This window comes from Salvelinus fontinalis, chromosome 17, assembly GCF_029448725.1.
Source record: "Salvelinus fontinalis isolate EN_2023a chromosome 17, ASM2944872v1, whole genome shotgun sequence".
NCBI classification, from domain to species: domain Eukaryota; kingdom Metazoa; phylum Chordata; class Actinopteri; order Salmoniformes; family Salmonidae; genus Salvelinus; species Salvelinus fontinalis.
In genome coordinates this window covers 44401372-44689729 of record NC_074681.1, presented here as the reverse complement: position 1 = coordinate 44689729, position 288358 = coordinate 44401372, and the positions used below count along the sequence as shown (strand labels likewise).

The window sequence follows — 288358 nt, the reverse complement described above, 5'->3', positions numbered from 1 at the left end:
GTACTTTGAGCTCGGATTATGTGCTAACAAAGTAACAAGAAGCAGACCGCTAAACAGTAAGAAGAAAATAAGAAACATAAGCTTTCTTTTAAGAAAACAAAAGTGATGAAGTCCTATGTGCAACTATAACACATTGATGAGATTTTACTTGACGTGATGAGCGAGACATACCATACGAACGGTGTTCTGGTGTTACAACATGATGGTGGCGTTACATACGTACAAAATAAAAAACATAAAGGGTAATAATAAGTTTAATAACAATTAATAAGTTTCAAAATGATTCGATACATGGGCTTCGATATGGTATATTTTAGGTTGAACTTACCTAACCACACTGAGGATGATTACAATTGAACACAATGTACATCTGACGAGGCAGAGAATGTTGGCTCGCTCCGATGTGGCCCGCTTAACCTTAAACTCTGCCTCTCAAATGAACATGCCGATGCAACCAAATAGTGAAATAAAACAAGTTACGAGGAGGCAAGATGTGTGTGGATAAGCCAACTGAAACCCTCATGCTTATGCAGAATCCACACGGTGACCTGTAAGATAAGAATGCACATAGTGATAGTGCATTGACTGCAACACGCACATTTATAACACACAAAAAAACATCCCAATACCACATTTCATTATCTCACAGAACCTAATTTCTACGAGAAAGTAGAAGTGGGTGTCTGCGTCAAAGTCCTTGCCCAGCCGTGTGATGACCCTGCATAGCTTACTTATGAGGGCCTCTTTGCACTTGGAGACTGCGGGACGAGCAACCTTGGAGCTTCGCTCATCCGGTCGTTTGACTGTGCCGTCGGAAAGCTCTCGGTATGTCATTTAACAATTAAGTGGAAGGGTACTGCTAGTCATGTGAATTGTAAGCAAATTGTAGTTGAGAGAATCATCAAGAAAATCATCATTTCTTCAGACAAGAAATTTACCTCAATGTCTTCGTCAGTGAGGGCATCAATGACGATGTGGTGGTGGAGAGCAATTGTTCTGGAAAATACGAAGAAATGACTGATCAAACGTTGTATTCCAATTTTCAAAATGATGCATCAACTATGAGGTGGACTCTAATTACATACCTGTCATATGTCATCTTCGTCGCCACATAATCTGCCAGAGACGCGGCTTGGTATCAACGATGAGTCAGCCTCGAGGCTGACTCATCGAAGTCCCTGTGTCTCCACAACAAGGCCGTGAACCTCGAGTTCTGCCATCTGTAAAACATCAGCAACAATATGATTGAATTGAACATCTTCATTTAGACCCTTGGTTCAGAACCTGGAACAGACACTTACGGGAAAAAAAAAGACTCCAGTTGTCAGAATCCTTCTGAGCCTGGCGCCATTGTGATGGGTACACGACAGTCCATTCACTCAGATCCCAGACGTCACTGAAAGCATTGCAGCAAAAAAATACAGGATTTTGTTATGTAGCCCATTGTGCTTGTACCCAGCAACTTTTGCGAGCGTTTTGTTGTCTGAGTGAGGGAAATGCTGTAGATTTAAGAGGACTATATATTTTGAAAAATGAGATGTTGAGGATTATAATAAATACCACTTTGATGTCATACAAGCAAGCAAAACACCCGTGAGTCCAAATGTGCACATTTCCATATCATAAAACTCATGTCATACACAGTGTCAACGTTTATGATCACTATGTTTGATGTACAGTTACAAGATGACATGGTGCCATACCCTGGGTATAACAGAATGAGCCTGTTATGAAGACAATTCACCAAAGCACACACCTGAATGCACTCAGCTATGCTCAAGGTCCTAAACGATATTATAACCGCTAAAAGACCGTACTGTGCAGCCGTCTTCATTGACCTAGCCAAGGCTTTCGACTATGTCTATCACCGCATTCTTATCTGCAGACTCAATAGCCTTGGCTTCTCAAATGACTGCCTCGCCTTGTTCACCAACTACTTCTCAGATAGAGTTCAGTGTGTCAAATCGGAGGGCCTGTTGTCCGGATCTCTGGCAGTCTCTATGGGGGTGCCACAGGGTTCAATTCTCGGGCCGACTCTTTTCTCTGTATATATCAATGATGTCGCTCTTTCTGCTGGTGATTCTCTGAGCCACCTATACGCAGCTATACCCACCTATACGCAGACAACATCATTCTGTATACATCTGGCCCTTCTTTGGACACTGTGCTAACAAACCTCCAAACAAGCTTCAACGCCATACAACACTCCTTCTGTGGCCTCCAACTGCTTTTAAAAGTGCATGCTCTTCAACCGATTGCTTTCTTCCCGACTAGCATCACTACTCTGGACGGTTCTGACCTAGAATATGTGGACAACTACAAATACCTATGGTCTGGTTAGACTGTAAACTCTCCTTCCAGACTCTAAGACTCATTAAGCATCTCCTGTAATCTAGAATCGCAACAAAGCCTCCTTTACTCATGCCGCCAAACATACCCTCGTAAAACTGACTGTCCTACCGATCCTTGACTTCGGCGATGTCATTTACAAAATATGACACTCTACTCCCACTCCCACTCTACACCGAACACTCTACTCAGCAAATTAGATGTAGTCTATCACAGTGCCATCCGTTTTATCACCAAAGCCCCATATACTACCCACCACTGCGACCTGTATGCTCTCGTTGGATGGCCCTCACTACATATCCGTCACCAAACCCAATGGCTCCAGGTCATCTATAAGTCTTTGCTAGGTAAATCCCCGCCTTATCTCAGCTCACTGGTCACCATAGCAACACCCACCCGTAGCACACGCTCCAGCAGGTATGTTGCACTGGTCATCCCCAAAGACAACACTTCCTTTGGCTGACTTTCCTTCAAGTTCTCTGCTGCCAATGACTGGAACGAATTGCAAAAATCTCTGAAGCTCGAGTCTTATATCTCCCTCTCTAACTTTAGGCATCAGTTGTCTGAGCAGCTTACCGATCACTGTACCTGTACACAACCAATCTGTAAATAGCACACCCAACTACCTCATCCCCATATTATTACTTACCCTCTTGCTCTTTTGTATCCCAGTATCTCTACTTGCACATCATCATCTGCACATCTATCACTCCAGTGTTAATGCTAAATGGCAATTATTTTTGCCTCTAGGGCCTATTTATTGCCTACCTCCCTACTCTTCTACATTTGCACACACTGTACATAAATATAAAAATATTTATTTTGTGTTATTGACTATGTTTGTTTATGTGTAACTGTGTTGTTTTTGTCGCACTGCTTTGCTTTATCTTGGCCAGGTCGCAGTTGTAAATGAGAACTTGTTCTCAACTGGCCTACCTGGTTAAATAAAGGTGAAATAAAAATTAAATGCAAAATAATGAATGCACTCATAAAGAAAGATATATAAAAATGCTCCAACTGGCTCAAAACAGGGCTGACAGATTACCTCTTCATTGCTCTAAGCGTATGAATATTATCCAAATGCATCAGAATCTCTCATGGCGTCATGTTAAAAACAAATGACTATCTAGTCTACTGATTTTCTTTAGGAATGTTATATTTTTCCAAAACCCAAAGTATTTTTCAGTCCAGTTAGTATATACTAGCTACAAGCATAACCACCAAACCAGACAGGCAAGTTCAGGGCAGCTAAAATAACCCAAGCCAAGGATAAATTGCCTTAAATTTACAGTTTTGTAAAGAGCCATAGCTGAATTGAACTCATTACCAATCCATATTTCTCAGGCAAAAAGTAAATCCACCTTCAAGAAAAAAAATTCAAACATCTAATGCGATAGACCATATTACTGGACAGCAAATAGAAAGTATCAACTGAATGTTAAATGTGTTTCCTGTCAGGTATTTTAATTATCTTTATTGTCTACTTGTTGAATGTTTGAAGTCTTAATTGGGGTTGTTTATAATGTCTTGTTAATTGCTGTTGGACCCCAGGAAGATTAGCTAGCGTTACGGCGTTAGCTAATGGGGATCCTAATAAAAATGACAAGTTAATAAAAAAATCCCAAAATGGCTCCTTTCTATATGCACGTGAATTGTATTGTGAAAGCCTAACACTAATATAATATTTTATAACTTCACTAGTCATGTTGGCAATAGAAAAAGCTTTAAAATGATGCCCACCTGACCCAGATTGTGGTTTATAATGGACTGTTTCTCAATTGCGTAAACAAGAACAGTAATTGTGTGATGGCGAGGATGTTCCAAACAACACAACTACAAGTGTGCTTGCTCTATTTCCTCAACAGCACAGCTAGGAAAGCAAAAAAAAACACCTCCAGTGTCTCGCTGGGCGTCTGTAAGTTCCGTCTGTTGTCCGTGACCGGTTGATCTATTGGGCCTACACGTCACCCTCCTCTGGTCATCCTGGGATCGGTCGGAAGGTGCGCTGTTTGGCGGGGAAGTACTGGTGGCCTACTTTGGCCAAGGACATGAGGGTTTATGTTTCCTCCTGCTTGGTGTGGGCACAGTGTAAGGCTCCTAGGCACCTGCCCAGAGGGAAGCTACACCCCTTACCCGTTCCACAGCGGCCTTGGTCGCACCTGTCGGTGGATTTTCTTACCGATCTCCCCCCTCACAGGGAAACACCACGATCCTGGTCGTTGTGGATCGTTTCTCTAAGTCCTGCCGTCTCCTCCCTCTGCCCGGTCTCCCTACGGCCCTACAGACTGCGGAGGCCTTGTTTACGCACGTCTTCCGGCACTACGGGGTGCCTGAGGAAATTGTGTCTGATCGAGGTCCCCAGTTCACTTCAAGGGTTTGGAAGGCGTTCATGGAACGTCTGGGGATCTCGATCAGCCTTACCTCGGGGTTTCATCCCGAGAGTAATGGGCAGGTGGAGAGAGTGAACCAGGATGTGGGCAGGTCCCAGCAGTTGTCTTATATACGGCTATACACAGACAAGTTACTTTTTCACCTTCTCCACTGCGGCCCTGTCGATGTGGATGGGTACGTGCTCCCTCTGCTGTCTCCTGAACTCTACGATCAGCTCCTTCGTTTTGTTGACGTTCAGGGAGAGGTTATATTCCTGGCACCACTCCGCTATTGTTGATAGTCAGGCATACCATTGCTGTGTCATCTGCAAATTTGATGATTGAGTTGGAGGGGCGAGTGGCCACGCAGTCATGGGTGAACAGGAAGTATATTAGGGGGCTGAGCACGCAACCTTGTGGAGCCCCTGTACTGAGGATCAGCTAAGTAGAGGTGTTGTTTCCTACATTCACCACCTGGGGGCGGCCCGTCAGGAAGTCCAGGACCCAATTGCACAGGGCGGGGTTGGACTCTTGGGTAGGGGGCAGTATTTTCATGTCCGGATGAAAATCATGCCCAAAGTAAACTGCCTGTTACTCAGGCCCAGAAGCTAGGATATGCATATAATTGGTAGATTTGGATAGAAAACACTCTAACATTTCTAAAACTGTTAAAATATGTCTGTGAGTATAATAGAACTGATATGTCAGGCGAAACCCCGAGGACAAACCATCCCCCCCAAAACAATTTCAGCCTACCACTATTTTCAATGGCCGTCATTTTTATTATAAGGCGAAGTTCTCCCAGATTGCAGTTCCTAGGGCTTCCACTAGATGTCAACAGTCTTTAAAAATAGTTTCAGGCTGGTTTTTGGAAAAATTAGCCAGAAATTGTAGTTTTTCTAGGTGGCTCCCATTTTGGCTGTAGTGTTTCCAAGCACGTGAATGAGTTCACGTTCTTTGATATTTTTCTCCGGTAAAGACAATAACGATCCTCCGTCTTAAATTGTATCATTTATTTACGTATTAGGGTACCTAAGGTTTGATTATAAACGTTGTTTTACTTGTTTGGAAAAGTTTATTAGTAACGTTTGGGATTCATTTTGTATGCATTTTGATGGAGGGAAACTGGGTGGATTATTGACTGAAGCGCGCCAGCTAAACTGAGTTTTTATGGATATAAAGAAGCACATTATCGAACAAAGGGACCATTTGTGATGTAACTCTGACCTTTTGGAGTGCCAACAGAAGACCATCAAAGGTAAGGCATTTATTATATCGCTGTTTCTGACTTTCGTGTCGCACCTGCCTTGGTTGAAATATATTTTTCATGGTTTTGTGTGCGGGGCGCTGTCCTCAGATAATCGCATGGTGTACTTTCGCCGTAAAGCCTTTTTGAAATCTGACACAGCGGCTGGATTAACAAGAAGTTAAGCTTTGTTTTGATATATTACACTTGTGATTTATGAAAGTTAAATATGTATAATTCTGTAGTTTGAATTTCGGGCTCTGCAATTTCACCGGATGTTGGCCAGGTGGGGCAGTATTTAAACATCTGGATGAGAAGCGTTCCCAAAGTAAACTGCCTGTTTTTCAGGCCCAGAAGCTAGGATATGCATATAATATGTAGATGTGGATAGAAAACACTCTAACGTTTCCAAAACTGTTAAAATAATGTCTGTGAGTATAACAGAACTGATATGGCAGGCGAAAACCTAAGGAAAATCCATCCAGGAAGTGGGATTTGTTTGATGTGGGTATTTTCTATTGAATGCCTCTAGAGTATCTAATGGGTTAGGAACCAGATTTCAGGTCCTATGGCATCCACTAGATGTCAACAGTCTTTAGACGTTGTTTCAGGCTTGTTTTCTGTAAAATGAAGAAGAATGAGACCTTTCTGTCAGTGGACTGTAGAATCATGCAGTGTTGGTTTGCGCGCATGACCGAGTGCGCGCCCTTCGTTGTTTTTCCTTTCTATTGAATACGCTATCGTCCGGTTTAAAAATTATTGATTATTTAGACAACTGACAACCTGAGGATTAATTATAAACATCGTTTGACATGTTTCAACAAACTTTACCGGAACTATTAGGATGTATTCGTCTGCATGTTTTGACCGCCTTTGAGCCAGTGGATTACTGAACAAAACGTGCCAACAAAAGTTTTTGAGATATAAAGAGGGACTTTATCGAACAAATCAAACATTTATTGTGTAGCTGGGACTCTTGTGAATGCAACCAGATGAAGATCTTTAAAGGTAAGTGATTAATTTTATTGCTATTTCTGACTTTCGTGACTCCTCTACTTGGTTGGAAAATGTTTGTATGCTTTTGTAAGCGGGGCGCTGTCCTCAGATAATCGCATGGTATGCTTTCACCGTAAAGCATTTTTGAAATCTGACAAAGCGGCTGGATAAACAAGAAGTTAATCTTTTAGCCAATGTACAACACTTGTATTTTTATGAATGTTTATTATGGCCATTTCTGTACTTTGAATTTGGCACCCCACAAGGATGCGTGCTCAGCCCCCTCCTGTACTCCCTGTTCACCCATGACTGGGTGGCCATGCATGCCTCCAACTTGATGATCAAGTTTGCAGACAACACAACAGTAGTAGGCTTGATCACCAACAACGACAAAACAGCCTATAGGGAGGAGGTGAGGGCACTCGGAGTGTGGTGTCAGGAAAACAACCTCTCACTCAACGTCAACAAAACAAAGGAGATGATCATGGACTTCAGGAAACAGCAGAGGGAGCACCCCCCCATCCACATCGACGGGACAGCAGTAAAGAAGGTGGAAAGTTTCAAGTTCCTCGGCATACACATCACGGACAAATTGAAATGGTCCACCCACACAGACTGTGTGGTGAAGAAGGCGCAACAGCACCTCTTCAACCTCAAGAGGCTGAAGAAATGTGGCTTGTTACCTAAAATCCTCACAAACTTTTACAGATGCACAATTGAGAGCATCCTGTCGTGCTATATCACCGCCTGGTATGGCAACTGCAGCGCCCTCAACCGCAGGGCTCTCCAGAGGGTGGTGTGGTCTGCACAACACATCACTGGGGGCAAACTACCTGCCCTCCAGGACACCTACAGCACCCGATGTCACAGGAAGGCCAAAAAGATCATCAAGGACAACAACCACCACAGCCACTGCCTGTTCACCCCGCTACCATCCAGAAGGCGAGGTCAGTGAAGGTGCATCAAAGCTGGGACTGAGAGACTGAAAAACAGCTTCTATCTAAAGGCCATCAGACTGTTAAATAGCCATCACTAACACAGAGGGCTGCTGCCTACATACAGACTTGAAATCATTGGCCACTCTAACAAATGCTTCACTAGTTACTGTATTAATGGCACTTAAATAATGATATTTACATATACAGTATCTTGCACTACTCATCCAAGATGTATATACTGTATTTTATACCATCTATTCCATCTATTGCATCTATGCCGGTCGGTCATGGCCCATCCATATATTCATATGTACATATTCTTATTCCAACCCTTTACTTAGATTTGTTTGTATTAGGTAGTTGTTGTGGAATTGTTAGATATTGCACTATCGGAACTAGAAGCATAAGCATTTCGCTACACTCGCAATAACCTCTGCTAACGATGTGTATGTGACCAATACAATTTTATTTTTATGTCGCTTATGCCTATATCTGGCTCTGGGAATTACTAATCACTTCACAAACCAGTGTGCCTTGCAGGTCTTATGTGGCCCTTGAGCCAGGGTTTTTAGACCACAATGTCAAGGATCATTAGCCCATAACTAAAGGCCTTATGAACTGTATAATATGTGGTCATAAAGGGTTTACTTTTAATTGAAACACATTCACTTTGGCAGTCACTTGTTGGAAGTTTCAGGAATAAATGTTATTGAATGCAACAATGATGTCTCTGTCGCTAACAAACACAATCATGGGTGGGTATCGCTCACATTCACTCGAAAGGCATTGTGGGACATATGTGCGCATATTATTCATGTTAGCTCCTCATGTACATTTTAAGAACCAGCCATGCTACCCTGTTCTGGGACAATTGTAATTTCCTAAGTCCCTCTTTGTGGCACCTGACCACACGGCTGGACAGTAGTCCAGGTGAGACAAAACAAGGGCCTGTAGGACCTGCCTTGTTTAGAAGGCAGAGCAGTACTTTATTATGGACAGAAGAGTAGTGAAACAGACAGTGATGAGGCAGACAGTGGTGAGGTGTCATGGCCGTTGAATGAAGTGGACCAAAGCGCAGCGTGGTGAATCGTACATATTCCTCTTTATTAGGATGACGCCGACAAAAACAATAAACAATACCAAAACAACCGTGAAGCTTAAGGCTATAGTGCCACAAACAAAGACAACTTCCCCCACAGAAAGGAGGGAAAAGGGCTACCTAAGTATGGTTCCCAATCAGAGACAATGACAACTGTCTTTGATTGAGAACCATACCCGGCCAAAACATAGAAATACAAAATCATAGAAAAACAAAACATAGAATCCCCCCCCCCCCCCCAAATCACACCCTGACCAAACCAAATAGAGACATAAATAGGCTCTCTAACGTCAGGGCGTGACATGAGACAAGGAAGCAAGCAGACAGAGAGGCTTTCCAAGCAGTTGGACAGTAAAGCAACACCTACACTTTAAAAAGAGAATTAGTGCAATCAAAAATTACAGTTGAAAATGTTTATATGTTTTGGTTTATATCGGTGCTTGTTCGTTTTATCTTGGATTTGATAGTTTCCCCACCTTTTTTTTACCACTACAAGGGTTCCTAAAGGGTACTTCAGCTGTCCCCATAGGACACCCCTTTTGGTTCCAGGTAGAATAATTTTTGGTTACAGGTAGAACACTCTGTGGAAAGGGAACTGATAAGGGTTCTACGTACCTGGAATCAAAAGGATTCTACCTGGAACAAAAAAAAGTCATTCAAAGGTTTCTGCTATGGTGACAGCCGAAGAACCCTTTTAGGTTGAAGATAGCACCTTTTCTTCCAAGAGTGGACATCTGTCACGCCCTGGCCTTAGTATTCTTTGTTTTCTTGATTATTTTAGTTAGGTCAGGGTGTGACATGGGGAATGTTTATGTTTTGTTGGTGTTGGGTGTTTATATGGTAAAGGGGTTATGGGTTGTTGTATAGTATATGGGTTTGTGTGGAGTACAGGTGTCTAGTGTTTTCTATGTATGTTTAGTTGTCTAGGAGAGTCTATGGTGGCCTGAATGAGTTCCCAATTAGAGACAGCTGATTTCGGTTGTCTCTGATTGGGAGCCTTATTTAGGGTAGCCATAGGCTCTCATTGGTTGTGGGTAATTGTCTATGTAAGAACGTTTGTAGCCTGTATGTTTGTGCACAACGTTTGTAGCTTCACGGTCGTTTTGTTGTTTTGTTAGTTTGTTAAAGTGTTTTTGTGTCGTGTTCATCTTCGTGGTGTTTAATAAAAGAAGATGGCTTATTTTCCAACTGCTGCATTTTGGTCCGTCAATCCGCCACACGATCGTGACAGAATTACCCACCATAGGACCAAGCGGCATGACCAGCGGCAACAGGAGCAATACAAGGATTTATGGACATGGGAGGAAATTTTAGACCGGGAGGTACCAGGAGAATATAACCGCCCCAAAGCTGAGCTGGAGGCAGCGAAAGCAGAGAGGCGGCGATATGAGGAGCTAGCTCGGAGGCAGGAAAAGGAACCTACAAAGGATCTGGGTTACACTACGTGGGAGGAGATCGACAGGTGGGCGATCAACCCAGGGAGAGTGCCGGAGCCCGCCTGGGATTCTCTGGCGCAGTGCGAGGAGGGGATACCGGCGAATTGAGGCAGCACGACGAAGCGGTAGGAAGCCTGTGGGAAAACCCAAACAATTTCTTTGGGGGGGGCTTAAAGGGAGAGTGGCGAAGTCAGGTAGGAAACCTGCGCCTACTCCCTGTAATTACCGTGGAGAGCGAGAGTACGGGCAGACACCGTGTTACGCAGTAGAGCGCACGGTGTCTCCTGTACGTGTGCATAGCCCGGTGCGGGTTATTCCACCTCCCCGCACTGGCAGGGCTAGATTGAGTATTGAGCCGGATGTCATGAAGCCGGCCCTACATATCTGGCCACCAGTGCGTCTCCTCGGGCCGGTTTACATGGCACCAGCCTTACGCATGGTGTCCCCGGTTCGCCTACATAGCCCGGTGCGGGTTATTCCACCTCCCCGCACTGGTCGGGCAACGGGGAGCATTCAACCAGGTAAGGTTGGTCAGGCTCAATGCTCAAGGGAGCCAATACGCCTGCACGGTCCGGTATTTCCGGCGCCACCTCCCCGCCCCAGTTCAGTGCCACCAGTGCCTACACCACGTAACAGGCTTCCAGTGTGTCTCCAGAGCCCTGTTCCTCCTCCACGCACTCGTCCTATGGTGCGTGTCTCCAGCCCGGTATCACCAATTCCGGCACCACGCACTAAGCCTCTTGTGCGTCTCCAGAGTCCTGTGCATCCTGTTGCTGCTCCCCGCACTAGCCCTGAGATGCGTGTCCCCAGCCCGGTGCCACCAGTCCCGGCACCACGCACCAGGCCTACAGTGCGCCTCAGCCGGCAGGAGTCTGCCGTCTGCACAGCAATGACTGAACTGCCCGTCTGCCAAGCGTCATCTGAGCCATCCGTCTCCCCAGCGCCATCTGAGCCATCCGTCTCCCCAGCGCCATCTGAGCCATCCGTCTGCAATGAGCCTGCAAAGCCGCCCGTCTGCCATGAGCCTGCAAAGCCGCCCGTCTGCCATGAGCCTGCAAAGCCGCCCGTCTGCCATGAGCCCACTGAGCCGTCCGCCAGACAGGAGCCGCTAGAGCCGCCAGCCAGACAGGAGCCGCTAGAGCCGTCCGTCAGACAGGATCTGCCAGAGCCGCCAACCAGACAGGATCTGCCAGAGCCGCCAACCAGACAGGATCTGCCAGAGCCACCAACCAGACAGGAGCAGCCAGATCAGTCAGCCAGCCATGAGCAGCCAGATCCGTCAGCTAGCCATGAGCAGCCAGATCCGTCAGCCAGCCATGAGCAGCCAGATCCGTCAGCTAGCCATGAGCAGCCAGATCCGTCAGCTAGCCATGAGCAGCCAGATCCGTCAGCTAGCCATGAGCAGCCAGATCCGTCAGCTAGCCATGAGCAGCCAGATCCGTCAGCTAGCCATGAGCAGCCAGATCCGTCAGCTAGCCATGAGCAGCCAGATCCGTCAGCCAGCCATGAGCAGCCAGATCCGTCAGCCAGCCATGAGCAGCCAGATCCGTCAGCCAGCCATGAGCAGCCAGATCAGTCAGCCAGCCACGAGCAGCCAGATCCGTCAGCAAGCCATGAGCAGCCAGATCTGTCAGCCAGCCATGGGCCGTCCCTCAGTCCGGAGCTGCAGTCCCTCAGTCCGGAGCTGCAGTCCCTCAGTCTGGAGCTGCCATTCCTCAGTCCGGAGCTGCCCCTTACCCTGGAGCTGCCCCTTACCCTGGTGCTGCCCCTTACCCTGTTGCTGCCCCTTACCCTGGTGCTGCCCCTTACCCTGGTGCTGCCTCTTACCCTGGTACTGCCCCTTACCCTGGTACTGCCCCTGATCCTGGTACTGCCCCTTACCCTGGTACTGGCCCTTAATCCGGAACTCCCCCTTAATGCAATGGGATTAATGTGGAGAGGGGTTATTTTGAAGAAACTAAGGAGGTGGTTAGGGACTGTGGTGAAGTGGGGACCACGACCAGAGCCGGAGCCGCCACCGTGGAGGGAAGCCCACCCAGACCTTCCCCTAGACTGTGTATGGTGCGCCCGGAGTTCGCGCCTCAAGGGGGGGGTTATGTCACGCCCTGGCCTTAGTATTCTTTGTTTTCTTGATTATTTTAGTTAGGTCAGGGTGTGACATGGGGAATGTTTATGTTTTGTTGGTGTTGGGTGTTTATATGGTAAAGGGGTTATGGGTTGTTGTATAGTATATGGGTTTGTGTGGAGTACAGGTGTCTAGTGTTTTCTATGTATGTTTAGTTGTCTAGGAGAGTCTATGGTGGCCTGAATGAGTTCCCAATTAGAGACAGCTGATTTCGGTTGTCTCTGATTGGGAGCCTTATTTAGGGTAGCCATAGGCTCTCATTGGTTGTGGGTAATTGTCTATGTAAGAACGTTTGTAGCCTGTATGTTTGTGCACAACGTTTGTAGCTTCACGGTCGTTTTGTTGTTTTGTTAGTTTGTTAAAGTGTTTTTGTGTCGTGTTCATCTTCGTGGTGTTTAATAAAAGAAGATGGCTTATTTTCCAACTGCTGCATTTTGGTCCGTCAATCCGCCACACGATCGTGACAACATCACTGATGGTTACTATATCAATTATGTGTGCATAAATGCATTTTACGGACAAATCAGCTTTTTCCATCAGGCCTGTCATAGGTTTTTTTTTACGTCTCAAGGAAAATCATCGTCATGAAATGGTTGCATGGAAACGTCATTAGTGATAGGAAATCTGACAAAATGATGCATTTCCGCTCTTGCTCTGACAAGTCATTTACTAGAACATTATGAACATCCATATGCACCCTTCCAACATATTTAGCACATATTCTAGGGTATTGCAGACTACAAAGACCAACACAAAAGTCCATACAGCCCACCTCTAAACCACAACATTTACCCTTTTAATTGAAACCCTATGACTGCTGTAATGCCTTCCATGGCTAACAAGTTGTCAATCTGGTGTAATAAGGTACATTGAAAATGAAAAGCAGGGGTGCTGTTGTAAAAACAAACACTATCACTTCAAATATTCTGCAGAATGCAACAGACACGGGATTAACGTCTTGCGACTACAGGGGGTGCTGTTTTTAACATTAGCATAATTGCATTACAGATTAAACGGCTTCCTACTAAATTCTTGCTCATACAATATGCATATTATTACTATTATTGGATAGAAAACACTCTCTAGTTTCTATAGGCGTTGGAATTTTGTCTCTGAGTGGAACATAACTCATTCTACAGCAATTTCCCTGACATGGAGTCAGATTTCACACATTTTGGCCCCTGATCTGGAGTCAGTTTAAAGGCCACTGTGAACGCTATCAGGATACGGACACTGCTTACGTCTTCCCCTGGATGCCTTTACGTGATGACGATTTGAATGGTATCGATTGCGCAATCACAGCCCCTATAAAACAAAAACACGTGTAGGTAGGAACTCTTTTCCAGATGCGTCGGGCGCGCGGTGGACACCGACCTGCTCTTTTTCCAAGCATTAGTGTAGCCAGTTATATTTCTCCGGTCATGTTTCTACTCGTTATAGGAGTTAAAAACATCATAAGGTAGTTAATTTAAACCGTTTTATAGCAATTTATATCCGTTTAGTGCGCATTTTGGGACATTTATTTCTGAGACTTTTTGAAGAGCCGGGCAGGTTTCCAGTTCATGCCGAACGCAGTTGGCATTTCCACATGGCAAGAGGACAGCTTTCGACCAAAAGACGATTAGACCCAAGAAAGGAGTCTTTGCCCAAGATTCTGATGGAAGAACAGCTCAAAGTAGGAACAATTTATTATGATAAATCGTGTTTCTGTCGAGAAATGTTAATTGCTTATGACGCCATTTTGTTTGACGTAGCTTCGCTTGGCGCAAACTGAATTGAAAAGTAAGGATAATTTTAAAAATGTAAATCAGCGATTGTATTAAGAATTAATTTGTCTATCAATCGCTGTCTACCCTATATTTTTTAGTTACGTTTATGAGTATTTATGTATACGACTAGATCACTGTCTAATATGGCGCACGACATTGTCTGACCAGCTGGGCAACTTTTGTCATTGTCTAACCATGATTTTGGTGGCTAAATATGCACATTTTCGAACAAACTGTATATGTATGTTGTAATGTGATGTCACAGGAGTGTCATCTGAAGAATTCTGAGAAGGTTAGTGAAAAAATTAATATATTTTGGCGATGTTTACGTTATCGCTCTCTTTGGCTAGAATCAATGCTCTGGTAACGTTTGCATATGTGCTATGCTAATATAACGATTTATTGTGTTTTCGCTGTAAGACACTTAGAAAATCTGAAATATTGTCTGTATTCACAGGATCTGTGTCTTTCGATTAGTGTATGCTGTGTATTTTTACGAAATGTTTGATGATTAGTAATTAGGTAAACACGTTGCTCTATGTATTTATTCTAGTCCATTTGTGACGGTGGGTGCAATTGTAAACTATGATATCTACCTGAAATATGCACATTTTTCTAACAAAACCTATCCTATACCATAAATATGTTATCAGACTGTCATCTGATGAGGTTTTTTCTTGGTTAGTGGCTATCAATATCTTAGTTTAGCCGAATTGGTGATAGCACCTGATGGAGTAAGAAACTGATGGAGTGTCACGTTCCTGACCTGTTTTCTGTTGTTTTGTATGTGTGTGATGGTCAGGGCGTGAGTTTTGGGTGGGCAGTCTATGTTTTCCGTTTCTATGTTGGTTTTGGGTTGCCTGGTATGGCTCTTAATTAGAGGCAGGTGTTTTGCGTTTTCCTCTAATTGAGAGTCATATTAAGGTAGGAGGTTCTCACTGTTTGTTTGTGGGTGATTGTCTTCCGTGTCAGTGTATGTGCGCACCATACGGGACTGTTTCATTGTCGTTAGGTATTTGTAGTCTGTTCCTGTTCGTGCGTTCTTCACGTTGTATGTAAGTTCGTGTCCAGGTCTGTTTACTTCGTTTTGTTGTTTTGTAAAATATCAAGTGTTCTTCGTGTGTTTAGTTTCGTCTTGTTTATTAAAATTCATTATGTATTCACAACCCGCTGCATTTTCGTCTTTCGATCCTTCTCTCCTCTCCTCGTTTGAGGAGGAGGATTACGACACCCGTTACAGAATCACCCACCAAACCCAGATCAAGCAGCGGGTTAACGGACAGCAACGACAGCAGCAGTGGGAAAAGGAGGATTGGACATGGGAAGAGATCCTGGACGGTAAAGGACCCTGGGCAGAGCCAGAGGAGTGTCGCCGTTCCAAGGCGGAGCTGGAGGCATCGAAAGCGGAGAGGCGACGTTATGAGGAGGCAGCACGGAAGCAAGGCTGGAAGCCCGCAAGTACTACCCTAAAATTTCTTGGGGGGTGGCTAAGAGGTAGTGGGCCAAGAGGTAGTGGGCCGAGGGCAGGTAGGAGACCTGCGCCCACTTCCCAGGCTAACCGTGGAGAGCGGGAGTACGGGCAGACGCCGTGTTACGCAGTAGATCGCACGGTGTCTCCTGTACGGGTGCATAGCCCAGTGCGGGTTATTCCACCTCCCCGCACTGGTAGGGCTAGATTGGGCATTGAGCCAAATGTCATGAGGCCGGCCCTACATATCTGGCCACCTGTACGTCTCTTTGGGCCGGCTTACATGGCACCAGCCTTACGCATGGTGTCCCCGGTTCGCCAACACAGCCCAGTGCGGGTTATTCCACCTCCCCGCACTGGACGGGCTACGGGGAGCATGCAACCAGGTAAGGTTGGGCAGGCTCAGTGCTCAAGGGAGCAAATACGCCTGCACGGTCCGGTATTTCTGGCGCTACCTCCTCGCCCCAGCCCAGTACCACCAGTGCCTACACCACGCACCAGGCTTCCAGTGCGTTTTAAGAGCCCTGTTCCTCCTCCACGCACTCTCCCTATGGTGCGTGTCTCCAGCCCAGTGCCTCCAGTTCCGGCACCACGCACTAAGCCATCTGTGCGTCTCCAGAGCCCTGTACGCACTGTTCCTTCTCCCCGCACTCGCCCTAAGGTGCGTGCCCTCAGCCCGGTACCTCCAGTTCCGGTACCACGCACCAGGCCTATAGTGCGCTTCGAGAGGTCAGTGTGCCCTGTTCCTGCTCCCCGCACTAGCCTTGAAGTGCGTGCCGTCATCCCGGTACCTCCAGTTCCGGCACCACGCACCAGGCCTACTGTGCGCCTCAGCAGGGCAGAGTCGGCCGTCTGCCCAACGCCTTCTGCACTGCCTGTCTGCCCAGCGCCGTCTGAGCCATCTGTCTGTCCAGCGCCGTCTGAGCCATCTGTCTGCCCAGCGCCGTCTGAGCCATCTGTCTGCCCAGCGCCGTCTGAGCCATCTGTCTGCCCAGCGCCGTCTGAGCCATCTGTCTGCCCAGCGGCGTCTGAGCCATCTGTCTGCCCAGCGCCGTCTGAGCCATCTGTCTGCCCAGCGGCGTCTGAGCCATCTGTCTGCCCAGCGCCGTCTGAGCCATCTGTCTGCCCAGCGCCGTCTGAGCCATCTGTCTGCCCAGCGCCGTCTGAGCCATCTGTCTGCCCAGCGCCGTCTGAGCCATCTGTCTGCCCAGCGCCGTCTGAGCCATCTGTCTGCCCAGCGCCGTCTGAGCCATCTGTCTGCCCAGCGCCGTCTGAGCCATCTGTCTGCCCAGCGCCGTCTGAGCCATCTGTCTGCCCAGCGCCGTCTGAGCCATCCGTCTGCCCAGCGCCGTCTGAGCCATCCGTCTGCCCAGCGCCTTCTGAGCCATCCGTCTGCCCAGCGCCTTCTGAGCCATCCGTCTGCCCAGCGCCTTCTGAGCCATCCGTCTGCCCAGCGCCTTCTGAGCCATCCGTCTGCCCAGCGCCTTCTGAGCCATCCGTCTGCCCAGCGCCTTCTGAGCCATCCGTCTGCCCAGCGCCTTCTGAGCCATCCGTCTGCCCAGCGCCTTCTGAGCCATCCGTCTGCCCAGCGCCGTCTGAGCCATCCGTCTGCCCAGCGCCGTCTGAGCCATCCGTCTGCCCAGCGCCTTCTGAGCCATCCGTCTGCCCAGCGCCTTCTGAGCCATCCGTCTGCCACGAGCCATTAGAGCCGCCCGTCTGTCCCGAGCCATTAGAGCCGTCCGTCAGTCAGGAGCTGCCAGAGCCGTCCGTCAGTCAGGAGCTGCCAGAGCCGCCAGCCAGTCAGGAGCTGCCAGAGCCGCCAGCCAGTCAGGAGCTGCCAGAGCCGCCAGCCAGTCAGGAGCTGCCAGAGCCGCCAGCCAGTCAGGAGCTGCCAGAGCCGCCAGCCAGTCAGGAGCTGCCAGAGCCGCCAGCCAGTCAGGAGCTGCCAGAGCCGCCAGCCAGTCAGGAGCTGCCAGAGCCGCCAGCCAGTCAGGAGCTGCCAGAGCCGCCAGCCAGTCAGGAGCTGCCAGAGCCGCCAGCCAGTCAGGAGCTGCCAGAGCCGCCAGCCAGTCAGGAGCTGCCAGAGCCGCCAGCCAGTCAGGAGCTGCCAGAGCCGCCAGCCAGTCAGGAGCCGCCAGCCAGTCAGGAGCTGCCAGAGCCGCCAGCCAGTCAGGAGCTGCCAGAGCCGCCAGCCAGTCAGGAGCTGCCCTACAGTCAGGAGCTGCCCTACAGTCAGGAGCTGCCCTACAGTCATGAGCTGCCCTACAGTCATGAGCTGCCCTACAGTCAGGAGCTGCCCTACAGTCAGGAGCTGCCCTACAGTCATGAGCTGCCCTACAGTCATGAGCTGCCCTACAGTCATGAGCTGCCCCACAGTCATGATCTGCCCTACAGTCATGAGCTGCCCCACAGTCATGAGCTGCCCCACAGTCATGAGCTGCCCCACAGTCAGGAGCTGTCCCTCAGTCAGGAGCTGTCCCTCAGCCCGGACCTGCCAGAGTCCCTCAGCCCGGACCTGCCAGAGTCCCTCAGCCCGGACCTGCCAGAGTCCCTCAGCCAGGACCTGCCAGAGTCCCTCAGCCAGGACCTGCCAGAGTCCCTCAGCCAGGACCTGCCAGAGTCCCTCAGCCAGGACCTGCCAGAGTCCCTCAGCCAGGACCTGCCAGAGTCCCTCAGCCAGGACCTGCCAGAGTCCCTCAGCCAGGACCTGCCAGAGTCCCTCAGCCAGGACCTGCCAGAGTCCCTCAGCCAGGACCTGCCAGAGTCCCTCAGCCAGGACCTGCCAGAGTCCCTCAGCCAGGACCTGCCAGAGTCCCTCAGCCAGGACCTGCCGCCCCTTATCCCGGTGCTGCCCCTTATCCCGGTGCTGCCCCTTCATTTAGGTGGTTTTAGTTGGAGGGTGGTCATTGGGAGGGGAATACAGAAGCGGGGAGTGACTATGGTGGTGTGGGGACAGCGTCCGGAGCCTGAGCCACCACCGTGGTCAGATGCCCACCCAGACCCTCCCCTGGACTTTGTGCTGGTGCGCCCGGCGTTCGCACCTTGAGGGGGGGGTTCTGTCACGTTCCTGACCTGTTTTCTGTTGTTTTGTATGTGTGTGATGGTCAGGGCGTGAGTTTTGGGTGGGCAGTCTATGTTTTCCGTTTCTATGTTGGTTTTGGGTTGCCTGGTATGGCTCTTAATTAGAGGCAGGTGTTTTGCGTTTTCCTCTAATTGAGAGTCATATTAAGGTAGGAGGTTCTCACTGTTTGTTTGTGGGTGATTGTCTTCCGTGTCAGTGTATGTGCGCACCATACGGGACTGTTTCATTGTCGTTAGGTATTTGTAGTCTGTTCCTGTTCGTGCGTTCTTCACGTTGTATGTAAGTTCGTGTCCAGGTCTGTTTACTTCGTTTTGTTGTTTTGTAAAATATCAAGTGTTCTTCGTGTGTTTAGTTTCGTCTTGTTTATTAAAATTCATTATGTATTCACAACCCGCTGCATTTTGGTCTTTCGATCCTTCTCTCCTCTCCTCGTTTGAGGAGGAGGATTACGACTCCCGTTACATGGAGTTAGAAAAGTGGTGTCTTTTGCTAACGTGGTTAGCTAATAGATTTACATATTTTGTCTTCCCTGTAAAACATTTAAAAAATCTGAAATGGTGGCTTTATTCACAAGATCTGTATCTTTCATTAGGTGTCTTGGAATTGTGATTTAATGATATTTAGATGCTACTATTTAATTGTGACGCTATGCTAGGCTATGCTACTCAGTGTGGGGGGGGGTGGGGGGTGCTCCCGGACCCGGGGTAGATACTCGTGAAAGGTTAAATCGTGTAACCACACTGAAAACAAATATCTAAATACATAATGAACTCCTTCTCAATGAAGAGTTTAGAGACACATATGCAGTTTGGAGTAATACGGTCTCTCTTTTTGCTACCTATCAAAATGACACCCACAGTCTCTTTCAGCAGTTCTTGGTCTTAAAGTACTGGAACGCCAGCCACCTTAAGGTATCACATCCATGCTCTTGGAATAGCATGAGACAGCTCACTGTCTAAGAGGCTAACTCCACATGACAATGTGCGTGTTTATAAAGTAACACCTCCCCAAGTGTTAATTTCCCCCCTCTGTTGCTCTCACATCCTTTCTACGCAACTCTCTGACGACACTAACAGTGTCGATTTACTAACAGTATGATATACAATACGTTTTCAGGGTGCACTTGCATGAAATAAACGATTCATGTAAAACTTCATGTTCACCAACCCAGACAGGAAGGTGACGTCAGTGACTCAACCCACTCAAGTGACGCACCCCTCCTAGGGACGGCATGGAAGAGCACCAGTAAGCCAGTGACTCAGCCCCTGCAATAGGGTTAGAGCAGATAATCCCTGTGGAGAGAGGGGAACCGGCCAGGCAGAGACAGCAAGAGCGGTTCGTTGCTCCAGAGCGGTTCGTTGCTCTTTCCGTTCACCTTCACACTCCTGGGCCAGACTACACTCAATCATATGACCTACTGAAGAGATGAGTCTTCAGTAAAGACTTAAAGGTTGAGACCGAGTCTGCGTCTCTAACATGGGTAGGTAGACCATTCCATAAAAATTGAACTTTATAGGAGAAAGCCCTGCCTCCAGCTGTTTGCTTAGAAATTCTAGGGACAATTAGGAGGCCTGCGTCTTGTGACTGGAGCGTATGTGTAGGTATGTACGGCAGGACCAAATCGGAAATATAGGTAGGAGCAAGCCCATGTAATGCTTTGTAGGTTAACAGTAAAACCTTGAAATCAGCCCTTGCCTTAACAGGAAGCCAGTGTAGGGAGATTAAAACTGGAGTAATATGATACATTTTTGGGGTTCTAGTCAGAATTCTAGCAGCCGTATTTAGCACTAACTGAAGTTTATTTAGTGCTTTATCCGGGTAGCCGGAAAGTAGAGCATTGCAGTAGTCTAACCTAGAAGTAACAAAAGCATGGATTAATTTTTCTGCATCATTTTTGGACAGAAAGTTTCAGATTTTTGTAATGTTAGGTAGATGGAAAAAAGCTGTCCTTGAAACAGTCTTGATATGTTCGTCAAAAGTGAGATCAGGGTCCAGAGTAACGCCGAGTTCCTTCACAGTTTATTTGAGACGACTGTACAACCATCAAGATTAATTGTCAGATTCAACAGAAGATCTCTTTGTTTCTTGGGACCTAGAACAAGCATCTCTGTTTTGTCCTAGTTTAAAAGTAGAAAGATTGTAGCTATCCACTTCCTTATGTCTGAAACACAGGCTTCTAGCGAGGGTAATTTTGGGGCTTCACCATGTTTCATTGAAATGTACAGCTGTGTGTCATCTGCATAGCAGTGAAAGTTAACATTATGTTTTCGAATGACATCCCCAAGATGGAAAATATATAGTGAAAACATTAGTGGTCCTAAAACGGAACCTTGAGGAACACCGAAATGTACAGTTGATTTGCCAGAGGACAAACCATTCACAGAGACATCTTTCCGGCAGATAAGATCTAAACCAGGCCAGAACTTGTCCGTGTAGACCAATTTGGGTTTCCAATCTCTCCAAAAGAATGTGGTGATCGATGGTATCAAAAGCAGCACTAAGGTCTAGGAGCACGAGGACAGATGCAGAGCCTCGGTCTGACGACATTAAAATGTCATTTACCACCTTCACAAGTGCAGTCTCAGTGGGGTCTAAAATGGGGTCTAAAACCAGACTGAATCATTTCTTGTACATTGTTTGTCTTCAGGAAGGCAGTGAGTTGCTGCGCAACAGCTTTTCCAAAAACTTTTGAGAGGAATGGAAGATTCGATTTAGGCCAATAGTTTTTTATATTTTATGGGTCAAGGTTTGGCTTTTTCAAGAGAGGCTTTATTACTGTCACTTTTAGTGAGTTTGGTACACATCCGGTGGATAAAGAGCCGTTTATTATGTTCAACATAGGAGGGCCAATTTATTGCGATTAACTGTAATATTTCATAGTTAAACTGTAATAACAACATGAAACTAGTGGTAATTGCAGTCTGTAATTACAGCGGTGTACTAATGCATGCTTGTTACCATGCTTGTTACCATGCTTGTTACCATGCTTGTTACCATGCTTGTTACTATGCTTGTTACAAATGTGAAGTTTCTAATAGCATTCAAATGCAACATAGTCAGCCTTCACAAACCACATAATAAGTGTTAACCAATTGAAAACTGACCCAACTCAGTGAAACAACTCTGCAATAAAGGGCTCTGGAGTCTGATGCCCAGGCCCAATGGTAAAAACCAGTTCAAAAACAGTTCATATGTAACGGCTTTCGTTGGTGGAAGGAGAGGAGGACCAAAATGCAGCGTGGTAGATATCCATAATATCGTTTAATCGAGAATGAACACAAAATGAACAAGAGAATAAATGAAAACCGACACAGTCCCGTATGGTGCAAACACTGAAACGGAAATTAACTACCCAAAACCCATAGTGGGAAAACAGGCTTCCTAAGTATGATTCTCAATCAGAGACAACGATCGACACCTGCCTCTGATTGAGAACCATACTAGGCCACACATAGAAATATAACGTACAGACCAAAACATAGAAAAACAACATAGAATGCCCACCCCAACTCACGCCCTGAACAAACTAAAATAATGACATAAAAAAGGAACTAAGGTCAGAACGTGACATCATATTAAAATAAAATACTTTAAATTGTTAAATCAATTAATGGTGCATTTGACAATGGGTAAATTAGTTGAATCATCATTACAAACATTTTAGACATTAATTAACAGTTATGGTTCAAATTGTGACATTCATTCAGAGTCATTTGTGCTTGCCAAATTGTATGCCTATTAAAGTTGATTGGATAATGGTTTATAAATGCACTTAAAATAGTCATAAGACAAACTCTTATTCCCTCATGTAACCTGTTTTTGAACATTCACACTTTTGGATGGGATGCATTAGTACAATTATTTATTTATTCCAGGAATTAAGGCATCATGTCAAGATCTGCCCAACTGCGCCTCACGCTCGAAATAATGACGTCCTTGAACGTTCCCATGTGTTGACCAATGATTTGTATATACACTAGATGACCGTTACGGGGCACTGTGTTTAAGCCACTGTGCCTCCATCTTGGCAGTTACTCACCGTTGTATTTTTGGGGGGGAAGCTATAGAAATGCATTTATTAATGTCTACATACATTTTTGCAACTTTTATTATATAACAGACACCACAATGCATACTTTTAAATGATATTATATTATGTGAGCTAAACATACAAACAAAACTTAACAAAATATATAAAAACGTTTTCCTTAAAATATCATTTTTGGAGATTACTAATGTTACTGTCCCCCACTACAATAAAAATAAAACTTAACATGTAATTTTGTCTTTGAAACATTTAACTGAAATACTGTGGTATTCCATTAACTCCCATGGAGTACTGCTCCTACTGAGGAGTGGAAATGTGGCTGACCGGTGGCTTCAAAGCCTCTCAATGGCCAATACACAGCATCAGCAATCCAGCGTTTATATACAGTAGCTGTCAAAAGTTCGGACCCACCTAATCATTCACTAGTGTTTCTTTAGTTTTACTGTTTTCTACTTTGTAGAGTAATAGTGAAGACATAAAAACTATGAAATAACACATGGAATCATGTAGTAAACAAAAAAGTGTCAAACAAATCAAAATATATTTTAGAGTTTAGATTCCACCCTTTGCCTTGATGACAGCTTTGCACACTCTTGGCATTCCCTCAACCAGCTTCATAAGGAATGCTTTTCCAACAGTCTTGAATGAGTTCCCACATATGCTGAGCACTTGTTGGCTGCGTTTCTTTCACTCTGCCGTCCAACTCATCCCAATCCATCTCAATTGAGTTGAGGTCGGGTGATTATGGAGGCCAGGTCATCTGATGCAACACTCCATCACCTTCCTTGGTTAAATAGCCCTTACATTGCCTGGAGGTGTGTTTTTGGTCATTGTCCTGTTGAAAAACGAATGATAGTCCCACTAAGCGCAAACTAGTTTGGATGGCATATCGCTGCAGAATGCTCTGGTAGCTATGCTGGTTAAGTGTGCCTTGAATTCTAAATAAATCACAGTGTCACCAGCAAAGCACCCCCTCACCATCACACCTCTTCCTCCATGCTTCACGGTGGGAACCAGACATTCGGAGATCATCCGTTCAACTACTCTGCATCACAAAGACACTGTGGTTGGAACCAAAAATCGGCCATTTGGACTCATCAGAAAAAAGGACAGATTTACACCGGTCTAATGTCCATTGCCTGTATTTCTTGGCCCAAGCAAGTCTCTTCTTATTATTGGTGTCCTTTAGTAGTGTTTTCTATGCAGCAATTCGACCATGAAGGCCTGATTACCACAGTCTCCTCTGAACAGTTGATGTTGAGATGTGTCTGTTACTTGAACTCGGTGAAGACTTTATTTGGGATACAATTTCTGAGGCTGGTAACTCCCTCTGGGCAGGTGCCTGGAGAACTTGCACTGGGCGCACAACGAGCAGGAGGAAGCATAAACCCTCACCTCCTTGGCCAAGGTGGACCACCAGTACTTCCCACTAAGACAGCACACTGTCTGACCGATGCCAGGGTGACCAGAGGAGGGTGACGTGTGGGCCCAATAGATCAACCGGACGCGGACAGCAGACGGAACGTACATACGCCCAACGGGACACTGAAAGGGAGTGGGCTCTGTACGTAACGCCTGCTCGATGTCCGCATCCAGCTCCCACACTGCCGGTGCCACCAGGCAAGAGGCCGGGAGTATGGGAGTGTGATCCATGGACCGCTCCTCTGTGTCATACATCCGGGACAGTGCGTCTGCCTTAGCATTCTGGGAACCTGGTCGGTAGGATAGGGTGAACACAAAACGGGTAAAAAACATGGCCCACCTTGCCTGGCGAGGGTTCAGCCTCCTCGCTGCCCCGATGTACTCCAGATTGCGGTGGTCAGTCCAGATGAGAAAGGGGTGTCTCGCCCCCTCAAGCTAATGTCTCCACGCCTTCAGAGCCTTGACGACAGCCAACAGCTCCCGGTCCCCCACATCATAGTTTTGCTCCGCCGGGCTGAGCTTCTTCGAAAATAAGGCACAGGGGCGGAGCTTCGGTGGCGTACCCGAGCGCTGATAGAGCACGGCTCCTAGCCCAGCCTCGGACGCGTCCACCTCCACTATGAACGCCAAAGAGTGATCCGGATGAGCCAGCACGGGAGCCGAGGTAAGCAGAACCCTCAGGTAACCAAAAGCCCTGTCCACCTGAGCCGACCACTGCAGTCACACCAGTCCCACCTTCAGCAGTGAGATAATGAGAGCCGCTACCTGACCAAAGCCCCGGATAAACCTCCGGTAGTAGTTGGCAAACCATAGAAACCACTGCACTTCCTTCACCGTGGTGGGAGACGGCCAATTACGCACGGCTGAAATGCGGTCACTCTCCATCTCCACCCCTGACATGGAAATGCGGTACCCTAGGAAGGAGACGGACTGTTGGAAGAACAGACATTTCTCAGCCTTGACGTACAGGTCATGCTTTAACAGTCGACCAAGCACCCTGCGCACCAGGGACACATGCTCGGCGCGTGTAGCGGAGTATATCAGAATGTCGTCGATATACACCACTACACCCTGCCCGTGCAGGTCCCGGAAAATCTCGTCAACAAAGGCCTGGAAGAGTGATGGAGCATTCATCAACCCGTACGGCATGACGCTGTACTCATAGTGCCCTGAGGTGGTACTAAATGCCGTCTTCCACTCGTCCCCCTCCCGGATACGCACCAGGTTGTAAGCGCTCCTGAGAACCAATTTTGTGAAGAAGCGCGCCCCATGCTGACTCACCGCACATGTAGCAGCGGATGGCGTCGGAATCCTAGGGGAGATGGAGGAGAGCCCAAGACCTTGTTTCCTTTGGTCAGTGACCAGCTGAGCTGTGGAGGGTGCCTCTGGAAGGCTGCTGGCTGTTGGTGTACTCCCAGGATCAGAGCTGACTCCCTGGGCCAGTATGTCCGCCTCCATCGGGGCAAAGCTGTTTAATAGCTGGATCTGATCTTATAGGAAATATCGAGGTCAACCAGACTGCCTCCCACGTGACCTCCTTCGCCTTCTCCTGGCCGCGGAGTTGAGCTTACTATCTTTCTAGTGGATTGGAGCAGGTCAGTACCACCCGACTCATTGAGCCCTTGGCTGTAAGAGGCATTCAAAATTGAAATTCTATGTATCTGGGCTGCATCAAAGTACAGTGCCTTCGGAAATTATTCAGACACCTTGACTTTTTCCAGATTTTGTTATGTTACAGCCTTATTGTAAAATGTATTAAATTATTGTTTTCCCTCTTCAACCTACACACACTACACCATAATGACAAAGTGAAAACAGGTTTTTAGAAATTTTTGCAAATGTATTAAACATATAAAACAGAAATGCTTTATTTACCTAAGTATTCAGACCCTTTACTAAGAGACTCGAAATTGAGTTCAGGTGAATCCTGTTTCCATTGATCATCCTTGATGTTTTCACCAATTGATTGGACATGATTTGGAAAGGCACACACCTGTCTATATAAGGTCCCACATTTGACAATGCATGTCAGAGCAAAAACCAAGCCATGAGGTCGAAGGAATTGTCCGCAGAGCTCCGAGACAGGATTGTGTCGAGGCACAGATCTGGGGAAGGGTACCAAAAAAATGTTCTGCAGCATTGAAGGTCCCCAACACAGTGGCCTCCATCCTTCTTAACTTCTCTAGGGTAGGGGGCAGCATTTTCACGTTTGGATGAAAAGCATTCCCAAATTCAACTGCCAGCTACTCATTCCCAGGAGATAAGATATGCATAGTATTAGTATATTTGGATAGAAAACACTCTGAAGTTTCTAAAACTGTTTGAATCATGTCTGTGAGTATAACAGAACTTATTTAGCAGGCGAAACCCCGAGGACAAACCATTCAGATTTCTTTTTTTGAGGTCACTCTCTTTTCAATGAGTTTTCATTGGGAAACCAGATTTCTAAGCGAATTGCTTGCAGTTCCTACGGCTTCCACTGGATGTCACCAGTCCTGAGAAATAGATTGAAGTTATTCCTTTGTGTAATGAAGAAGTACGGCCATCTAGAAGTCGAGTCACTCCAGGTGTCCTGTTTGATTGAAGCGCATGTCCAGAATGCATGCTACATTTGGTTTTAATCCTGTATCTACTGCATCTTGCCTATGCCGTTCTGTACCATCACTCATTCATATATCTGTATGTATGTACATATTCTTTATCCCTTTACACTTGTGTGTATGAGGTAGTAGTTGTGGAATTGTTAGGTTAGATTACTCTTTGGTTATTACTGCATTGTCGGAACTAGAAGCACAAGCATTTCGCTACACTGTCACGTTCCTGACCTGTTTTCCCTTGTTTTTGTATTTATTTAGTATGGTCAGGGCGTGAGTTGGGTGGGTTGTAGATGTGTGATTTTTATGTTGGGATTTTGTGTGTTCGGCCTGGTATGATTCTCAATCAGAGGCAGCTGTCAATCGTTGTCCCTGATTGAGAATCATACTTAGGCAGCCGGGGTTTCACGTGTGTTTTGTGGGTGTTTGTTTTCCGTGTCAGTGTTTGTACCACACGGGACTGTTTCGTTTGTTTAGTCTGATCCTGTTCGTGCGTTCTTCGTTATATGTAAGTTCACATGTTCAGGTCTGTTGACGTCGTTTGTTGTTTTATATAGTTTTTTCAGTGTTCTTCGTTTCGTCTTCTTTAAAAAATAAATCAAACATGTATTCTCCACAAGCTGTGTTTTGGTCCGATCCATGCTCCTCCTCAGACGAGGAGGAGAACAATCGTTACATACACTTGCATTAACATCTGCTAACCATGTGTATGTGACAAATAACATTTGATTTGATTTGTATTGAACACAGATCATCCCGTCTTCAATTTTATCGATTATTAACGTTAAAAAATACCTAAAGGTGTATTAGAAAAGTAGTTTGACATTTTTTGGCAAAGTTTACAGGTAACCTTTGAGATATTTTGTCGTCACGTTTGAGCAAGTTGGAACCTGTGTTTTTCTGGATCAAACGCGCCAAATAAATGAACATTTTGGATATATATCGACAGAATTAATCGAACAAAAGGACCATTTGTGATGTTTATGGGACATATTGGAGTGCCAACAATAGAAGCTCGTCAAAGGTAAGGCATGAATTACATTTGTATTTCTGCGTTTTGTGTCTTGCGTGCAGGGTTAAAATATGCTTCTCTCTTTGTTTACTATTGTGCTATACTCAGATAATAGCATCGTATGCGTTCGCCGAAAACCTATTTGAATTCTAACATGTTGGCTGGATTCACAACCAGTGTAGCTTTAATTTGGTATCTTTCATGTGTGATTTATTGAAAGTTAGATTTTTAATTTTCATAGTAATGAATTTGAATATAGCGCTCTGCATTTTCTCAGGCTTTTTGCCAAGTGAGACAGTAGCGTCTTGCCTAAACTCAGATTTTTGGATATAAATATGAACTTTACCGAACAAAGAATACATGTATTGTGTAACATGAAGTCCTATGAGTGTCATCTGATGAAGATCATCAAAGGTTAGTGATTAATTTTATCTCTATTTCTGCTTTTTGTTACTGCTCTCTTTAGCTGAAAAAATGGCTGTCTTTTTCTGTGACTTGGCTCATACCTAACATAATCGTTTGGTGTGCTTTCGTCGTAAAACCTTTTTGAAATCGGACACTTTGGCTGGATTTACAACAAGTGTAGCTTTAAAATGGTGTAAAATACTTGGATGTTTGAGGAATTGAAATTATAGGATTTCTGTTGTTTTGAATTTGGCGCCCTGCAGTTTCACTGGCTGTTGACGAGGTGGGACACTACCGTCCCACATACCCTAGAGAAGTTAAATGGAAGGACCAAGACTCTTCCTAGAGCTGGCCGCCTGACCAATGTGAGCAATCGGGGGAGAAGGGCCTTGGTCAGGGAGGTGACCAAGAACCCGATGGTCACTCTGACAGAGCTCCAGAATGCCTCTTTGGAGATTGGAGAACCTTCCAGAAGGACAACCAATACACAGTCCACCAATCAGGCCTTTATGATAGAGTGGCCAGATGGAAGCAGTCAGCTTGGAGTTTGCCAAAAGGCACCTAAAGAGTCTTAGTCAAGATTCTCTGGTCTGATGAAATCAAGATTGAACCAAAGAGTCTGAATGCCAAGTGTCAAGTTTGGAAGAAACCTGGCACCATCCCTACGGTGAAGCATGGTGTTGGCAGCATCATGCTGCGGGGATGTTTTTCAGCGGCAGGGACAGGGAGACTGGCCAGTATCGAGGCAAAGATTAATGGAGCAAAGTACAGAGAGATCCTTGATGAAAACCTGCTCTAGAGTGCTCAGGACCTCAGACTGGGGCAAAGATTCACCTTCCAACAGGACAACGACACTAAGCACACAGCCAAGAAAACTCAGGAGTGCCTTTGGGACAGGTCTCTTAATGTCCTTGAGAGGCCCAGCCAGATCCCGGACTTGAACCCGATCGAACATCTCTGGAGAGATCTGAAAATAGCTGTGTAGCAACTCTCCCCATCCAACATCCAACAGAGCTTGAGAGGATCTGCAGACAAGATCGGAAAAAACTCCCCAAATACAGGTGTGCCAAGCTTGAAGCGTCATACCCAAGATGACTCGAGGCTGCTTAAGGTGCTTCAACAAAGTACTGAGTAAATGGTCTGAATACTTATGTAAATGTGATATTTCAGTGCATTCGGGAAAGTATTCAGAATATAAGGACCTTCTCATCTCACTGGGAGATGAGAAGCAAGTCCAGGGAGTGAGCATTTAATAGATAATAGACAGACGCAAACAAGGACAGCGTCCGGACACGGGAAAATGTAACGACATCAATGCTGACACAGGGAACAAACTGAGGAGCAGACAGATATAGAGGGGCAATCAACAAAGTAAAGGAGTCCAGGGTGAGTCCAATTCGTGCTGATGCACGTAATGATGGTGACAGGTGTGCGTAATGAAGGGCAGCCTGGCGCCATCAGGCGCCAGAGAGGGGAAATGGGAGCAGGCGTGATACAGACCACTTAAATGTTTCAACATTTTGTTACGTTACAGCCTTATTCTAAAATTGATTATATTGTAAATACCCCATAATGACAAAGCAAATACAGGTTTTTAGAAGTTTTTGAAAATGTATTTAAAAACTGAAATAAACAACCTTCTCAAAACCTGAATATGAATACCTTTGCTACAAATGTGCCATACATCCATGCCTGTACATTTTGCTGAAATTACACAAACATAAAACACAACAAGGCAATTGTCCAGGCAGACCAGTGGTTGCAGGAATTGGCTCAATGCTAGAGTCATTGTCGAACTTCAGACTAATTTATTAAATGAGTGCAAGTATTGCCATCATATGTGAAAGACTATAGACTTCATAAACAAGATCTCACCAATAACGGGATTAACAGAAGACTGTATTTTGGTCACATTAGATGTTGAGAGCCTCTATACCAGCATTCCCCATACGGAGGGGCTGGCAGCCCTAGCTCACTATTTTAGAGACCGAGATACTAACAAATACACACCAACAAACTTCATTCTAGAGCTGGCTGAATATGTTTTGACTTATAACTATTTCAAGTTTGATGATGAATACTACCTCCAAACGAATGGAACATTGAAGGGCTCCACATTTGGGTCTTTTTGAAGAACGTTTTGTTTTAACAATGAAAACAAAAACAAAAATTGAATAAAGTCCTGAAGTGGTATCGATTTATTGACCCAAAAAATTGCATATGGGGAGGAATGGGAGAAGACCTGTCAGACTTTGTCATTACTCAATGACATTGATCCCAATCTCAAATTCATTACTGAATGTGACACTAAACGTGTTCGTTACCTCGATATGTGGTTCGAGAAATCAAATGGAAACCTGTTTACAACTCTATAGGGAAAAGAAACAGACATAAATAGTCTATTACAGGGGGGACAGCTTCCACCACGAGACATTAAAAAGAGGACAGCACCGTATATGCCACTCCACCAAAGACTATCTAGAAAAAGCAGAGGAGATGCGCAATAGGTTTCTAATGTGAGGATGAAGCTCTTGATTTGGCTTTGGGGAAAACATGAGATGAGTTGCTACAAAAAAGACTCACTAGAGCTAAAGAACACACTGTAATGTTCACCACCACATGTACTTGTTCACCAACATCTTATACTTTGAACTTGTGGGAGATAATGACAAGAAATCACTGGCATGTTTTATCATCGGACACAGCTTTGCCAGCTGAATTTAAGAATCCACCACTTATTGTATATAGGAGAGGTCACAATTTACTCTATAAATTGGTCCATTCCGACTGCCAGCCACAAAAGAAAAATCAGCCAGGCTCTTTTACGCCCTCTTTCGAATGGTAACTATAAATGCAGAGGTTGCGTACAGTGCAACAATATGTTGAAGTGTGAATATTTCTGCCAGCCACATACAGGAAAACGGTTCCAAATAAAGGACATTGTGACAAGCTCCACCACCCATGTTATCTAAATTATTAAATGTCCATGTGGGCTGTGTTAATTAGATAAAACCTCTCGTTCTCTCAAGCAGAGAATTAGTGAGCCTAAAAGTTCAATCGGTTGAAACAACCAGTTGCAATATATTTTAATGACCAAAAACAGGACATTTATACCTTTAGACTTTGTGGCATAGAGAAAGTTAAGATATCAGACAGGAGAGGTGATATAAATACTACTCTGAGCAGAAGAGAATGTTCTGGGATTTTCACCCTCCAGACACTATTTCCTAAAGGTCTTAATGATGAAATACCTATGTATGTTATGTTGTAAATGTGAGCATGAATTAATGCCCCCATTTCAGATGACTCTGACGTTTCCTTGCGCTGTACCCAATGATTTATGAAAACTTGCTGAGTGGGTCGATGTCATTGTGGTTTTACAGACGTGTATAATATTTTTTTTGTACACACTGTATTTGAATATTTATGAAATGCACATTGTTAAATTTGGTAACACTTGCATATTTTCTCTCGACTCCAACCCAATTCGACGCATGAAACGGATGTGGGTGGAGCTATGTCTACATAAGAGTGCAACAAAAAATGTCAACGTAGAAAAGCTCTGACGAAGGCCTTGGGGCCGATACTTAAAGCTTATTAAAGAGCAGTGATACTATTGTGCCTGTTTCTTCTTTTTTCTCAATTAATGGACTGATAAAACAGTTGGTTAGGATTGGGAAACCAGCTATAAATTGAAACCCTACACAGAAATGTCCATAGGAGGAACCTCCATGTCGGTCCAAAATAAAGAATTACATAGAGTAATTAAAAAAAATATATTTTGATGGAGAAGAAATTACTCCTTTTAAATTATAAGAAAGGAAGATGTTCCTAATAAAATACTGCTTCTTTTGTGTGTTTGTTTTTGTTTCCTGAGTGTGTGTGTGTTGACGAGAGTATTATATTATGGGCGGACGATGGACTTTTTTTGGATTTTGGATTTGTATGGATTTTGGTAATATGTGTTGTCAACAGCAGTGATATTTGAAGTGTGAGACTGGTATAAGATATTAGGTATCCCATATTCTCCAGTAGTAAATTGGCAGACACTTCTGTATTGGTTCTAATACAAGGTATCAGGTGCCGTGACCAATTAAAAAGCACAAATACCATAACTACTCTCCGGGGAAGTGGATATCACTACCTTGGAAAATTGTTAAAATTGGCATATATTAAAACCGTGAGTGCGGAAATCGAAACACTCTGGACACTGTCGAGAGAGGTGCAGAAATAACTATCGTAAAAGAGGTAAACTGTAGCAAAGCCATAGAGGCACTAAAAGAAGTGCAATAGCATTCTACCAATTTGGCTCAAATATTTTTTTTTAACTAATCATGGATAAAATTGGCCATTTCCCTGCTGACAGAAAATTCCAACCTAATAAAGAATTCAGAGATGCTATTGTGAGTTGACGCAATGACATAGAAGAAAAATCAAAAGCTCAATACACCAAGGTTTTGATGACAGCGTTCTATCGATCAAAAAATTTTAAACTATAAAAACAAAATTTGCAGCACTCAGCATAACCGCACTAACCATAATATTTGTGACGTAAATTGAGTGTGTACTATGCTTATTGGTCATAGATACAAATTCATTACTTTAACAAATTATGACAAATGTTAATAAAATGTTGAGCAACGTTATAAAATAATGACTTTTCAAATAAATTATGTTTGTTAGTTACGAACCGCATCCTTATGTACCACATAGCATAGCATTACAGCAGTATGTACCGGTATGTTAGCTAGCTACCTAACGTTAGTTGGCTACTAGTACATCGAACTTGCCAGTATATTAACTATATGCTATCTAACTACCCTATGTTTACTGTCTTGATTATTCATGTCCTTCTTCGCTTAGCTAAATGGTATAGTCGTTGTGCGTTCTCAATGGACATTGTTAAATTGTGTGGTTCGTAAGTTCGCTCTAGCTATCTGCTCCAAATGTGTCAGAGCGCAGAATAACTGTTGAAATTGCAAACAGACAACACCCGTTGAATATTGCCAGTGTCAGTAACCGTCGGGGGGGAAAAACATTATTAAATTGTTGCCTGCAGCACAGTTAGTCACCAACGCTCTGGATAACATGAAAAAAGCCTAACCAGCTCTGAGAGGGAAAATAAAATGGTCAGTGAGGTGTTCTCTCATTTGTGTCTGGAAGTAGCTAGCAAGCTGGCCAACTTTAGCCAGTTAGCTTGGGTGCTTGACTGCCAATGTGAGGTCAGAACACTTGGATCAACCATACTCCTCGGCCAGAGCGGGCAGTGTGCGCTCTGAACAGTCTGACTTTATGAACACAACTGAAGTCGTAAGATGTCTAGTTAGTAATTTATTATGCTAACAAGCTAGCAAGAGGCTGCATAGCAACAGCATCAACTTCCGGTAGACAAGCAAAGCATTAGTACGCTCAACTGAAAGGTTACCATTAGTTTACAGTATGCTAAAATGAACAAATAATATATACTATGTAGTATATACTCATTGAGTATGTAGTATACAGTTTGTTAGTATGGGTATTCGATCACAGCTTGGGTATGTGAGTATGTTGATCAAATGTGTACGTATGCTTTGATTGCAGGTTTGAAACCGGTTATCAAAATGGACATTGCGAGTGTAGTGGACCACCATTTTTCATTGGGATGAAATAGTAAAGGAGGTTTTGAGAGTGGGATCCGTTCACTTTGCAGCCGTGTGGTTAATACGGTCACAGTGAAAGTCACCCTGTTTTAGGTGTGGGGCCATTGCTCCAGTCCCAACAGCTGGATAATTCTACATGGAGACAGGAGAGGAGCTGATTTCAGGGTTGGATAGTCTTTGCGAAAATCAAAGAGAGCGTATTCTAAAAAGTAACAAATTAAAATTGCCAGTATTGGGCGAGAGCACCAATGAGGTTTACAAATAGTCCAACTTTGTATCACGCCGCATAGAAACGATCGCTAAAAGGGTGTAAATTGAGGGTTCTGTGTTGTTACAGTATGCAGTTAATTTGTTATTGGCGTAAAAAGACGAAGAAACTCATATGCCAGACATCACCACATTGGTAAACTATTTGTTTGAAGAGTTTTGAAAAAGCAATTGTGTCAGATGCGAGCATTGGGGTTGCCAAACCTAAAATTAGCTTTTTAAAAATGTTTGTTCATGAACATGAAGGGCGTTGTAGTGAGGGTGGTTACATAATATAATGGGGGGAAAAAGAGACCAGTCAAATATGGGAGTAAATCTTTTGACTCTTCTTTAGGCTTTTCACTCGCCACTAAGTTTAGTACAGGCTAAATAAAGGGTATATTCCCGTTGGGATGGATAAATCACAAACGATTAATGAGTGGAGGGAGGATAGTGGCCTCCCTGTGAACAGAAGTTATCATGTTTGTTTTGTCTGTAATTTAATTTAATTTAAATCGTTTACCTGGTAAAGTAACGTTAGACTGAAAGTAGAGGATAGTAGAGATTGTAGACGGCTTTCTGAGTTGAACGAAACAGATATCTGGACTAGGAAAGAAACAAAGTGAATGGTAATTGACTTTCAGATAGCATTCTAATAATGCAATGTCTTAGTCATTTGAAGAAGTAAATGAAAGATGAATAATTGACAATGTATTACTCAATTCCATAGTTTGGGAAGTACCAGTGATTTAAGTAAGAAGGTCATGTAATCTAAAACATTCATCTGTTTCCATTACGTGGAACTGTGTAAAGAATTTAAGTAGATCCAAGTAAATGTTTAAGTACCTAATATTGATCTGATAAGCCAGCACCAACTTTTTGAACGTCCTAGCAGATTTGTTAACCTTTTATGGGGGCAGCCCGACACCGGTACACTTATGACAACATCCAGCTCAAAGTGCACGGCGCGAAATTCAAAATCTATTTTTTTTTTTATATTTAACTTTCACACATTAACTTCTTGAGAATACAGGGGGTGCTGTTTTCGCATTAGCATAATTTCCTCTACAGATTAAACTGCCTCTTATTCAATTATTGCTCTTACTATATGCATATAATTAATACCATTGGATAGAAAACAATCTATAGTTTCTAAAACCGTTTCAATTTTGTCTCTAAGTGAAACAGAAGTCATTTGACAGCACTTTCCCTGACCAAGAAGAAGAATGCAAGATGTGTATGCTCGCTTCAACGCTCTGCCTATATATGGTCACGCCACCTATGACCCGAAACACACTTCATTCGTCTTCCTCTGGGTGTCAAGAGGACGTCAGTGGAGAAATGTTTTGTTTATCTTGTACTGACGTGAAATAAGACCTATTTCTTTGGCGTGACCAACAACTTCCGGTTCTCTGAATCGCGCGATTTGTAGGTGTGATTGTCTTCTGTTTTGCTGCCGTTACGGATGAAAACTATCTCCGTCTCGAAGTTTGTTTGATACATGTGACCATATCATCTTAATGTATGTTTTTTCAATATAGTTTAATCAGATTATTTGAATTTTTTCGGGAGTTTTGCCGTGTTCCGTTCTGTGACTTTTTTTCTTTGGCCAGTCGACCAGTACATATGCTAAATGAAGAGGGAAAGTTTCCATTATGAATGGATTGAACGACTCATCAGGACTAAGGACACCTTGATCAACATTCTGATGAAAGATCAGCAATAGTAAGACCCAATTTACGATGTTATTTCATATATCTGTCGTGCATGTGAACTGGTCGGGGGCGCCCAGCTGGTTCTGGCTGGCGTGGCTATGCTAATTTAGCGCTACATTTTGTTTTCGCTATAAAACATTTAATAAATCAGAAATATTGTTTGGATTCACCAGATGTTGGGCTTTCAATATCTGTACGCTGTGTATTTTTTCTGAAATGTTTTAAGACAAGTAATTAGTTATATGACGTTGGTCTCTGTAATTGTTCTGGCTGCGTCGGCACTATTTCAGATTGCAGCTGCAATGTAGAACTGTGATTTATACCTGAAAAATTCACATTTTTCAAAAAAAAACTATGCTATAGCATAAATATGTTATCAGACTGTCATCTTATGAACTTGTTTCTTGGTTAGTGGCTATATATATTTTTATTTAGTCGAATTAGTGATAGCTACTGACGCAGGAAAAAACTGTTGGAGTAAAAAAATCTTCCCTGTAAAACATTATAAAAATCTGAAAGGTTGGCTTTATTCACAGGATCTGTATCTTTCATTAGGTGTCTTGGACTTGTGATTTAATGATATTTAGATGCTTTTTTTTGATACATGTGAACATATCATCGTAATGTATGTTTTTTCAATATAGTTTAATCAGATTATTGAAACTTTATTCAGGAGTTTTGCCGTGTTCCGTCCTCTGACTGTGTTTACGTCGGAGAGATTTGTGCCACTCGGCTAGTGCCAATGCTAAGTGAAGAGGGAAATTTGCCATTCTGAATCCAAACAACGACTCATCTGGACAGAGGACACCTTGTTCAACATTCTGATGAAAGATCAGCAAAAGTAAGACCCAAATTATGATGTTATTTCATATATCTGTCGTACATGTGAATTGGTCGTGGGCGCCCAAGTGTATCTGGCTATTGTGGCTACGCAAATATAGCGCTACATTTTGTTTTCGCTGTAAAACATTTAATAAATCGGAAATATTGTTTGGAATCACAAGATGCCTGTCTTTCAATTGCTGCACACTATGTATTTTTTGGAAATGTTTTATGATGAGTAATTAGCTATTTGACGTTGGTGTCTGTAAATATTATGGCTGCTTTCGGTGCAATTTCTGATTGTAGCTGAAATGAAAACTATGGTTTATACCTGAAATATGCAAATTTTTTGAACAAAACATATGCTATACAATAAATATGTTATCAGACTATCATCTGATGAATTTGTTTCTTGGTTAGTGGCTATTTATATCTTTATTTGGCCGAATTTGTGATAGCACCTGATGGAGTAAGAAACTCATGGAGTAAGAAAAGTGGTGTCTTTTGCTAACGTGGTTAGCTAATAGATTTACATATTTTGTCTTCCCTGTAAAACATTTTAAAAATCGGACATGTTGGCTTGATTCACAAGATGTGTACCTTTCATATGCTGTATTGGACTTGTTAATGTGTGAAAGTTAAATATTAAAAAAATATATATTTTGAATTTCGCGCCGTGCACTTTGAGCTGGATGTTGTCATAAGTGTACCGGTGTCGGGCTGCACCCCTAACAGGTTAATAAAAGGGGTTGCAGTCTGCCGAGAAGCTTTCATCCATGTATACCGAAAATAACCTAACATTGAACCTATTTGGTTAACTTTAGCTAGCTATGACAATCAGTTTGTATTGCTAGTTAAGCTTGCTGTTAGCTAGCCGGCTTGCTAACGTTACTCTATGGATTGGAATTTTAGTTCATTTTAAAGCTAGCTAACATTAACGTTAAATGTCTAAACAAAAGACCCCAAGTTAAAGCTTGCTATTAGCTGGCTAACGTTAGCAGAGGTTAGATGGCTGGTTTGCTAGCTAACATTAACTTACATGTACGAACTGTGTGTAACGTTAGTATCTGGAATTTGTCTTTCAGCATCAGTAGAACACGCCTGACTCTCCTCCACCAGAAAAAAGAGCTGGCCCAAGCAAGCACAGGTTACACCTGAAGCATGAGGACTGTGGTGAACTTCATCAATAACTACGCAGAGGATAATGCAATAGTATTACCAGGACGCCACCCAGGACACAACACTCCAAGCTGTTTAAAGGCACAGTCAACTTAGTGTATGTAAACTTCTGACCCACTGGAATTGTGACACAGTGAATTAAGTGAAATAATCTGTCTGTAAACAATTGTTGGAAAAATTACTTGTGTCATGCACGAAGTAGATGTCCTAACCGACTTGCCAAAACTATAGTTTGTTAACAAGAAATTTGTGGAGTGGTTGAAAAATGAGTTTTAATGACTCCAACCTAAGTGTATGTAAACTTCCGACTTCAACTGTACCAGAGTCAGAGCAGACGGAACTGTAGCGGAGAGAAAAAGCAGCGTGAGGCTGTGGAAATCCGGCGCAACAGGATAACAAAATCTATGCAGGAACAAACAGCTAGAAATGCAGACTGACTGAGTAGAGACTACGATCTGGCAGCGTGGAAGTGGCAGGGCTGAGTATTTGTAGGGTTCTTGATTATGGAACAGGTTGCAGCTGGTGGGAATCTGCTCTGCTTCCAGCACACCTGTCTCCACTCACATAATAACATACACAGACAGAGAGAGAGCGAGAGAGCACTAGGGGAGTGTCATCTATATTATTCGTAGCCGCCTATTTACCATCACAAACCGATGCTGGCACAGACCACACTCAACGAGCTGTATAAGGCCATAAAACAAAAAAATTGCTCATCTAGAAGCAGCGCTCCTAGTGGCCGGGGACTTTAATCCAGGCAAACTTAAATCTGTTTTTCCTCATTTCTACTAGCATGTCACATGTGCAACCATAGGAAAACAAGCTCTAGACCACCTTTACTCCACACACAGAGATGCATACAAAGCTCTCCCTCACCCTCCATTTGGCAAATCTGACCATAATTCTATCCTCCTGATTCCTGCTTACAAGCAAAAACTAAAGCAGGAAATACCTGTGACTCGCTCAATACACACGGATGCTATAATACAGGACTATTTTGCTTGCACAGACTGGAATATGTTCTGAGTCATTCAATGGCATTGAGAAGTATACCACCTCAATCCCCGGCTTCATCAATAAGTGCATCGACGACGTCGTCCCCACAGTGACCGTACGTACATATCCTAATCATAAGCCATAGATTACAGGAAATATCCGCACTGAGCTAAAGGCTAGAGCTGCCGCCTTTAAGAAGCGGGACACTAATCTGGACGCTTATAAGAGATGCCGCTATGCCCTCAAACAAACTATCAAACAGGCAAAGCGTCAATACAGGACTAAGATTGAATCCTACTACACCGGCTCTGAAGCTCGTCGGATATGGCAGGGCTTGCAAACTATTACTGACTACAAAGGGAAACCCTGCCACGAGCTGCCCAGCGACGCAAGCCTACCAAATGAGCGAAATGCCTTTATGCTCGCTTTGAGGCAAGCAACACTGAAGCATGCATGAGAGCACCAGCTGTTCCAGACGACTGTGTAATCACGCTCTCCGTAGCCAATGTGAGCAAGACCTTTAAACAGGTCAACAATCACAAGGTCGCATACTTAGAACATGCGCGGACCTACTGACAAGTGTTTTCATTGACATTATCAACCTCTCGCTGACCAAGTCTGTAATACCTACATGTTTCTAGTAGACCACCATAGTCCCTGTGCCCAAGAATGTGAAGGAAACCTGCCGAAATGACTACAGCCCCATAGCACTCACGTCGGTAGCCATGACGTGCTTTGAAAGGCTAGTCATGGCTCACATCAACACCAAAATCTTGGAAACCCCAGACCAATTCCAACTCGCATACCGCCCCAACAGATCCACCGATGATGCAATCTCAATAGCACTCCACAGTGTCCTTTCCCACCTGGACAAAACGAACACCTATGTGAGAACGCTGTTAATTGACTACAGCACAGCATTCAACACCATAATGCTCACAAAGCTCATCACTAAGCTAAGGACCCTGGGACTAGGCAACAACACATTTGCCACGCTGATTCTCAACACCAGGGCTCCTCAGGGGTGCGTGCTTAGTCCCCTCCTGTACTCCATGTTCACCCACGACTGCATGGCCAAGCACGTTGTCGACATAACTGTGGTAGGTCTGATCACCGACAAGATGAGACAGCCTACAGGGAGGAGGTCAGAGACCTGGCAGTGTGGTGACAGGACAATAACCTCTCCCTCAATGTGAGCAAGACAAAGGAGATGATCGTGGACTACAGGAAACATCGACGGGGCTGTAGTGGAGAGGGTCGAGAGTTTCAAGTTCACATTACCAACAAACAATCATGGTCCAAACACACCAAGACAGTCGTGAAGAGGGCACAACAACACCTTTTTCCCCTCAGGAGACTGAAAATATTTGGCATGGGTCCCCAGATCCTCAAAAAATTTATACAGCTGCACCATCGAGAGCATCCTGACCAGTTGCATCACCACCTGGTATGGCAACTGTTTGGCATCCGACCGTAAGGCGCTACAGAGGGTAGTGCGTATGGCCCAATACATCACTGGTGCCAAGCTTCTTCCCATCCAGGACCTTTATACTAGGACAGATACAGACGACTTACTTACCATTGAAGTAGAGGCTAGTGCTCTGGCTGGAATCCATGCAACACTGGGAGAGTTGTGTGAGGAGGTAGCAGGGCTGAGGGGGAGTTTGGAGTTCAGCCATAGTGAAATTCTCACGCTCCAAGGAGAGAACAAGGCACTCACAGCCAAGATAAAAATCCACGATTCTAAAATGGATTGTCTACTCAGGGAAAACCAGGTGATGAAGGAGTCGCTAATAGACATACAAAGTTGTAGCATGCGTGAAAATCTAATATTTTGGGGATTCCAGAGGACGCATCCAATAATCCAGAGGGCGCAATCAGAGAATTCATGATATCCGCATTGAAACTTCCTATAGAGACTGTAAACAAAGTGGCTTTCCACCGAGTACACAGACTTAGAGCTCGGAGCGACAAGACCAAGGGTCCCCGACCGATCATCGCAAAATTTTAACACTTCCAAAAAAAGGAGTTGATCAAAAGCAGGGGAAGGAGCTTAAAGGGACCAAATTCGGGTTTAGTGACCAATTTCCCCGGGAGATAAACGAACATCGCAAGAGACTGTATCCTGTACATCGGCAACAGATGGAGAGGGGTAAGCGTGCCTTTCTCATTGTGGACAAACTCTTTATAGATGGACAGCTATTCCGAGACAGCTCCATAACACTGTGGCTGTACTAAATTCTACAGGGACTTCAGGTTACGAAAAAAATAAAGTATTGGAACTGTAAAAATATCTGAACACTATGAAGTGGATATGAATACACACGTTCTCAATTACATGTTCACTTACACATACGGACTAATACATACACATACACACTTGATCTCGCTCTCTTCTCTCTCTCACTCTCTTTCTATCCTCTCCCTCTCTTACCTCTCTCTCTTTTTGTCGAGAACTGTTCTATAATTTAATATTATTATTTCTTGTTTGTCTATCTTTTCTATTTCTTTGTCTTCATGTTTATATATGTTTCCAACAAGCAAGGGGAAGATATCAGAATAGGGACATTGGGGAATAATGACATATTGTACTGTAGTGAAGCCGTCTATAGTAATGCAATGTCTCTTTCATGATCATGTGAAACATCAATTGCTATGGAAATCCTGGGATGTGTTTTTCAATGATGCTAAAGGTAATTATGATGCAACTATGATGGTGATACGATATGGATTACAATTATCATCATGAATATCAAGGCTATACGCACTACATGTTACACACATAGACACTCAACCATGCATATTGGCGGGGTTATTATTTATTTGTAGATCACACATTATAGTCTTACTCTTATCTCTTATACAGACATCGGTCGCACTCCCACTAAATCACATCCAATATCATACACATCAACTTACTCAGATTTACTACACACATAAAATCTTGTCTCCATTTTCTAACATCTGTGGCACTGGCTCACAGGCAAACAGGCAAGGGAATAAAACAAATATTGCTAGAACCTATTTCTTGAATTCTAAATATAAGACATTTGAAAGCTCGAGTTTTGACCGACATAATACCTCTGATGGCAGTAACTTTACATGCACTAGTTATGGTAAATTTAGACTGAGAATAGTATCTAGTTATGGTAAGTGGTGAAATAAGTATTGCCAGTTATAATTGTAATGGTTTAGCAGATCATAAAAAAATAAGATCAGTCTTTACGTGGCTAAAAGAAAAGGAATATAACATATACTGTTTACAGGAAACTCACTCTACATCCTGATGAAGTTGTGTGGAAAAAGGAATGGGGTGGTGAAATAATTTTCTGTCATGGACAAAGGAACTCAAAAGGTGTGATGATATGAATTAACAAAAATGTCGATCTGAATGTGCAAATAGTTAGGAATGATTCGCAAGGAAGGTGGATCTTTTTGAATATGAAAGTGGACGAAAAAGAAATTTGGCTCATTAATCTATATTGTCCAAATCAGGATGATCCATACTTCTTCAAAAATATTTATATCAATTTATTGAACCTACAGGCAACAAATGATCAAATCATTATGGTAGGAGACTATATCACAGTGTTAAGTACCTCAATGGACCATAAAGGAGATCACTCTACAAACTATCACTGTGCCCTTAAGGAAATCACAAATATTATGGACACATTAGAAATAGTGGATATTTGGAGACTTAAATATCCCGACCTAGTGTGATATACACGGAAGAGACTTAATCAAACTAGTCGTCTTGACTACTTTCTTGTCTCTTTCTCTCTTGCATCAAAGGTTAAAAAAGTTTCAATAGGAGACAGAATGCGATCGGATCATCATCTAATTGGCCTTCACATAACTCTTATAGAATTTCCACGTGGACGGGGATATTGGAAAATTAATCAAAGTTTACTGGAGGACAAGTTATTTTTAACTAAGACAAAATTATTTATAACTGAATTTTTCCAGTATAATATAGGAACAGCATTTCCACTTATTGTTTGGTATACCTTTAAATGTACCTTCAGAGGTCATTCAATTCAATATTCATCAATAATTTAAAAAATCTGTTTCTGGCTAAAGAGACAAGACTAAAAAAGGAAATACAATAACTAATAGTACAGGTAGATAGCAATATAAACCATACTACAGAGACACAAAATAAGGTAGAGGAAAAACAAACAGTACTTGAGGAACTTATTCAAGAACAATCTAATGTAATCTATTACAAAAATAAAGCAAACTGGATGGAATATGGAGAAAAATGCACAAAATTCTTCTTGAATATCCAACACAGGAACGCTAACAAAAATAATTTTCAGAAACTCGTTACTGAAAACGGAGACATTTATTATTCTCCAATTTTAAAAGAGGAAGCTAAATATTTAGCAGATGTTCTCTTTTCCGTCTCATCCTCTCCCACTGAATGAAGATTACGGTAAGGAATTCTTTCCAAATAATTTTTAAAAATTGAAAATGAACAAATGTACAGAAAGATCAGTGCAAAGGCCAAATTACAGAGGAATAACTTTTTGAGGCTATTAATCCTTTCAGTCTGGAAAAACCCCAGGGCTTGATGGCATACCGGTAGATGTACTATATCAAGCCTTTTTTTATATACTAAAAGCTCCATTGTTAGATTGTTTTAACTACTCCTATAGAAATGGTAGTCTGTCAGGTACTCAGCAGGAAGGTCTGATTTCTCTATTATTAAAACAAGACCCAGATGGCAAATATAAAGATCCAGTCTAAAAAACTGGAGGCCCCTTACACTTCAATGCAAAAATACTAGCGAAGTGCATACCACTAAGAATTAAAAGGGGTTTACCAGGTATTGTTCTTCCTGATCAGACAGTTTTTTTACATGGATGATAATATACGTCAACTACTAGAAATAATAGAACATCATGAAACATCTAAGAAGCCAGGCCTGGTATTTATAGAGGATTTTGAAAAGGCATTTGATAAAGACTGGATTTTGTTTATAAAATACAAAATAGATTACCCTGCAGTTTACCTATAAAATGGGCTGACGGTGAAGTAGACATACTTGGTATTCATATCACAAAATATCAAAATAAGCTCTCCACAATGAATTTCAATAGAAAACTTGTAAAAATAGACAATATCCTGCAACGATGGAGAGGTTCATGGAAAAATTGCCCTGATTAAATCCTGAGTCATATCTCAGTTTACTCACTTACTTATGGCGCTGCCAACTCCTGATGATTCATTTTCAAATCATATGAGCAAAAAATATTTTGCTTTATCTGGGACGCTAAACCAGACAAAAGAAAGTGTACCTATCTATATAATGAATATGAATTGGGTGGGTTGAGATGATTACATATAAAAGCACTAAACCTCTCTCTAAAAGCTTCACTTATTCAAAAGTTTTACCTGAACCCTAAGTGGTTCTCAAGTAGATTACTAAGAAAACCTCATCCATTGTTTAAAAACAGCCTTTTTGACTTTGTGCAGACTTTGTGCAATTAATTGAAAATGATAGTTTTTTCAAAGTACCTCTCTTTTTCAAACAAGCATTGCAGTGCTGGCTACAATTTGTATGAGTATGAGTTGATATATAAAATGACGCAAGATTTTGTGCTTTTCAGAAAAAATTATATAGAATTCTTGACATAAAAAGACATAAAAAGCTCTCTACGGTCAGGGCGTGACAAATGTTGAATATTTGGGGCATAAAATCATCGAAGCTCTGCAGATTTTGTCGTGAGGATACAGAATCATTAGACCATTAGACCCTCAGGTAATGTTTCTCAGGTTCAGTAATGGCTGAAAATGCATAACATTGATCTAAAATTGATCCTAGAAATAGTACTGTTAGGAGATCTGGAGAGAACGGGTCAGTCGATTACTAGTAGACTAATACTCTTAGAAAAAGTATTTATCTTCAACTCGCAATCTGTGGATTCTATTCGATTAGATAGATAGAAATTGTACATTAAACATCACAGCATAGTTGAAAGATAAATGTTGCGAAGAAATCCGAAGAGGGTGGCCAGCAGAGATAGGTGGGGATGGGCTAGGGGTTGGGATGTGGAATTGGAGTGAAGTTGCTGGGCAGGAGATAGAATGATGGTCAAAGACAAAGTATAAAAAATAGTCAAAATAAAACATAATAAAAAGTAAGTTTGAATGACACTGAGGGGCAGTATTTTTACAGCTAATGCCGGTTTGCCTGAGGCTGATGCCGTGTAGGTGTTTGTACCCATGCATATACACACACTCTCATTCAAATACACACATACACTGACACACACACATATGTAAATAGTGCCAGACATGCACTCAAACATATATAGTTGGCCTTGCAGTTATGATTTTAGTTGTCCTTGATGTACCTATTTTTTTTTTTGTTGCATTGTTTTTTTCTGTTTTCTATTGGAAACTGTGCGGGGGATCTTGGAAGGTTCGCGTCCCCGTTTTCTTTTGGCCTCGTGGGAGATCTGTCGACGTGCCCTTGAGCAGGGCATTGAACCTGGATGCTTCTGTGTGTCGCTCTGAATGCGAGTCTGTTGGATGCCTGGTGTGGTGTAGTTGTTGAGCGGCTTCACTGCAAGAATATTGTATGTGTCGGATATTTAATAAAAAATAAGTTAACATTTTTGGCTTTTGATTGTAAATGCGGAGGGAGTCGAAAAGAGAACACAGAAGGCGGTTGTATAAAACACCTGTCTCCGGATTACATCTTCAAACTAAGGGCAACCATGGCATCCGTGACAGAGAGGGAGAAAGATGTGATGATTCTTATGGCATTGCACACGGTCAGTGTGAACCAGAGTGACGTGACACAACAGGCCAGGGGTTGCAGTCTGCCTTGAAGCGTTCATACATGTCTATGGGTAAGAGTCTAGCTACATTTTCAGATATTATACATTTCTGTAATGCGATGCTACTGGCGGCAGAGAAGTCAGGCGCAGGAGAGTGGAAACTGGTTTACAACGGTTGTGTTAATAACCATAAACCACTGTCATCAGAATAATACAATAAATGGGTAAAACAAAACCCGGTACATACCAGCATACCGTGCACAAGCATTACAACAAACAATTACAGACAAGGACATGGGGGGGGGAAAGAGGGTTAAATACACAACATGTAATTGATGGAATTGGAACCAGGTGTGATGGAAGACAAGACAAAACCAATGGAAAACTAAAAGTGGATCGGCAATGGCTAGAAGGTCGGTGTTGAGGTTGAGGAAAAAAACGTGGGCCACAAAGGAGATCAATTCTAGAATACCTGGTATCGAATCACTTGCTCATGAATCACTACAATGCAACTTTATTTGTGTATTGTGAAACAGAAATTATAATTTTTGCTGTCTTATGATTCTTTTCACAAGCCTCCCACACACACTCATAAGACAGGCTGGAAGTACAGGTTGAATACCTTGCTCAAGGGCACAATGGCAGTAGGCGGCACCTGAAATTCTGATGCCAGTTACCTTCCGGTTGCCGGCTCATTCCCGCCCGAATATTTCCCTTCAGCCATTGGAATTAAACCAGCAACTTTTTGGTTACTCTACCGACACCTTTACACATTGATAAGTGGGTGACAAGAATTAAAGACACTATATATACAAAAGTAAGTGGACACCCCTTCAAATTAGTGGATTTGGCTATTTCAGCCACACCTGTTGCTGACAGGTGTGGCTGAAACCAAGCTCACAGCCATGCAATCTCCATAGACAAACATTGGCAGTAGAATGTCCTTACTGAAGAGCTCAGTGACTTTCAATGTGGCACTGTCATAGGATGCCACCTTTCCAACAAGTCAGTTCTTCAAATTTCTGCCCTGCTAGAGCTGCCCCGGCCAACTGTAAGTGCTGTGAAGTGGAAAAGTGTAGGAGCAACAACGGCTCAGCCGCAAAGTGGTAAGCCACACAAGCTCACAGAATGGGACTACCAAGTGCTGAAGCGCGTAGAGAGTAAAAATCATCTGTCCTCTGTTGCAACACTGAGTTCCAAACTGAGTTTGGAAGCAATGTCACCACAAGAACAGTTAGTCGGGAGCTTCATGAAATGGGCTTCCATGGCTGAGCAGCCACACACAAGATCACCATTCGCAATGCCAAACGTCGGCTGGAGTGGTGTCAAGCTCGCCGCCATTGGACTCTGGAGCAATGGAAACGCGTTCTCTGGAGTGATGAATCACGGTTCACCATCTGGCAGTCCATCGGACTAATCTAGGTTTGGCGGATGCCAGGAGAACGCTACCTGCCCGAATGCATAGTGCCAACTGTAAAGTTTGGTGGAGGACAAATAATGGTCAGGGGCTGTTTTTCATGGTTCAGGCTAGGCCCTTCAGTTCCAGTAAAGGGAAATCTTAATGCTACAGCATACAATGACATTCTAGACGATTCCGTGCTTCCAACTTTGTGGCAAAAGTTTGGAGAAGGCTCTCCATAACTTCCAGGACCAGCACACTCACAGCTCACAGCATGAAACCAAACCACAAAACAGAAATAACAAAATGCAAAACATACTGTATAATAATCCCATCCCCACCCTCACCCTTGATTGGAGGACCTCAAACATTTATACTGTAAATGTGTATATAATTATTACAACACTCATTAATTCCAATCTTCAGACAGCCACAGATCAACCCATCTTTCCCAATAAATCATAATATGACCATTTCCTCTCACAATGCATCCCTCTGTTTTCCCATGGTGTCTCACTAGGGACTTGAACCTCCCCATCTGCAAAATGTCTGCTGAAATTGCCCCAAAAATAAAACATTTACCCAAGAGCACAATGATATTTCCTATTGACTGCCTGGGGTCTTTCAAATCCCCCAGCGATACAATTTGCAGGTCCAACCGCACCCTGATATTATGGCATAATAACCATTCCTGGACATGACTCCAAAAACAAGCCACCGATGGACAGTAACAAAATACATGCTCTATTGATTCTTTCCACATGGCAGTCTGCACCATTCTGACTGTTGAATACCCCATATACTGATCTTTTTTTTTGTTGTAGCGAGAATTGTATATAATAGCTTAAATTGAAATGCATCAATTGTTTAAAAAAATATATCAGTTCTTAAACCGGATGCCATGTTATTGGGATATTGAAAAATCTGTTCCCAACTATCTTGAATTTTATGCGGCATAGTTGTCAACCCTCGACCTCGACCGTAGACATTTTACGATTTATATTAGTTATTTTAAGCCATTTATGATTCTTAATTGGTGGCAGACTGGCAGACACTACAGCCTGGGATCAAACCCCAGGCTGTAGTGACGCCGCAACACTTAGACTGCTGCGCCACTCGGGAGGCTGGAAATGGACAGTTTTAATCTGTATAACAGCTAAGAGCCCCATATTAAACATTAGATCTGCCTCTCTTAGTAGCCTACTGGAAAACAAGTTTAGATTTAGACATAGTTTCGGCAAAATAGAATATTTGAGAGAGATTTAATGCCTTGATATCTAATAGTTTTAGCCCTCCAAACTCTTATTCATGATATAAATATACCCATTGAACTTTATCTGGTATCCATTCCAAATAAAATGAAATATTTTTTTGCTCACATAACTTGAAAAAACATTCTCCTGGAGTTGGTAGAGCCATGAATAGATATGTAAATTGTGATATCAATAGAGATTTAATAAATACAATATCCCCATAGATTTCAATGCTTTCAAGATCCTATCTATTTTGCTGAGGTTTCTCTCAAAATGGATATTTGCAAGATCATTAAACTTTTCAGGAACGTGTACACCAATCACATCAAATACACCATATGCCCATTTAATCGGGAGACCACATAGCAATTTAAAGTTTGTCTTTTAGAGACCCAATCTATTATATAGTGCACTTATCATAGTTGAGTTTTAATACAGATAAACTAGAGAAATTATCCAGGTCCTCAATAAGATCGTTCAGGGTCTTATTGAGACCCCGAAGAAGGGCGGGGGTGTATGCCTTATGATTAACGAGTCGTGGTGTGATCATAAAAACATACAGGAACTCAAGTCCTTTTGTTCACCTGACCTAGAATTCCTTACAATCACATGCATTATCTACCAAGAGAATTCTCTTCAACTATAATCACAGCCGTGTATATCAGACACCTCGACGGCCCTGAAAGAACTTCATTGGGCTCTAAGTAAACTGGAAACCATATATCCTGAGGCAGCATTTATTGTAGCTGGGGATTTTAACAAGGCTAATCTGATAACAAGGCTCCCTAAATTTTATCAGCATATCGAATGCGCGACCCGGGCTGGCAACACTCTGGATCATTGCTATTCTAATTTCTGCAATGCATACAAAGCCCTCCCTCGCCCTCCTTTCGGCAAATCTGACCACGACTCCATTTTGTTGCTCCCAGCCTATAGTCAGAAACTAGATCTGTTCAACGCTGGTCCGACCAATCTGATTCCACGCTTCAAAATTGCTTCGATCACGTGGACTGGGATATGTTCCGGATAGCATCGGACAATAACATTGATGTATACGCTGATTCGGTGAGCGAGTTTATTAGCAAGTGCATCGGTGATGTGGTACCCACGGTGACTATTAAATCCTTCCCCAACCGGAAACTGTGGATTGATGGCAGCATTTGTACAAAACTGAAAGCGCGAACCACTGCTTTTAATCATGGCAAGGCGACCGGAAACATGACCGAATAGAAACAGTGTAGCTATTCCCTCCGCAAGGCAATCAAACAAGCTAAGCGTCAGTATAGAGACAAAGTAGACTTGCAATTCAACGGCTCAGACACGGGACGTATGTGGCAGAGTCTACAGTCAATCACAGACTACAAAAAGAAAACCAGCCCCGTCGCGGACACCGACGTCTTGCTCCCAAACAAACTAAACAACTTCTTTGCTCGCTTTGAGGACAATACAGTGCCACTAACATGGCCCGCTACCAAAACCTGCGGGCTCTCCTTCACCGCAGCCAACGTGAGTAAAACATTTAAACGTGTTAACCCTCGCAAGGCTGCCGGCCCAGACGGCATCCCTAGCTGCGTCCTCAGAGCATGCGCAGACCAGCTGGCTGGTGTGTTTACGGACATCTTCAATCAATCCCTATCCCAGTCTGCTGTTCCCACATGCTTCAAGAGGGCCACCATTGTTCCTGTTCCCAAGAAAGCTAAGGTAACTGAGCTAAATGACTATCGCCCCGTAGCACTCACTTCCGTCATCATGAAGTGCTTTGAGAGACTAGTCAAGGATCATATCACCTCCACCCTACCTGACACCCTAGACCCACTCCAATTTGCTTACCACCCCAATAGGTCCACAGACGATGCAATCGCAACCACACTGCACAGTGCCCTAACCCATCTGGACAAGAGGAATACCTATGTAAGAATGCTGTTCATCAATTACAGCTCAGCATGTAACACCATAGTACCCTCCAAACTCGTCATTTCAATAAGCATTACGGCTGGCCATGCTTTCCACCCGGTTACGTAGGGGTGTGAACTTTTATTAGCGGGGTGAATTTTTATTGAAATTCTCAATTATAGTGGATTTATCAGTGGTACCAGTGTTTCCTAGCCTCAGTGCAGTGGGCAGCTGGGAGGAGCTGCTCTTTTTCTTCATGGACTTTACAGTGTCCCAGAACTTTTTTGAGTTTGTGCAACAGGATGCAAATTTCTGCTTGGAAAGCTAGCCTTAGCTTTCCTAACTGCCTGTGTATATTTGTGCCCTGCACTCCCCACAATGCCCTGCACTCCCCACAGCAACTCGCCCAAGCCTCCCCATTTCTCCTTCACCCAAATCCAGATAGCTGATGTTCTGAAAGAGCTGCGAAATCTGGACCCCTACAAATCAGCCGGGCTAGACAATCTGGATCCTCTCTTTTTAGAATTATCTGCCGAAATTGTTGCAACTCCTATTACTAGCCTGTTCAAACTCTCTCTCGTATCGTCTGAGATTCCCAAAGATTGGAAAGCTTCCGCGGTCATCCCCCTCTTCAAAGGGGGAGACACTCTAGACCCAAACTGCTACAAACCTATATATATCCTACCCTACCTTTCTAAGGTCTTCGAATGCCAAGTTAACAAATAGATTACCGACCATTTCGAATCCCACCGTACCTTCTCCGCTATGCAATCTGGTTTCAGAGCTGGTCATGGGTGCACCTCAGCCACACTCAAGGTCCTAAACGATATCAGAACCGCCATCGATAAGAGACATTACTGTGCAGCTGTATTCATCAACCTGGCCAAGGCTTTCGACTCTGTCAATCACCACATTCTTATTGGCAGACTCAACAACCTTGGTTTCTCAAATGATTGCCTCACCTGGTTCACCAACTACTTTTCTGATAGAGTTCAGTGTGTCAAATCGGAGGGCCTGTTGTCCGGACCTCTGGCAGTCTCTATGGGGGTGCCACAGGGTTCAATTCTGGGGCCAACTCTTTTCTCTGTCTACATCAATGATGTCACTTTTGCGGCTGGTGATTCTCTCATCCACCTCTACGCAGACGACACCATTCTGTATACTTCTGACCCTTCTTTGGACACTGTGTTAACTAACCTCCAGACGAGCTTCAATGCCATACAACTCTCTTTCCGTGGCCTCCAACTGCTCTTGAATGCAAGTAAAACTAAATGCATGCTCTTCAACCGATCACTGCCCGCACCTGCCCGCCCGTCCAGCATCACTACTCTGGACGGTTCTGACTTAGAATATGTGGACAACTATAAATACCTAGGTGTCTGGCTAGACTGTAAAACTCTCCTTCCAGACTCACATTAAGCATCTCCAATCCAAAATTAAAACTAGAATCGGCTTCCTATTTCGCAACAAAGCATCCTTCACTCATGCTGCCAAACATACCCTCGTAAAACTAACCATCCTACCGATCCTCCACTTCGGAGATGTCACGTTCCTGACCTGTTTTCTGTTGTTTGGTATGTGTTTAATTGGTCAGGGCGTGAGTTTGGGTGGGTAGTCTATGTTATGTGTTTTCTATGTTGGGTTAATGGGTTGCCTGGTATGGCTCTCAATTAGAGGCAGGTGTTTGGCGTTTCCTCTGATTGAGAGTCATATTAAGGTAGGTTGTTCTCACTGTTTGTTTGTGGGTGATTGTCGCTGTGTCTGTGTTTATTGCACCACACGGTACTGTCTCGTCTCGTTCGTTCTTTCCTGTTCATGCGTGCTTCGTTATATGTAGTTTGCATGTTCAGGTCAGTCTACGTTGTTTGTTTGTTATTTTGTAAATATTCAAGTATAGTTCGTGTCAGTGTTTGTCATGTCTAATAAATTCATTATGGATTTAACACCCGCTGCGCCTTGGTCCGTTCATACACCACCAGACGAACGTTACAGGCGATTTCATTTACAAAATAGCCTCCAACACTCTACCCAGCAAATTAGATGTAGTCTATCACAGTGCCATCCATTTTGTCACCCAAGCCCCATATATTACCCACCACTGTGACCTGTACGCTCTCATTGGCTGACCATCGCTACATACTCGTCGCCAAACCCACTGGCTCCAGGTCATCTACAAGTCTCTGCTAGGTAAAGCCCCGCCTTATCTCAGCTCACTGGTCACCATAGCAGCACCCACCTGTAGCACGCGCTCCAGCAGGTATAATTCATGAGTCACCCCCAAAGCCAATTCCTCTTTTGGTCGCCTTTCCTTCCAGTTCTCTGCTGCCAATGACTGGAACAAACTGCAAAAATCACTGAAGCTGGAGACTCATATCTCCCTCACTAGCTTTAAGCACCAGCTGTCAGAGCAGCTCACAGATCACTGCACCTGTACATAGCCCATCTGTAAACAGCCCATCCAACTACCTCATCCCCATACTGTATTTATTTTTTTATCTTGCTCCTTTGCACCCCAGTATCCCTACTTGCACATTCATCTTCTGCACATCTACCATTCCAGTTTTTAACTGCTATATTCTAATTATTTTGCCACTACGGCCTATTTATTGCCTTACCTCTCTTATCTTAACTCATTTGCACTCACTGTATATAGACTTTTTTCTACTGTATTATTGACTGTATGTTTGTTTATTCCATGTGTAACTATGTGTTGTTGTATGTGTCGAACTGCTGTGCTTTAACTTGGCCAGATCGCAGTTGTAAATGAGAACTTGTACCTGGTTAAATACAGGTGAAATAAAAAACTATTTTCTTTGAAAAAGTCTCTGAATATCCTTGAGTGGCCCATCCAGAGCCTGGTCTTGAACCCAATCAAACAGACCTGAAAATGGCTGTGCAGCAACGTTCCCCATCCAAGCTGACAGAGCTTGAGAGGATCTGCAGAGAAGTATCGGAGAAACTCCCCAAATACAGATGTGCCAATCTTGTCGCGTCATACCCAAGAAGACTTGATGCTGTAATCGCTTCCAAGGTGCTTCAACAAAGTACTGAGTAAAGGGTCTGAATACTCATGTAAATGTGAAATTTTCGTTTTTTATTTTTAAGAAAATAGCAAGAATGTCCAAAAACCTGTTTTTTGCTTTGTCATTAAGGGGTATTGTGTGTAGATAGATGAGTGAAAAAAAACAACATTTAATCCATTTTAGAATAAGGATGCAACATAACAAAGTGTGTAAAAAGTCAAGGGGTCTGAATACTTAGCCTTGTTATTGTTATATTATTGTGTTACTTTTTTCCAACTTTTTTATTTTATCACTTACTTAAAAACAAACTCTGCATTGTTGGTAAAGGGCTAAGTAAGCATTTCATGTCAGGTCTGTATTTTATTTTATTTAACCTGCTCTTTCCATGACATAGACTGACCAGGTGAATCCAGGTGAAAGCTATAATCCCGTATTGATGTCACGTGTTAAATCCTGTCACGTCCCCTTCTCTGGTGCTCAAGGACGCCAGGCTCCTCATCATTACATACACCGGTCACCATTGTTACGCACACAAGCGCTTCATCGGACTCACCTGGACTCCATCGCGTCATTGATTGCCTCCCCTATATCTGTCACTTCCTCAGTTTCATTCCCGTGTCTGCATTGATGTTGTTTGTTTCTCTTGTCCAGACGCTGTCCTTGTTTAGTTTCATGTCTATTTATTATTAAATCCTCACTCTGTACTTGCTCCCCGTCTCCCAGTGTCTGTGGTTACGGAACCGTTACAAAATCCACTTCAATCAGTGTAGAGGAAGGCGAAGAGACAGGTTAAATAATATTTTTTAAGCCTTGAGACATGTATTGTGTATATGTGCCATTCAGAGGGTGAATGGGAAAGACAAAATATTTAATTGCCTTTGAACGGGATATGGTGGTAGGGGCCAGGCGCTCCGGTTTGTGTCAAGAACTGCAACACTACTGGGTTGTTCATGCTCAACAGTTTCCTGTGTGTATCCAAAATGGTCCACCACCCAAATTTTGGACATCCAGCCAACTTGACACAACTGTGGGAAGCATTGGAATCAACATAGGCCAGCATCCCTGTGGAACGCTTTCGACACCTTGTAGAGTCCATGCCCAGACGAATTGAGGCTATGAGGACAGAAGGAGGGAGGGTGCAACTCAATATTAGGAAGGTGTATGACAAGTAGTATGGCGCTGTGGCACAGAGTATTGTTTCTGCATCCTATTTAAAGTATTCTCATAAAAAATAAAAAAAATTCACCTGTTCAGAGAAATTTGTCATTGAAGTTGTTAGGTTTATGTCCCATCCTACATCCTGATATCACCAGGTTCTGACCACCAGATAGTATTTTTTTTCAATTTATTTATTTTTTACATTTACAGTAACGTGTATGTGGATTGTTCTAAAATGTGGTAGATTCATGCAGAAATAGGATCATTTTGTCTGCTAGGATGGCATTGAGGCCTGTCAGTTAGTCTGTTTTAACAGATGCTAGGGATGCCATCTGTGGGATAAAAGCTTTTAATCACAGATAAATCCATTGGACTGTGCAGCAAAGGCATTTAAGAGCTTAAAAAGCAGTCCCTCTGGGAGACTTTCACACGCTTTACCATGCTGATTTCGACTTCACCACTACATCGATAGGCTATCGTTTTTGTAAAAGTAATTGATAGGCCCTACAAAAATTCACTTGGAGTAATACCAAAGAGCAATGACCATTGCTTGTCTGTCTTTGGCAGGCTAAAATGACAGTCATGCATAAACATGGCTCCTGTATGAAAGTTTTGGTACTTGTGGGAGGGACTAATTTAGGTCACACTTCCTTATTGATTGGTTGGCATAAGCAAACGTGACAGTCCCCTTCAAATAATTGTCTGGTAAGAATAACTAACTTGCCATATACCTATATTTTCCCTATTAAACAGAGAAATATGTAATAATTGATATAGTTTAGGAGCGAAGAGGTGACATATCGCTTGAAGAGCAACTCCTACTTCCGTGTTGTCCCTCAATGTAAAGCAGTCCTATTACAGGAAGCTGTAGCCTAATCTGTAGGGGTTAATCCGCGCAGTTTACAGGTATTTAACCATCAAAGTCTTCGAATGTTACATTGTATCGTTGAGCAACATACGTTAGAATCTATATCAATGTTCGTGACATTAGAATCCACCGAGTAATTTTTTTTTTTTTTTTTTAAATACATACATAGGTAGGTTGCGCTATAGTCTATCATATTGCCATTTATGTAGGTGATGTTAAAACGTAGACTTTTGAATAAACCTTTAATTTAGCTTACCCAACGTTTTAGCGAATTTACGACTTGAACTCATGTTCATGATTTAATGTTACAGTGTGCCCTTGATCGACCCTCTTTCAATGTAATTTGATGAAGTGAAGGAGCAGCGATTTCGGAGAATACGGACGATATAAGCTACATGTAGCAAAACAGAAGATTCAATCGCTGCCCACGTCAGAGGAACTGCGGTACATTAGCGGAAGAATGCCAGCGGGTAAGCGAAGTGATTGTTTTTGAAGAATGTTTAAAATTGAACGGTTGTGGTACTTGTTGTCAACAGCGGTAAATTGACGAAGGGGATCGCTTGTTCAACCCATAGCGTATTTCACAATGAGTCATTAGTCCATCCAAAGGTGTTCAAAGCATGGTTTTGATGGAATTATCAGGGCCATCAATAATTGTTTAAAATCGAGCAGACATTTATTGGGTGCACAAGGAAATCGTTCTGTTGCGTCGTCTGTGTGTCGTAACATTTTGTGTTCACTCAACTCAAATATGAGATATTCTATAGGCATTGGTGGAATTAGCCTTGTATATATTAAATTGTGGTGTTTGAATTAGTTGTCAGTACCTTGACTTGAAGACTACGTTTAGGACTGTGGGCAATATGACATAAAATAAAAAAGGTAAACGCTAGGAGCAAAATTAGGCCTGGGTTCTGATTGACAGTTGATGTGTTTGCACGTTCTTGGGTCTAGGTCAAAGATTAAGGGCTGGGTTTAATCTGTATCGCTGACAGGCAACGCACTTTTCACGCCATTTCGATAATTGTGACTTTTTCGTAGGAGACTGCGGTTAGGGTTGGAGAAAATGCTCACCTAACCTGCGACGAAAATCACTGTCTCAAAGTGGCTTGAAAATAATGTGGCCCTATAACTGAATTATGTTCAAAATTTAAAGGTCATTTCTGCAACCAGCGGGAACATTGCCTTCTAAATTGTCGATTGCGCTATACAGCGGATCTTCAAGCTACGGATTGAATAGAGCCCTAATTTGTCTGTAAACCACTCTAAATTCTTCTCACATGCTTCACGATGAAGCTATCTAAACAAATGCATATCTTTTCACAATTTTGAGCCAGGACGTCTTTGAGTCTTAATCCGGAGCAGATATTGAATTTTTTGGGGGAAATGTGGTCACATAAACTGAGGGAGATTTGAACGTAATTATGTTACCAAACTTTGCATCTGCACAGTTCTTCCAGTAAATGTGTTTTTGTGACGTATTCTGTGCACATTTTCGAAGTAGTCCTTGTGCATAAAAGTGTGTGGTTTGTTGAATTTGAAATCAATGTTTTTTTTGTTTTGAGTACATTTTAAAGTGAGAAATCGGAGTCTCCGGATCATTCTGTTACTGTGGAATTACCCAGCTGTAATAACATGATACCCTCATACATTGATATTGTTTAGGCCAATGCATCAGTGGAATATGGCCTGTTTGTGTAAATGCTCAAAGTGTGTGTGTGTGTGTGTGTTAGAACATGGGTTTTCAAACGTTTCTTTCCCCGGCAAAGCGGCGACCCAGGGATGTTTGCAACCCCCCCAAAAATATTCAATTTTATTTTTTCATGAACATATTTGTAGACAGTTTCATTATGTTGACCTCACCACAGTTCATTGGAAGTGTAAACTCGATCATACCTGTCTAGCTATCTTGGCAGCATAGAGAAAATGTTGCTGTTGTAGAGCAAATTTCAGCAATTCAAAATTGTTCTATTGCGCTATAAGACAATTGTTTAGTTTTATAGCTAATGTCCAGCAATTCTATGCATTTTGCCATGGCTAATCCTGTGTTCCTCTGCTTAAACACAAAATCAATGGGCCTTTCTCCTGAATTCCTGTTTTTTGGAATTTCAGATTTTTCCTGACTGTCTAGCTTTTATTTGACTGTTAGTTCTCAAAGATGGTATAATACAAAACGTGTGTGTATGTGGTTTCTTTGCAGCAATTTGACCATGAAGGCCTGACTCACACAGTCTCCTCTGAACAGTTGATGTTGAGATGTGTCTGTTACTTGAACTCTGTGAAGCATTTATGTGGGCTGCAATTTCTGAGTCTGGCAGCTCTAATTCACTGCAGAGGTACCTCTCTGCAGCAGAGGTAACTCTGGGTCTTCCTTTCCTGTGGTGGTCCTCATGAGAGCCAATTTCATCATAGCGCTTGGTGGTTTTTGCGACCGCACTTGAAGAAACCTTCAAAGTTCTTAAACTTCAATCTGAATTGATTGACCTTCATGTCTTAAAGTAATGATGGACTGTCGTTTCTCTTTGCTTATTTGAGCTGTTCTTGCCATAATATGGACTTAGTCCTATTTTGGTAAAATACCATCTTCTGTATACCACCCCTACCATGTCACAACACAACTGATTGGCTCAAAGGCATTAAGACATAAATACATTAACCTTTAACAAGGCACATCTGTTAATTGAAATGCATTCCAGGTGACTGCCTCATGAAGCTGGTTGAGAGAATGCCAAGAGTGTGCAAAGCTGTCAAGGCAAAGGGTAGCTACTTTGAAGAATCTCAAATCTCAAATATTTAGACTTATGACTGGTACCGTATATCTGCTAAATGACTTAAATGTAAATGTTAAAGAGAACACAATCAGAAGATATATCTGGTTTGGGTCATTTAAGTTGACACTGAAACTGAAAATTACCACTTAGACGCCCCGCCTAAGAATTCTCTACACAGAAAAACCCCTGTAATTAGCTCCAGTGCCTGTAATTTCCTCCATATTAAAGGGATGGTTTGAGATTTTGTCAATGAAGCCATTTATCTACTCATTAACACCTAAAGTGTTAAGCACCTCAATTAAGTAATTAGCCAAGACAAAAGAGTTGCCATTATGTCCGCCAAGGCTTGACTGAAGCTGGGGAAGTTATATAAAAAAAAAAAAGGCTCCTCAGCTGATTGGTGTAGTGCTTAGTTTTTTTGTCTTCCCATTGTTTCCCTGCACACTATTGTTCAGCTGACAACTCCACATGTTCCCTGTTTCGAAGTGTAGGCCTAAATGTTTTCCACAGACGAAGGCCTTGTTTACACTGAAGACTGATAGAGATGACAATTTTGATTGTTTTTGAACCTTCCCTTGGGTGAAGTTGCCCTAGAGGGCCTGGACACTGATCTTGGGTCAGTGTAGCATTTTCCCAACTGGTTGATCGACAAATGAGGCCCATTGAGTGGCCCCATTGTTGAAGGGCGGGACTATGATCTGTTTACACACACTATTCATTCTTGAGGTTGTGCAGTGTCTACTGGCTTTATCTTCTCACTGGTAGTCCATGATTCAATGAATTACAGGTCTTTCAATCATTGAATTTAAGGTCCTTAATTCACCAACAAGTCCACACACACATCTGGGTTGTGACTGGTAGGGAAGAAACATTTTGAAATGGCGAGGTACTACCTGAACTTGTTAGATAAGTGACGTTCCTTTTTAATTTTAGTTTAGCGCACCTTACTGAACAGGATCCTGGTTTTTCAAGTGTAGGCCCAAATCCTTTTTAGACAAATTCCAGACTTACGCGTGTGTCACCAGACTCAATTACCGGGATGGCTAACTCTGGAAATCAGAGTTAAAGCATTTTCGTTTAAAGGTGCATGTTTTGGTGCCGCTAGGGCAGTTCAGACGGCTGGTTGATTACTTATCTTAAATTGCTTGTAAATATTGTATGTTTTTTATTACGTTGGAATTGTAAATATTGTGTGCTGGGCGCCTTTGCAAAGGAAGCTTTGGTCTCAATGGGATTTCCCTGTTTCATTCCAAGTGCATTTATTTATTATTTTTTTAACCTTTTTATTTAAACAGAAGCAAACAAGCCTAAACGGGGAGGGACCTACCTAAATTTGTCAATTTTAAGAAACTCATTTGTTTTCTGGTACGAAATGTTTTTCAACGTTGTACATTAATGAATACACCCCATAGTAGCGTTGCACCCCTGGAAAACTGGTCACATTCAGTAGCACACAATGTTAGGGCACCGAAACCTCTCCAATCAGAACCGTTTCTCCTATATGTGCCTGCTGAATACAACCCTGGTCAAGTTTTGCAACTTTGAAATGAGTCAACTGATGTCGAAGCTTATTACACATGAAATTCCGCTATGTCTAGATGCATCCCGAAATGTAATGGCGGTTGCTTCAAATTGCAAAGTCACTCGCCTTTTCTCCATTGTTACTATTGTCTTTGTGTATAGAAAACTTAACACGGGCTTCTTTGCTAATTCAATGGAGTCAAGGGATGATGGGGCTTGCCAGAGAATGGATTTGATATACATACACCCTGCTGCCTGTCTTTGAGATGCTAATTGTGAAACTCAAATGCATTAAAAAGGAAACTCTTACATTGGGCTGCATTGTTTTGATCTTCTACTAAGGAATTGGATGTTTGACGGTACAGGCACATTAAGGATCATTCTCCCTTTTTCGCAAGCTGTAATTTGTATTCATCGCCAAAGACTCATTCGGTAAAGAAGGATTTGGCTTAAGTATATATAAATCTTAATGCTTTTCCATCGCCTATGTCACGTTGCATCTTTTTGGGAATGGAATTGTATGCTTGTGTGGGATAAGGTGACATTTCCTGTTTTGGGGGATTTTCACTTTTTAAAGTAGACCTATTTTTGTGTATGTGTGCGCGCATGTGTGTTTCGTGGTTCACTGGGTCTTTGTCATTATTTTTGCAGAGCGGATTGTTGAAGTAAACACTAACATTATAACCCACTGCAAAGAGTTGTCCCTGGTCTGCCTCCTGCATTGTACTACACAGAGCACCAAGGATGCCAGGTGAAGCCAAGCATATAAGCGCAGTGTTAGTATGACCAGCTTGCAAAATCAGCAGTGAAATGTAAGCGAACACTTAAGTTATTAAGCTAACACAAGTAGCTTGTGTGTTTGAAATATTTGGCCTATTGGTGATGTTGGCATGGCTAGCCTCAGGAAAGTAGGTTACACGGGCATTAACTTATTGCGTGAAGAATGTATTTCCATAGCTTATCAGAGGGTGAGAGCTCCCAAATACTTTGATACTGATGGTATAGGCTACTGCTAGCTGGCTGCTAGCTGTCTGGGTGGGTAGGTGGCTGGCTAGCTGTCTGGGTGGGTAGGTGGCTGGCAGCTAGCTGTCTGGGTGGGTAGGTGGCTGGCAGCTAGCTGTCTGGGTGGGTAGGTGGCTGGCAGCCAGCTGTCTGGTTGGGTAGGTGGCTGGCAGCCAGCTGTCTGGTTGGGTAGGTAGGTGGCTGGCAGCCAGCTGTCTGGTTGGGTAGGTAGGTGGCTAGCAGCCAGCTGTCTGGTTGGGTAGGTAGGTGGCTAGCAGCCAGCTGTCTGGTTGGGTAGGTAGGTGGGTAGGTAGGTGGCTAGCAGCCAGCTGTCTGGTTGGGTAGGTAGGTAGGTGGCTGGCTAGCTGGCTAGCTAGCTAGCTGTCTGGTTGGGTAGGTAGGTGGCTGGCTAGCTGGCTAGCTAGCTGTCTGGGTGGGTAGCTGGCTGGCTGGCTAGCTGTCTGGGTGGGTAGGTGGCTAGCTGTCTGGGTAGGTGGGTGGCTGGCTTGCTGGCTGGCTAGCTAGCTGTCTGTGTAGGTAGGTGGCTAGTTGTCTGTGTGGCTGGCTGGCTGTCTGGGTGGATGGCTGGCTGTCTGGGTGGCTGGATGTCTAGGTGGCTGTCTGTGTGTGTGGTTAGCTGTGTGGGTGGGTAGGTGGCTGGCTGGGTACGTAGGTGGCTGAGTGGGTAGGTGGCTGGTTGGCTGTCTGTGTGGGCAGGTGGCTGGCTTACCAGCTGTCTGGGTAGGTAGGTGGCTGGTGGTCTGGGTAGGTAGGTGGCTGGCTGGGTGGGTAGGTGGCTGGCTGGGTGGGCAGGTGGCTAGCTGTCTCGGTGGGGAGGTGGCTGGTGGTCTGGGTAGGTAGGTGGCTGGCTGGCTGGCTGGCTGCCTGGGTGGGTAGGTGGCTAGCTGTCTGTGTGTGTAGGTGGCTGTCTGGGTTGGTAGGTCGCTGGCTAGCTTTCTGGGTTGGTAGGTCGCTGGCTAGCTTTCTGGGTTGGTAGGTCGCTGGCTAGCTTTCTGGGTTGGTAGATCGCTGGCTAGCTGTCTGGGTGGGCAGGTGGCTGTCTGGGTGGGCAGGTGGCTGTCTGGGTGGGCAGGTGGCTGGCTGGCTGTCTGGGTGGGTAGGTGGCTAGCTGTCTGGGTGGGTAGGTAGGTGGCTAGCTGTCTGGGTGGGTAGGTAGGTGGCTAGCTGTCTGGGTGGGTAGGTAGGTGGCTAGCTGTCTGGGTGGGTAGGTAGGTGGCTAGCTGTCTGGGTGGGTAGGTAGGTGGCTAGCTGTCTGGGTGGGTAGGTTGCTGGCTAGCTGTCTGGGTGGGTAGGTTGCTGGCTAGCTGTCTGGGTGGGTAGGTTGCTGGCTAGCTGTCTGGGTGGGTAGGTTGCTGGCTAGCTGTCTGGGTGGGTAGGTTGCTGGCTAGCTGTCTGGGTGGGTAGGTTGCTGGCTAGCTGTCTGGGTGGGTAGGTTGCTGGCTAGCTGTCTGGGTGGGTAGGTTGCTGGCTAGCTGTCTGGGTGGGTAGGTTGCTGGCTAGCTGTCTGGGTGGGTAGGTTGCTGGCTAGCTGTCTGGGTGGGTAGGTTGCTGGCTAGCTGTCTGGGTGGGTAGGTTGCTGGCTAGCTGTCTGGGTGGGTAGGTTGCTGGCTAGCTGTCTGGGTGGGTAGGTTGCTGGCTAGCTGTCTGGGTGGGTAGGTTGCTGGCTAGCTGTCTGGGTGGGTAGGTTGCTGGCTAGCTGTCTGGGTGGGTAGGTTGCTGGCTAGCTGTCTGGGTGGGTAGGTTGCTGGCTAGCTGTCTGGGTGGGTAGGTTGCTGGCTAGCTGTCTGGGTGGGTAGGTTGCTGGCTGGCTGTCTGGGTGGGTAGGTTGCTGGCTGGCTGTCTGGGTGGGTAGGTTGCTGGCTGGCTGTCTGGGTGGGTAGGTTGCTGGCTGGCTGTCTGGGTGGGTAGGTAGGTGGTTGGCTTTCTGGGTGGGTAGGTAGGTGGTTGGCTTTCTGGGTGGGTAGGTGGCTGGCTGGCTTTCTGGGTGGGTAGGTGGCTGGCTGGCTGTCTGGGTGGGTAGGTGGCTGGCTAGCTGTCTGGGTGGGTAGGTGGCTGGCTAGCTGTCTGGGTGGGTAGGTGGCTGGCTAGCTGTCTGGGTGGGTAGGTGGCTGGCTAGCTAGCTGTCTGGGTGGGTAGGTGGCTGGCTAGCTAGCTGTCTGGGTGGGTAGGTGGCTGGCTGGCTGGCTGGCTGTCTGGGTGGGCAGGTGGCTGGCTGGCCTGTCTGTGTGCCTGGCAAGCGAGCTAGCTGTCTGGGTGGGTAGGTGGCTAGCTGTCTGGGTGGGTAGGTGGCTAGCTGTCTGGGTGGGTAGGTGGCTGGCTGTCTGGGTGGGTAGGTGGCTGGCTGTCTCGGTGGGCAGGTGCCTGGCTGGCTAGCAGTCTCGGTGGGCAGGTGCCTGGCTGGCTAGCAGTCTCGGTGGGGAGGTGGCTGGTTGGCTGGCAAGCGAGCTAGCTGTCTAGGTGGGTAGGTGGCTGGGCAGGTGGCTGGCTGGCTGGCTAGCTGTCTCGGTGGCGAGGTGTCTGGCTGGCTGGCTAGCTGTCTGGGTGGGTAGGTGGCTGGCTGGCATGCTAGCTGTCTGGGTGGGTAGGTGGCTAGCTGTCAGGGTGGGTGGGTAGTTGGCTAGCTGTCTGGGTGGGTAGGTGGCTGGTTAGCTGTCTTGGTGGGTAGGTGGCTGGTTAGCTGTTTTGGTGGGTAGGTGGCTGGTTAGCTGTCTGGGTGGGTAGGTGGCTGGCTAGCTGTCTGGGTGGGTGGTTAGTTGGTTAGCTGTCTTGGTGGCTGGTTAGCTGTCTTGGTGGCTGGTTAGCTCTCTTGGTGGGTAGGTGGCTGGCTAGCTGTCTTGGTGGGTAGGTGGCTGGCTGGATGGGTAGGTGGCTGGCTAGCTGTCTGGGTGGGTAGGTGGCTGGCTAGCTGTCTGGGTGGGTAGGTGGCTGGCTAGCTGTCTGGGTGGGTAGGTGGCTGTCTGGGTGGGCAGGTGGCTGGCTGGCTGTCTGGGTGGGCAGGTGGCTGGTTGGCTGGCAAGCGAGCTAGCCGGGTGGGTGGGTGGGTGGGTAGGTTGCTGGCTGTCTGGGTGGGCAGGTGGCTGGTTGGCTGGCAAGCGAGCTAGCTTGCTGTCTGGGTGGGGAGGTGGCTGGCTGGCTATCTCTCTGGGTGGGTATGTGGCTAGCTGTCTGGGTGGGTGGGTGGGTAGGTAGCTGGCTGGTTGTCTGGGTAGGTATGTGGGTGGCTGGCTGGCTGGCTAGCTGTCTCGGTGGGGAGGTGTCTGGGTGGCTGGTTGGCTGGCAAGCGAGCTAGCTAGCTGTCTGGGTGGGTAGGTGGCTGGCTGTCTCGGTGGGGAGGTGGCTGGTTGTCTGGGTAGGTAGGTGGCTGGCTGGCCGGCTGCCTGGGTGGGTAGGTGGCTAGCTGTCTGTGTGTGTAGGTGGCTGTCTGGGTTGGTAGGTCGCTGGCTAGCTTTCTGGGTTGGTAGGTCGCTGGCTAGCTGTCTGGGTGGGTAGGTTGCTGTCTGGGTGGGCAGGTGGGTAGGTGGCTGGCTGTCTGGGTGGGTAGGTGGCTGGCTGTCTGGGTGGGTAGGTGGCTAGCTGTCTGGGTGGGTAGGTGGCTAGCTGTCTGGGTGGGTAGGTGGCTAGCTGTCTGGGTGGGTAGGTGGCTAGCTGTCTGGGTGGGTAGGTGGCTGGCTGGTTGGGTAGGTTGCTGGCTAGCTGTCTGGGTGGGTAGGTCACCAGCTGTCTGTGTGGGTAGGTTGCTGGCTATCTGGGTAGGTGGCTGGCTGAGTGGGTAGGTAGGTGGCTGGCTGGCTGTGTGGGTGGGTAGGTGGTTGGCTTTCTGGGTGGGTAGGTGGCTGTTAGCTGTCTGGGTGGGTAGGTGGCTGTTAGCTGTCTGGGTGGGTAGGTGGCTGTTAGCTGTCTGGGTGGGTAGGTGGCTGTTAGCTGTCTGGGTGGGTAGGTGGCTGTTAGCTGTCTGGGTGGGTAGGTGGCTGGCTAGCTGTCTGGGTGGGTAGGTGGCTGGCTAGCTGTCTGGGTGGGTAGGTGGCTGTCTGGGTGGGCAGGTGGCTGGCTGGCTGTCTGGGTGGGCAGGTGGCTGGTTGGCTGGCAAGCGAGCTAGCTGGGTGGGTGGGTGGGTAGGTTGCTGGCTGTCTGGGTGGGCAGGTGTCTGGGTGGCTGGTTGGCTGGCAAGCGAGCTAGCTTGCTGTCTGGGTGGGGAGGTGGCTGGCTGGCTGGCTGGCTATCTCTCTGGGTGGGTAGGTGGCTAGCTGTCTGGGTGGGTAGGTGGCTAGCTGTCTGGTGGGTAGGTGGCTAGCTGTCTGGGTGGGTAGGTGGCTAGCTTTCTGGGTGGGTAGGTGGCTAGCTGTCTGGGTGGGTAGGTGGCTAGCTGTCTGGGTGGGTAGGTGGCTAGCTGTCTGGGTGGGTAGGTGGCTGGCTGGTTGGGTAGGTTGCTGGCTAGCTGTCTGGGTGGGTAGGTCACCAGCTGTCTGTGTGGGTAGGTTGCTGGCTATCTGGGTAGGTGGCTGGCTGGCTGTGTGGGTGGGTAGGTGGTTGGCTTTCTGGGTGGGTAGGTGGCTGTTAGCTGTCTGGGTGGGTAGGTGGCTGTTAGCTGTCTGGGTGGGTAGGTGGCTGTTAGCTGTCTGGGTGGGTAGGTGGCTGGCTAGCTGTCTGGGTGGGTAGGTGGCTGGCTAGCTGTCTGGGTGGGTAGGTGGCTGGCTGGCTGGCTGTCTGGGTGGGCAGGTGGCTGGCTGGCCTGTCTGTGTGCCTGGCAAGCGAGCTAGCTGTCTTTGTGGGTAGGTGGCTAGCTGTCTGGGTGGGTAGGTGGCTGGCTGGTTGTCTGGTTGGGTAGGTGGCTGGCTGTTCCGATGGGCAGGTGCCTGGCTGGCTAGCAGTCTCGATGGGCAGGTGCCTGGCTGGCTAGCAGTCTCGATGGGCAGGTGCCTGGCTGGCTAGCAGTCTCGGTGGGGAGGTGTCTGGGTGGCTGGTTGGCTGGCAAGCGAGCTAGCTGTCTGGGTGGGTAGGTGGCTGGCTGGCTGTGTGGCTGGGCAGGTGGCTGGCTGGCTGGCTAGCTGTCTCGGTGGCGAGGTGTCTGGCTGTCTGGCTAGCTGTCTGGGTGGGTAGGTTGCTGGCTGTCTGGGTGGGCAGGTGTCTGGGTGGCTGGTTGGCTGGCAAGCGAGCTAGCTTGCTGTCTGGGTGGGGAGGTGGCTGGCTGGCTGGCTGGCTATCTCTCTGGGTGGGTAGGTGGCTAGCTGTCTGGGTGGGTAGGTGGCTAGCTGTCTGGGTGGGTAGGTGGCTAGCTGTCTGGGTGGGTAGGTGGCTAGCTTTCTGGGTGGGTAGGTGGCTAGCTGTCTGGGTGGGTAGGTGGCTAGCTGTCTGGGTGGGTAGGTGGCTAGCTGTCTGGGTGGGTAGGTGGCTGGCTGGTTGGGTAGGTTGCTGGCTAGCTGTCTGGGTGGGTAGGTCACCAGCTGTCTGTGTGGGTAGGTTGCTGGCTATCTGGGTAGGTGGCTGGCTGGCTGTGTGGGTGGGTAGGTGGTTGGCTTTCTGGGTGGGTAGGTGGCTGTTAGCTGTCTGGGTGGGTAGGTGGCTGTTAGCTGTCTGGGTGGGTAGGTGGCTGTTAGCTGTCTGGGTGGGTAGGTGGCTGGCTAGCTGTCTGGGTGGGTAGGTGGCTGGCTAGCTGTCTGGGTGGGTAGGTGGCTGGCTGGCTGGCTGTCTGGGTGGGCAGGTGGCTGGCTGGCCTGTCTGTGTGCCTGGCAAGCGAGCTAGCTGTCTTTGTGGGTAGGTGGCTAGCTGTCTGGGTGGGTAGGTGGCTGGCTGGTTGTCTGGTTGGGTAGGTGGCTGGCTGTTCCGATGGGCAGGTGCCTGGCTGGCTAGCAGTCTCGATGGGCAGGTGCCTGGCTGGCTAGCAGTCTCGATGGGCAGGTGCCTGGCTGGCTAGCAGTCTCGGTGGGGAGGTGTCTGGGTGGCTGGTTGGCTGGCAAGCGAGCTAGCTGTCTGGGTGGGTAGGTGGCTGGCTGGCTGTGTGGCTGGGCAGGTGGCTGGCTGGCTGGCTAGCTGTCTCGGTGGCGAGGTGTCTGGCTGTCTGGCTAGCTGTCTGGGTGGGTAGGTGGCTGGCTGGCATGCTAGCTGTCTGGGTGGGTAGGTGGCTAGCTGTCAGGGTGGGTGGGTAGTTGGTTAGCTGCCTGGGTGGGTAGGTGGCTGGTTAGCTGTCTTGGTGGGTAGGTGGCTGGTTAGCTGTCTGGGTGGGTAGGTGGCTGGTTAGCTGTCTGGGTGGGTAGGTGGCTGGCTAGCTGTCTGGGTGGGTGGGTAGTTGGTTAGCTGTCTTGGTGGGTAGGTGGCTGGTTAGCTGTCTTGGTGGCTGGTTAGCTGTCTTGGTGGGTAGGTGGCTGGCTAGCTGTCTTGGTGGGTAGGCGGCTGGCTGGATGGGTAGGTGGCTGGCTAGCTGGCTGGCTGGCTGGCTGGCTAGCTGTCTGGGTGGGTAGGTGGCTGGCTAGCTGTCTGGTTGGGTAGGAGGCTGTCTGGATGGGCAGGTGGCTGGCTGGCTGGCTGTCTGGGTGGGCAGGTAGCTAGCTCGCTTGCCAGCCAACCAGCCACCTGCCCACCCAGACAACCAGCCAGCCACCTACCCACCCAGACAGCTAGCTCGCTTGCCAGCCAACCAGCCGTCTGGGTGGGTAGGTGGCTGGCTGGATGGGTAGGTGGCTGGCTAGCTGTCTGGGTGGGTAGATGGCTGGCTGGATGGGTAGGTGGCTGGCTAGCTGTCTGGGTGGGTAGGTGGCTGTCTGGATGGGCAGGTGGCTGGTTGGCTGGCAAGCGAGCTAGCTGTCTGGGTAGGTGGCTGGCTGTCTGGGTGGGCAGGTGGCTGGTTGGCTGGCAAGCGAGTTAGCTTGCTGTCTGGATGGGGAGGTGGCTGGCTGGCTGGCTGGCTGGCTGGCTGGCTGGCTATCTGTCTGGGTGGGTATGTGGCTAGCTGTCTGGGTGGGTGGGTAGGTAGCTGGCTGGTTGTCTAGGTAGGTATGTGGGTGGCTGGCTGACTGGCTGGCTGGCTAGCTGTCTCGGTGGGGAGGTGTCTGGGTGGCTGGTTGGCTGGCAAGCTAGCTAGCTAGCTGTCTGGGTGGGTAGGTGGCTGGCTGGATGGGCAGGTGGCTGGCTGGATGGGCAGGTGGCTGGCTGGATGGGTAGGTGGCTGGCTGGATGTCTGGGTGGGTAGGTGGCTGTCTGGGTGGGTAGGTGGCTGGCTGGTTGTCTGGGTGGGTAGGTGGCTGGCTGTCTGGGCGGGCAGGTGTCTGGGTGGCTGGTTGGCTGGCAAGCGAGCTAGCTTGCTGTCTGGGTGGGGAGGTGGCTGTCTGGGTGGGTAGGTGGCTAGCTTTCTGGGTGGGTAGGTGGCTGGCTGGTTGTCTGGGTGGGCAGGTGGCTGGTTGTCTGGCAAGCGAGCTAGCTGTCTGGGTGGGTAGGTGGCTGGGTGGGTGGGTGGGTGGGTAGGTGGCTGGCTGGCTGGCTGGGTGGGTAGATGGGTGGCTGGCTGGCTGGGTGGGTAGGTGGGTGGGTGGCTGGCTGGGTGTGTAGGTGGGTGGGTGGCTGGCTGGGTTGGTAGGTCGCTGGCTAGCTTTCTGGGTGGGTATTTTGCTGGCTGGCTAGCTCACTGTCTGGGTGGGTAGGTGGCTGGCTGGCTGTGTAGCTGTCTGGGTTGGTAGGTAGGTGGCTGGCTGGCTGTGTAGCTGTCTGGGTAGGTATCTGGCTGGCTAGCTCGCTGTCTGGGTGGGTGGGTGGGTAGGTGGCTGGCTGGCTGGCTGGCTAGCTAGTTGTCTGAGTGGGTAGGTGGCTGGTCCTCGGGACCAAAATGGGTGCACATTTTTTGTTTTTTCCCTAGAACTACACAGCTGAACTACACGGGTTTGTAGTTCGAAGGTAAAAACTAAAATGTGCACCCATTTGGGTCCCCAGGACCAGGATTAAGAAACACTGACCTGTCTAATCAAAATGTTTGCATTTATTGATTAACCCGAGTGAAACCTGCGCTTCAACTAATGCCTATCATCGCTTCTATAAAAAATCCCCTGATGTGTTCTCACATGACATCTTATCAGTCTTTTTAATCTCGTCTGTCTGGCAAACCAGCTTCACCACATGCACAGTGCATTGTTCAATACTAACTGTTTGCCTTGGGTGTGTGCACTATAAAGACATGCTACGCTCTCCTTTGCACTATAGGCTGAACAAGCTGAGATGTGCTGATCAAGTCCATACAGCTGTGACTCATTGGCTAATTAAGGGTATAATTGACCGTACAATTACATCGAAATATGTGTTACATAACCTGCATGTGTTGTACTGACTTACGTTACAACAAATAATGTAATCACACCAGATAGTGTATTAAAGGGGTGGTTCTCAATTTTACATTGCATGGGGTTTTGGTCCAACATATTTATTTTTATATCTGCAATTAACTATCCCTTAACTTTTTACAAGTTAGGATTCCTTGGGCTCTTTGCAATCACGGTTTTTCTCATTGTAAAATGCCCTTGCCTTTCCTCCAGTTATACTCAATGTACATCTCTGGAAGAGAAACATCGAAGGGCTCTGGTAAAGGACTCTCTAACAATGCCACCCAGGACTCAAATCAGTGTCAGGCTGGGCTATTGTGCTGAATAGATGGGCATGGAACTGCAGCTACTGCCTTTAGCCACCTGGGTCTGTTGTTAATTTGACACACAACCTAGATGCCACAATCTCTACTACTTCATAACCGGACCGTTCCCACACTAGAGTAATTACTCTTCAATGGATGATTTAAAAACCTGCAGATGACCTAATTTGGCCAAATACCGGGTCCAAAACTAGCCAGTGAATATTGTCATTTCTAACCGCCTGCCCAGTAATGGGACAGCCCTGCATCTTGTGCAGTAGCTCAAACAAACACATTTGCAGCTGCCAAATGAGGGCATACAGTAGGGAACTACCACCATAGCCACCCCGGCTAGGCTGCTGCTGCTGCAGTGCTGCTATCTGCACCGTTCAGCGAGGAGAACCGAAGCACTGCAAGGTCAGAGCTGAGGCTCACAGGGAGAGAGGGGGGGGGGAAAGTCAGAGGTGTAGGTACCTGCCAGGTCCTATGCAAACCACTCCCCAGCGAGTCACTCACTATAGGTGACGAGATGGATTCGGAGAACGACTCTGGTAAGATGCCTTTAAGAAAAATATATATTTTGTGCCTGGGGGTGGGGTGTATGATGAAGTTGGGAGCAAGGGACGTGCTCTTGTTTGTGTACTTTTTGAAAGTGAAAATGCAGTAGCTGCAAAGGCCCCTATCGATACGCCCGCTTTTGTAATCTGTTAGTAGTCCACTTTGTCATGACTCCCAAATGGCAGCTTATTCCCTATGCAGAGCACTACTTTTAACCAAGGCCCAAGGGATCTCCAACTCTGGTCCTGGGAGAGCTATACTGGGTCTGTACTGGCTTTGGTTCCAGCCTAGTACTAAACCACCTGAGACAAGGTCCAAGACCTTGATTATTTGAAGTTGGTTATTTAAAGCTGGCGTTTAACAGAAACCTGCACTCCTAGTAGCTCCCCAGGACCATATCCCCCTTTCCGCTGTTCTAGTCTCGAACTTACCTCTTTCGGTTTTAGTTACCTTTTTTTTTTATACACGGTATTTATGTAAGCTTTTTCCGTCATAAAACAACATTCTGTCATGGCGACTATTTTAGATGACGAATAAGATGTTTGTGACACAGCTTTCTAAACCACTCCCCTTTTCACTATATGCATTCCCCATTCTACCTCTTCCCCTCCTGACTTACCAGTAAATCCAACTTCTCCTTTTGTCAAGATTTTGTGAATCAGTGAGAGATTTCCTAGTCCCTTTGCAGATACACAGCAGGGACCATCCCCGCTTTTAGCCACCTGATGTATTGAATGATAATGAACCACCAGATTGAAAAAATTCAAATCAGTGTTTCTTATTGAACAATGTGATTATAGTCACCTAGGTAGTCCCTCTTCGTCTGTCCATTTTCCTCAATTTGATGCCTTATGAACACAAACCAGCTATTTTAAAGAAAAGAGGACACCTCTGTTTTTGTTTGACGCCACACTGAATTACCCAGGTGTCCTTGTCCCTTGTGACTGGAGATGTGCAATTGGGTGCTGTGCTGCTGCGTTAAAACTGCTCAAACCCAGGAGGTCATCTGTTGTCTTTCACGCTCAAATGCCCCTTAGACACACGCACCCTCACCAGCCAGACTGCTGCCAGACACACAAGCCCGAAGCCTATATTCTCGTTTCCTACCCCTCAAGGTGCTCTCTGTCAACGGACTGTCCCCAGCCTGGGTTCACAGCTTTTAAACCTGCTGCGACTCTACCAACGTGATATACAGATATACAACCCCTTGACTTTTTCCACATTTTAGTTCCGGTACAACCTTTAGTTTTAAAATGTTCCTCATCAATTTTAGAATATCTACACACAATACCCCATAATGACAAAGTGATAAATAACTGGTATTTAGAAATGTTTGGAAATTAATAAAAAATAGATACCTTATTTACATAATTATTCAGACTCTTTGTTGTTTCCATTGAGCGTCCTTGATGTTTCTACAACTTGATTGGAGTCCACCTGTGGTCATCTCAATTGATTGGACATGATTTGGAAAGGCACACAGCTGTCTATATAAGGTCCCACAGTTGACAGTGCAAAGACCAAGCCATGAGGTCGAAAGAATTTTCAATAGAGCTCCGAGACAGGATTGTGTTGAAGCACAGATCTGGGGATGGGTAATACAAACTGTCTGCAGCATTGAAGTTCCCCAAGAACACAGTGGCCTCCACCATTCTTACATGCAAGATGTTTGGAACCACTGAGAGCTAGAGCTCTCTGAGCTGGCTGACTGGCCAAACTGAGCAATCGGGGAAGGAGGGCCTTGGTCAGGGAGGTGGCCATGAACCCGATAGTCACTCTGACAGAGCTCCAGAGTTCCTCTGTGGAGATGGGAGAACCTTCAAGAAGGACAACCATCTCTGCAGCACTCCACCAATGAGGCCTTTCTGGTAGAGTGGCCAGATGGTTGCCACTCTTCAGTAAAAGGCACATGACTGCCCTCTTGGAGTTTGCCAAAAGGCAACTAAAGGACTCGGACCATGAGAAATTAGATTTTCTGGTCTGATTGCCAAGTGTCACATCTGGAGGAAACCTGGCACCATCCCTACAGTGAAGCATGGTGGTGGCAGCATCATGCTGTGGGGATATTTTTCACCGGCAGGGACTGGGAGACTAGTCAGGATCGAGGAAAAGATGAACGGAGTAAAGTACAATGATCCTTGATGAAAACCTGCTCAGGACCTCGGAAGGTGAACCTTCAGCCCAGTCTAACAGGACCACGACCCTAAGCACACAGCCAAGACAATGCAGGACTGGCTTCGGGACAAGTCTATGAATGTCCTTGAGTGGCCCATACAGAACCCGGACCTGATCCCAATGAAACACCTAAAAATAGCTTTGCAGAGACGTTCCCCATCTAACCTGACAGAGCTCGAGAGACTCTGCAAAGGGAAAAAAAGCATTATACTGAATATAAGTGTAGATATGACAGCATTCAAAAATAGTAAATTGTCAGCTCGTGCTTGTGTGCATAGTCACGCAATTGCATGAGTTGGAATAAGTGTAGTTGTTATCCCTTGTCCTAACAGTTGACGCTATTTCTAACTTTTCCCTTGCTTGACACACTTTTACATACTATTATGCACGACAACCAAACAAAAAGGTATCTGGTTTTCTCTGTCACATTGTCTTGTCATTCTTCAGAACCTGTGCACCACAATGCCTGTGCAGGTGCCTTTTACTAGAGGATAGATTTCCCGTCTCTCTTTGTTCATGACGCCTGCCAGAATTGTTTTCTTTGCAAGCAACTTGTTGCCAATGACCGTGAAGTGAAGAAATTGGACATGGTGACATTTCTCCCCTTCCCAATTTGTAAGGTTCCACAAGCCTCGTCAGCACATTCGCCAACACTCGTTTGTTCACCTGCTGCCCGACGTGGATATTCTTCCAGATATTGAAAGCTGTGCCGCAATGTACAATTATGCACGCTCTGTCTAGCCTACTCCAAGTAGACCTGAGTAGACTGCTTTGATTTGGTGAACTGATATCGGTAACATACCATTTGAAGAGTAAGCCTGTAATTAGAATGGATACAATAGAATGGTCCACCCTGTCCTTCATTCACAATTGGTCATTACATAATTAGGTATCGTTCGCTTCCCCTTGTTCTACAACTCCACCATTCTCCCCATCATACTTTACTGAATTGATTTAATCTGTTATTTCCGTGTAGTTTATGTTCACTCTTGTGGCATATGTCGAGGTGATTATCAGCTGGGCACTGCAATGGCGGTGTGTTTTATATAAACTTATTTAGGAAAAGTGAAGGACTGAGGGGGGGGGCATAACTTAAAAATTGCACGCAAAAAAAAGGGCGCTTTAGCGGTTCTAGTGTTAATTATGGATATTTTGAAATCGTAGTTTGGGGGGAGATGGCCGCCAGTAGTGAATCAATTAGGCCTTGTGTGTGTCTGTAAAATGTCACCCTATTCCCTACATAGTGCACTACTTTTTAGTGTACCATATAAGGAATAGTGCTCGAGCCAGCACAGCACTTTATGAAAGCTTTATGTTTATGGCTATGTGGACGTCACCGAGTGATGGCTTTGCATAATTCACAGCATGCATGATTATGGAGACTGTTTGGATGATACGTTTGCATATTTAGAATTTACATAGCCCCCCCCCCCCCCCCCCCCCCTGTTCTTAATCGCAACAGGCTAAGCCATGTCACACATACCTTCTGACTTTTTTTGGGGGGGGGGGTCAATTGAGTGTATTGCATTTCCTACAGCAATGGGAAATGGAATATAATTACTTTAGCTCTAACCTTTCTGCAACACATGTACACCTTGTAACGGTTTTGACTTGAGGTTATTTCTAGGGGTGCCAGGTAGGTTGAGCCTACCAGAGAAAACATTGGTTTCTCCTTTTAGTTTGGGAGGGAATGAGTCCCATCTGGTCCGTCAAGTCACACCAATACAAAGGACTTATTAAAAGTAAGGATGGAAATATACTTTTCATAAACCCCTTAAAACATTGGAAAGAACTTCAAACAAGTGTATTCTTTTGCGTGGTTGTATTAACAACATAAATGATCACACACACCCACACTCAACAATATAACAAATCAATGCACTTATGATCATTTAGAAATGTCCTGTACCTCGGGCATAAAAAGAGTCCAGCCCGGTAAATGAGTTCAGTGACTCAAGTGACCTTAGTCACGCAACGTTTGTCTGTAGTGTAGAACCAGTATATTCATACACTCAAAATCACACTTATTTTGCAACACAAATATAAAGCGTATCAAAGATGAACCAAAGAATAATACGTCCTCACAACTACATAAATCACAGTATACATCACCCAAACAAATGAAATACCGTGTACAAAAAGTTGTAGTCAGTCGGTCAGTCAGACAATCCGCCAACAGATCTCCAGCGGAGAAAAGGCCACGAAAACCAACGGAGAGTGGTAGTCCACAGACGCACAGAGTGGATCCAATCCTGGGTAAACTCGCTTTAAGGCTACAAAACACACTGTAAGGCAACAAAACAAACAATGATGAAGCTTCATGAACTGAAGGTAGTACACATCCTCATTCATGTCTCAATCACAACTTCACCTTTGCGCAGCTGATGCTGGCTATTTAATGGGAATTAAAGGGGAAGCGCCCTATTAGAAGAAGGAGAAGCACTGAGACGGTTCAGAAATATTCAGGGCCGTCACACACCCCCTCCCCTGGAAAAAGCCGACCATTGCCCGGGAAGGCACCTCTTGGTCGGGGAAACCGAGAAAGGTCTCCTCATCACTTTCCTCTACAAAAATATTCATTACTTTTTGGCGCTCACGCTCCTCAACTGAGGGGTCACAGGCATTAAGGCGTGAGACTTCTGGGTCTGGGAATCCGAGAAAAGTCTCCTCACTTTCCTCTTCAAAGATATCCAGGACCTTGCGGCACTCAATCTCCTCCAATTCCTCAGCCGAGGGGTAACAGGCCTTAAGGCGTGAGACATGGACAACGCGCATATCTTCACCTGTGTCCTCTTTCACCACTCGGTAGTTCAAAGGGCCCATCTGCTCCACAATCCTATATGGTCCTTGCCATTTAGGAGCGAGCTTGGCCGAGAAGAATTGTTCAGCTTTCGAGTAAGGATGAGAGCGAAGCCACACCCGATCACGAAGCTGGAACTGCATGTCTCGTCTGTTCTTATCATAATTTCTCTTCTGCTTGAGTCGAGCCTGGATCATGTTCTTCGAGACAAGAGCTCTCAAGTCGTGGAGATGGACTACCTGGTCATAGCAAGCAGCGTCTGGAGTAAGCTGCTGGGGCTGTAGCACCATCTCCAAGGGTCCTCGGAGGGGACGACTTAGGTTCAGCTCTGCAGGTGTGACTCCAGTGGACTCTTGCACAGCAGAATTCAGGGCAAATCGAAACTCGTGAAGGTGCTTGTCCCAGTGTTTGTGCTGGGTTCCTACATAGGAAGCAACCATCGTCTTCAAGGTTCGATTTACTCTCTCAGTGAGGTTGGTCTGTGGGTGATAGGCCGTGGTCAACTTCTGTCTCAGGTTCCATCTTTGGCAGGTCTCCTCAAAGAGATCAGAGACAAATTGGGAACCTCGATCAGACAGGATGTAATCAGGCACTCCCCAGCGAGTCAGGATCTCTTTCGTAAGGATGTTAGAGACTGTCCTTGCTGTGGCCTGACGCAGGGCAAAGAGCTCCACCCACTTGGAATAGTAATCAACAAAAACAAGCATGTACACATTCTGATTGGAGCTTCTAGGAAATGGACCCATCAAGTCCACTCCTAACATTTCCCAAGGTCGGGTAACCACCGTTTGCTGCAACTTGCCAGCAGGTTTTCTACCTTCTGGTTTGTACATTTGACAAACCTGGCAGTTTCGGATGTGTGACTTCACATCCATGCTCAGATGTGGCCAGTACAGTAATGCTTGCAAACGTTTGTAGGTTTTGAACCTGCCCAAATGACCAGCTAATGGGTCTTCATGGAAATGTTGAAGCAGTTGAAGGCGTAGAGTTTTAGGTATGTACATTTGGTAGAGTGTTCTGTGAGGTAGTTGTACAACTCGGTAGACTTTGTCTTCAATGATGGTCAGCTTTGTGGTAGGGTTGACCATCTTTTCTCCATCTTCTAGGATAGTCTGGTACAAAGCCTGTACTTCTGGATCATCCTGTTGGGCTTTCCAAATGACCTCATCAGAGATGGGAAAGTCAGTTTTGGGTGAGTCTCGACTGCTAGACAGGACAGTAGCACATGTAAGATGAGGGCCACCATTATCACAAGCAGGAGCTCTGGATAAGGCATCTGGAACAGTGTTGTATTTTCCTTTCCTGTATTCTACTGCAAAGGTGAACTCTTGCAACCGTAGAGCCCATCTGATGAGCCTGGTGCTTGGTTTGTTGGTCTTGAACACCCACACAAGGGAGGAATGGTCAGTGACCACAGTGAAGTGTCTTCCCTCCAGGTAGTACCTCCACTTTTCCAAAGCCCAGACAACTGCAAGGCACTCTTGCTCGGTTGTGGAGTAGTTCCGTTCTGCTCCATTCAATGTCCGACTGGCGAACGCTAACACTTCTTCAGTACCAAGTCCAGTCTGTTGGACTAGGACAGCACCAAGTCCAACATCACTTGCATCAGTGTAAACAACAAAAGGGCAATCAAAGTTGGGATGACCCAAAATGGGAGGTGTGACGAGGTGTCGTTTCAGGGTTTCAAAGGAGTTCTGGCACTCTGCCGTCCATCGGAATTTCGCTCCTTTTCGCTTCAACGCGTTGAGGGGTTCTGCCACCTGGGAGAAGTTCCACACAAACCGATGGTACCATCCAGCCATCCCAAGGAACCGTTGAAGGGCCTTGAGTGTGGTTGGCACAGGGAAGTCTTGTACAGCCTTGGTCTTTTCAGGATCCACATGAATGCCGTCAAAAGACACAATATGGCCAAGGAACTTCAGGGAGGTTTGGCAGAAGTTGCTCTTCTTCATATTCAATGTCAGACCAGCTTCTCTTAGCTTGTCCAACACTGCTTGAAGATCTTGAAAGTGTTGTTCTCTGTTCTGGGAGTAGATAATTATATCGTCCAGGTAGACGAAACAGATCTTCCCTTTGAGCTCACCTAACACAATCTCCATGAGTCTTTGGAAAGTGGCAGGTGCATTCTTTAATCCAAAAGGCATCACCTTAAAGGAAAACAAGCCCTCAGCACAGACAAAAGCAGTCTTGTCCTTGCTTTCCTGGTCCATCTCAACCTGCCAATAGCCACTATTGAGGTCAAGGGTAGTGAACATAACAGCACCAGACAATGACTCCAGGATCTCGTGGATGGTGGGAAGAGGATAGGCATCAGTCTGGGAAACCTTGTTGGTCTTCCTATAGTCTACACAAAATCTAAGACGACCGGTCTTTTTTGGAATGAGGACAACAGGAGCAGCCCAGGGAGAGGAGGAACGTTCTATTATATCTTGTGTCAACATATCATTAATGAGTCCCTTTTGGATTATTAGCTTTGCTGGGGACAAACGATATGGCTTTTGCTTGATCGGCATTTCCTGTGTAAGGGATATTTTGTGCTTCAGGAGTCCGGTGCGTCCTAGCTTTGAAGTACACACATCAGCATTATTCTGCAGCTGTTCCAACAGCCTTAACTCCTCTGGCTGTTCCAGCTGAGCTCTTCTTACAGCCTGTAAAAGGAGATCATCAGAAGGATTACCCAGGGTTAGTGGTACCGGAGCAACGGCAGAGAAGACTGCCACACATCTTTCCAGATCCATTAGCGGATCAGGACTGTCATTCTTTTTCCCAAAGGTGGGAAATTGCAATTTAATGGGCATCGCTCCCACATGACGTCTACTCAAATCACCATGAACAAAAGAGCTAGGAGGGATTGAGGAAGTAGAGGGTGAGGGAGTTATCGGACCATGAAAATGAACACCAGGATGCATGGTGGATTGCATCCTGCAAGGGGTGGCTGCATCATGGCCTTGTCTTGGCTGTTCTGAGGTGCCCGTTTGGCCCTCAGTGGTCTGAACAGAAGTGGACACAAGAGAAGCTCTGTGCAAGGAGTTGTGCCTAATGGAGGCCATGTCAACAGACACATCATCCAACATTTTAACACAATTAGAGAGCGCTGTCTGCAAGTGGTCTACAGTGTTTACCAGGGGAGAAAAAACAGAATTGACGTCCTTGAGGACCTCAGTGTGATGATGTTGCAGGCGCCACTGGAGAGTGGCAGTGAGTTGGCTTTGTTGGTAGTCAAACTGCCTGTCCATGGCACCAGTAATTTCCTGTCTTCCACTCTCACTGAGCTCTGTCAGAGTGTGGGTTAGAGTACTCAGTGAGTTTCTGAATTCCTTGGCATTCTGTTGTTGCTCTTCACTCAGACATTTGAATTTATGATGGATTAGAGTTTGGAGATGTTGTTGAGTCTGACGAATATCAAGGATGTCACCTTGAAGTTGTAAGACTACAACCTCTGGAGATAAACCAGACAATGGAGGAAGGTTTGGCGTCAGAGGGAGGGCTAGCTCAGTACTTCCACACAGATCCATGTCAATAAGTGAGTTACTAGTTAGACCTGTGGCCTGTGGTCCAGACCGAGCATTCAGATTCCCAGGGCTCTGGCCCAAATCAACTCCTTTATTTCCATTCACATTATGATTTGTATTGTTGGCTTGGTAGTCAGAATGGCCCTGTGTATTCCCATTGACAGGTATGATATGGATGAGCACATTTTCTTGGAGTGAATCCATTGTTTTAATTACACACAAAAGATTTGCTTTGGTTAGTTCTCAATGTTGAGGTCCCATCTGGGGTGCCATTTTTTATGTAACGGTTTTGACTTGAGGTTATTTCTAGGGGTGCCAGGTAGGTTGAGCCTACCAGAGAAAACATTGGTTTCTCCTTTTAGTTTGGGAGGGAATGAGTCCCATCTGGTCCGTCAAGTCACACCAATACAAAGGACTTATTAAAAGTAAGGATGGAAATATACTTTTCATAAACCCCTTAAAACATTGGAAAGAACTTCAAACAAGTGTATTCTTTTGCGTGGTTGTATTAACAACATAAATGATCACACACACCCACACTCAACAATATAACAAATCAATGCACTTATGATCATTTAGAAATGTCCTGTACCTCGGGCATAAAAAGAGTCCAGCCCGGTAAATGAGTTCAGTGACTCAAGTGACCTTAGTCACGCAACGTTTGTCTGTAGTGTAGAACCAGTATATTCATACACTCAAAATCACACTTATTTTGCAACACAAATATAAAGCGTATCAAAGATGAACCAAAGAATAATACGTCCTCACAACTACATAAATCACAGTATACATCACCCAAACAAATGAAATACCGTGTACAAAAAGTTGTAGTCAGTCGGTCAGTCAGACAATCCGCCAACAGATCTCCAGCGGAGAAAAGGCCACGAAAACCAACGGAGAGTGGTAGTCCACAGACGCACAGAGTGGATCCAATCCTGGGTAAACTCGCTTTAAGGCTACAAAACACACTGTAAGGCAACAAAACAAACAATGATGAAGCTTCATGAACTGAAGGTAGTACACATCCTCATTCATGTCTCAATCACAACTTCACCTTTGCGCAGCTGATGCTGGCTATTTAATGGGAATTAAAGGGGAAGCGCCCTATTAGAAGAAGGAGAAGCACTGAGACGGTTCAGAAATATTCAGGGCCGTCACAACCTACACCCTCAACAATAGTCGGGCCTTTGCAGGATCCATTCTGATATGGACCTTGATATAATAAAGTTGTGCATAAATAATCTCTGAGGATGCATTGGCAGATTTTTGGATTGTGCAGTTCAATATCAGCCGATTTAAAAAAAAAAAAAAAAAAAAAAAAAAAAAAAAAAAATGCTGACTTTTAAGCTGAAGTTGCCTATATTGGTTAAAATAAACCCTTTGTGATTCTTGTATTTTGCCGTTCTTGGAAATGAATCAAGAAAGGAGATGAGTAGTGCATTTGTCCCAGGAAAAATATGAAGGTCAGTAGTCCATGGAAAATGATCGGTACAATAGGATTGATTGGCTAGACCTAATAATTTGATTAATGCAGTTGCTGGCACATCAAGTAGATTAATACTACAGATTAATTTCACTGCAGTGGCAGTAATTGTTTTCTCTCAGGCTTGGTAAAAAATGGCTGTCATTTACTGTTTATATGGATGTATACTCAATTGTGAAAGTTATATACCATCACTTCTCTGATTATACAAGAGTTTATTGCTGTTTTCCTTTTGTTTGGTTCCTAGTGAACACGCCCCTGGTGTGAAGATTGAACATGGTGCACCATGGGATAGGTTCTTCAGATGATAGCAGAACTCACAATAATTCTGCGATCTGAACTCATATATATATATATATATATACATGAGCTTCTTTTTTGCACTAATATTATTGTTCAGTATAGTTCAGATCGCAGAATCATTGTGAGTTCTAATAATATATATAGTTGGTCTCAAGGGGTCTGAGGATCTCATCTCGGTACCTAATGGCAGTCAGGCTACCTCTGGCGAGCACATGGAGGGCTGTGCGGCCCCACAAAGAAATGCCACCCCACACCATGACTGACCCACCGCCAAACCGGTCATGCTGGAGGATGTTGCAGGCAGCAGAACGTTCTCCACAGCGTCTCCAGACTCTGTCACGTCTGTCACATGTGCTCATGTGCTCAGTGTGAACCTGCTTTCATCTGTGAAGAGCACAGGGCGCCAGTGGTGAATTTGCCAGTCTTGGTGTTCTCTGGCAAATGCCAAACGTCCTGCACGGTGTTGGGCTGTAAGCACAACCCCCACCTGTGGACGTCGGGCCCTCATACCACCCTCATGGAGTCTGTTTCTGACCGTTTGAGCAGACACATGCACATTTGTGACCTGCTGGAGGTCATTTTGCAGGGCTCTGGTAGTGCACCTCCTTGCACAAAGGCGGAGGTAGCGGTCCTGCTGCTGGGTTGTTGCCCTCCTACGGCCTCCTCCACGTCTCCTGGTAGCGCCTCCGTGCTCTGGACACTACGCTGACAGACACAGCAAACCTTTTTGCCACAACTCGCACTGATGTGCCATCCTGGATGAACTGCACTACCTGAGCCACTTGTGTGGGTTGTAGACTCCGTCTCATGCTACCACTAGAGTGAAAGCACCGCCAGCATTCAAAAGTGATCAAAACACCAGCCAGGAAGCATAGGAACTGAGAAGTGGTGTGTGGTCACCACCTGCAGAACCATTCCTTTTTGGGGGGTGTTTTACTAATTGCCTATAATTTCCACCTTTTGTCTATTCCATTTGCACAACAGCATGTGAAATTTATTGTCAATCATTGTTTCTTAAGTGGACAGTTTGATTTCACAGTGTGATTGACTTGGAGTTACATTGTGTTGTTTAAGTGTTCCCTTTATTTTTTTGAGCAGTATATATATATATATATATATATATATATATATATATATATATATATATATATATATATATATATATATATATATATATATATATATATATATATATATATATATATATATATATTAGAAATCATTCAATTGAAATATATTCATTAGGCCCTAATCTATGGATTTCACATGACTGGGCAGGGGTGGAGTCACTGGGGAGCCATGCCCAGCCAATCGTCTGGCTGGTCTAGGATGATCCCGCAGGTGAAGCCAGTTGTGGAGGTCCTGGGCTGGCGTGGTTACACGTGGTCTGCGGTTGTGAGGCACGTTGGACGTACCGCCAAATTCTCTAAAATGACGTTGGTAGAGAAATAAATGTAAAATTACCTGGCAACAGCTCTGGTGGACATTCCTGCAGTCAGCATGCCAATTGCATGCTTCCTCAACTTGAGACATCTGTGGCATTGTATTTTTACACAAAACTGCACATTTTAGTGGCCTTTTATTGCCCCAGCACAATGTGCACTTGTGTAATGGTCATGTTGTTTTAATCAGCTTATTGATATGCCACACCTGTCAGGTTGTTGGATTATCTTGGCAAAGGAGAAATGCTCACTGACAGGGATGTAAAGACATTTGTGCACAAAATTTGAGAGGAATAAGCTTTTTGTGCTTCTGGAACATTTCTGGGATCTTTTATTTCAGCTCATGAAACATGGGACCATATTTTTGTTCAGTATAGTTTCCGTACTTCCCTCCAACCCCTTCCTGAAACACTCAGCCAAGCTAACTGACTTTGATTTTTGAAGTCATATAGCGTTGGTTTCCTGATTTGGTTGAATCTGGTGTTTTATTGCTTGGCACAACCTATGGCTCTCCAAAACTAGGCTTTCTTAACCCCAACAGCTGTGAACCAATTGACAGACAGACTCTGTACGTTTTTATGAGGACAGCACCATGACATGTTACCTATTCACAGGATACCTTTAAAACCATAAAGCCCATTCATTATTGTCTATATAGGGGTTTACATAGCAGGAGGTTCTGCCCCCCCTCCCCCCGGTTGCTCTAGTTCTACAGGAGAAAATCTCTAAACTGCCTGATCTCACCAATTGTGTTTTTCCTTGCTGATCCATCAAGGTATTTCTCAACCATAATCTTTAAATTGCGGTCGGATTTATAGTGGAGAACATTAGATGAGAAGGGGGTGGGTAACTGAAAGTTGGTTTAAGTCCATGGCACATTCAGTGATTTAACCGCCTGGGGTAATGGGACTTTATGGCGTTTGCAACTGGTTGAGTGTTGATTTTGTTGTTTTGTCCTGTAACCAGGCAGATTTGGACAGGGGAAAGGGAGAGCTGAGTTGAAATGGCCTGGTTTTGAAGGGCATCATGATGAACTTCTCCCTTGGTGGTTGGAACAGATGTTTTTTCAGCACAACACACGTGGGCCTGAATACCATGTCTGCTAGTGGGCAGACTACTAGTGCTATAGGATGAGCTAGGTCTGTGTTCATTAGGGCAAGCAACGGAAAATGAAAAATGTTTCTTATTGGTAGTACCTTCCTGTTTCAGTCAGTTTTTTTCCCCCGTTTGTCTAATGAACACAACCAAAAAAGCAACTGCCAAGTAATTAGACGGCACACAATGTTACTAATTTTCTTGCGGTCTTTTCATTTTTAGAATATGTGGCTGGCTGAGAAAAGGCAAACAGGTTTTTGATGCTCACAGTATGCGGCCAAACCCTCATTTTATTTCTGTCTCAACCCTCCCCGTTCATGATCAGACAAGAAATTGAAGGGTTGTGTGTGACACCAAATGGAGGCCATCATTGCTGGTGCATTGGTCCCATAAATGCAGTGATGTTGAAAGATTGTAGAAAGAGGTCACTGCCAGATTACCGAGCTTTTAAAGATACGGTAGTTGTAATTTACAGCCTTGTGTCTTCTTGGGTATGACGCTACAAGCTTGGCACACCTGCATTTAGGGAGTTTCTTCCATTCTTCTCTGCAGATCCTCTCAAGCTCTGTCAGCTTGGAAGGGAAGCATCGCTAACTATTTTCAGGTCTCTCCAGAGATGTTTCTTATTGGTAGTACCTTCCTGTTTCAGTCAGTTTTTCTTCCGTTTGTTGTGGCTGGGCCACTCAAGGACATTCAGAGGCTTGTCCCAAAGTCACACCTGCATTGTCTTGGCTGTGTGCTTAGGGTCGTTGTCCTGTTGGAAGGTGAACCTTCAGCCCAGTCTGAGGTCCTGAGCAGGTTTTCATCAAGGATCTCTCTGTACCTTGCTCCGTTCATCTTTCCCTCGATCCTGACTAGTCTCCCAGTCCTTGCCGCTGAAAAACACCCCCACAGCATGATGCTGCCACAACCATGCTTCACTGTAGGGATGGTGCAAGGTTTCCTCCCAGATCTGACACTTGGCATTCAGGATGAAAAATTCACTTGGTTTTATCAGACCAGAGACTCTTGTTTAGGTGCTTTTTGTCAAACGCCAAGCTTGTTGTCATGTGCTTCCATCTGGCCACTCTACCAGAAAGTCCTGATTTGCTGGAGTGCTGCAGAGATGGTTGTCCTTCTGGAAGGTTCTCCCATCTCCACAGAGGAACTCTGGAGCTCTCAGTGACCAACGGGTTCTTGGTCACCTCCCTGACCAAGGCCCTTCTCCCCCGATTGGTCAGTTTGGCCGGGCGGCCAGCTCGAGGAAGAATCTCGGTGGTTCCAAACATCTTCCAATTAAGAATGGTGGAGGCCACTGTGTTCGTGGGGACCTTCAATGCTGCAGACATTTTTATGGTACCCTTCCCCAGATCTGTGCGTCGACACAATCCTGTCTTGGAACTCTACGGACATTTCCTTCGACCCCATGGCTTGGTTTTTGCTCTGCCATGCACTGTCAACTGTGGGACCTTTATATAGACAGATGAATTTTCCACAGCTGGACTCCAAGTTGTAGAAACATCCAAAGGATGATGAATGGAAACATCCAAAGGATGATGAATGGAAATAGGCTGCACCTGATCTCAATTTCAAGTCTCATAACAAACGGTCTGAAAACAGGTTTCTAAAAACCTGTTTTCACTCATGGGGTATTGTGTGTAGATTGAGGAAAACAATAATAAATGCAATCTATTTCAGAATAAGGCTGTATGTAACGTAACAAAATTGGAGAAGGGGTCTGAATACTTTTGAAAATTACCATTGCTTTGAAATATTTGCATTCATCGCGCCAAATCGGAGGGATCCAACACTCATCTGACATTCGAGCGTGATCTCAAGCGTGCCACAACAACTATCTCGCTGGAAACTTCTTCCCCGAGGAAATGGGATCGTCGCCATGCTGGAAATGTCATAGAAAGCAATTACATTGTCAGTCTCAGAGACCCGGTGCGCTTCAGTGACGCTAATAGCACACCCGATACACGTGTGTTACATGTTTCGGTTTGTCCATTTATAGGTAGGACGTAGGGAGCACCGATTGGTGTTAGTATGTGTTACACTTGTGCTGGCTTGTCCACCTCGTTAGTTGGAAGGTTTCACTTGTGCTAGCCCAGCTGTTTTATGCCCTGCTGGCCTGGGCTTCAGTTGGGTTCTTCTGAGATGTTGAGAGAGTAACACCTTTTTGTTGGCTCTCACTATTTAAGTACTGAAACAAAGCCTTTTATATGTGTTTTTCATTTTGATCCACATTCAATTTACTCCCTATCCTAAGTTGATGTGGTGTTTTCCCTTCCCTTCACAAATTTAGTGGGCGTCCATGGTGCGACTCCTTTTAGGGCACGTTTCCTAGTTGCTCAACAACTTTCATGGGTGCCTTTCAGAACTCATTTTTGAACCCTTTCGGTTTTTGTTCTCAAAGTGATTTTCCTTTTGTGAGGGACATTTTGAGTTTGTCTTGTGGGAACGTAACAATCTCGTCACTCAAGTGAGAGTGCACCTGTGTTATTTTCTGATAACAAGCAGGTATATTTTTTATTCTATAGCACCAACAAAATGTTTCAAATTGGGGTCTCTGTAGCTAGGTTTCCATCCTCAATTGGCAACAGATTTTCATGTGAATATTCAAAAATTTGTATTAAAACAATATGCACATTTTCTCACCAGAGATGTTTCCATCAAACTTAACTTGTTGCGGATAAAAGGCTCTGCGTGATATGAGGTAGTGCACATAAATAACTTGTGGTTCAATTCCCAATTACTGACGAGTTAAATGGGTTTCCATTGCATTTTCAAATCTACTGATGGGTTTTGTTTGCAATAATGTTTTGTTTTATATAGAAAATGTTCCCACTCTGGTCTTGGCACTTGCACTCTTGCTAACAGCTTGTAGATGGTGTTGATGTAGCCTACAGTACATTAGATTATTATGGATGAAAGAGCAAAATTATTTCTCCAACGGCAGCCAAGCATCGATCATCATGTTATTGGAAAGGAGCATCAAGCTCATCACCAATGCACTTTCACCGCCATGCGTCCTTCAACGTTTTGACATCAACCAGTTTCAGGTGGTAAACATTTCAAACCAAAAATGATGGACCTTTTTCTGTCATGGTTGTGCACTCTATCAGAGATGACATGCTGCTGTACCAAAAGCAATTAACTACAGCAACTTCAGAAAGTATTCACACCCCTTGACATTTCTACATTTTGTTGTTACAAAATGGGATTAAAAAATATTTTTTTGTTTTTTGTCAACGATCTACACAAAATACTCTGTCAAAGTGGAAGAAAAATATACCTTGATTAAATAAGTAACCAAAAATCTCAAATGTGGACTCATCAGACCAAAGGACAGATTTCCACCGGGTTAATGTTCATTGCTCGTTTCTTGGCCCAAGCAATTCTCTTCTTGTTATTGGTGTCCTTTAGTAGTGGTTTCTTTGCAGCAATTCGACCATGAAGGCCTGATTCATGCAGTCTCTTCTGAAGAGTTGATGTTGAGATGTGTCTGTTACTTGAACTCTGAAGTATTTATGTGGGCTGCAATTTCTGAGGGTGGTAACTCTAATGAACATATCCTCTGCAGCAGAGGTAACTCTGGGTCTTCCTTTCCTGTGGTGGTCCTCATGAGAGACAGTTTCATTACAGCACTTGATGGTTTTTGCGACTGCACTTGAAGAAACTTTCAAAGTTCTTGAAATGTTCCGTATTGACTGACCTTCATGTCTTAAAGTAATGATGGACTGTAACTTCTCTTTGCTTATTTGAGCTGTTCTTGCCATAATATGCACTTAGACCTATTTGGTAAAATATGGTCTTCTGTATACCAACTCTTCTTTGTCACAACATAACTGATTGGCACAAACGCATTAAGAAGGAAATAAATTCCACAAATTAACTTTTAACAAGGCACACCTGTTAATTGAAAACATTCCAGGTGACTCATGAAGCTAGTTGAGAGAATACCAAGCGTGTGCAAAGCTGTCATCAAGGCAAAGGGTGGCTATTTGAAGAATCTCATAAAATATATTTTGATTTGTTTGACACTTTTTGGTTACTACATGATTCCATATGTGTTATTTCATGATGTCTTCACTATTATTCTACAATGTAGAAAATAGTAAAAATAAAGAAAAACCTTTTGAGTAGGTGTGTCCAAACCTTTGACAATTACTGTATTTCACCGACAAACAAACTTTACACCCCTGTCTAAGTATTTTGTTCTGTCGACATATAGGAAAGTTTTCCGACAATTATGATTATTATTTATTTAAAAACAATACTCTTGACAGGTACTTGGTTGGATGGAAACCTGGTTTAATATTGATCATTTCTAGTTACTAATTAGAACTTAAAGCTGTCGTTATGTTCTTTTAAGTGCAAAAAGCTCATGTCTTCTGATGTCCATTTTAGTGCTGCGTAATTGCTTGACCACACGCTTCAATAAGCAGTTTCTGCAGTGGTGTATTGTCAAATCTGATCCACATTGTAGCCTGGTTCCAGGTAGCCTAGCGTTAGGCCAGTAAGCGAAAGTTTACGGGTTCGAATCCCCAAGCCGGCAAGGTGGAAAAATCTACCGTTCTGCCCTTGAGCAAGGCAACTAACCCCCAACAACTGCTCCCCGGGCGCCGATGACGTCGATTTTAAGGCAGACCCCTGCCCCTCTGATTCAGAGGGGTTGGGTTAAGTGCCGAAGACGCATTTAGTTTGAATGCATTGTTTTGCAACTGACTAGGTATCCCCTTTTCTATGTGCTCTTGCCAACTTCATTGTCCAGCCAAATGTATGGCATGTCAATGAGTGACAAAGGAGTTGGCATGATTGGCACGCCAGCTCATCACAGTGCTGTCGAGAGAAAAGTAAGTATTGTTCATGAAGAAATCACACCATATAACCTCTGCGACGTAAAATAGCCTAGAACTTTTGAGACGGCTAAATCTGCCAAATTAAAATGTACCAGCCCTTTGAAGTTAATGCTGCCAGACCAGGTTGTTGCGAGACACTCTTCTGGGACACTGTTGTTTAAACCTGCCTTTGGCCCGAGAGTGTGCTTGCCTGTATAGCCGGGTGATTGATGCCCTTTTTGGGCTCTTTAGAGATTCATAGTCTGTAGGTGGAATGTGGGAGAGGGCCTTTTTTATATTGGGCTCATTCGTCACTTGGCAGCAACCCCCCCCCCCCCTCATTCTTTTCTTCCCTCCACTCACTGGCGTTGATCTCTCCCTTGCAGTGCCTGTAATTCTGCCCGAGATGGATGGGACAGGACCGCAATCTCTCCCAGCGCCTTGATGGATCCTGGCCTTGTTGTTTTCCACCTTCGTCGTTTTGTTTAGCGCATGGCTTTTCTACCCCTCTGTACTCAAAGTGATATGAAAAGGTCTGGGCTGCTTCTCTTAATGCGTCTGAATTCTTGAAGTGTTGAGGAATACGTTTAGGTCATTTTGTTTGTTTTGTAGTTCACTGAACACATTTTCAATATACTGTTGTTTTTGGTTGCAAGCCACCTGCCTTTCAATTCACGATAGGTATTTCTGCATTTAAATAGTCTCTGTATAAATGAGCCATTATGAATGCTTATACAGCATGTTAAATGCATATGACCACCTGTGTCCTATCAAAATGAACAGTGAGCTGTTATGAATGCTTACAGCAAGTCTGGTGCGCTATGCAATTATATCAGTCACTATAAGTGCATTCCTAATGCATTGTAAACAGGTGGACCATCAAGTGTTACCAAAAATATCGTAGTTCTACACAGGTTTATTCCCCGACAACTATAATTTGTTGATGTTTTTAATTTGCTAAACAGACATTTAGCCGAGATTTGTTTGATTTGTTTGTTTTCGTGTTATCTCGTAGCTTGATATTTGATAAACAGCTACGCAATTCCCGAGGTGGCCCCACGGGTTCAGAAGTGGTGTGGCAAAATTTGTACGTGTATTTTCTGGGACCTGGAGTTTTTACTGATCTCATTACCTAGTCAGGTAAAATTATTCGTAAGCTATGACAAAATATTATTATTGTTGTTATAGGTAGCTTCCCTTTTTAATCTGTGTGATGACTATAGGGCTGGAGGTTTTGTTGTCGGATCATGTGAATTTGGAAACAGTCCTGGTGGCTCAAACTAGGGCTAGGCGATATATCAAATTCATTTGATTCCTTTTAATGTATGCGTATTTTTGCGCGATATTCCGAATGCCTGTATCGCAAGAATCAACGTTTTTGTTATTTTTCATGTTTATGCATTTATGTCCGCTTGTTCTCATATTGTATTTTTGGTCTCGTCTCCTTCGCTTCTCTGTGCTGTGTGCACCTTCCCGTTTTACACCAGAGATCTGTATATAATGAGATACACGTCCTCCCCTAACAATGGGAGTCGTTATCCCAAAGTCGGGAAGGCAGGGACGACAAACTTCGGTCCAAAATAAACCCAATGCATTTTTATATAGGCTTATTTTGGACAGATTTTTAGCAAGAGTGAAACCTCTTGCTTCGCCTCTTCCTCTAATGGTTTACACACACACACACAAACACACACACAGCCCCTGCCTCTCATGCCAACAAAGTTGAGATATCATATCTGAGGTTTGGTTCAGCAGAATCGGTCATATGGACACCAACACATTGAGACATTTATTTTATTATAATACAGAAGTTAACTTTTTTAACGATACCCTTTTTTTTAATGTCTCAACTACTGGAATTGAGCGCAAAGCAGACACTACTAAAACGAGACTATTGATTTTGGAAAATGAATGCTCAGTTTGTCACGCGTGGCATTGGGGCATTTTAGCCTAAAACTGTTATGCTAGCTGTCTAGTCTGTGTTTTTAAATGTGCAAAAAGCATAAAACACAATTATATGAGGAATTGACAACTCGTTCTCAGTCTGAGAAATAAGTCAGGCCACTTTATTTTAACATCTTAACAAATTGGACGGGCTAACATCCTTTTCAAACAGAAGGGTGTTCATAACAATTCAACTGTTCAATCTTGTTAGCTAGCAAATAATCCAGGTTGGCTAAACCTGAAATATGAAGATTAGCTGGCTAATAACTAGCACGTGGGCTTGAGGGATTGATGAGCCCTGTGTTCATTTTCTGTAGCCTAATGCCTGCTACAAGAAATTAGTCATTATTAGTTAATGTGCATTATGCATGGTTCTAGTTAAATTTGTAACAAAAATAGTATTTTCATAGCCAGATCAGTGATTATTGCAACAAAAAAAAGCAGGTATTATGGTTGTGGAAGGCTTATATTTAGCCTAGGTATAACCACAAGCCCTGAATTCATTAGATTATTGCTGACTGTTTGAAATGCAGTGTATTTTACCTTATGTCGTGAATCGCCCATAAATTTGAAAAAAACAAGGAGTTTTAAGTCACATTGCTTATCAAACTACTACAGATCGTATTATTAATTCTGAATCTGATATCAAAAGACCCAGAGACAACCTCAAGGTCTGTCTGGTTGGATGGGGAGCATTGCTGCACAGCTAGTTTCAGGTTTCTCTAGAGTTGTTTGATCGGATTCAAATCCGGGCCCAGGCTGGGCCACTCAAGGACATTGAAACTTGTCCCAAAGTCACTCCTGCATTGTCTTGGCTGTGTGCTTAGGGTCATTGTCCTGTTGGAAGGTGAACCTTCACCCCAGTCTGAGGTCCTGAGCGCTCTGGAGCAGGTTTTCATCAAGGACCTCTCTATTCTTTAGTCAGGATTGAGGCAAAGATGAACGTAGTCTCCCAGCCCCTGCCACTGAAAAACATCCCCACAGAATGATGCTGCCACCACCATGCTTCACCGTAGGGATGGTGCCAGGTTTCCTCCAGATGTGACTCTTTGTATTCAGGCCAAAGAGTTCAATCTTTGTTTTATCAGACCAGTGAATCTTGTTTCTCATGATCCGAGAGTCTTTAGGTGCTTTTTTGGCAAACTCCATGCGGCATGTCATGTGTCTTACTGAGGAGTGGCTTCTGTCTGGCCACTCTATCTAAAAGGCCTGATTGGTGGAGTGCTGCAGAGATGGGATAACCTTCCAGAATGACAACCATCTCTGACAGAGCTCCAGAGTTCCTCTGCGGAGTGACCGTTGGGTTCTTGGTCACCATCCTGACCAAGGCCTTTCTCCCCCGGTTGCTCAGTTTGGCCTTGTGGCCAGCTCTAGGAAGAGTCTTGGTTGTTCCAAACTTCTTCCATTTAAGAATGATGGAGGCCACTGTGTTCTTGGGTAGCTTCAATGCTACCCTTCCCCAGATCTGTGCCTCAACACAATCCTCTCGGAGCTCTACGGACAATTCCTTTGATCTCATGGTTTGGTCTTCGCTCTGACATGCACTGTCAACTGTGGGACCTTAAATAGACAGGTGTGTGTGTTTCCAAATCATGTCCAATCAATTGAATTTACCACAGGTGGACTCCAAGTTGTAGAAACATTTCAAGGATGATCAATGGAAACAGGATGCACCTGAGCTCATTTGAGGCTCATAGGAAAGGGTCTAAATAATTATGTAAATAAAGTATTTCAGTGTTTTAGTTGCAAAAGTTTCTAAACCTGTTTTCGCTTTGTCATTATGGGGTATTGCATGTAGATTGCTGCGGGAAAAAATTATATCTAATACATTTTAGAATAAGATTGTAAAGTCACAAATGTGGAAAAAGTCAAGATGTCTGAATACTTTCCGAAGGCACTGTATATAATGGCGCGCCCCACAGTTTGGGTAACACCGGACTGCTGAAGTCACACAAAATTCAAAAGGCACTAAGGCACATTTCTGCAAATGACCAATTTCAATGTTTTTGCTTTCCGTTTCATACATATCTATGTGCTTTTAAAAATAAAAACATGTCGGCTACAAGAATTATATGTCTATATTCGTAGTTGCATGCATCTTAATAAGAAATAGATGACAATGGTTGGCATGGTAATTAGTTGTATCCCCCCCCCCCCTCCCCCAGCTGCTATGACAGATTGGTGCACTAAGGTAGTTGGCTATTAGTTCAGTGGTTGTGCCCAATGTGGGATTACAACTCACATCTTTTATTTTTTTTTAAATCCTTTTATTTACAATATTCATCTAATTCTAACAAGTGAAACCATTCCTGGTAGTAGTTGTAGGTTTTTAAACAGTACCCAAAACCAGAGTTGATTTGACCATTGGAAAAAGAGCTACTGCGTAAACACCGCAGTGCAGGTTGGATTGAATTGAGCCCCTAATCTTTATTTTCAAGGTTATGATTGCACTTTTTTCTCTTCCCGAAACAACAACACCACAGCAAAATGTGAGTCCACGTTTCGAAGATTAACACCCCATGGGGGATAAACATTTCCACCGCAAGTGGCAATAGATATCAGGAACTCCATACCTTACCGCTGTGAGCTAACTGTCCAGAGCCGAGGTAGCTGGTGACGCTCATCATTTTAGTATGAGTGTGACAATACGTATGTTTTAGTGAGAAAGTGTTGATCACGTACAACTACTTCTACCCACCCCCACAATGTATATTTATAAGCAATTCCCCCCACCCACAACTTCTCACCTGAATACATTTTTTAAATTTTTATTTGAAAATAATACCCAGAGGATATAAATGTGCTTGAAAAGTAATTATTAGGTCACAAGAATTCTCATCAATGATATTCTGCGATAATGAGTCCATTTTTTCATGGGTATGTATCATCTCGTACCAAAGAGAAACGTTAGTACTATACCGTAGGTCTGTAGATTTATATTATATCACTGGCTAGTGGATTGAGTAGTGAATGTGCTGAGTTAGTAAAGATTGGTCATATGCTCCCCCAAGTCCACCACACACACAGTGAACCAATCAAGAGGGGACAGGCATTGGGCCTAGGCTGTAAGACCAGGATTAACCCTCCGGCCAAGAACTGAATTTGGCTAGGATTGTGCCGGATTAAACATTCATGGTGCGGCTCCCCAAATTGTACTCTGTTCCCTATATAGTGTACTACTTTTGAATAGGGTGCCATTTGGGACTCAGTATGGGCCATCTCTTAAATGTAGATGTCCTGTCTGGCTAGGATTGTGATAGATAAAAAAAAATGTATGGGCTGGTGCCCCAAATTGCACCCTGTTCCCTATGTAGTGCACTACTTTTGACCAGAGGTCTAATGGCCCTGGTCAAAAATAGTGCACTACATAGGGAATAAGGGGCCATTTGGGATACATCTTGGGTCATTGTCTATTTTTGTGTGTGGCCTTCAAGGTTCACAAATGGGGCAGGCTGTAAAGCGGTCATCTCGGAAATAGATAAGAATTGTAATGTTTTATGCAATCGGACTGTACCGGCTCGCCTCAATGATACACCTGTTGGAGTTTTGCCCTGGTGGCCTGCATTAGCTTGTACAGAGGCTTGTGAAAGTATTCACCCCCTTGGCATTTTTCCTATTTGTTGCCTTACACCCTGGAATTAAAATAGATTTTTTTGGGGGGGGGGTTGTATCATTTGATTTACATAATATGCCTACCACTTTGAAGATGCAACATATTTTTTATTGTGAAACAAACAAGAAATAAGACAAAAAAACGGAACTTGAGCGTGCATAACTATTCACCCCCTCAAAGTCAATACTTTGTAGAGCCACCTTTTGCAGCAATTACAGCTGCAAGTCTCTTGGGGTATGTCTTGACACATCTAGCCACTGGGATTTTTGCCATTTTTCAAGGCAAAACTGCTCCAGCTTCTTCAAGTTGGATGGGTCCCACTGGTGTACAGCAATTTTAAGTCATACCACCGATTCTCAATTGGATTGAGGTCTGGGCTTTGACTAGGCCATTCCAAGACATTTAAATGTTTCCCATTTAAACCACTCGAGTGTTGCTTAACCTGTTGGGGATGGGGGCGCTGTTTAGACTATTTATGCTAATGTGGCTAATTTTTAAACGGCTTCCCACAAAATCCTTGATCGTACAATATGCATATTATTATTATTATTGGATAGAAAACAGTCTATAGTTTCTATAGGAGTTGAAATTTTGTCTCTAAGTGGAACAGAGCCCATTCTACAGCAATTTCCCTGACATGGAGTCAGATTTGAGAAATGTTGGCCACTTTTCTGAAGTCAGTTAAAAGGGCACTGTCGTTGCTATGACTATACGGACACTTCTTACGTCTTCCCCTGGATGCCTTTACGTGATGACGATTCCAACGGGCTCGATTGCGCGTTCACAGGCCCTACAAATGAAAAAACTCTGAAGCTAGTCATTCTTTGGGAGCTGCGTAACGCGCGTGGAAGACACCGACCCTCTCCTGTTCCAAGCGTTAGTTTAGCCTGTTATATTTCTCCGGTCATCTTTTCACTCGTTATAGGAGTTACAAACATCATAAAGTAGTTAATTTAAAGCGTTTTATAGCAATTTATATCCGTTTAGTGCGATTTTGGGACATTTATTTTTGCAACGATGTGAAAAGTTGGGCATGCTTTTCAGTTCATCCCGAACTCAGTTGACATTTCCACATGGCAAGAGGACAGCTTTCCACCAAAAGACGATTTCTCCCAAGAAAGGATCCTTTGCCCAAGATACTGATGGAAGAACAGCTCAAGGTAGGACATTTTTATTATGATAAATCGTGTTTCTGTCGAAACATTTTAGTGGCTTAGGACGCCATGTTTTTTGACGTAGCTTCGCTTGGCGCAAACTGTATTGAAAAGTAAGGATAAATTAAAAAATGTAATAACGCAATTGTATTAAGAATTAAATTGTCTATCAATCCCTGTCCACCCTATATTTTTTAGTCACGTTTATGAGTATTTATGTATAAGAGTAGATCACTGTCTAAGTGGCGCAAGGACGTTTTCTTTACCAGCTTGTCTACATTTCACATTGTCTAACCATGATTTTGGTGGCTAAATATAAACATTTTCGATCAAACTGTATATGCATGTTGTAATGTGATGTTACAGGAGTGTCATCGGAAGAATTCTGAGAAGGTTAGTGAAAAAATTAATATCTTTTGGCGATGTTGACTTTTATCGCTCACTTTGGCTAGAATCAATGCTGGGCTGCTAATTGCTATGTGCTAAGCTAATATAACGATTTATTGTGTTTTCGCTGTAAGACACTTAGAAAATCTGAAATATTGTCTGTATTCACAGGATCTGTGTCTTTCGATTCGTGTATGCTGTGTATTTTTACGAAATGTTTGATGATTAGTAGTTAGGTAAACACGTTGCTCATTGTAATTATTCTAGTCCATTTGTGATGGTGGGTGCAATTGTAAACTATGCCATATACCTGAAATATGCACTTTTTTCTAACAAAACCTATCCCATTCCATAAATATGTTATCAGACTGTCATCTAATGAGTTTTTTTGTTGGTTAGGGGCTATAAATATCTTAGTTTAGCCGAATTGGTGATGGCTACTGGTGTTGGTGGACAAATAAAAGATGGTGGATTATGCTAATGTGTTTTTAGGTAATAGATGTACATCTTTACATATTGTGTCTTCCCTGTAAAACATTTTAAAAATCGGAAATGTTGACTGGATTCATAAGATCTGTGTCTTTCATTAGCTGTATTGGACTTTAATGTGTGAAAGTTAAATATTTTAAAAAAATATTTTTTTTGAATTTCGCGGCACTGGTTTTTCAGTGGGGGGGGGGGGGGGGTGCCGCTAGCGCCACGCTGATCCTAGACAGGTTAAGCAGTATGCTTAGTGTCATTGTCCTGCTGGAAGGTGAACCTCCGTCCCAGCCTCAAATCTCTGGAAGACTGAAACAGGTTTCCCTCAAGAATTTCTCTTTATTTTAGCACCATCCATCATTCCTTCAATTCTGACCAGTTTGAAAAACATCCCCACCCAGAGTACCTTCTTCCATATGTTTGGGGAGTCTCCCACTTGCCTTTTGGCGAACACCAAACATGTTTGCTTACTTTTTTCTGGCCCCTCTTCCGTAAAGCCCAGCTTTGTGGAGTGTACGGCTTAATGTGGTCCTATGGATAGATATTCCAATCTCCGCTGTGGAGTTTTGCAGCTCCTTCAGGGTTATCTTTGGTCTCTCTGATTTAATGTCCTCCTTGCCTGGTCTGTGAGTTTTGGTGGGCGGCCCTCTCTTGGCAGGTTTGTTATGGTGCCATATTCTTTCCATTTTTAATAATGGATTTAATGGTGCTCTGTGGGATGTTCAAAGTTTCTGATATTTTTTTATAACCCAACCCTGATCTGTACTTCTCCACAACTTTGTCCCTGACCTGTTTGGAGAGCTCCTTGGTCTTCATAGTGCCGCTTGCTAGTAGTGTTGCAGACTCTGGGGCCTTTCAGAACAGGTGTGTGTATATATACTGAGATCATGTGACACTTAGAATGCACACAGGTGGATTTATATAACTAATTATGTGACTTCTGAAGGTAATTGGTTGCACCAGATCTTATTTAGGGGCTGCATAGCAAAGGGGGTGAATACATATGCAAACCAAGTAATTTTTTTTCATTTAACTTCAGCAATTAGGACAATTTTGTGTATGTTCATTACATGAAATCCAAATAAAAATCAATTTAAGTTACAGGTTATAGTGAAACAAAATATGAACACGCCAAGGGGGTGAAGACTTTTGCAAGGCACTGTACGTCTGGGAAACAAACGACCTCATTTGTCACTTCACAGTAGATGATGGCCAATGGAACAGGCCTATGACCTGATTTTATAAATAGATTTCAGAAGAACTCTGTTTTTGGTGCTACAGAGATTATCCCTTTTTCTCTCCCTCTCTTTCGATTTTTGAGTTCCAAATGGCACCCTAGGGCCGTAGTGCATTACCTTTGACCAGAGCCCTATATAGGGAATAGGGTTCCTTTTGGGATGCAGGCTCAGCTGTACCCCTCTTGCGCTCTCCTTCGCTCTTGCTCTCATAACAGATTTAATTTTGTTACTTCCCAGGATAAAATATAACTATATATATTTATATATATATATTAGTTCAAATAAATTGTTTAATCACACAGACGGACATATGCATCAGGGGTGTCAATCTCTAGGTTATTTTAGAAGGGGCACGAAGTATGTGTAGATTTGTGGGGGTGGTCCTGAAAGGGGCTGATCTCCTACATGGAAAGTTGGAGATTGTTGCATTTTTCAAACCCCTTACAGGCCAGCCCAGGGGATGTATGCATCAAGTGATATCTGTCCACAAAATACCCTCTGTCCCTCACAGGGTGCAAAAATATTGTATTAGTCACAACTTTTGCAGCTGTACTACAACATTTACATTACACAGTAAACGGCATGAAAACCCACGAGGCACGTGTGATGCATGTTATCTGCAATATTTCAATATAATTGGTTGAGATGTCATTCAGAATGGGAGACACTGATAGTTCTCAAGGATTGTCTGAAATTGTATTTGTCAGGCTATATCAAACAGTTGTAGTTTGAGTAGTTATTGGTTGATAGTGGTGTGGCTATTTAAAGATATAAACATTTTGGTCATTACTATGGCTATTCACAATGGATATAATCAGTGCAACATACACTACATGACCAAAGGTATGTGGACACCTGCTTGTCGAACATCTCATTCCTAAATCATGGGCATTAATATGAAGTTGTTGGGAAGGCTTTCCATCAGATGTTGGAAAATTGCTGTGGGGACCTGCTTCCATTCAGCCACAAGAGCATTAGTGAGCCCCCCCAGAATCATCTAGAATGTCATTGTATGCTGTAATGTTAAGATTTCCCTTCACTGGAACTAAGGGGCCTAGCCCGAACCATGAAAACTTAGCCCCAAACCATTATTCCCCCTCCAACAAACTTTACAGTTGGCACTATGCATTGGGTCAGAGTTCTCCTGGCATCCGCCAAACACAGATTAGTCCGTCGGACTGCCAGATGGTGAAGTGTGATTCATCACTCCAGAGAATGAGTTTCCACTGCTCCGGAGTCCAATGGCGGCAAGCTTTAGACCACTCCAGCTGACGCTTGGCATTGCGCATGGTGATCTTAGGCTTGTGTGCGGCTGCTCGGCCATGGAAAACCATTTTATGAAGCTCCTGATGACCAGTTATTGTGCTTGCATTGCTTCCAGAGGCAGTTTGGAACTCATTAGTGAGTGTTGCAACCGAGGACCGATGCTTTTTACATTCTACGCACTTCAGCATTCGGCGGTCCCATTCTGTGAGCTTGTTTGGCCTGCCACTTCTCGGCTGAGTTGTTGTTGCTCCTAGACGTTGCACCTTCACAATAGCAGCACTTACAGTTGACCAGGGCAGCTATAGCAGGGCAGACATTTGATGAACTGACTTGTTGGAAAGGTGCCATCCAATGACGGTGCCACGTTGAAGGTCACGGAGCTTTTCTGTAAGGCCATTCTACTGCCAATGTTTTTCTAAGGAGATTGCATGGCTGTGTGCTCGATTTAATTTTTTTAAATTTTTTTTTTATTTTGTGGCTGAAATCGCGGACTCTCAAAATTTGAAAGGGTGTCCACATACTTTTGTATATATAGTGTACTGTATATGTGATTGACCTAGCAAAATTTTAAATTGTGTTTATTTACATTGGATAAAAGTAGAGACTCGGCGCTAGAAAATGGTATATCATACACTACATTTGAGGAACTATGGGAAATAAATTCTGCTTTGAAAGTTGATACATTTGTATCCTCACTTTTGAGAAAATGGCCCTTGAATGTTTGGTAAACCTACTGGAGAGCTGTTTGTCTACACCCATTCAGCATCGTTCACACCTTCTTAAGCCTTAGCCCCACCCGTCTTTTTAAGGATTCACATGTGAGGATGTACAGAGTGAGTATGGTAGTGTACTAAACAACCAAAGATTCCAAAAGTAAAGGCTGGTTTATACTACGTCAGTAGACAGTTGTCTCAGTGACATGAACATTCTATTGTCATCTGACATCAAACATGTCATTGTTGTTATGAAAAAGTATGAACACAAAATAGACTGCATGGCATAAGCAGCCTGGTCGTTCCAAAATAGCATAACTGGTGTATTTTAACACCAATAAACCCATCCGTTTTAAAATGAATTTAGTATATGTCAATCTAGCAACTTTCCAAACAATGTTTTGGTTAGTTTCTAGCTTGTTAGCTAGCTAGCTAACGTTAAGTTAGCTGGCAAGCCAGTCCAAATATGACCATATCATATAGCTGACAACGTCTTAACTTGAGAAAATTTGTCTTCATTATTACAGGAAAGTAGACTCACAACAAGATCATTATTTACAAGTTAATGGCAAGCTACTTACAGAAAATAGCTTACGGTAGTGAGTGTGACGAAGTAAAGCAGGGCATTCTACTGGATAAATTTAGAACTTGGACACTGTGTTGTTGGCCTAACGTTGTATCCTAATTTGACTTTGGTGCAGGTCATGTTCTTCACATGACCGTCTCTGGGAAACACATACTATATCAAATCAAATCAAAATTGATTTGTCACGTGCACAGGATACTGAAGGTGTAAACGGTACAGTGAAATGGTTACTTGCATAGTGGAGTCTTTTGTTTAGACATAAAGCTAGATGGCTAGCTAAACAACAATGAACTATAATCCAAACTCAGAATGTTACGATTACATTTTATTGGTCACATTACACATATTTGGCATATGTTATTGCGGGTGTAGTGAAATGCTTGTGTTCCTAGCTCCAACAGTGCAATAGTGTCTAACAATTCACAACAATACACACATCAAAGTAAAATAATGAAATATCAATATTAGGATGAGCAATGTCGGAATGGCATTGACTAAAATACACTGTGTATACATATGACATGAGTAAAGCAGTATGTAAACATTATTAAAGTGACCAGTGATTCTGTGATGTGTACATAGGGCAGCAGCTTCTAAGGTGCAGGGTTGAGTAACTGGGTGGAAACCGGCTAGTGATGGCTATTTAACAGTCCGATGGCCTTGAGATGAAGCTGTTTTTCAGTCTTTTGGTCCCAGCTTTGATGCACCTGTACTGACCTTGCCTTCTGGATGATGGTGGGGTGAACAGGCAGTGGCTCAAGTGGTTGTTGTCCTTGATGATCTTTTTGGCCTTCCTGTGACATCGGGGGCTTTTGGTGTCCTGGAGGGCAGGCAGTGTACCTGCGTTGGGCAGATCGAACCACCCTCTGCAGAGCCCTGGGGGTGATACTGTTGCCGTACCAGGTGGTTATACAGCCCGACAGGATGCTTTCAATTGTGCATCTGTAAAAGTTTGTGAGGGTCTTAGGTGCCAAACCAAATTTCTTCAGCCTCCTGAGGTTGAAGAGGCGCTGTTGCTCCTTCTTCACCACACTGTCTGTGTAGGTGGACCATTTCAGATTTTCAGTGATGTGTACTCAGAGGAACTTGAAACATTTCACCTTCTCCATTGTGGTCCCATCTATGTGGATAGGTGAGTGCTCCCTCTGCTGTCGATCAGCTCCTTCATTTTGTTGAGGGAGAGGTTATTCTCCTGACACCACTCTCCCAGGGCCCTCACCACCTCCCTGTAGGCTGTTTCGTCATTGATGGTAATCAGGCCTACTACTGTTGTCATCTGCAAACTCTATGATTGAGTTGGAGGCGTGCATGGCCACGCAGTCGTGGGTGAACAGGAGTACAGCATGGGGCTGAGCAAGCACCCTTGTGGGGCCCTGTGTTGAGGATCAGCGTACTGGAGGTGTTGTTTCCTACCCTCACCACCTGGGGGGCGGCACGTCAGGAAGTCCAGGACCTAATTGCGCAGGGCAGGGTTGAGACCCAGGGCCTCAAGCTTAATGATGAGCTTGGAGGGTACTATGGTGTTGAAGGCTGAGCTATAGTCAATGAACAGAATTCTTAAATAGGTATTCCTCTTGTCCAGATGGGATTGTGCAGTGTGATGGCGATTTGCATCGTCTGTGGATCTATTGGGGCGGTATGCAAACCAAAGTGGGTCTACTGTGTCAGGTAAGGTGGAGGTGATATGATCCTTAACTAGCCTCTCAAAGCACTTCATGTTGACAGAAGTGAGTGCTATGGGACGATACCCATTTAGTTCCGTTTCCTTTGTTCCTGTACCCAAGTAAGCAATGTTGGACATCTTGAAGCAAGTGGGGACAGCAAACTAGGATAGGGAGAGATTGAATATGTCCGTAAACACTCCAGCCAGCTGTTCTGCGCATGCTCAGAGGATGTGGCTAGGGATGCCGTCTGGGCCGGCAGCCTTGTGAGGGGTAACATGCTTAAATGTCTTACTCACGTCATCCACGGAGAATGAGAGCCCACAGTTCTTGGGAGCGGGTCGCATCGGTGGCACTGTTATCCTCAAAGCAGCGAAGAAGGTGTTTAACTTGTTCGGGAGCGAGACATCAGTCGGTGTCCGTGACGTGGCTGGTTTTCCCTTTGTAATCCGTGATTGTCTGTAGACCCTGCCACATATCTCATGTCTGCAGTTGATTTGTGACTCCACTTTGACTCTCTACTGACATTTTTACCTGTTTGATTGCCTTATGGAGGGAATAACTACACTGTTTGTATTCGACCATATTCCCAGTCACTTTGCCGTGGTTAAATGAGGTGGTTCGCGTTTTGTTTTGCGCGAATGCTGCCATCTATTCACGGTTTTTGGTTTGGGTAGGTTTTAATTGTCAGTGGGAACAACATCTCCTATACACTTCCTGATGAACTCAGTCACTGTGTCTGTGTATACATCAATGTTATTCTCCGAGGCAACCTGGAACATATCCCAGTCCGATTGATCAAACAAGCTTGAAGCATGGATTCTGATCGGTCAGACCAGCTTTGAATAGATCTTAGCACGGGTACTTCCTGTTTGAGTTTCTGCCTATAGGACGGGAGAATCCCGTCGTGATCTGATTTGCCGAAGGAGGGCCTTGTAGCCATCCTGGAAGGGGGAGGAACAATGGACATAGAGTTTTTGATGCGCAATTATTACAAGCAATGTGTTGATAGAACTTCGGTAACGTTTTCCTTAAATTTGCTTTTTAAATCCTCAGCTACAATAAATGCAGCCTCAGGATATGTTTCCAGTTTGCACAAAGTCCAATGTAGTTCCTTGAGGTCTGCCGTGGTATCGGCTTCAGGGAGAATATACACGGCTCTGACTATAACCGAAGAGAGTATCTTGGGAGGTAATACGGTCGGCATTTGATTGTGAGGTATTCTAGGTTGGGTGAACAAAAGGACTTGAGTTCCTGTACGTTTTCACAATCACACCATGAGTAGTTAATAATGAAACAAACACCACCGCCTTTTTTCTTCCCGGAGAGTTCTTTATTCCTGTCTGTGCCGTGTACTGAGAACCCAGGTGGCTGTATGGATCTGGACAGTATATCCGGAGAGAGCCATGATTCCGTTAAACAGAGTAGGGTACTGTCCCTAAAGTCTCTACTTTATTGTCCAGGGACTGAACATTAGCAAGTAATATCCTCTGAAGCGTGGATGGTGTGCACTCCTGAGTCGGACTAGAAGTCCACTCCGAATACCTCTTCTCCGCTGGCGGCATCTTGGAGTAGCCTCTGGGATAAATTCAATTGGCCTGAGGGGTACGAACAAAGGATCCAAATCAGGAAAGTTGTAATGCTGGTGAGTTACCGCCACTCTGATATCTAGTTTTTGGTGATATCTATCAAAATAGCCGCGTTAGAAAGGATTACCTACACATACTGAGCCGCTCATGTTATAGACAGTACCATGTCACATGGCAGACCAATCCGAACTCCTCTCTCGGCATGTCCAGCCCATCCATTAGCTCAGCCAATCTTGGTAAGTGTGAAGGTTCCTGACTTTTCATTGCTAAACCAACTAGGCTTGTAATTTAACAATTGTATTCATATTTACAGATGGCATAAAAATAAAAGTTTCCGTTCTGCAAAGTAGTGACGCGACTTACGCCTAATTTCCTGAAACAAGTCACATCTACTGGTAGCCTGGTGGGCAGCAGGTAGCCTGGTGGTTAAAAGCATTGGGCCAGTAACGGGAAGGTCGCTAGTTCAAATTCCTGAGCTTACTAGGTGAAAAATCTGTCTGTGCCCTTGAGCAAAAGTACTTAATCCGAATTGCTCCCATCTGCTAAATTACTCAAATGTAGTACAGCTTTGAGTATAGACTACAACTCCGTTGGATTGCTTTGTATCACACAAACCATCTCTCACGTTTTAAGAAAGCCTCCATTTAATTTTCAAAGCCTTGGAGGATGCTGGAAACTATCCATTTTCTTTTCCCAGAAGAAAATTTACCCCAAAGGATGTTTTATTGATGTTATGGATTTTCTTCAAAGGAAAAGGTATTGGATTTCACAATTTTTATTTTTTAAACATGTCTGTAAAATTCCAACCAAACACATTTGTTGAGTTGAAAGTGTGAGTAGAGACATTTTATTATTAGGTTTATTACTATAAATATCTGATGCTGGCCAAATTGTACAAATATACTAGCTCTAGCCTTAAACACTCTATAGTTGCTCAGTGGGAATGAATTGTACATAAAGGATTTAATGCTGGATCATGAGTCTCACGCTGTCATCCTTGCAATTCCTTATCCTGGTCAGGTCAAATTTATTTAAAGTATGTTTTACATACATACACACTCTGCACACTTTACATACCTTCACTTTACTTTCTAGGTCTTTCTCTTCTTCTGGGTTTTAATGACCTTATCCTCTCCATTACCGTCCAATGAGGAAAAAGTAACCTGACCCGGGGCAGACAGAAACAGATAACAGCCCAATGGCCTCTCTCCTTTTCTCCGTCAGACTGGCCGATAACTGCAGGTGTTGACTGACAGAGTAGGTTGAGAGTGGCTTGTGTTGGAGTCTGTGGTGAAAAGTAGCACGTTAATTTAGCATAGGTTTTTAGACAAGTGTTGAATCTAGTGATCCAAATCTAGACGTTTTGCTTGGACTACTGTTCTGAGTTGTGTAGCTCTGCTGAGGTGGAACGGTTACATCATAAAGTTCTGTGGACACGGAAGTTTCTACTATGATCGGATCAATGGAATCCAACCTCTAATAGCCCAGCCATGTTGGGCTCTATTACAGTCCAGTAAGGTAGAGCAAGCTATACCTTGTTCAGTTCATGGGAGTTCTTGGATAATCTGAATTAGCTTCTTGGATTATCTGAGTGGACCAGTGGCTTGTGAGGACCAGTGGATCCTTTTGGGGTGACCATGAGGAGAATCAGGAGATACATGCAGGTACCACATACCGAAGCCAATGGAGCTTTCAACTACAGCAGAACTTGGAACGGAAGATCCCTCCTGAGTTTTGGTAGGTTTTGTTTTGGTTGGTTGGTTTGTATTCTGTGCTTCAGGCCACGGTCTCTGCAGACCATGGGTTATGAATGATGGGAATCTACATAGTATTCTGTCCATATAGGGCGGCAGGTAGCCTAGTGGTTAGAGCGTTGGACTAGTAACCGAAAGGTTGCAAGATCGAATCCCCGAGCTGGCAAGGTAAAAATCTGTCGTTCTGCCCCTGAACAAGGCAGTTAACCTACTGATCCTAGGCCGTCATTGAAAATATGAATTTGTTCTTAACTAGTTAAATAGTTAAACAAAGGTAATATCACAGGAGGTTGGTGGCACCTTAACTATGGAGGACAGGCTGGTAGGGGAGCTCCATTACGGACATTTGCTCCATTACGGACATTGTGAGCAGTCCTCCCCTCAGCAGCCTCCACTGGTCTATATACTGAGTGTGTATACGATATAAACTACCCTGTAGGCCATGAATTGTTTGTTAAACATTTTCTCTCTGTTATGAAACCACGTTCTCAAAATGAAACCGCTTTCTGAAACTAAAGAAATATTGTGATTTTTAAAGTCCCTATGCAGTCAAAATTCATTTTTTTGGTGTTTTGTATCATATTGTACAACAGCTGAAACTAACACAGTAAATGCGTGATAAAAAAAAAATATATATATATTTTTTTTAAAGTGTTAGTCTCTCGGTGACAATACAATCAGGATATATCTACACAGGACCTTAGAATCAGCAGATTTGCATGGGTGGCTTTCAATGGTGACATGGACCAATAACAAAATAGTTCCAAACCTCTGCCAATATCTGCTAGTTTTCAGTTTTCCCCTCCCCACTCAGACCACTCCCAGACAGTCCTAATCAAAATTCTTGCTTGAGAATCTTTGTTGTTGTTGCTAAAAAGCTATTTTGTCCCATTTTTTGGGGGGGAAATCTATTATAGTAACGTACTTAATTGTTAACCAGAAATGATTTGATATTGATATAAAAATGGCTGCATTGGGCCTTTAATGAAGCATGTTCTCTGTCTTGCGTTGTCAAATGAATGAAATCTGAGTTATGTAACCTTATTAGATTCCTTGTTTGTCTGTGGCAAATACGTAATGAATGAGATGGTATAAGTAAGTCATGACCTCTTGGATTACATTGATGGAAATTGATTGACTCAACACCACAGCTTTTCATAATGGGCCATCATAGACATTCATAGCGTGTTGTGCAATTTTTTCAATCAATGAGACTTTTGTGTAAGAGTGTTGTGTGGTGTTGTGAAATCTAAAGGAAGTCATGACATATGAAAGGGAACTTTTATATTTTGGCCCCTCTCATTGAGTGTGCGTGTTTATCTTTCCTTTGTCATTTAAGTCAGTCGAATGAAAAGGAAACCTATTTCTTGTCATTTCAAATGTCGAGTTAAAGCCACAGTCAAGGACTTTGCGGATGCAGCATACCGTCTTTATTGTTGAAGAGACAATCTGTAACATGCCCTCAGTGTACTGCGTCCGCAAAGGCCTCGAATGTACAATGTCAGTTCTTCTGGAAAGTTTTTCCTTGAACTACCGATATCGCATATGAATCGTTTGCATGTGAAAATGGCATGCAAAAATGATGCAGTCTTTGAGGACAGTGGAACTTGCTTCCACAATAAATGCTTCCTCATTGCTCCGACCAACCGGGGTATTTAGAAGCATTTCTGTCAACCTCCAGTCCAGACGGGTATCCTATGAAGCAAGCTAGATCTAATCAGGGTTTTCTAACGCTAGCCAGCTTCAATTTCACAAATCCAGCCTAGGCTTCATCCGTACTAAGACGGTGGATACTGCCGCTAACTCTAGCAGGCTTGCAAGTACGCGTGCATGTCACACGTGGCTAGTCGGACACTGAACTGTTGATTGAGACAATACTGAAACATCAATCCATTGGCGTTTCAGTACCACATTTTCATTTGTGCCGAAATCAACATGAAAGAAAAGTTATCTGGCATAAAAGTAACACAAACATTTGATTGAATAAAATATTTGAAGGGGATGAAGGGGATGATGACTCAATCTTTGCAAGAGGGAGGGGGATCTGATTTCATTGGTCCTCAACTTGTGGCTCAGACACTTTATTCAGTATAAATGAAGTTAGCCCTGAGTTAGCCTGCCCAGGAGCAGGTTCATTCTGAAGGATTTGTTTAACCTGACTAAAAGGTGAGCCACATTCGTATGACAGGTTAGCCCAAGTTGAACTCAGAGTTGACCAAAGTTACCTCACTAACTCCTCAAACTTTATTCGTAGGATGCCCCTCTGAAGTTGCTGAATTTAATCTTGACTTCAGTTTGCGCTTTACTTCATGCACCTTGGTTGGAGAGCGACGTAGCATCACTGTGCCTTTGCCAAAATATCACGTGATGCCATTTTGTTCATTATTTCATTATTTATGAAATTGTTGTACTGTGAGGGTACTGTATATGAAATGTATTTATTCGACTGTTAGAATATTGATGAGTCATTGGCTGGAAGTGTTGAAAATTGGCTTTAGACTTATGTTTTTCACTTGGACTTTGTAGACTCAAGAATATGTTTTGTATAATTTTATCTAAGCAAATAACTATTGTTATATTTTTACATGAATATATTTCTAAATTCAATTCATGCTTTCCAATTTGTTTCTGCACTATTTATCAAGCGTTGGTGCTTATGTTTGCTGCTCCTTGCGGGTTGATATGCATCTGACGCATAAGGGGACACCCAGCTACAATCTCTAGCGGGTACTTACAGGATGAAAGGCCTGGCGGTTCTACTGTTAAGTTCTGAGTTATGTGACAGGATTTTGCCATTTTGCTATGTGGTGAATCGGAGCTCCAGAAGTTTCTTCTAGGTGCAGATCTAGGATCAGCTTCCGCTCCCCCAATCCTATTCTTAACCATTAGGGGAAAAGTGAAACTGACCCAAGATCAACGTCTAGAGGTAACCCTACACCTGAATGGGATGTATGTATCTGATGATGTAGCATGGCACCTCTTCGTCCTCTGTGTTTGCTGTGTTTTACTGATCTGAGGAGAGAGATTTTAGGGCTATGAACTTGGCAAGGTGAAAAAAATACTTTTGAGTTAAATTGAGTATAATACTGAGAGAAAAAAAAACTATGGTTGACTTTGTTGTAGGTCAGATGTCAGTTACTGTAAGGCTTCATCAGCTGATAACTGGTCGAGAGAAACATTTTCTCAATGGATGTCCACACATTTATCTGTGTGTGTGTGTGTGCCTTTCGCTGCCGTGTTTTGTGTAAAGTTACACCATGGTGTGGAATGGATGGGTAGAGTTGCATTTTCACCGCTCATATTTCAGTCATTTCCTGTGTTTGGGCTATCAGCTCATGAACTATGCTGACCTAGTTAATTATGCTGACCTGTTCCCAGCCTTGTCCTTCACTGTGTTTGCCCTCTCCCTCCCCACGACTTTCCATTTGGCCAGCTGAAATGTCAATGAGTGCTCATCTGCATATTTCTGTCTCTTCAAGTTCTATTGAATTGAATGTCAGAAGTTTCGGGTTGTCCGAAATATAAAAGTCCTCCCAAGATTAGATGAAGCTCTTTCAAAAGTCCTCCATGATTTGAATAATCTATTTTTGAAAAAGGTGCTGGGAAGTCCTATTGGGTGGGGTTAGTGTTCAGAGTAGTATGGTAAATTGCTTGTTGGTTTGGACATTACTGCTCAATAACAATAAGCACACACAGATTGGAGAGAGACATTCGGCGAAAAGCAGCATGGGCTGAAGTTCACAAACAATGCCTGTGCCTTTAATTAAATGAGGCAATCTGGGATTGGTACATCCATTTTTAATTTTTAATTTTTTTTAACTTAATTATGTGTAGCTATTTTTAAATTTTAAATTTAACCAGGTAGGCTAATTGATAACACATTCTCATTTACAACTGCGACCTGGCCAAGATAAAGCAAAGCAGTGCGACACAAACAACAACGGAGTTACACATGGAGTAAACAAACATACAGTCAATAACACAATAGAAAAAAAGTCTGTACAGTGTGTCCAAATGAGGTAAGGCAATAAATAGGACATAGTGGTGAAATAATTACAATTTAGCAATTTATTCACTGGAGTGATAGATGTGCGGAAGAAGAATGTGCAAGTAGAAAAAAAATTAATAATAACAGTATGGGATATGGTAGTTGGGTGGGCTGGGCTTTTTACAGATGGGCTATGTACAGGTGCAGTGATCTGTGAGCTGCTCTGACAGCTGGTGCTTAAAGCTAGTGAGGGAGATATGAGTCTCCAGATTCAGAGATTTTTGCAATTCGTTCCAATCATTGGCAGGAGAGAACTGGAAGGAAAGGCGGCCAAATGAGGAACTGGCTTTGGGGGTGACCAGTATATACCTGCTGGAGCGTGTGCTACGGGTGGGTGCTGCTATGGTGACCAGTGAGCTGAGATGAGGCGTGGCTTTACCTAGCAAAGACTTATAGATGACCTGGAGCCAGTGGGTTTGGCGACGAGTATGAAGCGAGGGCCAGCCAACGAGAGCATACAGGTCGCAGTGGTGGGTAGTATATGGGGCTTTGGTGACAAAACGGATGGCACTGTGATAGACTGTATCCAATTTCCTGAGTAGAGTGTTGGAGGCTATTTTGTAAATTACATTGCCGAAGTCCAGGATCGGCAGGATGGTCAGTTTTACGAAGGTATGTTTGGCAGCATGAGCGAAGGAGGCTTTGTTGTGAAATAGTTGATTTTCTAGATTTAATTTTGGATTGAAGATTCTTAATGAGATTTTACAGTCTAACTAGACACCTAGGTATTTGTAGTTGTCCACATATTCGAAGTCCGAACCGTCCAGAGTAGTGATGCTGGACGGGCGGGCAGGTGCGGGCAGCGATCGGTTGAAGAGCATGCATTTAGTTTTACTTGCATTTAAGAGCAGTTGGAGAATATATCTTAAGATTGCGTCATCAGTTCAGTTCACCTGACTTACCCCATCAGAAACCAAAACATAAGCTTGTTAGTGAACTATGTAATTGAAAAGAAACCCTAAAGCATTGTAATAGCTGTTGACCAAATAACTAGCAGAGGTAAATGCTTTGTTGTGGTTTGAATCCCAGATTGGCCCTTTAATGTCATTTCTGTTCACTATGAAGTATTCCAGAAGTTTCCCTATTTTTCTGAGCTTTATCGCTGATGTAGTTCCAGTGCGCCTTGGGTTATATTAAACCGTTTCCTGCTAATCCCACGGGACAGGATCGTTTGGGGAATAGCACGGAAATTAGTTTTGCAGATCAGAGCCCCCGTAATCCATTTTAATTTACACACACACACTGTTTTGACAGGACCGACTGTTTCTTCTGTCGCCAGATCGCGCCAGTGCCCCAGCAGCCCCGGGCCCGGAGTGTTGCGTGTGTGTAATCTTAACATGCGTGATGAAGCGTGACCCCCCCCCCCCCCACCCCCCATCTAATGGTTTCACCCGAACCTGCCAATTGCTGGCAAAATCCCCCCCTCCCATGCTTTTTGTTTTGGACTTTTCCGCACATGGTCAGAACGTGTACGCCATCTAATCAGTAGTCAGACGTTACAACATGGATGTGATGTTTTGGATAGGAATGTTTGACCACCTTGGAAAGTCTTGAAGCGTTGGGAGTTCTCTCATGCTTGTTTCAATCTTGACGCCAAAATACAATGCTCAGCAGTGTGTCGCATATCATCAGCAGTCAAATGTCACACCACTGATGGTATGTGTCATTTTCTTGGCTGTTATTGTAGGGATTCATGTCGATTTTTATTTACATTTTTTTTTAAATTATATATTTTTTTACTTGACACCAAATGACACCAAATTTGACATGCTCTGCACTGGTGTTTTGTGAGCACTGGTGTTTCAGTGCCCACAACCCTAGTGCCATGACTCACTGGGTATACATATTCATTATGCAAGTGGAATTTTGTATTTTATGTATATTTCTTATGAGGGCCCTTTGATGAAGGGGAGATTTTAAGATCTGAGAACTACTCATCATTTTTTATAATTAACCGTTTAACGGGGAGCAGGCTGATGCTTTGAAATATGATCCGGAGTCTTTTGGTAGATAAGGAGGGAGAACGTGGTGGCATTTATTCTTTGTTACTTGTAAATATTGCCTTGAGAGCAAAATGGTAATGATCGTGAAGTGGATTAATAAATGACTGAATGGAGAGCGACGTGAAACAACCCTTAATGATTGCGCTCAAGCCTCTTCAGATTCACAGTGCACAAATTGATATCAAGGCAAATAGCTTTGGATTCCTTAAGGGTTGCTATCTTTGAAAGCTTCACAGCAGGATCCTTCAAAAATGGAAAGCACATCCACACAACCAGCTTCATGAGGTAGTCACCTGGAATGCTTTTCCAACAGTCTTGAAGGAGTTCACACATATACGCTGAGCACTTGTTGGCTGCTTTTCCTTCACTCTGCGGTCCAACTCATCCAAAACCACCCAATTGGGTTGAGGTTGGGTGATTGTGGAGGCCAGGTCATCTGATGCAGCACGCCATCGCTCTCCTTCTTGGTCAAATAGCCCTTACACAACCTGGAGGTGTGTTGTGTAATTGTCCTGTTGAAAAACAAAGCATAGTCCCACTAACTGCAAACCAGATGGGATGGCGTATCATTGCAGAATGCTGTGGTAGCCATGCTGGTTAAGTGTGCCTTGAATTCTAAATAAATCACAGACAGTGTCACCAGACAGCACCATCACACCACCACCTCCATGCTTCACGATGGGAACCACACATGCGGAGATCATCCGTTCACCTACTCTGCGTCTCACAAAGACCAGGCGGTTGGAACCATAAATCGCACATTTGGTCTCATCGGGCCAAAGGACAGATTTCCACCGGTCTAATGTCCATTGCTCGTGTTTCTTGGCCCAAGCTAGTCTCTTCTTCTTAATGGTGTCCGTTAGTAGAGGTTTCTTTGCAGCAATTTGACCTTGAAGGCCTGATTCTCTCTCACACACACACACACACACACACACACTCCTCGATGTGTCTCTTACTTGAACTCTGAAGCATTTATTTGGGCTGCAATCTGAGATGTAGTTAACTTTCTAATGAATTAATCCTCTGCAGCAGAGGTAACTCTGGGTCTTCCTTTCCTGTGGCAGTCCCCATGAGAGCCAGTTTCATCATAGCTCTTGATGGTTTTTGCGACTGCACTTGAAGAAACTTTCAAAGTTCTTGAAGTTTTCCTGATTGACTGACCTTCATGTAATGAAGGACTGATGTTCCTCTCTGCTTATTTGAGCTGTTCTTGCCATAAGGGCGGCAGGTATTCTAGTGGTTAGAGCAGTAACCAAAAGGTTGCTGGATCGAATCCCCGAGCTGACAAGGAAAAAATCTGTTGTTCTGCCCCTGAACAAGGCAGTTAACCCACTGTTCCCCGGTAGGCCGTCATTGTAAATCAGAATTTGTTCTTAACTGACTTGCCTAGTTAAATCAAGGTTAAATTTAAAAAAATGATATGGACTTTTACCAAAATAGGCCTATATTCTGTATACCACCCCTACCTTGTCACAACACAACTGATTGGCTCAAACGCATTAAGAAGGAAAGAAATTCCACAAATTAACTTTTAGCTTTGCACACCTGTTAATTGAAATCCATTCCACGTGACTACCTTGTGAAGCTGGTTGAGAGAATGCCAAGAGTGTGCAAAGCTGTCATCAAGGCAAAGGGTGGCTACTTTGAAGAATCTCAAATATAAAATATATATATTTTTGTTTGCTACATGATTACATATGTGTTATTTCATGGTGTTGATGTCTTCACTATTATTCTACAATGTAAAAATAAAGAAAAACTCAACCAACACAATAACACAATTATCATTAACAAACAAATCATCCACAGCATGATTTTTTAAAACTTTACTTAAAGCCTGCAGGTATAATGCATTATGATGAAGTACGTTATAATACATTGTGAGACTTCTCATGAGCAAAGTTATAGCAGTCATTGACGTGTTGTATACTGTATGTATCAGTCGTAACATCTCTTGTCTTTTACTATTCATTACATCTGTCAAATCACTATTATAATGTTGCCATGAACGTCTTGCGAAGGAGGGTTACCTTATGTTCCTACCAAATGTTCCCTGACCTGGTTGTTATCGAAAGATCCATTATGAAGAAAGACAATTGCTTCTTGGAATGCCTTCTGGATAAACAAAGGTTATTTTAATCCCCAACACATCTCTCCCCAGTCCTTCGCAGTTTCACTCAAAGCTGGCACCGTGAGGCCTATGGCTTCCCACATGGCACCCTATTCCCCCTAGGTCCCTGGTCAAAAGTAGTGCACTACATAGGGGTTAGGGTGCCATTTGGGACGTACTGTGGGCCGAGTCGTCGTCCATTAAGCTAACTAACTAACACACATTCACAGGCTCCCCGCTTTCCTCTGTGCTTTAATGTGGCAGGTAATTGCCAGCTCCATAAGGACCGTCTTACAGGCCGGGCCTGGAAAGGTTGCCTGCTGACTGGCTTTTGATACACTGCGTTAATGAAGTTTACGACTCTTGAGCCCTGGGGAGCCGTCAAGCTCCCTTGTGCCAGGAAAATAACTTTGCTTAGGTGTTAAAGTGACCTCGCATGATGAGAATGTATTGTATACCAGAAAGCGCCTCTGGGCTAGAAGTGTCAGGGAAGGGGCAGCTGGGAAATGCTTTTGCAGAAGTTTGTTTATGAGCTTTGAAGAGTGGTTTTGTCAAAGACCTGTTTGCAGTAATGAGGGATTTTTTTTCTCCACTGCGACTTCTGTCTCTTTACTTTACTGGTGCGTAATCTGCCTCATCCGCCACCTTTTTGGAGCACCCACTTTAGTACTCAGATAATGAAAAAATGTGTCAATACAGAGCGACTGCCCCTAAAAATCAACTAATCCCTTTTTGAAAATGGCCTATGTAGCATCAATATGAGTCGGAAATATTTATTCTAGTTTCAGAATTGACTACAAAGTGTAAATAGGATAATTTTAGTCATAAAGTCAGTCGTCTAAAACGGAGTTTAGAACCTTAGTGTGTCACAACGAGTACATTTTAAGGGTGGGTTTGGATTACAATGTTAACAAATCATGCCCCCTTTTGTCAAACTCCACATGCAAATCGCCCCTCAGCCCACCTCGTTCCCCTCATTAAGTGGGGCTCTGTTGTTTCATCGCCCGCGATATTTTCAAAGGATCGCTGACATTTTAAAATGAATATCTCTGTACGTATTGACCATGCAATGCATGCTTCCAGCAGGATGCACAGCCAACTGGTGTGCATGCCCTGCCGATGGAACCTATCATGCGGAAGGTGGTTGGAGTTCATTGGTCCCCAGTGGTGGTGAGTATACAGGTAGCTAGATCATGAATTGCTGGTTATGCGTCTGTATATTTTGATAATCATTGTCACTCTCATAGCTGACGAGTGATGCTAGCTAGCTACCCTAACTATCTAGATAGCTACCTAGCTGGCTAACGTTAGCCTAACGCAGTACAACTCAGATTTGGCTTGGAAACACAAAAAGATTACAAAACAAGAAAATGATTAGTTGGAAAATCTTTTTTCATGATTGTGATGTCGCCAGATTGACTTTAGATACAGTATAACTCTACCCAGCTAACTAAGATTGAGGGGATCACCGTATTTGACCTATTTTAGCATTGCTAGCTATTTTTTTTTACAAACTTTGCTAGTAACAGTAATGACAACATTGCCATCTCTAAAATGAATTTGACTACATCATAATATGGCAGTTTCCTATTAATTATATGTTATCCTATTTCCATGCCACTAAGGGCTCTATTGAATCCGTATCGTGGAAGTTCAGCTTTACAGCGTGATTTAAATTAGAAAGCAACGTTTCCGCTTTAGCGGAGGCTGGGTTCACGGTAAACGCTTCTCAATCTGAAATGACCTTTTACATTTTTATCACGAAATATGTAATGCTTCATCTTTACAGATTGAATACAGCCCTAAATTGAGTGTATTTATACGAAACAGTCACATTAGCCTCTGAGGTGCAACCCCCATATCCAGGGCAAAAATAAATATTGGTTGCAGCTATGGTGGTACTAGCTAACTCGTGTCTGACTACAACAATGTACTAACTAGCAGCAACAAACTTGAGCCATCCCAGGGCCATAGCAAAACATGTCACAGCTGGTTGCATAGTATAATGGCGTCACCGGCCTCAATCTGGAGCCAGTCAGCCTACATCTGTAAAGCATAGAATTAGCTTCCAAACAAGGTTACGTTATTTCTCAAACTATGTTTATAATTGAGGGTTGATGACAGTCGTTGACCCCGTTTTTCTGTTAGACAAAGTGCATAGTTGGGTGCCAGACTTGATCCCCTGGTCATGAACGGATGCCGGGACCTACCAGAAGGAGCGACGGTGGGTATCATAACATGTCCAGCAACGTGATTGCAATGGTTTAGTGACCTCCAAAAATAATTTATTTCACTGTTCACTTGCCATTTCACAGCTTGTCAGGCAAGGCCTCCGACTAAGTGTCATGCGACACAATTACCCTTGTGACACCACCTCGGTTGTTGCCAGAGTCTCCCTCGACTCTGAAAAGGACACGCCATCATGAGACCTTTGATATTGACCCGAGTTACTGCCCTGATGACAAACGGCTTCGACTATGACAGGTAGTGTATGTTATGTGAAAAATACCCGGCTGGGTAAAATAGTAGGCTAATTCCCCAGCAAAGCAGATGCAACTAGTAGAGCCATTTTGGTTGTGAAGTGCATCATAAAAAAGCTTTTCCTTTCTTTCGAACAAAATGCCATTTACCACTTGGCTGTCTATATATCACCCTGTCACAGGTCCTCACAGTGAACACCACCTCATAAGATTGCCTGCTGCAGATGTCCCTTTTGCAGCAAAACATGCATCATAGAGTTGACCAGAAAGGGGAGCAGCATCCAAACATGCCCTCACTGCATTCTATTTCACTTCACATGATATCTGAAGTGAAATAGGAAGGTGAATGCAGCGACCAGGTTGGTTCCACCAGGCTAATCATAACCACCATTGATAATGTAATCAGTGGTGTGTGTCTGACCGACTTGCATCTTTGAGGAGCCAGGAGCTGATCTACGCAACTTTGCCCATCAATTCGGCCTCTGGCAAAGGCGTCACCTCCAGCCTCACCACTTGCCTGCTCACCTCCAGCCTCACCTCTTGCCTGCTCACCTCCAGGTCGTCGATAGGGAGATCAGAATTAGGTAGTTTTAGTCTGACCTGTTCAAACTTCAGCACAGTGCCTTCGGAAAGTATTCAGACCACTTGACTTTTTCCACATTTTGTTACTTTACAGTCTTATCCTGAAATTGATTAAATAAAAATAATTCCTCAACAATCCAAACACAATACCCCATAATGACAACATGAAAACAGGTTAATACAAAATATATATTTTTTAAACCATTAAAAACACAAGTATTCAGACCTTTTGCTATGAGACTTGAAATTGAGCTCAGGTGGTACATTCAAATTGATTGGACATGCTTAGGAAAGGCACACACCTGTCTGTATAAGGTCCCACAGTTGAGCAAGTATGTCTGACCAAAAACCAAGCCATGAGGTCGAAAGATTTGTCCGTAGAGCTCCAAGATGGGATTGTGTCGAGGAACAGATCTGGGGAAGGGTACTAAAAAATGTCTGCAATATTGAAGGTCCCCAAGAATACAGTGGCCTCCTTCCATTTTAAGAATGATGAAGTTTGGAACCACCAAGACTCTTCCTAGAGCAGTCGGGAGACAAGGTCCTTGGTCAGTTTGGTGACCAAGAACCCGATGGTCACTCTGACAGACCTCTAGAGTTTCTCTGTGGAGATGGGAGAACCTTCCAGAAGGACAACCATCCAACAATCAGGCCTTTATGGTAGAGTGGCCAGACGGAAGCCACTCCTCAGTAAAAGGCACGTGACAGCCCGCTTGGAGTTTGCCAAAAGGCACCTAAAGACTCTCAGACCATGACAAACAAGATTCTCTGGTCAGAAACCAAGGTTGAACTCTTTGGCCTGAATGCCAAGCGTCACATCTGGAGAAAACCTGGCACCATCCCTACGGTGAAGCATGGTAGTGGCAGCATCATGCTGTGGGGATGTTTTTCAGCGGCAGGGACTGGGAGACTCGTCAGGATTGAGGCAAAAATGAACGGAGCTAAGTACAGATAGATCCTCGATTTAAAACCTGCTCCAGGGTGCTCAGGACCTTCGACTGGGGCAAAGGTTCACGTTCCAACAGGACAACGACACTAAGCCACATAGCCAACACAACGCAGGAGTGGCTTTGGGACAAGTCTCTGAATGTCCTTGAGTTGCCCAGCCAGAGCCCAGACTTGAACCCGATCAAACATCTCTGGAGGTACCTGAACATAGCTGTGCAGCAACGCTCCCTATCCAACCTGACCGAGCTTGAGAGGATTTGCAGGGAAGAATGGGAGAAACTCCCCAAATACAGGTGTGCCAAGCTTCTAGCGACATGCCCAAGAAGACTCAATGCTGCAATCACTGCCAAAGGTGCTTCAACAAAGTACTGCGTAAATGGCCTGAATTCTTATGTATATATCAGTTTATTTTATTTTATGAATTAGCAAACATTTCTAAAAACCTTTTTTTGTTTTGACATTATTGGATATTGTGTGTAGATTGATGAGAAAAAAACTACAATTGAATCAGTTTTAGAATAAGAACTTAACAAAATGTGAAAAAAAGTCAAAGGGTCTGAATACTTTCCGAAGGCGCGCTGTATGTTTGTGTCAGATATCACCTAGCCATAACTGCCATTGGTAATAGAACCGTGACCATGTGTTTGAATATGCATGAGATGCAGAGAGACATGGCACTCAACACATCCACAATGACGTGATTACTAATAATACCGTACAGCACAAATGTCCAGTAATGGCAACACCATTTTCATTCCATGTGTCACTGACGAACTCTGCCTAATATTTTCTACAGATGGACTGGAGATGCTTTTGCCGTAATTGGGAAGGTTGTATCTGAGCTGTTCGAACTTCAACAAAGTACCTGTTTGTGTGTCAGATATGACCTATCCTAACTGCCATTGGTAATAGAAAAGTGACTGTGTTCACGGAAACATGTATAGAGCCAGCACATGGAGACTTGCAAGATGATGCGATGAAGTCCTGACTGACAGACACTGAAGTCTCTAAACGGAGAGAGACCTGGCACTTGGCATTAAACTTTTACTGGACACAACTTCTTCTTGTGTTGTCTTTTTTTCAATTATTGAATTGAATGGTATTAGTAAATATGGGGAGGGAGAAACCATATGTATTCTGCACCAGGATCAGGGAACTCCTGTTGTATATGGGACACCACTCATGCAGGTATGACCACCATTTTTGCCAAGGTAGCCCCATTTTATCACCAGACAAAATGCAGATAGGCACAGTATCTGTAACAGCTGGGAATGACAATGAAAGGCACACATTGTTATATGAGCAGAACACTGCTTCTATGGTATTATGTATAGGGTTGATTATTCTACATGGACCTGTTGTTACATTTGAAAGTTATCAAAACAATTTAGTTTAGGATATCTGCATACAGTTGAAGTCGGAAGTTTACACACACCTTAGCCAAATACATTTAAACTCACTTTCTCACAATTCCTGATATTTAATCCCAATAAAAATTCCCTGTTTTAGGTCAGTTAGGATCACCACTTTATTTTAAGAATGTGAAATATCAATAATAGTAGAGAGAATGATTTATTTCAGCTTTTATTTCTTTCATCACATTCCCAGTGGGTCAGAAGTTTACATACACTCAATTAGTATTTGTTAGCATTGCCTTTAAATTGTTTAACTTGGGTCAAATGTTTTGGGTAGTCTTCCACAAGCTTCCCACAATAAGTTAGGCCCATTCCTCCTGACATAGCTGGTGTAACTGAGACAGGTTTGTAGGCCTCCTTGCTCGCACACACTTTTTCAGTTCTTCCCACATTTTCTATAGGATTGAGGTCAGGGCTTTTTGATTGCCACTCCAATACCTTCTTTGTTGCCCTTAAGCCATTTTGCCACAACTTTGGAAGTTTCCTTGGGTTTATTGTCCAATTGGAAGACCCATTTGCAACCAAGCTATAACTTCCTGACTTATGTCTTGATGTTGCTTCAATATATCCACATAATTTTCCTTTCTCATGATGCCATATATTTTGAAGTGCACCAGTCCCTCCTGCAGCAAAGCACCCCCACAACATGATGCTGCCACCCCTGTGCTTCACGGTTGGGATGGTGTTCTACGGCTTGCAAGCATTCCCCCTCCAAACATAACAATGGGCATAATGGCCAAACAGTTCTATTTTTGTTTCATCAGACCAGAGGACATTTCTTCAAAAACTACAATCTTTGTCCCCATGTGCAGTTGCAAACCGTAGTCTGGCTTTTTTATGGCTGTTTTGGAGCAGTGGCTTCTTCCTTGCTGAGCGGCCTTTCAGGTTATGTCGATATAGGTCTCATTTTACTGTGGATATAGATACGTTTGTACCTGTTTCCTCCAGCATCGTCACAAGGTCCTTTGCTATTGTTCTGCGATTGATTTGCACTTTTCGCACCACAGTACGTTCATCTCTAGGAGACAGAAGGCGTCTCCTTCCTGAGCGATATGATGGCTGCGTGGTCCCATGGTGTTTACTTGCGTACTATTGTTTGTACAGGTTAACGTGGTACCTTCAGGTGTATGGAAATTGCTCCCAAGGTTGAACCAGACTTGTGGAGGTCTACAATTATTTTTGAGGTCTTTCCACAGATGTCTAGCAAAGAGGCACTGAGTTTGAAGGTAGGCCTTAAAATACATCCATAGGTACACCCCCAATTGACTGAAATGATGTCAATTAGCCTATCGGAAGCTTCTAAAGCCATGACATCCAACATTTTCTGGAATTTTCCAAGTTGTTTAAAGGCACAGTCATCTTAGTGTATGTAAACTTCTGACTCACTGGAGTTGTGATAGTATATTAATTTGTCTGTAAACAATTGTTGGAAAAATTACTTTTGTCATGCACACTGTAGATGTCCTAACCGACTTGCCAACTGTAGTTTGTTTAACAAGAACTTCTTGGAGTGGTTGAAAAACGAGTTTTAATGACTCCGACCTAAGTGTATGTAAACTTCCGACTTCAACTGTAAATTCAACAATTGCATTCTTCTCATGTTACTCTCTAGGCTACTGTCTTATTCATTGCTTAGCCGTTACTTTCTTGCAAACAAATGTCATCACCTATAATTTTTTAAACCCCAATACAATACGCTGATATTAGTTAATTTATGGGTTGTGGACTAGTCTTTGTGGAACAGAATTCTTATACTGTATTTCTCAAGCATGGGCTATAGCCAGGAGAGCTTGTGGAATTCCATGGGTTTAGATCAGTTTTGTTTTAGGGAACTCACTTTCCTTGGCATATTTGAGGGTTGGGTTTTGAGGTAGTAATGTCCATTAACATGTGGCTTTTAGTTTTTGTAAATGATCTCTCTCTGAACACACACTGACTGGTAAAGTTAGTTAAATGTTGGATATCTCTATGGGTCTAGTTACGTAATGGACCATATTTTCACATTTCAGGCAGTTCCGTATTTGTTTTTCTGCTGCTCATAAACACAAAAAAATGTAGTCTTGGGGTGTGGTTCGATGTGGATGTGTTACTGCAGACAGTATCGAGTTAGCAGCTGCTGACTGTGATCAGGAGGGATTTCTGAGAACATGTCTACAACTTAATCTTCAGCAAGCTGTTAAACAGTGTGTAGCTTGTGCTTTATTTATGCCCAAAATCACTAGATAGTTCCATCTTTGTGTTTTGTTTGTCAATGAAGGTGGTTAGTAGTAGCTAGCGGGCACATTGAGAAGCCAGGCCACGTTAGCTAAGTCACAGACGAGTAGCAGAGTGTGTCCTTCTGTAACTTTTTTTTTTTTTGTTTTACAACTTTTTCACTGAGTGTGGGTGTGTCTATCAGTGTTTCATAGCGAGTCAAGTTTCAAAACAGGTTGCAGCAGGACACAAGATGCTCGCTAACGGGTTTTGAATTTGAGTATTGACAACTGGCAGTTGGGATGTAAGTGCGCATAGTCTCAATTATATATTTTTCCCAAAACAAACATTGGCAGATTTGCGTGATCACAATCAAGCAAATCAGGAAGTGGACACTCCATGAAGGGCTTAGGGGTCAAGTGTTCGTTCAACATGACATGGGGACGTGTTGTCTTATGTAAACAAGACAACACGTCATAATGGGAAGGTCTGTCCCCCACTGTCTGGAGTTTCTGCTGCCACGGTTGGATAGAGTGCAATCAGTTCATCATTACAATCCCGTGTTAGTGGGCAAATCAGCATGATTGTCATCGAAAACTTAACCTTCAGAAAGTATTCCCACCTGTTGAATTGTTCCACATTTTGTTGTTACAGCTTAAATTTAACATTTATTAAATTGCTAGAATTTTTTTGTCCCTCTACACACAATACCCCATAATGTCAAAAAAAAAATTATTTTGACAAATTAATAAAAAAATCTAAAGCTGAAATGTCATGAATCAATGCGTATTCAACCCTTTTGTTATGGCAAACGTAAATAAGTTCAGAAATACACATTTGCTAAACAAGTCACACAGGTTGCATGGACTTACTCTTTGTGCAATAATAGTTTTTAACATGATTTTTGAATGACTACCTCATCTCTGTACCTGACACATACAATTATCTGTAAGGTCCCTCAGTCGAGCATTGAATTTCAAACACAGATTCACCCACAGAGACCAGGGAGGTTTTAGAATGCCTCGCAAAGAGCCCCTATTGGTAGATTAGAAAAATACATTGAATATACCTTTGAGCATGGTGAAGTTAATAATTACACTTTGGATTATATTAATACACCCAGTCACTACAAAGATAGATGTCCTTCCTAAATCAGTTGCCGGAAAGGAAGGAGTCCAATGGTGACATTAAAACAGTTTGGAGTTTGATGGTTGTGATAGGAGAGAACTGAGGATGGATCAACAACACTGTAGGTACTCCAACATCCTGTACAGAATAAAAATATTCCAAAACATGCATCCTGCAACAAGGCACTAAAGTAATACAGCAGAAAATGTGGCAAAGCAATTCACTTTTTGTCCTGAATACAAAGTGTTATGTTTGGGGCAAATACAACACATTACTGAGTACCACTCTACATATTTTCAAGCATAGTGGTGGCTGCGTCATGTTTTGGGTATGCTTGTCATCGGCAAGGACTAGGTTTTTTTGTGGGGAATAAAAAGAAACAATGGAGCTAATCACAGGCAAAATCCTAGTGGTTGTCTGAATTCTAGCAGACACAGAGAGGAATTCACCTTTCACTAGGACAATTACCTTAAACACAAGGCCAAATCTATGTTGCAGTTGCTTACCTTGAAGACAGTGAATGTTCCTGAATGGCGAAGTTGCAGTTTTGACTTAAATCTACTTGAAAATCTATGGCAAGACTTAAATGGTTGTCTAGCAATGATCAACAACCAATTTGACAGAGCTTGAAGAATTTTGAAAAGTACAATGGGCAAATGTTGCACAATCCAGGTGTGGAAAGCTCTTAGACTCACAGCTGTAATCGCTGCCAAAGGTGCTTTCACTCTGGGGTGTAAATACTTATGTAAATTAGATATTTCTGTATTGCATTTCCAATAAATTTGCTAATGTTTCTAAAAACATGTTTTCACTTATGGTTTACTGTGTATGTTTGTGTCTAGATGGGTGAGGACCCCCCCCCCCCCCCCCCCCCCCCAATTTAATCTGGTTTGAATTCGGGCTGTAACACAACAATGTGGAATAAGTCTAGGGGTATGAATACTTTCTGTAGGCACTGTGACGACATTAGTTACAAAACTCCGTTTTGGAGTCTACTCACTATCACCAAAATAATGCTACTTACACTTTTTTTGTAAATTTTGGCACTGGAATGAATGTTTCATTCATGCGTTGTTGCCCTTTAATATAGAAAGTGTTACTCTTAATTTTTTTGTGTGTAAAGTAAAATTCTATGGTTGAACTTTTTATTTATTCATTGTTACTTTTTACTCCCTTTTTTTTGTCCCCAATGATATGTAATTGGTAGTTAGTCTTGTCCCATCGCTGCAACTCCCGTACGGACTCAGGAAAGGCGAAGGTCGAGAGCTATGCGTCCCCCGAAACACGACCCCACCGAGCAGCATTGCTTCTTGACACACAGCTCGCTTAACGCAGAAGCCAGCCGCACCAATGTGTCGGCAGAAACGCCGTACAGCTGGTGACTGAAGTCAGCGTGCATGCGTCTGGCTGCCACAAGGAGTCGCTAGAGCGCGATGGGACAGCCAAACCCTCCCCTAACCCGGATGATGCTGGGCCAATTTGTGCGCCTTCTCATGGGCCTCCCAGTAGTGGCCGGCTGCGACACAGCCTGAGCCTTTCTTTCCTGAAGCCGTTATATAAAATGTGGCCATATTGTTGGGTTCTGTTCTTAATGCTAAACACCTCTCCACATTGATCTATTGTCACAGGACTTACTTGTTATTTTACCTTTGCTTTGGTCCACTGCATCCTGAGACCTGTAAAACACCCTAGCTCTGACATTTCTCTGAAGATGGACAATGGCCTCGTACTGGCCATGAATGTGAATTGAACACACACACACACACACTTGGGCATGAGGATACATGTACACACACGCATTCAATCTCTTTTTCTTTCTCTCTCTCAAACATTCTCTTTTTTCTTTCTTGCACACGCGCGCACACACTTTGTCGCCTGTCACTGAGTTATTGGTTAATGCTGATAATTCAACTGAGTGATGTTAATACTGATTTGGGTTAATTAAAACTTGTTACCCTATTCCATTCTATTTTGTAGCTTTCTAGCTTTTAAGGTCAAGATCTAGCATGTAGGGACAGTTGCCAAACATAAACAATCAAGGCAAAATTGAGTTACCCATATTAATGATGCGTGCTAATTTATAGAGTAGTGATATGGTATTTATTGACGCAATGTTGGGATCGGATGATAATCATAATTTATGTATTATTGTTGTGTTATCACCTGTTGTGTGTGTTTTTTTTTTTTTTAATGAGTATGTTTTGTGTTCCAGGTGTGTGTGGCTGCTGTGGACCCCTGAGGCCCAGGTACAAACGCCTGGTTGATAACATCTTCCCAGAGGACCCCAAAGTGAGTATTTTACCTCTGTTACAAGATGCATTTGACAAGACATTTGAATGACATTACTTCGATAACACATCTTTGGTTTATAGACATTTTGTTTAAAATGTAAATCCTTTCCCGTGGTTTTTCCCGAGACTGAGTGGAAATGCCCTCAAAGTAGCATACACAGACTGCCAAACAAACATTTCGGGAAGCGTAGGTTATAATTTTGTCGTCATGGAACAAAGAGTGTGACCTCAAAGCTCATTTGACTTATCCAAATGATTTCCTTTTAGTTTCCAGCCGTCTTTCAAAAATCTAAACTTGCCTATGACGCGTAAATAGGCAAAGCCATCTCATTATCATAATTTAATCTCATTATCATAATTTAATCTCATTATCATAATTTAATCTCATTATCCTAATTTAATCTCATTATTTGAAAAATTGCCTACAGCCCTAAACTGTCATGATGAACAATGGTCATCATCAGCTGACAGACCACTATTAACACATCTAGCCCTAACCATTGCACTCTAACAGTTTATCATAGCGATAACAAGCCATTTGACTAAATAGCTGTCACTACAACCAACTTGATAACACAAATAGGATTATGTAGTAGTGCATGCATCCAAGTCCATTGTTACCCCAGTGCTTAGCTTGCTTTGGAGACCCTGTGTCACTGTTATGATGAGAAATTTGCCACAAGTTCAAACACCATTTTTTGGTCGAAAGTAGTGCACAATGTAGGGAATAGGGTGCTATTTCGGACATTGCCCATAATTGGCCTGCCATAACGCGGCACGTAACCGTTATGGTTTGACAAATCTATTTGTGTGACTTCGCTTTTGATAACCTTGGCACGACAACTTATTAACAGCTGTTTGAATCCTTGACCCTGTTTAATTAGAAAAGCAAAGTGTGTGTGTGTGTGTGTAGTATGCGGAATCACATACACAGGGGAGTCTCTTTTCGTTTTCTCTCACAGACTGTGTCTGTCTCTCTTAATCTCAAGGGCCTTTAGTGTAAGCAAACAGGTGCAGGGGGAATCAGAATGCTCAAATGGTCACGACATTGTCAAATGAATTATCACTCAGAGCAGGTGCTGGAAATACTCTGGCGACATTACTCTGGGGACAGTCATTTTTTTCTTCCTCCCCCTTGTGTAAAATGTGTAGGCTATACAGTGAAGTCTCTCTGTTGTAGATGTATCAGATACCATTTTTTTAACACTTAATGAAGTACATACGTATAATGCTTTATAATTCCATTAATAATGCGTTATAACACTGACTATAACCGTCCATAATAACTCATTCAAGTGGTTATAAAACTAAGTGTAAATATAAGACTATAGTGCATAATGTATTATTGTCTGAAAACAGACAAAATAGTACACACGTTAGGCCCTATAATACACTATTACATAAAGTCAAAGGTTTATAAAGCACTTTGTGTTTAAGTAAAGCCTGATCATCTTCTTGCCTGATGACTCACCCGGAATTGAGTTCCTCTGCTCTATCGATTGCTACGTACAGTCGGGTCTGAAACTTCCATCCTTGAAGTCATTTTTGTGACTTCAAAAGGAGGTGTGTTTATACAAAACAAATGCGTCAGTAACTGGATAGTCTCTAACAAATCTAACCAATCAGAGTATCAAAGTTGATAACGTCATCATGTAGGCCGGCCATGGCCCAACCTATTGCTTTCTGGGACCAATCAGAACGGTCAGAATGTGTTCGTGTTCTAGAAATCGTCGGGGAGGGAGGCAAATCCAGACTCATCGTGGAAAAGGAATGTCAGTTTGCCGGAACGATGTGGATGGGTAGCCAGGCAAATCATTTTCCACAATAGAAAGAAAAATGCATGAACGTTAGCTACCCTGGTAACATTTTATTTGACAGTGTCAATGGGCATTTAAGTGAAGCTGTACATACAACTCATAAGTGACGTTATACATATATACTTCATAGAAAGTGTTACACAAATGGTTTCACTTTATTGTGCTCTTCCTCTCCTTTCGATTCACTATAGTTATAGTTCAGAACTTGGTTGGAATATTGAACAGAGTAAAAACTCAAACGGACGACAAGAAAATGCTCAAACCAAGTTTATTCACCCACTGGGTCAAATGGCTGCAAAGACGAAGCATGATGACACAAGCGCATATATTTATAACCTCCTACTAGGCGGGGTCAACTCCTTGCACATCTAGTCAGCCAATGCATCTCTGTTGCTAGGCAGGAACTTAACTGGTGTAGTCATGACCCTGCCTGATGCTAGAACCTTCGTGGGTGTGGAAGTGAATGTTTTTGAGAGAGAACTGTAGTAGGAGGATCGTTGCGTTGGGCCCCTCTGGAGCCCCCCTCCCCCGGGTTTCTTTTCACTTCATCTGTTGACTTGACCTCCAGCCGAATTCCTCGCTCCTCCCTGGTTCCGCAGCTGGCCTGCCGTATCAGAGACTAACTGCAGTATCTTGAATAGACCAACACATAATTGGAAGACACAGGATGTAATCTTTACCTGTCGTTTATTAGGAACTGATTTACACCACTATCTATGATGGAGACCAATAACCAACTAACTTTCTCTATTGCTCATAGAACAGTTACCAACCTAGGACCAGTGATAGCGACGCCTATTGGTTAGATGAGCCAGCATCATTTATCACTCTATAACACTAACTATTGCCCTTCACCTCCCTCCTTGGAAACATGGGACATTATATGAACTTTCTGCACTTCCCCTTGTCTCACTCAGTAACTTTCCATACACCAAGTTCCTATTCACCCTTCATTGACCGCAACATAATCATTCCTTATACATGTAAAGTAATCAATACGTTCTAGTGGTGTACTATTAATACGTATATTTCAGGCTAGAATCTAACACGGGGTCAGGGTCAATTCCACGTGAGCTCAGTCATTTCATGAAGGGAATTCCCAGTCAATTAGTTGAATATGAATTCATTTCAGGAATTGACCCAGTTAAAATGTAATGGACCATATTCCATTACTATATAGTGAAGTATGTGCATAGTTAGGGTTGCAAAGGGAGAGCATGTTACTGGGAAATGTCAAAATTGACTAGTAAACTACCATATTGTTGGGAACTTTAAAGGATTTAAGGTAACATTCATAACATGTCAAATATATGAAATAATAACAAGATGTTTTAATATGAAAAAAAGAATGACAAAGCTGTAATAAAAATAACCAATCAACTAAGTGACTACCACTGGTGTTTTTAATTTGAGGGTTTCGGTGTGGAATATCCTTTTTGTTTTTACACGCTTTGATTTATTTGATCTCAATATGTCTTTGTTGTAAATGTTTTGGGGCCAAACTGGAGACAGTTCTTACAGGCAATAGTTGGAAGGGTTGCAGAGTTAATAGCAAATGATATCATTGTTGATTAGACGCTTAAATAAATAAATGAGGCTATTTTCTCTTGATCCATATGGTCTAGCAGCTAGAAAGTCATGTAAATATGGACACGGATATACAGATTGAGGAAAAAAATTATATTTTATATAAATGTTTTAAATCAAGTATAAATTACCAAGGTTTCCATAGATTGCCATACTTGTATTACAAAAATGACATTTACAGTAACTTTGCTAAATTATCTGTAGTTTTGCAACCCTATGCATAGTGTACATTAGTGTACAATGTTATCATTGTAATGGGCTTTGAGGACATCATGTCATACAAACACACACACACACACACACACCCACACAGTATGTGTGGGATGGAGAATACATACTGATAGGGAGAAAGCAAGGAGACAGTGAATGTAATTTGCCATAAAGGATGCATCCCAATTGGTACTCTATTCCCTTTATAGTGCACTACTTTTGAGCAGAGCACTATGCGACCCTTGCCAAAAGAAGTGCACTATATTGGGAATAGGGTCTTTTTTGGGATGCATCCAGAGAGTCAGGAGATCACAAGTTTAATCAAGACCCTTCCCTCTCCATCAGAGACAGACATCCATCTGAACACGCGTGTTCCAGCGCGTGACAGCGTTTAACGATGTCTTAACTTCTGCGATTTACCTCTGAACCTTGATTAACACCTCAACTCTCAACCACTCTCTTCTCTCCCGTCCCCCGTCTGACCCTGACGTTAGCGGCTATACGATTTAAATTCACGGACAACACGCCATAACTTCCACCGCCCACACATCGGGTTGACGTACAGTACCAGTCAAAGGTTTGGACACTCATTCCAGGGTTTTTCTTCATTTTTATTATTTTCTACATTGTAGAATAATAGTGAAGACATCAACACTATGAAATAACACATATGGAATCATGTAGTAACCAAGAAAGTGTTCATTTAAACACATTTTATTTTTGAGATTCTTCAAAGTAGCCACCCTTTGCCTTGAGGACAGCTTTGTACACTCTTGGCATTCTCTCAACCAGCTTCATGAGGTTTGTCACCTGGAATGCATTTCAATTATCAGGTGTGCTTTGTTAAAAGTTAATTGGTGGAATTTCTTTCCTTAATGCGTTTGAGCCAATCAGTTGTGTTGTGACAAGGTAGGGGTGGTATACAGAAGATAGCCTTGTTTTGGTAAAAGACCAAGTCCATATTATGGCAAGAACAGCTCACATAATCAAAGATAAACGACAGCCCATCATTACTTTAAGACATGAAGGTCAGTCAATCCGGAAAATTTCAACAACTTTGAAAGTTTCTTCAAGTGCAGTCGCAAAAACCATCAAGCGCTATGATTAAACTGGCTCTCATGAGGACCGCCACAGGAAAGGAAGATCCAAAGTTACCTCTGCTGCAGAGGATATGTTCATTAGAGTTACCAGCCTCAGAAATTGCAGCCCAAATAAATGCTAAACAAACTTCAAGTAACAGACACATCTCAACATCAACTGTTCAGAAGAGACTGCATGAATCAGGCCTTCATGGTCGAATTGCTGCAAAGAAACCACTACTAAAGGACACCAATAATAAGAAGAGACTTGCTTGGTCCAAGAAACACGAGCAATGGACATTAGACCAGTGGAAATCTGTCATTTTTGGTTCCATCTGCCGTGTCTTTGTGAGAGGTGTGATTGTGTGGGGGTGCTTTACTGGTGACACTGTCTGTGATTTATTTAGAATTCAAGGCACACTTAACCAGCATGGCTACCACAGCATTCTGCAGCAATACGCCATCCCATCTGGTTTGCGCTTAGTCCCACTATCATTTCTATTTCAACAGGACAATGACCCAACACACCTCCAGGCTGCTTAAGGGCTATTTGACCAAGAAGGAGAGTGATGGAGTGCTGCATCAGATGACCTGGCCCCCACAATCACCCGACCTCAACCCAATTGAGATGGTTTGGGATGAGTTGGGCCACAGAGTGAAGGAAAAGTAGCCAACAAGTGCTCAGCACATGTGGGAACTCCTTCAAGACTGTTGAAAAAGCATTCCAGGTGAAGCTGGTTTAGAGAATGCCAAGATTGTGCAAAGGGTGGCAACTTTGAATCTTCTAAAATATATTTAAATTTGTTTTACACTTTTTTGCTTACTGCATGATTCCATGTATTTCATAGTTTTGATGTCTTCACTATAATTCCTCAATGTAGAAAATAGTACAATTACAGAGAAACGCTTGAATGAGTAGGTGTGTCCAAACATTTGACTGGTACTTTATGTGAATTACAATTTGAATTGGAATTTATGGGCATTTTCAGTGTCGTTGAATTGGACATTTCTCATGAATTGAAGGGTCATTTTCAATTCCCTGTCTAATTCAAGTGCTGATTGGGCTAGAATTATTTTAAAGATGGCAAAATCTGCTTTTCGAACTGCCTTTCCTGAAAATGACTTGCCCACCCACCCTTATGCTATTACTACAGCGCTGAATTCCGATTCTCCACTTTTCTTCCTGATTTGTTCACTCCGCTCATGGATTTCAATTGCTGTAAGCTTAAGCTAGAGGGAGTTTCCACCCTATATCTTACACTTTTCCATTCCTTTGAAATCCATGAGGGGGACTGAACAAGTGCATTATGTTCAATTTGGCCGTAAAACAACAATACTTCTCCTTTTACCTCAGTTTCTGACAATGTTCCTACGTTTGGTGCTTCTGTAACCCCTTGTGTACTACTTTTTCAGGATGGCCTGTCCAAGTCAGACATGGAGAAACTCACCTTCTATGCGGTTTCAGCCCCGGAGAAGTTGGACAGGATTGGGGCCTACCTGGCGGAGCGACTGAGCCGAGATGTGGTCCGCCACCGCTACGGGTAAGTGACCTTTGAGTGACCATTGACCTTGAAACAACCCCTACCCCAATAAACGAATCAACTGTCTTCTTGTGGCCTCTTCTTCAAGTAATAATTATTTTCATTTACATTACGGTAAGTATATTGTGTATTTCCAAAATTTTACATCAACAAATAACCTTCAATTCATTACAATTTCATATCTTATCAAAATTAAGACAACCAACATATACATTCACTCAATAAGAATACATTTTCCAAATGGTCTTTATAAAAACAATGGTATATTGTCCTTCTAATGCAGGGAAAAGGACACCAATAATTTATGCAGGGAGCCTTAAATCCGTTTAACCTCATTTCTACCAGCATGTTAAATGTGCAACCAGAGGGGAAAACTCTAGACCACCTTTACTCCACACACAGAGATCTGTACAAAGCTATCCCTCGCCCTCTATTTGGATAATCTGACCATAATTATATCCTCCTGATTCCTGCTTACAGGCAAAAACTAAAGCAGGAAGTACCAGTGACTCGCTCAATACAGTAGTGGTCAGATGACTCAGATGCTAAGCTACAGGACTGTTTTGCTATCACAGACTGGAACATGTTCTGGGATTCTTCCGATGGCATTGAGGAGTACACCACATCAGTCACTGGCTTCATCAATAAGTGCATCGATGACATCGTCCCCACAGTGACCATACTTACTTACCCCAACCAGAAGCCATGGATTACAGGCAACATCCGCACTGCGCTAAAGGGTAGAGCTGCAGCTTTCAAGTAACTGGACTCTAACCCGGACGGTTATAAGAATTCCCGCTATGCCCTGCAACGAACAATCAAACAGGCAAAGCGTCAATACAGGACTAAGATTGAATCATACTATTGTGGCAGGGCTTGCAAACTACTTCAGACTACAAAGGGAAGCACAGCCGCGAGCTGCCCAGTGACACGAGCCTACCAGTCGAGTTAAATGATTCTATGGTCGCTTCGAGGCAAGCAACTCTGAGGCATGCATCAGAGCATCAGCTGTACGACTGTGTGATCACGCTCTCCATAGCCGATGTGAGTAAGATCTTTTAAACAGGTCAACATTCACAAGGCAGCAGGGCCAGATGGATTACCAGACGTGCACTCCGAGCATGTGCTGACCAACTGGCAAGTGCCTTCACTGACCTGTAGCACTCATGTCTGTAGCCTTGAAGTACTTTGAAAGGCTGGTCATGGCTCACATCAACACCATTATCCCAGAAACCCTAGACCCACTCCAATTTGCATACCGGCCCAACAGATCCACAGATAATGCAATCTCTGTTGCACTCCACACTACCCTTTCACACCTGGACAAAAGGAACACCTACGTGAGAGTGCTATTCATTAACTACTGCTCAGTATTCAGCACCGTAGCTTAGTGATGCGCTTTGAGGGCACTAAGGACCCTAGACTTCCTGATGGGCCGCCCCCAAGTAGTAAGGGTAGGTAACAACACATCTGCCACATTGATCCTCAACATGGTGGCCCCTCATGGGTAAGTGCTCAGTCCCCTCCTGTTCTCTCTGTTTACCCAGGAATGACTCCAACACCATCATTAAGTTTGCCGACGACACAACGGTGGTAGGCCTGATCACCGACAACGGTGAGACAGCCTATAGGGAGGAGGTCAGAGACCTGGTGCCAGGAGAACAACCTGTCCCTCAATGTAATCAAGACAAAGGAGATGATTGTGGACTCCAGGAAAAGGAGGACCGAGCAAGCACCCATTCTCATCGATGGGGTTGCAGTGGAGCAGGTTGAGAGCTTCAAGTTCCTTGGTGTCCACATCAACAACAAACTAGAATGGTCCAAACACACCAAGACAGTCGTGAAGAGGGCACGGCAAAGCCTATTCCCCCTCAGGAAACTAAAAAGATTTGGCTTGGGTCCTCCGATCCTCAAAAAGTTCTACAGCTGCACCATCGAGACCATCCTGACGGGTTGCATCACTGCCTGGTATGGCAACTGCTCTGCCTCCGACCGCAAGGCACTACAGAGGGTAGTGCGTACGGCCCAGTACATCACTGGGGCCAAGCTTCCTCTATACCAGGCGGTGTCAGAGGAAGTCCCTAAAAATTGTCCAAGATTCCAGCCACCCCAGTCATAGACAGTTCTCTCTGCTACCGCACGACAAGTGGTACCGGAGCGCCTAGGTCCAAAAGGCTTCTTAATTACAGCTTCTACCCCCAAGCCATAAGACTCCTGAACTGCTAATCAAATGGCTACCCAGACTATTTGCTTTGTCCTCACCCCCTCTTTTACGCTGCTGCTACTGTTTTTTTATTTATACATAGTAACTTTACCTCTACCTACAGTACATGTACATATTACCGCGACTAACCTGTGCCCCTGCACATTGACTCTTTACCGGTACCCCCCTGTTTATAGTCTCGCTATTGTTATTTTGCTGCTGCTCTTTAATTATTATTATTATTTTTACTTAACACGTATTTTTCTTAACTGTATTGTTGGTTAAGGGCTTGTAAGTAGGCATTTCACTGTAAGGTCTTCACCGGTTGTATTCGGCGCATGTGACAAATACAACTTGATTTGATAAAACAATCTGTATTCTTAATTTTTTACTTTAAAAAAAGAGATATCTAGCAACCCCACTGCAATTTGACCCAGACCCCACTGTGTTGTGTAATAATTTAGAAAATCCCTGTTTAAAATATACTTGTATTTCGAAAAGTCGCTTTGTGAGACTCTGACTATAAAACCATTCTAAGTCATTTCTCTCCTATGATTTAATGTGTTGCGAAATGCTTTGTGGAAAGTAATAAACATTCATTAAGGACTAAAACTGGGGTCTGTCTGATGGGAATTTGCAAAAATAGAGTGGCAGCGCTGAATCAATACAGTGATTATATTAACAGGAATTACATTTTATTGGGTGTGATTTACCCCTGAAGCTGAAAACCAAATAGAGAGACACACGTAGACCAAGAAAGTGTTTCAAATGGCACCCTATTTCCTATAAAGTGCACAGCTTTTGCTATGCACGATTAACCACTTGGCGTTGTAGTATGTGTGACTAACTGCTTGTCTTTGCCCAATACTGCCCATCTAATGTGTTCACTGTTCAAGGGTTGCCAACCCCATTCGCTCTGCAAGTTCTCTGATTTTGCTGTAGCACCCACAGACTATTTGAATGCCAATGAATGGAATGGCAATGTGAAACTAGAGTAGTACTACATTGTTAAATCGTGTACATTACAGTGACTTAGTTGCTCGTTGTTCATCTTAATTTTTCGGCACAATGTCTTGAATATTTTTCGGCACTTCATCTTGACTTTTTGGCTCAATATTCATTCATTTTATGTACAGTCACTAGTGAAAGTTTTCACGGTTTGCTGCCTTAAAAATGTGATCTAAAACACGATTGTTTTTTTATACCTGATCCACTTCTTCAAAGTGAACATAAATACATATATACAGTGCCTTCGGAAAGTATTCAGACCCCTTGAATATTTCCACATTTTGTAGGCTTACAGCCTTATTCTAAAATGTATTAAATAGTTTTTCCCCCCTCATCAATCTACACACAATAAAATTGAAAAAGTGAAATTGACTAATTTATAAAAAATGTAAAACTGAATCCAGACCCTTTACTCAGTACTTTGTTGAAGCATCTTAGGCAGCGATTACAGCCTCGAGTCTTCTTGGGTATTACGCTACAGGCTTGGCACACCTGTATTTGGGGAGATTCTCTCATTTGTTCTCTGCAGATCCTCTTAAGCACTGTCAGGTTGGATGGGGAGCACTGCAGCACAGCTATTTTTAAGTCTCTCCAGAGATTTTAGATCAGGTTCAAGTCTGGGCTCTGGCAAGGACATTCAGAGACTTGTCCCGAAGCCACTCCTGCGTTGTCTTGGCTGTGTGGTTCAGGTTATTGTCCTGTTGTAAGGTGAAACTTTGCCCCAGTCGGAGGTCCTGAGCACTTTGGAGCAGGTTTTAATCAAGGATCTCTCTGTCCTTTGCTCTGTTCATCTTTGCCTGACTAGTTTCCCAGTCCCTGCCACTGAAAAGCATCCCCACAGGATGATGCTGCCACCACCACCATGCTTCACCATAGGGATGGTGCCAGGATGGTGCCTCCAGACATGACGCTTGGAATTAGGCCAAATAGTTCAATCTTTGTTTCATCAGACCAGAGAATCTTCTTTCTCATGGTCTGAGTTTTTTTGCTCTGACATGCACTGTCAACTGTGAGACCTTATATAGACAGGTGTGTGGCTTTCCAAATAATGTCCAATCAATTGAATTTACCACAGGTGGACTCCTGTGAAGTTGTAGAAAAATCTCAAGGATGATGAATGGAAACTGGGTGCACCTGAGCTCAATTTCGAGTCTCATAGCAAAGGGTCTGAATTCTTGTGTAAATAATGTATTTCTGTTTTCAATTTTTTTGAGACGTTTGCAAAAATTTCTAAACCTTTTTTCGCATTGTCATTATGGGGTATTGTGTGTAGATTGATGAGGAACAATTAATTCAATCAATTTCATAATAAGGCATTTGTGGCCTGCTGGAGGTCATTTTGCAGGGCTCTGGCAGTGCACCTCCTTGCACAAAGGCGGTGGTAGCGGTCCTGCTGCTGGGTTGTTGCCCTCCTAAGGCCTCCTCCACGTCTCCTGATGTACTGGCCTGTCTCCTGGTAGCGCATCCATGCTCTGGACACTACGCTGACAGACACAGCAAACCTTTTTTGCCACAGCTCGCATTGATGTGCCATCCTGGATGAACTGCACTACCTGAGCCACTTGTGTGGGTTGTAGACTCCGTCTCATGCTACCACTAGAGTGAGAGCACCGCCAGCATTCAAAAGTGACCAAAACATCAGCCAGGAAGCATAGGAACTGAGAAGTGGTCTGTGTTCACCACCTGCAGAATCACTCCTTTTTTGGGGGTGTCTTGCTAATTGCCTATAATTTCCACCTTTTGTCTGTTCCATTTGCACAACAGCATGTGACATTTATTGTCAATCAGTGTTGCTTCCTAAGTGGACAGTTTGATTTCACAGAAGTGTGATTGACTTGGAGTTACATTGTGTTGTTTAAGTGTTCCCTTTATTTTTTTGAGCAGTGTATATACACACACACACACACACACACACACACACACACACACACACACACACACACACACACACACACAGTGGGGAGAACAAGTATTTGATACACTGACGATTTTGCAGGTTTTCCTACTTACAAAGCATCTAGAAGTCTGTAATTTGTATCATAGGTACACTTCAACTGTGAGAGACGGAATCTAAAACAAAAATCCAGAAAATCACATTGTATGATTTTTTAAATGTAATTAATTTGCATTTTATTGCATGACATAAGTATTTGATACATCAGAAAGCAGAACATAATATTTGGTACAGAAACCTTTGTTTGCAATTACAGAGATTATACGTTTCCTGTAGTTCTTGACCAGGTTTGCACACACTGCAGCAGGGATTTTGGCCCACTCCTCCATACAGACCTTCTCCAGATCCTTCAGGTTTTGGGGCTGTCGCTGGGCAATACGGACTTTCAGCTCCCTCCAAAGCTCCCTCCAAAGATCCTAATTAATTCAAAATTAAGATGTATGTCTTTACACCTCAGACGTATTACTTGGTGGAAGTACCTTTGGCAGCCATTACTGCTGTGAATCATTTTAAATAAGATTTCCCCAACCTTGCACATTTCTTAGGGCAACATACAGTGCTTTCAGAAAGTATTCATGCCCCTTGACTTATCCACATTTTGTTGTTACAGCCTGAATTCAAAATGGATTTAATTGTACAACTGTTTCACCCATCTACACACAATCTCCCATAATGACAGTGAATTTTTTTTTGAAACTTGTGCAAATGTATTACAGATGAAATACAGAAACATTTCAGTACTTTGTTGAAGCACCTTTGGCAGTGATTACAGCTGTGAGACGAAGTCTCAAAGAGCTTTCCACACCTGGATTGTGTAACATTTATTATTTTCAATATTCTTCAAGCTATGTCAAATTGATTGTTTATCATTGCTGGACAACCATTTTCAGGTCTTATCATAGTCTTGAAAATCTAACTCGGCCACTCAAACATTCACTGTCTTCTTGGTAAGTGACTCCAGTGTAGATTTGTCCTTGTGTTTTAGATTATTGTCCTGCTGAAAGGTGAATTTATCTCCCAGTGTCTGGTGGAGAGCAGACTGAACCAGGTTTCCCCTAGGATTTTGCCTGTGCTTAGCTCAACTACATTTTTTATCCTGAAAATCTCCCCAGTCCTTATCGATTACTAGCATACCCATAACATGATGCAGCCACCACTATGCTTGGAAATATGGAGGGTTGTACTCCGTAATGTGTTGTATTGGATTTCCCCCAAACACAGCACTTTGTATTCAGGACAAAAATGTATTGCTTTGCCATGTTTTTGGCAGAATTACTTTATTGCCTTGTAAACGGAATGCATGTTTTGGAATATTTTTATTCTGTACTGGCTTCTATTTTTTAACTCTTTTAAATTAGGTTAATATTGTTGAGTAACTACAATGTTGATCCATCCTCAGTTTCCTCCTATCACAACCATTAAACTCTAACTGTTTTAGTCACCATTGGCCTCATGGTGAAATCCCCAAAAAGGTGGAGTAGGTTGTCTAGATCTGTACTAAAGAAACTGTGCCACGGGTGTTTAGGTACTGTATGTTATGTTCTGCATGTAATGGCTGTGACATAAAAACTAACCCCGCTGCCTGCTTGTCATTGCCCTGCACCCTCAACACATAATACATCCAATGCCAGTCTTCGAGAATGGCTGCCTGGCTACCCAAACTCCTTGCTGGGGCCAAACGAAACGCCACGCCCATGGACGTTAGTTTCTTCTCCGCAATGAGTCGGAGTACTTCCCCAACTATTTCTAGAACACAAACACATTTTAACCGTTCTGATTGGTCCCAGAAATACTGATGGGTTGGGCCAGAGATGGAACACATTTGGGTAATGCGGTGTTTAGAAAATGTGTCATTGGCTTTGATTCTCTGATTGGTTAGAGATCTTCCAATCGCTGATGACTTAATTTTGTACAACACCTCTCATCTTGACGTCACCACAGACTACTTCAACGATGGCAGTCTCAGACTGAATTATGTAGCAACAAACAGAGGAAGAATTCAGTTTGAGTCGTTAGGCAACCAGAACGGCTACTCTGCTACCTGAACCATTTGACATTTTATAAATATACTGAAAATAATTAACATTCTGTTGACCCATGCAGGTACGTGGTCATCGCCATGGAGGCTCTGGACCAGCTCCTGATGGCCTGTCACTCCCAGAGCATCAAGCCCTTTGTGGAGAGCTTCCTCCACATGGTGGCCAAGCTGCTGGAGTCCCGGGAGCCAGACCTGCAGGTCTTGGGGACCAACTCGGTAAGTAACACCCCGTGGTCCTCTGTGGCTCAGCTGCTAGACCATGGCACTTGCCACGTAAGGATTGTGGGTTCGATTACTGCTTGGACCACCCATACGGAAATGTATGCACACATGACTGGAAGTCGATTCTAGAAATACAGTGCCTTCAGAAAGTATTCACATCTCTTGACTTTTTCCACATGTTGTTACATTACAGCCTTAAAATAGATTAAAAAAAATCCTTATCAATCTACACAAAATACCCCATAATAACAAAGCAAAATCAGTTTTTTGAAATATCACATTTACTTAAGTATTTAGACCCTTTACTCAGGTACTTTGTTTAAACACCTTTGGCAGCGATTACAGCCTTTAGTCTTCTTGGTTATGACGCTACAAGCTTGGTACACCTGTATTTGGGGAGTTTCTCCCATTCTTCTCTGCAGAGCCTCTCAAGCTCTGTCAGGTTGGATAGGGAGCGTCGCTGCACTGCTTTTTTCAGGTCTCTCCAGAGATGTTCAATCGGGTTCTAGTCCGGGCGCTGGATGGGCCACTCAAGAACATTCAGAGACTTGTCCCGAAGCCACTCCTACATTGTCTTGGCTGTGTGCTTAGGGTCGTTGTCTTGTTGGAAGGTGACGGAACAATCTTGGTGGATTCCAAACTTCTTTTTAAGAAGAATGGAGGCCTCTGTGTTCTTGGGGACCTTCAATGCTGCAGACATTTTTTTGGTACCTTTCCCAGATCTGTGCCTCGACACAATCCTGTCTCTGTGCTCTACGGACAATTCCTCATGGCTTGGTTTTTGCTCTGACATGCACTGTCAACTCTGGGACCTTTATATAGACAGGTGTAAGTCTTTCCAAATCATGTCCAATAAATAGATTTTTACCACAGGTCCAATCAAGTTGTAGAAGCATCTCAAGGATGATCAATGGTAACAGGATGCACCTGAGCTCAATTTCGATTCTCATGACAAAGGGTCTGAATACTTATGTAAATAAGTTATTTCTGTTTCCTGTTTTCGCTTTGTCATTATGGGGCATTGTGTGTAGATTGAGAAAAAAATGACAATAACTGTAATATCTTGATTACATAAGTGTCCGCGCCCCTGAGTCAATACATGTTAAATCTACTTTGAGGCCCTCCCGAGTGGCGCAGTGGTCTCAGGCACTGCATCGCAGTGCTAGCTGTGCCACTAGAGATTCTTGTTTCGAGTACAGGCTCTGTCGCAGGCCCATGGGGGGCGCACAATTGGCCCAGCGTCATCCGGGTTAGGGGAGGGTTTGGCCGGCAGGAATGTCCTTGTTCTAACGTGCATTAGCGACTCATTTGGCGGGCCGGGCGCAGTACGAGCTGACAAAGTCGCCAGGTGTACGGTGTTTCCTCCGACACATTGGTGTGGCTGGCTTCCAAGTTAAGTGTGCATTGTGTCAAGAAGCAGTGCGGTCGGATTGTGTTTCGGAGTACGCACGGCTCTCAACCTCCGCCTCGCCCGTGTCCGTACGGGAGTTGAAGCGATGAGACAAGACTGTAACTACCAATTGGAAACCACGGAAAGTGGGGAGAAAAAGGGGATAAAGAAGCTGTGAGTCTTTCTGGGTAAGTCTCTAAGAGCTTTGCACACCTGGATTTGACAATATTTGCACATTATTCTCTAAATAATTCTTCAAGCTCTGTGAAGTTTGTTGTTGATCATTGCTCGGCAGCGTTTTCAGGTCTTGCCATATATTTTCCATAACAAAGGGGTTTAATACTTTTTGACTCGACATGTCAGCTTTTCATTTTTTATTAATTTGTAAAAATTCCTAAAACACTAACATTTTGGGGTATTGGGTTTATTATTATTTTTTAAATCACCTTTATTTAACTAGGTAGGCCAGTTGAGAACACGTTCTCATTTACAACTGCGACCTGTCCAAGATAAAGCAAAGCAGTGCGACAAAAACAACACCACAGAGTTACACATGGGATAAACAATCGTACAGTCGAAAATCTGTATACAGTGTGTGCAAATGAATTAAGGAGGTAAGGCAATAAATAGGCCATAGTGGCAAAGTAATTACAATTTAGTAATTAACACTGGAGTGATAGATGTGCAAGTAGAGATACTGGTGTGCAAAAGAGCAGAAAAAATGTAAATATGGGGATTAGGTAGGTAGGTATTGGTTGGATGGGATGGGCTGTGTACAGCTGCAACGATCGGTAAGCTACTCTGACAGCCGATGCTTGAAGTTAGTGAGGGAGATATGTGTCCTACTTCAGCGATTTTTTTTTTAATTTTTTTTTATTTTTATTTTTTTGTATTTTTTTTTTTATTTATTTTATTTTTTATTTTATTTATTTTTATATATTTTTTTGTAATTCGTTCCAGTCATTGGCAGCAGAGAACTGGAAGGAAATGCGGCCAAAGTGTTGGCTTTGGGGGTGACCAGTGAAATAAACCTGCTGGAGCGCCGTGCTACAGGTGGGTGTTGCTATGGTGACCAGTGAGCTGAGATAAGGCGGAGCTTTACCTAGCGAAGACATAGATAACCTGGAGCCAGTGGGTTTGGCGACGAATATGTAGCGGGGACCAGCCAACGAGAGCATACTGGTTGCAGTGGTGGGTAGTTGGTGACAAAACGGATGGCACTGTGATAGACTGCATCCAATATGCTGAGTAGAGTGTTGAAGGCTATTTTGTAAATTACATCGCCGAAGTCAAGGTTCGGCAGGATAGTCAGTTTTACGAGGGTATGTTTGGCAGCATGAGTGAAGGAGGCTTTGTTGCGAAATAGGAAGACGATTCTACATTTAACTTTGGATTGGAGATTGGGAGGAGAGTTTACAGTCTTGTCAGACACCTAGGTATTTATAGTTGTCCACATATGTTGGTCAGTGACACAATCTTAATTTAATCAATTTTAAATTCAGGCTGTAAAACAACATGTGGAAAAAGTCCAAAGGTGTGAACTTTCTGAAGCCACTGTTACAAGGAATGCAAAATAAACTGCCATATGGTTCGAATTTGAATTATTTGTCATTTCATTGGGATTCAATGTAAGTGTTTAGGACCATGGTTGAAAGACTGTGTTCGAATGAAATGTACCTCACTCATGCAATTCACCCCCCCCCCCCCCTCATTTATGCTAATTTATGGTCATTTAAATGTCTTATTTCATTAATGTTTGAAACAATTTGAAGTTAGGATAGCCTGAATGTTTGAAAGTTGGGCTTGTATCTTAAATGGCATGGAATAGATAGATGGAATGATTGGTTGATTTGATTAATTGATTGATAGGATATCCTGATCATGTGACAGTTGGTTTAGTGTCTCCATCTTGAATGGTGAGTCATTTCATGGAATTGTATGGAAACATTTTATAGAGTTATAGTTTTAGAAAGATTTTAAAGAATTTGAAGTTCTTTACTTTAGTACATCACTGGGGCTGAGCTGCCTGCCATCCAGGACCTCTATATCAGGCGGTGTGAAAGGAAGTCCGGAAAAGTCATTAAAGACTGGAGCCACCCAAGCCATAGCCTGTTCTCGCTGCTTCTGCACGGCAAGCGATACCGGTGCAACAAGCAGACCTGCCAACGTGCACGTATTTTGCGTGCCAACTACGCAATTCTCTGTCCATGTACGAGATCGGAGTTAAAGGTACGCAGAAATGAATAGGGCCTGATAATTAAGTTAATTTTTTTACATTTTAATAAAAAATAAATCCACTGAGTAAATCTAACATCCCGATTCTCGAGCTGCTACACACAGACATGTACAGAGTTTGTGTCAACGGACATAGAGAATGAAACATCATTATTGGACGTAGCTACCCCGTGGCTGCCCCTCCTGTTTGTTGTGATGCTGAGATTGCCGACTGTCAGCTGTACGTAAACACATGGACAAATCCCTTTGACTCTGTGTGTTGTGGAAAGGTAAACACTAATTGTTTCAAGCTAACATTAGCGAACATAAGATGGACATTCAGTGGGCTCTGAAGTGCCAGCTGTTCATTTGCTAGTGAAAGAAATTAAATGCTAATACGAAAAATAACTGGTCGCATTTTTGCGAGTGTGATATACATTTAATTCCGCGACCCATTAGTTGTATTTTCCACGTAACATTACGAGGATCACGCAACCTGATAGACTGTAACTGTAATTATGATCCACGTCACAAAAAACATTACAAAAGTATAATCACAAATAAATATAAAACTCTTCCCGTTAAATGAAGTCCGGAGTTTAGAAGACTGCGCGATGAAGAATGAATGAGTGTCTGGTATCATCTATAGAGGCAATGCTTCTAAAATGCCTTTGGACTAGATTTGGGATTTTAGCAATTTCGAAAATCTGAAATTATGTATGCACTGCAAAGAAATACAGTAGGGCAGTCTGGTCAACATGCGCACGGATCAGGCCTGGAGAGAAATCGGCACAATGAAAGGGGGGGGGGGGGGGGGCAGCCTGGTCTACTCCCACCTTTTGACTGTGATGTTGGGGATATTGGGCATATTCCACACAGCAATGCAGACTGCGAATGAATATTCAGTCTCGTTTCCAAGAACAAAACCCAGTACAGAGCCTCCTTCAGTACAGACATGCTGAGCGCCCTCATTACCGAGAAGGTTTCAATGATTGCCAGAGGAACTGTTTGCCACAGAGAAGTCTGCCCTGCTGCGTAAGGCCTAAATCTGCTAGCTACCAGGCAAATCTGTCTAGGAAATTATTTCCTGAATGTCTCCAGAAAATGTGTGCTCATCCACTGTTTCCTATCATAGCTTTTTCGTTTTTGTTATGGATAACATGTTGATTTGATACTGATGCTATGCTTCAAACATTTGTTCTTCTCATATCAGAGTAAAAAAAAAAAAGAAGAAAGAAGTTTGTACCTTAAACAAATTAAATTATTTCTTGAATAAAATAAAAAAAACTCCAAGTATAAAGGCCCTTTGTGTGTTCTTTCTAATTACATCATGTTAATGACGTTTACGTATGTGTAAATGGAATGCTGTCAAGAAAGAAAGTATACAAACCTTTTTATCGACTTGATTTGGTACAATTCTATAATTGCGATCAGACTGACAAACATGCGCACGAGCGTGTCGGGTTGAAAGAACCCCGATTTGGCGTGTGCTACTACGTACGTGAGTTGAATCTCCAATTTGTTAAAAAGTTGGACATGGTTGGCAGGTCTGAACACGTCTGACAGCAACAGGTTCCTGAACAGCCAAGGCATAAGACTGCTAAATTGCTAACAGAATGGCTACGCGGAAATATCTGAACTGACCCATGTATTTTATGTTTGCACTGTCTCTCTGCACACTCGCATACTCAGTGTAGAAAACATTAGGAACACCTGCTCTTCCTATGACAGATTGACAAGGTGAATCCAGATGAAAGCTATGATCCCTTATTGATGTCACTTGTTAAATCCACTTCAATCAGTGTCGATCAGGGGTTCCCAAACTTCTTAGGCCCTTGACCCCATTTTGATATCTCAGAATTCTTGTGGCCCCAACCATGTGAAAATAAATTGTGTAATTTAACAGCCAATGTTTACTTTTTTTGAGGGGCTATGGCAGTCAATTGAAAAGCATTGTAACAGTATTTCTGATTGTCTTCTAAACTCACCATCACATATTTTTTATTGTGGGGCAATGTCAATTGCAAATTTAGTCTGACAATGTATCTTATCTCACCACCGCTAATGACATAGGTGTCCTTGATGCATGTCGCGTCGGAGCATCTCAAAGTCAGGGGGCTTGGTCGACAGTGCGCACCTCATCTCTGCTGTCACTTCCAACCTGGATCGATATTTGGTTTTAATGTAGACGAGAGCACTGAATCTAGCTTCACACAGATATGAGTTGGTGAAGGGAACCTTGCGTTTTATGCTGCTTTCAAGGCAACTGGGAACTGTTAGCGGTTGATGTTATTCAAAGAGAAAAAATCATAGTTGTTATTCTGGGAAGTAGATGTCAGATGTTCATTATTTCCTGTCCTTAATTGTTTCTCCTCTGAACAAAGAGACAGGATGTAGTTTATAACCCAACCCTAGCCTGTGGTTGACCAATTTAGAATTCCTTACAGTAAAATTGGGCCAACAAGTAGCCCATTTCAAGCTCAATGTATAGACAATTTGGAGCAATGAGAACTTCCCACATGTAGCTATGAGTCCCGGACTAAAATTCCTCCTGTGTCCCTGACCCATTCAGTTCCCCATTACAGAAAAACAACTATTTCCATTGATCATTAATTCCCTCTTGACCTTTAGTCCTCTGCGTTGTGTATTTATCTTCAAATATTCTTACACCCCCCCCCTAGACCATTTTACTAAGAAACATACTTCAAATTTATTTTTTAGAAAACATGAAAAAATAGACATTATAAAAAAACATTAGCAGTAAGCATAAAATCATTCACATTTCTATAAATCACGCATTTCTATAAAACACAAAGGGCATATTTTACTTGCTGTTGCAATAAGAAATATATTTCACCCAAAGTTATAGAAAATAGGTATTAACAGGTGTGATGATGATGCCCCTTGTGATTCCTTCCACATCCTGTATTAGGAGAAAACTTACAAAAAAAAAATTGTCTGCAAGACAATAATATGTGACTCCCCACCTGGTTTCTGTCTTATGTAGCAACATTTGAATTTCAGTTTTTTACCTTGGATAAAAAGTAGAGACTACATGATGGTACTTTACATTGGATAAAAGTAGAGACTACATGATGGTACAGTTGAAGTTGGAAGTTTCCATACACTTATGTTGGAGTCATTAAAACTTGTTTTTCAACACCTCCACACATTTCTTGTTAACAAACTATAGTTTTGGCAAGTCGGTTAGGACATCTACTTTGTGCATGACACAAGTCATTTTTCCAACAATTGTTTACAGATAGATTATTTCACTTATGATTCACTGTATCACAATTCCAGTGGGTCAGAAGTTTACACTAAGTTTACTGTGCCTTTAAACAGCTTGGAAAATTCCAGAAAATAATGTCATAGCTTTAGAAGCTTCTGATAGGCTAATCGACATCATTTGAGTCAATTGGAGGTGTACCTGTGGATGTATTTCAAGGCCTACCTTCAAACTCAGTGCCTCTTTGCTTGACATCATGGGAAAATCTAAAGAAATCAGCCAAGACCTCAGAAAAAAAATTGTAGACCTCCACAAATCTGGTTCATCCTTGGGAGCAATTTCCAAATGCCTGAAGGTACCACGTTCATCTGTACAAACAATAGTACCCAAGTATAAACACCATGGGACCACGCAGCCGTCATACCGCTCAGGAAGGAGACTGTGTTCTGTCTCCTAGAGATGAACGTACTTTGATGCGAAAAGTGCATATCAATCCCAGAACAACAGCGAAGGACCTTGTGAAGATGCTGGAGGAAACGGGTACAAAAGTATATATCCACAGTAAAACGAGTCCTATATCGACATAACCTGAACGGCCGCTCAGCAAGGAAGAAGCCACTGCTCCAAAACCACCATAAAGCCACACTACGGTTGGCAACTGCACATGGGGACAAAGATCATACTTTTTGAAAAATTGTCCTTGTACTGGTCTGATGAAACAAAAATAGAACTGTTTGTCCACAATGAGCATCATTATGTTTGGAGGAAAAAGGGGGAGAGTTACAAGCCAAAGAACACCATCCCAACTGTGAAGAACGGGGGTGGCAGCATCATGTTGTGGGGGTGCTTTTCTGCAGGAGGGACTGGTGCACTTCACAAAATAGATGGCATTATGAGGGAGGAAAATTATGTGGATTATTGAAGCAGCATCTCAAGACATCAGTCAGGAAGTTAAAGCTTGGTCGCAAATGGGTCTTCCAGATGGACAATGACCCCAAGCATACAAAGTTGTGGCAAATGGCTTAAGGACCACAAAGTCAAGGTATTAGAGTGGCCATCACAAAGCCCAGACCTCAATACTATAGAAAAGTTGTGGGCAGAACTGAAAAAGGGTGTGCGAGCAAGGAGGCCTACAAACCTGACTCTATTAAACCAGCTCTGTCAGGAGGAATGGGCCAAAATTCACCCAACTTATTGTGGGATACTTTTTTTGGTCCTCAAATAATCAGTATCGGCGTTAAAAAAAATCCTAATCGGTTGACCTCTAGTGTTTGTGTGTGAGAGAGAACAGGTGCACAGATGGAGAAAGTAACAGTCAATTAGTGATGAACGAGCTGTCTTACCGTAGAAGGCTTGGCTGGCTGTGTGTTGTAAATTGGGTCATAAATGTTTGGCTGGATAGAACTGAATAATTATTTGAATTATCATCCTGTTTTCTTCTTTAGTTTGTCCTTCAAAATAAAAAAATAAAGCTGTGATTTAGAATGTGTCTCCTTGAGAATAGACTAAGTTCACTTCTGTCTTTTTGAAAGGAGACAATTTAGGACATGAAACACCAGTGTAGAGGTTTTTTTTTCTCAGTATCAAGCCATCACCATATTGTCCTCCCAGGAGTCCTCAGAATTGAACAATTACAGCTTTTTCCTACTTTTTTTTTAAAACGAGGGCTGAAATGAGGGAATGTATCACAGAAAGAGGGAAGAAGATAAGACTTGAGAGGAAAGCGTGAAGAAGCTATACAGCTCGAAGCAGAAATCCTTTTTCTGCAAGGTCACTCTGTTCCCGAGCAAGGACATCTCCAAACGGGAGAAACGCTTATCGTCCACGAACTGACACAATATACTGTTGTTGAGTCTCACATCACATTTATTTCTGTTTTACACGGATGCACTGTGTACAGTTTTACAAACAATTGTTTGCTCAAATTCCCCCACGCTAGAGACAATGTGTTTTTGTCCAATTTTACATTTATTATATCAGTTTTGGTCAGGGTTGCAATAAATGTCAATTTGCTAATCAGCGTGGAACGAAGGTTGTGGCTATGTTTTACTCTTAAGCATTCTAAAGATGACTGAGGAAGTTGCTGTGTTTTTCCTCTTGGCACTGCCGCCCGCCTGTTCATTTGAGCCTGGAAATGGAGCCGGTTGTTGAGATGTGAAAGCCAATGAATTACTTATGTGTGGTATAGAGGCTGACTGCGGAGAGGGAGGAAAGAGGGTGTGGGTGGTAGGCTAGAGACTGCCTTTATGTGAGAGTCATGTTAATGGAATTTTCCCTTATGGCACAGGCTAAAACACCGAACTGGTCTCTTTTTAATTTGGTTTTGTACTTCTCATGGTTTCCCCCCATTTTAGCCAGTTAGAAAATGAGCTAAGCATCCATGTTTGTTTCGTTCGCTCGGACTTGGTTTTGTGACCAAATTATATAACCTATCACCAGATTGAAATGAAAATCCTGGGAGGAGTAGGCATATCCTGAACAGAACATTTGACAGACTATAACATCAAACTGCTTATGTTTCATTCATATTTACACATTTTAATAAATATAGGCCTATTCCTCTTACAGAATTACAGAATATGAAAGTTGTATATGTATGTAGGTGTTTGTATTGTATGGTAGAATACATACATGTGTGATGAATCCGAATGTCTGGTGTATGTTCGGTATATTTGTATTAAGTTATTTAACGGCGTAGCACATGAAACTGTTAACGAAGGCAATGTGAAAGCTCACTAAAATTGATCAAAAAGTGACAGTGGAAAAGGATCTATAACCTCCCAGTTCGTTTCGATAGAAGAGCCACAGTCGACTTGGTATACAGACGGATACATGTAGTCATTGAGTTAGTCACACAAGCGAGCTTGTACATGCTATGTTCATAACCACAGGGCAGTCATCCGCACCGCGTGTCTTATGGATGCAACAGAGTTATGATGGAGTGACCCGGCGTACCTGTGTTTGCCCTCGTTCACGCTTTCCTCCCATCTTTGGCTGATTAGGCTGCTACTGATAGCCCTACTTCTGTTTTCAGTGTCTTTCACTTCCTGGCCCAAGTTTACAAACTGAGGAATGGAGACATCAAATTTTATTGGTCACATACACATGGTTAGCAGATGTTAATGTGAGTGTAGTGAAATGCTTGTGCTTCTATATGCATATATTAGCATCTGGGACAGAGTACGAGGCAGTTCACTATGGGCACGCGATTCATCCAAAGTGAAAATGCTGCCCCCTATCCCAAACAGTATAAGTGACTAGTGATACATTTATAACATCACATTTTTTATTATTAAAGTGGCTATAGATTTGAGTCAGTATGTTGGCTGTTTAAAATTCTGATGGCCGTGAGATAGAAGCTGTTTTTCAGTCTCTCGGTCCCTGCTTTGATGCACCTGTACTGACCTCGCCTTCTGGATGATAGCGGGGTGAACAGGCAGTGGCTCGGGTGGTTGTTGTCCTTGATGATCCTTTTGGCCTTCCTGTGACATCGGGTGCTGTAGGTGTCCTGGAGGGCAGGTAGTTTGCCCCCGGGGATGCGTTGTGCAGACCTCACTACCCTCTGGAGAGCCTTGTGGTTGTGGATGGAGCAGTTGTCATACCAGGCAGTGATACAGTCTGACAGGATGCTCTCGATTGTGCATCTGTAAAAGTTTGTGAGTTGGAGGCGTGCATGTCCACGCAGTCATGGGTGAACAGGGGTTACAGGAGAGAGCTGAGAATGCACCCTTGTGGGTCCCCAGTGTTGAGGATCAGCGGGGTGGAGATGTTGTTTCCTACCCTCACCAACTGGGGACGGCCCGTCAAAGTCCAGGACCCAGTTGCACAGGGCGGGGTTGAGACCCATGGTCTCGAGCTTAATGACGAGTTTGGAGGGTACTATGGTTTTAAATGCTGAGCTGTAGTCGATGAAGAGCATTCTTACATGGGTATTCCTCTTGTCCAGATGGGTTAGTGCAGTGTGATTGCATCGTCTGTTGACCTATTGGGGCGGTAAGCAAATTGGAGTGGGTCTAGGGTGTCAGGTAGGGTGGAGGTGATATGATCCTTGACGAGTCTTTCAAAGCACTTCATGATGACGGAAGTGAGTTCTTCGGGGCGATAGTCATTTAGCTCAGTAACCGTAGCTTTCTTGGGAACAGGAACAATGGTGGCCCTCTTGAAGCATGTGGGAACATCAGACTGGGATAGGGATTGATTGAAGATGTCCATAAACACACCAGCCAGCTGGTCTGCACATGCTCTGAGAACACGGCTAGGGATGCCGTCTGGGCCGGCAGCCTAGCGAGGGTTAACACGTTTAAATGTTTTACTCACGTTGGCCGCGGTGAAGGAAGCCTGCAGGTTTTGGTAGTGGGCCATGTTAGTGGCACTGTATTGTCCTCAAAGCTAGCAAAGAAGTTGTTTAATTTGTCTGGTAGCAAGACGTCGGTGTCTGCGACGGGGCTGGTTTTCTTTTTATAGTCTGTGATTGACTGTAGACTCTGCCACATACGTCCCGTGTCTGAGCCGTTGAATTGCAAGTCTACTTTGTCTCTATACTGATGCTTAGATTGATTGAATGCCTTGCGGAGGGAATAGCTACACTGTTTGTATTCGGTCATGTTTGCGGTCGCCTTGCTATTATTAAATGCAGTGGTTCACACTTTCAGTTTTGCACGAATGCTGCAATCAATCCACGGATTCTGGTGGGGGAAGGTTTTAATAGTCACAGTGGGTACATCACCACCAATGCACCTGCTAATAACTCACTCACCGAATCAGCGTATACATCAATGTTGTTGTCTGAGGCTATCTGGAACATATCCCAGTCCACGTGATCGAAGCAAATCTTGAACCGTGGAATCCGATTGGTCGGTCTAGCGTTGAACCGACCTGAGCACGGGCGTTTCCTGTAAATTTCTGTCTATAGGCTAGGAGCAACAAAATTGAGTTATGTTCAGATTTTCTGAAAGGAGGGCGAGGGAGAGCTTTGTATGCGTCGCGGAAGTTAGAGTAGCAATGATCCAGATTGCTGCCAGCCCAGGTTGCGCGTTCGATATTGTGATAAAATTTAGCGAGCCTTGTTTTCAGATTAGCTTTGTTAAAATCCCTAGTTACAATAAATGCAGCCTCAGTATATATGGTTTCCAGTTTACATAGAGTCCAATGAAGTCCTTTCAGGGCCGTTGAGGTGCCTGCTTGGGGGGGATATACAAGGCTGTGATTATAATCAAAGATAATTCTCTTGGTAGATAATGCGGTCGGCATTTGATTGTAAAGAATTCTAGGTCGGGTGAACAAAAGGACTTGAGTTCATGTTGTTATGATCACAACATGACTCGTTAATCATAAGGCAAACACCCCCGCCCTTCTTCTTACCAGAGAGATGTTTGTTTCTGTCGGCGTGATGCGTGAAGAAACCGGGTGGCTGTACCGTCTGTTAAAATATCCCGATTGAGCCATGTTTCTGTCAATCAGAGAATGTTACAATCTCTGATGTCTCTCTGGAAGGCAACCTTTGCTCGAATTTCATCTACCTTGTTGTCAAGAGACTGGACATTGGCGAGTAGTATACTCGGGATCGGTGAGAGATGTGCCCGTCTACGGAGCCTGACCAGGAGACCGCTCCGTCCACCCCTTCTGCGGCGCCGTTGTTTTGGGTCGCCTACTGGGATCCGATCCATTGTCCTGGGTGGTGGTCCAAACAGAGGATCCGCTTCAGGAAAGTTGTATTCCTGGTCGTAATGTTGGTAAGTTGACTTTGCTCTTCTATTGAATAGTTCTTCCCGGCTGTGTGTAATAAGACTTAAGATTTCCTGGGGTAACAATGTAAGAAATAGTACATTAAAAAAAATACTGCATAGTTTCCTTCGAACGCGAAGCGAGGCGACCATCTCATGAGGAATGGAGACTTGGTTTCCAAACTGAGGAATGGAGACTTGGTTTCCAAACTGAGGATGGGTCCTGTTTTTTTTATTTGAAGTGCATCTTACAAAGGCTTCATAAATCCTTCACATAGGCTTCATAAGCATAATAAATATTTTAAATTAGTTTGAGGAGAAGTTCACAAAGCAATTACCGCTCTATTGCTCTCTGTGTGTACGGCTGTGATTTGCAGTGTGATCTCTTTTAGTCCTTGTTTGCTTATGTAGTCCCACATGGTTGTTCCACTTCCAGGGCTAGCCATTGAAGGACCGTGCTCTTGTTTTGTGACTGAGCATGGTCAACAGAGTCCCACTTCATAAGAGGAACAGGAGAGTCTTTGTTCTAGGGAGAGGGCTGAGAAAGCCACATTAGAAAGCAATGAAGTGGATGCCTCTGACTTAATACTGAAAAGTCAACTTGCATCCCTTACGTCCTTATCCTAGCTTATATATATGACGCACTAGATGACGGCCATTTTGAGTGGAAAGTGGACACTGCCTAGCCAGGCTACAGTCAGCCTCAGACCCTATTGCTTTCCCCACAGATCAAGGAAATTGGATACAAGGAAGGAAACTGATTTGAGTTTTGGGGCCTGGCCAAAGGTTGTGATTCTCCAACCTGCACTTGCACACATCATGTCATGTGTCCCTCATGTCGCCCACATGTGGGTGCTAGCAAGCAGGCTAGGTAGTGCTAGGTATCAACAGCCAATCCAGTAGGACTGGAAGCTATAGTTAGCTTCAACTGTTCAATATCACTGAGCATTTGCATAAAGTTCAGCTTTCCCCAACTTTGATCCCATCCTGTTCACGCTCATGCTCGCATTGCACAACAGAGTCCCCCCTGCCCACCTTCCTTTCCTCCATTGAAAATTAATGGCTTTCGAGGTTTCATTGACCCCTGTCTTCTTCTGTGGAAACCCACTGTTAGATTTATCATGAATAATTGTGACAGGAAGAGTGAGAGCTGTGACCTTAGTTCACCACTCCACTGTCCACCGCCTACTTCAGAAATCACACCTACACTTCTACTAGTCTGAAAAGCTACTTCTTTCTTTACACCTGGCAAAGTCTCATATTGAATTTAATTTTATTTTATTTTCTGTTCATGTAGAAAAAGCTTGTATTTAAAAAAAATTGTTCAGCTCTTCTTTTGAATGGAAAATCCTTGATTGCAGAGGTCATAGCAGTGTTTCCTCTAGTTTATTTCCCTGGCCGGGCACAAAGACGATATGCACGGTGTGACTGCATGAAGACTACCTGGGAAAAAAGATACAATCTCAGGTTGCAGCTACAGATTAAAATCGCTTTATTCGTCAATTGTAAAAAAGTTCCAACCGAACTTTCACTTCGCTTTTATCCCAACCCCTCCGAAAGAGACACATACATAAACAGGTTGGAGCAGGGCTGCCTCACTGGGCGCCCGTGGACAATTGTTGTTGTGGAGGTTAAGTGCTTTGCTAAAGGGCACAACGGTAGGCAATGGCATTTAAAGATTTCATACCAGCAACCCTCCTGTTACCAGATCACATCCCCACAGATTACTTCTGTCAGACCTGGGATTCAAAAGGTTAAAGGCTCTACCCCCTGGTTTAATCACTGTCTCCGTCTGAAAAAAACGAATATAGTGGAGATGAGTTGAACTCCACTCTCCTTTAAAACAGAAAAAAATTAAGAAAAACGGCAACCTGGAACGTGTCCAGTGAAATCACAGCAGCGAAAGCTGTTGACCGCTGACTCGATGCCTCTCAACTGTGACTGCCTGGTGTTCTAAATAAGATAAGATAAGATCACTTTATTGGTCTAACCAAAGTATGACTTCCATTTTTAACCCAACCCCTCCGAAAGAAACACGTACATATATAAAGGTTTTGGAGAGATGCGACACTGGGAGCTGTTGTTGTGGGTAGGTTAAGTGCCTTGCTCAAGGGCACAACTGCAGGAAATGGCATCTAGGATTTGATACCAACTTTCCGACTGATTTTTTTTCCCCCGTCTGACCCGGGATTCGAACTGGCAACCCTCCGGTTGCTGACTCGCCTCTCTAACCGTGTCACGACTTCCGCCGAAGTTTGTCCCTCTCCTTGTTCGGGCGGCGTTCGGCGGTCGACGTCACCGGCCTTCTAGCCATCGCCGATCCATTTTTCATTTTCCATTCGTTTTGTCTTGTCTCCCATCACACCTGGTTCCATTTCCATCAATTACATGTTGTGCATTTAACCCTCTGTTTCCCCCCCATGTCCTTGTCCGTAATTGTTTGTTGTAGTGCTTGTGCACGGTATGCTGGTATTACTGGGTTTTGTTTGACCCATTTATTGTATTCTGTTTACGGTGGTTTATGGCTATTAAGCACCACCGTTGTAAATCAGTTTCCGCTCTCCTGCGCCTGACTTCTCTGCCGCCAGTAGCATCGCATTACAAACCGCTAAGCCTCCCTGGATAAATGTATTATCTACACTAGTTATGTAACATCTTACTGGGTGTATGTGTAAATCAAGGCTGTTTAAAACGGGGAGTTATTTTTAATGGTTATGTTTTCTTCAAATGTTTTTTTTATTCTTCATTAGAATTTTGCCAAACAGACTCTGGGAAGCCAAATAAATTGATCTGTGCGATTTTGTATATGCGACCGACCGGCTCAAATCGGCCTTATGTTGTAAATATATATATTTTTACATTTGGATTAAAGTAGAGACTACAACATGGTATATCATACCCTGCATTTGACGAACAATGGGAAAGTAATTCTGCTTTGAAAGTTGACAAACTTGTTAATTAACTCTTGAGAAAATGGCCTTTGAATTATTTGGTACCTACTGGAAAGCTCTCCTTTTGTCTGCACACATTCAGCATTGTTCACACCCTCTTAAGCCAGCCCCACCCATCTCTTTAAGGATTCACATGTGAGGTCATGTGCTAAACAGAGAGTAGTGTAGTAGAGATTAAGAGTAAAAGTGGTAAAATTAGTAGCCTACAAATTCCAGGTAAACAAAGTGTCCAGATAAAAATATTTGATAAATATTAGATGATGCTCACCCAGACACACTTGTTTAAATTGATGGGTCATGTGAAATAAATGCTCTAACCCCCAACCACATCTTGCTAAGTGGATGGGTCTCTACAGAAAGTGTAAACGGTACAGCCAAATGGGCATTTGCCCATTAGCAATATCAGAAATAGATAGTGTCACTATAAATAAAATAATATACAGTACATACAAGAATATCAATAACAATATCAGTGATAGATGAGGTAGTTATATGCTTACAGTCAGGGGTAAAGTGGCTGAGCAGCAGGATAAAATGATTTTATTGTAGCAGCAACTTATGGCGTGTGTGTTAGGAGAGTCATTTGAATAGAGGTACTGTAGATAGTGCTGATGACTGGTCCGTCCGAACCCCGCATGACCAAGGGAATCTATATTCGGAGAGCCTGTTTCTGTCCTGCCCTTGACTTTGGCGCATGTGATGTCCTGATCTTCTCAAAAACATAAGTTTGTCTAGCTGTGTCCAGTCCAGGTGGTGCTTGTACAAGAAAACCATCTATGGGAGGAAGGACATCAGCATTGTGCAGCAGCTGAAACCTGGTCCTGACTGAGTCCGAACGCTCCTTGGCAACAACAACACCAGGCTCCAGAGCATCGAAGCTGTGAAACAGGAAATAACAAAAAAAAGTGAAGACATTACAACCTGGCACAACATCAATATACCTCCCAAGTTTAATTAAGAATAATAACCTCATGCAATACAAATTATATTCACCTGAAGTGCTGGTACTGCTTGAACTGTGGCAGCGGCCTGAAGTACGGAGTCAGGTGTTGTTGCCCGCCATAGCTTTCCACCAGCACCGTACCATCCTCCAGTCCAACCAGCTGTGGGATGTTGATGCCTGTCACAGTGCTGTCCTTCACAACACCAGCAATCTTTGACAAAGTGTTCACTCTGGTCTTTCTGAAGTGCTGCTTGATGAGGCCAAAGCAGCAGTGGGCGGCAAACTTGGTATGGCCTGTGATCAGGAAGTGAAGGCCCTGACTGTGGTGGAGCTTGTGCATGGTCCGCCAGGCACAATACCAGAGCACAAATGTGTTCTTGTTTTGGCCACTGCAGTTATCACAATTCCGGTCCACACGTGTTTCCCCAACTCCGTAGTTGGTGACGAAACGGTGCGTGTACTTGATGACTGCGCTGCTGCCTTTGCTGGATGACGTGCCTTCATCAATCAAGTAGTTGACTTGTTGTGGTATTCCTTCACAGCAGACACCAAACAGGCCACACTTGAGAAGAGTTAAAAAGTAGATGGGACCTGGCTGCATAGGGTCAGAAGGATAGTGCACCTGCAAACAACAAAATAACATTAAGATAAGTTAATGAAAAGAAAATGTAACATGAAACGTAATATCATTTTTTAATGCATCATTATCAGGTAAATTTCACTTACCTACAAATGTGCAGGGCAGCAGCACTGCATACAGAAATATCATCTTGTAAACTGGAAGTTAAAATGATAACACACCGCCCGACTACACGTACCTCTGGAAAATACAGAAATAATGTGAGCTCAATAAAAGTAGTGCCAATCATGTTGGAGGTCAATTAAATAATCAAAACGTGTTGTTTGTGCTTTACATACCTAAGTGTAGTCATTGATTCCTTGTAAAGACGCCACACTGCTGCTTTTGTCACATGGGATGGCAGCAGCTTTCCACCAAAGTGTTTGTGTCCTGGGTGGCGTCCTGATAATACTATTGCATTATCCTCTGCGTAGTTATTGATGAAGTTCACCACAGTCCTCATGCTTCAGGTGTAGCCTGTGCTTGCTTGGGCCAGCTCTCTTTTTGATGGGAGGCATTAGACCATTCTCCTTGTATGACTGGTGGAGGAGAGTCAGGCGTGTTCTACTGATGCTGAAAGACAAATTCCAGATACAAACATTTTGGCATTATTATACAATAGCTGTGTCTGGCTGTAATCACAGCCAGACACACCTGGCTAACTTGATGGATCATGTAATCATCTGGCAAAGTGGAGTCTTTTGTTTAGACATGTTAGCTAATCAATGAATCATAATCATAGAGTACTAGCAATACAAACCTAATGTTAGCTAGCTAACATTAGGCTATAACTAGCAATGCGAAATGGAATTCTGAGAACATTACTACACACTGATCAAAAACGTAATGTTAGCTAGCGAGCCAGCCATCTGTCAGCTAGCTAGCTAACAATAAGCTTTAACTTGCAATGAAAACATCTTTCTGACAAAATTAGAAATGTATAATATCTGAAAATATGGCGCTGTACAACGTGACGGAAATATGGCGCTGTACAACGTGACAGATGGGAGTATGCTAAAGTACTTTGCTATTTAGCGAAAGAATCCCCGTGTCATTTGGACACGCGGGAGACCGGGGTTCAATTCCCCGACGAAGAGGAAGGAGTAGGCTGTCCTTGTAAATAAGAATTTATTCTTAACTGCCTTGTCTAGTTAAGTGTGCCTCGAATTCGAAATAAATCTGACAGTGTCACCAGCAAAGCACCCCCACACCATCACTCCTCCTCCATGCTTCTCGGTGGGAACCAAACATGCAGAGATCATCTGTTCACCTACTCTGCTTATCACAAAGACACGACGGTTGGAACCAAAATTGTCAAATTTGTACTCAGACCAAGGACAGATTTCCTCCAGTCTAATGTCCATTGCTCGTGTTTCTTGGCCCAAGCAAGTCTCCTTTTCTTATTGGTGTCCTTTAGTAGTGGTTTCTTAGCAGCAATTCGACCATGAAGGCCTGATTCACACAGTCTCCTCTGAAGAGTAGATGTTGAGATGTGGATGTTACTTGAACTCTGTGAAGCATTTATTTGGGCTGCAATTTCTGAGGCTGGTTACACTAATGAACATATCCTAAGCAGCAGATGGAACTCTGGGTCTTCCTTTCCTGTGGCGGTCCTCATGACAGCCAGTTTCAACATAGCACTTGATGGTTTTTGCGACTGCACTTGAAGAAACTTTCAAAGTTCTTGAAATTTTCCGGACTGAACTTCATGTCTAAAAGTAATGATGGACTGTCATTTCTCTTTGCATATTTGAGCTGTTCTTGTAATAATATGGACTTGTTATTTTACCAAATAGGGCTATCTTCTGTATACCCCCCTACCTTGTCACAACACAACACAAACGCATTAAGAATGAAAGAAATTCCACAAATTAACTTTTAACAAGGCACATCTGTTAATTGAAATGCATTCCAGGTGACTTCCTCATAAAGCTGGTTTACAGAATGCCAAGAGTGTGCAAAGCTGTCAAGGAAAGTGGTGGCTACTTTGAAGAATCTCAAATATGAAATATAATTGGATTTGTTTAACACTTTGTTTGGTTACTACATGATTCCATGTGTTATTTCATAGTTTTGATGTCTTCTCTATTATTTTGCAATGTAGAAAATAGTCAAAATAAAGAAAAACCCTTGAATGCGTAGGTGTGTCAACTTTTGACTGGTACTGTATCTTCCAATAAGTTAATTGGGTCATTAGAATTGCCATTTACACTAGTCTCTCCCTCTGCCTCCGACAGTTTGTCAAGTTTGCCAACATCGAGGAGGACACACCATCCTACCACCGGCGCTACGACTTCTTTGTCTCCCAGTTCAGCGCCATGTGCCACTCAACCCACGAAGACCCTGAGACCAGAACCAGGTGAGGAAATAACAGGCTTGAAAATAAAACCTTGAACAAAGAAATTATTTAAGGGATTTTTCACTTGAATAAAATTTTGCTCACTGGGGGGGAAATTGCCATTTTCTCCTTGTCCATAGACAAGTAAGGAAGCGAATATGTAAAGTTATAATTTTGGTTAACCAGTGTATCGCTTTAAAGCCACACACAGATATTCATGCCATAAAAGAATGGCCCACCAACAAAAAAAAATGTAAAAGGAGAATGGAAGTCTAAGTAGTAGGATAGTTATTTACATACAGTAGCCAGGCTTACTGATTGTTATAATAATCCTATTCATCTCCAAATCACCTATGCTAAATCCATAGCTCGCTGCTTTCATGAGATGATGGAAAGAAAGCAACAGAAAACAACCAAAGAATACCCATAACAATGGAAAGAAAGGCAGCGCAACGTTTATTAGATAACCCACTGAACAGACCAAACACTAGCAAACCAGCAAACCAACATGCATCGCTTTATACGCAGGCGCTTCAGGCGCTCTGTTCCACCAGAGATGCCTGCTCTTCCTTAATCTAATGAAGACACCAGGAATATATTCAGATGACTATGATTCACTCTCTGCAGAGAGACCTCATCCCACCACCAATAGTGCTGTAATTATTTATAAAAAATAAAAAATAAAATGTGTTGCCTAACCTTACCACCTGGGGGCGGCCCATCAAGAAGTCCAGGATCCAGTTGCAGAGGGAGGTGTTTAGTCCCAGGGTCCTTAGCTTACTGGTGAGCTTTGAGGGCACTATGGTGTTGGATGCTGAGCTGTAGTCAATGAATAGCATTCTCACATAGCTGTTCCTTTTGTCCAGGTGGGAAAGGGCAGTGTGGAGTGCAATAGAGATCGCATCATCTGTGGATCTGTTGGGGCGGTATGCAAATTGGAGTGGGTCTAGGGTTTCTGGGATGATGGTGTTGATGTGAGCCATGACCAGCCTTTCAAAGCACTTCATGGCTACAGACATGAGTGTTACGGGTCGGCAGATTACCTTGGCATTCTACAGTGGTCTGCTTAAAACATGTTGGTATTACAGACTCGGATAGGGAGAGGTTGAAAATGTCAGTGAAGATACTTGCTAGTTGGTCAGCGCATACTCGCTGTACACGGCCTGGTAATCCGTCTGGCCCTGCGGCCTTGTGAATGTCGACCTGTCTAAAGGGCTTACTCACATCGCCTGCGGAGAGGGTGATCACAGTCTTCTGGCACAGCTGACGCTCTCATGCATGCATCAGTGTTACTTGCATCGAAGCGAGCATAGAAGTAGTTTAGCTTGTCCGGTAGGCTCGTGTCACTGGGCAGCTCTCGGTTGTGCTTCCCTTTGAATTAGAGGTCGACCGATTTACCCGGAATGGCCGATTTAATTAGGGCCGATTTCATGTTTTCATAACAATCGGTAATCGGCATTTTTGGACACCGATTGTGGCCGATTTATTTAAATTTTATTATTATTTTATTTTTTACCTTTATTTAACTAGGCAAGTCAGTTAAGAACACATTCTTATTTTCAATGACGGCCTTGGAACGGTGGGTTAACTGCCTTGTTCAGGGGAAGAACGACAGATTTTTACCTTGTCAGCTCGGGGATTCGATCTTGCGATCTTCCGGTTACTAGTCCAACGCTCTAACCGCCTGCCTTACTTTGCACTCCACGAGGAGCCTGCGTGGCAGGCCGACTACCTGTTACGCAAGTGCAGCAAGAAGCTAGCATTAAACGTATCTTATAAAAAACAATCAACCTTAACATAATCACTAGTTAACTACACATGGTTGATGATATTACTAGTTTATCTAGCGTGTCCTGTGTTGCATATAATCGATGCGATGCCTGTTCATTTCTCATCGAATCACAGCCTACTTCTCCAAACGGGTGATGATTTAACAAGCGCATTTGTGAAAAAAGCACTGTCGTTGCACCAATGTGTACCTATCCATAAACATCAATGGCTTTCTTTAAAATCAATACACAAGTATATATTTTTAAACCTGCATATTTAGTTAATATTGCCTGCTAACATGACTTTCTTTTAACTAGGGAAATTGTGTCACTTCTCTAGCATTCCGTGCATGCAGTCAGGGTATATGCAGCAGTTTAGGCCGCCTGGCTCATTGCGAACTGTGTGAAGACCATTTATTCCTAACAAAGACCGTAATTCATTTGCCAGACTTGTACATAATTATGACATAGCATTGAAGGTTGTGCAATATTTAGACTTAGGGATGCCACCCGTTAGATAAAATACGGAACGGTTCAGTATTTCACTGAAAGAATAAAAGTTTTGTTTTCGAAAGGATAGTTTCCGTATTTGACCATATGAATGACCTAAGGCTCGTATTTCTGTGTGTTATGTTATAATTAAGTCTATGATTTGATATTTGATAGAGCAGTCTGACTGAGCGGTGGTAGGCAACAGCATGCTCCTAAGCATTCAATCAAACAGCACTTTCGTGCGTTTGCCAGCAGCTCTTCGTTGTGCTTCAAGCATTGAGCTGTTTATGACTTCAAGCCTATCAACTCCCAAGATTAGGCTGGTGTAACCGATGTGAAATGGCTAGCTATATAGCGGGTTGCACGCTAATAGCGTTTCAATCAGTGACGGCACTCACTCTGATAGCTTGAAGTAGTTGTTCCCCTTGCAATGGATAACAATGCTTCGAAGGTGGCTGTTTTTGATGTGTTCCTGGTTCGAGCCCAGGTAAGGGCGAGGAGAGTGACGGAAGCTATACTGTTACACTGGCAATACTAAAGTGCCTATAAGAACATCCAATAGTCAAAGGTATATGAAATACAAATGGTATAGAGAGAAATAGTCCTATGATTCCTATAATAACTACAATCTAAAACTTCTTACCTGGGAATATTGAAGACTCATGTTAAATGGAACACCAGCTTTCATATGTTCTCATATTCTGAGCAACGAACTTTAAACGTTAGCTTTTTTACATGGGCCGGTGTAGTACGACTCGATGTTAGTCCTGTATTGACACTTTGCCTGTTTGATGGTTCATCGGAGGGCATAGCGGGATTTCTTATAAGCTTCCGTGTCCCGCTCATTGAAAGCGGCAGTTCTAGCCTTTAGCTCAGTGCGGATGTTGCCTGTAGTCCATGGCTTTTGGTTGGGGTAGATACATACGGTCACTGTGGGGACGACGTTATCAATGCACTTATTGATGAAGCCAATGACTGATGTAGTGTACTCCTCAATGACATTTAGATTTCTTATTAAGGTCAATTCAATTTTTGGCTAAGGTTATTCAATATGTATTGCATTTGTGGATACTTTCCCTGTTCTCAGGGCAGGTCTGCCGGTTTTGACTAGCAGAAGTGACTTTTCGCAGCAGGTTAGGAGAACTTAAGCAATTAGCATGTCAGGTTAGGAGAAGGACATTAATGTTAGGAAAATGCAAAAATTTACCCATAACTCGGATATATCTAGCTACAACCAAGTCTGCCATTAGAACAGTCTTGGTTTGTTATTTTTTGAACGTTTAAAAAAGTTTTTTTTCATTTTTTTAAACAATACAAAACTTACACAATCAATGACAGCATACACACACAAACATCGACATCACACCTGCCCAGATCCACCTGCTCACACCCTTATCCCCAGCGCCCACATCACTCTCCGCCAGATGGCTTCAAACTGCACCATTTTGTTTCTCTGTCACCTACGCACTTTCAACATTTAGATATGTGGCAAAATTTGAAATGTTTTTATTTTTTTACATTGGATAAAAGTGAAGACTCAGAGCTAGAAAATGGTATATCATACACTACAGTTGAGGAACATTGGGAAAGTAATTCAGCTTTGAAAGTTGATAAACTTGGGACCTCACTTTTGAGAAAATGGCCCTTGAGTGTTTGGGAAACCTACTGGAGAGCTCTTTGTCTACACTCATTCAGCATTGTTCACACCCTCTTAAGCCTTAGCCCCACCAATTTCTTTAAGGATTCACATGTGATGTCATGTACTAAACAACCAAAGATTTCAAGACTGAAGACTGGCTTATACCACATCTATCGATAGTTGTCGCAGTTACATCATGAACATTCTATTGTTGTCCGACATCAAACTTGTCGTTTTCGTTATGAAACAGAAAACTAGAGGCTGCCTGTTTGTCCAAAATAGCATAACTAATGTATTTTAACACCAATTAACCCACCTGTTTAAAAATGTATTTAGAAATGTCAATCTAGCAACTTTCTAAAAAATGTTTTGGTACATTTCTAGCTTCTTAGCTAGCTAGCTAATGTTACGTTAGCTGGCTAGTCAGTTCAAATAATGACCTTATCATATAGCTGACAACTTCTTCACTTTAGCTAATTTGTCTTCATTATTACAGGAAAATAAACTCGCAACAAGATCATTATTTGCTAGTTAATGGCGAGTCAATTACAGAAAATGTCTTGCGGTTGTGAGTTAGAATGCCCTGCTTTTCTTTAAAATATAGTTTTTTTTTTACTTGGACTATGTCTTGTTGGCCTAACGTTATATCCAAATTTGACTTTGATCCAGGTCATGTTCTTCACATTACCGTCTGGTAAACACATAGTATATAAAATAAAATCTATGTTTATTTGTCACATGCACAGGTTACAAAAGGTGTAGTGAAATTGATACCTATATAGTGGAGTATTTTGTTTAGACATGTAGCTAGCTTGCTAAACAATGAACCATAATCCCGACTCATACTACCCTGTATGAATCTGCAGGTAGCTAACCAACCCGGTTCAATGTTAGCTAGCTATCTAACATTAGGCTATAACTAGCAATGAAAATGACTTTCATTCAAATTAGAAACATATTATATCTGAAAATGTAGCTAGCTAGCCTATCTTACCCATATGGATGGACTCTTCTCCCTCTGTCACGGATACCATGGTTGCCCTTAGTTTGAAGATGTAATCTGGAGACCGGTTTGTTATACAACAGCCTTCTGTGTGTTCTCTTTTCAACTCCCTCTATATATTTGCAATCAAACGGCAGAATTTTCTCAATTTCCTTAGCTATCAAACTCTGCTTCCACCGAGCATTCCACTGATTTCAAATCTCGGTCCTCCAGAAAGTGGAGAACCACACTTTTTGCAGTTCTACTACGTGATAACTTCAAACAAAGATGTGTTAGAAAGGATAACCTACACATACTGACCAGCTCATGTTATAGATAGAAGCGTGCTACATGGCAGACCAATCCGAACTCATCTCTCAACATGTCCAGCCCATCTATTTCAGTCAATCATGGCTAGCGGGAAGGTTCCTGTCTTTTCCGTGGCTAAATCAAGTAGGCTCATAATTTAACAATTACTTGTATTTACAGATGGCATACAAGTTTGTTATGAAGGCACATGCATTTTCATATGTTCCAGAAGGCATTTCTGCCAAAAAACAAATGTTGGAGAAAAAAATGCCTCCTGTGAAGTAGTGACTTGCGACAAACGCATAGTTTCCTGAAACATGTCACAAATGTGGAAAAAGGGGAAGGTGTCTGAATACTTTCCCAATAAACTGTGACCTTTTGAAATGTTTAAGTCCTTCAAATATAGTATTTAAAATGTGTGTGTGTGTGTGTATCCTGTGTAGGATCCGTGTGGCCGGTATCAAAGGGCTGCAGGGCGTGGTGAGGAAGACGGTGAACGATGAGCTTCAGGCCATCATCTGGGAGCCCCAGCACATGGACAAACTCATCCCCTCCATGCTGTTCAACATGCAGGATGCCGAGGACCTAGACAGGTACATAAAAAAAAATATATATATATATACCCACATGGCAGTCATAGACATTGAAATACATATTTATGGACTAACATCAATTAGTCCTGGGAGGTGGTCCTGATTTGTCACAACTTGTCTACTTAAAGTAGTCGTCTGCAGTTCAAATCACAACAAACAGGCCCCAGATATGGCAAACAGCTGAGGGATGGGGCTGGAAAAATGCAACCGCTCTCAAATTCATAGACAGACCTATGGATGCAAGAACTGACTGTCCATGAGATCAAAATGATAGTTTTAAGCATTTTTTCTTAATCCATTTATGTATTTATTTTTACTTTTTATTTTACCTTTTTAATTTAGTTTATTTAGTGAATATTTTTCTTAACTTTATTTATTGAACTGCATTGTTGGTTAAGGGCTTGCAAGTAAGCATTTCACGGTAAGGTTGTATTTACCTGTTGTATTTTGCGCATGTGACAAATAAAATGTGATTCCTTTAGTGTTTATTTACAAACACATTGTTTACGAACAAAGCTGTAAAACATCCTTATATTTGGGGTTCTGATGAGGTTAGACAGTTGAACTAAGTTCCAGAGGCATTTTACGTTCTATTCTTCAGTAATCAAATGCTATATAACATAAATACAAAAGTCCAAACATGGATGTTGCAATCGCAGATTGCCTCTTTAATATAATTATATAATATTCCATTTAGCAGATGCTTTTATCTAAATAGACTTGCAGTACAGTGAGAGCTTACATTTGTATTATGTGTATATAATCCCTTTGGGAATTTTAACTAATCAACTATATATTGCCCCTTGAGGCAAGGGTTGGATCCCTCTCTGTCATTTCCTCTTGTCTATTGCCCCTTCTTATTCAAAAATAATGTTAAACGAAAGAAAAAGATGGATAAGTTAAAATATTTTAGCCGGGCTTGATTTAGCTTTTCCGGCAACTTATGGAATCAGTTGAATAGTCCTAAAAATGCAAACCCTGCCCATCTGGCACTCAATGTGCACAATCAAACACTCGGGGACAACACATCATATTTGAAACCAGGTCTTAAGGTGAACCTGTTTATCTATAAGAATATAAGGCTTAGATCAAGGGCCCTACGTTCCAGTCTAAAGAGGATGGGAAAACACTGGCCATTGCTCTTTTCAGGAATTCTCTCCTTTTTTCACTATATAGACACTAGTTAAATTCCCACAGGGATCACATGCACATATTAAAAGCGTATGCACACACTGTACTGTACGTCACGTTGGATAAGAGCTTCTGTTCAGTGACATTTTTATGTTATAGTTAAAAGACTGTTTGAATTCACATATTTCTTCTCAATAGACATCAGCTAGCTCTCAGAAAATGCATCCCCCCCCCCCCCCTTATTTCCTCATCAAGCTACACACAATACACCATAATAACAAAGCGAAAACAGGTTTTTAGAAGTATTTGCAAATGTATTAAAAATAAAAAACAGAAACCTTATTTACTTGACTATCCAGACCCTTTTGCAATGGGACTCAAAATTGAGCTCAGGTGCATCCTGTTTCCGTTGATCATCCTTGATGTTTCTGTTTGAGTCCAGCTGTGGTAAATTCAATTGATTGGACTTTATTTGGAAAGACACACACCTGTCGATATTTGGGTCCCAGTGTTGACAGTGCATGTCAGAGGAAAAACTAAGCCATAAGGAATTGTCCGTAGAGCTCCGAGACAGGATTATTTCAAGGCCCAGATCTTGGGACGGGTACCAAAAAATGTCTGCAGCATTGAAGGTCACCAAGAACAAGGTGGCCTCCATCATTCTTAAATGGAAGATGTTTGGAACCACAAACTCTTCCTACTGCGCAATTGGGGGAGAAGGGCCTTAGTCAGGGATGTGACCAAGAACCCAATGGTCACTCTGACAGAGTTCTAGAGTTCCTCTTTGGAGATGGAAAAACTTTCCAGAAAGACAACCATCTCTGTAGCACTCCACCAATCAGGCCTTTAGGGTAGAGGGACCATACTGAAGCCACTCCTCAGTTAAAGGCACATGACAGTCCACTTGGAGATTGAGAAAAGGCACCTAAAGGACTCAAACCATAAGAAACAAGATTTTCTGGTCTGATGAAACCAAGATTGAACTCTTTGGCCTGAATGCCATGTGTCACGTCTGGAGGAAACCTGGCACCATCCCTACATGTTGGTTTTGGCAGCATCATGCTGTGGGGATGTTTTTCAGAGGCAGAGACTGGGAGACTAGTCACGATGGAGGGAAAGATGAAAGGAGCAAAGTGCAGAGATCCTTGATGAAAACCTGCTCCAGAGCACTCATTCTTGGGCAATGGTTCACCTCCTAACAGGACTACGACCCTAAGCACACAGCCACGGCTTCAGGACAAGTCTCTGAATGTTTTGACTGGCCCAGCCAGAGCCCAGACTTGAACGCGATCAAACATTTCTGGAGAGACTATTTTAGAATAAGGCTGTAACGTAACAAAATGTGGAAAAAGTCAAGGTCTGAATACTTTCTGAATGCATTATATAAACACATAGCGTCCCAATTTTAGCATGGGTAATATTGTGTTCTACAAACTCCCCAGACGCCTAGCGCAGTCTCAGATTCCGTCCCAAATGGCAACCTATTCCATATATTGTGCAATGCTTTTGACCAGGCCCCTATGGGGGCTTTCCTATGGGCCATGGGCAAAAGTAGTACACTATATAGGGAATAGTTTGCCCTTTGGGACGCAGGCCCTCTCCTGAGATTTTCCATTAGCCCGAGGAGGATGAGTGACGATGGGGAATTGACATAGTTCTTCTGGAGAAGGGAGAAGAAGCTTGATTATATTCCATACAGAGAAACCGTTAGGAGAGGGACCAGAACCGGAGGTAGCCGTTGAGCCAGGCTCTTGCCCACGCCCGAGATTTACCCCACTGGAGATTAAGATTTAGACACCTTGACGAGACAGGACAGGTTTGTGGAGATAAAGCTTTACCCTCCTCTCTACTCTCCTATCCCCCGGTGCAAAATACAGACATCTCTCTCTTGCTCCCTTTATCTCTCTCCTCTGTCTCTAGTCTCTCCTTCTCCCCTCTCTTTTCTAGGCTCCTCTCTCTCTCTCTGTTCTCCTTCCCTCCAGGTGGTTTCCATGTGAACAAAGCTATTTTTGGTGGCAGACTTTTTTTTCTTCTGTCTTTATACATGGAGCTCTCTTCGAACAGCAGACGAGCACTGCCGCATGCTGAGGAATTCCAGTTTGATACACCTACCACAACAGTGTCTGTCTCTTAACATTTGTTTTCGCCACATGTTTACCGCCTTATCAAGGTAATGACACTTGGGGCTAGGTGGGGAGGGGTAAACGACACATTCTCCAGCATCTTTTTTAGCTCGTCGCCTGTCAATCACATGGTATTCACAAAGTACATGGCTTTTCTGTGACTACAGTATAACCAAGGAAATTGGTTGCGTCCCTTTCTCTTGAAGTTGTTGCGTTGCGCAATGTGGTCAAGATAAAAGTGAGCAGTCATGATACACCCATCTTTGTACAGGTTATTCATGCTAGCATACTTTTTGAATCATGTAGTTTACCCGCAAGTAGTTCATCAGAAGTAAAGGGGTTCATTCAAATGCTATTTTTTATGTACCACAATGGGATTCGCAGTAGGCGGATCACTACTAGGAAGAACCAATCACACAAGGTCTGTCAGAAACAGACAGGTTGACTGGTGAATGATGTGAGCCCCTCCCGTTTTATAAGGCGCCACTCACCCACCCACTGGTTATTCTCGCTCTCTTCCTTGCGAAGTTTACTACGCTCCTGAAGCTTTCCTCAGCACGACTTGATCCCTGCTTAACTGTTCTTAAGCGCACCGCAAGGTTAAAGCTGCCGAACGTAGGACCTCTGCTCTCGTCTCTGTGTTGAAGTAAAATTCATTTTCTACTTTTTTGCATTTTCTACTCTTTCTACTATATTTGTGGCCAACTGCCTCGATTCGGTCTTATGTAGCAAAATTTGAAATTGCGTTTTTTACATTGGATAAAAGTAGAGACCTAGAAAATTGTATATCATACACTGCAGTTGAGGAACATTGGGAAAGTAATTCTGCTTGGAAAGCTGATAAACCTGTGACTGCACTTTTGAGAAAATGTCCCTTGAATGTTTTGGGACACCTACAGGAGAGCTCTTCTTTGTCTACACCCATTCAGCATCGTTCCCAACCTCTTAAGCCTTAGCCCCACCCATCTCTTTAAGGATTGACATGTGAGGCTATGTGCTAGATGGAGTGAGTAGTTTAGTAAACTACCAAAGATTTCAAGACTAAAAGTGGTAAAAGTAGTAGCCTACAATAAGGATAAACTCCAGGTAAAAATACACTTTATCTAGTCCTTGTCCTGTATCCTAATCTGACTTTGGTGCAGGTTATGATGTTCTTCATGTTACCATCTCTGGTAAACACACACTATATCAAATAAAATCTAAATGTATTTGTCACATTCACAGGATACAGAAGATGTAAATGGTACAGTGAAACGGTTACTTGCATAGTAGCTATATCAAAAACAGAATGTGTCCAGATAAAAATAATAAGATAAAAAGTATTGTATAATTATTAGATGACGCTTGCCTGACACACTTGTCTAAATTGATGAGTCATGTGAAGGAAATGTTATAACCACCCCCCAGTCACATCTAGCTAAGTGGATGGGACACTATTGTCTAGACATGTTCAATAGATTGCCGTAACCACCCCCAGACACATCTGGCTAACTGGAAGGGTCATATAATCATCTGGCGAAGTGGAGTTTAGAGATGTACTTTAGCTATCTAGCTAAACAATGAACTGGTATAATCTCAACTCGTACTACTACAAATATTGTCTTAGCTGTAGTATGAATCTGCAGGTAGCTAAAGAGCTAACCAACAATGTTCAAAATTAGCTAGCTAATATTAAGCAGTAACTAGTAATGCAAAAGAATTTCTGATTCGAATAATATTACTACACAGATCATACACATAATTTGAGCTAGCAAGCTAACATTCACTAGCTAACAGTACGCTTTAACTTGCAATGAAAACATATAATATCTGAAAATGTAGCTAGACTCTTACCTGTATACATGGATGAACGCTTCATGGCAGACTGGAACCAAAACTCAGTTTTGTTTGTAGCCACATCTTGTTTGGCCAAGTTGTCAAGTCACTCCGGTTCACGTGCATGTGCATGTGCAGAAAGTAGTCCATGACTTTTTCCAAATGATCTGTCGATAGCACCAAATTCAGGGCAACAACATTTTTGTAGTTTGGCTAACGTTAGTCCTTTCTACCGCGCTGTTTTTTGAAAGATATAATAACACATAGCTAGCTAGCTAACCACCGTCTTGCAATTGCTAGCTTAGCTCTCGTGTATAGTTCACCTCAGATTAAATGTAAACCCAGCTAACCTAAGCTAGGCAAAATGCTCAGACGGCCTACCTCAGCTAGCACACCAGCTCAGCTTGCATAGTTCACATAACGTTCAGTTGTTTTTGTGCTAACTTACTTGACCAGCCCGACCTACTAGGTTCTCTGGCCAATAGACTCAAAAACAGAATCAGCTACCGCGTCAAGGCTAGCCTTGCCACCTCCTGCCTCGCAGACCCGGGTACGTGGCAACCCGGTCTCCCCTCTACAAGTTTCCTGTCGTGAAAGATGCGCTACTTTGTATTGGTGACGTTTAGTGAGAGGTTGTTGTCCTGGCGCCACACTGCCAGGTCTCTGACCTCCTCCCTATAGGCTGTCTCATCGTCATTGGTGATCAGACCTACCACCGTCGCGTCGTCGCAAACTTAATGATGGTGTTGGAGTCGTGCGCAGCCACACAGTCGTGGTTGAACAGGGAGTACAGAAGGAGACTTAAGAATGCATGTGTTGTTGCCTACCCTCATCACCTAGGGGCATCCGGTCAGGATCCAGTTGCAAATGGAGGTGTTCAGGTCCCTGTGTCCTTAGCTTAGGGATGAGCTTGGAGGGCACTATGGTGTTGAACACTGAGCTGTTGTCAATGAACAGCATTCTCACGTAGGTCTTTATTTTGTCCAAGTGGGAAAAGGCAGTGTGGAGTGCAATAGAGATTGTGTCGCATATTGATCTGTTGGGGTGGTATACGAATGGGTCTAGGGTGTTAGAGATTATGGTATTAATGTGAGCCATGACCAGCCTTTCAAAGCATTACATGGCTACAGATGTGAGTGCTATGGGGCGATAGTCATTTAGACAGGTTACCTTGGCGTTCTTGGGCACAGGGGCTATGCTGGTCTGCTTGAAACATGTAGGTATTACATACTCTGTCAGGGAGAGGTAGTAAATGTAATTGAAGACATCTCACTCATATTATCATAGAACCAGGGTTATGAATGTTTTCATCCCCATGGGGAGTCAGTAGGATCAGGTGCCCCCTGTCATGTAATTGTATTCACTGTGATCTCAAAGGCAAAACTAAAAACGGAAATCAAATTAGTATAATAAAAAAATCCCCATTAAAAATGTCAGTTTAAGCTATAGATATCAATTTTTTTTTGCCTTTGATGCATCTCAATCCACCATATCTGCCGACGTAGAACTTCCGCATCTGCGGTGATGGTGACAGAGCTAGAGCGGTGTTTGTAAGAACATGAGACATCCTGAAAATCGATCCTCTCCCAAAATCGTCTGTAAGGTCCAAACGGTTTGGCCTTTCAAACTATTATGGAAAGATGAGACTCACAAACACAATGGTGTTCTCGGTTTTGGGCTCGTCTGAAGTCGGTACAGCCGATCTGCCAACTTCTGCTTTTCCAACAGTCTTGAAGGAGTTCCCACATATGCTGAGCACTTGTTGGCTGATTTCCTTCACTCTGCAGTCCAACTCATCCCAAACCATCTAAATTGAGTTGACACACTCCTTCTTGATCAAATAGCTCTTACACCGCCTGGAGTTGTTTTGGGTCATTGTCCTGTTGAAAAACAAATGATAGTCCCACTAAGCGCAAACCAGATGGGATGGCGTATTGCTGCAGAATGCTATGGTAGCCATGCTGGTTAAGTGTGCCTTGAATTCTAAATAAATCACAGTGTCTCCAGCAAAGCACCATCACACCACCTCCTCCATGCTTCACGATGGGAACCACACATGCGGAGATCATCTGTTCACCTACTCTGCGTCTCACAAAGACACAGCAGTTGGAACCAAAAATCTCAAATTTGGAATCATCAGACCAAAGGAAATATTTCCACCGGTCTATTGTCCATTGCTCATGTTTCTAAGCCCAAGCATGTCTTCTTTTTTTTGGTGTTCTTTAATAGTGGTTTCTCTGCAGCAATTCGACCATGAAGGCCTGATTCACACAGTCTCCTCTGAACAGTGCATGTTGATGTGTCTGTTACTTGAACCCTGTGAAGCATTTATTTGATGCTGCAATCTGAGGTGCAGTTAACTCTAAGGAACTTTTCCTCTGCAGCAGATGTAACTCTAGGTGTTCCTTTCCTGTGGCGATCCTCATGAGCCAGTTTCATCATAGCGCTTGATGGTTTTTGCGACTGGACTTGAAGAAACTTTTAAAGTTCTTGAAATGTTCCGTATTGACTAACATTCATGTCTTAAAGTAATGATGGACTGTCGTTTCTCTTTGCTTATTTGAGTTGTTCTCGACATAAGATGGACTTGGTCTTTTACCAAATAGGGCTATCTTCTGTATTCCACCCCTACCTTGTCACAACACAACTGATTGGCTCACAGGCATTAAGGAAAGAAATTTCACAAATGAACTTTTAACAAGGGACACCTGTTAATTGAAATGCATTCCAGGTGACTACCTAATAAAGCTGGTTGAGAGAATTCAAAGTGTGCAGACCTGTCGTTAAGGCAGGTTTGTTTACTTCATGATTACTTATGTGTTATTTCATAGTGTTGACGTCTTCACTATTATTCTACAATATAGAAAATAGTAAAAATAAAGAAAAACCCTGGAATGAGTTCGTGTGTTTAAATTTTTGACTGGTGCTGTATATGGAGACTGTTTAGTGTAAAAAAATTGTTAAATACATGTCCAAAAAAATCTGTTTCGTAATCTTTCTTATATACACTATGTATACAAAAGTATGTAGAGTCCCGTGCAAGTTAGTGGATTCGACTATTTCAGCCACACCCGTTGCTGAAAGGTGTATAAAATCAAGCACACAGCCATGCAGTCTCCATATACAACCATTGGCAGTAGAATGGCCTTAAGAGCTCAGTGACTTTCAACGTGGCACCATCATAGGATGCCACCTTTCCAACAAGTTCGTCAAATGTCTGCCCTGCTAGAGCTGCCCTGGTCAACTGTAAGTGCTGTTATTGTGAAGTGGAAACATCTAGAAGCAACAACAACTCAGCCACAAAGTGGTAGGCCACATAATTTCACAGAACGGGACCGCCGAGGGTCGAAGCGCTTGTCCTCGGTTCCAACACTCACTACCTAGTTCCAAACTGCCTCTTGATGCAATGTCAGCACAATAACTGTTCATGGCCGAGCAGCCGCACACAAGCCTAAGATCACCATGCGCAATGCAATGTGGTGTAAAGCGCACCGCCATTGGACTCTGGAGTGATGAATTACGCTTCACCATCTGGCAGTTCGACGAACGAATCAGGGTTTAGTGGATGCCAGGAAAACACTACCTGCCCCAATGCATTTTGCCAACTGTAAAGTTTGGTGGGTGAGCTGTTTTTCATGGTTCGGGCAGGCCCCTTTGTTCGGGTGAAGGGAAATCTTAACGCTGCAGCATACAATGACATTCTTTACGATTCCGTGCTTCCAACAGTTTGAGGAAGGTCCTTTCCTGTTTCAACATGCCAATGTCATCGGGCACAAAGTGATGTCGAGACAAATGGTTTTTCGAGATTGGTGTGGAATAACTTGACTGGCCTGCAGAGAGCCCTGACCTCAACCTCATCGAACACCTTTGGGATGAATTAGAACGCCGACTGCAAGCCAGGCCTAATCGCCCAACATCAGTGCCCAACCTCACTAATGCTCTTGTGGCTGAAGGGAAGCAAGTCCCCGCAGCAATGTTCCAACATCTAGTGGAAACCCTTCCTAGAAGAGTGGAGGCTGTTATAGCAGCAAAGGGGGGACCAATACCATATTAATGCCCATGATTTTGGAATGAGATGTTTGATGAGCAGGTGTCCACATACTTTTGATCATGTAGTTTATCTCCGATGTATTTGACTTGTCAGAACAAACTCCCTTTAGATGTTTTTGGGGGGACTATCTGTTGTTCCATGTAGTGAATCTGTTATTCAATGCTTTTGTTTGGGCTAATTTATCAAATCATTTGAGTATATATTTTTTTTACCATTACAATTCTAAATCAAATAGCTAAATGATCCTTGGTTGGATCTTAACAAAATAATTCCACTTAGCTTTGTAGAACCCTGGGGAAGCAACTCCAGTGTAGATTTGGCCTCGCGTTTTAGGGTATTGTCCTGCTGAAAGGTGAATTTGTCCAGTGTCGGTTGGAATGCAGACTGAAGCAGGTTGTCCTATAGAATTCCCTAGTCCTTGACGATGACGTAGTAAAACTCCCTAGTCCTTCACGATGACAAGCATACCCAAGGGGTTGAATACTTATTGACTGAAGCCATTTCAGCTTTTAATTTTTTTATACATTTGTAAAATATGATAGAAAAATGATTCCACTTTGACATTGAGGTATTGTGTGTAGGCCAATGACACACATCTCAATTTAATCCATTTTTAAATTCAGGCTGTAACACCACAACATATGGCAAAAGTAAAGCGATGCTTTCCGATGGGACTATATACATATGTAAGTTTGTACTTAAGAAGAAAGGAGGGAAGGAACATGTGTACGAAGGAAGGAGGAAAGGGAATGTACCCATTGCTTAGGCAACTCTGTGATAATTAAAATAATTCAACAACAAAGGAATGTAAGGATGCATTTCTCAAGCCACCATGGGCCATAATAGTTCCCCATACTCTCTGGTGACTTTCTTCCCTCCCTGGCCCCTCATAAGGCGGAGCTATTAAACTGTCAAGTCTGCGCTTAGGAAGATAACTGTCCTCCAGATCAGGGGAGAAATATGTAGCCCCCCACTCCCGGTTCAGTCGACGGTAGAAGATGTGTGCACCTCGTGGGGTCAGCTCAGGGTTGGTCTGGGTGGGGGGGGGTGTAATTTGAAAGAGGCGAAGCACATCAAAGCTATTGTGTATGCTGAAATTGGACGCCGGGTCTGGCATCGCGTTTAATGTCACATCCACTGACATTTATGCAATGCTCTCAAACCCGCTGCTTGCCCAATGTCTGGTTGACTATCTTTTGGTCGGTCTGTGGCAAACTCCATTTTGTTCACCCTATTTCTGGTTTATTTTGTTCCTAAAGATGGAAGAGATTATGAAAAGTCAACCTCTTTCTCCTTGAAGCATCTCGTGTCCAAAGATAAGTAATGGAGCTGTTTTTTGGGGGGAAAGAAGGCTCGAGCTACCAAAACCCTGCCAGCATAGGGTGAAGGATATCTGATACTTTTTTAATGGTCTTTGTGGTGCCAGAGTGTGACCTGAATGCAAAGTTGCTAGTGTCATTTAGACTCTGAGCCGCGGCGGCGTGCGATATGACGCATGAGAAGAAATTAGCTCCACAAGGAGACATTGATACGATCTCAGCTGAGCTACTGTGCCCCAGCTGTCAACTTATCACTGCCATTGATTCGACCGAGGCTGCATGCGCTTGAGTTGGGTTAGCTCATACTAGATCATCATCATCATTCACCAATGTGTCTTGGCTACCTTTTTCTTGAAAAAGGATATTGACAATGCAATCAGAATGACATCACCAACAAGGTTAACCTTTTTGTCCCGTTGCCACATGAACCAAGGTGCTGCTTGATACGACCTCTGAGGAATGGGATGATGTGGATGGTGATGACAATGAGGATTCTGATTATGGGGGTGTCAATAGTTAGGGATCGTTACAATGATGGGGAGTGGAGGCCACAGAAGAGTGTGGTTGCTCAATCTTTGCCATGTCCACCTAGGGAATGGAAACGGAATAATATTAAGATGGAATGCATACAAATTATGATTCCTATGTCTTCTAAATCGGAGGTATCCAATCCTCCTGGAGAGCTATTTGGTGTTGGTCCTGCCCTGCTTTTGCAGCTGATTAGTAAAATCAGGATTGCTAGCTAGAGCAGGGTTGGAGAAAAAGCCTGACTCCCCTTTTTATGAATGCTAATGCCTGACCTGGTGCAAATTGTGGTGTCGTCCTTTAGAAAGGATGCTTAGCCAGGGCCCTGACCCTCTGTGGGCACAAAAACATCCCGTGAGTCATGTGTACGCAGGAAATATATGTAGTTGTGTGAAGACTGATTTTTAACAATGCTAGTTGGATCAAATCTGGCCTGTACAGACGGAGACAGGCCAGACGCACACACTCGAAATGCAATCCATGTTGTGCCTTTTTAATTGAACAACATCGTTTGTTGTTTTTTGTGATCTAACTAAACATACCTGGTAGAAAGCATTTGGTCAAGGACATTTGATTCTATTAATTTTTTTACTCTGGGAGAAACTTTGACTTGACCAGAATGGGGAAAGAAGCTCAGCTTTTATCCCTAAGTCTATTGACGCACCATAGCATCACTCTTAGTAACATGACAGTTTTTTTTTTGCATGGGATCCGTCTCAGTCCATTACATCTGCCTAATAAGTCTGGCTGCACAACCAATTGGCAAACGTCCTGCAAATTGAGATCACGTAACTAAACTAAATAAAAAGAAGACGACACTACACTATGAAACAAAGATAAGTGAGATAAATAGTGAAAGTAAAAAGCTTTGGAGCACCTTAAATGACATTCATTGAATAAGGTAGCTCATGCATCACAAAAATCATCTGATATTGCCAACTACTTTAATGAGTTTCTCGATGGCAAGATTAGCAATTTAGGCATGACATGCCATCAACAAACACTGACACTACACATCCAAGTATATCTAACCAAATTATGAAAGACAAGCATTATATTTTGAGGGGTGTAAAGGGGTGTAAAGGGGTGTAAAGCAATGTGTTATTGCTTTACACCCCTTGCTATTTTGTGGATAAAGAGTCACCTGTCTAACAGAATATAGAGGGTGTTCTTTAATGGAAGACCCTTCAACATAATCCAGGTAGAATTCCCCAGGGCAGCTGTCTAGGCCCCCTACTTTTTTCAATCTTTACTAACGACATGCCACTTGTTTTGTGTAAAGCCAGTGTGTCTATGTATGCGGTTGACTCAACACTATACACGTCAGCTACTACAGCGACTAAAATGACTGCAACACTTAACAAAGAGCTGCATTTAGTTTCAGAATGGGTGGTGATGGGGTTCATTCCTTGTTCTTTGTCAATCATTAGCATTCAGACAATCTCTTTAATTAAATCATTCAAAAACCTTTATTAATGCAATTGCAGACAGAAGTTGCCAACAGGATCATAGCACGCATGTTTCCGAGTAAGTTCTGGAAAATAGAAAAGGGTCCGAGTTGTTTTATTATGCCTGCAGTCATATCTTAGTGATGTCACTGCCTATGTCATTACCTTCTACTCATGATACCAAATCCATGCCTACACAGCTATATAAACAAGAGTTTTAGTGTTATCTAAAAGCTCAGCAGTAAATGTCCACTCCCCAAATTGATTTTTAGTGGAATGTCTGACTAGTCTCTTATCTCTTACACTCCCCTGCAGAGTTCTGTCACACATTTTTCAGACAGTTTCTTTATAAGAGGCAGAGATTAGAAAAGACTGTGGAATAATATTACACTTATATAATGAATATATATATATTGTTAATCTGTAGTCCAGGATCCTATACATGTAAGGAGGGAGGCGTCTTGTATCCCTTCCCCTTCTATTAATACAACATAAGCATAATCAATCATTATAATACATCAAACATTTGGTACATGACCCCAAGGTGAACCTGACAGAGGCAAGGAATAAGTTGAGTCCTAAATATTTCAAAAACTTAAAGCCTTGTATTTGGTACAAATCATTCACTAAACCCTAAACCTCAACTAAATCTTGTAATAAATAATATGGATATGGAGCCTGTTGAGGTAACTAAACTGCTTGAGGTAACCCTGGATTGTAAACTGTCATTGTCAAAACATGTTGATACAACAGTATCTTAGATGGGGAGAAGTCTGTCCATTTATAAAGCACTTCTCTATTCCACATCAAGTAACTCATGCAAGCAGTAAAATTAGATTTACAAAACAGATAAAAATACACCTAATGGAACAGCAGGGACTGTGAAGCAACACAAGCATAGGCACAGGCACATGCATACTCACGTGATAAAATATGCACAAAACACACACGTACACATGGGTTTTGGGTTGTAGATACAGTTGAAGTCGGAAGTTTACATACACTTAGGTTGGAGTCAATTAAACTTGTTTTTCAACCACTTCACACATTTCTTGTTAAAACCTCTCTAGGGTATGTGGGACGGTAGCGTCCCACCTCGTCAACAGCCAGTGAAACTGCAGGGCGCCAAATTCAAAACAACAGAAATCCCATCATTTAAATTCCTCAAACGTACAAGTATTTTACACCATTTTAAAGATACACTTGTTGTAAATCCAGCCAAAGTGTCCCATTTCAAAAAGGTTTTACGACGAAAGCACACCAAACGATTATGTTAGGTATGAGTAGAGTCAGAGTTTGTAGAGTTTGTGGCCTGCTGGAGGTCATTTTGCAGGGCTCTGGCAGTGCACCTCCTTGCACTAAGGCGGAGGTAGCGGTCCTGCTGCTGGGTTGTTGCCTTCCTACGGCCTCCTCCACGTCTCCTGATGTACTGGCCTGTCTCCTGGTAGCGCCTGCATGCTCTGGACACTACGCTGACAGACACAGCAAACCTTCTTGCCACAGTTCGCATTGATGTGCCATCCTGGATGAACTGCACTACCTGAGCCACTTGTGTGGGTTGTAGACTCCGTCTCATGCTACCACTAGAGTGAGAGCACCGCCAGCATTCAAAAGTGACCAAAACATCAGCCAGGAAGCATAGGAACTGAGAAGTCGTCTGTGGTCACCACCTGCAGAATCACTCCTGTTTTGGGGGGGTGTCTTGCTAATTGCCTATAATTTCCACCTTTTGTCTATTCCATTTGCACAACAGCATGTGAAATTTATTGTCAATCAGTGTTGCTTCCTAAGTGGACAGTTTAATTTCACAGAAGTGTGATTGACTTGGAGTTACATTGTGTTGTTTAAGTGTTCCCTTTATTTTTTTGAGCAGTGTATATCCAAAATGTCCATTTATTTAGCGCGTTTCATCCAGAAAAACACTGGTTCGAACTTGCTCAAACGTGACTACAAAATATCTAAGGTTACCTGTAAACTTTGCCAATAAATTTCAAACTACTTTTGTAATACAACTTCAGGTATTTTTTTACGTTAATAATCGATAAAATTGAAGACGGGATGATCTGTGTTCAATACAGGATTAAAACCATATATAGCTAGATTTCTGGTCACGCGCTTCTATCTAACAGGACACTTCATGTGACACTCGTTCAAGATGGCGGTACTTCTTCATTACACAAAGGAATAACCTCAACCAATTTCTCAAGACTGTTGACATCCAGTGGAAGCGGTAGGAACTGCAAGCAGGTCCCTTAGAAATCTGGTTTCCCAATGAAATCTCATTGAAAAAAGAGTGACCTCAAAAAAAAAAAAAAAGATCTGAATGGTTTTCCCTCGGTTTCGCCTGCTAAATAAGTTCTGTTATACTCACAGATATGATTCAAACAGTTTTAGAAACTTCCGAGTGTTTTCTATCCAAATCTACTAATAATATGCATATCTTATATTCTGGGGATGAGTAGCTGGCAGTTGAATTTGGGCATGCTTTTCATCCAAAATCCGAATGCTGCCCCCTACCCTAGAGAAGTTAACAAACTAGTTTTGGAAAGTCGGTTAGGACATCTACTTTGTGCATGACACAAGTAATTTTTCCAACAATTGTTGATAGACAGATTATCTAACTTATAATTCACTGTATCACAATTCCAGTGGGTCAGAAGTTTACATACACTAAGTTGACTCTTTAAACAGCTTGGAAAATTCCAGAAAATGATGTCATGGCTTTAGAAGCTTCTGATAGGCTAATTGACGTCAATTGGGGGTGTACCTGTGGATGTATTTCACGGCCTACCTTCAAACTCAGTGCCTCTTTGCTTGGGAAAATCCAAATAAATCAGCCAAGACCTCAGAAAACAAATTGTAGACCACAAGTCTGTTTCATCCTTGGGAGCAATTTCCAAATACCTGAAGGTACCACATTCATCTGTACAAACAATAGTATGCAAGTAAACACCATGGAACCACGCAGCCGCCGACCGCTCAGGAAGGATATGCGTTCTGTCTCCTAGAGATAATTGTTCTTTGGTGCGAAAAGTGCAAATCAATCTCAGAATAACAGCAAAGGACCTTGTGAAGATGCTGGAGGAAACGGGTACAAAAGTATCTATATCTACAGTAAAACGAGTCCGATATCGACATAACCTGAAAGGCTGCTCAGCAAGGAAGAAGCCACTGCTCCAAATACACCATAAAAAAGCCAGACTACGGTTTACAACTGCACATGGGGACAAAGATCATACTTTTTGGAGAAATGTCTTCTGGTCTGATGAAACAAAAATAGAACTGTTTGGCCATAATGACCATCCTTATGTTTGGAGGAAAAATGGGAAAGCTTGCAAGCCGAAGAACACCATCCCAACCGTGAAACACAGGGTGGCAGCATCATGTTGTGGGGGTGCTTTGCTGCAGGAGGGCCTGGTGCACTTCACAAAATAGAATGCATCATGAGGTAGGAAAATGATGTGGATATATTGAAGCAACATCTCAAGACATCAGTCAGGAAGTTAAAGCTTGGTCACAAATGGATCTTACAAATGGACAATGACTCCAAGCATACTTCCAAAGTTGTGGCAAATGGCTTAAGGACAACAAGGTCAAGGTACTGGAGTGGCCATCACAAAGCCATGACCTCAATCCTATAGAAAATGTGTAGGCAGAACTGAAAAAGCATGTGCGAGCAAGGAGGCCTACAAACCTGACTCAGTTACACCAGCTCTGTCAGGAGGAATGGGCCAAAATTCACCCAACTTATTGTGGGAAGCTTGTGGAAGGCTACCCAAAACGTTTGACCCAAGTTAAATAATTTAAAGGTAATGCTACCAAATACTAATTGAGTGTATGTAAACTTCTGACCCACTGGGAATGTGATGAAAGAAATAAAAGCTGAAATAAATCATTCTCTCTGCTATTATTCTGACATTTCACATTCTTAAAATAAAGTGGTGATCCTAACTGACCTAAGACAGGGAATTTTTACGACAATAAACGTCAGGAATTGTGAAAAACTGAGTTTAAATGTATTTGGCTTAGGTGTATGTAAACTTCTGACTTCATCTGTACTTATGTACATAAGATATGTGTTTGTTTTTTTTCAATACATTTGCAAACATTTTTTAAAACCAGTTCTCTTTATCATAATAGGGTATTGTGTGTAGATTGAGTAAAAAATAAAAAATAAATACATTTTAGAATAAGGCTGTAACGTAACAAAATGTGGAAAAAGTTCAGGGGACTGAATACTTTCAGAATGTACTGTAGGTGTAAAAATGCCAAATATACCAAAAGCTAAATCAAGCAGAGATCTACGACTGTTTAAACATGTTAATCATTACTGAAACATGCAAACTACAAAATTTTTAAAGATAATGAATACATGACAATGACCACGGGGTGGCAGGTAGTTTTGGATTAAATGTCAGGAATTGTGTCAGTAATTGTGAAAAAAACTGAGTTTAAATGTATTTGGCTAAGGGTTATGTAAACTTCCGACTTCAACTGTATGTGATAGTGGAGTAGGGGCCTGCAGGCACAACCTTAATGTGTTGTGAAATCGGAGAATGTATTGTAATGTTTTTAAAATTGCATAACTGCCTTAATTTTGCTGGACCCCAGAAAGAGCAGCTACTGACTTGGCAGCAGCTAATGAGGATCCATAATAAATACAAATGGAATGCCCATCTTAAAAAAATACCATATTTTAGCTTAGTACCTCCCCAATCCATTTTTTTTGCTTTTAAATGAATTATATATACCCGTTGAATCTTGAAAAATATAACAGTAATTTATACATTTCTCATGAGCTTAGTTCAACTGTCATACCCCATACGAACCCAAAATATAAGCTTGTTTTACTCCATTGTTTGTCTTTGATGTCTTTGTGTCTATAGCTCAGTCTATGAATTGGATTTCTCCAGCCCCATCCCACAGCTGTTTAACAGAACAGTAGCTGCTTCGTTGTTGTTCGAACTGCAGATTACTGTTTAATGGTCGTCTGCGAGGGAATGGCTCTTTGTCTAAAATTATTCCTGCTGTTGCGCCGGTCGCTTTCTTTTTGTAAATGGTGTCGCACCACGGATCAAGTAAGCGACCTTGTGGACCACCTTGACTGCCGCATGGCCGCTAGACAGATATTATTTTCTCAGTGGTTCAAACTGCATCATCTCTCTCTCTCTCTTTCTGCCCCTATCCCCCCTCCCTTTGTGTCTCTCTTTCTGCCCCTAGCCCCCCTCCCTTTGTCTCTCTCTTTCTGCCCCTATCCCCCCTCCCTTTGTCTCTCTCTTTCTGCCCCTATCCCCCCCTCCCTGTGTCTCTCTCTTTCTGCCCCTACCCCCCCCTCCCTGTGTCTCTCTCTTTCTGCCCCTACCCCCCCCTCCCTGTGTCTCTCTCTTTCTGCCCCTACCCCCCCTCCCTTTGTGTCTCTCTTTCTGCCCCTATCCCTCCCTCCCTTTGTCTCTCTCTTTCTGCCCCTATCCCCCCCTCCCTTTGTCTCTCTCTTTCTGCCCCCCTCCTTTTGTCTCGCTCTTTCTGCTTGGTTGGAAAACAATCAATAAGCGTAACATTTTCCATGAACTGCGTGTGGGCTGCAAATAATTGTTTTCCTCTCCCGAGAAACAGATGCCCATCTGTGGCCGGGCTTATTGCGGGGAAATGATTTAGCATTTCATTAATTTGCCAATATCACACATAACAGACACACTGTTTATTCAGTACAGACAAACTCATTAGGCTTCACGTAGAAATATGACAATTTTTTTCCACTTCCAACTCCCCACTAAAGGGAAACGCATAGGGAGAATCTCAATTGCATACTCCTCGCGTCATCTCTCCTCACTTCTTTCTCAAACCCCATTGGAGGAGAAGGTTGGCTTTCTCATCCAATGGGTTTTGAGAAGGAGGCGAGGAGAATGCAATTGAGATTATCCCACAGTCCCAAATTGCAGCCTATTTCTTATATAGTGCACCCATATGGCTCTGATCAAAAGTAGTACATTATATAGGGAATAAGGTGCCATTTTGGACACAGTCATACACTACATGACCTAAGGATGTGGACACCGGCTCATTAAACATCTCATTCCAAAATGATGGGCATTAATATGGAGTTGGTCCCCCCTTTGCTGCTATAACAACCTCCACTATTCTGGGAAGGCTTTCCACTAGATGTTGGAAAATTGCTACGGGGACCTACATCCATTCAGCCACAAGAGCATTAGTGAGGTCAGGCACTGATGTTGGGTGATTAGGCCTGGCTCACAGTCTGCATTCTAATTTATCCCAAAGGTGTCCGATGGAGTTTAGGTCAGGACTCTGTGCAGGCCAGTCAAGTTCTTCCACACCGATCTTAATAAACCATTTCTGTATGGACCTCGCTTTGTGCACGGGGGCATTGTCGTGCTGAAACAGGAAAGGGCCTTCCCCAAATTGTTGCCACGAAGTTGGAAGCACAGAATTGTCTACAATATCATTGTATGCTGTAGCGTTAAGATTTCCCTTCACTGGAGCTAAGGGGCCTAGTCTGAACCATGAAAAACAGCCCCAGATCATTATTCCTCCTCCATCAAACTTTACGGTTGGCACTATGCATTAGGACAGGTAGCGTTCTCCTGGCATCCGCCAAACCCAGATTGTCCTTTTGACTTCCAGATGGTGAAGCGTGATTCATCACTCCAGAGAACACGTTTTTGCTGCACCAGAGTCCAATAGCAGTGAGTTTTAAACCACTCGAGCCGACGCTTGGCATTGCGCATGGTGGTCTTAGCTTTGTGCTTGCTCGGCCATGGAAATCCATTTCACGAAGCTCCCGATGAACAGTTCTTGTGCCGAGGTTGCCTCCAGAAGCAGTTTGGAATTCGGTAGGGAGTGTTGCAACCGAGCACTCGGCTGTCCTGTTCTGTGAGCGTGTGTGGCCTACCACTTTGCGGCTGAGCCGTTGTTGCTCCTAGATGTTTCCACTTCACATTAACAGCAATTACAGTTGACCGGGGCAGCTTTAGCAGGGCAGACATTTGACGAACTGACTTGTTGGATAGGTGGCATCATATGACGGTGCCATATTGAAAGTCACTGAGCTCTTCAGTAAGTCCATTCTACTGCCAACGTTTGTCTATGGAGATTGCATGGCTGTGTGCTCGGTTTTATACACCTGTCGGCAACGGGTGTTGCTGAAATAGTCGAATCCACAAATTTGAAGGGGTGTCCACATACTTTTGTCTATATAGTGTAGTCGTGTAAATCGTCATGAAGACGTGGATTCATTTGTCTGTCTCTCTCTCTCGCTCGTGCGCGCACACACACGTTCTCTCACACACTCATACACACTCATAAGTTGATTGAACGCTATTAGCGCGCACCGCTAACTAGCTAGCCATTTCACATCAGGCACACACACGAACACCTTTTCTCTGATAGACGGATTATTTACAGATTTATTGCTGATTTGACTTACTCTAGACCTGCACTCTCTCGCTCTTGTTGATTTGTCTCCAGTCACCCCCCCCCCCCCCCTCGCTCTCTCTAGCTCGCTGCAACGTCGTTTACATTTTCTTATTCAATATTTTTTGAGATACTGTTATTGATGTTACTGGTACTTGTGCATTTTTATTTCAAGGAAATGCATATATTCTGTATGGGTGCACCACCTTGCATTGTGCTTATCTGTGGTAAGGAAACAGTGATTTTGATTCATTCTCTCTCTCTCTCTCTCCTTCCCTCAGGGTGGGCCCACCCGGCACGCCTTCGGAGACAGGGCAGGATGGTGAGGAAAACCCTGCGTCCCTGGCCGAGAGCTGCTTCAGAGAGCTGCTGGGAAGAGCCGCCTACGGCAACATGAACAACGCCGTCCGCCCCGTACTAGTGTAAGTACTAGTGGCACCAGGATGTACAGACGTCACATCAGAGGAGGCTGGTGGGTGGCTATATAGGAGGATGGTCTCGCCCACCAGCGATCACTGCCACACACTGACTCTGACTGCGGTGGTCTCATTATGTCTCGTCACGTAGTGTAGGAGGAGGCACGGGACAAGGTCATTTTAAGATTGATGTAGAATATGGCGACCAACATGCAAGGTGCATTCCAAATAGCAACCGCATTTTCCTTTTTCACTATTGGGTTGAAAACAGGAACCATAGCTGGTCTCTCTTGAAAAAAATATCTTTAAGCGTCAATCAATCTAATTGATATTATCTATTGATCCAATACCTACTGAGGTGAAGTTCTTCCAACCAAGACTTAATAGTCTGACCGCATCCAAGTAACACGGTCACCCACTCTCACAGACCTCTGCGACTGAATCTAAGTCACACTTTCTCATTGGCCGCGGTTCCCTCCACCGAGCAGAAGCTCAAACATTACCCAGTTACTGTCTGAGCGGCGTGGGGGAAACGAGATGGCGGTCGTTTTAGCCGAGGAGTCGTTATCAGTCTCAAATCCACAGCCTCACAGGGTCCTGTCTGGGGGAGCTGGAGTGATATTTCTTCTCTCTGTAACACACGCACATGCACACTTCTCTCTCTCCTCTCTCCCTATCGCTCTTTCTCTCTCTCGCTTTCTGTTAAATCACTCAACCACACCGTGCGGTGGAGTGTGCAGAGCTTTCTGCTGGGCTCGGGAAGTTATTTTTACCCCGCCCCTGTGTTTTGCTTATTCAAATCCAGTTGGTTTTGCAGGAGGTGGTGGCAGATTAAAAAGAGTGTCGCCAAGTGTTGCTTCATTACACTCATTGTTATTATTATTTATCATCATCAAAGTGCCGTTATTGTTGCAGTCTAGTTGAAGAAGCAGTGACGTTATGGTGTCGTTGGTCCTGTCGAAAACTGGTATGTAATTCACAAAGAACCAAACAGAAGCAAACAGGCCAAAACGAGGAACATACCCGAATTTGTCCAATGAGAAACACTTGCTTACATTTTTTTCCATGTAAATTGTTTTAGTACAGTGTGCATTATTGAATACAGCCCTGGGGATGGCCTGTTTTACCTAGTGTTTTGGTTTCCACCCATTCAGATTCAGTTCATCGACAGTTATTGTTGGCATTTGGAACAACGTCAGTGCAGGAGGAGCGTCTAGGTCGAGGAGATAGTTTGTACCACTCGAATACAGGATCATGTTCATTTTGTTTTAGTTTCAAAGCATTGCCGTAATGAACATGACCCAGTGCTATAGATGGCATACAATTGAGGAAAGATAGAATAACATTGTTGCATTTTGTTTGTATTTTCTTAACTATTTCTTGAACTGAATTGTTGGTTAAGGGCTTGTAAGCATTTCACGCATGTGACAAATACAATTTGATTTGATGTACACTCTCCCTAATCCTCAAGTGTTCGAAAACCCCTCTGTTACATTCAAGTTCAAGATTACCCAGGGTATTACTTAGGTTTCCTGACGGTTTTGCTGCAGATAATTGCTTCTCTACAGTAGATCATCTTTTTTCTTTACGCTTCCGATAACCAATCAGGTGAAAATATACCGTTCATGAAGCATAGGTCCGCCTGTCATTAGTTCCAGGCAAGCACAACCAACAAATATATGTAGGAACAGTGGCGATTTATATCAATGTAAATCTTGGTGGGGAAAAAATGGTATTTTAGATGCATGCCAGCAAAGCCATTACACAACACTAAACAATACATTAATTGCACTATGACGGTGCCAAACAGTGCCGACAAACTGTTAGTCCCAACAGCAGTCCCAACACCTTACCACTGCTACACATGGCTATCAGCGGCGCCTTTCCTGCCAGCAAAACAGTTCATTCAGCCTAATTTACTGCCTTTGAAAAAACATAGCTGATATGGCTGACTTACATAAACAAATTGTGCGCCGCCCTATGGGACTCCCAATCATGGCCGGATGTGATACAGCCTGGATTTGAACCAGGGACTGTAGTGACGCCTCTTGCACTGAGATGCACTGCCTTAGACTGCTGCGCCACTCAGGAGCCAAAGACATTAATGAGCGAGCTAGGGTGGACGTAGCCAATATAACTGTTTGTTCAGCACTTTTGAAATGAACAGCGACAGAATTCAGAACATGGGCCGTTCTTACAGTATTCTCCCTGTACACCATGTCAGAACTGTAGGATAAATAAAGGGGGCATATAAGCAGCCAATGAAAGCTCTTACAATATTCAATGTTGACAGTTCTCTGAAACAAGCAATAGGTTACATGTGCACCACCAAGTCAGAACAGTAGGCTAAATGATGAGGGGAAAAGGTACCAAATTATTAGTGAGGCACATGGGCTAGTAACAGCTTACTACACAACATACACTTAGTATTACTTTCTTAGTTACAGTATACATATCTCCCTGGCATATTACATCATTTATGCAGCAGCATACAATACATTTTTGGACTCACCTTGTTGTGCTGTGCAGAGATTGTTGGTGGGTAAAGAGATATTTGCACAGCGTTTGCTTGTGCTGCTAGCTAGCTATGAACATACAGTGCATTCGGAAAGTATTCAGACCCCTTCCTTTTTTCCACATTTTGTTATGTTACAGCCTTATTTGAAAAATGTATACAATTCTATTTTTTCCTCATCAATCTACACACTAAACTCCATAATGGCAAAGCGAAAACTGTTTTTAGAAAAAACAGAAATAGCATATTTACATAAGTATTCAGACACTTTGCTATGAGACTCGAAATTGAGCTCAGGGGTATCCTGTTTACATTGATGTTTATATATACAGCATCAGTCAAAAGTTTGCACACACCTGCTCATTCCAGGGTTTTTCTTTATTTTTTACTTTTTTCTGAATTGTAGAATAATAGTGAAGACATCAAAACTATGAAATAACACGTATGGAATCATGTAGTAACCAAAAAAGTGTGAAACAGATAGAAATATATTTAATAAATGACATTCTTTAAAGTAGCCACTCTTTGCCTTGATGACAGCTTTGCAAACTCTTGGCATTCTCTCAACCAGCTTCATGAGGTAGTCACCTGGAATGCATTTCAATTAACTGGTGTCCCTTGTTAAAAGTTAATTTGTGGAGTTTCTTTCCTTCTTAATGTGTTTAAGCCAATCAGATGTGTTCTGACTAAGTAAGGGGGTATACAAAAGAGAGCCATATTTGGTAAAAGACTAAGTCCATATTATGACAAGATAAGCTCAAATAACCGAAGAGAAATGACAGTCTATCACTTTAAGACAGGTCAGTTAATCCATAAAATTTCAAGAAACGTTAAAGTTTCTTCAAGTGCAGTCGCAAAATCCATCAAGCGCTATGATGAAACTAGCTCTCATGAGGACCGCCACAGGAAAGGAAGACCCAGAGTTACCTCTGCTACATAGGATAAGTTCATTAGAGTTAACTGCACCTCAGATTGCAGCCCAAATAAATCCTTCATAGAGTTCAAGTAACAGACACATCTCAACATCAACTGTTCAGAGGAGACTGCGTGAATCAGGCCTTCATGTTTGAATTGCTGCTAAGAAACCACTACTAAAGGATAACAAAAATAAGAAGATATTTGCCTGGGCCAAGAAACACAAGCAATGGACTCTAGACCGGTGGAAATCTGTCCTTTTGATCCAAATTTGAGATTTGTGATTCCTTCCAACCACCGTGTCTTCGTGAGACGCGGAGTAGGTGAACGGACGATCACCCGCATGTGTGGTTCCCACCGTGAAGCAAGGAAGAAGAAGTGTGATGGTGTGGGGGTGCTTTGCTGGTGACATTGTCAGTGCTTTATTTAGAATTCAAGGCACGCTTAGCCAGCATGGCTACCACAGCATTCTGCAGTGATACACCATCCCATCTAGTCTGCGCATAGTGGGACTGTCATTTGTTTTTAAACAGGACAATGACCCACCACACCTCCAGGCTGTGTAAGGGCTATTTAACCAAGAAGGAGAGTGATGGAGTGCTGCATCAGATGACCTGGCCTCCACAATCACCCGACCTCGACCCAATTGAGATGGTTTGGGATGAGTTGGACCGCAGAGTGAAGGAAAAGCAGCCAACAAGTTTTCAGCAAATGTGAGAACTCCTTCAAGACTGTTGGAGAAGCCTTCCTCATGAAGCTGGTTGAGAGAATGCCCAAGAGTGTGCAAAGCTGTCATCAAGAGTGGCTACTTTGAAGAATCTCAAAACTCAAATATATTTTGAATTGTTTAACACTTTTTTAGGTTTCTACATGAGTCCATATGTGTTGTTTCATAGTTTGGTTGTCTTCACTATTATTATACAATGTAGAAAATAGTAAAGCGTAATGAAAAACCCTTGAATGAGTAAGTGTGTCCAAACTTTTGACTGGTACTATATATAGATATATCTAGTTTTAGAAAAAGTTCACACCACCTCCATTCCCTCATCACAAGTCAAGATTCAGCTGCTCTTCTTCCCCGCCTCCACTTTTATGAAGAGAGACATGCACACACATTCGTGTGATATTTTAATGAATCGCCTGTCAAAGTAATTGGCTTGTTAGATGCTTTTTATGTGGGGATCTGTATATCAGACCGGGGAGTTTGAGTTGGTACATTCAGCTACAGTGACTATAGGAGTCCATTTGGAATTCAGGACCTTTTTTTTTACACTTGAAGCACAGGGCTAAAGGTTATGGGTTTATTTCTGGACATGATAAGGGCCTTTGACTGTCCATCCCCAGGGTCTTTCGGCTGCTCTACTCAAATCGTTTCTACGTTGGCTCCCGTGGTGTCGGACGTGATTCCAGGTCAAACGCTTACCATGGGCCGTCCGCCAACAAGGGTCAACTGGAGCGATGTCGCCACCACACACAAACACAAGGGTTTCCTTTTGCCGGTAAATCTGCTTTTGGCCCAGATGTATTTATTTTTTGCACATAAACACAATTGTTGCTGGCCAAATTGTCCGGGAGAAATACCAGTCGAAGTGCTCCAAGTTCAATGCAAAATATACTTAATAATCTAGTAAATCCTCAAGCTGCTTGGAAATTAGTGTCGGTGTGTGTTTCTAATTTTACCCACACAAAAGACGCAAGGTCTTCATAAGGGACTTCAGCTAAGTGTACACCGATTGAACAACATTTGCGAAGATTGTGTTGATTATCCCTGTTTCCAGTGTGCCCGCCGAGAGGGAATTCTTTCTCCAGAACAGCAAAGACGGGCCTCAAGGTCACGCCTTCTTGAGGACAACGTAACGAGGCTGATGCTCATTGCAAGCTGTTCCAAGGAGTTGGACAGTTTTCATTTCTCAACAACAGCAGCTCAATTTAAGCAGGCCAAGGTCCAGCGCAAAATCAAGTAAATGATTGTTCTTCAGGCCCAGTCCTAGCAGTTTTGCTGCGCATTAACCAAGACCAACATATGCCACCCGTTTATCATGTTTATCATTATATAGATTTGGAATGGATTGATAGAGTAGAGTAATGATGTGTATCATGCGCAATTGGTGCATTTCAGTAGCACTTGGAAAGGAAACATCGTTGACAACTTCACATTGGAGAGTTACCATTTCACTAGGAAGGTAACTGCCTATAGTAGACAAAATAGTTATAAACAACAAGCCGCGTATATCACATATGCCAAGAGTCACGACCCCACAATAGTTGAAATTACAATGAACATAACATTTATTAACATCATCCAGTAGAACTGTGCTTTCATAAATGCATGCCTCGGGACTCGTTTCACAGAAGCATTGTAAAATGAGCTTTCTCTTACTGAACCAGCCTTAACGAATTTTGTTTATTTACATATAGATTTTGATTGTCCAACATCAGTTTTATAATTTCTTCATTTTGTGGACGCCTTGTGTCGTCTTTCCGCTGCTGTGCTGCTGAATGGAGAGTGGGGTGGGAAGGTATCCATCTTTTGTCAAATTAACGTCAAAAGTATTATTTTTTTATCCTCAGCTGCTGCTTAAGTTCTCCTAACCTGCTGTGACTGGTGTAGATTGCCTCTGTGTCGTGTGTTGATCAGCTTACATATGACCAAAGGATCCGGGTTTGTGTTTATCTTTTATTTTGATAAAGAAACAAACATCCATAAATTCACCAACTCATCTCTTCCACATGGATACAGTAGACAGGGCTAAGAATAACACTCGTCTCGTTCGGTTTTATATCACTATGGGTCTGGGCTAGCCAACTTTCATGCATAAATATCACAATGTACTGGTAGAAGACCGTAATATTACATCAGTGGAAATATACACTCAATATCTGTGTTTGAACATATAGGGTTGATTAGTATATTAATGTGACAATTATTCAGTAACCTAACTCTTCCACATGGATACAGTAGAAGGGGAACAGTAATTAAACATAACTTCTAAATATAATATTTGTACAATATAATTTGCGAACAACCTGTATGAAAATGGTTATTAATAAATAATAAAACAAAGCTGTTTTCAAATACAATCTAGGAATCTCATTTAATAAAGCTGTCTACGAACACCAAGGCTGGCTGGTCATGGCTAGAAGAGATCCAGCTTTTGTCAAATCAACGTCAGATTTTACTTTCATGTTGTATAATTACACAAAATCTGAATAGGTCCCATGCCTGATATTACTGTACATTACTTTGGTTGTTTACAAGTGCCCTTTTTAATGTTGCACACTTCCTTCTGCATCTACCCTCAAACATCCCCTGAAATCTATGGATTTCACAACTGGCAATACAGCTCCCGACTGGTGCAGTGGTCTAAGGCACTGCATCTCAGTGCTAGAGGCGTCACTGCATACCCTGGTTCGATCCCGGGCTGTATCACAACCGGCCATGATCGGGAGTCCCATAGGGCGGCGCACAATTGGCCCAGCGTCGTCCGGGTTAGGGTAGAGTTTGGCCGGGGTAGGCCGTCATTGTAAAATAAGAATTTGTTCTTAACTGACTTGCCTTGATTATTAAAGGTAAAATAAAAAGTATAATAAAAATATGCATCTGCTGGTCACAGATACCAAAAGGTAGGGGCGTGGATCAGAAAACCAGTCAGTATCTGGTGTGACCACCATTTGCCTCATGCTGTGTGAAGTTGATGGATATTGGCGGGAACTGGAACACGCTGTCGTACACAACGATCCGGAACATCCCGACTATGCTCAGAGTGACTGGTAAGTATGCAGGCCATAGAAGAACTGGGACAATTTCATCTTCGTGGAATTGTGTACAGGTCCTTGAGTCATGCATTATCATGCTGAAACATGAGGTGATGGCGGCGGATAAATGGCACGACAATAGGCCTCAGGAGCTCGTCACGGTAAATTTGCTATTGATAAAATTAAATTGTGTCCGTAGCTTATGCCTGCCCATACATAACCCCACCCCCACCATGGGGAACATAGTTCACGACATTGATATCAGCAAACCACCTGCCCACACGACGCCATACACATGGTCTGCGGTTGTGAGGCCAGGTGGATGTACTGCCAAATGTTCTAAAACAATGTTGAAGGCGGCTTATGGTAGAGAAATTCCCATTCAAATCTCTGGCAATTCAAATCCCTCCACTTGAGACATCTGTTGGTGTCGTGTGACAAAACTGCACATTTTATTGGCCTTTTGTCCCCAAAAGCTGTTCTGTGAAGGGAGTAGTACACAGCGTTGTACGAGATCTTCATTTTCTTGGCTATTTCTCACATGGAATAGCCTTCATTTCTCAGAACAAGAATAGACTGACGAGTTTCAAAAGAAAGTTATTTGTTTCTGGCCATTTTGAGCCTCCAGGGCATCCCTCTTCCTGGAGATCTACCGTCCTGTGGGTTTTCAGTCCAACCCCCACAAGTTTTCAGCTGTGTTAACATAATTGCAAATGGGTTTTCTAATGATCAATTGGCCTTTTTAAAATGCTAAACTTGGATTAGCTAACACAATGTGCCATTGGAACACAGGAGTGATGGTTGCTGATAATGGACCTCTGTACGCCAATGTAGATATTCCATAAAAAATCTGCCGTTTCCAGCTACAATAGTCATTTACAACATTAACAATGTCTACACTGTATTTCAGATCAATTTTATGTTATTTTAATGGACAGTGTTGTATTTTATTTCACAAAACTCTGCCTGCTACTCAGGCCCAGATCCTAGGATATGCATATTATTAGTAGATTTGGATAGAAAACACTCTGAAGTTTCTAAAACTGTTTGAATGATGTTTGTGAGTATAACAGAACTCATATGGCAGGCGAAAACCTGAGAAAAATGAGTCAAAGGTCTGCCAGAATGCATTGAGCTCGTGACGCTCGTTCACATGAGAGCGAGCTTTGTTCCATTGCTTTTCTACAGACAAAGGAATTCTCCGGTTGGAACATTATTGAAGATTTATGTTAAAAACATCCCAAAGATTGATTCTATACATCGTTTGACATGTTTCAACGAACTGTAATATGACTTTTCTTCTGAACTTTTGCCTGGACCTGCCCGCGCGTCGTGAGTTTAGATTGTGTATTCACTGTGGAACTGGGATTCCTGGGAGTGCATTCTGATGAAGATCATCAAAGGTAAGTGAATATTTATAATGCTATTTCTGACTTATGTTGACTCCAACATGGTGGATATCTTCTTGGGTTGTGTTGGTCTCAGCGCCGTACTCAGATTATTGCATGGTTTGCTTTTTCCGTAAAGTTTAAAAAAAAATCTGACACAGCGGTTGCATTAAGGAGAAGTATATCTTTAAATCTGTGAATAACACTTGTATCTTTTATCAATGTTTATTATGAGTATTTCTGTAAATTGATGTGGCTCTGTGCAAATTCACGGGATGTTTTGGAGGCAAAGCCAAACGTGAACTGAGGTTTTTGGATATAAATATGAACTTGATCAAACAAAACATACATGTATTGTGTAACATGTTGTCCTGGGAGTGTCATCTGATGAAGAATATCAAAGGTTAGTGATTCATTTTATCAATATTTCAGCTTTTTGTGACTCCTCTCTTTGGTTGGAAAATCGCTGTATGCTTTCTGTGACTAGTTGCTGACCTAACATAATGATATGTTCTGCTTTCACCGAAAAGCTTTTTTGAAATCGGACACTGTGGTTGGATTAACGAGAATTGTATCTTTTAAAATGGTGTCTAATACTTGTATGTTTGAGAAATTTGAATTTTGAGATTTCTGTTGTTTGAATTTGGCGCCCTGCAATTTCATTGGTTGTTGGCTCCGCTAGCGGAACCCCAGTCCTAGACAGGTTAACATTAGTTGTTGATCTCAGGGAGGAGAGATGGCCTACTTGTTCATGGTTGTTTGATAAATCTGACTGTAAAGTTCCCAAATGTAAGGACTCCTGTGATATTTACATATTTGCAGAAATACATTCCGATGTACAGTATTTTGTGGCTTTTGGTGAATGCTTTCTAATGTTCTAAAGTCGCGCTGTTGCTACTGCCTATAAACACACATTCAGTTCAAAGATGGCAGACCTGTGTGGTAAATGGCTTATTTGCATATAGGCCTACTGTAGCTCTGATCTGCTATGGCGCACTGGTCTGTGTAGACTCCGGTCCTGGACAAGACTAACATGGTTTTATTTGCTGCAGTGTCTATTAATTGTCGAAACACTTGGCTGGGTAGGGGGTAAAAAAAACAGTAGGTTTTAACCAATAAAATACCTGCTAAAGACCTAGTCAATAACACATGGAAGCAAAGCAAACTGACAGATTTATATTTTTTATTATCTTGGCATCTGTCGCTATTGAGATGTGAGGACAGGTATGATTTAGCTGCAATATCCACTGCCCATGTCTGTGAGAGAAACAGCTTGCGGTGCGTCGGCTCTAACGCATTTAACACTTCTGATTCAGTGAAAAAACACTTATTGCTATTTGTTTTGGATTGGACTAGTGGATGAGACAAAACTGTCTGGAAAAAATAAAGGCTATACGGTTTAAATTGCGCTTGCAATGCAATGTCCCAACCACATAGTTAAATAGGTCAAGTTCAGTATGTACACTGTGTACTAAACATAGACTGACCAGGTGAAAGCGATGATGGGTGTCAAGAATGGTCCACCACGCAAATGACATCCAGCCAACTTGGCACAACTGTGAGAAACATTGGAGTCAACATGGGCCAGCATCCCTGTGCAACGCTTTCGACACCTTGTGGAGTCCATGCCTCGGAGAATTGAGGCTGTTCTGGAGGCAAAAGGAAGGTGTTCTTAATGTTTTGTACACTCTGTATATCTATGTATTATATATCTCTTTGGTCTATGTATTATATATCTCAAAGATTGGTTCAGTGCATTTCAATACAACTGAAATTCAGTCTGTTTGTACCAATCAATTCACTCTTTAACTGAGTTCAACTGCGCACGTGACTTGTCATGGAATGTACTGCAAGTGACACGGCTGAGTTAAACTAGGGTGGTGTTCAGTAGGGCCCACCATAGCATACGTAATGTTTTGAAATGGAAAGTGAAAAGGAGCTTTTCGTATTGTACAGGTCCAGGTAGTCCCTGTCTGTCTCTATTTTCTTCTATTTGGTGCATAATGAACATGACCCAGGCAACCCTTTCGTCTTGTGTTGCTACAGGAATTGACACCATAACTCTAGACTTCCCAACTCTACTACAGACCCAGGAGAGAAAAATGAGAGAAATGCATCTTGAAGGCAGGTCTAAAAATAGCAGGTTTTAGGGGGGGGGGGGTTTGAAGAGGAGGGGTTTGCTGGGTTGGCTGGGGTTGGATTGACGTCACCGCGACGACGGTAGGCCCATTATCATACAGTGAGCCTCCTCTCTCTCTCTGCTCCAGCTCACCAGATGGCTGGTTCCCCCCACGCCTCTGAGTAGGGAGAGATGGAGGGCAGCGGGAGAGATGGAGAGCAGCAGGAGAGATGGAGGGAGAGCGAGGCAGGCGGAGGGAGAGCGAGGCAGGCGGAGGGAGAGCGAGGCAGGCGGAGGGAGAGCGAGGCAGGCGGAGGGAGAGCGAGGCAGGCGGAGGGAGAGCGAGGCAGGCGGAGGGAGAGCGAGGCAGGCGGAGGGAGAGCGAGGCAGGCGGAGGGAGAGCGAGGCAGGCGGAGGGAGAGCGGGGCAGGCGGAGGGAGAGCGGGGCAGGCGGAGGGAGAGCGGGGCAGGCGGAGGGAGAGCGGGGCAGGCGGAGGGAGAGCGGGGCAGGCGGAGGGAGAGCGGGGCAGGCGGAGGGAGAGCGGGGCAGGCGGAGGGAGAGCGGGGCAGGCGGAGGGAGAGCGGGGCAGGCGGAGGGAGAGCGGGGCAGGCGGAGGGAGAGCGGGGCAGGCGGAGGGAGAGCGAGGCGGGGAGAGAGGGCCAGAGAGCGAGGCGGGGAGACAGGGCCAGAGAGCGAGGCGGGGAGAGAGGGCCAGAGAGCGAGGCGGGGAGAGAGGGCCAGAGAGCGAGGCGGGGAGAGAGGGCCAGAGAGCGAGGCGGGGAGAGAGGGCCAGAGAGCGAGGCGGGGAGAGAGGGCCAGAGAGCGAGGCGGGGAGAGAGGGCCAGAGAGCGAGGCGGGGAGAGAGGGCCAGAGAGCGAGGCGGGGAGAGAGGGCCAGAGAGCGAGGCGGGGAGAGAGGGCCAGAGAGCGAGGCGGGGAGAGAGGGCCAGAGAGCGAGGCGGGGAGAGAGGGCCAGAGAGCGAGGCGGGGAGAGAGGGCCAGAGAGCGAGGCGGGGAGAGAGGGCCAGAGAGCGAGGCGGGGAGAGAGGGCCAGAGAGCGAGGCGGGGAGAGAGGGCCAGAGAGCGAGGCGGGGAGAGAGGGCCAGAGAGCGAGGCGGGGAGAGAGGGCCAGAGAGCGAGGCGGGGAGAGAGGGCCAGAGAGCGAGGCGGGGAGAGAGGGCCAGAGAGCGAGGCGGGGAGAGAGGGCCAGAGAGCGAGGCGGGGAGAGAGGGCCAGAGAGCGAGGCGGGGAGAGAGGGCCAGAGAGCGAGGCGGGGAGAGAGGGCCAGAGAGCGAGGCGGGGAGAGAGGGCCAGAGAGCGAGGCGGGGAGAGAGGGCCAGAGAGCGAGGCGGGGAGAGAGGGCCAGAGAGCGAGGCGGGGAGAGAGGGCCAGAGAGCGAGGCGGGGAGAGAGGGCCAGAGAGCGAGGCGGGGAGAGAGGGCCAGAGAGCGAGGCGGGGAGAGAGGGCCAGAGAGCGAGGCGGGGAGAGAGGGCCAGAGAGCGAGGCGGGGAGAGAGGGCCGGGGAGAGCGAGGCGGGGAGAGAGGGCCGGGGAGAGCGAGGCGGGGAGAGCGGGCCGGGGAGAGCGTGGCGGGGAGAGCGGGCCGGGGAGAGCGTGGCGGGGAGAGCGGGCCGGGGAGAGCGTGGCGGGGAGAGCGGGCCGGGGAGAGCGAGGCGGGGAGAGCGGGCCGGGGAGAGCGAGGCGGGGAGAGCGGGCCGGGGAGAGCGAGGCGGGGAGAGCGGGCCGGGGAGAGCGAGGCGGGGAGAGCGAGGCGGGGAGAGCGGGCCGGGGAGAGCGAGGCGGGGAGAGCGGGCCGGGGAGAGCGTGGCGGGGAGAGCGGGCCGGGGAGAGCGTGGCGGGGAGAGCGGGCCGGGGAGAGCGGGCCGGGGAGAGCGTGGCGGGGAGAGCGGGCCAGAGAGCGAGGCGGGGAGAGCGGGCCAGAGAGCGAGGCGGGGAGAGCGGGCCAGAGAGCGAGGCGGGGAGAGCGGGCCAGAGAGAGGGGGAGCACATTTGTGGCCTGCTGGAGGTCATTTTGCAGGGCTCTGGCAGTGCACCTCCTTGCACAAAGGCGGGGGTAGCGGTCCTGCTGCTGGGTTGTTGCCCTCCTACGGCCTCCTCCACGTCTCCTGATGTACTGGCCTGTCTCCTGGTAGCGCCTCCATGCTCTGGACACTACGCTGACAGACACAGCAAACCTTTTTGTCACAGCTCGCATTGATGTGCCATCCTGGATGAACTGCACTACCTGAGCCACTTGTGTGGGTTGTCGACTCCGTCTCATGCTACCACTAGAGTGAGAGCTCCGCCAGCATTCAAAAGTGACCAAAACATCAGTCAGGAAGCATAGGAACTGAGAAGTGGTCTGTGGTCACCACCTGCAGAACCTTTCTTTTTTTGGGGGTGTCTTACTAATTGCCTACAATTTCCACCTTTTGTCTATTCCATTTGCACAACAGCATGTGAAATTTATTGTCAATCAGTGTTGCTTCCCAAGTGTTGCTTCCTTGATATCACAGAAGTGTGATTGACTTGGAGTTACATTGTGTTGTTTAAGTGTTTCCTTTATTTTTTTGAGCAGTGTATATAGGTACAATCGGCCTGCGTCCTTGTGTTAGAAGGGGGAATGACCAGTAGGAGAAGATGTACAGTACACACACGTTTATTACCACAGACAGGCGCACACACACGATAATATGATGTAGACTGATGGAATAGTTTTTTTTAATGGACAGACAAAACGGAATATACACTATATCTACAAAAGTATGTGGACACCCCTTCAAATTCGGCTTTTTCAGCCAAACCCAAGGCTGACAGGAATATCAAACAAGCGCACAGCCATGCAAACTCCATAGACAAACATTGGCAGTAGAATGGTCTTACTGTAGAGCTCATTGACTATTTTTCCTTTTTTGTTGTTACTTTTACCCCTTTTTCTCCCCAATTGGTAGTTACAGTTTTGTCCCATTGCTGCAACTCCCGTATGTACTCGGGAGAGGCAAAGGTTGAGCACCATGCGTCCCCCGAAACACGACCCTGCCAAGCCGCACTGCTTCTTAGGACGTGTATATCTGTCTTTGTCTTATCCCGTGTCTTATCCCTTGTAAATAGACAGTATTTTGTTCTTATATCGTAATCTCACTTCTATCTACAAACTAAATATACTTGCCTGCAAACCTTCCTCACCCAATGTGGTACAGATCTGATATTTTTATTCCTTATAATTGGAACTTCAATCAGGAGCTAGCCAGCTAACTAGCTACTAGTCTTTGTTAGCCACGGCTAGCTGTCCTCGCCTTTTTCCCCCCGGAATCAGCCAGCCTTAGCTCTGACATTCACCTGTCAGTCTGCACAGCGCGATATCAACCCAGAGCATATCAGACTGCTTCTCTGCCATATCACTGGATTCCTGCCACTCTGGATCATTACACTAGATTAATACTCCTAGCTGCAAATGAGTTGCTACTGTTAGCTAACGCCTCTGTCCCGGAGCAAGCACCAGCTAGCCTCGAGCTAGGCCCATACACCAACTAATTATAGGGCTACAATACCTCCTTTGCCAATTGGTCTGGACCCTTTATTGTCGACCCGGAGCCCCGCCGGTCCATCACGACTGGACTGCCGATGTGATCGCCTGATGTGGTCTCAACAGGCTATTTTGTTATGATATTGCCGCAGAACCATCTACTAGCCCCGGCCCGTTAGCTTTTTCTGAATGCTGTGTCCCCTCCTCGCCCAGTGTAGTAGTGAATACCGTACAGCACCCTGTCTCGCCTATTGCTACTCTTTTGAACTTATGATCACTCGGCTACACAGCTGATGCCCCATGGACTGTTTCAATAACACGGTACCTAATTTTGTTTACCTGTCGGCCCCAGCCTCGAACTCAGGTCCTGTATGTACCTAACTGACCCGCTCTGCCCATTCATCGCCATTTACCCATTGTTGTCTTAGCTCTCCTGATCAACACCTGTGACTGCTTTATGCCTCTCTCTAATGTCAATATGCCTTGTCTACTGCAGTCTTGGCTAGTTTTTATTGCTTTATTTCACTGTAGAGCCCTCAGTCCCGCTCAAATTGCCTTGGATAGCTCTTTCGTCCCACCTCACACACATGCGGAGACCTCACCTACGTTAATTGATGCTTCCAGAGACGATACCTCTCTCATCATCACGCAACACATAGGTTTACCTCCACTGTACACACATCCTACCATACCCTTGTCTGTACATTATGTCTTGAATCTATTCTTCCGCACCCAGAAATCTGCTCCTTTTATTCTCTGTCCCCAATGCACTAGACGACCAGGTCTTATAGCCTTTAGCCGTACCCTTATCCTACTCCTCTGTTCCTCTGGTGATGTAGAGGTTAAACCAGGCCCTGTAGCCCCCAGTTCCACTCCTATTCCCCAGGCGATATCATTTGTTGACTTCTGTAACCGTAAAAGCCTTGGTTTCATGCGTGTTAACATCAAAAGCCTCCTCCCTAAGTTTTTTTTTTTTCACTGCTTTAGCACACTCCGCCAGCCCAGATGTCCTAGCCGTGTCTGAATCTTGGCTTAGGAAGGCCACCAAAAATTCTGAAATTTCCATCCCCAACTATAACATTTCCCCCAAAATAGATCTGCCAAAGGGAGTGGAGTTCTAATCTGATTCAGAGACCGCCTGCAGTGTCCTGTCATGCTATCCAGGTCTGTGCCCAAACAGTTTGAGCTTCTACTTTTAAAAAACCTTTCCAGAAATAAGTCTCTCACGGTTGCTGCTTGTTACAGACCCCCTCAGCCCCCAGCTGTGCCCTGGACACCATATGTGAATTAATTTTCCCCCATTTATCTTCAGAGTTTGGATGTTAGGTGACCTAAACTGGGATATGCTTAACATCCCGGCCATTTTACAATCTAAGCTAGATGCCCTCAATCTCACCCAAAGTATCATGGAACCTACCAGGTACAACCCCAAATCCGTAAACTCGAGCACCCTCATAGATATCATCCTGACCAACCTGCTCTCTAAATACACCTCTGCTGTCTTCAACCAGGATCTCAGCGATCACTGCCTCATTGCCTGCATCTGTAATGGGTGCGCGGTAAAACGACCACCCCTCATCAGTCAAATGCTCCCTAAAACACGAGCAGGCCTTTTGTAATCGACCTGGCCCGAGTATCCTGGAAAGAAATTGACCTCATTCCGTCAGTAGAGGATGCCTGGTTATTCTTTAAAAGTGCTTTCCTCACCATCTTAAATAAGCATGCCCCATTCAAAAAATGTTGAACCAGGAACAGATATAGCCCTTGGTTCACTCCAGACCTGACTTCCCTTGACCAGCACAAAAACATCCTGTGGCGTACTGCATTAGCATCGAATAGCCCCCGCGATATGCAACTCTTCAGGGAAGTTTGAACAAATATGCACAGGCAGTTTGAAAAAGCTAGCCTTTGCTTTCCTTACAAATTTGCATCCTGTAGCACAAACTCAAAAAACTTCTAGGACATTGTAAAGTCCATGGAGAATAAGAGCACCTCCTCCCAGCTGTCCACTGCACTAAGGCTAAGAAACACTGTCCACACCAATAAATCTACGATAATCAAGAATTTCAATAAGCATTTTTCTACGGCTGGCCATGCTTTCCACCTGGCTACCCCTACCCCGGTCAACAGCTCTGCACCTTCCAACTTGCCCATCATCTGGGCTAGATAATCTGGACCGTCTCTTTCTAAAATTATCTGCCGCAATTGTTGCAACACCTATTACCAGCCTGTTGAACCTCTCTTTCATATCGTCTGTGATCCCCAAAGATTGGAAAGCTGCCGCGGTCATCCCCCTCTTCAAAGGGGGAGACACTCTAGACCACAGGTGTCAAACTCATTCCACGGGGGGCCGAGTGTCTGCGGGTTTTCGCTCCTCCCTTGTACTTGATTGATGAATTAACATCACTAATTAGTTAGGAACTCCCCACACCTGGTTGTCCAGGGCTTTATTGAAAGGAAAAACCAAAAACCTGCAGACACTAGGCCCTCCGTGGAATGAGTTTGACACCCCTGCTCTAGACCCAAACTGTTACAGACCTATATCTATCCTACCCTGCCTTTGTAAGGTCTTCGAAAGCCATGTTAACAAACAGATCACCGACCATTTTGAATTTGACTGTACCTTCTCCTCGATGCAATCTGGTTTGTGAGCTGGTCATGGGTGTACCTCAGCCACACTCAAGGTCGTAAATGGTATCGATAAAAGTCAATACTGTGCAGCCGTATTCATTAACCTGGCCAAGGCTTTCGACTCTGTCAATCACCGCTTTCTTATCGGCAGGCTCAACAGCCTTGGTTTCTCAAATGACTGCCTCGCCTGGTTCACCAACTACTTCTCAGATAGAATTTAGTGTGTCAAATCGGAGGGCCTGTTGTCCAGACCTCTGTCAGTCTCTATGTTGGTGCCACAGGGTTCAATTCTCGGGCCAACTCTTTTCTCTGTATACATCAATGATGTTGCTCTTGCGGCTGGTGATTCTCTGATCCACCTCTACGCAGACGCCACCTTTCTGTATACTTCTGGCCCTTTGGACACTGTGTTAACTAACCTCCAGACAAGCTTCAATGCCATACAACTCTCCTTCCGTGGCCTCCAACTGCTCTTAAATGCAAGTAAAACTACATGCGTACTCTTCAACCGATCGCTGCCCGCACCTGCCCGCCCATCCAGCATCACTACTCTGGACGTTTCTGACACAGAATATGTGGACAACTACAAATACATAGGTGTCTGGTTAGACTGTAAACTCTCCTTCCAGACTCATATTAAGCATCTCCAATCCAAAATGAAATCTAGAATCGGCTTCCTATTTCGCAACAAAGCATCCTTCACTCATGCTGCCAAACACACCCTTGTAAAAATGACTATCCTACCGATCCTTGACTTCGGCGATGTCATTTACAGAATAGCCTCCAACACTCACTCTACTCAGCAAATTCGATGCAGTCTATCACAGAGCCATCCATTTCATCACCAAAGCCCCATATACTACCCACACCTGCGACCTGTATGCTCTCGTTGGCTGGCCTTTGCTTCATAGTCGTCACCAAACCCACTGGCTCCAGGTCATCTACAGTTGAAGTCGGGAAGTTTACGTACACCTTAGCCAATTGTTGACACAATTCTTGACATTTAATCCCAGTAAAAATTCCCTGTCTTAGGTCAGTTAGGATCACCGCTTTATTTTAAGAATGTGAAATGTCAGAATAATAGTAGAAAGAGATTTATTTTATTATCACATTCCCAGTGGGTCAGAAGTTTACATACACTCAATTAGTATTTGGTAGCATTGCCTTTAAATTGTTTAGTGGGTCAAATGTTTCAGGTAGCCTTCCACTAGCTTCCCACAATAAGTTGGGTGAATTTATGCCAATTCCTCCTGACAGAGCTGGTATAACTGAGTCAGGTTTGTAGGCCTCCTTGCTCGCACACACTTTTTCAGTTCTGCTCACAAATGTTCTATAGGATTGAGGTCAGGGCTTTGTGATGGCCACTCCAACACCTTGACTTTGTTGTCCATACGCCATTTTGCCACAACTTTGGAAGTATGCTTGGGGTCATTGTCCATTTGGAAGACCAGTTTGCGACCAATCTTTAACTTTCTGACTGATGTCTTGAGATGATGCTTCAATTTATCCACATCATTTTCCTACATCATGTCATCTATTTTATGAAGTGCACCAGTCCCTCCTGCAGCAAAGCACCCCCACAACATGATGCTGCCACCCCCGTTCTTCACAGTTGGGAGGATGTTCTTCGGCTTGCAAGCCTCTCCCTTTATCCTCCAAACACAACGATGGTCATTATGGCCAAACTGTTCTATTTTTGTTTCATCAGGCCAGAGGACATCCTCCCTATACGTCTACGGATTCAGCTGTCTCTGATGTGAATTTGCTATTTTCTTTGCTCCCTTCACACCCCTTTCATCTCTCTCTCCTCCCCCCTCTCATCCCTTTAATTTCTCATTTTTACACCTATGTCTCACTGTGGAAAACAACATCTAAGCAGAAAAGCAAACTCAGTCTATGCAGTCTGTTGGATGGCCAAACACTAGCAAACTCTCCCTCCCTCTCTCCTTTTCCTCCGGATGCCCTCTCTCTCTCTCGCTCCCCCCCATTCCCCCCCCCCCCCCCACACTAGCATACTATTTAGAATGAAGCAACGAATTGGGGTGATGTATTCGAAGTGGTACAATAGTACGTACACTGGAATGTAGCCCATAGGGCTCTGTTCAGGAGGGTGAAACATTACACATACAAACATGACATGAAATAGAACATTAGGAAAGTATCCAAAGCCCTGCAATAGACCCCCTGTCCAGGGGGTGTACTTGGATAGCAAGCTGCCTCACACTACACAAACAGGAGATAGGTTCCATTGTGACTCAAATAAGGCCATAATAGAAGTTGTAGTGCCTGAAATATATGAATGCATTTTTCATGTGATGTATCATGTGTTAATCTTATTCTCAACAACTGAGTTTGTTGTCCCATTTGTTATGCGCAGTACTATAAATGTCATTGTAATGCGTTTCCTTTGTGTTCTTCGCTCTCCAGGCATCTAGACAACCACCGGCTATGGGAACCCAACGAGTTTGCAGTTTCCTGTTTCCGGATCATTATGTACTCTATACAGGTGGGTTCTCCAGTCACAGCATTAGCGTATTGTGAAACACTTAACCTATTGGGAAACACTTAAATGGTATTTTAATTGGTTAGTTAAATTTGTTGACGTATTACCTCATTGTGTGGTGTCGAATTTGCATTGTGGCTCTCTTGCTTTACTTTACAATTGTTAGTTAAAACTCCCTTCATTGTCCCCCTCAATGGAATCAGATGGGGGGGGGGGGGGGGGATTATGAATCTGTCTCTGTCTGTTCGTACGTTAGTCGCACATGATCTTAGACACCGCTGCCCCAATTTTGACAAAACTTGGGTGAATGATGGGTCTTGCCATAGAGATTCACTGATTAACCGAAGGGGGGAGCGGAGGAGGGCTGTCGTATGTTGGCTACATTGGTGCCAGAAGTGGGATCGATGAGAGCACTCGAGCAAATTGGAGGTGCGTCTGTGTATTCAGGTAGTTCTGCATGAGAGCGAACTTCCTGAAGGAGAAGTGAAGTGTCGGGTTCGGTTCACTCTTTTGCATGTTATCGCTTTTTGATTTGTGAGAACAAGCTATTCCCACAAACTCTGACTAGATTATACACACACACATACATACACACACACATGGATATGATGTTAGCCTAATGCCGTATTCAAGCTTCAATAACTACGTTTCACAACAGCGACACTCATATTAACGCCATATTAAACACACAAACTTACCTCAATCTTCCTAGTGCACATACAGTATATCATATACCCACAAACTATTGGTTAATATACATCCCTCACTCACTCGCCTACAGACAGAGACACTTCAGTCTATCCTTGTCCAACCCAAGGGACACCCCTAGATTTCTCACTCCCCCCTCAGATGTGTCTGGCTCTCCTCTCCTTTTTCTCTCTCTTTCCGTTGTTCTTTTAATTGGCCCGCCGGCCAGGAGTCCCCAGGTGGCCCTAGGTGGCTTTGCCAGATAAGAGACGATCGATGAGGCTCCGGCCGACGTGTGTTGTGTGTTTTAAGAGCTTTGTTTGAGCAGCGCTCAGAGTCGGCCCTAATCCTAGTCTGGGTTATAGTGTCTTGGCTAGATGAGACCGTGTCTGGTCTGTCTGAGAGAGAAACTGTTTGTCTGTATGTCTATCGGCAAGATAAACGCTCTGTACATCTGTCGTAATATAATACAATATATATGCCTTTTATCCAAGGTGACAAAGTCATGTCTGCATATATTTTACGTATGGGTGATCCCGGGAATCGAACCCACAATTCTGGCGTTGCAAGTGCCATGCTCTACCCAGTTGAGCTACAGAGGATCTGTCTATTTGCCTGTCTGCCTGTCTTTGTTTTTGTCTGTGTTGGTCTTTGTCAGTCTGTCTTTGTTTTTGTCTGTGTTGGTCTTTGTCAGTCTGTCTTTGTTTTTGTCTGTGTTGGTCTTTGTCAGTCTGTCTTTGCATGTTCGTCTGTCCGTCCACCTGTCTGTTCACTCAATAGCAGTAGAGAACATCCCAACACCTTTGTCTCTGAGTGAAACAGTATGTCTGTTCGTCCATCCACCTGTTTCGTTTTCGGATGTAGTGTAGATGTAGTGTAGATGTAGTGGGGACATTGATTGTTGCTGATTGTTTTAGTGTTTGAAAACAAGCAAATAAAAAATGACAAATTAAGTACACGTGTTCATCAAGGTAAATGTGCATAGTGTTGAACTCGACAGATTAGACTGACTGTTTCCCCAACCCTCGCAAACCCCACTTCTGCCATTGTGCCCTTGAGCAAGACATTAACCCCTAAATCTGCTCCAGGGGTGCTGCAGTAGCTAACCCTAGCTTCCAAACTATGTGTGTGTGTGTGCATCGACGATAAAGTATTTCATCTTCGTCTCCCTTCCCCTTTCATTCTCTCCCGCTCACTTTCCCAGGCCCAACACTCCCACCACGTCATCCAGCAGGTCCTGGGCCACCTGGACACGCACAACAAGAACACACCCCGCATGAGGGCCGGCATCGTGCAGGTCCTTCTCGAGACGGTTGCCATAGCAGCCAAAGGCTCCGTTGGTGAGTTGGATTGAGAAGTGCCTCTGTTGACTCTCAACAGGCTCCGTCCCAAATGGCACCCTATTCCATTTGCAGTGCGTTACTTTTGACAGGGCCCATAGATTTCTGGTCAAAATTTGTGCACTATATAGGGAACAGGGTGCCATTTTGGACACACACATGATGTGGTCTGTCAGATGAGTCACGGGAACATAAGCTCTAGGGATGGATAGGTAGATTGGTTTAGAGATGGATAGGGTATAACTGATTTATAAACGCCTGAGGATCAGGCTGTTGACATGGCAGATTGATGGCTCAGGGTGACATTTTCCTCTTGCAATTACTCGATGAGTCATCTAGATGAGCCTTTCTCAAACCCAGGTCTGGGGAGGAATGCCTTCAGGTCCGCGGCATTCTCCTCGTGACAAAGTCCTACTGATTTGCACAGGATTTGTCTCAATCCACTGAATACGCCTCTTAGTTCATAGAACCGCGGTTATGCGAGTAACCTCAGATCGCCACTTACCGGTCGTGACAAACAGAGCAGTTTCTGACTTTTTCCTACAGATTTGGCTCTAGCTTTATTAGGACCCCGTTCCTGAATGCTGCCGCTCCCATGAACATGTCTTCTGTTCCCCTCCAAGCCGTTCGAGGCACGTTGGAAGGGACTGTGAGAATATCATTTGAATGCACTGCAGATCTTTTCTACACACACACACAATTAGTACCTGATGAACTTTACCTGAACTTCCCGATACCTTTCTAATGCGTTTCAGCTACGACAAACCAGCTCCTTCAAATTGAAATTTGGCCTACCGGATTTGAAGTATCTTTGTGTGTTATTTATATGTATTGAAATAATGACAGCAAGGGCAAATTCTAAAGCGTCATTATGATATATATTTTTTACTTATTTGTTTCTGATTGAGATCACTGTATTGGTCAATTGTACACAAGGTCCAACTGAAATTAGACTACCCCTTTTAACCCAAAAGACATGTACAGGTTTTAGAGAGGTCTGGGGGTCTGCCACACTGGGCGCCCGGCGAGCTGTTGTGGGGGTTAAGGGCACAACAGCAGGCGATGGCATCTAGAATTTGATACCAGCAACCTTCCAGTTGCCAGCTGACTTCCCGACAAATGTTTTCCCGTCAGACCCTGGGATTCAAACTGACAACCCTCCAGTTGCTGGCTTGCCTCTCTAATGTCTAGGCTGCCTGCCACCCCCAGCTGAATAAAATAGTAATAATATGCACCATCAAGCTATCTTAAACAATTCTGTATATTAGGAGATATCATAGGGAAAACACCTACAAAAATTGGTGTTTTTAATAAAAAATGCAATTGTCAATAATTTTTGGCAAAGAGCCCCCAGAAGAAGAATGCATACCCATTCCTTTAAGGTGCTCCAAAGCTTTTTACTATCATTCTTTGTATAATTTATCTTTGTTTCATAGTATAGTTTATTTTAGTTCAGTTTATTCAAATTGTTTTTCAATGCAGCTAGCCATTTCTTTTGACTCCTCTCTCAACCATACCCTTTTTTTTTATTTATTCCTTATCAATCCACTGGGATTGAACTGTTTTCAGTCATTTTCTTAATCACTGCTTGCTTATTAGTAACTGGAATGCTTTGGCACAAAAACGTTTGAGAAATGCTCATCTAGATGTAGTCAATGGATGGGTCTATGGTTCGATGGATGCATAGGAAATTATTTGACAATGATTATCTTGTTGATGGTGACAACTGCTTGGTTAAGCTGTCAATTCTCAACTCTTCTGTTGTGACTGTATGTAGATTTATTGTCAGCATGATAGCTACAAGCTAGCCATTTAACTTTTTTTGGGGGGGGGTAATGCTACTGTAATGATGAGAGACCGAATACTGTCCACCACTTTGAATGAATTCTCCTTGATTTAATAGTAGATGTTCAGTTTGGAGAGGAAGACTAGGAGGAGGAAGATACTTTGATCGTGTTTGTTTATTTAAACACAATTATTTGGCCCTCTTTTTCCCCTCCCGATTTAAAACCGCTCTCTCAACAGGACTGACCCGTTCCAACAAACATACATACAACAGCGCATACACTGTTGACCCAACGTCCCAAACCTCATCCCCACCAAATCTCTGGTTAGGTATGTTCAGGCTGCAGGGGGCTCCATAGCTGGAGGTAGAAGTGGGCCCCTAACCACCAAACTATGATCATCCTAACCTTGACCATCGTTTTTAATCTGTCCCTGGATCAGTGGTTATGGGCGACTTTTATCAACACCATATCTTAACCAAACTTACACCCATCCAAGCTATATTTTGGACAAACACTTTTTTTATTTTATTCCATAGATACAGTATAACATACGGTGTATGCTCTGGTTTGGTTTGGTCTTAAAGCCACACTTTGTACCTTTTCAAGTTTGGGCCCTACTTTTGTTTGTAAATGGGGTGGGTCTCGGTAGATCTAATCGCGCCTCCTTAGTTATTTGAACTATGTGGCGACCTCACCTACCTCTCACATCATCTGTTTACTGATGCAGATTATTTGACTGGAATTGAATGTGACCCATTGTGTCTTCAACTGCATTGGTGGAAGTTTGGATTTGGTGTCTCTTGTTGTGGTACTGTAGCTATAGGACAATATTGATGTTTGAAGTGATGGTGTAAACTACTATGCCAACTTCCTCCACCCCTGTGCTAAACTGTGTATCAATGAAATGGTCATTTGTAGTTTTTCTGTTGTGATTCTTTCTGTGATATATTGGGGTGTACAGTGACATTAGTAGTGCCAGAAATGAAATGTATTAACTGCTTGTAGTCCTTTCTACACAATTTTTTTTTTTTTATAATATGAGAAAGTAATTTGGATTAATCCACTAAGAAACAAACTGAGCGTGGTTTACTTGTATCATTACCTGGTCCTGCGTGGCCCAGTTAGGAGGAGAGCGTGGCACAAGCAATGTCACGGTTGTGGGTTTACTTCCTGCAGGGATCACATAGACTGACTATACCAAACAGTAGGAACATCTTCCTAATATTAAGTTGCATCCCCCCACCCCGCCCTCTGGCCTTCAGAACAGGGATACTGGCCCATGTTGACTACAATTCTTCCCACAGTTGTGTCAAGTTGGCTGGATGTCCTTCGGTTGGTAGACCATTCTTGATACACATGGGGAACTGTTGAATGTGGAAAAACCCAGAAGCGTTGCATTTCTCGACACAAATCGGTGCACCTACTACCATACCCCCGTTCAAAGGCACTTTAATATTTTGTCTTACCCATTCCCCCTCTGAATGGCACACACACACACAACCCATGTCTCAATTGTCTCAAGGCTTAAAAATCCTACTTTACCGGTCTCCTCCTCTTCATCAAGACTGATTTGAAGTGGATTTTAACAGGCTACATCAATAAGGGATCATAGCTTTCACCTGGTCGGTCAGTCATGGAAAGAGCAGGTGTTCTTAATGTTTTTTATACTCAGTGTATGTGTGCACTCACTGTACTGTAAGTCACTGAGTGGCATATAATAATATATAGACATATCCCCATTTTAAAAGTAGTAAACCATCTAAAGAGACATGAGGGAGTCTTTTTGCTTTTGAGACCAAATTGGAGGTATAACATCCAATGGCCTAATGAATCAGGGGAGGCGTACCAGACCAAGGATGCAACTAGTTACGTCCTCTGACTTAGGGTCGTAACTCAGCCAAGTAGGTTTGGTTTTCTATGGAAAATGCTAAATCTGACATGCTCAAATTCTGAAAGTAAGACTTGGTTGCTGTAGCCCAGGGTTAATCTGACTTGAATAAAAAAGACAGCCAGCACTTGCAAATAAAGTGTAAATTTGAGTTATTGACGTAAGCGGCTGAGTATGATGGATTTCTTTAAATGCTTCATTTGCAAGTGCTGGTCATTTTTCAATTAAGTTGTCTTTCTATGGATCATTAGGATTAGGACCATTTGTACTTCTTGACTCAAAAATCAAATACTTTGTTAGATATTTCCAGACCCCAAAAGTGGTGAAATGTCAAGACTGATCCACGTCCCACATCATCTTGTGATATGCCTCAACCCTAAATAAATGGGAAATGGCACGGTCTAATTTCCTATTTCATGGGGTCTTTCTATACACTGGTGATGTTTGTAATGTATGTACAGTATAGGATATGTTGTCCTGGTGGAACCAGCTTGATACTGCGTTCAGCTTTCTAATTCACTTGGTAAATGGTGAACGTAGCCATCAGGCTGGTTCCACCTGGCTGATCATATACACTACCAGTCAAAAGGTTGGACACACCTATTCATTCAAGGGTTTTTCTTTTTTTACACTATTTTCTACATTGTATAATAATAGTGAAGGCATAAACACTATGAAATAACACATATGGAATCATGTATTAACCAAATAAAGTGTTAAACAAATCTAAATATATTTTATATTTGAGATTGTTAAAAGTAGCCACCCTTTGCTTTGTTCACAGCTTTGCACACTCTTGGCATTCTCTCAACCAGCTTCAGCTTGGAAGGTTTTTCCAACAGTCTAGATGGAGTTCCCACAAGTACAGAGCACTTGTGGGCTGCTTTTCCTTCACTCTGCGCTCCAACTCATCCCAAACCATCTCGATTGGGTTGAGGTTGGGTGATTGTGGAGGCCAGGTCATCTGATGCAACACTCCATCACTCTCCTTCTTGGTCAAATAGCCCTTACACAGCCTGGAGGTGTGTTTTTGGGTCCAAGTCCTGTTGATAAACAAATTATAGGCCCACTAAGTGCAAATCAGATAGGATGGGATATCGGTGCAGATTTCTGTTGTAGCCATGCTGGTTAAGTGTGTCTTAAATTCTAAATAATTCACCAACAGTGTTACCAGCAAAACACCATCACACCTCCTCCTCCATGCTTCACGGTGGGAACCACACATTTGGAGATCATCCGCTCACCTACTCTGTGTCTCACAAAGACACGGCGGTTGGAACCAACAGTCTCAAATTTGTGGTTTCTCTGCAGAAATTTGACCATGAAGGCCTGATTTCACACAGTCTCCTCTGAACAGTTGATGTTGATGTGTCTGTTACTTGAACTCTGTGAAGCATTTTTGGGGGGCTGCAATCTGAGGTGCAGTTAACTCTAATGACTCTTATCCTCTGCTGCAGTAGTAACTCTGGGTCTTCCTTTCCTGTAGCGGTCCTCATGAGAGCCAGTTTCATCATATCTCTTGATGGTTTTTGCGATTGCACTTGAAGAAACTTTCAACGTTTTTGAAATTTTTCGGATTGACTGACCATAAAGTAATGATGGACTGTCGTTTCTCTTTGCTTATTTGAGCTGTTCTTGCCATAATATGGACTTAGCCTGATTTGATAATAGACCATCTTCTGTATACCACCCCTACCTTGTCACAACACAACTGATTGTCTCAAATGCATTAAGTAGAAAATAAATTCCACCATATAACTTTTAACAAGGCACACCTGTTTATTGAAATGCATTCACGGTGACTACCTCATGAAGCTGGATGGGAGAATGCTAAGAGTGTACAAAGCTGTCATCAAGGGAAAGGGTGGCTACTTTAAAAAATATAAAATATATTTTGATTTGTTTAACACTTTTTTGGTTACTACTTGATTTTATGTGTGCCATTTCGTAGTTTTGATGTCTTCACTATTATTCTACAATGTAGAAAATGGTCAAAATAAAGAAAAACCCTTGAATGAGTAGGTGTCCAAACTTTTGACTGGTACTGTATGTATGTATATATGTGTATATATATTACTGTACTATGGTGGAGTATATACCCTGGTGATGTTTTATTGTATTGTGCTAGAACATGGAGTGTAGTATTCCTTGGTGATTGTATAGTTTTACAAGCTTTTATATGTGATAATAGAATCCAATAGTCTTTGGTGACCAGATGGTGTGTTGATCGCAGTCCCTAAGTGTGTGTGCTTGCTTGTGTTTGTGTGTGTGTGCCTCTGTGTGTGCTTGCTTGTGTTTCTGCGTGTTTGTGTGTGTGTCTCTGTGCTTGCTTGTGTGTATGTGTATCATCAGGCCCTACGGTACTGGAGGTGTTCAACACCCTGCTCAAGCACCTGCGGATGAGTGTGGACTTTGAGCTGGGTGAGAACTCCAGACGGAACTCCGGCGCCAGCGTGTCCTCGTCCGGACGGGTCAAGGAGAGCGAGGAGCGCATCGTCCAGAACGCCATCATCCAGACAATCGGTTAGTTTCCCTAACATGCCCATTGCATTTTTTATTTATTTTTTCCCCGTTAGTTGTTAGTCATGACAGCTACTCTTCCTAGGGTCCACACAAAACATTCATATGCCCATTTAATTTTTTATTTAACCTTTATTTCACATTTAATTTTTGTTTATTTATTTAACTAGGCAAGTCAGTTAAGAACAAATTCTTATTTACAATGACGGCCTACCCCGGCCAAACTCTGGTTATCAATATTAGTTATTTCTTGAGTTGGCTATTATCCTACTTGCAATAAAATCATGGGAGGGAAAAATTGGCCAGGTTAGCTACTGCCCGCGACACCGTGATACAGCTGCCCAGTGCAAGCACCTCACGTCGGCAAGCACCTCGATAAAACACTAGTCATTCGCTCCAACTTGTCTTCGTGCTCCCCGAGGGCAGTAACTTTAGCTAATTGTCACGTCACTGTAACATCCATATGAACACTAGTTATCTGTCATCACAGATGAATGGGTAAACAAATATACAGTGGTTAAAGTATATTTTTTGTCATAGTTGAGGGACACTAGCTATCTAACCTAACTGTCGATAGCTATCGCCATAACAACGAAAAGCATCAAGTCTCGGTCTGGCTTCAAAAGATTTAAGTCCAAAGTCTTGCTGTTGTTCAATGGTAAATCTCATCCGTAGCTGTACTTCATCTAGTCACAACCAGCTTTCTGTAGGTAAGACATTTTTTCCCCCAACTCTCCATATTGACCATTTTAGTACCAATTAACCCTGAAGTATCTATGGAGCACGGGGAGCCCATATTGCCATTCGAGGTGATTGTATAGGCCTTTATAGAGGCAAAGTATTTTAAGACATTAGGCCTACATTTACTGTTAGATTATTCTGTTACACGGTTAACTAGCAGGAAATTATATTTAAAGAGAAACTTTGGGATTTTCACATCGAGGCCCTTTATCTACTTCCCCAGAGTCAGATGAACTCAGGGATACCATGAATGCTAGAATATATCCATATACATTTACATTTACATTACATTTAAGTCATTTAGCAGACGCTCTTATCCAGAGCGACTTACAAATTGGAAAGTTTATACATATTCACCCTGGTCCCCCCGTGGGAATTGAACCCTGGTCCCCCGTGGGAATTGAACCCACAACCCTGGCGTTGCAAGCGCCATGCTCTACCAACTGAGCCACACGGGACCACATATACTTCCAGTCATTGCGCTAACTCTAGTTAGCATTTGCTCTCAAAACTACTTACTTTTAACTTCCTTCCTACTGGACACACAGACATACAAATGGTACCCACTAGTTCATCTGACTCTGGGTAGTAGATAAAAAGGCCCTCATTGCCAAAATCTCAAAGTATCCCTTTAATTATTTGGCTAAAGGGTTTTGAGTTTCCACTTCCTCAGAGTCAGATGGTAAATTAGCCCCAAATTAAATGTAATTTTAATGTTTTTTTAATTATTGTCTATTGAGCAAAAATAATCTAATAACCATATTTAGACAGTAAAGTTATAGCAACAATAGCGTAATTGTCAACCCATAATGAATGCCAATCACTGGTTAGGTGTTGCACATCAAAATACCATTATCTTTCCTGGTTGGACATGTTAGATTTAAATGTAGGCCTATCTAAAACATGCCTTGAATCATACCATCTCAATAGCGCTTTGAAGGACTTTAAAACGTCTGCCAAATGTGACTCACCACCTGGATTCTGTCTTATGTAGCAAAGTTTTAAATGGCTTTTTTTTTGCGTGGGATAAAAGTAGAGACTCAGAGATACAAAATTGTAGATCATACACTGCATTTTTGAGGAACAGTGGAAAAGTAATTCTGCTTTGAAAGTTGATAAACTTGTAAACTCACTTTTGAGAAAATGGCCTTTTGAATGTTTTGGTATCTAGTGAAGAGCTCTTCTTTGTCCACCCATCTCGTTTCGCTCTCGGAACGTTCAGAGTGCACACTTGACGCTCTGGCATTTCTTTCATCTCCATACCAACTTGTTTTGACATGTAGATCATGTATTTTGGACGTTTTCAGACAATACAATTAATCACAATCATTTAAAAAATATATTTTAAGGACCAAATTATGAAAATGTTGGTGCCACCACAGGTAAAAGTTATTATGGAGCCCTCCTATATTGTTTTTTTTTTTATTGATTTCCAGGCTGTTTAAATTGCAGAGGGTGACTTTTTATTGTTGACCTCGTAGTTACATGCGCTTGAATTTGTATGCTCTACACACAGTATAATTGGAAATAACTTGTCTATGCGCCATTCCTTTAAAGTCAGAGTGCCAAAGAAAAATATTTGCATCGTTTGACAATTTAACAGACAAAGTTTTGTAAGGCATTCATTTACCCCATGGTCACACAGGGTTCTTTGGTGGCAACCTGCCAGACTACCAGCGTGCGGAGGTGATGATGTTCATCATGGGCAAGGTGCCCGTGTATGGCACCCCCTGCCACACCCTGGACACTGTGAAGATTGGGTGAGTCACACTTATTACCTCCACGCTACAGGGTTTCCCATGGACATTAGGTTCATCTCGGGGGTTCTCCTTTCTTACTCAGGGGTGACTGGTTTGGTACTAGGGTTTAATATTTTCCTGGTATTTTACAAATGCTTCATGCCAAGAACAAATCACTTTTCTTCCAGGTAACCCGGTATTTCCCGCCAAAATCGGAAGCATTATAAAGCATATAAATATGTCTGGATTTGATTAGAGCTTTGATCAGCATGACAATTCTAACCTGATGCTGCCTGAGCCTCATGAGACATATATTAAATACATTTTATGACCCCTACATTAACGATATTTAATGAGACCAAGCCCAAAAATATCCCAAATGATGATGCCATTTTCCAATACATTTATGATATAGGCTACTACTGCACATTACGAACGACTGGAAAAACATAAAAGTCACCCAGTTTCGATCCGGCCACGGTAGGTTATTTTAATACAATAGATAACGCATCCAAAACAGAAAGACAACGGTTAGAAATAATCCCAAAGTTGTTTGTCTGAATGCCCGCTCTCACCTTCAGCATAAAAAATGCAGACCACGCTGCAATGCTATCTGTCGGGGCCAGTGGGAATGCAGCTCTCTACTTTAGTTACGCTTGCTAGCTAACTAACTTTCATGGGCAATGATGAGCCAGCTAGTTAACATTAGCCTACTACATCTAGCTACATATTGAACTTGCATCCTCTCAGGCCAGGGGCACAGTGTATGAATTTATGGTTGGATAATAATCACCATCATAATCATTGGCCGGTTACGGAGAATTAAGGAAAACCACCAGTCCAAATCACTATCTCCATCTATGGCTAAGTTGGGAAAGGGACAACAATTCAACGAGATGGAACAATTCAAGTTTCTTTTCTAATTACGTTTAGCTTTTGATGTGATGTGATTGGTGTGAAGCCAAATCCAATATTATTTTATACTTTTTTATAGGGAGGCCAAATGCTTGCTGGCATCCCATGCATTCAATGGTACGGGCGGCAACAATGTCATACTCTTTTTGACCAGACAGCATCAGATAGATGGGCTACACATACAGAGACAGAGGGGCGCTGTTTCACTCGCTCAGCTGCTTTCTCCGGTGACATACATTCAGCGTCTTGCAAATTGAAGTACAATTATGAAACAGAGAGACAAAATATAAATTATTTCTTTTTTTTCTTTGTCAAATTTATACGGAAGCCTGACTTCCCTTAGCACTGATGAATACGCACCACTGGATGACACACTTTTATGAGTTAGTAATGCACAGGTACTGTGCTTATGAAGGTGCTTATAAACATCTGGGTCAACACACTTCCAGGATGCCATTGGAATTTTTCATATTTTTTAATTTTTCTAGTAATTTCTAGTAATAATAGAAGGATGTAGAAACGTTTTATTTGCATACTTGACTTTCCACACAGATGTACTATAGAGAATATACCTAGTTAGTAGAGTTATATGTTATACTATATATACAATTCCTTCAGAAAGTATTCAAACCCCTTGACTTATTCCACATTTTGATGTTTTACAGTCTGAATTCAAAATATATAAAAAAATAATAATAATCTCAACCATTTACACAATACTCCATAATGACAACGTTTTGAAATGTATTAAATAGAGAAATATCAAATTTACATAATTCACACCCCTGAGTCAATACTTTGTAGAAGCAAATTTTACAGCTGTGAGACTTTGTGGGTAAGCCTCTAAGAGCTTTCCACACCTGGATTGTGCCCATTATTCTTTTAAAAAGTCATCAAGCTCTGTCGAATTGGTTGTTGATCCTTATTAGACAACCATTTAAGGTCTTGCCATAGAATTTCAAGTAGGTTTAAGTCAAATTGTAACTCGGCCACTTGGTAAGCAACTCCAGTGTAGATTTGGCCTTGTGTTTTAGGCTATTGTCCTGCTGAAAGGTGAGTTCATCTCCCAGTATCTGGTGGAAAGCAGACTGAACCAGGTTTTCCTCTAGGATTTTGCCTATGCTTAGCTCCAATCTGCAAATGTTTTATCCTGAAACTCACTAGTCCTTAATGATTACACATATACCCATAATATGATGCAGCCACCTCTATGATTTGAAAATATGGAGAGTGGTGCTCAGTAATGTGTTGTATTGGATTTGCCCAATTTTTGTATTTAGGCCAAAAAGTTTAATTTCTTTGCCACATTTCTTACAATATTACTTTAGTGGCTTGTTGCAAACAGAATGCATGTTTTGGAATATTTGTTTTCTGTACAGGCTTCCTTCTTTTCACTCTGTCAATTAGGTTGGTATTGTGGAGTATCTACAATGTTGTTGATCCATCCTCAGTTTTCTCTTATCACAGCCATTAAACTCTGTAACTGTTTTAATGTCACAATTGGCCTCATGGTGAAATCCCTGAGCAGTTTCCTTCCTCTCCGGCAACTGAGTTAAGAAGGATGCCTGTATCTTTGTAGTGACTGGGTGTATTGATACAACATCCAAAGTGTAATTAATAACTTCACCATGGTCAAATGGATATTCAATATCTGCTTACATTTTTTTTTACCAACCTACCAATGGGTGCCCTTCTTTGCAAGGCATTGGAAAACCTCACTGGTCTTTGTGGTTCAATCTGTGTTTGAAATTCACTTACAGATAATTGTATGTTGTGGGATAGAGAAATGAGGTTTGTCATTAATAAAACATGTTAAACACTATTATTGCACACAGAGTGATTTCCCCCTTACCATTTGCTAACAAACTGTTGTTGATATTCCACTCAGGCACCAGGGCACCAAGCGTATTCAGGCCATGCTGCTGAGCTCGCTCATCATGGTGAGTACTTCTATCGCCAGATCATTTATTCAATAGTACTGTCTAACGATAGCCGTATCCGCCTATCGGGATCACAACAGACTGATCAAGAATAGTGTCAATCGAGAAGAATGGCAACAGATGAATCCATTAATTTAGTCTTTTCTAATTCTGCCTAAAGGGACCTCAATGTTCTCTGTTGGTATATCTGAGTAGCGCCGAAGGAGATGGCTGCCGTTTTACGATCCCGTAATCAATTGTGCATGTTTTTTCGCGTTATTTTGTACTTAATGTTTCTGCCACCATGTCTTATGACTGAAAAGAGCTTCTAGATATCATGACAGTGATTACTCACCCCATACTGGAGAATAACTTTTTCTTCTACGAGTCGGACGGGAAGTATTTACTTCAGATGCCCAACAAGGCCCCCCTACTGTTGTGTCATCTGCAAACTTGATGATTGAGTTGGAGGAATTCTTTGACACGCAGTTGTGGGTGAACAGAGAGTACGGGAGGGGGCTGAGCATGCACCCCTTTGTGGGGCCCTAATGTTGAGGGTCAGCGAAGTGGAGATGATGTTTCCTACCTTCCACCTGGTGGCGGCCCGTCAAAGTCCAGGACTCAATTGCACAGGGGGGATTGAGACCCAGGGCCTCCAGCTTGATGATGCGCTTGGAGGGTACCATGGTGTTGAATGCTGAGCTGTTGTCAATGAACAGCATTCTTACATAGGTAATCCTTTTGTCCAGATGGGATAGGGCAGTGTTCAGTGTGATGTCGATTGCGTCGTCTGTGGACCTGTTGGGGCAGTGTGCAAACTGAAGTGGGTCTAGGGTGGCCAGTAAGGTGGTGGTGATATGATCCTTGACTAGTCTCTCAAAGCACTTCATGATAACAGAAGTGAGTGCTATGGGGCGGTAGTCATTTATTTCAGTTATCTTTGCCTTCTTGGGTACAGGAACGATGGTAGACATCTTGAAGCATGTGGGGACAACAGACTGGGATAGGGAGCGATTTAATATGTCTGTAAACACACCAGCCAGCTGGTCTGCGCAAGCTTTGAGGACGCATCTAGGGATGCCGTCTGTGCCAGCAGCTTTGCGGGTGTTAACGCGTTTAACCTGTCTAGGATCAGCGTGGCGCTAGCGGCACACCCCCCCCCCCCCCCACTGAAAAACCAGTGCCGCGAAATTCAAAAAAAATATTTTTTTAAAATATTTAACTTTCACACATTAAAGTCCAATACAGCTAATGAAAGACACAGATCTTGTGAATCCAGTCAACATTTCCGATTTTTAAAATGTTTTACAGGGAAGACACAATATGTAAAGATGTACATCTATTACCTAAAAACACATTAGCATAATCCACCATCTTTTATTTGTCCACCAACACCAGTAGCCATCACCAATTCGGCTAAACTAAGATATTTATAGCCCCTAACCAACAAAAAAACTCATTAGATGACAGTCTGATAACATATTTATGGTATGGGATAGGTTTTGTTAGAAAAAAGTGCATATTTCAGGTATATGGCATAGTTTACAATTGCACCCACCGTCACAAATGGACTAGAATAATTACAATGAGCAACGTGTTTACCTAACTACTAATCATCAAACATTTCGTAAAAATACACAGCATACACGAATCGAAAGACACAGATCCTGTGAATACAGACAATATTTCAGATTTTCTAAGTGTCTTACAGCGAAAACACAATAAATCGTTATATTAGCTTAGCACATAGCAATTAGCAGCCCAGCATTGATTCTAGCCAAAGTGAGCGATAAAAGTCAACATCGCCAAAAGATATTAATTTTTTCACTAACCTTCTCAGAATTCTTCCGATGACACTCCTGTAACATCACATTACAACATGCATATACAGTTTGATCGAAAATGTTTATATTTAGCCACCAAAATCATGGTTAGACAATGTGAAATGTAGACAAGCTGGTAAAGAAAAAGTCCTTGCGCCACTTAGACAGTGATCTACTCTTATACATAAATACTCATAAACGTGACTAAAAAATATAGGGTGGACAGGGATTGATAGACAATTTAATTCTTAATACAATTGCGTTATTACATTTTTTAATTTATCCTTACTTTTCAATACAGTTTGCGCCAAGCGAAGCTACGTCAAAAAACATGGCGTCCTAAGCCACTAAAATGTTTCGACAGAAACACGATTTATCATAATAAAAATGTCCTACCTTGAGCTGTTCTTCCATCAGTATCTTGGGCAAAGGATCCTTTCTTGGGAGAAATCGTCTTTTGGTGGAAAGCTGTCCTCTTGCCATGTGGAAATGTCAACTGCGTTCGGGATGAACTGAAAAGCGTGCCCAACTTTTCACATCGTTGCAAAAATAAATGTCCCAAAATCGCACTAAACGGATATAAATTGCTATAAAACGCTTTAAATTAACTACCTTATGATGTTTTTAACTCCTATAACGAGTGAAAAGATGACCGGAGAAATATAACAGGCTAAACTAACGCTTGGAACAGGTGCGCGCCGGTGTCCTCTAGGCTCATGACGCAGCTCCCAAAGAATGACTAGCTTCAGGGTTTTTTCATTTGTAGGGCCTGTGAACGCGCAATCGACCCCGTTGGAATCGTCATCACGTAAAGGCATCCAGGGGAAGACGTAAGAAGTGTCCGTATAGTCATAGCAACGACAGTGCCCTTTTAACTGACTTCAGAAGAGTGGCCAACATTTCTCAAATCTGACTCCATGTCAGGGAAATTGCTGTAGAATGGGCTCTGTTCCACTTAGAGACAAAATTTCAACTCCTATAGAAACTATAGACTGTTTTCTATCCAATAATAATAATAATAATATGCATATTGTACGATCAAGGATTTTGTGGGAAGCCGTTTAAAAAATTAGCCAAATTAGCATAAATAGTCTAAACAGCGCCCCCATCCCCAACAGGTTAAATGTTTTACCCACATCAGCCACGGAGAAGGAGGGGGGGGGGGGGGGGCACAGTCCTTGTTAGTGGGCCGTGACGATGGCACTTATCTTCAAAGCGGGCAAAGAAGGTGTTTAGTTTGTCTTGAAGCGTCACGTCGGTGTCCGTGACGTGGCTGGATTTCTTTTTGTACTCCGTGATTTCCTGTACACCCTGCCACATACGTCTCATGTCTGAGCCGTTGAATTACGAATCCACCTTGTCCCTGTACTGGCATTTCGCTTGTTTGATTGCCTTGCGGAGGGAATAGCTACACTGTTTATATTTATACATATTCCCAGACCTCTTTCCATGGTTAAATATGGTAGATCGCGCTTTCAGTTTTGCATGAATACCGCCATCCATCCAAAGTGTCTGTTTAGGGTAGGTTTTAATAGTCACAGTGGGTACAACATCTTCAATGCACTTCTTTATAAACGCACTCACCGAGTCGGCGTATAGGTCGATGTTGTTCTCTGAGGCTGACTGGAACATATTCCAGTCCGCGTGATCAAAACAATCTTGAAGCGGGGCTTCCGATTGGTCGGAGCAGCGTTGAATGGTTCTCGTCACTGGTACGTCCTGTTTGAGTAGATGGCGTTGTGGTCTGATTTGCCGAAGGGAGGCCGGGGGAGGGCTTTGTATGCATCGTGGAAGTTAGAGTAGCAGTGATCGAGGGTATTGCGCATACGCGTAGAGCAATCAATAGGCTGGAAGAATTTAGGTGGACTTGTTCTCAAATTTGCTTTGTTAAAATCCCCAGCTACAATAAATGCATCCTCAGGATGTATGGTTTCCAGTTCGCATATAGTCCAGTGAAGTTCCTTGTGGTCGACTTGGTGTCTGCTTGAGGGGGAATGTACACAGCTGTGACTATAACTGACGAAAATGATCTTGGTAGGTAAAATGGCCAGCACATGATTGTAAGGAATTCTAGATCAGGTGAGCAAAATGTCTTGAGTTCCTGTATGTTGTTATGATTACACCATGAGTCGTTAATCATAAAGCATACACCCCCGCCCTTCCTTTCCCATAGAGGTGTTTATCTCTGTTGGCGAGATGCAAGGAGAAGCTCGGTGGCTGAACTGATTCCGACCATATATTCCGAGAGAGCCATGTTTCCGTGAAACAGAGAATGTTACGATCTCTGATGTCTCTCTGGAAAGCAACCCTTGCTCAAATTTTGTTTACCTTGTTGTCAAGAGACTGGACATTGGCTCGGGAGCGGTGTGCAATGTGCACGTCTACAGAGCCTGTCCAGATGGCCACTTCATCTGCCCCTATTTCCGGCGTCGTTGTTTTGGATCGCCTACAGGTATTAGTTCCATTGTCCTGGGTGGTGGTGGTCCGAACAGAGGATCTGCTTCGGCAAAGTCGTATTCCTGGTCGTAATGTTGATAAGTTGACGTTGCTCTTATATCCAATAGTTCTTCCCGGCTGTATGTAGTAAGACTTAAGATTTCCTGGGGTAACAATGTAAGAAATAATACATAAAAAAACGAAATACTGCATAGTTTCCTAAGAACTCGAAGCGAGGCGACCATCTCTGTCGGCGCCATGCTTAGCTCATCACTAAGCTAAGGACCTGGGACTAAACACCTCCCTCTGCAACTGGTTCCCGGAGTTCCTGACAGGCTGCCCCCAGGTGGTAAGGGTAGGTAACAACACATCCGCCCACGCTGATCCTCAACATGGGGGCCCCTCAGGGGTGCGTGCTCAGTCCCCTCGAGTACTCCCTGTTCACTCTTGAATGCATGGCCAGGCATGACTCCAACACCATCATCAAGTTTGCCTCTGACACAACAGTGTCACAATAGGCCTGATCACCAACAACGATGAGACCGCCTATAGGGAGGCGGTCAGAGACCTGGCCGTGTGGTGCCATCCAGGACAACATCCTCTCCCTCAATGTGATCAAGACAAAGGAGATGATTGTGGACTACAGGAAAAGGAGGTCCAAGCACGCCCCCATTCTCATCGATGGGGCTGCAGTGGAGCAGGTTGAGAACTTCAAGTTCTTTGGTGTCCATATCACCAACAAACTATCATGGTCCAAACACACTAAGACAGTCATGAAGAGGGCATGACAAAGCCTATTACCCCTCAGGAGACTGAAAAGATTTGGCATGGGTCCTCAGATTCTCAAAAGGTTCACAGCTGCACCAGTGAGATCATCCTGACGGGTTGCATCTCACTGCCTTGTATGTCAACTGCTCGGCCTCTGACCGCAAGCCACTACAGCGGGTAGTGCATATGGCCCAGTACATCACTGTGGGCCAAGCTTCCCGCCATCCAGGCCCTAAAAATTGTCAGACTCCAGCCACAATAGTCATAGACTGTTCTTTCTGCTAGTGCACGGCAAGCGGTACCGGAGCGCCAAGTCTAGATCCAAAAGGCTTCTTAACAGCTTCTACCCCCAAGCCATAAGGCTCCTGAACAGCTAATCAAAGGGCTTCCCAGATCCCTCTTTTATGCTGCTGCTACTCTGTTTATTATCTATCTAATTATTTAATTATTGTTGTAACTCTATATTTTAACGTTGACATCATAAGATTTGTCATAAGCATGTATTCACAGTGTATTCGGAAAGTATTCAGACCCCTTGACTTTTTCCACATTTTGTTATGTTACAGCCTTATTCTCGGGCTCCTGAGTGGCGCAGCGGTCTAATGCACTGCTTATCAGTGTGAGAGGTGTCACTACAGTCCCTGGTTTGATTCCAGGCTGTATCACATCCAGCCGTGATTGGCCCAGGGTCGTCTGGATTTGGCCGAGGTAGGCCCTCATTGTAAATAAGAATTTGTTCGCAACTGACTTGCCTAGTAAAATAAAGGTTCAATTCTAAAAATAGATTTTTTTAAATAAACTCAGTTATCTACACGCAATACACCATAATGACAAAGCGAAAACAGGTTTTGAGACATTTTTGCGAATTTATTAGAAATTAAAACAATCACCTTATTTACATACGTATTCAGACCTTTTGCTATGAGACTTGAAATTGAGCCCTGGTGCATCCAGTGTCCAGTGATTAGCCTGGATGTTTCTACAACTTGATTGGAGTCCACCTGTGGTAAATTAAATTGATTGGACATGATTTGGAAAGGCACACAGCTGTCTATAAGGTCTCACAGTGCATGTCAGAGCAAAATCCAAAGCCATGAGATAGAAGGAATTGTCCGTAGAGCTCCGAGACAGGATTGTGTCGAGGCACAGATCTGGGGAAGTGTAGCAAAACATTTCTGCAGCATTGAAGGTCCCCAAGAACACAGTGGCCTCCATCATTCTTAAATGGAAGAAGTTTGGAACCACAAAGACTTTCCCAAGAGCTAGCCGCCTGGCCAAACTGAGCAATCGGGGGAGAAGGGCCTTGGTCAGGGAGGTGTCCAAGAACCCGATGGTCACTCTGACAGAGCTCCAGAGTTCCTCTGTGGATATTGTTGTCCTTCTGGAAGGTTCTCCTATCTCTGCAGCACTCCACCAATCAGGCCTTTGTGGTAGAGTGGCCAGACGGAAGACATTCTTTAGTAAAAGGCACATGACAGCCTGCTTGGAGTTTGCCCAAAGGCACCTAAAGACTCTCAGACCATGAGAAACAAGGTTCTCTGGTCTGATGAAACCAAGATTGAACTCTTTGGCCTGAATGCTAAGCATCACGTCTGGAGGAAACCTGGCACCATCCCTACACCATCCCTGGCAACATCATGCTATGGGGATGTTTTTCAGCGGCAGGGACTGGGAGATTAGTCAGGATCAAGGCAAAGATTAACTGAGAAAAGTACAGAGAGATCCTTGATGAAAACCTGCTCCAGAGCGCTCAGACTGGGACTAAGGTTCACCTTCCAACAGGACAACGACCCTAAGCACACAGCCATGAGAACGCAGGAGTGGCTTCGGGACATGTCTCTGAATGTCCTTGTGGCCCATCCAGAGCCTGTACTTGAACCCAATGGAACATCTCTGGAGAGACCTATAAATAGCTGTGCAGCAACGCTCCCCATCCAACCTGACAGAGCTTGAGAGGATCAGCAGAGAAGAATGGGGGAAACTCCCCAAATACAGGTGTGACCAGTTTGTAGCGTCATACCCAAGATGACCCGATGCTGTAATCGCTGCCATAGGTGTTTCAACAAAGTACTGAGTAAAGGGTCTGAATACTTATGTAAATGTGATATTTAAGTTGTTTTTAAATTTAATAAATTTGCAAAAATTAAAATAAAATTTTGCTTTGTCATTATTGTGTGTAGATTGATGAGGTGGGGGGGGGGGGGGGGGACAATTTAATAAATTTGAATTAGGCTGTAACGTAACAAAATGTGGAAAAAGTAAAGGGGTCTGAATACTTTCCGAAGGCACTGTAAGCATTATCATTTCTTAATGATCCTGACTAAACAGCTATTTTGAGTCAGTTAGGAATTTACTACATTGGAGAGAGACTGAATGTATTATAAGCCTTAGTAAAATACATTATTCTACATCATACGAATATGTATAAACATTCCATATCAAGGAATGATAGTTCATGGAAGAATCGGTCCATGTTAATTATAGTCCTGTGGCTTAGTTGTTATGAACGTGGTACTAGCAACGCCAAGGTCGTGGGTTCAATCCCAGCAGGGATCACATACACGCCAATGTATGCACTACTGTAAGTTGCTTTGGGTAAAAGCATCTGCTAAGTGGCATTTATATTCTACAGTATATGTAATATTATTTTAGACAGATTGAAGTGTTATTCTCTAGAGATGGGCTCGGTTATTTGAATATCCAAACAGATGTTATTATTCGATCATTTGTATTCATAAAAAAAAAAATTATAGGCCTATTTTAACAATGAAAAGGCTTTGTAAAAATGTTTTTACTTTAACCGTTGAAAAACGATATTCCAAGTGTAAATACTGGAAAGTAAACACAAGAAAAGTGAGCAAAAAAACATTTATTTTAGAAACAATAGCGAAATTCAAGGAGTTCGCAATTCATTGAGTTTATTCGATGGGGGCGCTCAGTCATCGGCCTCCCCCTTGCTTGCGGGACCAATAGAGGACAAAAAAGCAAGTGCCTCCATCACACAGCAAATGCTCAGGTTAAAAACATACGTTAAACACACATATTTCTACTATCCGGATATCCGAATACATTTTATGATATTGTAACCCAATAGTACCTTGTAATAAGAATTAAGGATAAGTCACCATGTACTTCACCATGTACACGTTTTATTATTCTCATTGCAGTTTTAAATAAGTCAAAAATAAATATATATTCTTTGAGCTGTAGCATATAGTAATACTGTGACAGTAAGTCCGTATGTATTGACTTATGTTTTCAGTAAAACAATGGCAACATCCGTACATCAAACCAACACAATTATGCAAATGCTATAACGCTCTATTTTTGGTGTATACCATGAAGCTCCTATGGTTAAAATAAATATAAACAAGCTAAAATAAGTATAAACAACCTTGTATATTAATAAAATGTTTCCTTTTCAAATAGATGAGATGAGGAACAGTCCCACGTAAGTCCCTCACAAACAGTGATTTCGCTGGTGATTACAACTAACTGCTTCCTCCAGCTTCCGTGACATTGTTGGAAGGAAGACAAATGTTCAATATGTGCCTATTATGGAAAATTATATTTCAGGCACATGCAATGTTCAAAAGCAGAAATGCGATGCATTGGCTAAATATGCTTAATGCTGAATTAAGCTTAATATGAGGAGCTGCAAGGTGCATTTGTCTACTTGCATAGAGTAATTACAACATGATAAACAGCTAATGCATTCCAATGTAATTCTAAGACAATAGCTGTAAATCGTTCCACTGCTGAAAAGTGACCAAAACAATATACTGATGCCTGAAGCTGTCTTAGTGATACACCCCTGTTATTGTATTCTAGTGATAAACCTAGTAAATCTGCATGTCGGTTACAATATTATTTGAATATTGAAATTATTTAAAATGCTCAGCCCTATTATACTCCCTATAAAGGAATGCTGAAGGGCTGAAAGCTTCATTCACTCTCATTCCCTGCAATGTTAATTAACTCCCTGTGTCTCTCCAGTGTGTGTGTGTGGCTCCCACCTTGTCAGGTTAGCTCGGTCTATATTCCCCGCTGTTCTGTTAAGCCTCTCTCTTGTTCAACTGACTGCTGTACGAGATGGCTATACGCAGGTGGAAAAAAGCCCCTAAGGCAGAGGAAACGTTCACACGGAGAAGACTTTACACACACACACACACACACCACACACATACTGTATGTGCGCTCAGACACGTGTTACATATGCACATTCTATTTTTCCCATGACGCATATGTCACACACTTCTTTTCCCATGGGGCATCTGCACGATCGACCGGGGGCGTAGGAGGGTGGCGTATTGCAAAGTCAATCTCCTCGCTCGCTTTTCTGCTGCTTTCCCGTGCAGCTGGAAGATAGGGACATTTTTTTAAACATATTTCTAACCATGCAGCTGCAGATGGGTCCGAGGCAACTGGGATCAGCACATGTAACACAAAGTCGACTCTGTCTGATTATGAGTCTAAGATGGGGGTGGGGGTGTTGGGGTGGGAGACTCATTTGTTATGTTTTCTTTCTCACTTCATCATGTACTGTACACACAAGGAATACAGATGTTCCTACTGGAGCATGTGCACAGTGCACACACACATTTTCTCTGTACATATGATGACGGGACACTAGTCACCACACACACACAGGGAGGTAAAAAAAAAAAAAAAGGATTTTGACGCAGACAGGCCCACCAAAACCGGCACGCGGTTACTCCACCGCCCCCACCCCGCCGACGCACGCACGTACACACACCAGCCCCTAATACCACCACCTAGCTGCATCAAAGCTATTGTACAAAAATCAGTACTATTTTCAGAGTGCTACAAAACACACACCCAAACTCTTTACACTGTTATAAGAGTTATACAGAACACATACTGAATTGTCATGATTGAACAACATTCCATCTGAAGCATAAAACAAAACAGAGGAGGTATAATAGCTAGAATGCTCACGGAGACAGAACACTGTCTGGCTGCTTCTCAGGGAGGGCTGGCTGGTTTTAAAGAGGCAGTGCAGTTAAAAACATGTTTTCCAGTTTTTCACAAGATGTTTCGACACTATGAGGTCAAAATAACACAATGAAATGGTGAAAATTATGACAGTCATTTTTGTGTAAAAATAAAAAGGCCTGACATTTTGTGTAAAAAAACACATGGATTTTCAACCTGTTCGGGTGGGATGTAATTTTGGACCACCGCATAACGTCACCCGGAGATCTGATTATAATAAATTAATTAACATTAATCGTTTATTTACATATTCCCTTCTAGTTTTAGTGCTGGTCCCGCCCAAAAGCAAGAGAGATTGTGCAGAATGGCTGCCTTTGCACAGTATTCCCTCCAAACAATCACTTCGTCTGATTTGGCTTCGATTTATTTTTCATAATCAACTGTCAGAGAAGTTGAGTCGAACCTCCGGCACAGCATACTTTGCATCGGACTACATTGCAAATCAGGCTAGGTACACGTGGATTTCCCAGCAGTTCCATCAAGCATCGCATTGATTTTCAAATCGGCAGCAGCATCAACCATTCATGAAGTAAGTGTCTAGATATTTATTTTTCTCTTATAAGTTAAGGACATGCTATTCATGGGTAGCATCATTCATCACAATATTGTTTTGAATGTTGTCTTGAGGACTGATGCCCAAATGAAAGTTATAGTAGCTACTCAATGGCATTCTCTGAGCCGCCATGTGCTGATGAAGATGACTGATGCTGATGACTTTTTGTCTAATGTGCATTATAGTGACTTGGAAAAAATATGACATTTATAAAAGTCCCAAATCATTAGTAGGAAAACCTTTTGTCATCAATATGATGGAGTATAAATGTAGCTTGCCACAAGATACCGACCCTACCGTTACGCTTGTTTACACTGAGCTACACTGGAGTCTAAACGCAATTATGGTTACGTTAAGACACCGTTGAGCCGGCGTGAAAATGGGTCATAAAACGTACCTTTGCAGCTATGGGATATGCCAAAACGTACCTTTGCAGCGATGGGATATGCCACTGTACTCCGAATTGTACCTTTATCCATACTGCTCCATCGAGAAGACTGGCTGCTGTGGCTACTGCTAGCTAGCATGAGGACGAAATGGACAGTTTTCTAGGAAAACTAGCAGTATTTCAATCTTCTCGATGGAGCAGTGTAGATAAAGGTAAAAGTTGGAGTACAGTTGCATATCCCATGCCTGCATTGAGGTACGCTTTCCAACCCGTATTTCGCACCGACTCCACGGTGTCTTTATGTAACCATGATTGCGTTCTAACCCCAGTGCAGCTCGGTGTAAACAAGCGTAACGGTAGGGTAGGTATCTTCTGGCAACTTTAGCTACCTTCTTAGGATTGAAGGACTGGATTTTAGCTAGCGAACATTGGCATTGCTAGCTAGCTATTTTTTTATGAACTTTTCTAGCTATGGCAATTGACGTCTCTCTAAAGTAAATTTGTTTACATGATAATGATGGCAACGTTATTTTCTACTAATTACTTGCCTACATTAGCTATGTCATCATATTTACAGGCCACTATGGCCATTATGTCACTTCAGATAATGTTAGCTAGATTGATAGCTACCAGTCTGTGAGCTAACTAATGGTAGCTAGCCTGTTGACTGTTGTTCAAGCTGCAGTCAGTCACCCAATGGACCAAGGTAGCCTACTTGATTTAGCTCGTGTCTTGTCATTTTTTTTATGTTTGTTTTCTTTGGCAGTATGTCATTAGGTATTGGAGCTAAAACTAACTTGCTCGTAATTGGATTTGTAGCTACTAGCCTGCCAGCCAGAAGAGAGAGGGTAGCTTATTATTGTTATTATTATTAGCGAGCACATCTCTCATTAGGTGTATGTTTATCTGTGATATGATTGCTAAAAAATTGTTGAATGAATATATAACCCTTATGATAGATCATAGGACTTATGGAAGCTCAGGCTGGAGGTATAGCTGGTCAGACTTTGCTACAAGCATACAGTACCAGTCAAAAGATTGGACACACCTACCGGTACTCATTCAAAGGTTTTTCTTTATTTTTACTATTTTCAAACTTTTGACTGGTACTGTACATGATTATATTATTTCAGTTATCGACTATCAGATATTAAATTGTTACGTTTTCGCAGATGTGATAGTGAAAACCTTTGGATTGTACAATTTTACTTTTGTCACCTTGCCGACAGGTTGATAACTTGTAACTACACAATTCCCTTCCATTCATCCCTGTTCTTATGTGCTAAAGGGTAATCGCAGAGGAAGGCCTGCAGAATGAGGAGGACCATGAGATCATGGACATCTTGAATGAAAATGCCTTTGATGAGGAGCTACTTGGTGAAGATTAGAGAGCTCCAGAGTTCCTCTGTGGAGATGGGAGAACCTTCCAGAAGGACAACCATATCTGGTTGTCCCCCATCTCCACAGAGGAACTCTAGAGTTCTGCCAGTGACCATCGGGTTCTTGGTCACCTCCCTGACCAAGGCCCTTCTCCCCCGATTGCTCAGTTTGGCCGGGTGAACAGCTCTAGAAAGAGTCATGGTGGTTCCAAACTTCTTCCATTTAAGAATAATGGAGGCCACTGTGTTCTTGGGGACCTTCAATGCAGCAGACCTTTTTTGGTACCCTTCCGCAGATTTTTGTTCTGACTTGCACTGTCAACTGCGGGACCTTATGTGTGTGCATTTCCAAATCATGTCCAATCAATTGAATTTGCCACAGGTGGATTCCTATCAAGTTGTAGAAACATTTCAAGGATGATCACTGGAAACAGGATGCACCTGAGCTCAATTTTGAGTCTCATAGCAAAGGGTCTGAATACTTATGTAAATAAGATTTTTTATTTTTTTATTATTTTTAATACATTTGCAAAAAAAATTACAAACCTGTTTTTTCTTCGTCATTGTGAGGTATTGTGTGTAGATTGCTGAGGGGGAAAAAATATTTAATCAATTTTAGAATAAGACTGTAACGTAACAAAATGTGGAAAAAGTCCAAGGGTCTGAATACTTTCCAAAGGCACTGTGGAGCGCTTTGATAGTTTACAATAAAGAAAACTGAATTGCAGTATATCTGTTTATTATGTTATGTAAATAACTGAGAAGAGAATTCATAAAGAAGGACAACAACCTTTCATTGCAGTCTGGTTTCTTTATTTACTTTCAACAACAAAATTCAAGTGTTTACTCATTAGAATATTTTTTGTAAGTTATAATCTCCAGTATCATCACAGTCTATTTTACAAAATGATGAAATAGACTTTGTGATGATGATGATGAAGAGTATACCATGGGCAATTGCGTCTGAGGCCTTACACAGCAAGTAATACCATGTATGCTTAGTATTGCTTACTGTGTTTGGCCTCAGATGCAGAGGCCTATACTCAATCATGGTATTCTGCAATGAAGAGACAGCAGATAGGGTATAGGCCAGGATGGTCCACCATGCAAACAGGCTGTTCTGGTCGTGCATCTTCTGGTGACCTATTGAAAATAGTACAACAATGATATAACAAATTAAGATGCATTGTGTATGCCTTTTTGTTTTGATGACAAGGCAAAGTAGCCTACACCTACTTTGGCTCCCGAGTGGCACAGCGGTCTAAGGCACTGCATATCAGTGCTAGAGATGTCATTACAGACCCTGATTCGATTCCAGGCTGTATCACAACCGGCCGTGATTGGCCCAGCGTCGTCTGGTTTTGGCCATGGTAGGCCGTTATTGTAAATAAGAATTTGTTCTTAACTGAGTTGCCTGGTTAAATAAAGGTTAAATAAAACCTGTGGAAGTTCGTCACTTTAAGGTCCAGCTCCAACTGACAGGTAGAATACCACGTGCCTTTGTTGTTTTTTGAAGGGGAAAGGGAGCGGCTGGAAAACACCTCTGAAGCCTAGAATAATACAATTAATTTCAAATGAATTATAAAGGCCCAATATTTTGTTAAAATACAAACAACACAGAAGCAGCCCTGTCATTTGATCAAATGAGTGAATAATATTAATAATAGGAGACAGTACAGGTCCATCAAACCTGGGACCAAGAGACTGAAAAACTATCTCTGGGCCATCAGACAGTTAAATAGTCACCACTAGCCAGCTTCCGTCCAAAATCCTGCTCTTAACTTTAGTCACTGTTACTAGCAGGTTACAACAAGGTACTCAAACCTACACCTTAGAGACTGCTGCCCTATGTACATAGTCATTGAACACTGGTCAATAGAATAATGTTTACATACTGTTTTACCCACTTCATAAACTCAGCAAAAAAAGAAACGTCCACTCACTGTCTACTGCGTTTATTTTCAGCAAACTTAACGTGTAAATACTTGTATGAACATAACAAGATTCAACAACTGAGACATAAACTGAACAAGTTCCACAGACATGTGACTAACAGAAATGGAGTAATGTGTCCCTGAACAAAGGGGGGTCAAAATCAAAAGCAACAGTCAGTATCTGGTGTGGCCACCAGCTGCATTAAGTACTGCAGTGCATCTCCTCATGGACTGCACCAGATTTGCCAGGTCTTGCTGTGAGTTGTTACCCCACTCTTCCACCAAGGCACCTGCAAGTTCCCGGACATTTCTGGGGGAAATGTCCCTAGCCCTCACCCTCCGATCCAACAGGTCCCAGACCTGCTCAATGGGATTGAGATCCGTGCTCTTCCCTGGCCATAGCAGAACACTGACATTCCTGTCTTGCAGGAAATCACACACAGAACGAGCAGTATGGCTGGTGGCATTGTCATGCTGAAGGGTCTTGTCAGGATGAGCCTGCAGGAAGGGTACCACAGGAGGAGGAGGATGTTTTCCCTGTAACGCACAGCATTGAGATTGCCTGCAATGGCAACAAGCTCAGTCCGATGATGCTGTGACACAGCGCCCCAGACCATGACGGACCCTCCACCTCCAGATCAATCCTGCTCCAGAGTACAGGCCTCGGTGTAACGCTCATTCCTTCGGCGATAAATGCGAATCCGACCATCACACCTGGTGAGACAAAACCGCGACTCGTCAGTGAAGAGCACTTTTTGCCAGTCCTGTCTGGTCCAGCGACGGTGGGTTTGTGCTTATAGACGATGTTGTTGCCGGTGATGTCTGGTGAGGGCCTGCCTTACAACAGGCCTACAAGCCCTCAGTCCAGCCTCTCTCAGCCTATTGCGGACAGTCTGAGCACTGATGGAGTGATTGTGCGTTCCTGGTGTAACTTGGGCAGTTGTTGTTGCCATCCTGTACCTGTCCCGCAGGTGTGATGTTCGGATGTACCGATACTGTGCAGGTGTTGTTACACGTGGTCTGCCACTGCGAGGACGATCAGCTGTCTGTCCTGTCTCCCTGTAGCGCTTTCTTAGGCGTCTCACAGTACGGACATTGCAATTTATTGCCCTGGCCACATCTACAGTCCTCATGCATTCCTTGCAGCATAACTAAGGCACGTTCACGCAGATGAGCAGGGACCCTGGGCATCTTTCTTTCGGTGTTTTTCAGAGTCAGTAGAAAGGCCTGTTTAGTGTCATAAGTTTTTATAACTGTGACCTTAATTGCCTACCGTCTGTAAGCTGTTAGTCTCTTAACGACCGTTCCACCGGTGCATGTTCATTAATTGTTTATGGTTCATTGAACAACCATGGGAAACAGTGTTTAAACCCTTACAATGCCATTGAGGGTGAATGGGCTAGACTATAGATTTAAGTGCCTTTAAACAGGGTATGGTAGTAGGTGCCAGGCGCACCGCTTTGAGTGTGTCAAGAACTACAACGCTGCTGGGTTTTTCATGCTCAACAGTTTCCCCTGTATGTCAAGAATGGTCCACCATTCCAAGGACATCCAGCCAACTTGACATAACTGTGGGAAGCATTGGAGTCAACATGGGCCAGCATCCCTGTGGAACGTTTTCTATACCTTGTAGAGTCCATGCCCCGACGAATTGAGGCTGTTCTGAGGGCAAAAGGGGGTGCAACTCAAGTTATTCCAATTACATATATTAATATTCCGGACTCTGACATTGGTCGTTCTAATATTTCTATATTTCTTTTTATTTTGGGTATTTGCGTGTATTGTTCTGTATTGCTGTACTGTTGGAGCTAGGAACATAAGCATTTCGCAACACCCGCAATAACGTCTGCAAAATATGTGTACACAACCAATAAGGTTTGATTTTGAGGACACAAGCTCAATTGCATAGTAAAAATCTGATGAAAATATTTATCATATGATGTAGATCCCATTGAACAAAAGTTGAGGAATAGAGCTTGAAATGACTGATAAACGGGTTAGCTGACAAGATCACGGAAACGATGTGTAAGCTTCAATGGGCCAAAAGGCAGTGTGTTGTTGTGATTCTGGATGGCCAGATAGCAACTATGACAAGAAGCAGCCATGTGGGGAATCATAGGTGGCTCGTTTCAGCTAGTTTTATCTTGTTCTTGATACTATGTCTTGTTATCAAATTTTATTGGTCACATTCACATTGTTGGCAGATGTTAATGCGAGTGTAGCGAAGTGCTTCTAGTTCTGACTATGCAGTAATATCTCACAAGTGATCTAACAAATTCACAACAACTATCTTTTACACAAATGTAAAGGGATGAATAGAATATGTACATATAAATAGACGGATGAGCGGTGGCGTGCGCCATAGGCAAGATGCAGTAGATGGTATAGAATACAGTATATACATATGAGATGAGTATTGTAGGATATGTAAACGTTATTAAAGTGGCATTATTTAAAGTGACTAGTGATAACTTTATTAAATCCATTTATTTAAGTGGCCAGAGATTTGAGTCTATGTTGGCAGCAGCCTCAATGTTAGTGGTGGCTGCTGAACCTTCTGATGGCCTTGAGATAGAAGCTGTTTTTCAGTCTCTCGGTCCCCGCTTTGATGCACCTGTACTGACCTCGCCTTCTGGATGGTAGCGGGGTGAAAAAGCAGTGGCTCGGGTGGTTGTTGTCCTTGATGATCTTTTTGACCTTCCTGTGACATCGGGTGGTGTAGGTGTCCTGGAGGGCAGGTAGTTTGCCCTCGGTGATGCATTGGGCAGACCGCACTACCCTCTGGAGAGCCTTGCGGTTGTGGGCGATGCACTTTCCGTACCAGGTGGTGATACAGCCCGACAGGATGCATCTGTAATAGTTTGTGAGTGTTTTAGGTGACAAGCCACATTTCTTCAGCCTCCTGAGGTTGAAGAGGCTCTGTTGCGCCTTCTTCACCACGCTGTCTGTGTGGGTGGACCATTTCAGTTTGTCCGTGATGTGTACGCCAGGGAACTTTCCAACTTCTCCACTACTATCCCGTCGATTGGGGGGGGGAGCTTCTGCTGTTTCCTGTAGTCCACGATCATCTCCTTTGTTTTGTTGACATTGAGTGAGAGGTTATTTTCCTGACACCACACTCCGAGGTCCCTCAGCTCCTCCCTGTAGGCCGTCCCGTCGTTGTTGATAATCAGGCCTACCACTGTAGTGTCGTCCTTAAACTTGATGATTGAGTTGGAAGCGTGCATGGCCACGCAGTCATGGGTGAACAGGAAGTCCTCAAGGACCTGAAGCGAGGCGACCACCTCTGTCAGCGCCATGTTTTGACTGATGGCACAATAATGCTAATATGGTTAGCTAGCTAATTACCAACAACTGTAACGATGGCTCCCCATTGCCTACCGCTTTGGCTGCACAGACTTTGCTTTTGCTCACAATAGTCGGCTGCGGCATCCCCCTCGAAATGGGCTATATGCACATTGACGTTGGCACTGGCACTAGTAGCATCACTACCTAATACGCAGGTTAATTTCCTACATTTGGCTGCATCTGACCCAAGGGACTTTACTTTTTTGTCCCTTAACTTTTCAGCCCCACCTTTGTGTTTTTTACTGTGTTGATTTGGGATTTTGCGTAAGCTGACTGCTAATGATAGCCACGAGACGTTGATGTAGCTATGTCACTGTCAGTGTGTGTGTGAGGGAAGGGGCCTTGGCTAAGGACTGCAGCCGCTGCACAGAGGGAGGAATGGACCAACGTGTCGCTCAACTTCTCAGCCCCCACTATAATTTGGACCATTGGGCCGGCCCAGTCAAACAGCCTGGGCCGGGAGATGCACATTTTCCTGGTTATATTGCCATTCCGCTACTGCACACACACACACACACACACACACACACACACACACACACACACACACACACACACACACACACACACACACACACACACACACACACACACACACCAGTGTCCTCCCTTTTGTCACCTCATCATGTCGACCAGACAGAAGGGTCACAGTGCAGTGACATTTTGCTCAATCTGAAATCCGCTCGGATCAGGCCACTCGCATGCTCTGTTATTGAAAGAGAAGCGTGTTGGCAGAGCTCAACCTCGCCAGTCTGTCGGTGGTGGCGATACAATAAACACCTGCCACCTGTCAATTACGTGTGATTGATTGGAATGTGGAAATATGCTGGAGTGTACACTCTAACACTCTTCAACCATGAAATATACATATACCAAGACCTTTATCCAGAAATGTATGTAAAATTGAAATGTATATCATGATATAGATGTACGGTATGTATCCTTTATCAGAAATTGTACATTGTATGTTATTGACACATAATATATATAGACTGTGATCAAGCCTGACCTTTCCCCCTGACACCTTTGCTGTACCTCAGGTGACCTCTGGTTTCAAGTCCAAGACCATGGTGGCAGCGCTGCCCGCACCCTTCCTGGACCCACTCTTCTCCATTTCACTCATGGAGGACTGCGAGCTTCGCCAGTTGGTCCTTGAGATCCTGCTTAACATCATCGATCGCCACGACAACCGCGCCAAGCTGCGGGGCATCAGGTAACAGCTGGTGTCAAAATGCCCACTGCCGGTGTCGGGTGTTCCGCTGGTGTGCACACTCCCCCCGATCGCTTTTAGTTGTTGTGTTTGAGGTTGTACGTTATCTTAATTGATTGTAGGCTGCTCTGGGTAAGGGCGTCTGCTAAATTAACAAAATGTAATGCACAGTGCCTATTGAAATTCTAAACAACCCTTGCACAGTCTTCATATTATGCTGCCTTAAAATGTAATCTAAAAATATAGTTTTTTTTCCTACAGATCTACACAACCTACTCTTTCAAAGTAAAAAAATAAATAAATAGTTTAACGTTTTCAAAAAAATATATATATACAATGAAGATGTATTGATTGCGTATGTCTTAAGACCCCAGAGTTATAACTTGGTGGAAACACCTTTGGCAGCCATTACAGCTGTGAATAATTTTGAATAAGATTCTACCAACCTTGCACAAATCGTAAAGCAACATAGATCTTTTGTTTTGGTCCAAATTGTTTTGGTCCAAATTGCTCAAGTTAACCTGTCTAGGATCAGCGTGGCGCTAGCGGCACACCCCCCCCCCCCGCCCACTGAAAAACCAGTGCCGCGAAATTCAAAACAAATATTTTTTTAAAATATTTAACTTTCACACATTAAAGTCCAATACAGCTAATGAAAGACACAGATCTTGTGAATCCAGTCAACATTTCCGATTTTTAAAATGTTTTACAGGGAAGACACAATATGTAAAGATGTACATCTATTACCTAAAAACACATTAGCATAATCCACCATCTTTTATTTGTCCACCAACACCAGTAGCCATCACCAATTCGGCTAAACTAAGATATTTATAGCCCCTAACCAACAAAAAAACTCATTAGATGACAGTCTGATAACAACATATTTATGGTATGGGATAGGTTTTGTTAGAAAAAAGTGCATATTTCAGGTAGACTTCATAGTTTACAATTGCACCCACCATCACAAATGGACTAGAATAATTACAATGAGCAACGTGTTTACCTAACTACTAATCATCAAACATTTCGTAAAAATACACAGCATACACGAATCGAAAGACACAGATCCTGTGAATACAGACAATATTTCAGATTTTCTAAGTGTCTTACAGCGAAAACACAATAAATCGTTATATTAGCTTAGCACATAGCAATTAGCAGCCCAGCATTGATTCTAGCCAAAGTGAGCGATAAAAGTCAACATCGCCAAAAGATATTAATTTTTTCACTAACCTTCTCAGAATTCTTCCGATGACACTCCTGTAACATCACATTACAACATGCATATACAGTTTGATCGAAAATGTTTATATTTAGCCACCAAAATCATGGTTAGACAATGTGAAATGTAGACAAGCTGGTAAAGAAAATGTCCTTGCGCCACTTAGACAGTGATCTACTCTTATACATAAATACTCATAAACGTGACTATAAAATACAGGGTGGACAGGGAGTGATAGACAATTTAATTCTTAATACAATTGCGTTATTACATTTTTTAATTTATCCTTACTTTTCAATACAGTTTGCGCCAAGCGAAGCTACGTCAAAAAACATGGCGTCCTAAGCCACTAAAATGTTTCGACAGAAACACGATTTATCATAATAAAAATGTCCTACCTTGAGCTGTTCTTCCATCAGTATCTTGGGCAAAGGATCCTTTCTTGGGAGAAATCGTCTTTTGGTGGAAAGCTGTCCTCTTGCCATGTGGAAATGTCAACTGCGTTCGGGTTGAACTGAAAAGCGTGCCCAACTTTTCACATCGTTGCAAAAATAAATGTCCCAAAATCGCACTAAACGGATATAAATTGCTATAAAACGCTTTAAATTAACTACCTTATGATGTTTTTAACTCCTATAACGAGTGAAAAGATGACCGGAGAAATATAACAGGCTAAACTAACGCTTGGAACAGGTGCGCGCCGGTGTCCTCTAGGCTCATGACGCAGCTCCCAAAGAATGACTAGCTTCAGGGTTTTTTCATTTGTAGGGCCTGTGAACGCGCAATCGACCCCGTTGGAATCGTCATCACGTAAAGGCATCCAGGGGAAGACGTAAGAAGTGTCCGTATAGTCATAGCAACGACAGTGCCCCTTTAACTGACTTCAGAAGAGTGGCCAACATTTCTCAAATCTGACTCCATGTCAGGGAAATTGCTGTAGAATGGGCTCTGTTCCACTTAGAGACAAAATTTCAACTCCTATAGAAACTATAGACTGTTTTCTATCCAATAATAATAATAATATGCATATTGTACGATCAAGGATTTTGTGGGAAGCCGTTTAAAAAATTAGCCAAATTAGCATAAATAGTCTAAACAGCGCCCCCATCCCCAACAGGCTAAGTAAAAGTAGTGGGTGATGTTGGCTTTCGCAGACTGGTCAAGCACCGGTGCACACTACCAAGTGCGCTATTTTTCAGATGTTGCCCAACCGGAGTTACACAGTAATAATGTCACTGCTATTAGCTTCAAGACATACATACTATGGAACGCTGTTTGGGTCTTTGCATGTCAAAAAAGATACAGTAGCACTGTCAAAGCTGTACAAAAAAGTCTCCAAACACCGGCCATGAACGATGTGTTTACAGTACCACGTTGGTAATAAAGCATCATTTGTTCGACCGCAACTTCTGAGGTAGCTAGCTTTAGCTTGGTACCTAGCTAGCACCAATACAACCAGCCTGAAAACATAGAAACTGCAGTCATTTTCATTATTCTTAGCAATGATTTAGGAATCCTTGTGAGTAAATATTAGCTAGGTTGCCACTTCTTGTTCGCCTATTGAAATTGAATTTCAGTTCATGAAAATAAATAGCTAGCCAGCTACTTAACCCTGTTGCCCAGGGCTAACGTTATAAGCAGCCAGTAGCGTCATCTGGCTAGTGAGACTCGACCGGACCGGGTTATGTGTTGTGAAGCGAGTCACAATAAGGATTAGGCACAATAGTGGAATTTGTGGTTTGCCTTCAATATAAAGTATGTAATTGACAGTAATACAAATAGTAGAATTATGCCATACTTTTATTTTGAAGGCTAACCGCAAAGTCCACTATTGTAGCTAATCCTTATTGTGGCTAGGTTCACATAGATGGGTTCGTCCACCATTAATCAAAGAAAAACTGTCTTATAAATCAGGGTCATTTTAGGTGATGACACCTAGCTATATAGTTAGCTAGCTAACTATAGCTACTGAATCAGACTGTCGTCTTGATATGTTTTTGGAGAAGGAAACACATCCAATTGCATCCATGAGCTAGCTAGCTTTTATGACCAGCATTGTAGGTGCGCGAGACAACTTTACCAGCATTTTACGTAGCATATGTATCGATGAATCGTTGTGACATGAAATACAAGTGATAGTGTTATCCATGTGTAATAACTACGTTAAAAAAAATTATGAACGCGTTAAATGATTATGTGACGTGCAGTCATATTCAGGTCCTGATTGGTCAACAAGCTTATTTGACAAGTAATATAGTGCCATCTACTGGTCATTGTTTTATTTTTGACACTCAAAGACCCAAACTACGTTCCATAGCAAAGACCCAAATGGCGTTCCATAGAAATCCTGGTTGAGAATGAAATGACTGAACAAATGAACAACGAAACAGCACAGCAAGTGACAGAAATAGGTTTTGATTATGTTTTACTGGTAATGGGGACATACGTAAATGCCAACAAAATAACTTTTTGGTCAGTGTGTGTGTGTAACCTTTATTTAACTAGGCAAGTCAGTTAAGAACAAATTATTTTTTACAATGACGGCCTACCCTGGCCAAACCCGGACGACGCTGGGCCAATTGTGCTATGGGACTCCCAATCACAGCCGGATGTGATAGAGCCTGGATTCGAACCAGGGACTGTAGTGATGCCTCTTGCACTGAGATGGCGAGCCTTGGACCGCTGCGTCCATGTGTGTGTGATAACTATTTAACTGTACTAGAATGCTTAAAAGGCTGCTAAAATTTAGAATATTGGTTATCGGTATCGGGGTTTTTTGGCAAGAAAAACATCGGATATCGGTATTGGCCAAAAATGTCATATCAGTGCATCACTAATTATTTTCTTTCACCTTGAAAGTGTGGAGTTGGTTTTGAAAATCGGTAGGGGGAAAAATCCTGTCCTTTTTAAGACTGCAAGGTGTGTGACTTTCACTAGCGACTAAATATATCTTTCATGTTTGAACCTTTCTCTTTTTTTTGTTAGGATCATTCCTAATGTGGCGGCCTTGAAGATAAAGAGGGAGAAGATATCGAAACAAGACGTTGGGTTCATGAAAAAGGTGAATTAAAGAGTTGCACTTAAAAAAGAATCCACTTCCAGTATTGCACATTGTACTACCTGTGTGTGATGCATTATGATTGCATAACGAAGTTATGCATTTGTATAATGCTTGGTAGAATGAGTCGTTAGCTTGGGTGATAAAAAATCCCGATCGTTTCATTCATGGACAGCGTTAAAAGGTAAAGCAGCACATTAGTAGCTCTGATGCAATAATTGATTTTCACAGACAGTGTTACCATCAGTTTGTCTTCGAGTAAATAACAAGCTGGGGCCAGTTGCAACCCTCCATTACAGCTCCCCATAGAAAACCACTATGGATCACAAATGCTTCTGCCACAGCTCTTTACTGCAACAAGCTCTCACAGTCTCACTGCAGCACAATTAGACGTTCATCTACATTTCTCCAAACTTAACATTTCAACGTGTTTTTGTTGCTGCTGGTGCTGTATCATTCCATTTCTCCAAAAGTCAATTTTAGAAGTTAAGAGTTAAGTGTAGGCACTTATTCCAAATGGTTATGGTAAGGGTTAAGGTTTGTGATAGGGTTAGAACATTAAGTTTAGGCACTTATTCCAAATGGGGTAAGGCAAGGGTTGAGGTTTGTGATAGGGTTAGAACCAAAAATAAAAAAAAATGTGTCCATGACTGGAATCGAACACGCAACCTTCTGATCCAGAGTGATTGGAGTCCAAAACCGAAGCCTACTTGATGGTAATAACTGTTGCCCCTAGTGGCTGTTTTCTTAAGGCATTTCCAGACGTCCTCAGGACAATTTCGACATCAATCTAGAACGACCTGGCTGCTCTGTCCTCCTTTGGTGGTAGTCGTGCCTTATTGCAGTGTAATAAACAGACACTATTCTACTTTACTTTGTTAGGTTTATTTGATGGGGACAATGCACATTAATCAACATTTCTGTCTATGTGTCAGATTTTGCAAACTGGCAAATTTTCAATACTCCACATCTCCCTGCCAATACCACATAAGCAATCAGATAAGCAATCCTAACATCATAGAGCGATGCAGGCTTTTGTTCCAGCCCAGCACTTACATGCCTGATTCAGCTTATTGAGGTCCCAATGAGGTCTAGCTGATTTTAAGAGCTGTGTGTTCGAAGAGTTTAGGTATGGCATCAGGGATGTAGTGGAGGGTAAGAGTACTGTAACGGTTTTGACTGGAGGTTGTTGTTTGTAGGGGTGCCAGGTAGGTTGTGAGAATATATAGATTTCTTCTTTTTGTTTGAGAGGGAATGAGTCCAGTCTAGTCCGTCAAGTCTACACCAATACAAAGGACACCTGTAAAAGTCGGTATGGGAATACACTTTTCATAAACCCTTAAAACATTGTAAATAACTTCAAAACAACTGTTATTTTGCGTTGGTTGTATTCAACATTTTTATCGTGTTTTTTGCTAATCTTTAACAAAACGAAATCCAATCATTTTAGACGCCACTGTATATGAGGGAAGTAAGCTGAACATAGTCTAGAGACAATGTCATCCACACAGAGCCCATAGCTCAGGCTCCCCTAGCTGCGATCATGCTCCACAACATTTAGCATTTACCCTCGACTCTTGCAAGTCCCCCATAAAGAAACCATTGCCACCGAAATACATTGCAGCATTTAGCATTCATGCTATCGCTGCCACTGTCAAGGCTAATTAATGGAGCTCAATCCTCCTTTGTCAGAGGAACATAATACGTAGCTAGATAGAGAGCTATGTCGCCAGCTGGGTCGTGTTGATTAGGGCGCAAGGTAGCAACATACAGCTAAATGTTTTTAAACAGAAAGTGAGTGTTTCTCATTGGATATGGTCAAATGTATGTAGTTCTGTCCTTAAGCTGTTCTTGTCTATTAATGTTCTGTATTATGTAAAGTTTTGTGTGGACCCCAGGAAGTGTAGCTGCAGCTTTCGCAACAGCTAATGGGGATCCTAATAAAATACCAAATAGTACCTCACTTCTTCACACATTTTCGGACCGTTTTCTAACATTTCTTGCCTACTGAACACGACCCTGCTTAAGGCTATTTAGTGTCAGAGGCAGTCTTGTAGGTTGGTTATTTTTAGGTCATGGCTTCAAGTTATTTTCATGAGCCATCGAGTGTGTATTTTAATATCTGACTAAATGAATAAGGAACTACCCACCACCTCCTCTTTCGTTAAAGATGGTCACACTGCTCGCTGACTCAGAAACAAGTTTATTTTATTTTTTTCTCGATGCAATCATCTTTGGTTGGTTATTTTAGGTATTTGCTCCAGTGATGTTGTCCACTTTACTAAAGCTTGTGATGTGTTGAGTGACTGCGCAAATGTGGGTTCTTCGTTCACAGGGCTGCATCTCCCTCATTGCTCCTCAGTCACATTTTACCCATCTCTGGCCTTATGGAAAGTCTGGCGCTATATTTTGCTGTCTGTTCTAGGAATGCAACGGCACTGTGGGCCCACGGTTCTGTATGTATAACGGTTTGTGGGCCACTAACGTTACGGTTTCGGTATTGTCACGCCCTGACCATAGAGAGCTGTTTATTCTCTATGTTGGTTAGGTCGGGTGTGATTAAGGATGGGTTATCTAGGGGAATTATATATCTATGTTGGCCTGGTATGGTTCCTAATCAGAGGCAGCTGTTTATCGTTGTCTCTGATTGGGGATCATATTTACGTAGCCATTTCCCCATTGTGCTTTGTTGGATCTTGTCTATGTATAGTTGCCTGTGAGCATTATTATAGCTTCACGTTTCGTTTGTTCACTTTGTTTTGTTCTTTTAAGTTTTCTCTTCCTAATAAAAGGGATGGAAACGTACCACGTTGCATCTTGGTCCAATCACTATGACGAACGTGACAGGTATCTTTATATTTAAGAAGAAAAAAAACACATCACCCTTTAAACAATGAACTCTTTATTTTGCCTATAGACAAATAAAACTTTCCTTTCAGAAAAATGGCAGCCTGACTGACTAGGCCTGGTTTCTGTCTCTACTGTATGAAATCAAAGGGAGATTTAAAAGTGCTTCTTCGTTTTGACAACCTGTAGCTCTTCATCTCCCAATCCAGTACATAGTGAACCGCCACAGTGAGGTAGCTTTGAGTTGCTCTGGAGGTCCAACTATCAGTGGAGAGAGCTAGATAGGGTGTCTGTGTCAATTGCTTTTCAATTTCTCTCCGTGATGTTTCAGAGTTTGGGAATTACTTTGCTGCTGAAATGTGTGCGGGGGGGGGACATTGTAACGCGGTAAAAAGAAAAAATAATGTGACGAAATCCCGAGTCAGTAACCACCGAATAGGGCTGCAAATCTTTGGCTCTGAATACTCCCACTGCTTTCATTATTTCTTTGTTTCTGAATTTGTTGCAAATTGTTGTTGGAAGGCAGCAGCGAGAGATTGTTGTGTTTTTGCTAACGAGTGGACTCTCCTTGCTCCACTTGCAAGGGATACGGCCGGGTGATGGCGACAAATGACACATCGCGCTAGAACTGTTTCCACTCGAGTGGCCGACAGTGGCAAAGCAATGCTTGCAGACTGTACTTTGTTTGTTTATGGTCTTCTTACCCTCATCATCGCATTGAACGCTGAATCCATAATGTTCCCACACAGTGGATTTGAAAGACGTCGGTGCCTCTTCAGATTTGCTTCTCTCGGTCTCGCTGGCGCTCGCCATTGTCACGTTGGCGCTCAGAGAATATTTGTTTTTAGTTTCCCCTCTCTTCATGGGGCCCCTCTTAGGGAGGTTTCCTACTGAGATGTCATTGCAAATTGTTGAAAGGGGAGGGGGTTGCGGTCACTACATTGAGACGTTGCTGTGGAGTAAAGTTTGTCAGCCCTCAGGAGCCCCCTAACGGCCACAAGGTGCGCGTCTGGTTCTGTGGATCTGAATGTACAACGTGCGTGAGGTCTTCAGCGCAATCAATACGTTTTGGAAATGATAGGAAAATGACAGGCATACCGTGATTCCGCGGTTCGCGTGTGCGTATTGAACCGTGGGGGGGCGTACCGAACGGTTCGATAACATACTGTGTACCGTTGCATCCTTAGTCTGTTCCATGGACATGGATTTTTCTTTCTTTCCCTCAGTCTCTCTCTGTCGCTCGTTCACTCTCTCACTCCCTCTCACGCTCTCTCTATCCGTTATCTAAAAACCTACTCTCTTTCATTGTTTTGACAGATTTTTTTTTTTTTATCTTTCTCTCTTGCTGTCTCCTCAATGGTTCGAAATACTCAAATTCGTAGGAATTGTAATCACTTTCTTTCTTTCAGATGTTTAACACTAGAACCACCAAGATGGTCAATCTGACCATTTTCAATAACTTCATTTCAGTAAATACCTTGAACCCACCTCTCCCTGACGGTTCCTAAATACTGTATGTGTATGTTCCACTCCAGCAGTAGTTTGGAGATATCATAAATTACTAAAACTTTCAGAGCATTTCTACCTCGAGCACCGTGACGGTCGAAAAGACCATATGCATATTTAAAGGATTGTTCACTATTTTACAACTAAATCTAAATGTATGTAAATGTCATGTTATAGAAGGGTCCAGACACTTTGGGGGGGGGGCGGGTGGGGGTTTACTTGGATTTGCGAAACCTACCACATCCTCATTGCTTGTTCTACATTAGGGGGCTACGGAAAAACATGAAGAATGGCTCCAAAAACACCCAAATACGTCCTTTTAAAAACGAAAAATGATTTAGATGTTGTATACATGAAATTCTGTATTTCTGAACTTCATACACAACTTTATATTTCATTTTATGCGACTCCAGCGGTTTCCCCTGCCAGTTGGTGCTGTGCGGGCTGCACGGAGAAGCAGCACAGCTGGTAGGGGAAACCGCTCGAGTCGCATAAAATGGAATATAACGTTGCTTTTTGGTAAGCTCCATTCCCTTTGTCAATGCACGCTGCGTTGGTCCTTTAATTCTCAATTTGACAATTGATCATTTTGTCACCCATCAGACTATTGTCAATATATATCTATTATTATATGTGTGAAATTAGTTTCAATGTAGTTTAGGTTTGGACGGGCCATTAGCTGGCCAGGCAACTGTTGTCTTACACATAGAAATGGTTTCAAATGCACATATCGTCAAATGCACATATCAGAATGACCGCCATGACCATTCTAGTTATGAAATTCCGGCGCTTCGATTGTTCAACTCTGTGAAATCCATTTGTATGTACCGTATGTTGCCAAAGAAACATTACTAAAAATGAAGATACTGGTAAATGACATGTCCAGATTACAAGAATATGAAGTTATTTCAACAAGTAGATTTGTTTATTTAAAATAATGAGTCTCTCTCTCTCTCCATCCATCCTTCCATCCACACACACATCCATCCATCTACCCAATCATTCTTCTTTCCTTCTATCCATCTACACATCTCCCTTCCTCTCCTCTCAGCATGGGCAGCAGCTGTACCGTCACATCTACCTGGGCTGTAAGGAGGAGGACAACGGTCACAAGAGCTTTGAGCTGCTCTTCACTACCCTGGCCGTGCTCACCATTGAACTGGCCAATGAGGAGGTGGTGGTGGACCTCATCAGGCTGGCTCTTGCCCTGCAGGTAGGACGGAAGACACCGATAGCGTGGTGTAACTTTTGGTGATCCTAACTTGAGATTTTTTTATGTGTGCAATTTCATATCCGTGAGTGAGTTTTGGTTTGCAATTGTTGCCATGCAATGTGTATGTAGGTAATATGTGTCCTGTGGAATCAGTCATTGTGTCACAGGACACATTTTAGTAGTCAATGTAATTTATTCATAATGATGGGAGGGAAAAAACTGTCAACACAACATTGCCTAAGCAACGATACCAGCTTTTAGTTGTTTTTGTAGGAATTCATATTTACAACAAGAAAGTTATAACGAGAAGATGTCGTTATTATGAGAAATAGCCTTTAGTATGTTGAAATGTTAGCACAGGCTACTTGGCAGACTTGGCTTCCTCTCATGCACTGGTTGACATTATGGCAGGCTTGCGTGAGTTGATCAACTTTAATTTTCTCCTCGGTTTGAAGTATTGGGAGATAGTAGTGTCATTGAGCAATATGCATTTGAAGTCAGAAGTTTACATACACTTAGGTTGGAGTCATTAAAACTCGTTTTCAACCACTCCACAAATGTCTTGTTAACTAACTATAGTTTTGGCAAGTCGGTTAGGACATCTAATTTGTGCATGACACAAGTAATTTTTCCAACAATTGTTTACAGACAGATTATTTCACTTATAATTCACTGTATCACAATTCCAGTGGGTCAGAAGTTTACATACACTAAGTTGACTGTACCTTTAAACAGCTTGGGAAATTCCAGAAAATGATGTCATGGCTTTAGAAACTTCTGATAGGCTAATTGACATCATTTGAGTCAATTGGAGGTGTACCTGTGGATGCATTTCAGGGCCTACCTTCAAACTTAGTGCCTCTTTGCTTGACATCATGGGAAAATGAAAAGAAATCAGCCAAGACCTCAGGAAAAAAAATTGTAGACCTCCACAGTTCTTTGTTTCTGGGCATTTTGACTTTGTAATCAAACCCACAAATGCTGATGCTCCAGATACTCATCTAGTCTTAAGAAGGCCAGTTGTATTGCTACTTTAATCAGCACAACAGTTTTCAGCTGTGCTAACAATTGCAAAAGGGTTTTCCAATGATCAATTAGCCTTTTAAAATGATAAACTTGGATATAGCAACTTCCTAATCCATAATCAATGATTCAGCCAAGTCTCTGAGATAACCAGAACGTCTGGGCTTGTGTCATACACTCAGACATCCAGAAAGTCCAGTTTACACATTTATACGTATCAGTCCAAGACCTCTGCGAGATTTGAAAACAGCAGGAGTATCCATGGTGACACTGGTCAATAGAACTGTATGAGCTCGCCACAATTGGCTTCCTGGTTGGATTCAAAATGTACAGAGCTAATAGTAGAATTCAGGATAGCGTGCACAAGATTACTATTGACAAATACTCCTATGCTTATGAGCACATGTAGCAAAATGATAGCTTGATACAAAGCTATTAATAGCATAGGTGGAGCTAACAACAGTGGGTGTCTTAAGGGAGCTAACGGAGCTATCAATTGAAATTAAATTAACAGGCACATAATTACTATTTTCAATAGCCCTATCAACATGGGAAGCTGTGGCGAAATGATATCAGCTGCGATTGAATGGGAGTAAATACTTTTGAGGAGCTTGATTTGATCAGACAATGCCTCAGATACAAATGCCAGAGATGTCCTCTCAGCATTGTTGCAGTGTAGACACAAAATTGAAGAAAATACTCCAAAACAGACTAAAGCAGGAAGATACTATCTGATACTCAGGGTTGGGGAGTAACTGATTACACCTAATCAGTTACATGTAATCTTATTAGAAAAACAGTAACTGTAATTGGTTACTCTACCAGCAAAAATGTTCCAATCAGATTAGAGATACTTTGTAAAAACTGGATTACTTCTTAGATTACTTTTAAATTCAGAAAGGAATTTTATTTAAAAAATGCATTGACCCCTTTCTGTTTTCTCAATGACATTCAATTCAGCATTGAAAAAACGTGTGCGTTTGTTTGTTCCACCTGAGTCTGAGCACAAGTCAAAGACCACTATGATGACACGCTAAATGTGTTTGATGGATCTTTTTGTCTTCCTCTAATGCCTCTTAAGGGGAAAGTACTCCAAAAGTAACAGAAAGTGATCATATTGTTACTGAGTTTAGGTAATCCAAAAGCTAAGTTATGGATACAAATTTGACAGGTAACTAGTAACTGTAACAGATTACATTTAAAAAGTAACCTATCCAACCCTGCTGATACTATCCAATAAGAAACACTCATTTTCCTTTGCACTGATGTGCTGTAATGAACATGACCCAGAGTCAGGTCGTTGCAAACTCCCTTCATTGTGGATGGAATGTAAATATTAGTTGAATGCCTGACTGAATTAATTGCAACTAGCATATAATTCTATAAGATAGCTAGCTAGCATTAGGGCTGTTGTAATGTGCTCTATGCTACACTAAAACCAAAGGCACATTTTCTCTTCTCTGGACAATCCATTTTTTTTATTTTCCTTTCTATCTGTTGCAAAAAAAGCCCTTGTGTGGCATATTTCTAAAGCGTTTCATTGGTTGCAGGATATGTCCTTGGCTAATGAGGAGAACATGCCCATGGTCATCCGTTGTGGCATCATGGCACTGGTGGCGGCCTACCTGAACTTTCTTAGTCAGATGATCGCCAACCCAGCCTTCTGTCAACACGTCAACAAGGTAAATTACCTTGGAATTAAAGAGAGAGTTCAGGAAAAATTGAGTTGAGTTGTCTGTAGGCCAGTAGTAACAGCATCCACAATAATCTGTTTACATGTACTTCTCTCTCTCTCCCTCCCCCCTCCCTCAATCTCTTACTGTCTCTCCATCCCACTCTACTCTTCTAGGTGATTGAGATGAGGAACCTGGAGGCCCCTTACCTCCTCCCTGAGCACATCTTCAGAGAGAAGTGTCCGTAAGTGTCGTCTGGTCGCCCACTGACTCCAGATATTTTCGCAGCTACCCTTCATGCACTAACCTCCTCTTCACCTTGCATTCGAATATTCATTGATCAGATTTGTTGAAATATTCTCTCATGCGATGGATGAGAAGCACAAAGTGAAATAATGTCAAATATCCATCCCTAGTCAGTAGTGGTCAGTAGTACTGTGTGGTAGTGGTCAGTAGTACTGTGTGGTTGTGGTCAGTAGTTGTGATGTTGTGGTCAGTAGTTGTGTGTTTGTGGTCAATATGTTAGGTCAGTAGTTGTCTTTTTGGTCAGTAGTAGTGGTAGGTAGTTGTGGTTATGTACAGAGGTTGTGGTTCAGTAGTTGTGTGGTTGTGGTCAGGGGTTGTGTTCAGTAATTGTGTTCAGTAGTTTTGTATTTGATCAGTAGATGTGTGGTTGTGGTCATTTAGTTATGGTTTAGTAGTGGTTTAGTAGTTGTCTGGTCAGTAGTTGTGTTCAGTAGTTGTCTGGTTTTACTCAGTGATTTTGGTCAGTACTTCTGGCTGGTAATGGAGGTCAGTAGTTGTGAGGTTCTGTAGCGGTGGTCAGTAGTTGTGTGATTGTGGTCAGTAATTGCTGGCACGAGTTGTTATCAGTAGTTGTGTGGTTTTGCTCAGTGATTGTGGTCAGTAGTTTTGGTCTATACTTTTGGCTGGTAGTTTTGGTCAGTAGTTGAGGTCAATAGTTGTGTGGTTGTGGTCAGTAGGTGTGTGGTTGTGGTCAGTAGTTGTGTGGTTGTTGTCAGTACTTGTGGTCATTCGATTTGGTCAGTAGGTGTGAGGTTGTGGTCAGTAGTTGTAGTCAGCTGTTTTGTAGTTGTGGTCAGTAGTTGTGTTTTTGGTCATTAGTTGTGGTTAGAAGTAGTGGTCAGGAGTTGTGGTCAGGGGTTCTGGTCTGGTCAGTAGTTGTGTGGTTGTGGTCAGGAGTTGTGTGGTTGTGGTCAGTAGTTGGGGTCAGGAGTTGTGTGGTTGTGGTGAGTAGTTGTGTGTTCAGTAGTTGATTGGTCAGTTGTTATGGTCAGGAGTTGTGTGGTTGTGGTCAGGAGTTGTGTGGTTGTGGTCAGGAGTTGTGTGGTTGCGGTCAGTAGTTGTGTGTTCAGTAGTTGTTTGATCAGTTGTTATGGTCAGGCGTTGTGTGGTTGTGGTCAGGAGTTGTGTGGTTGTGGTCAGGAGTTGTGTGGTTGTGGTCAGGAGTTGTGTGGTTGTGGTCAGGAGTTGTGTGGTTGTGGTCAGGAGTTGTGTGGTTGTGGGCAGGAGTTGTGTGGTTGTGGGCAGGAGTTGTGTGGTTGTGGGCAGGAGTTGTGTGGTTGTGGGCAGGAGTTGTGTGTTCAGTAGTTGTTTGATCAGTTGTTGTGGTCAGTAGAAGAAGAAGAAAGATTTAAAGTTGGGACTTTTGCTTCACAATAATGTGAGTGAGTATGTGAGACATCTGGAGTTGTGCATTGCTTTGCATGCACACCTACACTGGACAAAGATATAAACGCAACATGCAACAATCTCATAGAGGTTACTGAGTTACGGTTCATATAAGGACGTCAGTCAATTTAAATAAATTCATTAGGCCCTAACACTTTTCTGTATTCTTGTGTATTACTGTATTGTACTGTACTCTACTATACTTTACTGTATATAGAAGTCTCTTCAACCTGTTGTTGTCTATTGGCTGCTTGCGTTGACTGACTGAAAAAGGTATTGTCACTGAGACGATGAATGTTGTTACATCCCTCATCTGATGACACTAGACGTAAGACGACGATGAGTAATACTGAACGCCCAACTGCAACCTCATGCTGTGACAGAAGTGGATTTGGATTGCTAAAATTGGACCCTGGCAACCATTTTGTCCCTTGTGATAAAACATTATTCAACAAGGGATGCCTGACAAGAGAAGCACAAGACAGCAGTTGCATTGAAATGAAATTATTATCAAACTCCTGCAAAAGGACAACTCAAGTTTTTATTTAATAATATATTTAGCATAAACTCATGATTTTTAACAGAGAATGGTTCTAATTTCCATAGGTTTAAAGGGATACTTTGAGATTTTGACATTGAAGCCCTTTATCTACCTCCCCAAAATCAGATTAACTCATGGATACCATTTGTATGTCTCTGCATCCAGTATGGAGGTACTTTCGCAAGTTAATGCTAACTGCCGTTAGCGGAATGCAAAAATATGTTTTAGATTTTTAAATTCTTCAAAGTAGCTACCCTTTGCATACTTTTGGCATTCTCTCAACCAGCTTCACGAGGTAGTCACCTGGAATGGTGTGCCTTGTTAAAAGTTAATTTGTCGAATTTCTTTCCTTCTTAATGCGTTAGAGCCAATCAGATATGTTGTGACAAGGTAGGGGTGGTATACAGAAGATAGCCCTATTTGGTAAAAGACCAAGTCTATATTATGGCAAGAACAGCTTGAATATGCAAAGAGAAATGACAGTCCATCATTACCTTAAGACATGAAAGTCAGTCAATCCAGAAAATTTCAAGAAATTTGAAAGGTCAAGTGCAGTAGCAAAAACCATCAAGCGTTATGATGAAACTGGCTCTCATGAGGACCGCCACAGGAAAGGAAGACCCAGAGTTACCTCTGCTGGATAAGTTCATTAGAGATAACTGCACCTCAGATTGGGAAGCATTTATTTGGGCTGCAGAGTTCAAGTAACAGACACATCTCAACATCTACTCTTCAGAGGAGTGAATCAGGCCTTCGTGGTCTAATTGCTGCAAAGAAACCACTACTAAAGCACACCAATAAGAAAAAGAGACTTGCTTGGGCCAAGAAACACGAGCAATGGACATTAGACCGGTGGAAATTTGTCCTTTGGTTTGATGAGTCTAAATTTCAGATTTTTGGTTCCAACCGCCGTGTCTTTGTGAGACGCAGAGTAGGTAGACGGATGATCTCCGCATGTGTGGTTCCCACCGTGAAGCATGGAGGAGGTGGTGACACTGCTGGTGACACTGTCAGTTATTTATTTAGAATTCAAGGCACACTTTAACCAGCATGGCTACCACAGCATTCTGCAGCGATACGCCATCCCATCTGGTTTGGGCTTAGTGGGACTATCAATTCAAATCAAATGTATTTATATAGCCCTTCTTACATCAGCTGATATCTTAAAGTGCTGTACAGAAACCCAGCCTAAAACCCCAAACAGCAAGCAATGCAGGTGTAGAAGCACGGTGGCTAGGAAAAACCTAGAAAGGCCAAAACCCAGGAAGAAACCTAGAGAGGAACCAGGCTAGGCTATGATGGATGGCCAGTCCTCTTCTGGCTGTGCCAGGCCAATGACCCAAAATACACCTCCAGGCTGTGTAAGGGCTATTTGACCAAGGAGAGTGATGGAGTGCTTCATCAGATGACCTGGCCTCCACAATCACCCGACCTCAAACGAATTGAGATGGTTTGGGATGAGTTGGTCGGCAGAGTGAAGAAGAAGAAAAAAAGCAGCCACATGTGCTCAGCATATGTGGGAACTCCTTCATGACTGTTGGAAAAGCATTCCTCATGAAGCTGGTTGAGAGAATGCCAAGTGTGTGCAAAGCTGTCATCAAAGGGTCGCTACTTTGAAGAATATAAAATCTAAAATATATTTAGATTTGTTTAACACTTTTTTTTGGTTACTGCATGATTCCATATGTGTTATTTCATAGTTTTGATGTTTTCGCTATTATTCTACAATGTTGAAAATAGTTTTACAAAAAAATCCCTTGAATGAGTCCCAACTTTTGACTGGTACTGTAAATATGGTATCCACAAGTTCATTTGACTCTGGGGAAGTAAATAAATTGCTTCATTGCCAAAGTCCTGTAGCATACCTTTAACATATGGTGGTAATTGCTGAAGGATGAGGACACACAAAGAAACCCTAGTCAAAAAATCCTATAGGATTCCAATTGAAAAGTCCAATAGAAAATCCAATCAGATTTTGGAACCTTTCCGATAGGATTTTATCCTATTGATAGATTACTATAGGAGTTCCAATAAGACTGGTTCCAAAATCTGATAAGATTTTTCAATTGGTCAAATTGCAAATTAACTTGCAGCCTTTAATCTTTCCTATATTGTGATGGTGTGCTGAAGAGGTTGAGAATCTCAGGGAATTGCCACTGGTGTGAGTAGGCACAGATCTGGAACCACGGCAAAGAGGCTGTTTCTGTGCCATTATTTAGCTGTGAGATTGTCCAATAAAGCCGTGTTTATCCAATTATAGTGTCCATACAATGTGGTCTAAAATAAAATTGGATAGAATAATATCAACACTATGCCTTGATAGATTATAATAAGTAGGCAGGGTGAATGAACGGGCTGCTGCACAGTCATTATGGGAGCTCTTTCTAGTGCGCCCGGTTAAATTGTGTATAAGAGCTCTTTTTAACTGTATAAATGCTTAAACTAGTGAGAAATGGGTTCACTATCAGCCTAAATTGAATTTTCCTGTACGTAGACCGTATGCATTAGTACATTACACAAGCTCGCGGTTTGACCACATCGAATTAGCTAGCTAGTCAGTTGACAGGCAATATGTGGCTAACAGTAGTATCTTAGTTAGCATAAAATGAGTGCCTAAAATGTTGTACAATGACAAATATGACTAAAGCATTGACAACTTCGTCAGGAAACATAAGGAAACAAATACTGTAGTCACAGTTGTTGCGTTCATGCACAGTGAAGGATAAAACAGTTAGAATAATAATGTTAGAAAACCCGGAGATTCTCTGCACAGCCACAGGTGGCAAGTTAGCGCGAGCTCGCAGCGTTACTTAGCCTATCAGTGAAGTCATCAGTCACTTTTAAAGACAAAGGTTTTCTTACAGGTGAATAAAACATAAATAAATATAGTGTAGTGTGTAGTGTAGTTTTCCAATCAACAAAAATTTCGTAATTAATGTTGTTTTATTATACTGGAACTAATGACAACAAACTATAATTTCACGGGTTGAATTAAGAAAAACGTTCTAATGAGATTCTGAGTGGGGAGACAAAATCCTACCAGTCTCATCAAAAAGCTATAGGATCCAACAGGATAACTTTTGATTTCCATTAGGAAACAAAAGTAGTCCAATATGATTCCAATGGGATTCTGATAGAGGGGATACAAAATCCTATAGGATTGCAAGAATCATATAGGGTCCAATAACATTTACTTTTGATTTCCAATAGGAAAAAAAGGTAGTCCAATTTGATTCCAATACGATTCTGATAGAGGGGATACAAAATCCTATAGGATTCTATATGATTTTTGGATTTTTTCACTAGGGTATCCCATCTCTGTACCCTACACATACCTACAGTACAATTATCTGTAAGGTCCCTCAATCAAGTAGTGAATTTCAAGCACAGATTCAACCACAAATACCAGAGAAGTTTTTCAATGACTCGCAAAGAAGGGTAAAAAATGCAATTAAAAAGCAGTCGCTGAAAATCCCTTTGAGCAATGTGAAGTTATTCATTTGGCTTTGGATGGTGTATCAATACTCCCAGTTTCTACAAAGATACAGGGGTCCTTCCTAACTCAGTTGCCAGAGAGTAAGGAAACTGCTCAGGGATTTTACCTACCATGAGGCCAATTGTGATTTTTAAACAGTTAGAGTATCATGATTGTGATAGGAGAAAACTGAGAATGGATCAACAACATTGTAGTTACTCCACAATACTAACCTAAATGACAGAGTGAAAAGAGGGAAGCCTGTACAGAATTAAAAAAAACATTCCAAAGCATGCATCCTGTTTGCAACAAGGCACTAAAGTAATTCTGCCAGAAATGTGGCAAAGAAATTAATTTTAGGTTTTGGCAACTCCCACACAGCACTGCATGTTTTCAAGCATGGTGGTGGCTGCATCATGTTATGGCTATGCTTGTCATTGGCAAGGACTATGGAGTTTTTTGTTGTTGATTTAAAATGAACTGAATAGAGATATGCACAGGGAAATTCAGAGAGGAAAACCTGGTTTTCTGCTTTCCAACATACACTGGGAGACTATTCACCTTTCAGCAGGACAATAACCTAAAACACAAGGCCAAATCTACCCTGGAGTTGCTTACCAAGAAGACATTGAATGTTCCTAAATGGCCCAGTTATAGTGTTGACTTAAATCGGCTTGACAATTTATGGCAAGACATGAAAATGGCTGTCTAACAATGATCAACAATCATCTTGACAGAGCTTGAAGGATTTTTTAAAGAGTAATGGTCAAATATTGTATAATCCAGGTGTGCCAAGCTCTTAGAAATGTACCCCAAAAGACTCAAAGCTGTAATTGCCACCAAAGGTGCTTCTACAAAGTATTGACTCAGGGATGTGAATACTTACACTACCGTTCAACAGTTTGGGGTCACTTAGAAATGTCCTTGTTTGGCCCATTATCAGCAACCATGTTGGCCCATTATCAGCAACCATCACTCCTGTTCCAATAGCACGTTGTGTTAGCTAATCCAAGTTTATCATTTTTCATGGCTAATTGATCATTAGAAAACCCTTTTGCAATTATGTTAGCACAGCTGAAAACTGTTGTGCTGATTAAAGAAGGAATAAAACTGGCCTTCTTTAGACTAGTTAAGTATCTAGAGCATCAGCATTTGTGGGTTCGATTACAGGCTCAAAATGGCTAGAAACAAATAACTTTCTTCTGAAACTCGTCAGTCTATTCTTGTTCTGAGAAATGAAGGCTATTCAATGCAATAAATTGCCAAGAAACTGAGGAGCTCGTACATGCTGTGTACTACTCCCTTCACAGAACAGTGCAAACTGGCTCTAACCAGAATAGAAAGAGGAGTGGGAGGCCCCGGTGCACAACTGAGCAAAAGTACAGTAGAGTGTCTAGTCCTCATCTGGCAGCTTCATTAAATAGTACCCACAAAACACCAGTCTCAACGTCAACAGTGAAGAGGCGACTCTGGGATGCTTGCCTTCTAGGCAGAGTTGCAAAGAAAAAGCCATATCTCAGACTGGCCAATAAAAATATAAGATTAAAATGGGCAAAAGAACACAGACACTGGACAGAGGAACTCTACCTAGAAGGCCAGCATCCCGGAGTCGCCTCTTCAATGTTGACGTTGAGACTGGTGTTTTGCGCGTACTAAGGTTTTTTAATTAGCAATTAGCCTTTTAAAATTATAAACTTGGATTAGCTAACACAATGTACCATTGGAACACAGGAGTGATGGTTGCTGATAATGGGACTCCATACGCCTATGTAGCTATTCCATAAAAAATCTGCCGTTTCCAGCTACAATAGTCATTTACAACATTACCGATGTCTACACTCTTTTTCTGATCACTTTTATGTTATTTTAATGGACAAAAAAATTGCTTTTCTTTCAAAAACAAGGACATTTCTAAATGACCCCAAACATTTGAACGGTATTGTATGTACATTTGATTTTTCCGTATTTCATTTTAAATTAATTTGCAACAATGTCAAAAAAACATGTTTTCACATGTCATTATGGGATATTGTGTGTAGATGGGTGGCAAAAAACGATTTAGAATTCAGGCTGTAACACAACAAAATGTGGATTGATGTCAAGGGGTATGAATACTTTCTGAAGGCACTGTTTGCAAAGAGTTGTATGGTAGGCTTTAATATAGCCTACCATTCATCGTGTCACTCATTAACCATTCACTATGCCTCAAGTTACCACACTAGCACAAATATATGGCTCTGTCTTTGTCATAGTAAATAAGAGCGCTTTACCTGGAATTAGCATTAAGTTTAGCTCTCTCACTACGATTTTCCTTCCTCTTCAGGCTTCCAAATTCTCTTGAGAAGGAAGATCGGAGCCTGTATTTCCAGACGGTCGACCTCGCGGAGTGCCTGGTCGGCCCAGGATACAACGCTGAGCGTCTCTCAATCCCCTACGTCCCCCAAGTGACAGGTAAGCAACGTTTTGTAGGTAGGAGAAAACACACACGGGGAGTGCTGATTTTAGGTTCAGTTTAGCCTTTTAGATCACAATGAATAAGATTTACATGGACAGGGGGGGGGGGGGACCTGATCCCAGATCACCATTCCTATTCCGAGAAGCTTGATACGTCCAGAACCTGAAAACACATTGGGAAAGAAAAGAATGTAGCAACTTCCTGCCGAAACATTGGGTATCAGATCAATCAGTTGCGTCGGAACTATAAAGTGTGAGGTGTGAGCACGTTTAGCACAATATCGTTTTCACGTTTGTTCATGTAGGACAGGGCTCTCCAACCCCAGTTATAACTAACCTGATTCAGCGTATCAATAAGCTGACTATTAGAATCGGGTGCGCTAGATTAGGGTTGGAGCGAAAACCTATAGGACAGTAGCTCTCCGGGAACAAGGTTGGAGACCCCTGATGTACAGAAATATGTTTTAATTTATTTCAGCTGTTCATGTAGGTAGGGTGTCGTTATTTCTATACTCTTGATAAACATTGACAATAAATCATTTCATTTCTTATTTGTGCAGTAAGAGTGTGGGTAAGTCTTAAAATGACTCAGAAAGCAACAGGGTAATTAGCTGTTTGTTTTGTTTCCTTCCCACTCCTATTGTTTGACTCAGTCCTATACACGGTAGGGAAGATCCTCCACAGGTGCAGGCAGACGTCGCAAGGTAACCAGACCAAGTAGAGGAGCTTAGTTTGACGCCCAATCCTCTGTAGTCATAGTACCTGTGTCACTGCTCTCCCAACATGGTGCAACAGGCTCTGTCGGTGTCCATTTTGGCTCAACACTAATTGAATGCAGTGAATATTTGGGTTTCTCTTTAGTGTATTGTCAAGTGAGCCAGACTCTGACCTTTTCAACACAAGTATGTTTATAAGTGAAGCTAAATTAGTGTATTATTTAAAGCCAACTGACCCATTGCACATCGATAGCACCAAGGTTGGAGGTCGTTGACCTATAGATTACCCTTTCACCTCAACTCCGGGCCAGAGCCCCAATTCTCACATGTTCACCTTTGACCTCTCAAAGTGGGTAGAAGTAGCCTTGTAGATTCCAGAGCATTGTTGAATGACTTGTCAATTAGATATGTCTTTCAATTCATACTTCAAGTGTACTGTATGATATTAATGTTTGTAACTATGGCGCTTGCATTTGGATTTCTGTTATGGTGAGTACAATTTATAGCAGTAAAGGGTTTTGTGAGTAATGTTGATACTAGTCATCTCTGCAGAATTTGCTGTGTAGTATAGATATGTCAAATGTGTTAGAGATTTTATATAGGCTGCTTGTATTTGTCAGTACTTAGTACAGTAGTAGCATTGAACAAGTACTGTTTATAATTTTTGATTGTATGCAGTCACATGTGCAGTGCTTTCAGAAGTTATTCACCCCCCTTCACTTTTTCCACGTTTGTGACCGACCAGCTCATATCGGCCTTATGTAACAAATTATTATTATAATTTTTTTAAATTGGATAAAAGTAGAGACTCAGAACTACAAAATAGTGTATCATACACTGCATTTTTGAGGAACAATGGGAAAGTAATTCTGCTTTGAAAGTTGATAAACTTGTTAACTCCCTTTTGAGAAAATGGCCTTTGAATGTTTTGGTACCTAGTGGAGAGTACCTCTGCTTTGTCTACACCCATTCAGCATTGTTCACACCCTCATAAGCTTTAGCCCCACCCATCTCTTTAAGGAATCACATGAGGTCATGTGCTCAACAGAGACTAGTGTGGGTCTCTACAGAAGGTGTAAACGGTACAGCCAAATGGTTACTTGCATAGTAGCAATATCAGAAATAGATCCTGTCAATATAAATAAAATAATATACAGTATGTACAAGAACAATATCAGTGATAGATTAGGTAGTTATATGCATACAATCAGGGGTAAAGTGGCTGAGCAGCAGGATAAAATGTTTTTATTGTAGCAGCAACGTATGGCGTGTGTGTTAGGAGAGTCATTTGAATAGAGGCACTGCAGATAGTGCTGATGACTGGTCCGTCCGAACCACACACGAACAAGGGAATCTATATTCGGAGAGCCTGTTTCTGTCCTGCTCTTGACTTTGTTGCAGGGCATGTGATGTCCTCTTCGTCGCAAAACTCCCTGATCTTCTCAAAACGATACGTTTGTCTCGCTGTGTCCAGTCCAGGTGGTGCTTGTACCACAGCTGGTACAGGCAGACCAGCTATGGGAGGAAGGATGTCTGTGTTGCGCAGCAGCTTGGTGTGGCCTGTGATCAGGAAGTGAAGGCCCTGACTGTGGTGGAGCTTGTGCATGGTCCACCAGGCACAATACCAGAGAACAAATGTGTTCTTGTTTTGGCCACTGCAGTTATCACAATTCAGGTCCACACGTGTTTCCCCAACTCCGTAGTTGGTGAAGAAACGGTGCGTGTACTTGATGACTGCGCTGCTGCCTTTGCTGGATGACGCGCCTTCATCAATCAAGTAGTTGACTTGTTGTGGTTTTCCTTCACAGCAGACACCAAACAAGCCACACTTGCGAGTTAAAAAGTAGATGGGACCTGGCTGCATAGGGTCAGAAGGATAGTGCACCTGCAAACAACAAAAGAACATTAAGATAAGTTAATGAAAAGAAAATGTAACATGAAACGTAATATCATTTTTTAATGCATCATTATCAGGTAAGTTTCACTTACTTACAAATGTGCAGAGCAGCAGCACTCACTTACCTACAAATGTGCAGAGCAGCAGCACTGCATACAGAAGCATCATCTTGGAAAGTGGAAGTTAAAATGATAACACACAGCCCGTCTATACGTACCTCTGGAAAATACAGAAATAATGTGAGATCAATAAAAGTAGTGCCAATCACGTTGGTCAATTAAATAATCAAAACGTTTTTATGCTTTTATCTACCAAGTGTCGTCATCGATTCCTTGTAGAGACGCAACACTGCTGCTTTTGTCACATGGGATGGCAGCAGCTTTCCACCAAAGTGTTTGTGTCCTGGGTGGCATCCTGGTAATACTATTGCATTATCCTCTGCGTAGTTGTTGATGAAGTTCACCACTCACTGCAAGTCCTCATGCTTCAGGTGTAACCTGTGCTTGCTTGGGCCAGCTCTCTTTTTGATGGGAGGCATTACAACATTCTCCTTGTATGACTGGTGGAGGAGAGTCAGGCGTGTTCTACTGATGCTGAAAGACAAATTCCAGATGCAAATATTTTGGCATTATACAATAGATAGCCGTAATCACCGTCAGACACACCTGGCTAACTTGACGGGTCACGTAATCATCTGGCAAAGTGGAGTCTTTTGTTTAGACATACTAGCTAAACAATGAACCATAATCCCAATCGATAGAGTACTAGCAATACAAACCAATTGTCATAGCTTGCTAAAGTTAACCAAATAAAGTCAGCAAAAAAAGAAACGTCCTCTCACTGTCAACTGCACTTATTTTCAGCAAACTTAACATGTGTAAATATTTGAATGAACATAACATTCAATAACTGACACATAAACTGAACAAGTTCCACAGACATGTGACTAACAGAAATTGAATAATGTGTCCCTGAACAAAAGGTGGGACAAAATCAAAAGTAACAGTCAGTATCTGGTGTGGCCACCAGCTGCATTAAGTACTGCATTGCATCTCCTCATGGACTGCACCAGATTTGCCAGTTCTTGCTGTGAGATGTTACCCCACTCTTCCACCAAGGCATCTGCAAGTTCCCGGACATTTCTGGGGGGAATGGGCCTAGCCCTCACCCTCCGATCCAACAGGTCTCAGACGTGCTCAATGGGATTGAGATCCGGGCTCTTCGCTGGCCATGGCAGAACACTGACATTCCTGTCTTGCAGGAAATCATGCACAGAACGAGCAGTATGGCTGGTGGCATTGTCATGCTGGAGGGTCCTGTCTGGACCAGCGACGGTGGGTTTGTGCCCAGTGATGTCTGGTGAGGACCTGCCTTACAACAGGCCTACAAGCCCTCAGTCCAGCCTCTCTCAGCCTATTGCGGACAGTCTGAGCACTGATGGAGGGATTGTGCAATCCTGGTATAACTCAGGCAATTTTTGTTGCCATCCTGTACCTGTCCCGCAGGTATGATGTTCGGATGTACCGATCCTGTGCAGGTGTTGTTACACGTGGTCTGCCACTGCGAGGACGATCAGCTGTCCGTCCTGTCTCCCTGTAGCGCTGTCTTAGGCGTCTCACAGTACGGACATTGCAATGTATTGCCCTGGCCACATCTGCAGTCCTCATGCCTCCTTGCAGCATGCCTAAGGCTCGTTCATGCAGTGTGTTTTGGTGTTTTTCAGAGTCAGTAGAAAGGCCTCCTTAGTGTCCTAAGTTTTTGTAACTGTGACCTTAATTGCCTACCGTGTGTAAGCTGTTAAGACACTAACGGCCGTTCCACAGGTGCATGTTCATTAATTGTTCATGGTTCATTGAACAAGCTTGGGAAACAGTGTTTAAACCCTTTACAATGAAGATCTGTGAAGTTATTTGGATTTTTACAAATTATCTTTGAAAGACAGGGTCCTGAAAAAGGTCTGTTTTCTTTTTTTGCTGAGTTTATTTGTTCAGCACTTTTGAAATGTACAGCTACATATTTCAGGACATATGCCGTTCTTACAGTATTTTCCCTGTACACCAAGTCAGAACCGTAGGATAAATAAAGGGGGCATATAAGCAGACGATGAAAGCTCTCACAATATTCTATGATGACATTCCTCTAAAACAAGCTATAGGCTACCAACAAGTGGGATTAGTAAGCGAAGTTATGAGGGGGAAAGGGACAACATTTTTCGATGAGGCACATGGGCTACTAACAGCTTACTACACAACATACACTTTCTTAGCTACAGTATACATATTTCCCTGGCATATTATGTAATTTATGCAGCAGCATACAAGACATTTTTGGACTCACCATTGTGCTGTGCTCACTTGAACAGGATGGTAGCGCATCGGTCCTTCTTGTGGGCAAATTTTGTCATGAATTTATGGTGCTTTCAAGATGACTGGGAACTCGAGAGACAAAAAACAAGGTTGAATCATGACGTCGGTGATCTTCAGGTCGAAGCTCTAGAAAGAGGACCGAGTTCCTGACTTGGAATTCCGAGTGGGGTGACCGTTCAAAACATATTTTCCCGGGGGCGGCAGGCAAGTAGCCTAGTGGTTAGAGCGTTGGACTAGTAACCGAAAGGTTGCAAGATCGAATCCCCGAGCTGACAAGGTAAAAATATGTTGTTCTGCCCCTGAACAAGACACCCACTGTTCCTAGGCCGTCATTGAAAATAAGAATTTGTTCTTAACTGACTTAAATAAAGGTAAAACAATATATATTTTCCCAGTCGGCGCTCATTCTTTATCCTGAGTTCCCAGTTCCCAATCTGAGATTTCCCAGTTCAGAGTTTCCAGTTGTTTTGAACGTGGCAGAAGTCATGCTGGATTGACAGCATGGCCAATGTATTCAACCTTTTCTGGCCCATGGTGTTGCGTGTTAATGTTTATCCTTTTAAGCTTGAAAAAGAGACCCTTAAATACAGATCACACACCCTCTCCACCAAATAGCAGTGAGGGGAAGCAAAATAGATTGCTTTGCAACGCTTGCAGTTAGCAACTGTTATCTTCCAAACCACTCATTGTTGAATTTGCGATTTCCAACTTGTTGTGTAATGTTTATGGACATCGAGCACCGATATGTTTTATCTATAATTTCTCTTCATATGACAAGGATTGTAAAGGATTTGCCAGTCGATTGTCCAGGGGATTCATGATGATGACTGCTTTTCTAGCTTGCTTGATCCAATTTTGAAAGTAGGATGTTGACATGATCAGTCCAATCAAAGCTATGGTAGATATAATGTGATTTGAGGTCCTTTTATCAGTGGGCAATGACCTTGAGCCTTCTTGGATGGGCACTTCTAATGTAAATCTATGGCAGCACCCAAGGGGCTTGAACTTTCTAGCTCTCCGTGTAGATTCTGCGGTGAGGTAGTGTCCCCATGAGTAACAGAACACTGAGCCAATCACGGCGCAACTAGAGAAGATTACCAACCCCTACGCTCTGTATTTTCCGCTGGCTGCCCTACCACCACAGAAAGCACTGAGCTAGGCTGCAACACCTGCATTTTGGAGCTGTCTTACTCAAGAAAGCCTGCCCTGAATGACGGGTCGCCACTGACTATTCGACACCATCACGTAGATCCATGGTAGTCGCCATGTTAGTGTTTAGGTACCAAATTGCTTTAGTCAAGAGTATTCAGTGTGAATATGGTAATGCCAATATCCACAACACACACACAAACACACTGGACACACACACGAGCTGTCATTAGCACCTTTCCACAAGTGGGTAGCTCATTAGTCATACCTGTTTAAAGTGTGTTTCAAGCTGTATGGGTCACATTGGTTTACACAGGTTTTTACCTACAATAATGAACACTTTTGTACAGTAGCCTACTACAGACCTTTTAAAAATGTATTTTATTTCACCTTTATTTAACCAGGTAGGCCAGTTGAGAACAAGTTCTCATTTACAACTGCGACCTGGCCGAGATAAAGCAAAGCAGTGCGACAAAAACGACAACAAAGAGTTACACACAGACAAAAACGGTCTGGCTCGGACAATGCTTGCTTGCTTACTTACTTACTTACTACCTCAGACGGGCACCACAACAAGTATATGATTCAGGTTAAATTGAAGAGTTTGTGACACACCGTCTCCCAATACTATACTTAATGGTATATAACAAAGATATAACAAATGTACTGCGTTCAATCTTGATTTAGAAACCCATTCATCTGACATATTTGTTTTTTCTTTATTTTCTTCCTTTTGTATTTTTATTGAGACATGCAGGTGGGGGGGAACAGATTAGGGTTGGAGTGGGGATTTAAACCCCCGTCTCCGGTGGGGTGAGAGGAGTGCATATGTGTCAAGCTGGGAGTTTTTCTGCTGCACTACAGGCTCTGCACTTCAGAGATGTTTAATGGCATTGAAATGCATTGTGGTATCGTATGTAGGACACGGTTACAAAAAAGAAAGGGAACTAGATAGCACCTGCTCATGTGTGTTACAGTACTATTCTCGACAAAACACTATACTGTATACTTCAAACCGTAGTATGACAACCTCCGCTGAAGTACTTATTTTATGATGCAGATGAAGACCGCTTCACCAGAAGAAAGAGTTTGGTTGACACCATTTCTCTTCAAGTGGATTTCCCTTCCGATAGCCTACCAGACAAGGTGCGTCTGGACATATGTACGCTATCCTGATACAGTGGAAATAATTTAACACTTTTTTTTAAGGAAAAGGAGGTAAGCTCTGAGCGTGGCTCTATTTTGTTTTTGCACGTCTGAATATAAACAAATTAAACACATGTACACTCCAGCAACATTGAACACCCAAGCAGTGCTCCTACCTTGGCTTTCTATCGCACACAAATGTACATGTCATGTCTTTTTTTGGTTGTGATTTCTGAGATCGTTGCGGGGATAATAGGGGTATCCCGGTTTCACTTGGTATCAGGAAAAGTTGGTGTCTGTAATATATGGGATAAAGCCATATATTGTTAGTATTCTAATGATTATAAAACCATATGTACCTGATATAGTACGAGGAAGATTTCTCAATGCCCAGGGTTCTGTTGAGTAAAGTACTCCACTTTCTTTCTTTGCAGTCACCGCTGGCTGAGGAGATCACCTTCGAGACTCTGAAAAAGGCCATTGGTAAGGCATTGTAAACCCTGTAGCTATGAGCAGAACCCCTTCAACCGTATTAGTCTTTGTAAAGTCCGTCATAGCACACAGCATTTTAGCAAGCATAGTTAACAATCGACCCCCTTTCTTGATAAAGTGTTGATTGTATAACACAAAACTGATGATTTCGGATTCATGTTTACATATCTTGCATTACTCATCTCATATGTACATACTGTATTTTATACCATCTATAGCATCTTGCCTATGCCGCTCTGCCATTCTTATTCCATTCCTTTACTAAGATGTGTGTGTATTAGTTAGTTGTTGTGGAATTGTTAGATTACATGTTAGATATTACTGCATGGTCGGAACTAGAAGCACAAGCGTTTCGCTACACTCGCAATAACATCTGCTAACCATGTGTACGTGAACAATAACATGTTATTTGATTTCATTGACACAATAACCACTATGTTCCATTTTGAGCAACTGAGCTTAAAGGCCCAGCGCAATCGAAAACTTCATTTTGAAAAGACCGCCTGAAATTTCAGCCTGTTTTGTCATTTTGGTCTGCCTGGTGACATCACCAGATTAGTTTTATTTTTATTGAAAACAATCACAGTAAGGTACTTTAATTATATAATTATTAACCAGAAAATATTTGATATTGATATAAAAACAGCTGCATTGGACCTTTAATGCGTCAAACTACAAAGACGTTACCAGATCATTTTTTTGTAAATACCAGGTTAAAACCAGCTGAAATAGGAGACAAAATGTGATTTCTTCTCTCTAGAAACCACAGGGTTGGAGGAGCAGGAGAAGGAGAAGAGGCGCCAGGTCATGGAGAAGTTCCAGAAGGCTCCATTTGAGGAGATTGCCGCCCACTGCGAGTCCAAGGTAAACCAAAGATTACGTTGACCACAGTGCTGCCACACACACACACACACACACACACACTGCTTACTCTCTGTTTCACATACATACACCCACACACCCATAGATCTTTACATGACTCCTTTTTTGTTCGACAAGGCCTTACTTCATAAACTTCCATCTTATCTAACTTTGTTGTTGAAGTATAGACACCTGAGTTGCCTAACCCGTTCATTCTTGAGGTTCGTAAGGTCTCCACCGAGCTAGGTAAATCTGCTTTTAGTTTTAATGCACCGTATTGCTGGAGAAAAAAATTAAATACATTTCATCTTGATGTTCTGATGCCGTTCGGGCAATTTAAAGTTTTGATTGGGGACTTATTTGTGGAGGAATGTAACTCATTGTCTTGGTGATTTGTGATGTTTTATTTGTGCTTCCCATGACTGTATTTTGTATTTTAATGTGTATATGTTTGGGTATAATGTGTATTTATGTTGTACAATGCATTCGGAAAGTTTTCAGTCCCCTTGACTTTTTCCACATTTTGTTACGTTACAGCCTTATTCTAAAACTGATTAAATCTCTTTTTTTCCCTCATCAATCTACACACAATACCCTATCATGACAAAGCGAAAACAGGTTTGAGACATTTTTGCTAATTTATTAAAAATAAAAAACTGAAATACCTTATTTAGCTAAGTATTCAGACCCTTTCCTATGAGATTAGAAAAATTGAGCTCAGGTGTTTCCATGGATCATCCTTAAGATATTTCTATAACTTGATTGTAGATCACCTGTGGTACATTCAATTGATTGGACATGATTTGGAAAGGCACACGCCTGTCTATATAAGGTCCCACAGTTTACAGTGCATGTCAGAGCAAAAACTAAACAATGAGGTTGTAGGGATTGTCTGTAGAGCTTCGAGACAGGATTGTGTCGAGGCACAGATCTGGGGAAGGGTACCAAAATAGCAAAATAGCATTGAAGGTCCCCGAGAACACAGTGGCCTCCATCATTCTTAAATGGAAGAAGCTTGGAACCACCAAGACTCTTCCTAGACCTGACCGCCCAGCCAAACTGAGCAATTCGGAGAGAAGGTCCTTGGTCAGGGAGGTGACCAAGAACCCGATGGTCACTCTGACAGAGCTCTAAAGTTCCTCTGTGAAGATAGGAGAACCTTCCAGAAGGACAACCATCTCTGCAGCACTCCACCAATCAGGCTTTTATGGTTGAGTGGCCAGAAGGAAGGCACATGACAGCCCACTTGGAGTTTACCAAAAGGCCTCTAAAGGACTCTGACCATGAGAAACATGATTGAACTCTTTTGCCTGAATGCCAAGCGTCACATCTGGAGGAAATCTGGCACCATCCCAACGGTGAAGCATGGTGGTCGCAGCATCATGCTGAGGGGATGTTTTTTAGCGGCAGGGACTGGGAGACTAGTCAGGATCGAGGGAAAGCTGAATGGAGCAAGGTACAGAGAGATTCTGCTCCAGAGTGCTCAGGACCTCAGACTGGGGTGAAGGTTCACCTTCCAAACGGACAACGACCCTATGCACACAGCCAAGACAATGCAGGAGTGGCTTCGGGACAAGTTTCTGTATGTCCTTGAGTGGCCCAGCCAGATCTCGGACTTGAACCTGATCAAACATCTCTGGAGAGACCTTAAAATAGCTGTCCATCCAACCTGACAGAGCTTGAGAGGATCTGCAGAGAAGAATGGGAGAAACTCCAAGCTTGTAGTGACGTACCCAAGATGACTCAAGGCTGTAATCGCTGCCAAAGGTGCTTCAACAAAGTACTAAATGGTCTGAATACCTATGTAAATGTAATATTTCCGTTTTTTTTTTTTTATACATTTGCAAAAATGTCTTAATGTGATTTTGCTTTGTCAATTTGGGGTATTGTCTGTAGATTGATGAGGAAAAATAACATTTGAATCCATTTCAGAATAAGGCTGTAACATAACAAAATGTGGAAAAGGGCAAGGGGTCTGAATACTTTACAAATGGGGCACTTTTCAGGGCACTTTTCCCTGTTAAAATAAAGGTTCAATGAAAAATTATAATAAAACTTGCAGAGGGCTTTTTTTAAAGCTAATTTCCTGCGATTCTATCATGGAGCTGAGAGAAGGAAATACATATTTCCTGAGATTCTATGCATTTTGCCATGGTTAATGCTGTTTTATTTTGCTCAACTATAATAACATTACGGCTCAATACCGCTAAATTAATTGCTTTTGGATTTTAAATTCTCCCTGACTGTCTAGCTTTTATTATTGGGACAGTGAAGAATATTTTTTTCTTTTGGCTCTATAATCAAAATGTTCAAGTGTAGACAGTCAGCTTTAATTTGAGAGTATTTTCATCCATATCGGGTGAGCTGTTTAGAAATTACAGAAATACATAGTACATAGTCCCCCCATTTTAGGGGAGCTAAAGTATTGGGACAATACTCACAATACTATTCACTTACAGTTGAAGTCGGAAGTTTACATACACCTTAGCCAAACACCTTTTAAACTCAGTTTTTTACAATTCCTGACATTTAATCAGAGTAAAAATGACCTGTCTTTAGGTCACCACTTTATTTTAAGAATGTGAAATGTCAGAATAATAGTAGAGTGATTTATTTCAGCTTTTATTTCTTTCATCACATTCCCAATGGGTCAGAAGTTTACATACACTCAATTAGTATTTGGTAGCATTGCCTTTAAATTGTTTAACTTTGGTTAAACGTTTTGGGTAGCCTTCCACAAGCTTCCCACAATAAGTTGGGTGAATTTTGGCACATTCCTCCTGTCAGAGCTGGTGTAACTGAGTCAGGTTTGTAGGCCTCCTTGCTCGCACATGCTTTTTCAGTTCTGCCCACACATTTTCTATAGGATCGAGGTCAGGGAGTTGTGATGGCCACTCCAATACCTTGACTTTGTTGTCCTTAAGCCATTTGCCACAACTTTGGAAGTATGCTTGGGGACATTGTCCATTTGGAAGACCCATTTGCGACCAATCTTTAACTTCCTGACTGTCTTGAGATGCTTCAATATATCCATATAATTTTCTTTCCTCATGATGCCATCCTATTTTGTGAATTGCACCAGTCCCTCCTGCAGCAAAGCACCCCCACAATATGATGTTGCCACCCCCCCGTTCTTCACAGTTGGGATGATGTTCTTGGGCTTGCAAGCCTGCCTCTTTTTCCTCCAAACATAACGATGGTCATTATGGCCAAACAGTTCTATTTTTGTTTCATCAGACCAGAGGAAATTTCTCCAAAACTACAATTTTTGTCCCCATGTGCAGTTGCAAACTGCTGTAGTCTGGCTTTTTTATGGTGTTTTTGGATCAGTGTTACCTTCAGGCATTTGGAAATTGAACCAGACTTGTGGGAGGTCTACAAAAAAGATTCTGAGGACTTGGATGATTTCTTTTGATTTTCCCATGATGTCAAGCAAAGAGGCACTGAGTTTGAAGGTAAGTCTTGAAATGCATCCACAGTTACACCTCCATTTGACTCAAAGGATGTCAATTAGCCTATCAGAAGCTTCTAAAGTCATGACATCGTTTTCTGGAATTGTCTAAGCTGTTTAAAGGCACAGTTAACTTAGTGTATGTAAACCTCTGACCCACTGGAATTGTGATACAGTGAAATAATCTGTCTGTAAACAATTGTTGGAAAAATTACTTGTCATGCACAAAGCAGATGTTCTAACTGACTTGCCAAAACTATAGTTTGTTGGCAAGAAATTTGTGAGTGCTTAAAAAACGAGTTTTAATGACTCCGACCTAAGTGTATGTAAACTTCCCGACTTCAACTGTATGTGTATTAAAGTAGTATAAAGTGAAGTATTTGTTCCCATATTCATTGCACTAAATGACTACATCAAGCCTGTTTACTCTACAAATTTGTTGGATACATTTGCTCTTTGTTTTGGTTGCGTTTCAGATGATTTTGTGCCCAATAGAAATGAGTGGTAAATGATGTATTGTGTCATTTTGGAGTCACTTTGTTGTAAATTAGAATACGATATGTTTCTAAACACTTCTACATTAATATACCATGATTACGGATAATCCTGAATTAATCGTGAATAGTGATGAGTGAGAAAGTTACGGTCGCAAAAATATCATACATGCTAACCTCTCACCATTACAATAACGGTATGTATTTGTGCGTCGAACTTTCTCTCTCATCATTATTCACGATTCATTCAGGATTATCCGTAACGATGGGACCAAAGAAAAGGAATATAAGCTATTTGATTTGCAGGAAACTCACTCTACATGCTTAAATGAAGTTGCGTGGGAAAAGGAATGGGAAAAGGGAACTCAAAAGGTGTTATATTAATTAACAAAACATTTATTGTTTGTGCCTTTTGAATATGAAAGGAAGTTGGACCATTTTGAATATGAAAGTGGATGAAAAACAGATTTGGCTCGTGAATCTATATGGTCAAAATCAGGATGATCCATATTTCTTTGAAACGTTTATACAAATTTATTGAACTAACAGGCAACAAGCAATGAAATCATTGTGTTGGGAGACTATAACACATTGTTAAGTACCTCAATGGGCCATAAAGGAAATCACTCCACAAACTATCATCACCGTGCCCTTAAGGAGATCACCAATCAAATCAAATTTTATTTGTCACATACACGTGATTAGCAGATGTTATTGCGGGTGTAGAGAAATGCTTGTGCTTCTAGCTCCGACAGTGCAGTACTATCTAACAAATTACACAACATATACCCGATACACACATCTAAGTAGGAATGAATTAAGACTGTTTACATATGGACGAAAAATGTCAGAGCGGAACGGACTAAGATACAGTAGAATAGTATAGACTACAGTATATACATATGAGATGAGTAATGCCAGATATGTAAACATTATTAAGTGAATGAGATACTGTATAATAGTATAGAAACAGTATATACATATGAGATGAGTAATGCCAGATATGTAAACATTATTAAAGTGACTAGTGTTCCATTCCTTAAAGTGGCCAGTGATGTCTAGTGTATGCCTATAGGCAGCAGCCTCTAATGTGCTAGTGATGGACACATTAGAAATAGTGGATATTTGGAGACTAAAAAACCATGACCTATTGAGATATACAGTATCATTCAAAAGTTTGGACACACCTACTCATTCCAGGGTTTTTCTTTATTTTTACTATTTTCTACATTGTAGAATAATAGTGAAGACATCAAAACTATGAAATAATACATATGGAATCATGTAGTAACCAAAAAAGTGTTAAAGAAATCAAAATATATTTTAGATTTTAGATTCATCAAAGTAGCCACTCTTTGCCTTGATGACAGCTTTGCACACTCTTGGCATTCTCTCAACCAGCTTCATGAGGTAGTCACCTGGAATACATTTCTATTACCGGGTGCCTTGTTAAAAGTTAATTTGTGGAGTTTCTTTCCTTCTTAATGCGTTTGAGCTAATTAGTTGTGTTGTGACAAAGTAGGGGTGGTATACAGAAGATAGCCCTATTTGGTAAAAGAAGTCCATATTATGGCAAGAACAGCTCAAATAAGCAAAGAGAAACGACAGTCCATCATTACTTTAAGACATGAAGGTCAGTCATCCGGTAAAGTTCAAGAACTTTGAAAGTGTCTTTAAGTGCAGTCACAAAAACCATTAACCTTTTTTTGGAGAGGTTAATTACCACATCCCGCAGTAGCTCCGTGTACACGGCCTGTGTTCCTGGTCCCCTCTTTGAACGTTTGCCTCTCCTTCGTCGTTTCTTTTCTTTTTTGGAGCCTTGTTGTGCTGCTTTCAGGCCCCAAAAAAACAGTATGTGTGCGATGGTAGCTAGAGTCGCTGTCTGTAGGGAAATTCGCTCTCAGTGGATGCCTCTGTCTGCGTTTTCCCTCGAACAGATGTGGGTGGGGCAATGTCCACGTAAGGGTGCTAATTAAAAACGCTCCGACGAAGGCCGTGAGGTCGATACGTAAAGCTTATTAAAGAACAGTGACACTATCAAGAGCAGTGTGCAGGTTTCTTTTTTTTTCTCCGGATGCTTTAATATTCACAACAACAACAAAATGTTTCGCATGAGGGCGAGTCGTCTCTCGTTGAATGACAACAGGCGCTTGATTGAATCATCTCTACCGTTGACCAGTCGCCGATGAGGGGGCGTCGACTTTGGCTTCGAGAAACAATTTTGTGGGCTCGAACAGCTGAAAATCAAACGAACAAAAACTTAAACGGCGTCATAATATATGCAGATGCCTTTAGGCGGCCCAAAAAACACGCCCAACGGCCCGCCCAAGGATTTCTATGGCAGAATAATCCATGAAACACGTACACAAGCGCGCACACACACATATGAACCTACAGTGTATAGTGACTTTGTAAGCTACACTGGCCCAGTTAAGTTTATCACAGACTGAAAGCATAGCAAATTGAAACACTGAAATCACATCTGATCGAATTGTATAGAGACTCCTTTTTGATGAATATGTGTTAAGGATATTGAACTCCATCCTCACTGTGGTCGCTCTTTATCAACAGGCCAATATGTTACATGACAGACTGGCGCAAATCTTCGAGCTCACTATCCGGTAAGTGACCGTTGAGGTCAAAAGAAGTCCCTTTTAACGTCACAATAATATTTTGCAACCGAGACCTTGTATTCAATTATTAAATGTATAATTGTATTGTCCAATCATTTCTGAGGCTGCCCTGAAGGTTTACCTAACTGCTTTCTGTCCATCTGGTCTGTTCTCCTCAGACTATAGAAACTGTGGTGTTGAATTGTGTTTGTAAGAACTATAACCTTCCCTCCTTTCTGCTCCCTTTTTTTCTTATTCCTCCATTTTGTCTCTCTCCCTTCGCTCTTTCTCTTTTCTCTTCCCTCCTATTTCTGTATCTCCCTCCCCTCTTTTTCCCTTTGCTATTCCATCCTCTCTTTTCTCCCCTTTCTCTCTCCCTTCCCTCTGTCTCTTTTCTACTCCCTCTGTTTTTCTCTCACTCTTTCCCCCAGGCCCCCTCCCAGCCCCTCTGGAGTGGTGTCTATCTCTGCGGGCCACGCTCAACACCAGTCTGTCCCTGTCTACGAGATGAAGTTCCCCGACCTGTGTGTCTACTAGATCAAAGACCACGCCTTGTACCCTCAACCCTAACCCTGACCACTAACCATACCCAGACCTGTGTGTCTACTGGAGCAAAGACAACCACATAGCCCTTACCCTAACCACTAACACAGTGTACCCTCAACCCTAACCACTAACCATACTCAGACCTGTGTGTCTACTGGAGCAAAGACAACCACATAGGCCTTACCCTAACCACTAACGCAGTGTACCCTCAACCCTAACCCATTTCCTAACCCCTTCAGATCTGCGTGTCTATCAAAGCAAAAACAGTGGCAGGATAGAACCACTAAAACCCTATATCCTCAACCCTACCCCCTAAGTCTGCTCCTTAGCCCTATACCAGATATGTCAGCTACAGCAAAGACTAGCTGCGGCACTAAGCCCTAATACTATATTTCTTAACACTGCACATTGTTCCTGCCCCTCCTCAGACTAATGTGTCTATTACCAGATGAGATGGCTGTAGTTTCCAGTCACACAGGCTACACAAACGTGAACGTGCGCGCACACACACATTCGTAGTTATAGTCTAATCAATTAGCTGTGGTGTGTTGGCTTATACACTTGGAAAGTGGAGATGTCATAGAATATCGAAAAGTGAACATTACTGGAGGCACCTTGTCGTTTCAAAGATACCATCGCGCTTGCTAGCAAAGAGATTTGTGGTGGCTAATTAACAGTAAATAAGTGAATTGTTTTGCCTCACAGTTAGCCAAGAGGCTTACTACCTAGCCAGCTAAACTTGTTTACAGTTAGTTAGCAATCGTTTCAAAACTGTTTTGCTAGCAACATAGTGCTGCCGTGTTAATTATAACCGGTCTCACAAAATGTCTCTCCAGTTGTTTACATTTGACCATTGTGACGCACATGCATGTGTATCCATGCATTTCTGTGCATATTAGAGAAAAGTAATTTTAGCGGCCCCTGTGATAAACCACAGTGCTGTAGAAAGCTAATACCTTGTTGTTGTTTTTTAAATGTCCCAATTGAATGAAAACCAATTTGTATATGTTAATCTGTGTGAAAGGACAAGGCGAATTTCAGGTAGAACATTGAGTGTCTTGGAAATGTGTAAATTCTATTCTGGATTATTTGGGAATAGACATCTTGGTGGATTGCGCAGGGTTCTTTGTTGCAGGTCCATTATGGCAGTGTTTCAAAAATGTTTGATATGAGACCAGGCTAGTAACGTGGTAGTAACCCCCCCCCCGTTATGTTATGGTCTTGACTTGTGGTTCCTTCCATAGGAATCCAGTCACCACTGTTCAAAACCTACTGAAGTCATGCCCTTCAGGACCTGTACTGAGGAATGGTATTGTCGACCAACTAACGCTAATAGAAAAGCAAGCAGTCGGTTACTGAAGGCACCATGTCATTTAGTTGATATATTGATCGTTTAGGATGATATGGCAGCCAAGTGCATTCACCTTTTTTGGTGTTAATTGATGTGTTCAGGCAGTTGTACTGGACACTCCCTTCACCTCCGCGTATCTTTTTCATAGCACTTTCACAATATGGTACAAAAACATTTCGTTCTTTTTATCACACCGTCTTGACAAGATTCGTGCGAAGGCTATTAAGTCGTCTTTTTCTTCTCGACCCCTCTCACCGATGCCGAGCACAATACAAGTATTCTAACGCAATGGACTTTGGATAGTTGCATCTATTTTCTCGTAAGGCATTTAACATGAACAGTTAGAGATTTTTCATTGTTGATGATCACATTTCAAATCTCTGTCGTTTCTCTTTCCAGTAATTTGATATGACGTGTTGGTTTGATATCACAATGCGTCAAATAACTATAGATACAGTATATACAATGTTATGCTTATTGCTATAGGCCAGATGTTTATGTGCAGTATAATTGGTATTGTTCACATGGGTTTCATAGCTTGCAGCTAGCTTCCTGTGGATATGTGTCATGATGATTTGTCTTGATTTAGTATTGATTGTTATTTAGAGTATGTGGGCAAATATAATCGAGAGGGTTCACCAATATCGTTTCCCAACTTACCTGGCAGGACAAGATCTGTCATAACTCTGTTGGCCATCTAGAATACCAAAACACTTTCATCTTTACCAAAGAATCCATTTGCCACGGCCCCCCACCCGTCCCCTCCCTCCCTCTAACGTCTTAATAACGATGTCACTCAACATTTTGTTTCCGAGGGAACCAAATATCTGTCTGTGTGCTGTTTGGCGCTCGCCACTGGGCTGTTTCATAACCCAGGTTGTTATCTTACTTTACTATTGTTACATCCTGGCTTGGTGCGGGTGTCTCTCCTGTTTCCAGTGCTATGGGATGACGCAGACGTGCTGTGTGAAACGCTGCGTGAGTCAAGGAAAAAAGGTCCTCGATTTGCGGTCGTCGGATTATAGCAGATTATTTTGGGAGGACCCATCTAAGCAAAGGACCATTCGGCGAAGGGGTGGGCGTAGTTCAGTCCGACAGAGGTTAGCGTCAGGGACGGAGTCTGCAGTCCTCCCAAACAAGACACTCTAATAATGATTATGAGGCTATTTGAAAAGAGGCTTCAGCGATATAGGTGATGTTGAGATGGTTAATAGTGTGGGGCTCAAGTTGAAGAACAGAGAGGCTAAAGTGATGTTGGTTCTCAGTGATGGCATCCTGTTGTGCCTTCTGTAGCAGGATATTGCAGAACGTTGCTGTGGGTGGTTTTGTATGTTCAAGGTGGTTTCATGTTAAGCGGTAAAGTCTCGCTCAGCCAGGCTTTCAGTCTCAAGTAAACTGAGCCACTGAGAGACTTGAGTCCAGCTTGCGAGACTAGTGGATCAAAATTGGTTAGTATAGTGAGGAAAGACGGCGGGCGATTGTAAATGGGAATCACTAAGGCTTCTGATAGCAGGGTTGGGGGAATCGCTAAGGTGATTGGGGGAATCGCTAAGGTGATTGGTGGACACTAGCTTCATCCATTTTTAATTGGCTGGTGGCGGAAAATGACCATTTGGGAAGTAGCCTCTTTGATTATATATATATATTTTTTTTACGTGGTAGCTAACGTGGTACTTTATGACTCAGACCTAAGCCACTTGTGAAACAGATAAATAACACATTCAGCACAGATGATTGGCCCTCAAACATAGATTTTTCCAATTGTTTTTCAATCGCGATTGGGTTGTCGAGATTGCTGCCTTAGCTAAGAAACCTTCGGGAAACTCACCCAAGAGCAACATAAGTCAATAATGTTCGTCCATATCCATTGTAGAAAGGAACATTTTCATTCTGTCTGAGACTTTTTTCTCATTTTGACCTAATATGTAGAAATGCCCCTATTGATGCATATAATCTGAAGTCATATCAGAAATGTGTAATCTCATTCATGGCGAAGTGCAATATGTTTTCCTCTGTATGATTTATAGGATTGTTTTTCTTTTGCAACACGTACTGTCTTATCTTGAACTGTGGTGTCACTTCAGATAGCATATAGTACTATGAGTTTATCGAGAGGTTCATTATGAAATATCAAGTGTGTATGTGTAACCTGTGGAAGTTAAGACATGAGGAATGTAGACCATACAGCATCATTGACTGAGATTGAGTGCCAGTCTGTTTTTTTTGCTGTCATTCCGAATTCCCTGTCACTCATTGGCTTGACAATGACTGCAATGGAGTAGACAAGAGCACAAACAGGTCTGGGACTAGTCTATCATTTACTTTCTTTATGCTGAATTTGTCAATAGTCTACTATGGTATGTTTTTTTTTTTTTATAGATATTCATCATACGAGTGGCATGTTGCCTGATAGAAAATGGGTTGGGAGCTATAGTTCTTCTGTTTGTTGTTCAAAATCAGCACTCCTCTTAACTTGAAACGGTGCGATGGGAGACCACTGTTTTGGCTAAACCAGCCTTTTTTTTAAGTCTGATGTATTTTTGGTGTTTTGAGACGCCCCAGTGTGTGCTGGTTTTCCTTCTAAACAAATCTACGAAATCTTTTCCCGAAGGACAAAATCCTGACAAAAGTTGGGTTAATGCCAGATACAATTCAATATTCAATAAGCAGCTCGATTTAAGTCTTGTGTGGATAAGGAGATAAGTTTGCATGAGAACCAGCAACCACAGGGGGGGTCTGAAGACCTGGTTTGACAAAGGCTTCGCTGTGGTGAAGAGGCTGCAGGGATATTGAGTCCATTTTCTCTATGTATTACAATGACGAGATAGAGAATAGTGATTATAGACTGAAATTAACAATTAACAATCATTTGAGCGACTGGTCAGCAATGGCTACAATTAAGCATCATTCTTAAAGCCCCATGCAGTGTTTGTAATTTAACATCACTTTGTGTAATAAATAACTGTTTTTGTTGTTGTTGTTGTATATATATATTGTTTATTTCCCTGAGACTCCTTGGGCCACTGAAATGCTCAGTCAGATTGTGTGGGCGTTAGGTTGTAATCATTTTGTTTCCTATGTCGCGATAATTGCGTTGTTTGCTCTGTAACCCATTTGTTCATATGCCACATGATATACAATAAGGCCGACACAACAAAAAGACAAGTCACAGTGGGAGATAAATTTAACCACACATACGTTTGTTTCATCACAAAACCGGAGACAAACATCTGTCTGGTGAAGTCCACAAAGCAAATATTACATGTAAAAAAAACACTTACATGACCTACAGCATGGTCCAGCAAGTTCATGTTTCTCACAGTTTACTAAACAATTTCTGATTTAGAACCACAGAGTTACCGTGTGTGTGTGCGCGCGCACAAGTTTAAAAAACATGTTGACTAACCCTAGTTGTTGACTAGATGAACGCCAATTCCATCCTCCTCTTTCATGTTAGAAAAACGTGTCTGACTGTGTCATACAGTAGCACACAATGTTAGTTTTGTTGTCATAGGCTACCTTGCTAAAATGCTTGCTAGCCTAACTTCATTGCATGGGCAAAAATGAACCAGCTAAGTTAGCTAGCTAGATAACATGAGCCTACTAGGCTACATCTAGCCTACATATTAAACTTAAATCGTCTCAGGCAAGTAGCACAGTATATTCATTTATGGTCAGATCAGAATTGGCGGTATAATCAATGGCCAGTACGGAGAATTAAGTCAGAACCACAAGTCCAAATCCCCATCTCCATCACTGGCTTAGGAAAGGGCCAGAACTATGAAAACTATGAAATAACACATATGGAATCAACCAGCTTCACCAGGGATGCTTTTCCAACAGTCTTGAAGGAGTTCCCACATATGCTGAGCACTTGTTGGCTGCTTTTCCTTCACTCCAACTCATCCCAAATCATCTCAATGAATGTTTGCTGCTTTTGCCGATTTCAAGATCCATGTGATGCTTGATGGAGCTGCTGCGAAATCCTAGCCTGATTTGCTATGTAGTCCGATGCAAAGTGTGCTGTGCAGGAGGTTCAACTGAACTTCTCTGACAGTTGACATGATTGTTCGGATGGAATACAGCCATACTGCATGAACTTTCTTGCTTTTGGTTGGGGCCAGCACCAAAACTAGTAGGGAATATGTAAATATTTGCATTGGTCTATTATAATCAGATCGCCAGGTGGCGTTATGCGGCGGGCCAAAATGACATCCTACCCGAACAGGCTGAAATGACAGGATTTTTTTTTCAAACAGCTCTTACACAAAAAGGGCATTATCATTTTCACAATTCTGTGTTATTTCGACCTCGTGGAAATATCAGAAACGTTTTCACTGCGCTGCTCCTTTCACACATGAATATTGACATTGTTTGCACTTTTATAACTATATACCTTGTACTATGGTTGATAGAGTATAGTTATTGTCGGATTTATGCTATTTGTCATTATTATTGCAACAATGCATGATGGGTCATTTTCCCAGCTACATTTCTTGGCTACTTGTGGCGCGTTCTATTTTCTTGCAGATCAGAACAACTCCATGCATCGTTATAAATTGATTTGTGAAACGGATGAAGTGACCACATTGATACGGAATTAAGGCCATCGGTTCTCTTATGGTTGTGATGCAAAACTAAGTATTTTGTGGCTGTTTTAGAGATACAATGGTCTGATGTCAATGCTAAAGGTGCACTGTAGTCAAAAATGAGATTTACCTGTATTCTTTCATGATATTTCCACAGGTCAAAGTGACTGAAATTGTGAAAATGATGATAATGCCCTTTTAGTGTAAGAGCTTTTTGGAGAGAGAAGAACGCCTGGATTTTCAGCCTGTTCAGGTGGGATGGAGTTTTCGGCACACAGCATGACATCACAATCTTGATCTGATTATTCTGACCAATGACCAGTCATCTGTTATTTGCATGTGTATCCTCCTACTTTGAAGGAGTAAGCGGCGTAGGCTCTTGACTAGAGTCTAGACGATCCTATCTGGCAGTCAGGGCTAAGTAAATATATGAACATGCTCAGCCTGATTGTGTGGGCATTTCAATGGCAAAAGGAGGCTCAGTGAAATAAATGATTGTGTGTTTATTTTCAAGAAATTAACACACACAGTGATTTATTAGACATACAGTGATGATTTTAAAAAAAAAAAAATCAAAGTTAAAAATACTTTGATAAAATTAGAAAGACTTGCATGGAGGCTGGTACGCTATCACAATTAAAGCATGTTAATTTAAATTCATGACCTTTGCAATGTAATTAAAAACCACTGAACTGCAAATAATAAAGCTTGGCTCATTTCAAACTACACATTGTTAAATTTAACCACTATGACGACAGAGCTTCTTTTCAATAGTGAATCATTGTGCATAGAGATTATTAGAAGATAAATATACAAGATCAAAATAAAATGTTTATATAAAAGCTATGAAAATGGTGTGTTTTGTTTCTGTTCTTCCAACACTTTAAAGACATGCTCCAGAACTTTGGCTACTACGAAGTATTCTTTAAACTTCCTGCTTTGGTCTGTATGTGTCAATGTGCTGTTCATACATGCATAATCTATGAACAGAATTACAGCTTTACCTCCCTAGTTTAATATACTTTTTTTCTAAAAGATGTGCTGTGCCATTTTCCCTACATTTTCCCCCACGTGGACCAGACCCTAGCAATTCAAGTTATCCAATGAGCTTCAGCCCCTCGCCATTTGAGTGACAGCTAGCAAGATGCACACACAGCAGGGTGCGAGAGCAATGACATGGTGCCCATATCTGCACATATGTGATGTAGTACACGCTCGTGAGCACTACTTTCAGAACTACTGGGTAGAAAGTATACCAAATTACCAGAGAAACTCTTTAATACCAGAGTACGATTACAACACAACTTGGACTACTTGAGTTTTGAGATGTATTATAAAGTGTCATAAGGCATTATAAATGCACTTATAAGGATTTATATGTGTGTGTGTGTGTGTGTTACCAAAGATTTGTTTCAATTCTATGCCTTATGCAAGGAATAGGGTTGACTCTCGCTCACAATTAAAATCGTAAAGCTTTATCTAAAGTTAGAAACATGGGGGGGGAAATCACATCCTAATTATGCCACCCTATTCCCCATTTAGTGCACTACTTTTGACCACAGTCCATATGTAGGCAATTGCACCTGAAGTGTGTGTGTGTGTGTGTGTATTATGGTACCGGTTAATTGGGACCTGCATATACCATATATGGGCTCAGGCTTGCTCTCTTTAGACAAACGGATTCATCTTGCATTAATGTCAATAGGTGACAAAAGGTTCAAGGTAAAGGTCTATCTATGTATGTTGTACATGTTTCTCAGGTCAGGAATTTGCCCTTTGCACAAACATGCAGAATATTTATTTGTATTATACAGGTAGGTAAAAAAGCTCTTTTTATACACTAAGGCCTCATTTTGATTCACTAACCTCAACATGACCTCATGAGTAATTAAAGAATAAACAGAAATAAAACATGTCACTTTCTTGAATACCAGTCTACCAATACCAATACATTGTTTTTTGTATTCTAATGGGAGGGTCCTGATTTGTTATGGGGCTGCCTTAGCCCCCCTGTTATTCAAACCATGCCTACATTAATATCTACATTTCATGTGATGTGGGCATTAAGCTTTCTCTCTTGCCTGCAACCCATTGTTAGGTTCTGAACAAAACTAGTATGAACTCAAACGGACGACTAGAAAAGGCTCGGGACGATTTTATTCAACCTACTGGATGCTTCGGCTGCAAACGCAACATTCAAGTCACACAAGCATGTACGTATACCTTCCGACTAGGCGTAGTCCCCTCCTTGTATGTCTAAGATAAACAATCTGTCTCTGTTGCTAGGCACGAACTGAGTCTGTTTCTCTTACTGCTATTGTCATGGCCCGGCTTAAGTCTAGAACCTTCATGCGTGTGGAAGTGACTGTTGTTAAACGGTCGTCAGGGCGGACCCCTCTGGTCCCCTTACCAGAGGTTTCTTCTCTCTTCAACTGTTGGCTTTATCTCGAGTTGAGTTCCACGTCCCTCCGGGTCCTAGTTTCACAGCCGCTCGCCTGTCTTATCAGGAACTGAGACGAGACTGTTGCTCTTTACCTCCTTCCTTGGAAATATTCCTATTCAAAATGAACATGTTTGAACAGACAAACTGTTTTGTACTTCCAAATACAAAGTTCCTATGGATGGGATCTGACTCCTAAACTTGAAATAGTGTTTAATCCTCAGGTATCCTATGGAAATGAGTGCCATAGTCAGGTTTCTACATCCGAAGTTAATGCGTATCTGTAGGAGGAATGTATATGGTCGAGGCAATTAAGCGTGGAATGTGCTGAGTGAAGGTAAGCAATCACATGTTTGCAGTCACTGGTAAGGGTGGAGAGCTGTGGATTAGTGAGTAATGGGGCCCAGGACAGGTCACATTAAGGGAGAAGGAACAGTTTATTACCCGGTTTATTAACTTCCTGCCTAGCAACAGAGATGTCATGTTTAGAGGAAAGGAGGAGACTTCCCCCAAATTGGGGTATAAATACTGTTGCTGGTGGAAACATGTTTTTGTCTGTTCAGCTGTCTGACCCTTTGGATGAATAAACTTGGTTTGAGCTTTACTAGTCGTCCGTGACTTTCTACTTGGTTCATTTAGATCCTAACACTATTCACCCTTCACTGACCCCTAACATATACAAGTATTATACATGTGACACAATCAGTAAGTTCTAATATAGCAACAGGAAGAGGTATATTTCAAGTTAGCACCCAACATCATGGTCCTGATCTGTTCCACACAGCACCGGTGGAAGAAACAACACCTGAGAGATAAAGAGAGACAAATCGAGACAGATGAAAAGAGAGGGAGGGGGGAGTGAGAGAGAAATAGAGAGGAAGATATAGTGGGGGAGAAGGAAGAGTGAGGGAGGGTCAAAGAAAGTCAGTGATGGAAGAGATGGGAAGAGTACCTCATATTTTCCATTTTATGGATGTGTCAATCTGATTTTTAACCTCCGCTTTCAGTTACAAAACCAGTTTTGATTTGTCCTGACTGAACGGTTGCTATTTGACTTATGACCTCATGTCTCATGACTGACCTGTCGAGCTGGTTCAGTGGTTGCCCTTTGCCCTCCTGGCCTCAGTAGCAGCCGTACGTCTCGTACTCATGTGGACAGCAGTCAGTCAGACAGTGCAGCATCTGGCCCAGAGCAGGCATCTCCCGGCTGGCTCACCTGTCACTGCCTTACTGAGTGAAGGAGTGACTTTATTCTACAGAGAGGGAGAGCAAGAGACGGAGACAGAACAGAGGATGGGGAGAGACTGGGTGACAGACGGGGAGAGAATGGAAAAACCCCATTAAAACCACTGAGCATTCATTTGTTGTCATCCTACATCGATGCTCTACTCATAAAACATATTTAGAACTCACACTACATGACCAAAAGTATGTGGACACCTGCTCGTCTCACATCTCATTCCAAAATCATGGGCATTGATATTGAGTTGGTCCCCCCTTTGCTGCTGTAACAGCCTCCACTCTTCTGGGATGTTGGAACATTGCTGTGGGGACTTGCTTCGATTCAGCCATGAGCATTTGTGAGGTCGGGCACTGCAGTCGGCGTTCCAATTAATCCCGAAGCTGTTCGATGGAGTTGAGATCAGGGCTCTGTGCAGGCCAGTCAAGTTCTTCCACACCGATCTCGACAAACCATTTCTGTATGGACCTTGCTTCGTGCACGGGAGCATTGTCATGCTGAAACAGGAAAGGGCCTTCCCCAAACAAAGTTGGAAGCATGGAATCGTCTAGAATGTCATTGTGTTCTGTAGCATTAAGTTTTCCCTTCACTGGAATTAAGGGGCCTACCGGTAACCATGAAAACAGCCCCAGTCCATTATTCCTCCTCCACCAAACTTTACATAGTTGGCACTATGCATTTGGGCAGGTAGCGTTCTCCTGTCATCCACCACAGCCAGATTCGTCCGTCGGACTGCCAGATTGTGAAGAGGGATTCATCACTCCAGAGAACGCGTTTCCACTGCTCCAGAGTCCAATGGTGGCAAGCTTTACACCACTCCATCCGACGCTTGTCATTGGGCTTGGTGATCTTAGGCTTGTGTGCGGCTGCTCGGCCATGGAAACCCATTTCATGAAGCTCCTGACGAACAGTTCTTGTGCTGACAGAGGAAGTTTGGAACTCGGTAGTGAGTGTTGCAACCAAGAACAAACAGGTTTTACGCGCTACGCTCTTCAGCACTCTGCGGTCGCATTCTTTGAGTTTGTGTAATGTACCACTTCCCGGCTGAGCCATTGTTGCTCATAAATGTTTCCACTTCACAATAACAGCACTTACAATTGACTGGGGCTGCTCTAGAGGGCAGAAATTTGACAAACTGACTTGTTGGAAAGGTGGCATCCTATGACGGTGCCACATTGAAAGTCACTGAGCTCTTTAGGAAGGCCACTCTACTGACAATGTTTGTCTATGGAGATTGCATGACTGTGTGCTCAATATATATACCTGTCAGCAACGGATGTGGCTGAAATAGCAGAATCTACATAGTGTATATTATTCAGAGACAAAATATAGTCAAATACTGCCAAACCATAAGAAAATATGAAAATGTTGTGATATGATATTCACGCAGCCTAAGGGAGACTGATAAGCAAAATACAAGCTATGGTAATTCCAGATTATTCAAATAAAACTCTCATGTGGCGAACTAGGAGGAAAGGCCTGATAAAGCAGCATCTGGTTTGAAAATAAATATGGACCTCCCACTTTGACTGTCAGGCTACAGCTGGAGAACCATGAGCCCACAGACTCCAGGAGACCAGGCAAAGAACGACACCACCCTGCGCTGCCCCACACCATGGGATAGGACATAACAGGGAAACAATACAAAGGAAGGCTGGGGATTCTATCATTACAGATAGGTTTTTTTTTTCCCTTCGGTGCACTTTCAAAAATGAATCAGTCTACCTGTTTTGCCATTTTTAAATCGAGTGTAATGTCCATCCATCCAGGACACGATGAGTCACAAATCAAACGCACCCCTGAAAGCGCAGTGCGGTAAATAAAGATTTGCACTTCGTTCTCAACTGTTAATAATGCAGTGCAGGGTAATAATAGCACAGACAGGGGTTGAAATACTATCTGAAATAATATCAAATACTTTACCTGTGCTTGAATGAGCTGTCGCAATGGAACAAATTGAAAAGTCCCAAAAGTGAAAACTTTGCCCACCTTGCTCTCCAGGCAGTCTAAAGCAAATGCTATTAGAAAGTATTTGAAAGATTTAAAATAGTATTTGATCCCAGGTCTTATACAGAATAGTGTTGGTTAATAAATCAGTAGTGCAGCAATGCTATGTTGTCAGCTATGTTGTCAGAGGTAAACCACTAAAAATGAGCACAGTAAGTAGGCTGAACGTTGACGTACAGTACCAGTCCAAAATGTGGACTGTTTTCCAGATTGTAAAATAATAGTGAAGACATCAAAAATATGAAATAACACATATGGAATCATGTAGTAACCAAAAAAGTAAAAAATCTAAATAGATTCTTCAAAGTAGCCACCCTTTGTCTTGATGACAGCTTTGCACACTCTGGGCATTCTCTCAACCAGCTTCATCTTGGAATGCTTTTCCAACAGTCTTGAAGTTCCCACATATGTTGAGCACTTATTGGCTGCTTTTCCTTCACTCTGCAGTCCACACCATCTCAAGTCATCTGATACAGCACTCCATCACTCTCCTTGGTCAAATAGCCCTTACATAGCCTGGAGGTGTGTTTGGTTATTGTCCTGTTGAAAAACAAATGATAGCGCCACTAAGCGCAAATCAAATCAAACTGTATTTGTCACATGTGCCGAAAACAACAGCTGTAGACCTTACAGTGAAATGATGCTTACTTACAAGCCCTTAACCAACAATGCAGTTTTAAGAAAATCCCCCCAAAAAGTAAAAGATAAGAATAATAAATAATTAAAGAGCAGAAGTAAAATTACAATAGTGGGGCTATATACAGGGGGTACCGGTACAGAGTCAATGTGCGGGGGCACCGATGTCGAGGTAATTGAGGTAATATGTACATGTAGGTAAAGTTATTAACGTGACTTATGCATACCGTAATTTCTGGACTATTAAGCGCACCTGAATATAAGCCGCACCCACTGAATTTTTAAATAATATGTATTTTGTACATAAATAAGCCGCACATGTCTATAAGCCGCAGGTGCCTACCGGTACATTGAAACAAATGAACTTTACACAGCCTTTAAACGAAACACGGCTTGTAACAAAAATTTAAAAAATAGCAGTAAACAGTAGCCTACCAAGAAAGTCATTGGTCACTATCTTCCTGCTGTGCACTGAAACCACTGAAGTCATCTCCTTCGGTGTCGGAGTTGAATAGCCTCAGGATTGCTTCATCCGATGTTGGATCGTTTTCATTGTCGCTCTCGTCACTTTCATCCCGAGGCAAATTCCCCGCTGAGCTCATGCTGCCCTCTTCAATACGCAGCAGTCCAGCCTTTCAAAACCCGTTGATGATAGTGGATTTTTTGACAATGCTCCACGCTGTCAGGACCCACTGGCAGACTTGACCATAAGCTGCTCTTCGCATGCGGCCCGTTTTAGTGAAGGATTTCTCCCCACTTGTCATCCAAGCCTCCCACTGAACACGGAGCGCCACCTTAAATGCACGATTTACACTGATGTCGAGTGGCTGCAAATACTTTGTTGTGCCCCCAGGAATCACAGCTGGAATTGAGTTTGTCCTCTTGATGGCTTCTTTCACAGAATCTGTTATGTGGGCCCTCATGCTGTCCAACACGAGCAACGCCTTGTTCTTGTGAAAGAATCCTCCCGGTCGCTTGCCGTAACACTCCGTATGCCATTCATGCATTAGGCCTGGGTGACAAAATGACTACCGTAATCAGAATGATGGGAAGTTTGAGCGCGTTCGATTTACGTCACATAATGTGATGGTGCTCAGTTTTTTGGCGGCATGAATCTTGTGAAAGCGGGAAAAATCCATAAATTAGCCGCGTCATTGTATAAGCCGCGAGGTTCAAAGCGTGGGAAAATAGTAGCGGCTTATAGTCTGGAAATTACGGTAGATAATAACAGAGAGTAGCAGCAGCGTAGAAGGGGGGGGGGGGGGGGGGGGGGGGGGGGGGCAATGCAAATAGTCTGGGTAGCCATTTGATTAGATGTACAGGAGTCTTATGGCTTGGGGGTAGAAGCTGTTTAGAAGCCTCTTGGACCTAGACATGGCGCTCCGGTACCGCTTGCCGTGCAGTAGCAGAGAGAACAGTCTATGAGTAGGGTGGCTGGAGTCTTTGATAATGTTTAGGGCCTTCCTCTGACACCTCCTGGTGTAGAGGTACTGGATGGCAGGAAGCTTGGCCCCAATGATGTACTGGGCCATACGCACTACCCTCTGTAGTGCCTTGCGGTCGGAGGCTGAGCATTTGCCGTACCAGGCAGTGATGCAACCCATCAGAATGCTCTCGAAGGTGCAGTTTTAACCAGATGGGATGGCGTAAATGCTGTGGTAGCCATGCTAGTGAAGTGTGTCTTGAATTCTAAATACATCACTGACAGTGTCACCAGCAAAGCACCATCACACCTCCTCTTGCTTGCTTCACGGTGGGAACAACACATGCGGAGATCCGTTCACCTACTCTGCGTCTCACAAAGACACAGCGGTTGGATCCAAAAATCTCAAATTTGGACTCATCAGACCAAAAGACAGATTTCCACTGGTCTAATGTCCATTAATCATGTTTATTGGCCCAAGCAAGTCTCTTCTTCATATTGGTATCCTTTAGTGGTTTCTTTGCAGCAATTTGACCATTAAGGCCTGATTTCACGCAGTCTCCTCTGGACAGTTTATGTTGATATGTGTCTGTTACTTGAACTCTGTGAAGCATTTATTTGGGCTGCAATTTCTGAGGCTGGTAACTCTAATGAACGTATCCTCTGCAGCAGAGGTAACGTTGGGTCTTCCTTTCCTGGGGCTGTCCTCATGAGACCCAGTTGCATCAGAGTGCTTGGTGGTTTTTGCAACTGCACTTGAAGAAACTTTCAGTTCTTGAAATTTTCCAGATTAACTGACCTTCATGTCTTTTAAAGTAATGATGGACTTTCCTTTCTCTTTGCTTATTTGAGCTGTTCTTGCCATAATATGGACTTGGTCTTTTACCAAATAGGGCTATCTTCTGTATACCACCCCTCACAACACAACTGATTGGCTCAAACACATTTGATTTGATACTTGATACTTGACTTGGGACTTGAGTGCAAAGACTTGAGACGTACTTGTCTTGTAAAACAATGACTTGGTCCCACCTCTGGTGGTTAGAGCGTTGGGCCAGTAACCGAAAGGTTGCTGGATCGAATCCCCGAGCTGACTAGGTAAAAATCTGTCGTTCTGCCCCTGAACAAGGCCATTAGGTCTGCCGACTTCCTTTTGGTCACACGTATTCTGAGAAATAGCCAAAGAACCAAAGACATTGCTTTAACTGTGAATGTACTTTGCTCTATTTTATTTGAGGAAAATATATGCAGTATACTTAAAATGAGTCATGTTTTGTAACTCAAACAAAAGCACACAGGTTGTGTGGGAGAGGGAGTGTGTGCACATGTTGTATTTTATTTTTCCTTGTCAGCCACCATCTCTCCTAACCATGACCTTTCCACCCAACTGTGAGTAAGCACAACTTTACATGTCCGTTGTGGGAAATGGATAACACAATCTGTAGGCCTAAATATCTCCAATCCTAAAATAAAATGGAGCATACATATAAAATAGACAAGTAATTACAATATATTTACATACTAATCAAAATCAAATGTGTGTGAGGGAGTGTATACGTTTAATTTTTTTCTTGTTAGCCACCCATCTCCGCTTTTCTGCTTCATAAAAAAGTCTGGAACTCCTTCCAGGTCATCTCTCTCTTTCCATTCCTTGGCCTTGGTTGCCTGATTATTCCGCCTAATTTTGACATACATTCATTGAGAGCAATCATCAGTTTGGCCTGAGCGATGTGGATGGGTAGCCAGGGAATGGCCTTGGTACATAAAAAAAAATAGAACAGAATTTCCTCAACCTGTACAAATTAAGTCCGTCTTATAATATTATCAATCACACTTCAATTTGATAGATATTTAGAGTAATTATGTAGATATTGAAAATGGATATGTAGGAGTAGATATCTTCAAACCTAAAAACAAATGGAGCAAACATTAAATAAACAAGTAATTACAATGTATTTACATTGTGGATAATGTGTGTGAGTTTGTGTGTGTGCATATTGTGTTTTATTTTCCCTTGTCAGCCACCCATCTCTGCTTTGTCAGTCTCGATAGGCCCAGTGTATGCCCTTCTGAGTGAGGCTGGTGGAGTGCATGGCAGATCTGAAAGAGAGATGCACAAAGTGACAGTAAATAAACAGCTCAACAACATGTCTGTGTGTACATCTGTTGGTGTGAGTGTGCATATGCAATATCATTCTGAATGACCTGTATCCATCTGGGAATCCTCGAAAGTGTCTCCCTTCACGGCCAGTGTAGTAGGAAATGGTGCAGCCGGTAAGTGAAATACCACGGCAGAGGACTGCTGTGACTGCAGCTGAAAACCGGTGGCAGATCTAAAAGAGAGAGGCACCATTTTCTTAACTGGCAATCATACAACTAAACAGACTGAATGAGTGTAAGGCCTAGATTCAATCAGATCAAGCGTTAACCGGCGATAGCCGACACCCCCATAGCTGATGTTTTGGCCGTGTTGGAGGTGTAACTGTGTTGGATCTGTCAAATCGGTAAGCAGCAGCTCTTGATCACTGTCACAAAACTACACCTGTTCTACTCTCGTTACTAGTTCAGAACTAGAAAGTGTAGGTTGTACAGAAATAACGACACTCAAATTCAAAATCATTCAACTAAATAATCAGGATTTCTATCAGCCTAATTGAGGTGTAGATTACATCTCAAATTCCAGTGTTCTAACTTGTAAACAGGGCTGCATGAGATTTCTGTTAATGCGATGTCCACTTTAGGTATAATGCCAGGAGCCTTGTGAATTTGACAGCTCTAACACCTCAGACACCGCCAAAACAACCGCTATGTGGATGTCGGCTAAAGCGGATGTGATTAAATAGAGCCCAAAGTGAGGGAGAGTGTGCATATGTGTATACATGCATGTGATAATTACCTGTATCACCTTTCATGGCCGGTTTAGCAGTTGCAAGGCACACGACTCCAGCTGTGAAGACTGTGGTTGAGCTAAAAGAGAGAGGAACAATTTTCTTCAGTTAAAATAATGATACAACAAAACTGAGTGAGTGATTGAGTGTGTGTGTATCCGTGTGTGTGATACTTACCTGTACCACATCACACTGCGTCAGGTCTACAAGCCTCTGGAAGATCCAGCGTGCCTCTCCAGGCATTGAACAGCTTGGTGGAAACACGGTTACCTGTCACCCACCGAGCCTGGTTGGCAGATCTGAAAGATAGGCACAATATCATTTTGAATGAATCCTGGCTGTCCCCAGTCCACCTGGTCATGCTGCTGCTCCAGTTTCAACGGTTCTGCCTTCGGCTGGGGAACCCTGACATGTTCACCGGACGTGCTACCTTGACCCGGACCTGCTGTTTTCGACTCTCTACCGCACCCGCTGTCTCGACCTCTGAATTGTCGGCTATGAAAAGCCATCTGACATTTACTTCTGAGGTACTGACCTGTTGCACCCACTGATTATTATTTGACCCCTGCTGGTATTCTATGAACATTTGAACATCTTGAAGAACAATCTGGCCTTAAATGGCCATGTATTCTTATAATCCTCACCTGGCACACCCAGAAGACGACTGGCCACCCCTCAGAGCCTGGTTCCTCTCTAGGTTTCTTCCTAGGTTCCTGCCTTTCTAGGGAGCTTTTCCTAGCCACCTTCTACATCTGCATTGCTTGCTGTTTGGGGTTTTAGGCTGGGTTTCTGTATAGCACTTTGACATCTGCTGATGTAAAAGGGCTTTATAAATACATTTGATTGATTGGACTTACTGTCTTTATTTTAACTAGGCAAGTCAGTTAAGAACAAATTCTTATTTACAAGGATGGCCTACCCCGGCAAACCCGGGCCAATTTTGCACCGCCCTATGGGACTCCCAAACACGGCCGGATGTGATACAGCCTGGATTCGAACCAGGAACTGTAGTGACACCTCTTGCATTGAGATGCAGTGCCTTAGACCTCTACGTCACTCAGGAGCCCAATCTTACCTTGTCTCTAATGAAGACTGACATCACTCTACTTGTTCTTCTATAAGCATATTGACGAAGAAATGCGGTCTGGTGGACTATCATTATTGGCTCGCTGTTAGTTTCATGAGAAGGGAATTGACGGCACTCTGTTGTACTTGTAATATTGAAGACCTCACTGACCATCAATTCATTATGCAGCGAGACATGAGAAAAGAGTCCAGAATGAGTTCTACCTTCTCCGCATAAACTTAACAGGCAACTTAAGAATTTATTTGGCGACTGAGATGAGTAAAGGAAGCATCATTCAGTGGATGTACATAGAGAACACCTTCCTAATATTGAGTTGCACCCCCTTTTAAACTTAGAACAGCCTCAATTTGTCAGGCATGGACTATACAAGGTGTTGA

At 43.0% G+C, this 288358-nt stretch overlaps 1 protein-coding gene and 1 long non-coding RNA gene across 4 annotated transcripts; one reads left to right on the top strand and one right to left on the bottom strand.

Annotated features, from left to right (window-relative positions):
- Positions 1-55240: 55240 nt before the first annotated feature.
- Positions 55241-274656, top strand: efr3a (EFR3 homolog A (S. cerevisiae)). 3 transcript variants are annotated; one of them, XM_055867573.1, is made up of 24 exons: positions 55241-55378; positions 55693-55810; positions 122953-123029; positions 129138-129265; positions 136534-136684; positions 155997-156118; positions 161732-161881; positions 182006-182146; positions 201417-201495; positions 203384-203519; positions 209547-209717; positions 212101-212215; positions 214998-215049; positions 233714-233886; positions 238094-238169; positions 243571-243732; positions 246306-246437; positions 246605-246672; positions 254460-254587; positions 261779-261864; positions 262299-262347; positions 263117-263220; positions 269734-269783; positions 270206-274656. In XM_055867573.1, the coding sequence occupies exons 2-24, from the start codon at positions 55801-55803 to the stop codon at positions 270309-270311; spliced, it is 2466 nt and encodes an 821-aa protein (XP_055723548.1). In that variant the 5' UTR covers positions 55241-55378; positions 55693-55800; the 3' UTR covers positions 270312-274656. The 3 variants fall into 3 exon arrangements, with proteins under 3 accessions (XP_055723548.1, XP_055723546.1, XP_055723547.1); XM_055867571.1 differs by having other exon boundaries at positions 55652-55810; XM_055867572.1 differs by having other exon boundaries at positions 55241-55509; positions 55652-55810.
- A 2092-nt stretch (positions 274657-276748) lies between these two features.
- On the bottom strand, positions 276749-280014 carry LOC129814454 (uncharacterized). Its single transcript, XR_008753261.1, has 2 exons — positions 279782-280014; positions 276749-279505 (listed from the first exon to the last, which is right to left on the bottom strand). It is a non-coding gene; the product is annotated as an uncharacterized LOC129814454 (long non-coding RNA).
- Between the last annotated feature and the right edge of the window lie 8344 nt (positions 280015-288358).

Excerpts from the sequence above, each read along its gene's own strand:
- efr3a (XM_055867573.1), top strand. Across the intron at positions 246,438-246,604 it reads TCTGTCAACACGTCAACAAG|GTGATTGAGATGAGGAACCT; the intron begins GTAAATTACCTT and ends CTACTCTTCTAG. Across the intron at positions 246,673-254,459 it reads ATCTTCAGAGAGAAGTGTCC|GCTTCCAAATTCTCTTGAGA; the intron begins GTAAGTGTCGTC and ends CTTCCTCTTCAG.